Source organism: Anomalospiza imberbis, chromosome 3 (genome assembly GCF_031753505.1).
Source record: "Anomalospiza imberbis isolate Cuckoo-Finch-1a 21T00152 chromosome 3, ASM3175350v1, whole genome shotgun sequence".
NCBI lineage: Eukaryota > Metazoa > Chordata > Aves > Passeriformes > Viduidae > Anomalospiza > Anomalospiza imberbis.
The window spans coordinates 110,309,495-110,594,002 of NC_089683.1; the positions used below are offsets into that span (position 1 = coordinate 110,309,495).

The 284,508-nt window shown below is 44.5% G+C and overlaps 7 protein-coding genes and 6 long non-coding RNA genes across 43 annotated transcripts in view; 7 read left to right on the forward strand and 6 right to left on the reverse strand.

The window, feature by feature from the left end:
- Positions 1-4,627: 4,627 nt before the first annotated feature.
- On the reverse strand, positions 4,628-11,228 carry LGALSL (galectin like). Its single transcript, XM_068186388.1, has 5 exons — positions 10,842-11,228; positions 10,628-10,699; positions 10,373-10,461; positions 9,722-9,899; positions 4,628-6,995 (listed from the first exon to the last, which is right to left on the reverse strand). The coding sequence occupies exons 1-5, from the start codon at positions 10,872-10,874 to the stop codon at positions 6,852-6,854; spliced, it is 516 nt and encodes a 171-aa protein (XP_068042489.1). The 5' UTR covers positions 10,875-11,228; the 3' UTR covers positions 4,628-6,851.
- Positions 11,229-11,868: 640 nt separating this feature from the next.
- On the forward strand, positions 11,869-46,322 carry LOC137471825 (uncharacterized). Of its 4 annotated transcripts, none has more exons than XM_068186386.1 (10): positions 11,869-12,546; positions 34,305-34,475; positions 36,195-36,269; positions 40,287-40,398; positions 41,024-41,168; positions 41,851-41,964; positions 42,559-42,703; positions 43,104-43,252; positions 43,736-43,875; positions 45,247-46,322. In XM_068186386.1, the coding sequence occupies exons 4-10, from the start codon at positions 40,293-40,295 to the stop codon at positions 45,342-45,344; spliced, it is 897 nt and encodes a 298-aa protein (XP_068042487.1). In that variant the 5' UTR covers positions 11,869-12,546; positions 34,305-34,475; positions 36,195-36,269; positions 40,287-40,292; the 3' UTR covers positions 45,345-46,322. The 4 variants fall into 4 exon arrangements, with proteins under 4 accessions (XP_068042487.1, XP_068042486.1, XP_068042485.1 ...); XM_068186385.1 differs by lacking the exon at positions 11,869-12,546 and adding an exon at positions 33,290-33,820; XM_068186384.1 differs by lacking the exons at positions 11,869-12,546; positions 34,305-34,475; positions 36,195-36,269 and adding an exon at positions 38,315-38,636.
- Positions 18,653-20,387, forward strand: LOC137471824 (uncharacterized). Its single transcript, XR_010997878.1, has 2 exons — positions 18,653-18,820; positions 19,447-20,387. It is a non-coding gene; the product is annotated as an uncharacterized lncRNA (long non-coding RNA).
- Positions 21,327-22,159, forward strand: LOC137469999 (uncharacterized). Its single transcript, XR_010996863.1, has 2 exons — positions 21,327-21,692; positions 21,927-22,159. It is a non-coding gene; the product is annotated as an uncharacterized lncRNA (long non-coding RNA).
- On the reverse strand, positions 41,721-42,436 carry LOC137471828 (uncharacterized). The gene is made up of 2 exons (XR_010997880.1): positions 42,220-42,436; positions 41,721-41,950 (listed from the first exon to the last, which is right to left on the reverse strand). It is a non-coding gene; the product is annotated as an uncharacterized lncRNA (long non-coding RNA).
- Positions 46,323-89,748: 43,426 nt separating the features above from the next.
- On the forward strand, positions 89,749-132,758 carry PELI1 (pellino E3 ubiquitin protein ligase 1). 5 transcript variants are annotated; one of them, XM_068186390.1, is made up of 7 exons: positions 89,749-90,044; positions 124,743-124,884; positions 125,126-125,255; positions 126,754-126,855; positions 128,848-129,045; positions 129,158-129,346; positions 130,321-132,758. In XM_068186390.1, exons 2-7 carry the CDS (start codon positions 124,814-124,816, stop codon positions 130,885-130,887), a joined length of 1,257 nt encoding a protein of 418 aa, XP_068042491.1. In that variant the 5' UTR covers positions 89,749-90,044; positions 124,743-124,813; the 3' UTR covers positions 130,888-132,758. The 5 variants fall into 5 exon arrangements, with proteins under 5 accessions (XP_068042491.1, XP_068042494.1, XP_068042492.1 ...); XM_068186393.1 differs by having other exon boundaries at positions 89,770-89,898; XM_068186391.1 differs by lacking the exon at positions 89,749-90,044 and adding an exon at positions 90,765-90,816.
- On the reverse strand, positions 131,024-145,922 carry LOC137471831 (uncharacterized). Of its 3 annotated transcripts, XR_010997883.1 has the most exons (3): positions 143,698-145,922; positions 136,058-137,969; positions 131,024-135,206 (listed from the first exon to the last, which is right to left on the reverse strand). It is a non-coding gene; the product is annotated as an uncharacterized lncRNA (long non-coding RNA). The 3 variants fall into 3 exon arrangements; XR_010997882.1 differs by having other exon boundaries at positions 131,024-136,249; XR_010997881.1 differs by having other exon boundaries at positions 131,024-137,969.
- Positions 145,923-146,349: 427 nt separating this feature from the next.
- Positions 146,350-194,668, forward strand: VPS54 (VPS54 subunit of GARP complex). 4 transcript variants are annotated; one of them, XM_068186395.1, is made up of 25 exons: positions 146,350-146,538; positions 146,873-146,956; positions 155,266-155,427; positions 156,276-156,381; positions 156,473-156,517; positions 157,966-158,044; positions 160,684-160,718; positions 162,104-162,161; positions 164,591-164,976; positions 168,843-168,969; positions 170,010-170,117; positions 172,461-172,516; positions 173,936-174,032; positions 174,473-174,810; positions 176,667-176,796; positions 177,239-177,420; positions 178,145-178,257; positions 179,569-179,632; positions 181,426-181,531; positions 186,609-186,696; positions 187,599-187,720; positions 187,822-187,902; positions 191,161-191,268; positions 192,127-192,221; positions 194,206-194,668. In XM_068186395.1, exons 3-25 carry the CDS (start codon positions 155,292-155,294, stop codon positions 194,309-194,311), a joined length of 2,766 nt encoding a protein of 921 aa, XP_068042496.1. In that variant the 5' UTR covers positions 146,350-146,538; positions 146,873-146,956; positions 155,266-155,291; the 3' UTR covers positions 194,312-194,668. The 4 variants fall into 4 exon arrangements, with proteins under 4 accessions (XP_068042496.1, XP_068042495.1, XP_068042497.1 ...); XM_068186394.1 differs by having other exon boundaries at positions 156,276-156,517; positions 162,030-162,161; XM_068186396.1 differs by lacking the exons at positions 146,350-146,538; positions 146,873-146,956; positions 155,266-155,427 and adding an exon at positions 157,013-157,086 and having other exon boundaries at positions 162,030-162,161.
- Positions 148,686-152,764, reverse strand: LOC137471835 (uncharacterized). Of its 2 annotated transcripts, none has more exons than XR_010997886.1 (2): positions 151,609-152,764; positions 148,686-149,642 (listed from the first exon to the last, which is right to left on the reverse strand). It is a non-coding gene; the product is annotated as an uncharacterized lncRNA (long non-coding RNA). The 2 variants fall into 2 exon arrangements; XR_010997885.1 differs by having other exon boundaries at positions 148,686-151,105.
- Positions 194,669-195,406: 738 nt separating the features above from the next.
- On the reverse strand, positions 195,407-216,097 carry UGP2 (UDP-glucose pyrophosphorylase 2). Of its 3 annotated transcripts, none has more exons than XM_068186399.1 (10): positions 215,971-216,097; positions 209,681-209,808; positions 209,034-209,141; positions 202,039-202,224; positions 200,470-200,603; positions 199,550-199,847; positions 198,355-198,552; positions 197,930-198,172; positions 197,417-197,521; positions 195,407-196,490 (listed from the first exon to the last, which is right to left on the reverse strand). In XM_068186399.1, the coding sequence occupies exons 2-10, from the start codon at positions 209,792-209,794 to the stop codon at positions 196,383-196,385; spliced, it is 1,494 nt and encodes a 497-aa protein (XP_068042500.1). In that variant the 5' UTR covers positions 209,795-209,808; positions 215,971-216,097; the 3' UTR covers positions 195,407-196,382. The 3 variants fall into 3 exon arrangements, with proteins under 3 accessions (XP_068042500.1, XP_068042499.1, XP_068042501.1); XM_068186398.1 differs by lacking the exon at positions 215,971-216,097 and adding an exon at positions 215,360-215,609; XM_068186400.1 differs by lacking the exons at positions 209,681-209,808; positions 215,971-216,097 and adding exons at positions 205,604-205,714; positions 205,793-205,911 and having other exon boundaries at positions 209,034-209,124.
- A 936-nt stretch (positions 216,098-217,033) lies between these two features.
- On the forward strand, positions 217,034-219,658 carry LOC137470000 (uncharacterized). Its single transcript, XR_010996864.1, has 3 exons — positions 217,034-217,297; positions 218,298-218,433; positions 219,047-219,658. It is a non-coding gene; the product is annotated as an uncharacterized lncRNA (long non-coding RNA).
- Positions 219,659-244,455: 24,797 nt separating this feature from the next.
- On the reverse strand, positions 244,456-256,419 carry MDH1 (malate dehydrogenase 1). Its single transcript, XM_068186401.1, has 9 exons — positions 256,277-256,419; positions 250,760-250,858; positions 249,822-249,918; positions 248,721-248,896; positions 247,276-247,398; positions 246,982-247,158; positions 245,752-245,865; positions 245,451-245,540; positions 244,456-245,090 (listed from the first exon to the last, which is right to left on the reverse strand). The coding sequence occupies exons 1-9, from the start codon at positions 256,277-256,279 to the stop codon at positions 244,965-244,967; spliced, it is 1,005 nt and encodes a 334-aa protein (XP_068042502.1). The 5' UTR covers positions 256,280-256,419; the 3' UTR covers positions 244,456-244,964.
- Positions 256,420-256,646: 227 nt separating this feature from the next.
- Positions 256,647-284,508, forward strand: part of WDPCP (WD repeat containing planar cell polarity effector) — a 148,748-nt gene continuing 120,886 nt past the window's right edge. For 5 of the 16 annotated variants that reach the window (XM_068186420.1, XM_068186419.1, XM_068186418.1 and 2 more), the window contains exons 1-4: positions 258,687-258,794; positions 259,702-259,783; positions 261,209-261,452; positions 267,648-267,790. The gene's annotated coding sequence lies outside the window, so the exon portion shown is untranslated. Of the gene's footprint in view, positions 256,753-258,686; positions 258,795-259,701; positions 259,784-261,208; positions 261,453-267,647; positions 267,791-284,508 lie in introns of those variants that run through there. The other 11 variants (XM_068186405.1, XM_068186404.1, XM_068186407.1 and 8 more) reach the window with 11 other exon arrangements.

Below are 284,508 nucleotides of genomic sequence, written 5' to 3' on the forward strand. Positions count from 1 at the left end.
TATTCTTAGAAAAGTGGTGAAAGTCATAATTTAAAAATAAAATCAAGTGCAGTGCTAGCAAAGAGTCATATTGGTGGTATTCCTGTGAGTAAATCCCTCAGCATGAATTGGCTTCACTTGAAGCTCAGCAACACTCCACCAAAATAAGGCCCAGCTGTGAGGTGTCTGTAGTACTGATCTGAACAGAAGTCCACATGGCTCTTGCCACATCAGGTGTCCTCTCTTGCCCCCAAAACATGCCTGTAGTTCACTTTAGTATTACAGGTCAAACCAGAGCCTCCCAAGGGCCTCTGTAGGAGTTAGCCCGTGCAAGTGGTGAAATTTAATGTATATCCCTCCAGGCACTTCTGCAGGTGCTGTGCTTCTGCTGTCTGGTGGGGACTAGGTGATGCTTTTATACCATTCACAGCCATTTCTGTTTGCATTGAGGTTATCACCAAATGCCGTGTTTTATCTCAGAATCTCCAGATGTCAACATATTCCTTCTTAGGCTTGTGTGCAGTAAGCAAAGGGCCAGCCTCTGTCTGGCTTTGAGCAGGGATGGCCACAGATTAATACTTATGGCTTAGGGCTAGGATGAACTCCCTGTGCAGCATCTGAAGCAGTCATTTTATTGGGAGAAAACCCACAGAACTAGCTGTACTCAAATCCTGTTCATCTGCTGCTTTAGTACTGTTTGAAGTTTGAGGTTTCCCTCAGAAAACCTCCCCTGTGTTTTACAGCCACAAGAGGCTGGAGAGCGTAACCCTTTACCCACTTGGGTCACGCAGAATTTTTCCAATAACTTTCACTGAGAGAAGCTGAGACCTAAAAGTTTCCTCTTGCACTCAGTCAGGCCAATGTGAACATTACTTAAAGTGATGCCAAAAAGTGAAACACTGGATGTCATAATAATGTGTCTCTGGAGCTGATCTGGTGGTTTTACTCACCCTGTAGCACTCACCCATGAATCCAGCCCCAGCAGAGTGAGATGAAACACACGTGTGAGTTCCACTGCTGTTTCACCCTGTGCAGAAGTGATCAGTGACCTGTGCCTCTGGCTCTGAGTTGTGCCTGTTAACTCCCGAGGCTTACACTGCCCAGTGATCTCACCAGGAGTCCTGCAAGAGTCAGCAAGCCGTTTTTCCCTCTAATGATGTTATTTGATTGTTCTGCATGGGGCATTTAAACTGTAAAGCAGTTTTGCACAAGCTGCTACCAAAGCTGCACATCTCATTCTAAAGTTCCACACTACAGTCTAACAAGGGGAAGAGTCAGAAAAACAGTCAGGAGATAAAAAAGCCAGAACATTGGCTGAGCATTGATAGTTCAGATAAAAGACAGAGCAACCTAGTGAAGATTTCAGGTTTTATTGTTATTAAAAGTTCGTTATGAAACCAGCACAACACATAAAAATAGATCTGTGGTGAATGATACATATTACTGTTATTGCCCGGGCGTTTTGTGCACACTCTCACTTTTTAAAATCAGAAGCTAATGAATGCAAGACATTTCACCAGCAAACTGTGAAACCAGTGTTCCTGCAGCAGAGAGAGGCTGTGCTTCCTGTTGACTCTATCCAACGTATAATACAGTCAGAAATAGTCCTCTATTCACACTTAAAAATAAACTCAGTTTTAGAGTATGCCCCAGCTGAAAATAACTGGAGAGTGAGAGCTAGAAAGAACTCTTTTCTTAGGGACCTATTTCCATGAAAGTCAAAGGGATTTTTGACATGGATTTTAACAGCAGAAGGACATAGCTATTTGTTGACAGACAGATGGAGAGGCCTAGCAACAGAAGCTAGGGAGGACCTGTGGCAAATAGGAGTTTATTAATTTTGATCTTTCACATGCTGCTGAATCTCCTTGTTGTAGTAATTGTCTATGTTCATTGCAGCAGTGATTGCTGGGAGGAGCTGGGAGGGTGTATCAAAGCCAGAGAGGGCGTCTGCAGCTCATTTTTTTTCTCCCTGTTTGGGTTGGCTTTGGTTCTAACCCTGCACACCATTCATTGCAAAGTGACTTTCACCTATGTGCTTTCTGATCCATGTGAGAAATCCAGAACAATACCACGATTACAAAACCCCTCACCAGGTCACTTGCTGTTCCTACACTGGTGTAAGCTTTTCTTCCTTACTTCTGTGCTTATCACAGCAGGCATCTGAGGCTGCCTTCAGCCCCTGACTCTTGTTCCTGACATTGTCACATCAACTCCAGGGGTGCTGGGAGGTTGCTGACTGGCTCAGCAGAATTGTTGTTCTGCATTTTTCTGCATGGAAAGGTCTCTGTGCAGCCTCAGTGCAGAAAACAGTGTTGGAGTTCTCTGGGGGGGAGCATTTCCTGTGGATAGGAGGCCAAATGAGCCCCACATCAGATATCCTGCTTGAATATCTGTGGGGGAAAAAATACCTTAGTGGTGTGGCTACTCCTACATTCTCCTGTTATTTATTTGGGAGCTTCTTTTACATCAGGCGAGTAGGAACATGAAGCAGTCCACGCTGTCCAAGCTTGTAAGCAATGTTGGTTTTTTGCCACAAGTCCTGGTAGGGAGTTGCAGAAGGTGGCAGCTAAAAATGTGGGGGAAAGCCCATCCCTGGGAAGCTGCCCTGCATCTCCATAGCCTGTGCCCTTGTCTGGCCCTGGAGTGCCCACTAATGCCCTCTGAAGTCCTGTTCTCTTAGGACTACAGCACATCATGCTACCAAGCTGATGAGCACTGTGGCCACTCTGGCCTTGTTTCCTCCACAGTGAACAGCTCCAAAGCTGAAGATACAAATCTCAGTGCTGTTCCCTGCGTGGGAAATCTCTGGGCTTCAGTCTCAGCCTCACAGCAGGAGAGTGACAAGGGTGGAAAGCTGTCACAGCAGAATGTGATTAAGGCTCTCCCTTTGTTTTTCAGGCTGTTTGAGAAAAACAGCCCTTGAGAAAGATGCTAGGCATCAAGCACGTGTCACATTCAACCGGTTCAGCAATATTACGCCTGTTTCTGCTCAAACTAGCCGGGGAGGGGAGGGAGAATATAATATGTTAGTGCAAGTTCTCATAGACAACATATGAATATTTAGTACAAAATGTTCTTTCAAGGTGGGGCAAACATTTCTAATTGTGACACAAAAAGAAGGTATTTTGTAACAGTTTTAACAAGTTGCCTGTGAAAAAGCGTTTGTGTGAAATATGTTTAGACAGACTACCTCACATGACACTGAAATATTTCTGAGCAGGCAATAACCTAGTTTTGTTTTTTTTTTTTTTTCTTTAAATCAAACCAGCTTTATCACAACCAATCCCAAACATAATTAAATAATTTGGTTGTGATTTTTTTTGGTTAGTTACATTTTTTTCTTTTTCCTCTTTGGAAAAATAAAGCTATGCTAAGTTGAGTGTTTCCACTCCACATGGGTTTTACCCATTCAAGACTTCTTTCATTGCAGAATCAACTTCCTCATTCAGAGGAAACCACAGACATACTCAGCTAATAAATTTTAGCTTAATATTTCAAAGGCTGGTTCATTCACTCCTGAAGTCCTGAAGAATTGCAGCTTCCAAGAGGCTCACACACTACTTCTCTCTACTGAAAAGCATTTTATAAACCTGGCCTAATTTGGAAACAGTCTTTATTTCATGTCTATTAGGGCTTACATCCAAAACTAAGATATGAATAATCACCAGATTGTGGAGAATGAAAAATTCAGGTATAAATTTTGCAGTGCAGTCTCCCATTTGAAACATTTGGATTTGACCCAAAGTCCAACTAAGTAGAAACAATTAAGGCCGCAGTTTTCTCTGACTTACACTGCATGTGCAAGTGTTCTGCAGTTGTGTTTTAACGTGATCGGCCAGTGTAAGTCAAGCACGAGTGGAACAGCCCTTGGTTACACAGACATCCTTTTTTTGCCTGCCATCTCCTGGTTGTGCCAAGAGCAAAAGAAAAATAGAGGCTTCCAATCAGGTGATAGACTGATAGATGTGTAAGCTTTCTTTATCTGTGACTTTCTGTCCTTTCTTGAGTTCTCAGCCAAGCCATAACCCATCAGAAGATGATTCACAGCCATTCTTGCCTTGAAGCTTGGCTCAGAAACCACAACAGGGCAGGTGGTGGAGTTATGCAAAGGCAAAACCAGAATCAGGGTTAAAAGAGCATTTTCCCCAGAGAGCAAACTCCTGGAGCAGGAACAAATGGGAGTGCCCAGCACAGCGGGTGGGAACAGGAGCAAGGCAGGAACACCGGGCCCTGGCTCCCGCCAGAGATGCCCCTGACACTGCACTGAGCTCACCTTGGCATCCCTGGTGTAGGCACTGTGCTGCGCCAGGCCCCCGCGGAGGAGAGAACGCGTGGGGGCTGTGAAAACCCAAGGCAGCCAAAATGCTTTTTCCAGGATACAGTAAAGGCATGGAGAGGGAATCTCTGCTGGTGGGCTGTCAGGGAGATTCCCTTTGGGTTTGTGCTACTGCAGGGTCATGGTGCTATGTACACTTCCCACTGGCCCTGCATCAGCCAACCTGGTTTTGGATGTCCAGCTGGAGAAAGCACTAGGCACAGAGGGTGCTAAATTTCTCTCCAAATAGAATTCATCCCCTGCCTGTATCAGCTTTGGAACCATAGGGAATTTCCAAGCTGGAGAAAAATCCAAAATACCTCATGTAGAAGAAGCACCTTTCCCTTGGATTTTTATTATAATAATTTTTAAGAATATATTTTGTACCGAAACACTGTCAGCATTCTTTATACAATGGAAAATGACACAGTCATTATGTATCATGTAAAAGAGTAAAAACAGAGCAAGACAGGAATATTTCAGTTCAATCTGGAGTACAAACAGAATCTGACACACCAGATAAAAAGTTAATCTGGAAAACAACAGATTCTCTTTTATTTTGGAAGTAGGAAGAAAAGTCAGGGAACGTCAAATTTTAAGGCTAAAAATTAAAATTTTAACTTGTATTTTACAGGTGGTAGCCTGATTCTTAATTCATCTGCAGCAGCAGCAACAACCCCCCCTTCTTTACAAACAGATTTGCACTTGCAAGAAATAAGAATCAGGCTTCTATGCTTGGAGGACTCTGATTGACCTCAACAGGCTTTGGACTAGAGCCACAGTTGGAATTTCAGCTTGCAAGTCTAAGGCTTCTTAACTGTAGGCCAAATTAGCACAAAATGAGGCTCTGCATTGGCATTCTACCCTTAAACTTCGGATATTCCAGTTCTGGTTGCTTTAAACCACACTTTTATTGCAGGTTTAACATAGTTCCGTTTGTGAGATACTTTTTTTTGTTTTTTCTTAAATACTGTGCTACAGAGGATGTTTTTGTAGTCTGTTTTTTAGTCCCTATATTATGTGTTCTCAGAATTGCCTAAATGTATGTTTATATCATGATTACATCTACTCAGAAAGACCCACTAAAGTCCACTGTGAGCAGCCAAGGAAAAAAGTGTATTTAGTCCTAAAGAAGTCAAGAAAAGTGGCTGTGTTCATTTATAGTGTAGCGCAATGACTGTGTTTATACAGCTATACCTACTATTTAAAAAGCTACTTGAAAAGTTATTATTCATGTGCCGTAGCTGATTTTCAAGCATTAATAACTTGGCTGTCTAGACAAGTTTTAATTGTCATATCAAAGGCCAAATATGTTCTCAAACAAGTGTAAAGAATCTCCCATCTCCCTTGGAAAGAGGCTGGTTCTCTTTCTGAATGAAAAGATTGCCAAATTTAACTTTTTCTCAGGTTATGAAAGCACAGTAAAACCCATAGATTTGCTGTTTAAGTTTTTTAAATGGATCGACTTCAACTCAAACCCATCCTGTGCAGCAAAGTTAGTAAGCCCTGAAAAACAGATTCTAGTGAATATGCAGAATTCCCCCCCACCAACCACCATGCCCACGTTTTCCCAGGGCCTAGAGGGCTCCATTAAAATGTAACTAAATGTGCGATAGGAAACACGGTTTTTCAAGAACGATATGTAAAGTTTACCCGAAGAACCTAAGACATTTTGTACATTCAAAATGTTTACACTTTGCTGTTCTTAATCTTAAGATTGTTCATTTTTACTAATAATACATACAATGAGTATAAATAAATAAACTACAGATAAGTTTTAAAAATTGTATTAACAATACGTTGTGCAAAAACTCATAACAATCTACATTCTATGCAAATACCCTGACTAAAATACACAGGCTGTGTCCACACACCCTCAGTCAGTTTTTGCACAGTCCTTGGGCCAAACCAGCAGCTGAGGGCAATCAGCAAAATTCCATTACGAGTTATGGAAGTAATGCTGATTTACACCAGCAGAAGGGCAGGCCCCAAGGTTTGTGCAAAAATGCCATAGAAATCAGTGGGAATTGTGCTTGACTAAGGACTAGACAGTTTGATTGTACCCCATTAAAGTGAGTGGGAGTTTTGCCATTGATTTCCATGGAACCAGGCTCAGGCCCTGGGTAAGGACATCAGCACATGGCCCTATGTTGTGCTACACTACTCCACTTCAGTGCAGAAACAATATTTGCAAAAGAAAAACTTGTTTTTGTCGTCACTACTGTTCAGTAACCGGTTTTAGCGCTGCTTTTCAGAGATTGCCTTTTCTGTGAGATTTGAAACGGGACTGCAAGTCTTTCTGAATCCATTCCAATTTGATTATCCAGCACAGGTGGGCTATTTTGATCCAAGAAAAACAGCTCAATGTCTATAAACCAACAGTGCTCTTCGTTAGGATAAAACACAGCCCGGTTCATCGGCACAGGCGTGAAGAACTGCATGCGGAAAAGGAACAGGGCAGCCTTCCTACCATAGCTGTGTCCAGAGCCGGCTGTCACTGCTCCCAACGGACGATGGCACCTGAGCTGGTTTGGAATCTGCAGTCCTAACAAGCTCAGCCCAGTTTTGTAAGCTGAAGATCTCCATTTATCTTTATTGTGTCAATTGCTGACAGTGTTTCAATACGGTGGTAAAAATCAAAGAGCTGATGTCCATCCACAAATATTCTAAAACGGGGATGCTCGCAAAGTATCTCAACCTGCAAAAGATAAAATGTTGAAGCTTGCTGTTCACAGTGTAACTGGGAAATTGTTTCACAGCACACAGAGCACTTCAAAGAGCGTTGGTGCAGCTGCACATTGTGCTACTTATGTGCCACACAAGAGACAAAGGTGAGACCAGTTTGCCCCCTTGATACCAGTTACACTACGATGGATCTGCTCTTACCGCACAAGGACATTAATCCAGTCTCAAATCTCACGTTGTCCTAGCAGTAAGCACACTGCAACCCAGTCCACTGGCTACCGGGAGGTTTTATGTCTTGGAATAATGCCAGAAACAGACTCAAACTGCTAATCACAGCAGGAGGAAATTTAACCTCCAACCCAAACCTTGCATTCCTTGTGCGGCGGTTTCAGTTTGAACCGGGCAGAAAAGACTGCAAAGTTGTTGGTTTTGGTGGTGGTTTCTTGGTTTTTTTTTTCTTTTCCTGCATAAGGAGGCAGCTCCCTCTGCAATGCTTTCCACACTACTTTTAATTTACTGGAAGGGAGTAAACACAGAAAGGGGATATAAGTTTGTTCTCCCCTCCCACACATACACAGCTGCTGCAGAACTAAAACCCCTTCACTCCTGTGGCTGCAGACAGTCTCTGTCAGACTAGACTCCATCCTGGGGCTGCAGTGAAGGAAATGCAGTGCAGGATTGCTGGGAATTCAGCTAGACAGTTCTCAGGAGGCACAAACAGGAGCAGGGAAGGACACAGTTCATCCCTCTTCCTGAGAGACCTGCAGAAATGCTCTGGAAAAGCAACAAACCTGGAGCTGAACAAGCTTGGACACGTTGGGAGATTCCTGATGTTTGGGGTTGCTTGAGAGGGTGTCCTGTTGTTAAGCTTTGCTGGAACTGCCCCAGCAGGAAGCTGGGACATGAGGGCACAAAACATGCACTTATAGAGGCTCTTGGAGACCTCCAGGTCTAGACACACTAAGGAGAAAATCTTCAGGGAAGCCACATGTAAATCCTGGGTCATTTCCAGAAGCTGGAAGTCCAGAGTGAAGTGCTGCTACCAGACACTTGACTCTGCTGCTATTACAGTGTATAAAAATGGGAACAGGGCCCGTGACAACCTGACTGTGCCAAAGCCCAAGCGACTTAGAGCACGTTGCACCAGGAGAAGTGGCAGCAGGCAGTCCAGGAGAGCTGGAACTCCTGGATCTCTGGTAGTGCACCAGGTACCAAGGAAGCAGCTGTGCTGCCATGGAGCTCCTGTGTCACTGCAGCACAGCCTGCCTGAGGCCTTGTTATGTAAAAGATATGGTTAACACTGCTCACAGTCCGCTTTTCACATCACCCGCGGCCACGCCATGGCGCTAATTGGACTGGATCACAAGTAATTGGTAAGAACACTTAATAGTCTTAATTTATTCACTGAGATGGAGACCATCAAAGGTACAAAGTCAATTGGGAGCCTCAATTCCGTTTGGGCATTTGGGCAAAAAGGAGGAAAAAAAGGCAAAATAACTCCCCTTCTACAGTCTCCCATGCTAGATGTGCAATACTGCTGTCCTGTAACATCATCTCTCATTAGTGGGACATGCACAAAACTTGCTCTGGGTAATTTGTCTGGCTTGTCTGAGGGCCCAGTCACCACCCAGTGCAGAAGGCAGTGAAACCCTTTCAGATGGAGCAGGACTCAGCCTCCAAGCCTTTTCAAGTGCATTTCCCACACCACCAAAGGGTGTTGCCAGTTCTGATGGGAGGGTGAGTTTGTAGAAGCAAGTAGAGCGCAACCAATTTGCAGCAAAACCAGTCATATAAACACCCTCTTAACACCAAGCATCTGGGGAGATGGTGAGCTTTTGGGGTTGGGGGAGATTATCTTGGGGGCAAGAGGGATTAAGAGAGTTTGGCAGCTGGTCATAGCACTGGCATTTAGCAGAGGGGCCAGTGAGGTTTTGTAAGAGGGACGGGGAGGAGGAGGGGTTTTCTGGGTCAGCTGCATGGAAAAGGCATGCAGCCTTTTTTTCCTCAATGTAGTGAGCGGGAAGCAGCCCTCTGCAGCCGCATACTTTGTTAGTGCTGATTTGCAAAGACATCTTCACATAACCATAAACACTACAGATGGGACTCTGCTTCTAGGTCAACCCAGTCCATCCACAGCACCACAGCACTTCCATGTACACTGTTTTCAAGGGACTACAGATTTAAACTTGATGGAAGGTTTAATCCCAGGGTTCAGAAAAGAATACCACTATTGCTTAGCTGTTTAATCTGCTAACACGAAGAGCTACGGTCAACCTTAACGTAACATCCCTGGGGACAAAGGATGAACGTGATCCTTATTAGCTGCACTAAATTGCAAACAGTATGTCCATTAAAAAAACCATCAATATATACAGCAGCCCCACTGAATATTAACATTCTCCAGTAATAACTTGTAATGCTCTAATAACATAGAGGTACCTCTTAATTTATGGTTATAAAACTAAGCTCAGGAAGTTGCACTTCATCACACAGTATTACAACCTTGTCATAGCGCCCAGGTGAGGTGTTCACAGCCCCATCTGAACTGCCTGCAGCTGCACGTAGCAGCGGGATCTCCATGCAACTCGATGGATACAAACAAACCAGCAACTGGTGTCTCCACTGGAGCAGTGCCGGCTGCACTGTGATTTCATGAAAGGCACGTCAGGTTCTGCTGCAACTCGTATCAAATGACACTTTATCAGACATGGTGTAAGCCACTGCCATCCTGGTACTCACCCTAAAAGGCTGGTCCGGTATAAATGGAAAGTAAGGAATAGACGACTGCTCTTCCCCCCATTCTCCGGCTACACAAGAGTTTCTGACAAACTGTCTCTCTGTAAACACAGCTTTCAGTTCTATGGCTACATCCGCAGGAGGATCTTCTGACTCCCCACAAGTCAGACTGATGCCAAAGCTGCAACACAAACAGAACAGCTCTCATTCAGCCAGAAAAAAGCAAATAAGCCCCAAATGCCGCTAGTCTTATTTCTCAGCTTATTAAAGCCATACAGTGGCACAGGCTGGAAGACAGCTCAGCTCGTTCAGAGCTCTCTGAAAGCTCAACAGGGACAACAACATGGTTATGGAATACATATCTGTGTGTGTGTGTGTGCAAGGTGTTGGGCATATTTCTGTACATATATGCAGATATATATGCTTGATATGCTTTTTCACTCCCAAGTGAAAACGGAATCCCTTGAAGAAATGCCCCCTCTATGGGTCAAAGGAGAAATCAGCATGCTATATTTAAAATGATAAAAATAATCCTCTCCAGAAAGGAGGGATCCGTGCGGATGTGTGTGTGTGTGTACGTGCGGGTGGCCGCCCCACTTCGCCCCCTCCCCGGGCCCGGCGCCCCCGGCACGGGCAGTCCTGTCCAGGTGTTACCTCTCGGGGTTGAGGTCCACTATGCCCATAACTAAGATCTTCTTTCCCGGCCTCATTCCTCCTTTGATGTGCCCACAGAAGGGGACGATCTGGAAAGGACAGGGGGAAGGTGGTGAGGGTCAGCTCGGCATCAGCGGCGGCCGCCCTTGTGCAGCCGGAGCTGAGCGGGGGCGGGGGACAGTAAAGGCGTTGACAAAATAAAATACACCACCACCCCCACCAAAAAAAAAAAAAACCCAAAGAAAGGTGATTTACCAGGCGAGGGAAGTACACATCAGCCTGCACCGGAGATCCCAGCGAGTTGTTTAAATGCCCGTCCTCTATTTTCTGCAGGTGAAAAGGAGAGCGCTGAGGCAGGGCCAGGCGGAGCCCCCCAGCCCGCCCCGCTCCGCAGGTGCCCTGCCCGGCCCCCCAGGCCCGTCCCGGTGCCCGTCCCGGTGCCCGTCCCGGTGCCCACAGCCGCACTCACCAGCGCGTCCCGCTCGGCCACGGTCCCCGCCATCTTGTGGAAGCGGTGGCGGCGGCGCTGGGGACAGGGCGGGGGAAAGGGAGGGATGGAGGGAGGGATGGAGGGAGGGAGGGGGGTCTGTGGCAGCCCCGGCGGCGGAGGGGTAGCGGCGAAGCCGGAGCGGAGCCGGTGCAGAAGTAAGGAAGGCGAGGAGGAGGAGGAAGAGGAGGAAGAGGAGGAGGAGGAGGAGGAGGGGAGGTGGCCGGCTGGCACTGCCTCGCCCGGCGGGGAGCCCAGCCCTTGGCCCGAGGGGGAGCCGGGCAGGGCGGGGCGGGGGCTGCTGCCGCTTGCTCCGCTCCGCAGCCCCGCGGCGGGGCCGTCCCTCGGCGAGCGGGGAGAGCGCGGCTCCGCTGGGCTGGAGGGACGGCGGCGGGCCCGGGCCTCTCACCTGGCGCCTGCAGGTGATGGGTGCCTGGGGAGGGCCCGCAGCAGCCCCGCGCCCGTCATGTCAGGGATCACCTTTATGTCCGGGCTTGGACGCCTCGGGCGAAGAGAACGTGCCGAGCCGGGCGTCCTGTGTGACTCCCTTCCTGCAGAGGTGGGGACACTGCTCGGCCCCTCCGAAATGAACCTCCCCCTCTCTCCCCTCCGTGCCCCGCGGCGAGGACCCTCAGGGGGCTGCGACCCCGAGCGGGGTCGGTGGGCAGAGCTCCGAGCGTGAGGGGAGTCTCCCGGCCGAGCGCGGCCGCAGCTGCCCCGGGCCCGCCGTGCCTGCAGCCTCCGGCGAGGTGCGGTAATTGCACAAGCCGGCCCGTGCCCGTGAGCTCCCACTGACATGCCGTGGCCGTAGTTATGCAACGCGGCGGTGTCTGCGGGTGTCCCGCTCTGCGGGAGCACGGCGACCTCCGCCCGCGGCCACCGGCCCTGCTCGTGCCGCGCCACGAATCCCTCGCCTGTAGCACAGCGGGGGTGACTCGACCCGCCGAACGTGCTGGCATGGTCCCTTTGATGGGTTCAAGGTCTCGGGAATTGAGGAAGGCTTTCTTGCCGCTTCTTCCACTGGGATTTGGTGGCATGAGCATCCCTTTAGGAACGTGACGCAGCAACTGGATTTGGCCTGTGCTCTGCAGGAGCTCACACAGGGGCCTTGGCTTTTCGTGCCTCTTGCTTACACACTGGGCTGGGCTGGTGAATGTCCCCGTCCTTCCTCTTCCGAGGCACTGTGAGGATTAATTACATTGAGTAAAGTGGAGTGGGGGAAGCAAAGCCACTGCAATATTTAGGGTTTCAATATGATGGTGTCCGTTGGGAAACACCTGCAATCAGGAGGTGATGCCATTTGAGAAATCAAGAGGTACTGAGTGTAAGAACAGATTGTGCAAGTGTTTAGACGCCTGGCTATTTTTTCAGTAGTGCCCACTAATTTGGGCATGTTTTCCTCTCTGGATGCCCAGTTGGAGATGGCTCATAGAAGCTCATGTTTGGAAGTCACGTACTGAAGTCATGGCTTCTTCAGGGTGTACCAGCACAGCTGGGCACAGAGGCAGCGAGCATCCCTGTGGCCCAGGTCTCAGCACGGGAAAACCACTGGGCTGTTTTCTTCTTGCCAAAACACTGGATGTCTCATCACCACATGGGAAAGTATCTTGCTGGAGACTGAATTTGTAAATAGTGCAGTAACCTGAACCCATCACACATCAGAAACAGCTGGCTTTACAGTGGTCAGGTGAGTGCATTCACGAGTTTACCACAAAGTGGAACTGGAATTAGCTTGATGTATTTCACCTCCTGTATGCTGCTCACCTCACCATGATGATGATGCCAACTGCATTTTTTTTTCTGTTGGCCTAAGAGAGAACAGAAATCATCCTAAGCTTTTTTACATTTAGTTGCATGGTGTTACACGTGGTCAAAAGAGCTCTTTTCAGAACCCTTTTTCTTCTCTGCTGTACAGAGAGACACTTTGTTGGATAAAATTAAATTCATTGGACATAAAATCAGGCCAGCCAGTTGTTTGTGCCAAAGCACTATGTTTTATGAAGGGAGAGGCCATCATTATGTATCTATTTAGTAGCTGGTTTTAAATGAACTTTTTCATTTCAAAATAATTAAATAACAAGACTTGTCCATTTGGCTAGCTGTTTTGCCTTGTGCTTGTCTTTTTGGCAGGTTTCCCCAAAACTAGCACAAATGCAGCATTTATTTTGTTGGCCATGGATTGACTGGAATAACCCGCACTATGAAATTTTGATGGAAAAGGACATTCGTAAGTTTTTAAAGCTCTGGTGGCCTGTGCCTGTCTGTTTCTGTGCCGTGTTATCCTCTTAGCTTGTAACAGTCCAGGAGGATGCTGAAATCCTCTATACCATGAACAGTGGGAGGCAGCCAGAGAGGAGCTCTGCCTCGGTGTGCTGCTGTCCTGCCTGCTTGATGGTCACTTCTGTAGGGAGGTGTTCTCCAGCAGAAGATTACCTGCATTGCCCGGCAGTCCATGGAGCAGGATTCCATGTCTGGGCAGCACCATGCCTCTCACCCATGGAGGGGCTTCCTTGGGACCCAGCTTCCCAGGAGATTCCCCTCTGCAAAGAGCTGCAGGGTGAGTGCTGCACCTAAGCTCCTCTACTTGTTCTTCTGAAAAAGGAGAGGTCTGAGCCAAATCCGTTCCCTCACCCATGTAGTGCTTGTTAAATCGTGTACAAAATAGCCCCCATTCAGTATTTTTAACAGCTTTCTTGGCAGGGAAGCTCTTGAGTTATCCTACTTGAGGGCCTGAGCTTGCAGACCCTGTGGTAGTAGCTGGAGCAACATGATAAAATATTTGTGCACCACTGAAATGGTGCTGAAGTACAAGCTACCAAACTTGTTTTGTTGACCAAGTGCAAAAAACCTTGAGGACAGGTATTGTCTTCCATTTCTGGGTTTGTACAGCCTTTTGTTCAGTGGAAGCCTGGGACTCTTGAAATGCAGAGAATCAAATAAAGATTAAAAAGAAGTGGCATGGCGTGAACACCATTTGGGAGCAGTTAATTACATGCCCAGCCCAGCCACCAAAGCTATTGCTGAGAACTGGCAAACCCAGAACTTCATCTTAATCCCAGCACCTCGTATCTTGCAGCCACTCCCTCTGATGATTTAAAAAGGTGTATCTAATTCTTAGCTGGCCTTCACTGGCAAGGAATGCAGCACGATTGCAAATTTGGTGTGGTATAATTACCCTGCCTTTCTTGCCCCATTACCACTGACATTACTCTCCTCATGCCTGGGTTTATAGGCTGACTTGTAGAACCTCTCTGGTTTGTTTTGCTTTTTTAATGACAATGTTGAGAGGATGGGAGGTGTTTGCTGGTTTCATGGAAGCTTCCTTTGGTTTCTGGGTGGCAAGGCACCCCACTCCTGGTTTTTGTAAGACTCGGAAAAAGCTGAGTAATACAATAAAGGAGAATGTCTGGGAATAAATGTGATTCAGTGGTTGGAGCCAAGTGGTTGGAGCCAAGTGTTTAACAGTTAAAGGAAATGCTCCTTTTCAGGATTACACCTGAATGGCAGTGCTGATAAACAATTATTTGGTATTGCACAGTGGGTTTGTTTGGTTTTTTTTTTTTACCTTTGTAGCTTTGCCAGTGCAAATCCTCTGTTAGAAGGTTTTTTTCAAGCATAAATTTACCCTGGCCAGGGTGTCCAAGGCAGGACATGGGAGAGGCTGGTACTGACAGTTACAGGGGTTTGGAAGGGGCAGGGGACTGGAGAGCAGAGCAGGAGATGTTCATGCCCTCTTGCAGCGTGGCTTCAAAGCGTTCCGACAGGTTCCTCTGGCACTGTGCACCGAGGCGAAACCGCGGGGTGCTGTGTTCTGGTGGAGATGTCCCTGGGCCTGCCCTCCCATGCTCACCCGTGGGAAAGACAAGTGACAGTTATCAGTAGGGACAAGTATCAGTTATCAGCGTGGAGGGAGTGTTCAGCAGCCTGCGTACTTTCACAGCCTTGTGCTGTCACATCCCCGTGGAGGGAGGAGGAAACCCAGGACGAGGAGCAGCACCCCTCTCTTGACGTTTATTTCATGTGGCTTCACTGCTTCTTGTTGCCCCTGAACTATTGCGGTCAAGGGTTTTGCCCTTAGGGTTTGAGCTCTGGCTGCGTGTGAACCCCCAGGAGAAGTTGGTTTTCTGGGGCTCCCAGTAACAGATGGTGTAAACTGGTGTTTAAGGAGGTGGTCCTGGTGGCTGAGTTGGTTGGTCGCACACAGAACTGCTGCACATCTGGTATCAGAAATATCTGGTAGTCTTGAAGACTGTTTACTGAAGTTGGCCCCAGGATCTGAGGGCATGTACATAAATGCGTGTCAGATACAGTGGAAGCCACCTCCAGCTCACTGCTTGCCCCTCCTTATATCAAACAGGGCACCAAACTGCACCCACAGCTCCCTCTGTCCCCTGGACCAGCTGTGGGTGCCGGGTGGGAGGAATGAGCTGGCTGGGGAAGAAGAGCAGGGAGGTCACCATGAAGACACAACATTTGTTACCTGCTTCTTTCCCACTGGCTCCTGTATTGCCAATTTCAGGTCAGTCATGGTTCCCATATTAAGAGGCAGGCAGGAGAGGTTCTCAACTGTGCCCGTGCCACACAGAGGGCAGAGGAGGGAGCCAGAGCTTGGACAGCACCTCTGTTCTGCCACTGTGCCCTTCCCCACGAGTGCAAAGACCCATCTCTGCTCTCCTTCTGGGGTCAGCAGGGCCTGAGGCTGTTTCTGCAGCAGAAAGAGCTGTAGGTGGACACACTATTGGGGTAAGCTGGGGGATGCTCCAGGCACAGCTGGGTAGGGGAATACAGCTCCCCAGCTGGGGAGAGGTGTCCCTGTGGCTGCAGCAGGAGTTGCCTGACAAGAGAAAAGAGATGGCTTGGAGCTCAGCTCACTCCATGTCCATTCCTGCTGCACAGGACACCACAAGGAGCCAAGAGAGCCAAGAGAGCCTGGGTGACCCACCTGGAGCTGAGCTGCCTCCATGCCATTGAGAGTCTCTCTGCTCTGGGCTCAGTCACTGAGTGCTGATGCTCCAGCCAAGCAGTAGAGGCATCACTGCACACCTTCTCCTACTCCTCTCTTTCCCAGTGTAGTCCAGCCAGTGCTGGGAGCCTGGAGAAACTGCTGGAGGTCAGCAGAGATGACAGTGGGAAACTTTCAGCTGCCTCTGGCTATGCTGTGGTACAGGGATGTGCAGCCAGTGGAGTAAGCTTGTGTGGGAGGGAGGGAAGGGGAGTCCCAGGGTGCCAGTCAGGGAGATGGAGAGGTCTGGGGAGCCACCAGCAGCACTGGTATGTGCTCCCTGGCAGTACCGGGAGAAAACCTGTCATGCAGGACAGGGAGCCTGGGAGCACAGGGAGTCCCGGCTCTGCCGTGCTCAGTCTGCTGGTGCCAGGTGACAACTCACCAGTGGCTCTTTCTGCTGAGGGGCTGCTCTCCCAAAGAGAGCAAAATCCTGCCTCCTTCTGCCTTCTGGTTTTCTCAGAGTTCCATGACTCTGTTGCTGCAGATGTGGATTCGTGTTCATCAGCTGAAGCGCTGTGACTCCTGGCCCCCCCAGCTGATGTCCACAATAAAATGGTCTTTTCTCTCTTCTGAATGTGTTGCCACAGGATTTTCTGGAGTGGGGAGCTGTTGTTTGGGGATGAATCCTGAAGGAGGATTGAGTTTGGGATCATTCCTTGTCCCAGCATCCTTCCTAACAGTTGGTCTGAGTTGAGGTGCTTTAGGAGACAAACCAAAGCAGAGTATCCCACCCAAGTGTAGAGGGTAAGGGACCTGTGGAGGTCTTCTGGTCCAACACCAGCCCCAGTAGTATTCCCTAGAGCAGGATGGCCAGGACCATGTCCTGGTGAGTTTAGGGGATCTCCTTAGAGCAGGGCCACGTGGTCAGAGTGGGGGCGGGACATGGACAGGGCATTGTGCCAGGAAGGGCTGTTACGGATTAGAGAGCCTGGGTGTTAGAAACCTAATCAATTAAGTGGTGAATGAGTGAAATGACATGTTAGATTCCTATGTTTAAAGGGGATTGAGCCTTTATTTGCCAGGGTTTTCTGTTTGCTTTCATTAGGAATTTAAAATATAGTTGAATTTATGAAGTACCTTGTACTACGAAGATGAGGTACCCAAACACAGCATGACACTGCTCAGTCCAGAAGAGGCTTCCTGTAGCTTTTCATTGTCTGCAGGAAAGGGTGGGGGCTGTTCACTATTTTGAAAACCTCTGCAGGGAATATTCTTCACCTGTAATTTAAAAAAAACTGCCTTAATATTCTTGCTTTTAAAGTACTTTCTGCAAATGAAATGTGGAACATGGGAATCTCATCTTTATGTTTTAATTGGTGGCCCCAGCAGTCCTAGTTATATGCAGAGCAAATTCTGCACTCAATCATATGTGGGCAGTGCAGTCCCTGCTGGATTTCCTGGACACCACTGGTTTGTCCAAAGTGGTTTGCTGGTTTTGGTGCATTAGGAGCAGAGCCAGCATCTGACTGAGTCCCAAACATCTGCAAGTACAGTTTGAAACTCACAACTTCTCTTCATCATCCAACAGTGCCTTCAGAAGACCCCATTCAGTCAGCACATCTGCCCAGGCTGGGAACAAGGCCATTCCTGTGAGGAAAAGGAGAGCTGGGACCTGCACTGAGTGGCTGATCCACAGGTTTCCTGGCCCGTGCACATGGGTTTCAGGTGCTGCATTCCCACCCAGCACTTGTTGCAGTCTGAACTCCTCTTCCCGTCTGGGTCATGTGAGGTACCCTCCATGAGCAGCACTTTGCTCTTACAGGCATCCTGCTGTGCATTGCAGCAGCTCAGAGCTAAATAATTTATCTAGGAAGAATGTTTTCTACGTGACTTAGAAAATGGAGGAGAAGAGGAATATTGCAACAGTAAACTGCGGGGTGGACAAATACATTCTGCCTCTCAGTTTCTCAGCATTGCACTTTGCCACTTTTGTTTCAAAATTGCTTTCTCTCCCATAATTATCTTCAAAAGAGAAAGCTGATCCAAAATGTTTCCCTATATATATATATGTACACATATACATATTTTAGGGTGGTTCATTGATTTCCATTTTTAATAATGAAAGTGAATAAACAAAAGAAAAAAGCCCCACAGCAATATATTACCTAGTATATTTAAAATAGAGAGAATGCTCATATGTGCCGCAGCACACTTCATCTGTGGACATCAAAGTGTCTCATAGAGGTCGTAATCCTCATTTCAAAGATGAGGAAACAGAGGTGCTGAGAGAGAAAGTGGCTTAGCAGGTCAGTGACAAAGCAGGGCAAGAGTCCCCTGAGCCTGTCCTGCAAGCAGGGGTGAGAGAGCAGAGGAGAACAAACGTGTCCTCACCTAATCAGGACAGCTGAGTCCCAAGTGCAGTGAAAGCACAGTGACACTGCAGGGAGAGCACCAAATCATGCCACAAGCCATAGAGCCAGCAAAGCCTGGTTTCTTCCAGTTTTGTGTCTAGTCCAGTAGTTCAGGGTTGTCTGCTGTTGGCCTTTGATGTCACAATAATGGGGTTCCACTTGTCTTTCTCTCACCAAGGGTACTGGGGGAGTCTGGCTTCTCAGCTTTGTTGTCTGTTTTCCCAAAACTTTGGGGTACTTGAGAATTTTTGAGCCTTCCTGTTGTCTGTGATCACTGAGGCAGTGGAGTCACAAAGAACTCATCCTTGCATGTACACATAGGCATGTTTGTTTCGGCATTGCAGGTGGGGGTTGCCTTATCCTATGGAACTACTCAGTCAGTCAGCACTTTAATGCTGCAGATCTGTGGCTTTTAACATTTTAAATTTAACATTTTCTACTCTGTAACAGAGTTCTGGAGCTGGATAAAGGGTGGCACAGTAAGGATGTTCACAATGTTGGTTCAGTAACCACTTATGGGAGAATGTTTCCCAAGGGGAGAGACAAAATTGGACTTTCAGCTCTGTAGCTTCAACTTCTTTGAGACCTGAGAGGCTCACAGCACAGTAAGACTCATTCATGTTATTAATTTGATGAATAACTTGAGTGAGAAGGCTTCTTTATGCCTGCAGCCGTGCCCCCTTGGATCATGGCCCTCTTACATCTTGTTACCCAGAGAAGGAGAGGTTCAACGGGAATTTTGATGGGGAGATCTAACACAGCAAGTTGTAAGCTGTCTTGATTTGTAAACTCTGCAAGTACTCTGGGTGGGCTGTTCAGCTTCCTTGATGGTAAATTGAAACCTGCTGATAAGAGGTTGGTTTTCCTAACTTTAACAGACCTGTTAAAGGTAGGCCATGGGTGCCACAGGTCTGCTGGCCAAAGACTGAAGGCACATGCTCTAAAGAACCCCCCATGTATTTTAGAAATGCTTCTAATGGCTCAGAAGAGAGCATCATGCTCTGTGAGGACTAGATGACAGCTGCTGCATGAGTGGCGTGAGTTTCATGGTGTGATATGGCCATAAGTTAATTGAAGATCTTGGAGTGTTCTACATAAAGGGATTTGTCTTTGAAACATAGACACAATTTGGGAGATTGTCCCACTCTACTCATATTGTAGGACGCACCAAAATCAATGGGAGTTTTCAAGTGAAAGCAGGTTCACTAACCAGAATTTTTCCTCCCTCCAGGTGCTGTGAGTGACACTTCCAGTGTGTGCTGCAGTGGGTGGGATCCCTGAGTCTCTGGTTACTCCTGGCAGGATGGTTTATCTGGAGGGTAAGGCTCTCGCCCATTAGCTTCTAGTTCACTGGCTGCCTGCTGGATGTTTTACATCCCCAGGTGCTTTAGTAATCTTCTTCCCTTAATACCAAGACTTTTTGCTGATTATCAATATGTTCCTTGGACTAGTGAGGCTTTACTGGCTGTTGTTCAAAAACAATTATTTCGACAACATACACAAATGGTGGTCAGGGAGGGATACTTGAAGATCCCTCCCTTCACCTTACCAGAAGAATATTCTTTTTACTGGCCTAGGTGGTCTCTAAGTGTCCAGCTCTTCTGTGTCATGAACCCAACATTCCTCATTGGTTGCCCAGTGGTCTGATGCCAAGACGAGCCAAGACATCTTTCCTTCCCTCCAGCCAGTGTGGGTGCTTTGACAGGATGTGCTGGATTGATCTCAGGCTGAAGGTGACATTTCTGTGTCTGCCTTGCCTTTGGTGGGTGTCACAGTGCCCTTGGCTGATGCACCGAATCTGGGCATGACAACATGAGAGATAAAGCAAGGAACAATCCTCCTTTGTTCCTATGTACCAGTGGGATTCAGAATCTACCTGGAGGAGGCAGGAGGTGCATTTTTTTAGTGTTTTGTGTAGGCCACTTTAGGTGTTAATTGCAATTACCCAGCAATCATGGTACCTCATATTGAAGGTGTAGGTGAGTAGCTGGGGTTTGGGCATTTCCCTGCTGGATTCAAGCACACAGAGGGAGGTGGAGGAGTTTCTGTCACCACACCTAAACCCTTTGTCAGTCTTGGGCCAGAGCTCCCAGGGTGATTAATTGTTAATGATGGAGGAGCTGCACTGTTTGTCCACAGAATAAATAAAGCATATTTTCCAGCTGTTTCCTCCTCCAAGTCTCTCCCTGCTCCTTCCAACTTCCCCACATCACTCCCTTTTTCAAGTCTCCCCATCTTTTCTGTGACTTTCTTCTGTTGTTTCAGCTTTGGTGGGCAGTTCCCAGGATGACAGAGGGCTTTCCAAGGGCAACCTGAATGTCCCAAATGTCCCCATACAACCCGCTTCCCAAAATCATCTGTGTCAAAAAGTGATGGTTTTGCCTTTTTGCAACGATCACATTTAATTATTAATTAAATATTGAGGTCAGCAGCCACTCCTATCCCTAAAGAAGCACTATGCCTTTTAAACAAGTGGAGCTGGAGGGCAAGGGCATTCAATGATCAAACCATCTGCAGAAGAATTGACCTTTCCATTTGTCCTTCAAAGCCAAGGTTGCCGTATTTTCCCAGAACCCGTGACCTATATAGCAAGTTGGTGTCCTATTAGGGTGACTGGTCCTAAGGTGCCCATGTTTGCTGCCACCTGTTTCAGAAACTGCCATGCTTTCAGCGTCCTTATGGAAAACAATTGTGTCATTCCATCAGGTCTTTCCAAAAGCAGGAATGCAGCATGATGGGACACACCAAAACCCATTCTGAAAGTAGTGCACCAGTTAAATGGACAGACCCTGAGGACACTCTGAATCAATATGTAATAACAGTGGTGCTGTATGAAGCTTCCATTCCATCAGAGCAGCTCTGTGACATTGATTTGTGCCAGAGAATAACTAGGAAGCTTTTCTCTCTGTAAATCCACTTCCTAACCTGGCAGACTTTTACAGCATGGAAGTGTCTGTGTGATATTAGTTCTAGTTTCCTCCATGTGTTCTGACAGGGATATGTATCTAGTCCTCTTTGCTGAGAGTGCATCTCCTTTAGAATTTTTTTTCCCAGAAGAGTTTTTTTTACTTGGAAAAAAAAGTTAATTTTAATAACAGTTTTATTATCTTGGAGTCTTTTCTTAGCAAAGGTACATATGTTTTTTTTCTAGCATAAAAATGCATGTGTGTGCTGGGTTCTGGGAATCAGTGGAAATTATGGTAGCAAGAACATGGGTTTTGTTCATATGTTGGAAAAGCCAGTGCTGCCATTGACTATAACTCTAAACAAAAATAAGCTGGGTACTGTTTTTCACTCACAGGCCACCCAACTGAGAAAGTTCTCTATCAACAAGGACAACTGTGAGAAGTCAAGTGTGTTGGAGTCAGACTCATCTAACCATCTTCAGGTGTCCAACTTCAGCACCATCCACTTGACACTGAGACTCTCAGGAATTCAGGATGGAATGAGGCATCATGGTTCCTGTGGAAACATGAGGTCTACAATTGTCTATTTCTATCCACAGGGTTTTAAGGGAGGCCAGAACCACATACAGTGTAAATATCCAGCATCAGCCTAGATGAATCCTGTGTTTGACCCCTGAGGTTCTCAGTAGCTCTCCAGACTGCCAGTCTTACCTCCCACTCATCTGGGTGCAGTGCACACTGTATATATACAGCACCAGTCCCTGCTTAGCCTGTCTTAATTAATAACAGCTTTATTATCTGATAGGGACCAACAGAATATCACCTGTGACACAGAAGGCTCCTGCCCTGAGGATGGTTCCCTGCAGACAGATGGCAAGCAGAAAATATGCCAGAAATGCTCTGCCTCAGAAGGTTCCCTCTCAGGCATTGCTGGCTGGTGTGGGCGCCAGTTACAGAGGAGTTCTTCAAGGCTATGGCAGCATGGAAAACCTGCAAGGGAAAAACATGAGACCAAACAAGGGAAGAAGACCCAAGCAATTAGTATTCTCCAGTGGGGGTTGTATTTCAGCCCGTTGCTCTCCCTCTTTGCTTAGCACTGTAGATATACACCAGTGGGAGAGCAGCTCTGCCCAGGGAGATGTAGCATCCACCCAGGCAGGAGAAGGGGTGGGAGACAGCACGTACCCAGCTGAATTTGACAGACTCGGAGCAGATTTCAGCAGCTGACGTCATGGCTGGTGTGAGGTTGGTGGGGACGTTGGCGGCAGAGGCAGTAATTAAACCCCTGGCATTCTGGCCGGAGGCACAGTCATGTCCTGCTTCATCTGAAACAGAGCTGGTCTGACACAGCAGAAGCCTTTACGTAACCAGGCCAGATTTTCACTTTTGGAGCAACAGTTTCAGAACTACAGAAACTACAGACAGGATTTGTCGCTACTCATGAGCAGGGGGGTGAGCGCACTTCTATCGCCTCCTGTCTCGCACCTCGCTGGGTGACAAGCATGTCAAGGAGTGAGAGCTGGTCTTGCAGCTGACTACCAGGCTTCTGCTTGCATTCCCATTTCCTCTGTGCTTTCTGTTGGGATAGCAGAGGTTTGCACTGGCATGTGAGACATTTTCTTATTGCTCTCTACAACCACAGTCGCATTTCAGAAGCGTTTTGGCATGTTGCCCTGCTGGCAGCCCACGATCGCAGTAGCGGCTTCTCAGGCTGAAATGTTTTTGTTGCAATGCATTTAGCCCATCTCTATTATTGCACAGGCTTTTCCTTTCTCCCTCATCTGCTCTGGCTGTATCAGGAGATATGAACCTTTTTCAGGGAATCTTTTACCTTTTTCAGCATTTGGAGTGAACCTGAATAAACACTTGTTAGGTAAAAAAGCTTAATTGAAAAGACTTACTGTGTTTCTTGGCTTGTTGTTCTGGCTGACACCATCTCTTGCAGACACAGTATTACAACAGCAGTAGTGCAGCAATACACTTACAATGGCTTGGTGCATGTAAACACCAGTGTTTGAAGGGGAAAGAATCATATTGACATGCCTTCCATCTCCTGATGTGGTCATTGCCTATCCCATGAGCGTGCTTTCCTTGTAGATGCACTCACCCAGTGGTTTCCTGGAAAATAGTCTTAAAACTGATAGGCATTTTCTAACAACACTTAAAACTGTGAGGTAATTAAAGTCAAATGCTTTAATTCATCGGTTTTCTTTCCAAATAAAACCATTCAGCCAGAGTAAGAACAATAGATGACTCCCTGTGAGTTCATCAGCTGTAAATCCAGCGTGTAAAGTAAAACAAACACATCAAAAAAATTCTGCCCTGTTTTTTTCCCCACCTGTTCTTTAGATTATTCATCGCTTTTGGAAAGCTTATTAGTTCAAGACTTTAAAATCATGGGCTTTGCGTGGGGAGCAAGGATGATATGCAGGCAGAGGACGCTGAGTTCTTGGTTCGAAGCAGGGGTGAGAAATGTTGGCATCCATGGTGAGGAAGGAAGTGAGCCAGAGAGCAGTAGGCTGGGGGGACATGCGTGCTTTGGGGATCCCTGCCCATGTTCAAAGCACTTATGCAGACACTTGCCTGTAATTATGAATTTAAACACAGACCCGAAGACTTTAAATACATGCACAAACCCAAAACTCTAAACCTGTCACCTCAACATGTGCCTGTGTGCTTTTCTGAGTCAAAGGCTGCGCAGTGAGGTGGGTTTGGGGAGAGCATGGCTGGGATGCAGGCTCACAATGACTGCGTCTGGCAGGGCAGAGCTGCAGTCCTTTGTAGGAACTCAGCTACCACTGTCAGAGTCTGTCGAAGCCACAGCCTCCAATTAACATCTTTAATCTTATTATCTCAAGCCTTTTATCTTCACATTTTCTTGTCTGTTTGTTTGTTTTCTTTAAATTTGTTTACATATACCGAACTGAAAGTTTTTCTGGAAATGCTGGTATGGCTTTTAACTGCAAGAGTGATTCACAGAGAATAATTAATTCAAAGATCTTGGCATCTGTTTTCCTTGTAAAAAAAGGTGGTGGATATTCTGTGATTTTCTTGAAAGATTTTTCCCTCTAAATGTGCATGTTTACACTCACACCCACATAGACTCACACACATTTGCAAATGCAGACACTTCCCTCTTCTGGAGCTTTAAAGTTCTGGAGCAGCACATCTGACCTGCACAATTAACCCTTTCTGCTATGTATCTCCTTTATTTATGTCTAAAAGCGAGACAGAGCTTTTGAGGTTGGTAGAGCTCATCCTGTAGGTTTTTGTCCACACCTTAAAGTTCCTGAGCTTCCTGCACTGAGCAGGCACATGCAAACAGCAAGGAAGATCTGTGCCCCATACTAACTCCTGTAGGAGTGGCAATTTCAGGCTCCATCTGGGAGGCTTCTGCTTGGCCTGGGTCAAACCAGGCATTTTTCTAAGGAATTAAAAAGCACTGATCATCTCCCAGTGCCCAGGATTGTTCCTCAGTGTTGTTTTATTTATTAAATATTGCAGTGGATATAAAGGTTTTAGCTTACTCTCATTTTACTATCAGCAGCAAAAGGATCAGTTCTACCTCAGACTTTCTAAGACCTCAGGAGTGTTCTTAGGCCATAAATTAAGCCTGGACCTTGCAAGTCTGGAAAACAAGCTCATATAGAGCATAAGGGGTAGGATTTCCCCATTGGCACCATAAATGAAGTCTCTCATGAAACTTGGAATGGCTCCTCACTGTAAGCATCAGCCATACTTGAGCTATTTGCTTATTAGAACTCACAATTTCATTTGAAATTTAGGCACCTAAAGAAAAAAAAAACAAGTTGCTAAACACCTTTGAAGAGTAAGATCTTATTTTTTCCCTTGTTCTGAAAAAAGGTCACTTATGCAATACCAGATTTCCTGTAGCTTAGTAATTTCCAATATTATTTCAGAAGTTAAAAGCTATGATGCTGCTTTTTAATCACCATCACAGCATGACAAAAGTCCTACTTACTTTGCAGTGATGGTTATATCATTGCAATACTGACAGCTCCCCTGGGACCTGTGCAAGGTAACAAGAAGGCTGGAGGTGAGCTGGGTTCAGCCAAATAAACACAAGGAGCCCACAGCAGAATATGGAGTCACTCTGTAATTATACTCCAGTTTTTTTTCTGCTTTGTCTATGAAGCAGAGTCACTGGAATAGGAGAGCTTTTAAAAATCAGGGAGGACCCAGATTATTATAACTAACTATAAAAACTCCTGGCTCTTTGAGGCCATTTATTCAAATGCCTCTAAGCCCTTGCTCTTCACAAAGAGAGATAAATGTAATTATCACAGTTCTAAAGTGGGGAAATATTAGGCTTAATTAACTACTCAAGGATATACAGCAAATGAGTAGCAGAGATGAGAACAGAAACCAGTTTTCCTGACTTCCTCTGGCACCTGGATCCCAGTGCCACCTCTGTCAGGTGGCACCACACTGAGATAAGCAAGACAAAAGTACTGCTGGGTCAAAGCCAAGACCACAGACAGTCCCAAGCCCAGCTGAAGTGTCTCTGGATACACCTATGGTCTGGCATTTGGTGAACACGGCCTGGCATGAGAGGGACCTGCATGTTGTATGTCTGAGACTAGTTTGATTGCCATAGTGTTGTCCTCCCAACAATCCTAAAGTTTACTTGTGGGAAAGAGTTACCTGCTGAGGCATTGCCCACCTGGCTGCTCTCTGCTGCTCCGCCACTCCAGCTGTGCTAACCAGGGACTCCTGGCTTTATCCAAGTCAGCGGTTTGGGATGCAGCCACAGTGATACACACCCTACACCATCCACGGAGGGCTCTTGGTTTCCAAGCTCTGTCACTTTTGTTCCAATGGCAGGAATGTTCATGCAGGCTCAGACAGGACTTGTGGCCACTGAGCCACAGGGAGGGAGGCTCCTTGTTCCAGAAACCTGAGCCACACGCCTGGAAGAAGAGGCTGTACCAGGAGGTGCAGAGATGAGATAAGCCAGGCACTGATTCCTCAAAGCCAGCATTTAGTCATTGTTTTCCCAAAAGGCTGATGGCGGAGAAGGATAGCTTTAAAGTGCTCTGTTCTGAATAAACAGTGCCAAAGCAGAGGAAGGGATCTCTCTTTCACCCCTCTTGCTGACTCTGGGGCAGGAATATTCAAACTCTTTTTCCTCAGTGCCTGCACAGCCTGGGTGCTGCTCCTTAGGCACTGTCAGCTCTGGAAGTCAAGGTGCTCACGGCATCTCCACGGGCTCTCTGGAGGTTTATCCATCTGCTTGTCTTAGGGTTTTCTTTTCCTATGGTTGTGATAGAAATTGTCTCAGCAAATGAGGAGAATTCATTGCTACACAACTGAGATCACTTTCCTGTTTGGGTCAAAATGTAATCTGGAGCTTTCAGATTCCACTCCCTGTGGCTTCCTGAGCACACTGCCATGTGTCTGCAGCCATTTACCCAACTCCAGGAGGCAAATCAAGTTAAAATGCTCAGAACAAGTTTTTTTTTTCTGGCTTTTACTCATTACTTACTACGTTCCAGCAGTGAGGCTTTTAAGACAAGAAGGTATTTCTACTCCAGGCTGAAATAACAGGCTTTAGCACAGCCAGCAGGTGTCTTGCTGCTCACAGCCTGGGCAATACCTGCTTTTGCTGAGAGTGGAAGTAGCTACAACTGTGGCAAGGGGTGACTTTGATGGCAGAGGGAAACCTGTAAATGGGAATCATAGCTTTTACTTCCAGCCACAATCAGAGGACCTATTTAGCATTTGCTCAGCTTCCTACAGGACAGTGCTATTTTAATCCCACTAAAGCTTAAGCTCAAGCAAAGAAATCTTTGAAAACTGGCTGTCTTAACTAGGTTGAGTCAAAGTGACCCCTGGATGCTACATGCAAATGCATGCATGTACATATATGTATCTTCTATTGGAAGTTCTCCAGTGTGACTTCATATTCAGGGCTTTCAGGTCAGATGGCACTTAAAGATACTCAAGTGCTTGAAGAGAGAAGTGGAGACTGACTCAGTGTTTGGGTGGCAGCCTGATCCATCACCCAGATACTTTCTTCCAAGGAAGAATTTTAAAACAGATGTCATTAAAGGGCTTATTTGTGAGAATCAACCTGAAGACTGAAGGCAAGGAGGAGGGAGGGAGAGTGGGAGAGAGGAGCAGCAGCAGCCGTCACCTGAAGGTGCTGTGGGTGGCGATGCTGCTGCAGCTCTCCTGCATCCCCTTCCACTGTGCAGATGTCAACAGCTGTAAGAGGAGCCCTGGATGCAGCTCAGGTTTTGCTGTCATTGCTGATTCCAGAAGCTATTCTGGAATGCCACCTGCTGGCATTTTTCCTGTTAACTACCCTAGAGATGAACTGTGGTGTGGTCACATCCCAAGCCTGGAAGCAAAGAGACAAAGTTGACCTTTTCAGTCCTTTTCAGTGAATGTCCTCCTTGTTTTCTTGGAGAGAGGTTGCCCTGAGGCCCTGTGAAAAGTCCAATTATGTAAGGGGGGGACTTGTTAGGTGGGATCAGGAAAGGGGATGCTGATGCCAAAAGAAGCGATGAGAGTGGATAAGAATGGATGAGAATGAAAAGAAACAAGGAGAAAAGTAAAACAAGAGGAAAAAAAGTCTTCAGGACTAGTGAGGGATAAATGAGGTCTTCCATCAAGCACCAGTTTAGATGGCCCTTAAAAAGGAGCATTTAAGTCCATGATTTTGCTTTTTCCATTGAAGTTTATATGGAAGTGTTTAAAAAAAACCAAAAAACATGTTTTTAGCTGAAGCACTTTAAATTGGAAAGGAAGAGGAGGCACAGCTTCTGGCTGCTCTGCTTTTTGGCACCAACACCAAAATCTGCAGTGCTGATGTTTACAATCCCTGACAGTCCTGACAGCCAGACCAAAGCAAAGAACAAAGGCCCATAGTGGTCAGTCGCCCTCATTCACACAGCAGGCAGAGCTCTGCATGCTGCTGCTGCATGCAGTGGCAATAAACCTCCCAGCTGCCATTCTCCTCATGGAGACACCATCCTGCTGCTCCTCCAGCTGCCTGGCTCTGACCTGCTGCAGCTTTGAGGTTCCAGTGAAAACCCCCCAACACACTCCCAAAGCACCCAGAGGGTACCAAGTGCTCTGAGCAGCCTCAGTGGGGACCTCCACCCAACCCTCTACCCAGCAGCTTTATTTGAACCCAACCCTGGGCTGCCTCCTCGGTGGGCTGGTCTCTGTTTTTGCTGTCAGGATGGGCCCTTGAGGGGATGTTTTGTAGCTTCTCTCCAGCCCCTTTCAATGATTGCACCCCCAGGTGACCCCTGTGCTTGGGTCACCCCTTTGCTGTGTCTGGGGCTGTTGATGGAAGCTCCTACCAGCCAGCACCCAGCTCTGCTCAGGGACTGTGCTGTGGGTGAGAGCACAGCCTGTGCTGGGTCTCCTTGTCCCCCTTTGTGAGACAATGCTGGTCCCTGATATACATACATATATATATATATATATTTCTATAGTCCTCTTCTATTCTCAAGGTGGTCTCACAAGTTTTCTTTCAGTAACTGCTGTGAACGAAATGGTTTCTCTGAAAATCCCTGTGTTGAATGATGGTGGAATCCTGCTGTCTGTGACTGCCATGAATGAGTAGTTTTGAGCAATCGACCTCTAGCCTTATCCAAGACACAAAGATCCCTAGATAATCTAGTTGGGAGACCTTGGCTTCGTATTCATCCTTCTGGGATGGTCTGAGCTCTTTTCCAAGCTTTTATTTTAAGAGACCAGTGAACTTCTGGGCATAAATCTGGTCCTCGCTGATGGTTGGGAGGGCAGAAATGTAATTGAACAAGACTCTTCTGCTGCTGTGCATCCAATGGTCTGAGTAAACCATCCATACCTGCAGAGATCCTGCTGGCATCTCTGAAAAGCCTCCTGCTCATGGTCAGGTAGGGGAGCCTACTGGGACTTTGAGGGGTTTTGTTTGGTTTTACATACTTATTTCCTTATATGTTGGATGCAGAAGTTGATGTATTAAAGATTTATCTGGCATGTGGAGCAGCCTTTGGAAGTGGAGCTTCTTCAGTATGGTATACTTAGGGTGTGAGTACAGCATAATGGTTTTTAATATTTGGAGTTCTATGAAGTGATCATGATGCCTCTTCCCCCAGCAAAGCTGAAATTCTCTTCTTTCAGACACTTTCACTTCCTGTTGTACGGCACTCTTGGGGGTCTGGTGATCGAGGTGACCCTAAGAATGCAAAAGTCCTTGCTTCCCAGCCCACACAGCCAAAGAAGAAGTGTCTGAATGTGCTGGGTCGGCTTCTCAAGGTTGTTTCTTTTCTCTTATCTATAACATTCTTTCTCTGACCTCCTGAGCTCTGTCTGGCAAGTCAGCCATGGCATTCTGTCTGCCCTCTAGGGCACTGTTTACATTTTATACTAAAAACTACGTGTGCTATGTTTACAATAATGTGCCAGTATCTATTGTTTATGTTGGACAGTGTGTCTCTACCTTAAACCAATAGAAAAGTGTCACCATCCCTCCAAGACATGGAGGGCAAGAAGAAGGAGAAGGAAGTTAGGACATGCCCAAATCCCTCCATCTTTTCCCCTTGAACCCCATTCTAAAAAGCCCCAAAATTCTACTTTTCCACCCTGTGTTAAGTCAACTACCACACTACTCAACCTTGTGGCTTGTAATTCCTCATACAGAGTTGGCAGCTTTTTTCACGGGCTAAAATGGAAGCCACAGGTGTTTTTGACTTTGTACCAAGGTCTCTGAGCCCCCTGCCAGGGTCTCGAGACAGCCAGGGCAGCCAGAGGGATGTCCTGGACTCCCACAGGCACGTTGCAGAAAAAAGCTTTCACTTCTGCACCATATCACCCAGGGCTCTCCTTTCGGGTGAACTCTGCCAAGTGACTGATGTGTTCCTGCCGAACACTCACATGCCTTGAGAGCACAGCTCTGGCTCAGCAGCTTTCTCTGATTGGAAAAGTGCTCTTTTTGTGAGGAGTAAAATACAAGGAGATTTATGGCCTCCACTGATAAAATGGGATCCAGCTATGACAGTCCTTTCATCATAATGACTGATGGATCTTGTTGTTATTACTCTGATTTACAACTGTAACAGGTAGGTTTGATCTACACTTCCCACAAAGAATGAACACGTTAAGAAGGATAACACTGGAGTTGTTGTGGTTCAAACCCACTCAAGAAAAAACACCCTGCATGGAAGGTGTGGAGGGTTTTATGTTGGTGGAAAGAAGCCAAAAGAAAAACCCCAAACCTTTGCTGTTTGGGTTTGCTCTTTTCAGTGTGTATCTCTTAATTTTTGAAAGAAGAATTCCTGTATTCTGCTGCTCACATTGTTGGTGAGTTCTGTCTGGAGGTATCTGTGGTCAGAGCAAGTCTTTAAGCAATTGGCACCAGCCCTGATTCTCCTTGATTTGCAGCAAGTGAGTTTTTCTAAGTGGATCTTAGGTCTGCTGTTGTTTTAGCACGGGAGTTTTGCAGGGCCATGTGGCACACAGTCAGATTATGTAGCCTATACATAACCTCTTTTGCAGTAATAACCAGTGTCTTTAAAAAAAATACACTTGGTGAGAATGATCCTCTGTTTATCTGTAGGACTGGACTCTGTCACTTCTACAAACTTTCAAACAAAATGAGTCATGATATGCCTCAACTTGTGTCCGAGCTTCTAAAGCTGATGAGAGGGGTGTGGGGACTGACTGGCCAGTCTTCTGTGTCTTGCATGGCCCACTTTACTACGTGCCAGTGATGTGCCTTCGTCTGTGAGACTGCCAAAGCCCTGTGCTGATGGCACTCTCACACATTTAGAAGGTGTAATCCAGGAGAAAAGGCTGTTGTGCTATTATCCAGAGAGCTGATAGTTCAGCTGGCTTCCTGGGCATGACAGCAAGCTCACAGTGATGGCACTACTGAGGCTTTGTGGATTCTGACTGTAGGCAAGCCTCAACAGAATAACCAGATCAAAACTGCTAGCACCATAAGTTTTGCTTAAAAATTAATTAGTAGGAAGGAGGAAAAGGAGGAAGGGCGGACACTGCTTTGATGATTGAATTGCAAAAAAGTAACACCATGATAACTCTGAAGGGTGTTTGGGCTAGGACAACATAAGGTTTGGAAATATGTGGAAAATATGTTAAGAGGCACCTCTCCAATGTGCACAGGGTTTGGACACTTACTGGCTTTTTCTGAACACTCGTGGGAGCTCAGTCCTCCTCAATCTGCTGCTAATCGTTTTTGAAAGAGGTGGCTGATCATGCTTCTGACCTTTCTGCATGTTTCTGATGTTCTGGGGTTTAGATTGGATATTAGGAAACATTTCTTCACTGAAAGCATTGCCCAGCCCTGGCATAGCCTGCCCAGAGAAGTGGTGGAGTCACCATCCCTGGATGTATTTAACAGATGTGTAGATGTGGCACTTGGAAACATGTTTAGTGCTGCCTTAACATTTGGACTCAATGATCTTAGAGGTCTTTTCCAGCTTAAGCAATTCTAATATTCTACATTGCCCGAGGAAAGGGTTCCAGTTCCTCCAAAGAGCAAGCCAAAGGACGAGATAGGGCATCCCAGGTCCAAAGCACAGGTAGCCCAAATCACCTGCCGCACTGGGGCTGCACAGGGGCAGGTCCTCACCTGCATCTGCAGGAGCAGGCAGGCCTCCAGTGGTGGGTGGCAGGGCCTGGGAGCTTTTGTGTGTTGAGAAAGGCTTCTGTGAGAAACTGCATTTCACCTTCTTGAGATGTAAAGCCCTTGTGTTCAGCTGGTTTTCCACGGAAATACCTGGTCTCCTGCTTGAAGGAATAAAAGCTCCTACTGCATGACTCTGGGGAGGCTGCAAAGTGAGGATCTGGATGTATGGGTGTGCACGCATGTCTTCAGTAACATGTGCATTTACTGAAGACAAAAATCACACCATTGTTTGCAGTTATGGCTTCCTTATTCTTGTTGCTAGAGCTCCCTTTTTTCTCTTTTGACTTCACCAAAATTCCCACTTTTGGCTGCAGTTTTCCCTTGTTGCTGCAATTTTCCATTGTTTCTTCCTTGCCTCAGGCTTGGTTTGTTTCTGCAAAGTTACAGTACAAGAGGTCTCAATGGTTTTGACTAAGTTTAGAAGGGAACTGATGTTTTGTCTTAAGTTTCTGTCTGAAATAATTTTTTTCATTATTTGAACACTTCCATGTTCTGAAAGGCAGCCTGCAAATTTGTCTGGAAGATGAACATGGAGTAAAGGGTGTGCTTTTTTGCCTTCAGGTAGTAGCCAAATGATTCTGTTGAGTTAAAGGTCTGAAAATACTTCTGCACATCCTTGTGGGAGAGGACAGGGTAGACATTGGCAGAAACCAGCCTTTGGAAGTGGTATTTCCTCTAAGGAAAAGGGGATGGGAACAATTGTATGGAATACTGAGAATGAGACAGATGAGCAGATGGAGAAGCAAGGATAAGGGATGTGGGAAGGAGGGTGAATGAAGCTTGTGTGGTAACACAGAAACAGGAGAATCGCTTAAAGGGACTGCTGCCTAAAATTTGCCACAACACACAGACATTTTCAACCTCTGCATTTCTGCCAGCCAGAAGCCATGTAATTTGTTGCCAAAGTTGTTCCCTGCCCTGGTTCACAGGAAGTTAACAGCTTCCAAATTGTGCCAGGATCTCACGTGGTTAAGACATGCTTGATGTGGAGGTTTTGTAGCAGAAATACCAATACTGATGTGAAGAAATGCCTGCCTGAAGACACCAGAAAACCAGCAGATGAAGGGTTAAAGGAATGGCATGTGTTAATTGCTGCAGGACCACCCATGTGTTTCTGCAGATAAATAACCAGAGCACAAAACCCAAACTGGAGCCTTAGAGATAAGGTGACAAGATGCTGACCCACAGCAGAGGAACTGTGAAATGCCCAGATAAGGGTAACAAAAGTCTCAGTTTTGCCTGAAACTCTTGAAGGGTGAGACACAGGATCATCACATCCCTTGCTGAAGGGTCTAAAAGGTGCATACAAAAATGAAGAAGAGCCCATCCCAGAGGTGCAGTGGAGTGGTGGTGTTATCCTAAGTGTGCTTCCTGCTATACTTGGCTGATCCTGGGCAGATTGATCCATACAGTCCTGTGCATGTGAGTATGTTGATGGGACAGTGGGAGTGGGTAGGACCAAGTTACTGGAATCTTTTTAATAAATCACCTTCCCTAACTCTAAGGTCTTGCAAAGAGTTTTGTTCTACAAATTTCCCACAGTAATGAGACTGAATGTTCTAGTTCTGCTAATAGTTCATGTAGGAGGTGATATATATCCATATACATTTTATAGAAACCCCAGTTGCCTTTAAAAAACACCTAGAAAATCATATTGCAAAGTTGCTGTGTTAAAGGAGTATTCCTACAAAAGTGTGGCACTCAGCCGCTGTGAATGGAAGTCATCTGTTTAATCTTTATGCTGCCCTCTTGTAGGAAAGCTGCTGCCATCCAAATGTTTCTCATTTTCTAAATGCCCATCTTGAGAGGTGCACTGAATGCTGCCAATTATAGGTGACACAACTGCACTGAATCATATAAAGTGCCACAAAAAAAAAAGCACCATTAAGAAAATCAGGCCACCCGAGTTCCCTCTCAAGCAGGCTTTCTGCATGAGAGGTTCTGGCTGACCTGGATGCTGCAGCTATAAATGAAGGCAGCTCTCTGCTCCCACAGGAATAAGAAAAACTTGTGCTCTGACCACAGCCCAGGTGCCTTTCCTCCCTTCCTCTCTGTCTCTGTTCCTGGCCGTGCTGGTGGCCGTGTGAGCTCTGCAAAACAGCCACCTGTACCCAGTGAGGGCTGTACCCAGCTCCGCTGCTGTCACTGCAAGGGGCTGGCTTTTGCTTTTCTCATGGAATTGTGGGGAGAGAAACAATTAAATGCTTGTGAAGCATTCCTGGATGATAGTGATGAGGTAGCCAGGAGAATAATATGTCTGTGTTCTTAAAATCAGCATAGGATGGAGAAGTGACACTGAGCAAACAGGGTGCTGAATGAGTGCTCTTGGTTTTGTCATTCCTTTAGTGGTGGAGGAGGACCTGGGAGAGTCCTGTGAGCAACAGTAATGCCATGGGATTGAATAAAATAACCTTCATGCAATTAAGAAGTTTATAAAATTGAAGATATGCAGCCATGTAACTGTGTCTTTGTTCATTGCTGCTCAGCTCTGCTGTTTTCCTCATCTCTTCACAGCCATCCTGTTTGAAGGGGTGGGTTGTGCAGCTGAGTTTCTGGTTCCTTGTGCCTTCCTGCCGCTGTGCTCCTGATCTGATGCTGTGGATGCTGTCTGCCAGACATTGGACACTGCTGCAGGCAGACTCTTGGGCTGCCTTTGAAGAAGGCAAACTCACCAGTCCTTAACCAGTAAGTGAGAACATCTGGGGATAATTTTTTTTATTACTTCTTAGAAGTTCAGTTTAGAGAAAAAACATTGTCTTTTACCCTCTTTCTCTCACAAGAGTTGGCAGGGCTTAGTATGAGTTACTTAGATGTTTGCAATAATGTCCTTAATCTAGAGTTCAGTGAAAAGATTTGGAGATCAGTCAACGATTTTTAGCATGGCAGCTTAAAGTCAAGTTGAAAATACGAGGGTAGTGAGTTCCTTACCCTTCTTGTTCCCTAAAATGTAGGGATATTTCCCTGCTGCCAAAGGGTGGATCTGTTCTGCTCTCCAACAATGAAAAGCAGATGATTTTCCTTCTTAAAATACCCAAAGTGGATTGCTAACACAGATCCTCTTCTCTGTGTGCCCATCCTCATGTGCAGAGCCAAATCCCATCCCTTCCAGCAGCAAGGAACAGCAAATCCCTGGCATTGAGGGCACCCAGATTAACCCACTGCAGGATTAGGATGCTTGAGCTGTTGTTAGAAGATTAGTATATTTGGTTGTCAACACTTGCTGAACTTGGCCTGAAAATGATTTCCGAAGAGGCCACTGCCTCGTGGGTGCCTGTTTGCCCGGCACTTTGGGAAAGCCCTGGAGTTAAAGCAAGTGGCTGTAAGGATTAAACTGGAGCACTGAGTGTGCAGCGTGTCTTTAGGACTTAAACCCATCATTGCTGCTGGTGGGGACAGAAGGCTGTGGCAGCCTGATCATAATATCTGAGCTCCTGCCTTGCTGGGGAGGTATTTCTGGAGCTTTGCTTTCTGGAGATTCCTGCTGATGGCAGTGTGTGCCATTAGGTGGGTGAGCTGCCCACAGATGAACTTTTCTCAGCTCCTGCACACTGCAAAATGAGTTTATTTTGAGGACAAGGCCTCCACAGGGGCATCTCTAGGTAGAAAGCAATTGGCTTCCACTTTCTGTTCTGGGACTCAAACTGTCTGTGCTCATAATGTTTTATTTCAGCTACTAGCAGGAGGATTCATGTCGAGGGTTTTTTTTTTAAATATAGGATCTTCCCCTTGTCAGCAGGGCATTAATTCCTGCACAAAGTCTGCTCATGCTAGCTCATCACCTTGTAAATGCTTACATGGCTTTCCAGTGCATGGGGGAGAGACAGTGGAGCTGAGGTCCCAGTGCAACCAGTCCTGCTCTGGTGTGTGCTGATGTCTGAGCTGCTGGTGGAGCACCTCCTGGTGCTGCAGAGAGTGTGCATGGGGAGGGATGGGCATGGTAGAGCTCTCCTTCTTGAAAAGCGGCTTTTTTTCCTATTTATTTTATTCTTCTGTTAAAACAAATGAGGGCTCTAAAGAGTCTAAAGACAGATCCTTTAAAGATTTTTGTCAATACAGGAGGAGCCTGTATTTTCCTCTGTTTATCAGTGGAAAACTGCCCTGATGGTAAAATAACTGTTAGCTGGAAACTGTTTTCTCTATGATGAACCAGATGAATAGAAACTTATATTTGATTCAAAGCAACTTGTCTTGAAATGTGCCAACTACTGTCATGGAGTGTCATGGAATTCGTTCCAGTGATTTCATTCAGCAGCATTTTCTGGATTTCAAGACGCATCCTCTTGTAAATATGGATTTTATCATGCTTCTCTTTGTGCGTCCAAACATTAGCAGCCATTTCTTGTCTGAAATTAATATTACTGCATTTGCCACTCCTCAGACAATATAATTTTATTTCCTCAATAGGCCAGCAAAGATATTCAGACCGACGTCGAAGAAATAAGCCTAAAAGTTCTCTCAGAGAAAATACACTGAAGAAAGGTAGGGCCTTTCCATAAAAGCTTCCTTTGAGTTTAACTCTGGTATCTTAAAGCTATAGCTGTCCTGAGCATTCCCAAAAGTGGGAATCTGTGCAGCCTAGTGAAGCAAGAGACGTTCAATTTTAATAACTTTATAAGCACTAAGTACATTGCTCTGTATTTTATGAACGTACCTGAGGGGATTTTTGTAGAGCTGCATGATAAAATAATTTCGAATATTTTATCCAAGGCCTGTGTTGTGATTTATTCTGAAGAAAGCCAAAACCTTCTGAAACCCAGAATGTGGGCCGTAAATTTCTGCCTGGATTACAGGGTGTGGCCAGAGGACAAGGCCACCACTGTGGTGGCATTGCTTCCACTTGTCTCACTGCAACAAAAGATGCATGCTGGAAAAACCAGCAAGAACATGGGACAGCAAGGTGTGTGTGGGGGTGTATTTTGGTTCTTCCACTTGTCCAATGTTTTCTGCATGCAGAACTTTCCCTAGATTTAGGTCAGCGTGGACCTGGCTGACCAGCTGTGCCTGACAGGCACATGTTTGATAAAGTGGCCTGAATTCAGTGAAGAATTTGTTGGGTGTAAGGAAATGTAATGTCTGACATCATGCTGAGGTCATTTGGACTGTCTGATGAGTAAAGACATATATATGCCTATACACACTAGATATGTATTAGAGGGCCATAAATAAGACATGCTCCAGTGTGGAAGAAGGTGCATTGTAGATTTTAATCTACTAGGAGGAGAGGCCATACAGTGTTTGTAAAGGTTCTGCTTGTACTTCGGCCCATGCTTGCTGCAACAAGGGCTTATAAACTTGTGACTTGAAGGCAGTTTCTAGGACATGGGCAGAACCACTGTGTACATATCTGGGGGGTTCAAAAAGTGAAAAAGGGAGAGAAAAATGCCAATGCCACCATGCTGTGAGCTCAGGCTTCTGCCTTCTTCAAGGAACACGCTATGCACAAGCAGCTCTTGTTTTTGATCCATGTGTAGAGTACAACATGTTATCTGGCTAATAAGAAATAATCATATTTAAACCAGTGGTTTCCACATCAGAATACCTCCAAAGGGTGGACCTCAGAATGCCTCCAAAGGGTGGACCTCACATCTACACTGATAAATAGACAGCAACAGTGCTGGCTGGGTGCCCTGCACTTCCCACGGCTGGCAAATCCCTGTTCATATGGGCTTTCCTCCCCTATCTCAGTGGCCAAGGAAGCTCCAGCTGGGTTAATTCCCAGTCTCATGACGTTGTTTCCAATGGGTGAAGATAGTTGCTAGTTAATTCACTGCCTTTATATTTGACATGGGGCAGTTCCCAGACAGAATGTCTGCTTGGTAAGCACTGTGGCTGCACAAGGTAAATAACATTTTGATGCTGAAGAATATTTTAATTTGGCTGTAAAATTAAAATTTAAGAGGAAACAAGCAGAAATATAAAATGAAAGGACTGGATGTGGTGAGACTGTGGTTCTGTAGCAGACAGAAGGTGCAGGTGGAGACTGATCAGCTTGCATGGCTTGCACTGCTTCTGTGGGGTGGGCTTGCACTGGGGGCAGGAGCCTTTTTGATATCACAGGACAAAAATTTACTTGTGACCCAATCTCCATCTGGGGCTGTAGGAAGATCTGAAGATGCTCACAGGATCCAGACTATGGATCTGTGTTGTTTATGATAGACTAAATCTTAGAGTTCTTTTCCAAACTAAACTTTTCTGTGGTTCTCTGTGTTCATCTCTGGAAATGTTTAAGGCCAGGCTGGATGGGGCTTTGAGTAACTTGGTCTAGTGGGAGGTGTCCCTGCTCACACCAGGGGGGTTGTTGGAGCCCCATGATCTTTCCAATTCAAACCATTTTTGTCTCCATCTTGCCCAAACCCCAAATCCAGTCTGTTTCTCCAGCATCCCCTGCCAGCATTTCCCACTCAGGAGCACTAAGATTTTGAGATGCAGTATTTTGCATTCAGTGCTCAGTTTCCCTCCTCCTGGCAGGGATGGGGAAGGACAAAGCAGGCAAGAGCCCAGAGCATGCACTCATTAGCTTCTGTCTGCCAACAAGTTGGGAACATGCAATGTTATACGAAATGTCTGGCTGTTATAAAAGGCTTTGGTTAAGTAATCACATTTCTCTTGCATAAGTGCTTGTTTTTGGGAGGCTTTAGCCAATTGGAGGCTGCAGCAGCACACAGACAGAAAGTATGTCTGACTTCTGTGAGTTTTTATTTTTCTTTTCATAATAATAAGTGATTATTAACCTGCTGAGAGCTGTATGAAATCTCTTTGTTAAGGTTAGGAGGCGGAGACTCCGCAGCGCTGCTTATAGCTGAACCACAGCTGTAAAACCCTGCCATAAAGCCTGTGTGGATTCCTGTGAGTAATATTTCTGATTCTTCTCATGGGTGTTTATGACTGGAGACTGCAGGCAGGAAATGTTGCAGAAGTTTATTGCAAGCAGTAAGTTAGAGGGAGGCAGGAGGTGAGAGACACTAGTGAAATTATTGACCTGTTTAATAAGGCTTTCCTCCTGGACTTCTGTAAGCAAACATGGATGTCTCTGAAGCTGTGCAATCAAGGTTCTTCCAAATATGCTCATGAAAAAGAAATGTGATGCTGAAGTCAACTACAGGACTATGGGAGGTCAGAGTTCTGGCCTGACAGAGAGATCACAGGACCATTTAGTCCCGTGTACTGGTTTGGAGCAGGCAAATGTCCTATTCTTATATTATTTCCTTGATCATTGACAAGTGTACAGTGATATTTTTCTTCTGTGCTTTCACGGCCTTCAGAAATCTGCATGTCAGTTATTTCCTGAGCCAGAAACGATATCTCTAATAGTACAACACAATAGTACAATAGTGGGTTTTTCTTTTCAGAATTTGCTAATCCAGTGTATCCATTGAAGACAACGTGTTGTTCTGTGATTTGACTGACATAAATCTAGTCGAGATTTTATATCTTGCATTCTTCCACATAGGATTTCAATTTTTATTTTTTAAAATGGTGTTTTTTTCTGTTAAGGTAGAACTGAAAAGGAAAAAAAAAACATGTATAGATTCACAGGAAACAGAACCTCCCTTCCCACTTCCTTGTGACGTGTCTGGATGCAGCGCGTTCTGTGAACAAAGGCTGGAACTATAAAACAATCCCCTGAAGTGGGAACTGGAATTTATTGTTCAAGACTGAGCAATGTGAAACAACTCAGTTGTTACTCCTGCCAGCCCTGCAAAGCATTGAAGTGCCGCTGTAGAGAGAGAGCAGCTCGAGTGCTGAGCTGTGAGGAGAAATAAAGCTGTTGCCTATAGTTGGGTGCGTGTATGCTTCCTCTTAGAGGTGGCACTGAACTTTTCTGGCATAGAAAAAATGCTGGACTAGTGGAAATCTCTTGGGAAAGCTCAATTCACTACTTACTAACTTTGAACAATTGTAGAATGTGGATTTTATAGTCTATAAAGTTCTTGAGACATGCTAAAGCATTTAAAGCTTATTTGCAGCCAGTAGATGAGGAGGTAATACCACCATGAAAGGAAGTTAATTTGTCAGAGTTATAGGATTAGAGAGGTAAATGTGAGAAATTTTGTTGAACTAAAAGGCACTTGGCTGCAAAGTGAAGGCTTCAACATTTTCATATTTGCTTCCTAGATTGGGCAAAATTGATAAGCCTGTTTGCCTCAGTAAAACTGCAACAGTGATGCCAGATAAGCTGATTTTGTGGGGTAATTATTTAGGCCTTTGTGAAAACCTTAGGCAAACCTAAGATATGGCTCTTGCAATGGAGGGTGGCAGAGCAGGTGGCTCGCCCAAAGCTTGCCATTTCCATTCTGAAACCTCACGAGAGCTCATCAAAGAAAGATGCTCCTAGTCCATGCAAAGGCCTTTTTAGTTCTAATGAAAACTCCCCAAATGAAAGTTGGCAGTTAAAGTTTGTGAATTTACAGCATTATTTCTAAAACAGTCTCTAGGATGTGGAACAAATCCAGGCTTCCTTTAGGATAAGCCAACAATATCTCTAATGTGTTTCAGAGTAAGATGGATGCTCTACATAAGTTGAAGATTTTGGTGATGTTTCTGTCTCTGGCTACTTTCACAGTCATGGTGATAATGAATGCTGGAAATGCCACTGGGACTTTCAAAGGTAATGCAAGCAAATTTTCTTCATTCAGAGGTGGGTTTCGTGCTTGGTATCATGCAATGACACAAAGTGGCTTAGATGGGGTAGGTGTGTTTGCTGCCTCATCAACTCTCCAAGCACACCTTGTTCTGTGAAAGGTGGGCGTAGCTGGTGCATCCTGCAGGTTTACAGCCAAATGCCTGAACCCTATCCAGTCCCTTGAAATCCAAGTAAATGTCCCCACTGGAGCTAGTGGTTGTTGGAAGGCAGTCTTTGCACACCCTGGTATCCCTGGTGGAAGAGGTTCAGGATGTTGCTGTGGCTTTGCAGACGACAGTGGTGCTGCATTTGAACACTGCCTGGCTGAATCTGCCAGGAGCTGCCATCATGCCATCCTCTGCATTACAGCTGTTTTTCTGGTTCTGTGTGAGAGGGAAGGTGCACGGTGTCCCAATAAGGGACAGTGATCCCATAATGGATGTCTAAACCAACTGCAGCACGTGGCTGGTTTGCACCAAGGGCGTGCTCTCATCATCCTTGAACTGAGGCATCCTGCCCACTGAGGCAGGGAGGAAGGTTGAGGAAAATCAACAGTCTTTCCCCATCCTCTGGATGCAATAACACTTTTGCCCACAACAATATTCCACAGGTCTGTTCAGGACAACCCCTGGAAACATCTCAGCCAAGTACAGCACGGATTTCACACCAGCTGGCTGGACTTTCCTCATCTGGAATGTCATCTACGCCTGGCAGCTCGCCTGGCTTCTCTATGCCTTGTCAGGGATCTGTCGAAGGTATTTTCCCTATTTATTCTTTAGAGTATAAATGAGAAGGGACAGTGACTCTTCCCTTTTGGAGCAGCTCAGTATCTTACCTTCCTTTCAGGGGTTTCTAGCAAACCCATTGCCATCTGTCTTGACCTGACATGTTGAAGCTCTGTGGCTGGAGCATCTCTTATGTCCAGCATCCAAAGCTAGGACGCAGTTTGGAGGTGTACATGAACTCCTCTGAAGGGTGAGCAGGTATCAAAGTGTGTAAACTCCTCTATGAGGCCTCGTTTCCAGTTCCTTGTTTCCCAGGTTCAGGGAATCTGACAGATTTACCCAGTACCTGCACTTACCCACTGCTAGAGGCTGAGAATCCACAGGGGCAAAATTAATGGATTACAGAGCTAATGTTTTGAGTTTACTTTCTGTTAGAGGTCCAACAACCAGCACTGGGGAGCCTCTTGGTTTGTTGAACTGGACTGGAAAATTTTCCTGGGGCTATGAGATCAATAACTGCCTGACAGGGAAGGCCACAGGTTTTTCTGTGTTGTATCAGAGAAGGACACAGAGGAGAAATAGTCTGATTTAAGCCAAAATGTTTAACTCCAATGTAAAGTCCCTCCTAATACAAGGAAAATGAGACCAGAAGGGTTTATTTGGTCAATGCAGGCATTGTTTTCCTCTCTCCATACCCACTTTTTCCTGGCAGGAATGAACTTGGATACGTCTTCATAAAGCCAGACTTGCTGCCAATACCTTTTTATGTGGCGTGGTGTCTGAATAATGGCCTCAATGTTGGATGGCTCTTTCTGTGGGACCGAGAGTAAGTTGTCTTCTGTTACAAATACTTTCTAACACTCTTGATGGGATTGCCCCAGTAGTTTTTTTTTTTTCCTTTATGTTTTTTTTCTCTGCGTGTGAACACTTAATCACACCTGTAAAACTCTATGCCAGGCTTTGACAAAATGTAGCCTTCATAAAAATTTGGGGGTTTTGCATTATGGTGTCATCTTGCCCATGAAACAGATTGGTCCTTGAAGTCTAAGATCTCCTCAAAGCTGTTGTTCTACATTTTTACCTCCATAGGTAAGACAGGAGCCATGCCTCTCTTCATTAATGCAGTTAAGCTCCTTGCCTTGGATTGTTTCCATAATGATGGTCACATTAAGGGCTTATGAGAGCACCACTGTCAAGAGGTGAAGAAATCATTTGCAGTCAGGAAAACAACTTCATGATTAACAGAGTAAAACTGCAACAGGAATATGTCAAAATGAGAGCTATGTAGTGATTACCTTTATTAAAGGCCGATCAACTTAGAGCCAGTAAAGGCCAAACACTAAAGCTACAAATTAGGGCATTGTGACACCACTGAGAAAAATGTGATGTCTATTGTGTGTGTACATGTTCTTTGTCCTAGATACCTCCTTCCAGCCCTGGTGTTCCTGGCAGTCCTGTCTCTTACCACATGTGCCTGCCTGTTTGTTTCCCACCGAGCCTTGAGCATCCATTCCTCGTGGTTTGTGAAGGCTCACAAAGCTGAGCTCTGGCTCATCCGCATTCTGGTAGGTGGCTTTTGAGAAGCTGTGCTGTGGGTAAATGGTAAATAAAAACAACCTCTGGGCAGTGCTGGAGGTATCAAGAGTGAAAGATCCAGTGGCAGAACACAGCTAAGGAAAGATTTCTGCCTTGCACAAAAAAGTTCCTAGCAGCCCTTCTGGAAAGTCTCTTGGCACAAACTGGGAGTGGGCTCTGTTCTTGGCCCTTCCTAGAACACCAGTGTAACACATAGCTGGGCTGGATCTCTGGAGCCCCTCGGGACTCCAAGGTTTCACCTTTTCTCTGTGTTGAGGGACTTTTCCTGCAGCTGGGTCCAGAAGTCTGGCTTAACTGCACCGGGGCCTAGAGGCCACCAAAGACAATCAGAGTCTGTCACTCTTGTCCCCTTGCTGTGCTGCGTGGCAGGTGCAGAACGGGCTGGCACTGTACGTGACGTGGACCAGCATCGCCACGCTGCTCAACTTCGCCGTCGTGCTGATCTACAAGTGGAACGTGCCCAATGAGAAAGCAACCACTGCTTCCCTGAGCATCCTGGCTCTCAGCCTGGTGATATGGTAAGCAGCCCCAAGGGTCCCCACTGAGCCTCAGAAGCTCCTTCCACCTGTCACCAGTGGTGACCAGATGTTCCAATGCACTCATCACTTGTCCCTCTCCCAACACCGAGTACAAAGGCCTCTGTTATAATTCATGGCAGATGAACTGGGAGTCTGGGCAGAGCTTTTATCCCCTGACCTCAGCAATGCCAATAAGTCTTGTGGGCCAGGAACATGTTTTTGTGACTTGCATGAGCCCAACCTGCCTTAGGTTTACAGCTGAAGGTGTGTTCCAGAAACCATATGAAACAAGGCTTTATTCTTCCCTAAAGTTACCTTAAATAAATTATCTATGAACTTTTTGGATATTAGTAAATGAAACATTTTGGTCTCTTGTCCCAGCCGGCCCACAAACCCCCCCATTCTCTGTCTAATTCCTTTCTTAGGGAATGAAAAACAAAATACAGAGAAAATTCTTACTTTGGTCACTCTTTTTCTTCACAGGTTTTATCTAGAAAACTACTTTCTTGACAAGTATGTCCGCTATAACCTCACAGTCTACCCGGTGGTCATAGCAGCTCTGACAGGCAGCGCGTGCGGGAACGGCTCGTTTTCATCCCCGCTGACCAACGACGTTTTTATAGGTGAATCTCTCCGGCTCCTGTAAAAGAAGGCCTGTAAACACTTCACATCCTTCCTCTGACTTGCCACATGAAAAGCACTATTTGTTAAAAGCAGAACTAGGGACGTATTTGAAGGTATTTGTTTTGCTGAGGAAAGAGCAGAGCAGAAATCATTGCCCATGAGCCTCGGGGCTGAACCCAAACCTTGTGTTGTCTCAAGTTCACTTCCCAGTGCAATATGTTTGTCCTGCAATCCTCCATCACCCACTTGGCTCCTCCAGCAGCTCCATCTGACGTAGGGCAGGAGAGGAAAAGCACGGCTGGGATGAAGGCTGTGGACTTCCATTTGCCCTGTATTGTTGGGCACATTGGAGCAGTGCATGAGCACTGCTGAGAGGGCTTCAGATGCTCCTCTCCTATGCAGAGCTCAGGCTAGCCTTAACAAGTTTTCCTGGGATTATCTGGTTGCTGCCAGCCACTGTAGCAGAGTTCAGTGTAGTCATCCGTGGTAAAAGGGCTTAAGCTGTCCAAATTCTGTACAATCACAGTCTGGCAGAAGCTGCACCATTATGAGCAGTTTTGTGCTGGCATGAAAGGCACTGAGCTGTGTGAACTCTGAATCCTGCTGAAACAGTTTGAGATGCCTATTCCCACCACGGGGTCAGCAGAAGGGAGCATGTTCCCACCCTTCAGCCTTCCCACTGCCACAAACCAGTGGCTCAAGCTAAATTCTGGACTGGCATCACCACTGGAGCTGCTCCAGTACAGTTCCCTTTGCTGTAAGTGCAGCTGGAGCCTGGCCGTGTCTGAAAGCAGCCAGCAGGACTTGGCAAAGCTTGTCTCCCACAGCCACAGGGGCACTGGAAGCTCGTCTCCTGGTGCTTGTGGCCACCAGGAGTGTGGAGGTGTGCGTGGTCTCTGGCAGGCAGCTCTGTTCCTGCAGTAGGTACATTTCTTACCAGCAAAACTTCATTCTTAGTGGTTCAGCTTGTTTGGCTGGTAGGACAAGAATGTGCTTTTCCCAAACTAGTACATGTTTCTTTATATAGTTCAACTATTCTTGGAGTATTTTGTTAATGTAATGTATTTTAACCCCTGTGTAAAATGTGATGTGATTGTGATGTATTTTAACTCCTGTTAATGTAATGTATTTTAACTTCCTGTGTCCAGGAAGCCTCCCCATTTTCAGACATTCCTTGACCTGGAAGCATTGGGCAAGTTTCACTGTATAGCAGTAAAACTCTGAGAGATACAACTCTGGGGGTAATAGATCCTGTGGATTGTGGTTTTTTTTTTCTCTTTCCCTGAATACCCCTGTTCTGGGAGCTAAAGTATGACAAGAGGAACTGTCTTTTTTTTATGCTCTAACATGGCTCTGTGTTTTATCCCCAGTTGTTCTGCTGGCACTGACGTGCGTGATCTTTGCTATTCGGTTGGGACTGGTCACGTGGAGACACTGGAAGAGACCACTGGAAGCATCAGAACCCTGAGGTCCATCAGGCACAGTGGCCTGAGACCTCTGGCACCTTGTGGCTGACACTTGAAAGGGAGAAAAAAGAATTGGGCATGTGCTGGTCCTTCCTTCCTGTATCCATTCCCTTGTGCATTTCTCTCTTATTCTCCATTCCAAATGCAGATGTCTTGTGTCTGCAAATGTGTCTTGCTCCTACATTCTCTCAGATCAGCTACTCACAACCCTGTCTTGAGTTTATTTGGTTTTGTCCTGGAAAAGTTCAGGAAAAGGTCCTGAGCAGCCCTGTGCACCTTTGTGATGCCTGGGCTGTGGCTCTCTTCTCCTGCCAGTGCAAGGAGGGCTGCCAACAGGCACCCAGCAGGCTTGCACACACAGTTGTTCCTGTTTTTTCCTTGGTAGCTCACTTTCTTTGAAGTGCAGATCCAAGTGAACTGTCCCTGGGGGTCCAGGGGAGCAGTGGGAGGGCTGTCATTCCCTTGGCCATCGGTGCTGAGCATCCTCAAGCCCTGGTGCTGTCAGCAGATCTCCTGCAGGCAGCCACTGCTCCTTTTCCTGCTTCTCTTCAGCATGACAGGAGCAGATACTACAATTTGACATCTGCCTTTGCAGTGTCAGCTCTGCTCTTTGATATTCAAGGGGGCAGGGGGAGTGACTGAAGATTTCTGACACAAATGTGTTGCTTTTCCCTGAGCTATGCACAGCTTGGGCTGGCTGGATGTCTGTCACTGGGGGGAGGGTTTGTGGCTACTCTGGAAGGAGGTTGGATATACAGATGAGCTGGTCCCCGATCTGGGCTGAAGCCTGATGCTTCAAAGGAAGCCTGTTAAAAAAAAAAAAAAAAAAAGAAAAGAAAAATTAAAATGGAACCGGTAGAGCAAGTTCATCCTGGATCAGTGCCTTCTCATGTGGCTTCACCACTTCTGAGTTGGGATTAGGAAGCCTAAAACTGGATTGACTGAATTTTTGGACCACTGCCTTTCCTTCCTGTGCCTAATCGAGAGCTGGTGGTGCCTCACAGGTATCTGGAAAGTCTTTGCACCAGGAAGGTGCTTTCAGTGCATCTTGCAGTATTATTAACAAAGCTAAATTCTAAAATAACATGTGCTGTTGTTTACATTTAGGAAAAACCAAAAGCAGTGTAATGCATCTCCCCTCAACATTCTGGTGTGGTTTTTTTTGTTTGTTTGTTTGTTTGTTTTTTTTTTAATTTTCAAATAAATCAGCTAATTCTACCACTCTGCCACTCACTCTGTAAGTCATCTAAAGCAACTGTCCTGGCTCCCACCTCACTCATGCTCAGGGTTCCAGAGTGGCTGTGGTCCCTTGCTGGAATCCCATGGATGTAGCTGCTTCCACTGATGATCAGCCTTGGAGGTGAAGAGTTGGAGGATGTAGATTGCTAGGTATGATTTTAACTCCTTTGACCAGCACACTGTTCATTAAGTTTCTATTTTATAGGCACTGCCTCCCAAGATCCCAGCTAATAAATTCCCAGCAGCCTCTCCCTAAGCTGCCTTCTTTAATACAGGGGTATTAAATCCACTGGCATGGGGATTAAGGGGTCCAGGCAAGGTGAGAAGCTGCTGTGAGGCTGTGCAGCAGTTCATGCATGGGAAGGTTTTGCAGCCTTCCCAGCAAGAGCACTGCAAACAGCTCCTGGGCCAGGGCAGCCGCACTGCTTTTCCAGGGGCCATTAAAAAATGCCTTCAGGACGTTTCTTGGTGTCTGAACCTCATTTCTGTGCTGGCCAAATGACCAGAAACCATATCAAAGAATGCAATTAATTATCTGGGGAGAGTTGACAGGGCTTTTGCAAAGGGAAAAAAATCCCTGTCTCACAAACCTCTGAAGGGCTCAGAAAGCACAAGCAAGGGTGAACGGTCTCCTGTTGCCACTGGCCTCTACAGAGGCACAAAAGCTGCCACAAAAATCAAAGTCCTCCCACTGGACACTAAAGCTGGGAAGCAGAGGGAATGTTTCTCCAGGAAGGGAGGTTGCTGACACCATGTGTCAAGGGCTGGATAAGGTGGTCATTAAAAATAAGGGATTGCTTTGGGATGGACAGTTATTTAGGATGGTAAAGGAGAAGGTAGACTGGGGAATTGCAAAAAGCTGTTCTGGAACGGAGAGAGGACAGAAGTCATTGCAGGGGGGTACCAAATGAGGCTGTGCTTCACCTTGCAAGTGACACCCTCTTACCTGGCCCCTGCCATTTGGGCACAGAGTTTGGGGTTTTGGCAGCCATTCTCACCCAGACATTTCCACATCTGGCAGCAGCAGAGGTAAATCATGGATCAGGAATGGCAGGAAAGGAGTAAAACTTACAACACCCTCCTGCCTCTCTACTGTGCACCCACATCTTGAGGGCTTTGTGCAGCACTGGTCCTTGCACTCCCAGGAGATTATTATGGGTTTGGGAAGAGCAATGGCATCAGGGAGTGAGGTGCCTCCCTGCCCACCCATGCTCCCCAGAGCTGAGACGCAGCTCAGGAACGTGAGCCCCTTCCCCATGGGCACCTTGATGTGGTGGCACAGGGCTGGGTGCTGCTCTTCCTCCTGCTCTCACCACTCCAAAACCAGCTGTGAGGAGAGACTCAAAGGCCCTTTTCTGATGAGGTGCCGCAGCAGCACCCATTTAATCTTTGCAGACCTCCCTGTGAGACAGCCCCTGATGACTGCCCTGCAATGATAATGCTGAGCTACCCTAACCCTCATTTGGCCACCCACAAATAATTTCCTGGTCCTCAAAACCCTCTCCAAGCCCTATTTTCTCATAGCTGGGGCAGACAGAGATTCCCACAGCTGTCCCAGCACACAAAGCTCCAGCCAGCTTTGGGAAAAATGGTTTTTCTTGCATCTGCAGCAGGAACAGGAGCCTAAAAATAAACCACCTGCCCCTTTCTCTTTCAGTGGGCAGGGGAGAAAGCAGATAAAAAATAAGAGTGACCCTTCCTCTTCCAAACTTGGGGATAAAGATAGCTTCAAGACTATTTTTAAAGGCTTTTTTGATTTTCCTGAAAGGTCTTATTTTGACTTGTCTTTCCAAAACCACCAGTACATGATTTTGCCCACAAAAGATTTTCCTTTCAGCAGAGCTGCATTTCAGAAAGCTGGAAGCCTGCCAACCTTTCAGCAAAAAATAATCAGTCCAGCCTTTGTTTCCATGAGGGATTATGGGATTTGGGTGAATTTGAGAGGATTTAAAATTTCTTGGAAAGCTGGTGGCCTTAAGAAGGCAAGGCCTGAAAAATCAGTTTAGTGTGTGGAAAGGTGGTTCTGAAAAGGTTCATGTGCCTCGTAGCCCAGCCTGGGATGTGACCCAAGTCCCCTGGGCACGAGGGCTGGAAGATGGATAGGGCCGGCAAAGCCAGGTGTGATGAGGTTCCCAGGACACGAAGGTTTACTTTGCTTTCTGATAAGAAATCTGGGTTTACACTTCCCATCCTCTGCAGAGATTCCCTCTGTAGCTAAACAGGGGAAAAGGGAAAAGCAGGGTGATCTGTAAAACACCACTGGGTAGACAACTTCAGTACTGTGTCTTGGGATGGGTGGGGGTGCTCCTTCCCCAGTCTGGGGCCAGCTCCTGCTCAGGCAGCCTCCATCTGGGAATGACCCATCAGTTTATCACAGCTTTTTTCCATAGGGATTTATTGGCTGGGCTGGATATTTCTGAGGCTGCTAGACTGTTGTTTTCAGTAAAAGTTTCTGTGAAAATCAGATTCAAAAGAATGTTCTATGGGAGAAGCTGTGGGGCAAGGGAAATATGCATTTGAACTGAGAAAGCAAATGTGTTAATTCAAAAGGAATTCCTTTAAAAAAAAAAAAAAAAAGAGGTTATAAGACCCTGGGTCAGGCTCTCATTAAAGCCCACACAGCTTCCAGAGAAAACCATGCTTCATTTCTTGCCTTAGGACTCAACTGGCTTCTCTTCAGCCATGGTGAGAGCTGATGGGAGGTTGGGATGGGGGCAGTTTCCCTTTGCCACCTCCCACCAGCAGCAGCTTGCTCCAAGCAGTGCTCCCTGGACCTCATCCTGCCCACAAGCCCAGAACACTGCACCCCCTCGTGATGCTCTTGGTTACAGAGCTCAGGCAGAGTCCAGGCAGGAGCCTTGCCTGCTGGGCTCCCAAAAAACAGAGCACCCAGGCAGGGGAGACATTGTGTTGCAGCCTAATTTGTTCTTGGTTTAATGCTACCCTCAGGCCTAATTACTTTATATTAAAACATCTGTGAAATGGAGTAATAAATAAATAAAGCTAAGAGAAAAGAGATGTTACTCCACGATGCAAAGCACCAGAACAGAAAGCAGCATTGCTTTTCATCTGCAATTCAGAGCTGCTTTGTAACCCATCTCCTGCCTGCATCCAGGGGCACGGGGCACAGTGGGACACAGGGACTGTTGCTGAGACATGGCACAAGGGCCACCAGCAACAGGAAAAAGGAAAGCAGGAAAACAGGAAAATAGGAAAACCCTTCTCATGTCATCTTGTCAGAGGAGCTCCGGCCTTGGAGAGGGAAGACAAGGAAGGGTGGCTCCAAACGTGGCACCCCCAGCACCCCAAGCCCAGCCCTCGCTGGCTGCACCCCCATTTCCTTATCTGTGATGCAGAGATGAACAGGACAAACCTCTCTGTGGAGGACTGGGAAGAACTCCAGATAAAAGCATGGAATACATAGGAGGATGATTAAAGGCAGCAGCGCCCTTTGCTATGCACACAGTCTAAACACGCCGGGCCATCCCGGCCTCTTTGAAAACTGTTAGATGTTTTCCAGCTAAATATTTATTTTATCTGCTGGGACAGCCCCTGTCGGGAGATCAGGACTCATGCATGGGCCGAACATGTGGGAAAAAATGCTGGAGCAGCCCCAGAGCCTGACCCTGCTCCCAGCAGAGCTGGGGCACTGCTCAGAACATGCATTGGCTGTGGGATAGCGCCATGGGCCTTCCCCGCTGGAAAATTTGACTCAAAGCCCTTGAATAGCCACACAAGGATGCTGTTTCCTCCCTAATCTTTGGGAAGCAAGGGTCTTGAGGGCCTTTGGCCAAGAAGCTGGTAAAATGTGATGTTTAATCATTCAAGAAGAGATTGGTTGCTGCCTGCTCAGGGTGAGACCGATTAGGGAGTGCTGGAAGTGACAGTGACATTAGCTGGTAACTTGGGTTGCCTCAACACTGTTCTAGTTAAAACATGAGCTTAAAAAGGTTATTACTGAAAAGTATTTAGTTTGAGTAAGTAGCCCATGACATATTTTTATCCAAGAGAGGAATAAACATATTGTGTTTGGGCCCGTGGTTGCCATTGCTTACCCTGGTGGTAATGGATATTTTGCCACCTATTTTGCAGGAACAGAATAGAGGAATACTTTGCTGTGAAATGGTCTCAGGGCTGAGAAAGGAGCACAGGGATTGAGCAAAGACATTTGAGAGCTGTGTCAGACCAGCCTGGGAGCCGGAGTCTGGGTTTCCTTGTCCTAATGCTTCACCTTAAGCCCGTTAAAAATGGCATGGACAAAACACCTGCATGCTGTTGTTGTTTTGGGCTGTGGTCCGGCCCAAAAATGCAGCCTCCTGGGAGACCCACTGTTTCTCCTTGTTTATGGGTTGCCTTTCCCCCTGCAAATATGTTTCTGCCCAATCTTACTACCCTTGGCATGAGAAAGTTCCCTCCAGGAGTGGCAATGTATTTGGTAAGAAAAGTCCCATCAGACAGAAGCTCATCACAGATGCACTTAGAGAAGACCAGAAATCATGAGGAGACACCCACTGTGTGCCTGATACCAGCAGCAAGGGCAAAGTCATGGCTTAGGGCTGCACGTGGAGCAGGTGGAAGTGTTCCTTGAGGCATTTTTGTCTGATGGCTCCTTGGTACCCAGGACAGGCCCTACACACCAGTCATGCCAGGCACTTCCCTACCCTGATGCAGCAAACCACTGTTTGGATGCTTCTGACATCTCCTTGGGAAGACACTGCCCAAGGAGATGCTCTGGGACACTGCATTCATGTATCTCTCTGCATTATCCCTCCATCAGAAACACCATCTCTCCTGCCTGGAGCTCACCTGACCAAAAGATGATAGGGAACGAGGGACACACTGTCCACAAAACACTAGCCAGAGGAATGTATCCTACTCAAAATAGTAGGAAGAAAAGCTGCTGGTTTAATAGGATGGATGGAAAACCAGGAAAAACACTGTTGTGGTTCCTCAGACAAGAACATCTTGTTCAGCCACATGCAAAGGTGCTCCTTGAGGACACTCCTGCGGAGACAAGGAGACGGGGTGATGGCAGTGATGTTGGTGCCTGGCTGGGAAAATGTAAAGGAAGCATTTGAGAATTATCACAGCATTACCACAAAACATATGCAGGCAGGGTAGGAATGGGGTCAGGACTCCTGCAGCATCTGATCCTTTTCCCTTTTCTTCCAGCACTGGCACCGCGTGGAGGAGGGTTACGTGCTGCTCCTGCCCATATTCCAGGCTGAGGGCAGGGAGGATCCCTGCTGCCCTTTAGGAAATTTGGTCACACAGCTGCTGCCAGACTGAGGTGTCCCCAGTGCTGGAGCTACAGTGGCAGTGGGGACACCGATGCCAGGCAGCAGCTGCTGCCTGATCCTGCAGCAAATCCAAACCCTGCAGAGCCAGCCATGGCTGCTTGTGGATTTCTTTGCTCTCTGCAGCAGGTTTTTGAGTGCAGGATCAGTTGCATCTTGTCAGCTTGGGCAGGGAGAAGCTGAAACAAAGCAAAAAGCCATCCCAAAAATGCCCTTGATACTGCCCTTGTGCTGCTGAGCTGTCCTGGTGACCTCACTCAGATGCTGTGCCCATGTTCCTGTGTGGGATGCCAGCCCTGCTCACCACCCCATTCTCTGCCTGAAAACCTGTCCCTGGGGCTTCCCCCGAGGGTATAAACCAGGCAGAGATGTTGAGGAGTCACAAATGTGTGCTCCTTAAGCAGTCAGGAATTGCAGCCCAGGCCCTGGGGTGTGTGCCCGAAGCACCATTCCACAAAGGCTGAGCTAAAACCTGGCCAAGTTTTAATCTGCTCTCTGGATACTGAGGGCAGCTTGCACGTAGGCATCCACTGGTGGGTGCAGAGAGCTTGCTGCAGTCAGCTGAGATGATCTCCACTGGCATGAGGGTGCAGGGAGATGTTTTTTTTTTTTTTTTCAATATTAATGAGCCCTTATATGTTTCATTCTGTTAAATGGGAGGAAGTGAGCAGCACGAGGTGTCCTGGGGCTGGCTTACACCAGCCCTCATGCTACAGGAAACTCAAGCTATTGAGAGATGAACTTCAGCCCTACCAAAAAGCTCCAGTGGTAAGTTTAAAAATGCTTTGCTCCCACCCACTCAGGGATTGCAGATGTGCTGCTGAATGAGCAGGCAACAACTGCAGCACCTCAGCCAGCCCATGGGGCTATCCAGGGCTTGGGGGCAGGAAAACAACTCACAGCTAGACTGGGACTTGGGGCTGGCATAAAGAAAGTCCACATTAGGAAGGCCCTAGAGCATCTGTAGGATGAGACCCTCTTGTGGGGTTTCCCATGGCGTTGCCTTTGATGTGTCGCTCAGAGAAGCCCACGGGGGAAAAGGAGCTTCCATTTCTCGCCCTCTTCCACTGATGCTGTCCAGATGCAGAAGTGGTTGAGCCTCTCGAAAGATGCAAGGCTTGGCACAAAGGGTTGGGCTTCCTCACTGGCCCCAGCAGCCTCCTAAGGGCTGTTTCCTCATTACTCATCTCCTCACACCCCTCTAGAAACCTCTTGATCTTCAAATGTCTGTCAAAAGGCAGAAACACTTGGTGTGAGGCAGGACTGCAGCAGCTGCCAGCACGCTGCCTTCCACGGCGTTGGGGTGGGGATGGTCAGGGAAGTTACTCCAACTCAGCTGGTGAAACAAGAATCTTTCTATCCCTTTTCCCTCTTCTGATAGAAAGGCAGTTTTTTTCCTCAGCCATGATCTCCTGTCTTTCAACACTGATGGATCACAAAAAAAAAGCAGTGCTGGGTCTTCTCCTTCTAGGACAGCTCTTGTGAGCAGCAGACATTATCCATGCTCTGCACAGATCCCAGGACCTGCTCTGGGCTGAACCTGGCAGCTGGGCAAGGCTAAGTGACATCACAGCCTGAAAGCCTGATTGTGGTTCCCAACTTTGTTTGTTTTTCAGGAAATTATTTTTTAAGAGGCCTGGACGGTGCCACAGCTTTAAGGGAGCACAGGGACCTGCTGCTCTGGAAGAAACATCTCCCTGAAACCCTGTGAAAACAATCTCATTCCCCCATGGGCAGCAGTGATCTGGCTTGAGACGTCTTTAAGGCAGGGCCTGATTATTTTGTTACACTGAAATGATTCTAATGAAGTTTGGGAGGGTGGCAGTGCCCAAAATGCCACTTCTGAGAAAGAGGCCTGGCTTCTGACTCCTGCAAAGCCGATCTCTTTGCTCAAGCTTTCCCAACCAGGGTGTGTAAAGCAATGAAGATCCTCTTGAAACCTCCTGACAGCTTGTCAAAGGAGAGGCTGTGTGCACCGAAGGCGTCCGTGACACAGAGTACAAGCCTCTCTGGGGGTTTTGTCCTGCAAAACTGGATTTCAGGAAAGGCTTGTCCTTGGGCAGTGGTTTCTGTCTTCACCACGGGGGGTTGAACAGGCTTCAAAAAGAGCAACAAATACAAAAACCCATTGGCTAACTCATGGGTCAGAGGCTTCAAGATGAGACCTCCGCACACACATTTTGCAAAGAAAATACAGGATATTCAGGCAAGAAAACCTTGAAAATCCTTTTTCCAGCCAAAGCAGCCTGTCTCCGTCCCTGGGGTAGCTCTCTTGCAGGCTTAGAAAGCCTCTCCACTTCCAAGCTGTACATAAACACATGCCATATTCCCCATCAGAGGGTGATAAACTCACTTTTAACTCCAAGTGTGTTTATCTGTTGGCTGACAAGCGCCGCTTAAGAGCTTCGTTCGCCGAGTGCTAAAGAGGCACCCTCCCTCTGCATGCCAGGAGGGTGCTGCAGCGTGCCTGCTGCTCCCGGAGCACTCAGCCCACGCAGAGCTGCCGCTCTCTGCAGCCCCACAGAGGGTGCATTTTGTCTGACAGCACAAGCCGCCTTTGCCCACGGCAGGGCAGGGCTGGCCCTTGGCTCTCCAAGGGATGAAGGGGGAGCCGCAGGCGCTGCGCTCTCTCGCTGTGCCCGCGGGTGCTGCAGCTCCCAGGACGCTTTTGGAAGTGTGTGCCCACAAAGCTGGAGAGGGGGAAAATGTCCTCCTTTAGCCACGTCCTGGTCAGGGAAAGTCTGGGCATCCTCTGCCAGGACGTGATTCCTCTGTGGGGGCAAATCAGTGCGAACAAGGACCTTCCAGGCAGGGGGGAAATGATCGTGCCTTGCGCTCCATCTGCTCAGCCTCCTCTTCCTCGATGCGCTTCCCACTGCATTTCAGCACAGCATGGGGTTCTTCAAAGCCCACTGCCCACCCTGCTTTGCCGCTGAGGAAAACATCCCCCGGACAGGAAAGTATCCCTTCTCCTCCCACCTGAGCCTGCAGCTGGAAACGCAGCACGAGAGAAACGGGCTCTGGCTGTAAAAGGAATTAGAGCACCATCTAGTGAAGGCGGGCCGGGCGACCAGCAGCCAGCCTGGGGACCAGCAGCCAGCCTGGGGACCAGCAGCCTGCCTGGGGACCGGCAGCCAGCCTGGGGACCAGCAGCCAGCCTGGGGACCGGCAGCCAGCCTGGGGACCAGCAGCCAGCCTGGGGACCGGCAGCCTGCCTGGGGACCAGCAGCCAGCCTGGGAACCAGCAGCCAGCCTGGGAACCAGCAGCCTGCCTGGGGACCAGCAGCCAGCCTGGGGACCAGCTGCGTCCTGGAACTATAGAATCACAGAATAGTTTGAGTGGGAAAGGACCTGTGAGATCACCGAGACCAGTCATTAAGCCAGCACTGCCAAGCCCACCACTAAACCATGTCCCCAAGTCTCGGGGCCCGTGCTGTCGAGGTGAGCCCAAGATTGTAAAAGTCCTTGTTCTCCCAGCCCGTGCAGCCAAAAAAGAAGTCTGAATGCGTAGGGTCTGTGGCAAGCACATTTCTCTCTCTCTCAGGACTTTTCATAGAGGTGCACAGAGAGAAAGAAAGAGAAAAAAAATCTCTATTTCTGCTCCTTGTTTTTCCCATGTGGAATGTGTTTGGAGAATTGTTTACCTGGGGTGGTTGCTTGGTTGGATTCTGGTGAGGATTGTTTGAGCCTGATGGCCAATCCAATCCCCCTGTGTCTGGACTCTCGAGAGAAAGTCACAAGTTGTGAGTTAGATATGGTAGTTAGAAAAGTATGTATGTGGTTTTAGTATCTTCCTTTATATAGTATATTAAAGTATTATAGCATAGTTATAATAAAGAAATCATTCAGCCTTCTGAACTGGAGTTGGACATCATCATTTCTTCCCATTGGGTTCGCCTGCATTTTACAATAAGGGTCAGCTTCTCGAGGTTGTTTCTTTTCTCTTATCTATAACATTCTTTCTCTGACCTCCTGAACTCTGTCCAGCAAGTCAGCCATGGCATTCTGTCTGCCCTCTAGGGCGCTGTTTACATTTTATACTAAAAACTACGTGTGCTATGTTTACAATAACGTGCCAGTATCTATCGTTTATGTTGGACAGTGTGTCTCTACCTTAAACCAATAGAAAAGTGTCACCATCCCTCCAAGACATGGAGGGCAAGAAGAAGGAGAAGGAGGTCAGGACACGCCCAAATCCCTCCATCTTTTCCCCTTGAACCCCATTCTAAAAAGCCCCAAAATTCTACTTTTCCACCCTGTGTTAAGTCAACTACCACACTACTCAACCTTGTGGCTTGTAATTCCTCATACAGAGTTGGCAGCTTTTTTCACGGGCTAAAATGGAAGCCACAGGTGTTTTTGACTTTGTGCCAAGGTCTCCAAGCCCCCTGCCAGGGTCTGGAGACAGCCAGGGCAGCCAGAGGGATGTCCTGGACTCCGACACCCAAGTGCCACAGCAATGCATTTTATGAACACTTCCAAGGATAGTGATTCTCCCAGATCCCTGAGCAGCCTGTTCCAGTGTCTGACCACCCTTTCAGTGGGGAATGTTTAGTTAGTAAGAGATGATTTTTCCTTCAAGAGCCCTTTCTGGCTTTAACTGTAGGTGCTTGCACCCTCAGGTAGGTACTGAGCAGGATCCCGCTTGTCTTCTCCCAGGGTTTGCACTGAGAATATTTGTCTCAACTGCAGGAAAAGTGGCCATTAGAAGGGAGTGCAACTGCTTGTGGTGCTTCTTTTTCCAGCTTTCTCCTGTCCCTTCTGGAAGGGACAGGGCAGCTGGAATTTGTATGCAGACAAAAAGCAGAACCTGAGCACAGCTGAGCAGAGCCCTTTGTCAAAGGGCCTGGGGAGAATTTCAGGTTCCCTACAGCTCCATGTGTTTAGACCTCAAACTGTTTTGTGCTAGGAAACCTTAAAAGCACCCAAAACCTCTTTCCTGATGCTCTTTTTTGTTGTGTGACCTCTTTCTCTTTGTGACTTTGGCCTGAGAGGTGGAGAGCCAAGACTCCCTGACAAAAGCTGTGACATGCTGCCCACCTGCCAGCCTGCCCCTGCAGCTGCTCTAATTAAAACCTCAGGGATGAGCTAACATGGCTAACATCTTTTTTATTTTTTATGTGTTTGAAGTTCCTCATTGCTTTGGGCAGTCTGGGCTGTAATTAAGTTATTAGCAAGAAAACTTCAAGCTTTACAATCACCCTTTATGACAAAATATCTCAGAGGGCTGTCAAGCAGGTGTTTTAGAAAGTGAAAATGCCTTTTGGTGCCAGAGCAGTCGCAGATGTCCGAGGACAAGTCTGTGACAGCAAATCCCTGCCAACACCCCCAGCCAGGAGCAGCCTGTCCCGTGATGAGCTGCTCCAGGGGTTGCTGGCTGGGTCTTCCTCCAAGGCTGCTCCTTCACAGCAGCACTGCTGTCTGGTGTCTGGGATCTTCCTGGTGGGACGTGTCTCCTGGTGGCAGCCCCTGCTCCAAGCTCTGCTGCCCGAGGTGAGGGCCAGTTGCCTTTGTGCAGCTCCTGGTCACAGTCCTGCTCTCACCTCCGGAGGTGGTGCTCGGCCCTGAATCGTTCCAGCCCCTCCACGGGATCTCCGAGCTTGGATTCGGCTCTGCCTGCACCTTCAGCGCGAAGTCGCTTGCAGAGCCGCTCTCCCCAAATCCTGCTTGGCTGAAATGATCCGTGTAAACAGTTCCTTGCAAACACACTCAAGTGTCTGCCCCTGCCACGGCCCTTGGCAGAGCTGCAGACGCTCATCAGGGCAGCTCGGGGATGCTCTTAAGGCCGCCCCATGCAAAGCAGGAGCCCAAGGGAAGGAAGGGCTGAGCCCTGGAGCCCGTTCCGCCCCTTTCCCAAGGCCTTGGCGTGGCCATTTGCTGGCTGTGCAAAACCCTCTAGAGGGAGCCCCGAGCCCAGACATCCCCAGGCAAGGTCCCACCAGGTCACAGAGATGCTCTGGGCGCGTTCACATGGAGGTTTTGTGGGGGTTTGTTGTTCGCTGGGCTTTTTTCCCTAAGGCTCCACACTGCTTCAGTGGTTTCATCGGTTGCAGCTGTGGGCTTGCTTGCCCTCTCCGAATATTTCTGCATGTTCCCATCTCCCCAAGTGCCTCCTCACCCACCTCCAGCATCTGTCCCTCTCAAACCTCCCTGAAGAGGGCTGAAATCTCCTGCCATGATGCCTCCAAGGGCACTGCACTAACAGAGGGCGGGCCCTGCACTGCCCTGGCCCCAAAAGCCAGCTCTGGTGGGGAGCATTTTGGGGCAGCAGCCGTCCTTGTTGGCATTCCCAGCTCTTCACACAGCAGAGCCCTGGGCCATGGCTGGCTGCTGGGGAGTGCCCGGGCTCCTGTGCAAGGAGCACGACTTTGTTTCCTTCCAGAAAGGTTCTGCGGGTCTCAGTGGTGGCTCCGTGCCCAGCCCATGGTGACAGCCAGCCCAGGGCGAGCAGGAATGAGCTTCCCACAGCGAGTTGCTGGGAAATAGCAAGGACAGGCCTTTTTTTTTGTGCCTGCCTGGCAGGCTGAGCGTGGTGCATGGAAAGGGACACTAGGAACACTGTGCTTCCAACCACAGCCTGCCCTGGACCTGCTCACCCAGTCCAACAATGGGTCGTTGTGGACCCCTTCAGCCTCTGTGCAGGAGAGGCAGGTCCCACCACCACCCAGGTGTTCAGCTCTGAGTAGTTTCTAGCAGAAGTCTCTAAGCCTTCCCCTATTTGCCATGGGTGATACAGAGCTCACAAAGGCTGCTTTGGCTTTCCCTGCTGCTTCTTGCATGGGTTTCCCCTTTTAGCAGGTGGGTACAGACAGGAGGTCCTGCAGGAGATACTGGATCAGGTGGTGTCTCAAGGATTTGTGTGTGCATGTGTATCATAAAAGCACGGGCATGGGCAGCTCCTTCCATTAGTCTCCAAGTGTATCCCGTGGTCTGATTGCACATGGAACAGCAAAAGTCACTTGATCTCCAAAGGTAGCTGTGTCCATCCCGCTGCAGATCTTCCCAAGGGAGCATCCCACCTCTTCTGCCATCCCTCTGTCCTGCTGCCGCTCTGGACCTCTGGGTCATCCATGCCCAGCAGATACCCTGGCACTCCTAGGCCATGTAGGTGAGTTGGGAACTGCAATGGAAGCTGCCTAGTGCCACTAGAGCAGCTGTGTTCCCTTGTGTTCCAGCAAGACTCTCTTCCCCATCCTCATGACTCCCTCCTCCTCCTCCTCAGCTACTTGCAGCATCAAAGCCCTGAAGTCTCCACTCCTCCGTTCTCAGGAGATCTGGTTTAGCAGTCAGTGAAGGATTTCTGCTGTGATAGGACAGTCCCTGCTGCCTGTAGGAATAAGTCTCACGGATATTAACCATTTTGGGATCAAGGCCCTGCTGGTTTGCCTTCTCCAGCCTGGCTATATCTTCCCCCCTTTCCTGCCCATTCCTTTATTCATTTACAAGTCCTGTGAAGTCCCAAGCGACATCTGATTTCCATCCAGTTGGACAGCAAACTTACATTTTTCTCACGGTCTCTGTGCTCTTGTGCTTTGGGTCTCTGCCAGGCACTTCACATCTTTAACTTGCCTTTTTTTTTTTTTTTTTCTTTTTTTTTTTTTTTTTTTTCTTTCAGACCACATTGCTCAGGTCCTCCCTCCCTCCCTCTTTCCTCCCAACCTTTAAAGGAAGCAAAATAAAAATGGTCGACAAGAAGAGCCAGACTCCTTCCAGGGCTCCCCAGGGATGGACCTGCTCCCCTCCCTCCATGCCAACTGGCCCAGGGATGCTTTCCTGCAGCCCCAGCAACAGCAGCTGCTCAACTTTCTACTCCAACAGTGAGAAATGTAGCAGCCAGAGCTGATAAAAGGGGCTGTTCTCCCTCTCCCTCCCATTTTGCTCCGGGCTCTGCTGTCCTTTGGGCACAAATCACTGCCCTCAGTCACTTGCCAATGCCAGATACCCTGCACGTTGCTTCTGTTTCCCAAAATTCTGGGTAACTGCCCTCATTCTGGGGGGCTGAGTGGATGTTCCTGTCCCCAGAGGTGGTGTTGTTCTGCTGCTCACCCACCTCCAGCCATCACGGGAATGCAGAGGGAATGCAACAAGTACCCTCAAACTTACTTCCTTTCCCACCACCCCATGGCCTTTTCGCTTTCTGCTCTGTTAGTGGCAGGGTGGGGAAGAGACAGGAGCACATCCTGGTTTCCCCCTCCCCAAACCTCTTTCTTCCCAGGGCTTTTCCCCTTTGACACCCATCTGGCCGGCTATGGATACAGGGATGACACAGAGATGCTGTTCCAGGCACCAAACTCCAGCATGGTAGAAACTCCTGCTGGTAGCAAGGCCTTGGAGCTGGCTGAGGACAGCAAGGACTAAGGCAGTTTTCCTAAAATATCCCAAGAGCACTCACCAATCCCATTAGCTGCTGGCACTCAAAGGCACCACAGCTATGTTGGGACTGGGGATTTGCTAGCGATCCACACCGAAATGGAGTGCCATGGTGGCTTTCCTTCTGCTCGGAGACAACCTTGAGGCAGAGTGAATCTGAAGTCACGCTGAAAATGCCTTTTTGGATCAGATGTTTTCTGGGCTGCTGGGGCTGTGCACCCCCTTCTTGCCTACAGGCAAGCATGTGGAAATCTGCTCTTGTGCCAAGACTTATTTTGATCGCAGTGAACTTCGCTCCCTCTTGATTTCCTCCGCAGGAAGCAAAGTCCCTCAGGTCAAAAGGTCTCCCTGTTTTACGCAGGGGAAGTCTTGTGGCAGCACAGATATACAGCCTTGCCATGCAGACTCAACTGTTTTTTTTCTGGGAAAAATGATTGATACTCAAATTACATCATGTTTTGAATCAGAAGTAGGAGCCTTGAGTTGGCAGCTGAGCCTGCCCTCGAGTTGTTAAGGGCATGACGAATCTCACCAGTCAGTGATGACTGAAGCCAGAGGCTGCTCGTCCCCTTAGGTTGGGCATTTTCTGCTCATGGAGATGCCTATTTGAAGCCAGGTAACTACAGAAATGTCTGTGATGTTACAAAACAGCAAAAGATGCACTTGATTTTTTTTCCAGACTGGACTGATTGGTTTCTGCATCCCAGAGGGTGACAGGAATCTGCTGAGACAGCAATAAGTGCATTTTGAGGAAATTGGAAAGCATAATTTTCTCATTTTCTTAGTTGACAAAACTTTGATGTGAACTGGATATATGACCTTACCTCTCCTCCTTACCCCAAGCTGTCCCGCCATGCCTGGGACAGGTTTGTGGGGTGCCACCATGGCACCCTTACCCCAGCCTCTGTGTTGGTCTGTCTTTCTACCACATTAAATAGGCTGCTCTGAACATTTTCCTTGATTTTAGGCAGAATTGCAAAGGCAGCAGGTTTCACCCCGTTCCTAGGTCTCATCCCCCAGAACCTCCTGTGGCAGACGGGATTCCCATGCAAGCCTTTCAGGAGCGGTCACGCTTGAACGTGGTGGCCAAAGAAGAGTTTAGGACTCTAGCCTGACTCATTTCTTTTACCTGCCCCTCGTGAATCAGTTTTAGTTCTTTTTGCTGTGGTGCCTGAAGCTGCTGTGGGCTGAGCTTGGTGCAGAGAGCTGGGCACGCCAGCACTTGGTCCCCCCTGGAACCGGGGGGACCTCGGTGCCTCCCTGGGTGGCTGTCCCCTGCACAGCGCCTTGGGCCACACCAGTGGTGCTGTTTTGTGTCATCTCATTTTAACACACCACCAAGAGACTCCTCTGGCCGTGTCCTGTGGAGGCTGGAGGCAAAGGCAGGCTGGCTTATGCCAGAGGAGTGTTGCTTCCCACATGGGCAGGGCAGTGCGAGGCGCTGGCGCAGCCTGGAGGTGCCAGAGCACCACGGCTCAGTTACTGGGATGCTGCAGGGAGAGGAGCCTGCCCCTTCACCTCTTTTGCCTCTTATCCTCCTTTTGTGAACATCTATGGAATCTAGACAGGGCTGGGACCCACACAGAGAGCTCCCCCTCATTTTTAGCTGTCAGGATGAAAGTCGTGAGTGCTCCATGACTCTCCACCTTGCTCCCTTGCACAAAGAGGAAACTTTCCTTTATTGCTTCCCTCTGTGATATCTCCATGCAAAATGAGTCCTCCTGGAATGCACCAAATCCCTGTTTCAGGGGATTTGCTGTGTGGGCCATGCTGCAAGCTCCCCTTTTCTGTTTTGGTTTTTTTTTTTTTTTTATCCCTGTTGCATCTGCACCACATCTCTGCTCCATAGGGGCACCTGGAGGCCATGCTGTGGTGCCAGTGAGGCTGGAGTTTGGTTTGGATCTGAAACAGAAATCAGTTGTAGGAGTAACAATGAAGAAGAAGATGAAGAAAAAGGAGGAGGAGAAGAACACAAGAGAAGGACCTGGAATGAAACAGTGAAGGAACACAGTACACTTGGGTGAGGTTGTGTTTTAGCCCTTCTCAATTTATCCTCCATCATTTTTATTATTGATCTTGGAAAAAAAACCAGAGGAGAAGTGTGAATCTGAATTTGAGATGCTTTACAGGAGTGACCTGCTCAGTGTGCCTAAAAGCCTGGTTTTCATCAGCTCTCTCCTGTGGATTCTCTGATGTCTGATATGGGACGGGGTAACCCACAGCCAGAGACATCAGCAGGATTATTTTTTCATTTTATAACCACTCACCATTCTTTGTGAAAAAAACTATGGAGTCTTAATAACAATCTTGGAGGGTTCTACCCTCTGAAGTGTCTTGCTGAAAATAGGCAAGTGTCCCTACTCAACGGAGACTGCAGGACTCTGCCAGGTGGTACATGCCAGTAAACAAATCTTAAAAGTGTCACAGTCCCTCTTAGGAAAAGTAGAATAAAAGAGATCCAAAACTTTAGGGGTTTTGGGGCAGAAGTGGGTTCAGCAGCATGCTAATCCCTGATATTCGTTACAACTTTAAATCAGTGCTTTAAAAATAGGTCCTGTGATGATGAAACATGCTGTCAGGAAATGTCACTCACCTTGTGACGTGGCAGATGGAGATTTACGTGGTAACACCTAATGATTTTAAATGGGTTCTGCCTGAAATGGGACTTGGTGCTAAAAATCAAACTGCACGACGTTACAGCGAGTGTTGGGCTACCGCTGGCAGAGACCTGCAAACAGAGGAAATTCTGTGGTGAGCATTGGCGACAGCACTGAGACATTGCAGCAGTAAAACCTCAAAGCACATCTCCAAAATGCAGTGTGGGACTGTGCATGAAAGACTTCAGGGCTGTCCTGGGCAGGATGAGCCCGTGGCACCCTGAGGGTCTGGCATGGGGACACGTATGGCTTCCATTCCTCGAGTGATGTTGCACAGAAAGGATTAAGAAAAGACTTATTTTGCTTGCAGACAAGCCACTAGCAACTGAAAATAAACAGGCAAGACATCAGCTCCAACTGAGCTTTGAATAAAATGCAGGATTTGAAAACAATAGTTGTTTGTTTCGAGCACAACTTCAAGGAAGGCAGAAAAACCTTTGATCTCCTGAGCCCCTCTGCTGTGCAGCTTTCAGTTTTAGATGTGTGTCTTGTTGGGTGCAGATCTTAATATAGTTATAGTCTTATATGCTTGATGAAAAAAAAAAAAAAAAGAAAAATCTTGCTGCTCATGGCTTTGGTGCAAGACATCTGGGTGCCAGAGAGCTTGGGAGGTGATGGGCAGTGGTCCAGCAGCTCCCAGGAAGTTTTCCTTTGAGGCATGTTGCTTCACCCCTACCTACCCTCTCTGCAGTTCCCAGTGCCTTGGGAAGCTGCACCCTCCAATGAAAGGGAGCCCTGACACCCCCAAGGACTGATTTTCAGAGGAGGGACAAGAGGGATGGATTTTTTTTTTTCCAAAAAAACCCACTTTTGGTTCAAAGTGATTCCACTGAGCAATGGAATGATTTTGAGCTCAGTTTTTTCTCCCTCCTTCTAAATCTCTGATTTCAAAGCCTTTGTTTTTCCCTTTAAACAGACACAGATTGCTTTAAAGACAGAGCAGTGCTTCCCTGCTTGGCTAATTAAAGCCCCAGAATTTGCCTTAGTGCAGTGGGGTTGTCTGGTCCCCAGTGAGCACAGAGATAACTCTGCTGTAGCACTTTGATCGTGCCTGGACATGACTGCACCTGCTCCTGCTGCCCTGGAGCCACTCCAGGCTCGGAGAAAAGGCACCCAGGGAGGGAGAGAACCTCTGGCACATAAAAGGGATCCCACCTTGGTTAAAGGGTGTGGTGGGTGCAATTCCTGCGCGGTTGGTTGGTGGTGACCAGCCCTGGGTGAACAAAAGGGAGCTGGGGGAAGGTTCTGCTTTGGTGGATGGAGGAACAGATGATCCCAGCTGGAATGCCACCGGTCCAAGGCTGCACCATCCCTATTCCCCCTCACTTCCTACCACGCCATTCTGTGCATGATTCCTGCAATTTCTCCTCTCAAACATGCCTCCTATCTCTCTACATGTGGTTTTTTGGGGGTGACACCCTTGAGAAAAGGTTTCAGGGTGTGTAGCAATGCCATCTGTACCTGTGTGCTGAGAGCACTCAGGTTCTTACCCAGCAGGGTAGGAGACCTAAGCAGATCTGTCTCAGCTGAAGGGATAATTCCTTTGGCCACAGAGAATGTGAGCTCTGCATGCCCGAGGGGACATGGGATCTGTGGGACCTCAGGCACAGCTCATAACCACATGTAGGAGGAGGAGATGAGGATGTAATGGGAACAAGGAGGAGGGAGGCTGGCAGTGACAAGTTTTAGGGACCTGGGTGGTTGATGCTGCAGGTAGAGTGAACACAGCCCTGTGTTTGGGTTGATGTCAAAAACACCAGCCTTCAGACAGCCATCAGCAGGGTTAGACCATGGCACCAGGCTTTTTTGGACAGGAGGCTTCACTGGGGAAAAGAGGAGCATGTAGAGGAAGGAGGAGAGTAAAAAAAAAAAAAATTGTTGCATGAAAAGAAATGAACGGGGAAGTAAATTAAATATGACCTGAAGAAGTCACCAGAAACATTGTCTGAGGGAGCTTTGAGTGTGGCAAGCACATTTCTCTCTCAGAGTTTTTCATAGAGGAGCACAGAGAGAAAGAAAGAGAAAACAATTTCTATTTCTGCTCCTTGTTTTCCCATGTGGAATGTGTTTGGAGAATTGTTTACCTGGGGTGATTGCTTGGTTGGATTCTGGTGAAGATTGTTGGAGCCTGATGGCCAATCCAATCCACCTGTGGCTGGACTCTCCAGAACAGGGTCACGAGTTGTTAGTGGTTAGATATGGTAGTTAGAAAAGTAGGTTTGTAGTTTTAGCATCTTCCTTTATATAGTATATTAATGTATGATAGCATAGTTATAATAAAGAAATCATTCAGCCTTCTGAACTGGAGTTGGACATCCTCATTTCTTCCCCCTGGGTTCACCTGCATTTTACAATATTTGAGGGTGAAGGGCCAAGGCAGAGAGCCCATCACTGCTAAGGGCAGCACTGGGGGAAGCCAGACTTTGGCTTAGCCCTCTACAGAATCACATTGCACCAGGACTTGCCCTGACTGGCTGTGCTGAGGCTCCTGGTGTGCAGAGAGCTGCCTGGGTCAGTAGAACAAGCAAGGTCCATGGACACCTCTCTTCCCTGCTGCTCCTTGTGCCTGCAGCACTGCCCCAGTTTCCAGCCCCCAGTGGTCAATTCATGAGCCCCTGGTGGGTAATTCATTCAACAGCCTTCAAAGCTTCTCCCCTGCCTGAGCCCACCTCAAAGCTTCAAAGCTTCTCCCCTGCCTGAGCCCACCTCAGTGGCAGCAAGCAGAGCACAGCTCCACATCATCTCCTCCAGCTTTTCCTGCTCCAACTCAATCTGGTTTGCACTGATGCAAGAAAAGGGTTGCACAAAGTTGCTCAGAAACAAGCCCCTCCGGTTATTTCCAGCTACTCCAAAACTGTTTGAAACCCTACACCGAGACCTCCCAGTGCTGCTTTCTCCCTGTGCTCCTTTTGTCCTTGCCTCCACCTCGCTGGTGGAGGTTTCTCCAGCCACACACCCAGAGCTGCTGGGAGGAGGCAGCAACCACCGCAGCCCCGAATTCCCACCCAGCACCTTCTCAGGCAGGCTGCAGCATGGGAAGTCCAGCCCTGTGGCAGCAGGGAGGCAGCAGCCGCTGAACCTTCAAGGAAAATGGGCAAATTCTCTGCTGAAATGAAGAATTAGTTTCCCCTGCTTCTGTCAGCTATAATAGTAACAACATATTATGGATAGTTATTATTACTATTAAGTCCAAGAATGGTGTCACTTCACTGTTGCCTCAGTACCTGTCCCTTTGCAGCATCTTGGTGCTGCAGGCTCCTCTCACCCCTCCCCTGTGAGCCACCTCTGCCACAGCTGGTGCATCTTGGGAGCTGGTTTTGGGGTGTCTAAGCTAAGAGCTGGCAGTGCCATGAGCAGGGCTTGCTGGGCATGGCTTGCTGCTGTGGAGGACAAGCTGCTGCCTCCAGGGTCCCCATGGGGTGATGTGTGCATGTTTGGGCTGGGGCTGAAGTGACAGCAGCATCAGCAAGGCATCTAGAAGAAAGCTTCACCACTGGCTTTGGATTTGCCTCTGGGTGTCTTCCACCTCCCATCCTGCCACTGGGTCTGAAAACTCAGCTAAAATAGTTGTAGTTGCCCACCAGTGCTTGTGAGTCAGTGCTTGGCAAATTTGGGCACTGGTCACTGCTTGTCTCTTGAGGAGTCCCAGAACCTCTGAGTGGGGAAATCTGCATAATCCCGTGTACTAAGGGGTCTCTTTCCTTCACTAAGGAGTAGGAAAACACTCATAAAAAAACATATGTCTAATGTAGGCATAAACTGTACAGATGCTTTGTGCTCCATCTTTCTCAAGCCCCTTTATTCCGGAGTTTAAGAAACATTGTGTTTTTTTCTTCTCTGCTGTCTCCTCCCTCTCCCTCTTGGCCTCAGGCCTCAGACCAGTAGCCTGCCCTAATAAATAATGTAACATCTGTCCGGGCAGTTTGTGGTCTGATCTTATCTGAGGGATGGTGTCAGTGGAAGGGCTGAGCCAAAGCTGCTCTGCTCTCTTCCGCCTAGGAGAACTATTCCCATGTCCTCTGGGAGAGGTGCTCTGTTCAGGTATTTGTGAGTTTGCGGGCCCCAAGCTGGGCAACCCCCTGGGGGCTCCCCTGGCAGGGGAGACCCTCTTGGAGCAGTTCTGTGTCAGGAATGAGAGACGCATTGGACCTTTTTGGTCTTCAGCTTCTGTTTATTGTTATCTCATCAAAACTTCAGCACGCCGTCTGCACCAGACTCTGCGTGCAGGAAAAACAGCACAAAAATGGCCAACAATCTCGTGTTACAAGGCCTTTGAATCCTAATCAAAATCTAAGCTACCCAATTAACAAGTGACACCTAAATTATTTTCCTTTCTAACCCAATAACTGACCCCTAAAGACCCACAATGCGGATTTTTCTACCTAGTTACAAGATGCCACCCAAACCCAAGAAGAAAGAAGAAAAGAACTCAAGACAACACCCTGTACCCTCCATCTTGAACCCATCTATAACATACTAAAAATCCTAAAGCCTAAATTTCTCACCCATGTGACATACTACACTACTCTCTACAATCTCTACAATCTCTTTCACACTTTTGTGGTTTCTAGTTTACCTTGAGGCTTTGGAAGTTTTCTCCATGAATGAGGGTCATAGTCAGTGCTCCCCTGGGGGTCAGGACACCCCAGAGCAGACAGAGAAATATTCCCGGTGCCCTGGGTTTCCACAGGTATTGATCCTGTAGCAGAGCTATCAGCAGGCTGAAGCAACATTTTCCCACTCTGTGCACGAGCTCCCTGGCTCAGCACGTGGAGAAAGCCTGCTTGGCTTAAGGGAATAAAACCTCAGGGATTTAAGTACTGGCCTAAGGTTTTACAAGTGCCTGAGTGTGCTTCTGAGCTGGGCCTGAGGGAATGGTGTTATTGCATTACCCAGCCTTTATGGGATTGCCATGGTCTGGTGGGAGCAGCCAGGCAACCGTGGAGATTTCCTGGGGCACTGGGCACAGGGCCCGCTTGAATTCCCTTCAGTACTAGCTGGGTTGGGTTGGTCTCTCAGGACAAAGAAAGCACAAGGAAGCCTGCACTGGAGATGTTTCCATAGCCAAAACTGTGTGGCATGAGTCAAAATCTTGCCTTTTTTCCCAATGCTCCCTCTATGGTCTGGGGGAAACGGGCTCGCCCCTGCATCGGAGCAACAGAAAAAGCATCCCATGGGGCTGTGTGTGAGGAGATGCAAAGCTGACCCTGTGGCAAAGGTGTATTTTCATACAGGTGGGACTCCTTTAACAGGCATCTTTACGTATGAATTCCCACTGAATGCTGAGACCCCCCCACTCCCAGCCAAAAGGACACCAGGGTCAGGTCATAGGATTCAGCCCTAAATTTCAGAAACGCTTTCTACACATAAATCTTTCTCACCATGAGAAAGCAGCGAAGGGATGCACCACGTACACGTGGGCACATACCCCTGTGGGAGAGGAAAAAGCCATCTGGGGTCAGAGGGCTGGAGGAGCAGAGGAAACTCCACACTGAGCACCCCTTCTTGCACAGGACTGCCCAAAACCTCCATACTCCTCCTCCCGTGATTTGTGCCACACAGGCACAGCAGCCTTCTTTCCAATGCTACACAACTTATACTGATAATTTCCATAATAAAACAATTTTGGAAAAATCCTCCAAATTATCAAAATAAAAACTTTTTTAAACATTTGAAACATTAAAAAATATTTCTAAATAACTTTCCTTTTGAAATTATCTTTTCTTTTAAAAATTACTTCAGTCCTAATTGAAAATGAGGAATAAGTTGATTTTCAGGAGCTAAATTACTTGGAAACAGAGTAAAATAACTTTGCTTCAAGTTGTCAGGCACACAACTGCCTGAGCTGAAACAAAAAAAAAATAAAATAAAAAGGAGGGGAAGGATTGCATCCTAAAAACTAAACTAAGCCCAAGATGGGAATTGTGGGTTCTTTTCCTGCAGCACCAGAGGAAGAGGAGGAAGAAGCTCTGAGCACCCTGACTTTTTCTGCAGACAGGGAGTTTTCACCCAGCCACAGGTGGTTGCTTTCCAGTGCAATAAACTCCAGTGGCTGCAAACTCAACTCAACTCAACTCCAATCACCTTTTATCTGCTGTCCTGACATGCATCTTTTGTTGCCAGAGCTCTTATAAAAAAGTTTTGAAGCCTATCCTGCCAAGCAGATCCCCAGCTGAGTGGCTCAGCAGCTGTGGCAAGGGGGAACATGTGCTCATGAGCTCTCTTAAATCCCTGAGGAATGGCAGCCTTTCCTCTGGAAATGCTCTTTTGGAATGGTTTCAGTCTTCACCAAAGGCAGGAGGAACGGGAGAGTTGCACATGTGGACATCTCATGGCTGGACAGGTCTATTCAAAGGCTAGTAAGATCTAAGAGCAAGAACAAAGCTCATCTTGATCCTGTCTCTCCCTAAAGGGAAGGGTGAAAATCAATCACGCCCCCTCCATGGTGAAATGATGGATAGTGTTTGGGGTAATTTTTCTTGTGAAAGTCATTTGAAGCATCTCTCCTTTTATTACAGCTGAGATCAGCACAATGGCTTGAGCTTTAAATACAGTTCAGGAGCAGCAGCAAGGCCCTCTCAGGACCCACCAACCTGCATGGGGACCATCTTCCTGGGGCCACAGACAATTTTTAAACTCTCATCTATTATTACACAGCTCTTCAATCCCTCCTCAGAGGACATCTTTGCCTCAGAGTACTCAAGTTTTCCTCCTCCCACCTGATGAATTCTTTTGGCACCCACAGCCCTGTTACCTTCTAGAGTTTGGTGGCCTCTGAGTAAGAAAGCCAGCACCACTGCCTTGCAAGTCCTTCCATGCTCTTCACACATATCAGGCTTTCTTGTGCATTCTTTCTTTCTTATTTCTGGGCCTGCCTGGCCTCCAGATGCTTGTGTATATTAATGTGAATGAAGATGTCTCCTTACTCAGAGAAGAAAGTGCAGCAAGAAATACCTGTTCTGGCGACCTGTGAGTCCTTCCTGCGGAGCTGTTTGAAGAGATGCCACACGAGGCAGCACCAGACTCTTCTGGTCCTTGTTCGGATTCTCTGTGGCTTTGTCAAGCAGGAAATATTTCAGAAGCATAGGAAAATGGTTCCTGAAACTTCAGTGCACGCTTGAAGCGTGTGATTTTTCCTACCAAATACTTTCCTCAGCCACCTCCTCTTGAAATGCCAGCTAATCCTGTCTTCAGGCAAAGCAAACCCCTCCTGCTGCCTTCTCCAATGGGAGGCAGATCCCTGCCTGCCCTCAGACTCCCCTCTATTACCATAACTCCTCTCTTCTCATTAAAGCTGTTTTCTTTAAACACAGTGAAAAACCCTTTGTGTTAGGCTCACCCATCCCCCACGGTCAGTCTTCCCCAAATGCCCATTCCCAGGGAGTCAGAGACTGCTCCGTGCAGGACACGGTGGCCGGGGACAAGGGACATGTGTCCTGCCATGGTGCACCAGGTGCTCCTCAAGCCTTGTCTGGGGCTGCCCCGTGACTTCCCTCAGTGGTGTCACGGGGCTTTCAGAAACTGCCCAAAGAAACACGTGGGTTTGGGGACAAGGTGCTGGTGGCATCAGGCAGGAGCACACTTGGCTGCTCTGCCTGCAGGTTTTGTAGGTGTGGAGATAAATACAGGCAGCCTGCTGAGAAATTCACATTTCAGGAATTCATCTCTGGGCATTCTCGTGGAGTAACCCTGCCACGAGGTGTCCTTATGAATGTGGTGTGTTTATGGCTTCTGTGAACCATTTTCAGAGCCATGGAAGAAATCCTTTTGGGATGCTTCAAGCTGAAGTCTACTTCTCCATGGTGATAATTTCACATTCCTGCTGTGCTCGCTGATCCTGCCTTTGAAATGATTCCAGTTTTCAGACAGAGGCTCCCTGTGTTTCTATCTGTGATGGGGTGGGTTGTCTCCTGATGGTGCTGTCACCTGAGGGACGAGTTTGGAAGTTGTGCTCTGTGCCCAGCGGCGATGCCAACTGAGCGCTGCCCCTTGAGTAAGGTCCTAGCTCGCACCCAGCTCAGTGGGATTGAGGGTGTCAGTGCTGTGCTGCATTGTTCCCTGAGAGCAGTGTTGGGCACCGTGCACAGATCATGAGGAGATGCAGACCAAGCCTCAACGAGGTTCCACTCTGCAGCCCCAACTTTGCTTGGCATCAGCCATAATTTGTCATCGCCTGCCATAATTTGTCTCACTTGTCCTGCTGCGAGGACACCGGGCTTTTGCTAACAGACCACGCCTCCAGCACCCTCAAACCTCCCCAGCCAGGCAGATCTGCACCAGAGGTATCTCTGGGTAAGCAAGACAATCCCTCACCTTTGAAGTCCAGTGAGCACCAGGTGTCTCAACCCCAACACTTGTGCTCTTGGAGAGCTGGCAGTGGGGGAGTCACCAAAGATCAGTGTCCCCATGTCACACTGACAGAGGCTCACATGTCAAACCCCTCAGAGGGGGGCTGTGCTCCAGGCTGGAGGACAGGCTCCAGAAAGAAGCTGTGTGTGAGTGGTGTGACTTGGATCGTTCCATTCCTGCCCCCTTCCTGGAGCTTCATTAGCACCCCTGGATTTCCGTGTCGAGACTCTGCAAGCATCTGCAATGACAGCTGCCAAGCAAGCTGCTAACTAACATGACTAAAGGAAGTCACAGCTGGCCCTGGGATTGCCAAATCTCTGCCTTTGCCTAGAAACACGTAGTGTTTTTCACCAGTGGCACGTGCCCATGGAAAATACCACCCACAATCAGACACCTCGATCCCTTCTTGCCCTTCCCTCACCAGCCTGTGAGGATTTCAGGGGCTTTGGGACTCAAAGGCAGCTGATGAAACCCCAGGAGCATGACCTAAAGCACAGGCTGTGGGATGCTGGGGCTGGGCTTGCAGACGCAGCACTGTGGGGAGGGGGAAGGAGGAACCAAACAGCCCAAAGTCAGAGCCCAGCCGCTGCTGATGGGCTGTGCCAGGCTGTGCCCTGCAGCCCCTGCTCGGCTGTGTGCAAGCAGAGAGGTCTGCTCCCCCATGCACGAGCATCCCATTCTCTCATGCGTGAGCATCCACTGAGCCCCTGCTTTCACATCCAAAGCAATTTGCACCGGAGTGCTCGTTTCACTTACACATGAGCAGCTGAACCGACACGTGAGCATAGTCATTAACCAGAGTTCTCTGCAGAAGGTGGGCAACCATCACTTCCTAGCACCGAGCTGGAGAGCTGGAGCAGGAAAAACAAAGTTGGTGACTTGGGAAAACAGAGTTCTGAGGCCACAGATGGAAAAGGTGTTGCATTTGAACTGCTCTAATGATTTTTTATTGCAGGCACAAGCCCTGACATTTGTAATAGGTGCAAGGGCTGGGGTTTGTAATTTGTTCAGGCTGCTATGGCCTTCCTGGCTAAGTGTTTTGCTTGTATGACTGTTTGCAATAAGTATTGCATCCAGGTTTTTACAACATTAAGTCCACCATCTATTGTAAATGCAGGTGAACCCGGTGGGAAGAAATGATGATGTCCAACTCCAGTTCAGAAGGCTGAATGATTTCTTTATTATAACTATGCTATAATACATTAATATACTATTTAAAGGAGAGACTAAAACTACAAACCTACTTTTCTAACTACCATATATAACTAACTCACAACTCGTGACCCTGTTCTGGAGAGTCCAGCCACAGGTGGGTTGGGTTGGCCATCAGCTCCAACAATCCTCACCAGAATCCAACCAAGCAATCACCCCAGGTAAACAATTCTCCAAACACATTCCACGTGGGAAAACAAGGAGCAGAAACAGAAATTGTTTTCTCTTTCCTCTCTCTGTGCTCCTCTATGAAAAAAATCCTGAAAGAGAGAAGGATGTGCCTGCCACAACCATCCTTGTTCTCAGGGACAGTGGATGAAGTCACGACAAGTATGTATATTTGGACTTTGATGATGTTGACCCTGGTATTCTAGTCCGTGGTGTAAGGGGTGGAGTTCATAACAGACAAAAATTGGGGTTGTAATGCTGATAACTCCCAGGCTCTCCGGTCCCCAGGGGCAAGGAGTGAATTTTTAGTTTATATGCACACTTGGTTTCAGTATTAACCCCTCTGTCTGGTGTGCAGGAAGCAAGAGAGGAGCATGGAATCATTATGTATTAGGATTGTGATGACATTGAAAGGAAAGTTGATAATGGATTTGTGTTCAAATGGCTTTTAAGGATGATCTTCAAGGACAGGAGCAAGCTGGGCATGAACTGCAAGGGTTACTGCATTCACCATGGGTTCTAGTGAGCTCATACAGGAACACCCAACAGGTTCGTGCATGAGCAGCTGATGAGTGCCTGCATGAGCACCCTATTAATTCAGGCACCAGTCCCCAGACAATGCCTGCCCTGATCATCCATGGGCAGCACATCCATGCCCCCATGACTGCCTGACCAATTGACACATGAGAAGCCCTTCTGTCCACGCATGAGCACCCAAATGAGTCACGCAGCAGCGCCTGGCTTGCTCACGCATGGGCACCCAATTAATCCTTGGAGCAGCACCAAGTTAATTTCTGCATTGTCACCCAACCGGTTCATGCCTGAACACCCAAAGAGCTCAGGAAAGGGTGGCGAGAAGGTTGTGTTAACTGGTAGGAACAGAAATGGAGCCAGAACTTCCCAGGTCGAGACTGTTTTCCCTGCAGGGCTACTGAGTTCCTGATCTCGCAGCAGCAGGGTCACGGAGGACCTGTCTCTGGGCCATGGAAGGGAGCTGGAAAGAGGGAGGCAGGGGCAGGTTTTGTCCTGATGGTGATGCTGAGATCATTGCCTGACGTGCTGTGTAAAGGGACTGCTACAGCTCCCCAGCTGGGGACAGGGCCTTTGGGAGCACCCCCTTCTATGTGCTTTTTTTTTTAACCCCTCTAAGCAGCTCCCAGGATGAGTGTTGTGGCACATCCTGTGGTCTGAAAGGCTTTGCCAGCCTCCTCTGCCTGGACTTCTGGGGGAGAAGAAACTCCAGCTGCAGGCAAATAATATGTTCTTTAGACAAAAAGCTGTGGGTTTTTTTGACTTGCTTTGCAGTGAGCACATCAGTAGGGGGTAACCTGTCACCACCCAGCCATTCAGAAACTGGCCACTGGGCTAAGATCTGAGTTTTAGATACTGTGGTTTCTACCTCACAGGGGCCAGAGCATCGCGAGTGCGACCGCCTCTGCTGCACAAGCATCTTATGGGGGTCGGGTGTTCCACCTGGGGCTTTCTGCAGAGCACAACACAGCACAGGATCCTCCACCGAGGCAGGGGCCGGGGCAGATGGGCACTTTCTCATTCTCTGCAGGCACACACAGGGTGAAACGCTGGCTCAGGCAAATGGCCACCCACAGCCAGCCATCGCCTCTATTCAGCTGTTTGGGTGTTAGTGCAAATGCTATTTATTTGGTTGTCTTTTTGTTCTGCATTGCATGACCCAGCAAACACAAATAATTGACCGTTGCAGGGTTGAATGACGACAAATAATTATCAGGTAAGCACAGGCATATTTGCACAAGAAAGAGACAAAGTAGGTGGTGCCGAGGTTGGAGGCATTAAATCAATTTAGGAACAAACTCAGCAGAAATCTCCACTTATTTCCTTTACTTCCGTGTGGACCTGATTTCCACTGATCTCAGGTAACTCAGGGAAACCCAGCTTAGCCTTAGCAAAGCACGGGCAGAGCTTTACAGGACAAATTTCAAAGCTCACACCTACAAAACCATGGAGTGCTCATTGCAGACATGGACCCTGGAGGCCAAATCCTTCTTTGGACCTTGCTCCTGGACAGGGAAAACCAGTTTGGAGTGGTTGAGTCTGTGAGTGTCTCTGCCAGAGTGCCCAGCTGAACACAGCAAGGTGATGGGGGTCACACAGGGAGCAGGAGGCAGGGGGGTGTGGGTGATGGCCATTCTGAGGTGTCCCCAGCCACCAATCCCTGCCTGGCCGTGGATGGAGCTGCCTTGCCCTGGCATGGTTGTCTTGGGACTGGTACTTCAAGGGAAGGTGCTCTTGAGCCCATCTGGCAGATGGAGGTTAACACTGGGAGGATGGGATGGACTCTGTGCTCCTCATCCAGCTCAAATGATACATCCATCTCACATTCAGGGGGGAATTCTTCTCTCACACATCTGCTGCCCACCTGGGGTGCTGGAAAAAACTCCACCCTTTTTCTCTGGCCTTTTCTAATCTTTGTCATAGGAGAAAAATTGTGACTTCCAAAAAAAAAAGAGATGGGGAAGCCTAACCTTTAGAAAATTTTATTTTTTAAAAGTGTTTTCTCTTCCCAAAGCCTAAACTAAAATGTTTTGCTGGGTTTTTTTTTTTTTTTTTTGGTGGTTTTTTTTTTTTTTTTTTTTTTTGGAGGGGGGCATTGTGGAGGGAGGTGAGTGGGGTAATTTTTTGGGGGTTTTTTTGGTTTTTTTTTAAAGTTAAGGAGCTGCTCTGTCCCAGATAGACATGAGCTGGCCACAAGGGCTGAACAACCTCCCACAGCAACTCCACAGTACCAGGATGGAGCATGGGCAGGCAGGAGGCTCTGCTTTGCATGGACACCCTGGTATCTGCCAAACACCCCTCCTATGGCTGAGGTCGAGCAGAGCCAGCAGAACATTTTCTCTTCCTCAATCCAGATTTGTAACTGCTCTGCTCCAGGTTTGCCAAGCACCATGGCAGCAGGAGCTGGCAAACCTTTCTCAAAACAAAAGCTCCACGGGGCTGGGTGAAGCTGAGAAGGGTCCTAAATCAATAAATGTGAAAGCAGAAGAAACCCACACCAGGGCAGTTACTTTAATGGAAATAAGCCGCTTGATTTTGCCCTTGAAAGTTTACGGCGTTTAAAACAATTGTAAACATGTCAGTGTACATGGATACGGTTTCTATAGCAGCACAGCAACAGTTAAGGGCTTGCTCCCAAACATACCCCAAAGGACACTAAAAATAGTGTGTCCGTTGGATCAAAATCTGTATACATATTCGGGAAGACATACAGAAACCAGGAGTTTGTGAGCCTCCATTGTTTTTTTTCCATTTTCCCCCCCTTATTTCCTCTGAAGGCACTGGAAGGAGGGCGCCGAGTTCAGCAGCAGAAGGTGGGGAGAGGTGTGCCCAGCGCTGGCAATCCTGCTCCCACTGCTTGCCAGGCAGTGCCATGCCCGTCGGATGCCGTGTCCTCTCCCCACCCTGGCACAAGCAGACCTGCCGGCCGGGGCTGGAGGAGATGCCTCCTCCCGTCCCCTCTGCTCTGTGCTCACGGTTGCCTGGCTGCGAGCAATGCCTGCGTGTCCCCGCCTGCTGCCACCGCCTCTGCCGCCGCCGGGAGCCAGCGGAGCCGCTGCTTTCCCCCGGCAGCGCGGAGCGCTCCAGGGACACCGCACACACCGTGCTCCCCTCCCTTCCTGCACAGGGGGTGCGACCCTGCCCAGCCCCGCAGCGGGCTGGGAAGGGCGCTGGGTGTGAGCTCGTACGGATTTAGGACTCGGGGAAGTTTCCTCCTGCCTTTGAAGCTGCGTCAAAAGCAGCTGGATGGGAAGCTGGATGCTCTGCAGAGCAGGACCCTGCTGGGGCAGAAGTGCCTCCTCCCTCGGCCAGCCTGGCCCGGGCACCCGTGTCCATTCCTAGGGTGGCTTTTGCCCACCAGCATCTGCTCTGGCAACCCAAGGCTGCCTTTGAAGCAGAGGGAGCTTTGCTCCTGTGGTTTGGCAGTGGGAAAAAGGCCTTTCTGGAAAGGAGGGCGTGTGCTCCTCAAGAGGAGCATTCAGCAACGCTCCTGTGGCTGCATGGGAAGGGCCTGCAGTGACAGCATCCTTCGGACCGAGAGTGCAAAAGTCCATCGTGTTCCTGAGAGATGCGTGTCACAGCAAAAGCCAAGATGTGCAGCAGAGAAACCAGCCAAAATACACAGCAGATACAGCACGACAGAGCCAGCACTGAGAACTCTAGCTTGATGCAAAACAAGGGCTTTCAGGGAAAAACAGAAGCACTCAGGACCTGCCATGGGCAATCTCCTTCCAAAGAACAAGGTCTTAATATTACCCTTTTTTTCCATGTGCTTTCACACTCAGGAAAATGCCAGTTACAAATGCTGAATGAAGGAACACTTAAAATCCCTCGAAGTGAAACTGTCTCACATCTTCCTAATTTTCTTTTTTAAAAAGCATCGGTCCTCTCATGACAAAGCATCAAAGCTATAATGGCATTTAAGTGTTCAACTACCCCACGGCAGCAGTGCCATTGTTCATAAATCCAGCATCCCAGCGATGGTTTCAGGAGGGATGCAGGCACAGAGAGCATTACTCCAGTCTCATATCTCAAACAGCTCTACTCATGCTAAAACGATGCTGCTTTTACAACATAAAAGTTTTATGCACCTTATTTTTTTCTGAATCACAAACAGGTGCCTTCCTGTGTTTTGAACACGATGCACGCCGCAGCAGTTAATGAGTGACGGGTCCCTGCTAATAAAACCTGCACAAGTGGATTTATGGTGGGCATTAGTTTGCAAAATAATACCTTCATAAAGAAGTATTGCAGGGTCAGCATTGGGGAAATTACTTGCTAGCAGGTTGAAATCATTACCCTGTTCAGCTTTTTGAGGCTGATAATTAGATTGTCTCAGATAAAAGTGACAAATGGCATTTAGCATTGCTGCATTATCTTTAACTAGAAAGCAATAGCATCTCACTTCTCTCTCTGTTTTTATTCTGCAGAGCTCAAATTCCTCTGTTTTGACAAATGGCATCACTGAAAGTTCTGTCTGTGTTCCCTGAGCAGCATTCCCAGTAAAATGAGAATCACAAGCTGGAAGCAGCACAACAAACTATAAGGAAGGAAAAGTGAAGCAGCTGCATCACAACACCTAATTGCCTTTGCGATCTGTCTGGGATTTTGTGATTTTTTCCTACATTTCATCCTGGCTTAAGGCAAGCAAAGCACACTGCCAGCAAGGGCAGCGTGGCCACAACAACGGCCTCAGAGCTGTGGGACAGGGTCCAGCTGCTCTCTGGCTGCGCAGCCCTGTGCTTTGAAGGATGGCTGTGGCACATGTCCTCCTGCCTCTTGCTTTGCCCTTCCAGCTGTCCTATCCCCTGCCTTTAGGATATGACTGCCCTCAGTGTGACCTGAATTGCTGTTTGTTTGGGGACAATGGGCACTGGGGCAAAAAAAAAAAAAAAAAAAAACAACCCTTGGGCTGAAGCCTGGTTATGGCACGAGCTATTTGTTCATGCAACAGAAGGTGTAGCACTGACACCATTCCCAAGGCAACTGGGAAGATGGTGCCAGGGTCTGGACTTCTTGATTTCACTTAGTCCTTCCTTGCACATCACCCCCACTCTGCCATTGCTCTCAGTGCCAAAGAGGAAAGCTCTCCCCACCCCAAGTCACCCAGAGAAAGATCATGGCTATGCTCAGCCAGGGTTAAACTGCAGTTTTGGCTTCAGTCTTGCATTCCCAGCCACCTCCATGCAGGCTATGCCAGAGGAGAGCCCAGACACACTGTCTCCCAGCCGATTTTACTCATGGGTTATTTAAAGCAGACATTGATAGCTCTGAAGTCGCAGCAGCTGAGCGTGGCTGCCAGTGGCTAATGAAGGTGAATGTCAGGAGTCATCATCAAAGTGATTAGTATAATTAAACCGAGCTGTGAAATGCCAGTGCCAGCAGCAGAGAAGTCCCTCTGAGGTTTGCTTCACTGGATTGAAAACTTGGTGCTTCCTTTGAATCCCCTGATGCACTATTTGGTTTTTCTTTGGTTTTCCTTTGCATCAGCTCTCCTGTTCTGAGGTTGCTGAGCTCTACCCTCAGGTTGGCAGCTGCTTGTGCTGTGATATGGACAAAATGCTGCTTTTTTTTTTTTTCTTGTGGTATCACTTCCCAAGCTATATAGCACAGGTGAAAATATTTACCTGCCTACCTGAAAAGGCTGATGTGCAGATTAATTAATATTTCTCAAGTGCCCTGAAATTTGCCAAGTATTATTGCTACATAACAACTGTTGCTATGTACTGAAAATTGCTGCCACCAGAACCAGGCGTGGACACCACACCTACATTTCCTGGCCTCACAGGGGTCAAAGCCCAGCTTTGCTATGAGTCTGCATCCAAAGAAAAATCCTCCTTTTCGCCTCTCTGATGCTTTGCTTGTGTTGCTTCTGCAGTTTTTTATTATTCCCTTTGGTTCATTGGATGGTACAGGACAGCAGCAGCGGTTTCCTCTGGGTGCCCCATCCCGGAGCAACACAAGGGATGGGATGTGCCAAGGCCAGGGGTGGGCAGCAGCTGCTCCTGGCGTGGCTGGGCAGCTGTACCCAGGAACAGAGTCAACACCCAGCCCTGAGAAACTGCTTGGCTCCAGCCGTGGAGGCAGCGAGGCAAGGGTGGATCTGCCAAGCTCTGTGATACCACACCTTAGAGTGTCTGAGTGACTCACGAGGCATTCCACGACCGTCCCATTTCTCTTCCCCTTTTGCTCAACTGGGGGATGAGGTTTCAAAAAACAACACATTTGCCCCTCCACTTTCTAGTTTTCCTGCTGGGAAAGCCTTGTTTCTGGTGGCTGTGAACCTTGGCTTGGTGGGCATCACATTGGTCACTCCTCCTGAGGAGCATCAGTGTTGCCAGCACTGAGGAAGAGGATGAGCTTGCGTTACACCAGTGGCTTTTGGGACATCATCAAGCCCCAAAGACAACACATATAATAAATAATAATAAATCATAATAATAATAAATCAAGTGTGCTGTGGGTGGCTTCTCAGTCCTGAGTCCCGCTGGCAATGTCCTACTGCTGTCAAAGCCTTCTGCAGCCCCAGACGAGGTAACCCCATCCAAAGTGCTGCCTCTGAGTGGTCTCCAGCTCACACCACTTCCTGCCCATGCCAGGTCAATGCTTGAGTTCACCAGCCTGCTCCAAGGTGGTGCTGAGGCTCTGGAATGGGTTATTTCATTGTCACAGACACAGCCAATGTGCGTTAGGGGCCGTTCATCACCAAGCCATTAGAGGCCATTTGGTGGTGGTGGGCTTCTGGCAAAGACCACAGGAATGGGTTGAATGGTGTTGCATCTTCCTCAGGATGATGCCGGACACAGTGGAGCCCCCAGAATCGTGTCTGATGGGCAGGAGAGCTGAGCACTTGCTAGGAAGGTGGGATGCTGGCTCCTGCTAGCGAGCCTGTGCTTTCACAGCTCTGATTCATTCTGGCTTTTTCCTCTGCAACACCCCAGTGATTTCCTTCAGGAGAGCCCAAGTAAAACTTAGGGGCTGAAGGAGGGAAGTTTTCCCAGCTGAAAGGACAAGATCATGCCAAATGAAGTTCAGTGACCGTAAATGCAAATTAAAGAGCATTGCCAGGAAATGTTTTGATCCTTCAGGTGAGAGCAAGGGGATTTGATATCACTCATATTAGTCCAGGAATGAAACATGGCTATGAATGGCCAAATACTGACTCCAAAATCCAGTGGTGCCCTTAAGAGCAAAGAGAAACCCCAAACCATTTGGTAGGATCCAGACGCAGCCCCCCCGAGAAGGGGCAAACACAGTGGGCACTGGCAGGTCTAGAGAAGAAAGAACAAGAGCTGCTTGTAGCTCTGTCCCATAGGATCCCCAGTTAAATGGGGAAAATGAGAGATTTGAAATGCTCAGAATGCGACACTGGGAGCTCATTGTCCAACACCTCTGTAGTTGGTGGGACCCTTTCAGTTCCTTCCCCAGAAATGTTACCCATGTCACCAGTGATGTCCAAGCCTCCCTTTGGGAGCTGCCCAGGAAAGACCTGGTGAGCCCAGCCACAGACAAGCCACTGTGGGACTTGCTGTAGGCATCCCACAACCCTCAAAATGAAGGGTTGAAGGTGGCTATGCCAGCCTGGCCTCAAGGGGACTTTCAGTCAGGTCCTGGCTGCAAATCTCCCTGGAGCAATCATTAAACAAGCCTTGTTCTGACAGAGCCCATGGTGGCCTCCTTCCCTTTAACTTCCATGGATTGACAGGCTTAAGCCATCCAGAAAACACTGTGTTAATCATATTGTTTGAGTGAGAAAGCTGAAGAGAGAGTATTACTCTGCTACCACGCAGCCAGCTCATATGGCTTAAATCATAGCTACAACAAGCAGGCCTTCTGGCAGATGAGTTCTCAGGCAGAAAGCAGAGGATTTTTCCCATGACATGCAGAGGGGGAGAAAAAAAAAAGACCAAAAAAAAACCAAAAAAAAAAAAAGGAAAAAAGAAAAAAGAAAAAAAGCATTGGCTGTGTATACTGAATGCAAGCAAAGACATAGATACATCTGTGGTTTTGTGTGCTTTCAAGGACCCAAAATCTGTTTTGTTTCTTCAACCAACCTATAAACTGGACCCATCCTGTGGGTGCTGGGGACACTCATGTGCCGATTATGTACTGATTTCTTTACTATTTCACCCCCCAGTCTGATACTGCAGCTGTAGCGAGCGATGTGTGGTGTTTTCATTTCACCTCATTACAGGCATTTAAATGTGCTTTGCTCAAGTAACACCTGCCTCCTCCATTTTTTGGGTTGTGCTGTGGGTTGGGTGAGGGGGAGATGCTGCCAGGTCCCCCTCCCTGGGAAAAGGCATGTGTCCTTCCACACAACGGCTTCAGAGAAGAACAAAAGAAAAAGAAGGTGGGTGGAAAGACTTTAATTTTGAGACTGGATGTCTGGGAAAGCTGGGATGTGTGTTCATGTGGTCCATGGGAGGACAGCTGTGATGCTGAGCAGAAGCCAAGCACCTTCTCCCACCTGAGCAACCCAAGAGATGCACCTGGGAGCTGCTGGTGGAGGTCTTGCTTACTGCACCAAGTAAGGCACAGTTGGTGGAGAAATCACTGCAAATGCTGAACAAACTTTCCCTCTAGATCCACATTCAAGGACAAGCAATGAAATATATCCCAGAGCCCATGGGGTGCAATCCTGTCCTCAGCAAAGGGACATCAAGAGGCTTCGTGTTCTGCTCAAACCTCCTCTTTTGCAGTTGTATTCAAAGGGAGTTCCTCTGAAAGGACTGCAATTTTTGGTCCACATAATTAATTAATTAATTAATTAATGACAGGGGGATTGACACATCCAGGTGGCCGGCTCCTGTGACACTCCAGCAGCATCCTGACTAAACACCATGCTGGTACCACAGCTCCATCCCTCCCTCCCTCCTCGCTGCCATTATGAAGTGCCCCTTGATTTTACAGCTCTGTAAATACACTTTGAGAGGGTAGATGTTTGCTTATTAACTTAAGGCAAATTACATTTCTAAGAACTGGTGGAAGAACATAATTTAATCGGCGTACACGCTCGGCCTGATTGATTGCGGGTGATTGCACAGCCCCCCCCACCTTTACTTTGCCTGAGAGCAGTGCAGGTGCAAGTGCCCACCCCTGAGCATGGAAAAGGAAGAATCACCTGGAGGCTCGAGGTGCTTCAATTTTTCTACAATGATTTGATGATTAGCCCCTGATGAACCCAAGGCTGAGTTTGTGACAAGGAATTAGCGTGCTCCTTTGGAAAAGCCCAACACCTGATGATGAGGCCGACGTCTGCTCTTGGGGTGACAGCAACATGTCTTGTGTTTGACAAGCTCTGACCTCGTGTCCACCAGAGCTAAATATTAATTTCCTCAACCCTTCCAAGAAGGAATTCAGCATCGACTTGTAATCTCAAATATTTTCACGCAACTGACTAATGACTTAATCACAGCTCGTGGCGCTGAGCCACGCTGATTACCCACGCAGGCAGGAATTGCAGCATGTTGTGGCACCAGCAGCTGCCCAGCACCCTGTCATCATGCTCAGTCCCAGCAGCATCAGTCCCCAGAGAAATTTGCTTGGGTTTGAATCCCTTGGAATCCCATGGGCTGGATGAGAAAGGTGATGCGAGCTTCAATTTTGTGACCCAGGGAGGCAGCTGGTTTGGAGATTCAGGACAGCCCTTGGAGACACAGCTTCTCCCCCAGCAGTGAGGGGCCTCTCCAAGGCTTTGGAGAGGGCTTGGTGAAGTATCCTGGCAGGTTGAACTTGGCAGCCTGGGTGCGGAAAATTATTTGGGCATGGCCAGGAGATGCACTGAAGAGTTTTGGGCTGGTCATGGTGTTTTAGTTCATGGATACAGCGTTCACCAGCATGGCCCTGAGCCCAGACAAGCCGCTCTGGCTGGGGATCATTTCATTTAATAATATAGACAGGGGCAGTGAGGTGTGAATGAACTCTTGCTGCTGGGGCCATATGCAGTTAAGAGCAGCACAGAAGCCTGGGCGAGAGCCTTTGCTGTTTCCTCCTTGCTGCAGTGAGATCACAGGACGATACGTGCTCTGATGGGAACATTAGAGGGGACCATGTGTCACTTTATTTTGCATCTGACTCAGAGAGCCTGTTCACACGAACACTGGAACAGTGTGTGGCTGTCAGAAAACAGAACATAGCTGTTTAAATATCAAAGATTATTTCAGAGCTCCAATTGTCTGAGTCTCAGCTCCAAGTTTCAGTGCTGGGAGGGGAAAACCGGTGTGAAATGAGACGGGACAGCAAAGGTGATACTCTACCTACCTACCATTCCTTCTCCAGTGAATTATCCATGGTGCTGGGTCACTTCATCCAGCCTGACTCCCCCAAAACATTGAGTATTTTATGTTTTAGCTTCCTGCTGTCTCTCCGTGTAGTGGTACAAGCTTATGGTACAAGGGTACACGGCAAGATCAGAGGGAAAAGCAGCCCCCAGGCTTCCTGCCAGCAAGGAGCTGAGTTCTAAAGCCCAGGTTTTAGCACCAGCTTCTCCAGACCTCTGGAGGACTTTAAGCCATCAGTGGTGATTGCTATTTTTCCATAGCAAGGGACATGTGTTAAATATAAGGAAATACCAAAAAGAGTCACCAACCTCAGCTGTTTCCTTTTTGGTTTTTTTTAATAGTAGGGAGAGAAAAGCTTTCTGAATTTTTTTTTCTCCTACAAGAGGAATGCTTTGTAATGCTGATTTGTCTCTTAAGCTTCCTCTGAAAAGTCTTTGAGAAAGAAATGAACCCTGAGGCAGGATCGAGATGAAAAGGGAACTGGGAGCAGTGCTGAGCCAGGGGGTTGTGCAAAGGATAAATGCTTGCATGGATATAAGAAGGGATTGGGCCAATTCATGGAACAGAAATCCATCATGAAGGTGCTAATTTAGAGTTAAATAAAAGATGGTCCCTCAGCAATGGGACACAAGCCCTGGTCTGGCTACAGGTGCTGTCCCGGGACAGGGCCACGCTCAGCACTGGCATCGCTGGCACCCAGGGATCATCCTTGAGGCAGCTGGGACAAGGCTGCAGCAGGGATGCTGGGATGCTGGAAATCTCTCACTGTCATTTTGTCTTCTGCAGGAGGGTGGTATGCCCAGGCAAAATCAGGAAAGAGCCTCCCAAGGGGCAAAGTGATAAACAGATGCTACAGAAGAGCACAGCATGTGATAACGACCTGGAGCAGCTCTTGGGAGCTGAAGGGGACCCCATTCAACACAGCAAGAGGGACTATTTTTTGTGGCAGGACACAAATGCTAGGAGCAAGGCTCTGTACTGTGAATGCCAAGCTCATCCTCTCCCCCCAGGCTTTCCTCAGCATACTCTGGGTCTGCTTCTGCCAGCTGCACCTGATTCCTATACAGCTTAGTAAAGTGAGCATGGGATGGCAGCGTGAGGCCCTCTGTAATCTGGTCTCAGTACGCCCCAGGCATAATATTCACCTCTCCACAGCCCAGTTTCCCCGTGTAAATTGGATAATGATGAGATCTGTTACCACTGCCGTGTTACATCACGTGTGTGGCAAGTGATTCATTACACGCAAAGCTCCGAGCGCATCGGGCAGCAGCAGGGCTCAGGCAGCAGCATGGTGCCTGTCCGTGACTGCAGCGCTTTGCCACCTATCCCTTGCCCTCTTCCCCATCCCATTTCCTTCAGCTTTTGCCCACCACCTCTGCAAAGGAAGCGCCTGGTCCCTGGCTTGAGACATGACTTCCTGGCAGGCGGGACTCAGCAGGTTTTCCATGTCAGAGCTGGAGCCAGGAGCTTCTCCGCCCGTGCCTCCACGCTGCTGTCACCTGCCACCCATCTGCCACGTGCCTGCACGTGTGTTCCGTCCTCCCTCGTGCCCGAGTGCCATGGGAACCTCCAGCAGCTATGGGGAGATGTGGGATACTCTCCTGCCTGAGTGCCATGGGAACCTCCAGCAGCTATGAGGAGATGTGGGATATTCTCCTTCCTGAGTGCCATGGGAACCTCCAGCAGCAACGAGGAGATGTGGGATATTCTCCTGCCTGAGTGCCATGGGAACCTCCAGCAGCTATGGGGAGATGTGAGTCACGCTCCTTCCTGAGTGCCATGGGAACCTCCAGCAGCTATGGGGAGATGTGGGTCATGCTCCTTCCATAGTGCCATGGGAACCTCCAGCATATACGGGGAGATGTGGGATATTCTCCTGCCTGAGTGCCATGGGAACCTCCAGCAGATACGGGGAGATGTGGGATATTCTCCTTCCTGAGTGCCATGGGAACCTCCAGCAGCTACGGGGAGATGTGGGACATGCTCCTGCTCAGGGCTGAGGGTCTGACTGGCACCACAGCGAAGGATGAAGGGATGCCCGTAACCGGGAGCTCAGCAAAGACGGGACTAAAGCACACCCTGATCAGAGGGGTGCAAATAGCTGGGTTGGAAATATGGCAGGGAATAACGAGCTGCCCAGCACAGAGAACAAAGTTACAGCAAATCCAAAGGCAAACCAATAAATGCTTCGAGGAGAGGTCAGTTTTAATGCCAGGCTTTGTTTACAGCAGCCACCAAAAGCTGGGGTGTGGTGAATTTACTATCAGGGCTATTTTTATCTCAGGTGTTTTAAAAGAATACTGCCTTTGAGGAAAAAGCTAGTTTTGGGATGTGCAGGGTTACACCGGAGATCATGAGGCATGATCACCCAGACCTCTTTTGTTCTTATAATCTAGGAGCTTCGAGTTATATCTCTTAATCTCTTCTTAAAAACCTCAGGGCCAGTGAAACTCAGGTTAATGATGGGTAGAGTTTACACAGCCTGGCACCACTAATATTTCTGACTCTGGATAATTCTTCAGCAGCTCATGATGGGATGACTACAAAAGCTTTGAACACTGCCAGTGCTGGGGCAACCACAACGTCCCTGGGCAACCTGTTCCAGTGTCTCACCACTCTCACACTAAAAAAATTCTTCCTAACATCAAACCTAAATTTCCTCTCTTTCAGTTTGTACCCATTACTCTTTGTCCTATAGCTACAGCTTCACACACCTGCACACAGGCACACACACCTGTACACGGACACACACACCTGTACATGGACACACACACCTGTACATGGGCACACACCTGTACACGGACACACACACCTGTACATGGACACACACACCTGTACATGGACACACACACCTGTACATGGGCACACACACCTGTACATGGACACACACACACCTGTACATGGACACACACCTGTACATGGACACACACCTGCACACGGACACACACACCTGTACATGGGCACACACACCTGTACACGGACACACACCTGTACATGGGCACACACACCTGTACATGGACACACACCTGTACATGGGCACACACACACCTGTACATGGACACACACCTGTACATGGGCACACACACCTGTACATGGACACACACACCTGTACCTGGACACACACACCTGTACATGGGCACACACACCTGTACATGGACACACACCTGTACATGGGCACACACCTGTACATGGGCACACACACACCTGTACATGGACACACACACCTGTACATGGACACACACCTGTACATGGGCACACACACCTGTACATGGACACACACCTGTACATGGGCACACACACACCTGTACATGGGCACACACACACCTGTACATGGACACACACACCTGTACATGGACACACACCTGTACATGGGCACATACACACCTGTACATGGACACACACACCTGTACATGGACACACACCTGTACATGGGCACACACACACCTGTACATGGGCACACACACACCTGTACATGGACACACACACCTGTACATGGACACACACCTGTACATGGACACACACCTGTACATGGGCACACACACACCTGTACATGGACACACACCTGTACATGGACACACACCTGTACATGGACACACACACCTGTACATGGGCACACACACCTGTGCACGGGCACACACACCTGTACATGGGCACACACACCTGTACATGGACACACACCTGTACATGGACACACACACCTGTACATGGGCACACACACACCTGTACATGGACACACACCTGTACATGGACACACACCTGTACACGGACACACACACCTGTACATGGACACACACACACCTGTACATGGACACACACCTGTACATGGGCACACACCTGTACATGGACACACACACCTGTACATGGACACACACACACCTGTACATGGACACACACCTGTACATGGGCACACACCTGTACATGGGCACACACACCTGTGCACGGGCACACACACCTGTACATGGACACACACCTGTACATGGGCACACACACACCTGTACATGGACACACACCTGTACATGGACACACACACCTGTACATGGGCACACACACCTGTGCACGGGCACACACACCTGTACATGGGCACACACACCTGTACATGGACACACACCTGTACATGGACACACACACCTGTACATGGACACACACACACCTGTACATGGACACACACCTGTACATGGGCACACACCTGTACATGGACACACACACCTGTACATGGACACACACACACCTGTACATGGACACACACCTGTACATGGGCACACACCTGTACATGGACACACACACCTGTACATGGGCACACACACCTGTACACGGACACACACCTGTACATGGGCACACACACCTGTACATGGACACACACACCTGTACATGGGCACACACCTGTACATGGACACACACACCTGTACATGGACACACACACACCTGTACATGGACACACACCTGTACATGGGCACACACCTGTACATGGGCACACACACCTGTGCACGGGCACACACACCTGTACATGGGCACACACCTGTACATGGACACACACCTGTACATGGGCACACACACCTGTACACGGGCACACACACCTGTACATGGGCACACACACCTGTACACGGACACACACCTGTACACGGGCACACACCTGTACATGGACACACACCTGAACATGAGCACACGCACCTGTACACAGACACACACACCTGCACACGGGCACACACACCTGTACATGGACACACACCTGTACATGGACACACACACACCTGTACACGGGCACACACACCTGTACATGGGCACACACACCTGTACACGGACACACACCTGTACATGGGCACACACACACCTGTACATGGACACACACCTGTACATGGGCACACACCTGTACATGGGCACACACCTGTACATGGACACACACCTGTACATGGGCACACACACACCTGTACAGGGACACACACACCTGTACATGGACACACACACCTGTACATGGACACACACCTGCACACAGACACACACACCTGTACATGGGCACACACACACCTGTACATGGACACACACCTGTACATGGGCACATACACCTGTACATGGACACACACACCTGTACATGGGCACACACACCTGCACATGGGCACATACACCTGTACATGGACACACACACCTGTACATGGGCACACACACCTGTACATGGACACACACACACCTGTACATGGGCACACACACCTGTACACGGACACACACACCTGTACCTGGACACACACACCTGTACATGGACACACACACCTGTACATGGACACACACCTGTACATGGACACACACACCTGCACACGGGCACACACCTGTACATGGACACACACCTGAACACGAGCACACACACCTGTACACAGACACACACACCTGTACATGGGCACACACACCTGCACACACACACACACACACACCTGCACACAGGTGTGCGGGCACACGGACACACACACACACCTGCACACAGGTGTGCGGGCACACGGACACACACACACACCTGCACACAGGTGTGCGGCACACGGACACACACACACACCTGCACACAGGTGTGCGGACACACACACACACACACACCTGCACACAGGTGTGCGGACACACACACACACACACACACACACACACACACCTGCCCACAGGTGTGCGCGCACACGGACACACACACACACCTGCACACACGTGTGCGGGCACACGGACACACACCTGCCCACAGGTGTGCGGGCACACGGACACACACACACACCTGCACACAGGTGTGCGGGCACACGGACACACACACACACCTGCACACAGGTGTGCGGGCACACGGACACACACACACACACCTGCACCCAGGTGTGCGGGCACACGGACACACACACACACCTGCACCCAGGTGTGCGGGCACACGGGCACACACACACACACCTGCACACAGGTGTGCGGGCACACGGACACACACACACACACCTGCCCACAGGTGTGCGGGCACACGGACACACACACACACCTGCACGCAGGTGTGCGGGCACACGGACACACACACACACCTGCCCACAGGTGTGCGGGCACACGGACACACACACACACACCTGCACACAGGTGTGCGGGCACACGGACACACACACACACCTGCACACAGGTGTGCGGGCACACGGACACACACACACACCTGCACACAGGTGTGCGGGCACACGGGCTGCGCTCAGCGCGGGGCGGGCTGACGGGACTACAACTCCCGCCATGCCCCGGGGCGGGCAGGGGGCGTGGCCCCGCTCGGCCCCGCCCCGCCGGTGTGGCGCGCGGCGAGGCGGGGCGGGGGCGGCGCGCGGCGCTCGGTGTGAGGGCGGCGGAGCCGGCGGCGTTCATCGGCATCGGCTTCTTCTCCCCGGCCGCTTCTCGGCAGCTGCTGCCGCTGCTCCCCGCTCTGTGGCTCGCAGCACCGGCCCGCCAGAGCCCTGCCGCCCGGAGGTGAGCGCTCTGAGGCTTCTTCCCTTGTCGCGCAGTCGGACCTATCGCCCTCCGCGCGGCCGTGAGGAGGCTGAGGCTGCCCCTTCCCCCCGCTCCCGGCCTGCCGGCGTGGGCTGCCTCTTCTGCCCGTTCCCTTCCTCCCCGCGGTGAGTATCGCGCCTGTCGCGACACGGCCCCGTCCGCGCGCCGCTGTCGGAGGGGTGGGGGGCCTGCCCGGGGCCTGCCCCTTTCTGCCTTCCCCGGCTCCTTCCTCCCTCCCGCCGCCCTGCGCGCTTTGTACTGCGCCGCGCAGGGCTCCCTTGTTCTGGTTATTTCTAAAAAAAAAATCTCCGCTATTTTTTTTCCCCCTCCGGGTTTGGGAAGTTTTTTGTCTTATTTTATTTTATTTTTTTGTTTAATTTTTTTTTTTTTTTTTTTTTTTTTTTTTTTTTTGCCTCCCACCCACCCGGAGTTGGCCCCGCTCTGGGGCTGAATGTGCTGGGGAAGCTCTTTGTCATGGAGCGGCTGCCGAGCTGTCTGCCCTCGGGAAAAACATCACTTAAAAAAAAAAATAGGAAAAAACAAAAGTCGCTCAATACTTGAACACCAGGGTTCTGTTGAATTCGGGGATGGATTTTTTTTTTAATTTTTTTTTTTTTCGTGGAGGTGGCGGTATATTGTATATTTTTGGGGGGGTAAGAGCGAGTTTTCCCCCCGCCAAGTCCATTGATCGCAGCCTCCCGTGCCGGAGCGCGGAATAGGAGCAGCACGCAGGCGGGTGACAACAAAACAAAGGGAGATTTTGTTTGGCTGTTGTTAACCTGAAAGATCTTGGTGGGAAAGCTCGCTTCTTTTTCTTTGGATTTTTTTTTTTTTTTAATCTTTAGCTCTTCCAAATTTGATGTTGTTTTACTCTGGAAAAATCTGGCTGGGCGGTGGGTGAGTTGTGTCTTTAATTTTAAGCCTCTTGGGGGAATTGCAGGGTTCCTCTCCCATCTCCTCAGCCCTGGCTCTTTTGTGAGCAGCCAGCCGTCCAGCGCAACTTGTGTCCGGTTTTTCTTTTCACTCTTGTTTTCACCTAGTTCAATAATAGGTTTTCAGGACGATCTAGTACGAGGGGGACATTTCTGCCTGCAGCCGCTGTAGAGAAGATATTCAAAAGGCAGAGGAGAGAAGGAGCAGTTGTGTTTTTAGCTGAATAATTTTCCTCTGATAAAGGGTATATTTTAAAGCAGTTACATTTTTATACCGGAAGCATTTTTCTTGCCCCCCACCCCCCTTGTTTTTGTTTTAACTGCCTCTTCAAAAACTGCATCTACTTCACCTCTGCAAAATGCAGCTTCTGGAATACATGCGAGCAAAAAGCAGTCTGGCTGTAATGCTGGTGTTTCTGGCCTTAAAGGCTATCCCTTTTTGTTTTTTTGTTTTTTTGTTTTGTTTTTTTTTTAATCTGGGACTCCTCTGCCTTGGAAAAACACTACTTGGTAAAGAAAATTACAAAGCCTTTCAGCCATAGCTAGAAGCTGGAGCTTCTGCATCTGAAGGACGATGGGTTTGGGTTTTTTTTTAATTTTTCATTTTGAATGCGTATGGGAGGCGGGGGGAGACCCGGGGAAAAAAAAAAGGCCGTTTCCGGTTTCTGTTCAGCAGCCTTTCGATTTTTTTTTCCCACAAAGAAGCAGCCAGATGACCTGTTGATGATACGTCTTCAGTCGGTTTTTGTTCCAGAAGGCGCCTGTAGGTTAGTGGAGGTGAACAGGCTGCCCAGATCTCCGGTTGCATGTGTTGTTGTGTGGCTTTGTCATGTTTTAGGCTGACAGTTTTGGAGTGAGTAATGTGGAGCTAAAGTTCAGACGTCTGCCCGGGATCCTTCCCCCTTTCCTCTCCACCACAGTCCTTTCCCACAAGAAAAAGCATGGTTTCGTGAAAATTGAGCATCGGTAGTTGGAAAATTAGGCTCTCTCTTGGTGCTGTGCAAGAGAGGTGTCCTAACTCTTTGAAGTCGTGTGAATGGCCTGGCAGGAAGCTTTAGGAATGCATTTTGGTTGTATGTAGGTTGCTACTGGGTACCTTTAAGCTTCAACATCTCCTGTTTCAAATGAATTAAACATGTAGGAGCACCTACTGTTAGCTGAGTAAAGTCGTGTAACGTGTGCCTCATGAATGTTTCCGTTCTTACTAAACACTGGGATGTATTTCTCAACAGAGCAGGTCACTGTGCTAGTGCTCATCTTAGACATTAACATTTTGAGTAACTACTAGTGTAATTTCAGTTAAAGAAGAATTTAATACATTACCTTTGCTACAAACATTTTGTATTTTGGAGGCAATATTGGTTTCTATTAAGAAACCAGGTGTGGAAAATGGGATCTTTTCACTTCAGCATTTATAGCTAGTGGCTGAGTTTGTAGTTACAAAATAGAGAATCATGTGCTTGGAGCCAGTGGTATTTAAAACTCTTATTCATTTGTAAGGAGCTAATTACAAGTATTTTTTGATATAAAATGTCAATTGCTTAGCAATTTCTGCTGGATGCCAGTAATTGGAGGTGCTTGTTGTGGGCTGGTCACTGTGTGCCTTTCTGGTTAGATTGTGAAAATTTTGACTGACCATCAGGATGAAAAAGTCCAGCTCTTTTGCCTCATAGACATTCATGCCTTAAAATCCAGATTTACAAGTGTGCTGGCAAACTGTCAAAGGAAATGACGGCAAAGACATGGGATAGGAAGTAGGTCGCGCACCGCTGGATGCTGCTGAGTTTCAGCGGAAAAAACGTGAGCATGTTTCCATCTGATCTTGTTTCTGTTTCCTTTCAATCTGCTGGTTAGCAGGATGCACCAGGAAGTGTCACACTGCTACTGCAGTTCCCCAGTCCTACTGAAATTAATATTGCATCTCCAGTCAGGCCCAGTTTGTCAACCTGGGGGAAAAGATTAATGGGGAAAAAGGTAAAATTGCAATTTACTTATGAAAAGTTGTGACTGTTGGGCAAAATTTAAGTGGCTCTGTGCCTCTCAGGAGGTGGTGGGCAGCTCGTGGGATGCATTTCCCTGTCCCTATGCTGCTGTAGGCTCTCCAGTGGTTGCTTTGAGGGTGGGCTGGGCCAATAAGGTAGCATCATGGCACGTTTTTTTATAGCCTTAATGTCTTGTAATGGTAATTAATAGTTACAGGTGATTGTGTTTCTTGTTCAAAATGTTTGAATGTATGTATTCAAAAGCCTGCCTTTCAAGTTAAAAAAGATGGAAGCTCTTTTTCCTGCTAGAAATTGTCCTGAAACTTCAAAAAAAGAGCAAGTTCTACCTTGTTTCTGACTTCTGCTAAAAGTAGTAAAAATTTTTTGACAATAACTAGATTTGCAGAAAAATGACAGTCTTGCACACTCCGAGTATGTTCTTTTACAAGTATCCTGTATTTACATTGGCTTGAAAAGAAGCTTTTTCTTCAAGTAGGCAGAGGTTCTTGAGTGCTTTGCACGAGCGAGTGCACGGCTTTTGGGCTACCTTGGTGAGCCCTGTGCCATGGCCTTCTTTTACTGACCCTTGTGATGTGATTTGGAGCACCAAATGTTCCTAGCTGCTCAAAGTGACCTTTCTGGAATAACCCTGTAGTGATGAACGATTGTGAAATAGCTAATTTGAAACTACAGGCTTTGCAGGAAAAAGCTGTTGTCCTCTGCTGGCACCCTGTGCTGGAGGTAGGTGTTCATCAATACCAGTCCTGCTCCAGCAATGTCTTCTGGCTGCCGTGTGAGGTGGCATTTGGGGACGTGGGCTCAAGTGTGAACGAGTCAGCAGCTTGTTTGGTTGAGTCTGAATGCAGTGCTTGGGTGGGAGTGTTTGGTTAAGGATTGATGGTATCCTCTGGAGCCTGCCATGCAGGAGCACGGCTCAGTTCAGGAACAGGTAATAAAAGTTAATCTGCTGACCTTGGTTTTAATCCATGCTGCTGGATTTAATCACAGTGACTTGAATGCCACCCATGGCACTTATGTAAATGCTGAATTTTGGGCTTGAATCTCGTACTCGAGAGCAGAGTGGACTAAACCTTGCAGTGAATTTCTGGCTGTGGTTTCAGGATTGGGAGTATCCTATAATTTTACTCTTCTAATTAAAGCTATATTGCAGTTTTTAGATGAGGAGCGGTCAAAACATCTTACTCTGGTCCAGTAATTATATTCCTGTCAGGAAGAGGATTTGTTCAATTCACACTCACTTTCCTTGTTCACCTGGATGTGTTGTAGAAGGCTTGGGATATGTTTCAAAATGCTCTTGGTCTGCCTTGATGTTACCTAGACAGCCATGCCACCCAGATTTCTATGCCAGCCTTGTTTGTAGAAGTTAATTGCATAAATGTGTTTTTAGAAGGGAGAAAAGCATTCCTTTTGAGAAGTTTTTTTTTTTTTTTAATAGTACAGAGATATTTGGGGCAGGGAGATGCTGGTCTGGCTACATCAGGGTGTGTGTATATGTGTGAACAGCAAGGAGGCTATTGAAAGGCTGTAGTTAAAAAGCCCCAAACCAGAAATTATCTCTGGAATATTTTTTTGTTATGGTTAAGATTGGTTGATAATATGAATAGCTGCTAGATACTATTTCGTGGCTTTATTGAGATTTTGTGTGACTGGGATATATGAATGTGTAGCTACTTGCAGGTTATGGGTTTGGAGTAAGTTAGTCAAGTAGGATTCTCTGAGGGATAGTTTGTTAGAGCTAGGACTTGAAGATACAAAACGAAAAAACCACCCCAAAGTAACCAAAACCCAGAAAAATAATAAAACACAAATCCCTGCCTAGCTAGAATTTTCTTTTAAGTAGACCACCATTGATTGGTTTTTTCCTTCCATTGCCAATTGATTCATCTGTCTGTATGTACTTAGCTGCTTGTATTTCAAGTTTGTAATGTTTCTGTAACTATATAACCCTCTGGGTTTCATTACAAATTCATAAAAATACTCTTTTCTGAGCTGGGGTACCTATTTTCCTTACTTCATGGACAAGGTAGGGAATAGAGATTGAATTTGAAGGCACTGATTTGTTTTTTGTTGAGAAGACTGTTGAGATTTGACATAAGGCCTGCAAGAATTTGTGAAGGCATAGTGAGAAGAAACTTGGTGGTGTGATTTGTACATCTCACACTGTCCTGCTTGTCTCTTCAGTGTTTATGCTTAATTATCAGAACCATGTAGTGAGCAACTGGAAAGTTGCAGCTGTTGGATTAGTTTGTCCCTGCCAGCTTATCCCCATGGATGGTGACCCCTTGATCTGGGCCAAAACCACTAATGGTGGCTTCATTGTTCTTTGGGTCAGGGCAGTTAAACTGGCATCTCTGGGTTAAATCTAGCTTGAAACTTTTCACCCCGCTGGTCATCTTTGCCCAGGAACTGATCAGTGATGTCTGGAACAGCCTGCAAGGCACCTGGGTAGAATTGTGGGCTTTAGGAAAGGCAGCTGGTGTGCCTGTGCAGCATGCACTTAGGGCCCCCTTAAACATCACCTCCTTTGGGACACTGTAAGACAAGGTTTAACTAGTCACAAAGTTAGGCTTGGGGTTCCAAATGTTTGTAGTTGCTTTCTTTGTGTCAAGATCATGCCTTTCCAAAGTGCCCGCTTTCTCTGTTCCCAGGTCCTTCTGTTTTTAATAGTCTAGCAATATTAAACAGTAAGGACTTGATTTTTAAAATCATACAAGCTTGGGTACTGCATCTGTGTTTTCTTTATCCTAAGACAAATGGTTCGTGTTAAATGATAAAAGTCGTCCCGGAAGAATATCTGCTAAGAAATCTCAAGGCTTCTCTTCTCTTTTAAGTGTTAATATGTATACTGAGATTTTTGTCTCATGCTACCTTGATATCCTGTCCACTTATCTGAAGCAGTTGTAGTTCCATGTAATATTTTTACAAGAATAATTATTGTCTTTATCGTGATTTAACACAAGTTTCAACAGGGAAACTAAGCAATAATCCTTATGTCAGATCATGGAGCTGAGCTGTTTATTTGGTATGAGGTTAGAGGTAAAAATGCACAATTCATCATGTATGGAGGCTTATTATAAGTAATTAACTTACTTTTAAAGAACTTGTTGATCAATTTGCTTTTTTAATGCACCTCTTGGGCTAAACTGCTATATTCTAAAAATGTCAGTTCTGTCATTTCCCACTAATTTTTTTCTTTTTTTTTTTTGGTTTGGTTTAATTTTTTTCCTGAGCCACTTCAAGTACTCTGAGGAGTGCTCAATGTGGAAGAAAATAAATGCAGGTAGATATGTGAGTTGCTGTGTTCAGATTGCTGCTGTACTTTAAGGTTAGCCGAAGATGACTTTGAAATTCTGTGCTGCAGTGCAAGAGAGTAAAGTGGCTTCAACCCTGACTAATATTGGAGGTAGGGTATGTGCTCCCTCTTGGATGTGGATCTGACTCCTTTTTGCTGGGCAACTGCCATCTTTTGAATTTAGGAACATGCTACAAAGTCTTCTGATAGAAACTGGGAGAGTTCCTCCTTTTGTAGGAAACCAGAGTAGTTGACTTCTATTTGAGAAGCCAGAGTTATGGACTGTTCAGTCAATACTGCTATTTTCATCTTCATGATCAAACTTTAATTAGGTTTCAGATTTAGGATGATGCTTTCAGAAGTCCACAAAAAACTGTATCATGCCCACAAGTGGCATGAGCACACTGTTTGTGCAGTTGAATAGTTACAAGCGGAGAGGATAATAGTTCAGCTGTAAAGTAAGTCATTGTGGTAACACCTAATTTCAGCAGCCACTAGTTGTGGGCATATTTATTTAGTGTACTTTCAATGAAGAGCTGGGAGACAACCAGCTTGAATGGCCTGAAACTTAGAGACAGTCAGTTAAAAACTGCTTTTTAACAGGGCAAAGGTGTAACAGCTCTTCAGTAGGTAGTGCAGAGAACCAGAAGGCCCAAGAGCAGACACTTAATGTTTCATTTGTTCTTTTTCTCATGTGATAATGTTGAGGCAGATTTGTGATGGTGCTGCTGACACTTGAGATAAACTGCTTCCTGCTCCAAACTGCTGTCCTTGTGCCTGTTAAAGTTAAAAGATTGTGTTTTAATATACATACATACATATATATATATACACACACATATCATATCATATCATATCATATATATTTATAACTGCACTTTGTACCCTGGGATTAGACAGGTGATCACCCCTTTGTGCTTAGATGACTTTCATGGCCAAGTCATCATCTCTTGATTCCTGTGGTGGGTGGATCCATCATACTGGATCTTCGTTCTTTTTCTTTTTTTTTTTTTTTTTTAATAATAAGGTAATTGCTAGGCTGCTGGTAGCCTTCATCAATTGGTTTAGTATTTATTAGGTGAAATATCATTCGAGTTGAGTTTTCCCTTTTGGTGCAGAGTGAGCTGTTGCCTGTTGGGTGAGGTTTCGGTGAACTGCTCAAGGTTGTTCCTGAGGGCTGGAGTGTACCGTGGTGAGAGAAACAGCTTGGTGGGGTTTTTTCTCTTCTCTATTTTAAAAGAAGTGATGTATTACTGTATTAAGGCTGTCAGCCACCTGCTGAAGTTGAGGAACTCAACTTGATTGTGCAGGCAAATAAATGCACAAATAGCTTTTATTTTTATCCATTTTTTTTCCTTGCACGTGTGCATATTTATGCAGTCAGTGCTGTGGCCAGTATTTCAGCTTTGTCAGAGGGTTTCTGAGCAGCAGATGTGAACATAGGGTAGGTTCTTGTCCCTCTCACTGCTGGCTGAGAAAGGTCAGGGAGCTCTAGTAGAAAATGTGGGCTTATAAACCATTTGTGACTTAGATACAGCAACTACTTCTGAATTCCTATGCCAGTATATATAGGCTATTTAAGTTTTTCCTCACTGAAATAAGCATTCCCATATATCACTCTTCTGAGATTTGTACAGACAGCAAGAGGAACCTCTGCCCCAAGAGGGGAAGTGTTACAAGAATTTTTGTTGCCTTTCCCTTACTCCCCTAACTTTGTGGAGGGACTCATCCAAGTTGTCAGTGTATAAACAGGAGCAGAGAGAGGAGCCTGATCCAAAAGGTGAGAGAAGAGTTAATGCTTATTTTAAAGCCAAGAGAGACCATAGGGAGGAGTGAACATTATCACGATAATAATCACGTGACTGGTTTCTTTCAGTCTCTTGAGTCCACAATAGCAAGTATTGTGGACATTCTGCTATTATTTTACAGCTGTTAATGAGGAAGAGTAACAGATTTATCTGGATGCTTTATGTATTTCATAACCTCAATCACCAAGAAATAGCAGCTTTAAAGATTCAGATAGTGCTTGGCTAACATGTCGAGTGAGATGGCATGAGAAGTTTCTTGCCTCACTTTGGGCTGGTGTCAAGTGTAGCATTGCCTATTTCTTTTTCTCTTGCTGCTCCAGTTTCCCAAGGCAGGGCTGCGGCTGAGACGTAACAAAGCTGGAATTGTGCTCTACTCTCCTGTTCAGCTAGGAAAGAGCACAGGACATAGGAGATGGCAGGGAGAGGAACCTGTGTGCTGAGATGGTGCAGGATGTCTCCAAAGCCCCAGATGGATGTTAGGCTTGTCTTTTGTTTTTTGTCCTTCTTTTAAGAAAGGTAAGGAACTCACAGGTGTGTTGATGCTCAGTTTGTTAATGTTTGGAGTCTGCTACAGCAATGCAAGTAAGTATTCAGTTACTAATCAAACCTTCCTCTGCTTTGAAGCATATAAGCTAATGAAGTACCAACAAATGTGAAGGTGGCTGAAAAAAATGATAGTGCAGCATGAGTTCCCCGAGTTCAGGCTTCCCATTTTTCTTCTGCTTTCACTGTGTCAGATGTTTAGAAGTGTCAACATGATTGAGGACCAGGTAGAGAGCTTACGTGAGGCACAAACCTGATGCTGAGCAGGGAACCACAGTGTTTTGGAATGTGGGGAAGTTTAACATCTGTTTGTAACCTTTTGTCACAAGTGGAAGGGATTATAGAATGACAAATAGTGATTATTTACCAATGGGCATGGGTTCCATTTGGCATTGCACAAAGCATGCCAATTAGATTTAATAAAAACGTTCCCCCAGAAAGATCACCTTGATTTAATTTTTCTTCAGATGCATAAAGTAGAAACGAACTGAGGCTCTCTGTTTGTTCTTTAAAGACTGAATGCTGTATTTCTAGCTCTTGGCAGACATTGTCCACAAGTACTTCATGTTCCATTGGGCTTATGCCAAATTTAATGTACCGTGTGTACTGAAAGCATCAAAACCAGACTTACTTTAATTTTAGATTTTACAGTTACTGTTATTGATTTTTCTTAGAGCTGTTCCATCCAATCTGCTATCATCTTAATTTTTTTCCCTGCAGGAGTTTGGGGAAGAACCATGACAGTCTTTATTTGTGTGGCTAGGGACTGTTTGTGTCAGTGAGAGCTCTGCAGTGGCCCCTTTCTCCATTTGTAGAAGCTAAATCAGCAAACTGCATTATTTGTGAACTCTTTCCTTCAATACTGACTGATCTGTTGTGACTGAGGACAGTGTTAAAAGCAGAGTCTGTCAACCATGTTTCAAGAAACTTTATTTTAATAAAATCTCGAGACAGGAAGCTGAACATACCAAAAATAGTGAACTTTGATTTTTCAGCACTTCCATGCTGTATGAATAGAAAGAAGCCTGACAGAAAGACCTTGGACTCCGAAGAGACAAAAAAGGGATGAGGTAGGGGAGAGAAGCAGAGCACAAGTAGGAATTATGGTAGGTAGACAAAGAGAGGAAGGAAATAACTGAGGAAAAGAATAGGATATAGTGCAAAACTGCCAAACAGTATGGGCTGGAGTGTTTGTAATGCTGCACTCCTCAGGTCTGCTGATCCCTGCCTGACAGCTGTGTCTGCTGGCCTCAAATTTTGGCTGTTCATCTTTTTCTTTTCAACCCTCAAGGCCAACTAGCTGTGCATAAGCCAGGTGGCTCATAGCACGCAGAGTGGAACAGGATTCCCCTCCATTGTGTTGATGTGGAGCAGCATGGCATTCAGTGAAGCCTGGGTTTTCCCTTTCACTCCTCCTGCTGAGGCTGCTTTTATTAAGTGGCAGTCTGTTCTGGTTTCTGCTCTGCAACTCTAGCAGAGGGTGAAGTTGCTCAGTGCTTCAGAGACCTACGGCTAAGTGAGGGAGTCCCTCTTGATAGACAGAGACTTAAAATTGCAATGAGTTCTACATCCCCTGTTAATAATAACCCTTGTAGTTCAACTGTGTGGGAATTCCAAGTTAGTTTGTATTGTAAGCTTAACCATGGCAGTTGGTGGTTTTGCTTGCCTCACTCTTACGCTGAAGTACTGAGCATGGTTTTTAGTCAGGTGTCTAGGTCTCAGCCAGGGTTTATGTTTCAGACTTTAATCAGCATCTCTGAGATGAAGTAGTCTTTGGGAATGTTACTTAAGCTTTGGCAATCTTCAGATATTATCTCACACTCTTCAGAGACTGTATTTTGTGACCTACACCTGTCTTCTGATTCCACTCCATGTACCTGAGTCTCTGCTGGGGGCTGTTCAGTTTCCACAGGCTATATTTGCTAGGCAGTGTCAGAAGATGTTTTCCCATCATGCAACCAAGTGACCAATTCAGAAGAATTGTTGGTGGAAGAATTTTCCAGCTGGACCATGAACCTGTGTTAATGTTGGTGCATCCCAGGTTTTATTGTAGCGACTGATTATGGAGGTACCTTGCATTAATGTGAGCAGACAAAATACTGCCCTGTGAAGAAAAGAAGTGTATAGGAAAAGACTAAGCCTTGATGAAGACAGAACTATAGGTTGTTCCAAGTGTGTTTTTGTAACTGAGAGAGAATTTTAATTTTTTCATTTGTTGCTGTTACTATGCTTGTTTTCAAGCTTAATTTTACAACATCCTTCATATAAGCTTAGTTTTAACTCCATATTCATGCTAATAAGATTATTGCTGTGCTAAGCAGTCTTTTACTGATGAGTATAGCTTCTGTTACTTCAAAGAACAAAAGAAGTTGAATACAAGAATGAGTATACAGAAAACAAAATTAGCTCTAGTTAAAAATGGGAGTAAATTTTCCTTGTTTTTCAAGATTTAACATAGCTTTTAAGTACTGCTCAGAAATAAATTCTTATTTCCTGTTATCTCATCATTAATTAGTCCATGCATTTACAGATACACAATTTTAATATTTTTCTGGAAATTACACAGTCATATGGAAGGTGGTCCCAACTCTTGGTTCTTTTCATCTGATCAGGTGCACTTGTCACTGAGTAAATCCAGTTGAGAAACAGCCTTGGAGGGTGGGTCTGTGGAAATCACAGTTGTGCAGAACCTTGTGCCATGTAGCTGCCAGGCCACAGGCAGGTCTGCTGCTATTGCAGGCAGCAGTGCTTTATGCCACCTTAAAATTGTTTAACTGCAGAATGTGTTCCTGCTATATGTTAGCAAATGATTTCAGGCATTCCTGCAGTCATGCAAATAGGGGATAAATAATTGCTTTGTTATGCAGGGCTTCTGTCTTTGCATGCAAAGCCCGTGCCTCTGTGCTCGTGGCCAGGTTTGTCAATGAAGAGAAGAATTTGGAAGGGAACTCTGGAGTTCATGTGGTCCAAGTCCCCTTACTCTAAGTAGTTTGAAGTTAAAGCCAATGCTTTCATCCCTTTATTTTGCATGGTTTTGAATAACACACAGCTAGGGTGTCTGCTGACAGCACTTTTCTAATGCTTACCTGCAACTGGCAGTCTTCTGTAAATGTAAAGCTATGACTTATCCAGTATAATTCCAGAAGGCATTCTTAAATTTCAGTAAATTCTGAGCGTACCAACTGGCAACTGAATTCCCTCAATGTTGAAGAACTGAGCATTTGAATTGCTTTGCACTAGGAGTACTGACTGGAGAGAGGGAGGTATGCTGTGTTCAAGGACACGTTTATTCTGGGGACACTGAGCCAACCTCTAGGAAACCATTCTTTACAGTGGCTGTGAGTGAGAGGTGCATCTCCTACCTGTGCCTCTGCCAGCTGACACTTGCAAATTGCTGATGTCGATGGGGCTTAACCATGTGGTCTCACTCTGGCTTTCTCTCGCAGTGTTGAAAATCGTTGTCCTGTGTGCACTAGCAGCTAACTGAGCTCAGCTCACTGTTGACAGCCACCATCATCAACAGGTCCCTTTCCCTCTGCGCGTGAGGCTTGGTTATGTACCGTAAATCCAAGTGGAAGCGCGGGTACAATCTCGAGGGGCTTGGACACGGTGAGTTTGCATCTGCACAGATGTTCTACAAGAACAAACTTCTTTACTTGCCCATGAACTTCTTTTCAAATTTTTCATCTAGAGACTTTGGTAACTACTTCTAGAGTCCCTTTCAAATAGAGCTTTTATTTACCTCTGGGAGATTTTGATTGAGATAAGCTGCTAAAAGTACAAGTGTAGAACAATACAAACTACTTCTATTGTTTTGCTGTAACTATCTGTAAAGATATTGTTCTCTAATCACTATATTTTTTTTTTAATAAGTGGAAGAGAATGCTTTAAGTAGTTCATTGGATAATATCTCTCTACAGCAACCACAGCTTTTATAAAATGCAGATTATTATATTCGTGACATGCCTACTAAACTGTGTCAAATTTACTTTCTCATGCCCTGATGTTGGCTTTCTACCTAAGGTTATTTCCACAGGCTCTGATACAATATTTACTGCCTGATGAGAGTGATACCTTCTCCATCTCATCTCTCTAGATTTTGCACACACATAGCTCCCCCTCCCCACATCTGAGCTATGCAGTCCTTGGCCTGTCTTAACTCCAGACCTGCTGACCAGAGCTTTTCCATGAGCTGAGTTTTCTCCCTAACTTGAGAGAAACAAATTAATTGTGGGAGTTTCCTTAGAGGTTCAGGGAGCTGTGCCTTGAGTTTTGTTATTAGACTGACTGTATATCCTTCTGATGTGGTAGGCTTAAAATTCTTGCATTGCTTTCTGTAGCTTTGCCTGTGAATGTATCTGTGGCTTGTTCTTTTTCCTTAGCCCTCTGGTTTGAGGACAGCAGCTGCTGCCTTCTCTCAGTATTGCTTGAACCAAAGTAGTAGCGTGGTGTTGTGAGAACATCAACTTTGGCTTGCTTAGACCAGTTTTCAAGTGGAGTTAATGTTAGTGAAATTGAGAGTACAACCTCAAGTACAAAGGGTGTGATTAATAGTGAGAGGACTTTTGGCATTTAACTTTGAAAATGTTTATGGTTTTATTTTACATCTTAGGGCATTGGAGCAAATAGGCATGAGATGCTAATCATAATAATGTTTTTCATGATCAAAGCTATCAGTACTTCAATGGCTGCTATTTCTGTTTCAACTGCCAAAGTCCTGAAACTAGTTATGAGCAGTCAGTATTGGTGGTTAACAGCCTGAAACATTTTAGATATGGGAAATACCACTGCGTTATTCAATATGAGTTTGCTGACTTGAATTCATGCTGCATATCTATTTTAGTTTTTGATCAGCCCTGTATTTCACTGTGCCTCTTGATTTTCTGTCAAGTTTCTATCATGAGTGAGTTCTTAGTCCAAAATTCCTTATCTCTGCCAGTATGTTTCAAGGGGAAGCTCAAGAGGTAGTGCAGTATGGTCTAGACCTTTACAAGTAACGTAGGCTTACAGCTTTGTTTTATGAACTTGAGAGTCTTGTTGGAAAATGCATTAGGAAGAAGTTTTTATCTAATGAAACATGGTGGTCAGAGAGGACTTGCTGTGTTCAAGTACTTGTACATAGGCCAAAAACACTTGGAAAAACTTTAGGAAGAGCTGTGAAACACTATTGAAGCTGGTGGCTTGAGAAGCTGGAGGGTACCTGGCATTTAAGTGCTTCATCTCTTCAGAGAAACAGCACACAACTTAAGTACTATACCTGACAGTGAACATTGTCTCTGAGAGCAGTGTCATTATTTTGAAGGTCTGGGGTTTATCCAGAATCAGAGTGGTGAATTAAATTACATGTCCAGTCAAGATTTGCTCTAGTACAGTCTTGCATAGGTAGGCTGATAGTGATCTTGCTTATGCTGCTGAATCCCGTTGCTTTCAGTGCAGCTGAATCCTTACTTAGCTGCATAACTGGGCTCAAGTATCAGGTTTGGTTAAGCTACCTGGTAGATGATGAAAAACAGAATATGGGCTTCAATTCCTTAATTTCTTTTCCTTGCTTAGCATGCTGTTTTTTTTTCCCCCGAACAGTATGCTTAGAAACAAAGTCAGTCCTGATGCTCCTGATGCTCAGTGCAATTGATCATCTGTTCATCAGATGAGCTACAAATCTCAGTTTTATTTTTGTGAAACATTGGGAAGGTTTAATATAGTAACAAAAAGAGAGAAGAGAGAACTGTCTGCTGCTTTGTTACTATGACAGGCAATAATCCTTCCTTGCTGATCAGTACCTTAGCTGTTCCAGCCATGGCGTGATGTAGTTTTATTTTTTTAACAATGGCTTTATTTAGATTATCCTTTTAACTAATGGTTTTGGCACGCTTTAAAAAGACACTTAAGGAAGAGTATCTTGTTGCAGAATTCCAATCTGGGCTAAACTTACAGGCTGCAAGCATTTTTACTTTTTAAAATTTAATTAAAGAATCTCCATTTGTGACTGTAAAAACCATCTTTGGGGCATGTTGAGTTTGCAGGCAGTTACCTGAAAGGCTGAAGTTCTGTCAAAGGATTTGGCTTTCTGTACGCTGGAGCTGGTTTAGATTACTCTGTGCATTTGTGGTTGAACAGAGATTGCATGTTGCTTTCAATTAACAAGAAAGCTTTCCTTATGATCTTTGATTTCAGTTGGCTGCCACTTCTCTGGGTGTTTTGACTGTAATATTTCAATGCCCCTTTGTGTTAGGCCTTCTGTTATCTCTGCTTAACTTTTTATTCTAGACCTTTTTTGTATTCTAGACCTTTAGACCAGTAAAGATAAGTCTTGCTGTTTCAGTGTATACAATCATGGTGGTATTTTTTTTTGGGAGTGAGAATTGCAGCCTTTATTTTTCTTATACAATTTTTATGGTTTAAGTATACTTCTATATTAAAAGTTAAGGAATAAGCACCATGCTATGTCTTTGGGAAACAAAGACATTTATTTAAATGTATTACTAAAATAATTAGTAAGTAACATGTGAGCATTTTCATATTGCTGAATGAGGGAGGATGGCTGGACGAGACAGGACTACTATGAAAAGAATTCCAGTAATTCCTAAACTCCTACCCCTTCATGTTAGGCTCAGTCCTTTTTTTAAAAAGAAGGACCTAGAACAAGTAAAACATATAGCTAGTCCTGCAGCTGGACTTGGGCAAATGCTCGTACAGCAAATGTGAGGATGCTTAGATGTAAGTTTTAACAGCAGAAGCAGTAAAATACAGGTCTCTAGGTCTCTGTCACAAACCTGGGAATGTGCAGTTGTTCCCAAAAGTAGTGCTTTGCTCCACAGGCACCAAGCTCTAAGTCACAGTTCTTGTTGGGCAAGTTTCAGGGCTGAAACTTTATGTCAACAGCTGCATGCCTGCATTTTGCCTATAATATTTACATCAGTCTTTTGAGTAAATGAAGAAAGTGTATCTTATTTCTGATAGAGAGCTACTATAAATGTTAGATTTTAAGCTTAGGCCACTAACTGGTTTTAAAGTGGAGACGTCTATAGAAAATAGGTTTTTTATGCTTACCTGTTTTTGTTGTTGGGTTTTTTTAAATTTTTGTGCAATTTAAATTAAGTCCCTTCCTTCTAACAAGGAAAAAAAGCCTCAGCTTGGAAGTGATTACTAAAAGAAAAATGCTTCTCCTCAGAAAGGAATGAAATTATTGGGGCTGATGTACTCCTCATGTTGGTTTTGTAACATTGTATAGTGTTGATAACATTTCAGAGTGGCTGACATTGCATCTTTTTGTCCTAGTAGTCATGTTTGCACGCAAGGAATACATAATATGAAATTGAGGAGAGCAAGCTTCTGACAGTGCTCTAGTTATTTGTATGGTTCAAGGTTTTTGGGGACATGTAACACACACACTTCCATCAGTGAAATGCTAAAAGTGCAGAATGACTTCAGTGCTTTAAAAAGTTTAGGCACAACAACAACAGTGGCTGCTAAGCCAGAGAAAGTGTTGTCTTTCCTTTATGTTTAGAGAATACCTGTTCTACAGCTGGGGTTGATGTTGGAGTAAGACTGCGTATGCTTGAAAATTTGTTCTGCCACCAAGTTGCATTGAGGCAACACACAGTGAGTGCTATAGGCAGCTGTGATGATCATCCTGACAAACTTGTAGTTTTCATCAAAACTCACCTGACACTTCGTAAAGTCATGCTGGGTGTTTGGTGTCGAATTTGCTCCAATGACTTTGCCATATTTGAAGTTCTTTAGGTTTTTTTTAGCATTTCTGTTGAATAGTTAATTATATAGATGATATTCCTTTAATGTTTGAAGGGTTTTTTGGTTGTTTTGTTTTACTTTGAATTGGCATTGGTCCAGAAGCTTGAATGTATCAGACATCTCTGAGAATCTGGGTAGTGTCGTCTTTACTTGTCCAGGTTGCCCGTGACAGTTCATTACCTTAGAGCTTTCTGCTCTACAAAGGGATGGCAGGAGGCATCACTAAGCACAAGAGTAACTGATGAGAAACAGCAAATTGGATGTGAGCAGGGTTTCTACAAACCTCTATGAATAGGTGTGAACGAGGCACCGCTGAGCTGTGAGTAGCTATTAGCAATTTGAAACACTGTTCACAAACAATATCAGTCGGGACAGGGCCAATCTACCCCGAAAAGCTTGCAGAGATACTTCTGAAGAGCCAGATTTGTTGGAATGAACCGGTCTGCGCTGAATGGCTGACTAAAAAGGGGCAAGTGAAATGGCTTCTCCAGACTAGATTGTTACTGTTAAATTTGCTGTACTAGGAAAACAGGACCTAAGGTTTCCGTGGAAGATACACACACAGGCAGTGAATGGATGAAAATGGAGGCTTCTCTTAATCTCTTTCCCAAGGTTCAGAAAGGAAGAAATCTATACTATATTAACCAGTCAATGTAGTTAATAAATAAGTGGTGCTGTAAATCATGTGAAATTTATTTCCAAACTCTTTAAAGTACTACTGTGTTCTCAATCGTCTGGTACTGTTCAAAAATCACTTAGTTGTGGTGCTGTCAAAACTGCTGGTTTTTTGTGGCTGTATGCTCTTTACAGTGTATTTGCCCAACAGTGTTTCCTATTTCCTGAATGGAAAAATTCTTCTTTGACAGAAAACAAGTAATTCTTTGCACAAAGGCTGCCACTCAAGCTGTACAGGTACAAAGTGCAGAGTACCTGTCCGTGCAGAGGTCATTACTAGAAGAGAGTTTGCAAGTGTGAAGATACTTCTGCATGACAGAAAAACGCCTGAATAAGAAAGAAATGTAGATGTTATTTCATGCTTGTATTAGTTCAAATCTAGCTCTAACTGTTCGAATTTTTTTTTTTTTTTTTGCTTTGGAGGCTTCTCCAGGTAGCTTTTAAATACGAGCTGGTAAGTTCAGAGAGCCAGAGTCCTGGCCAAGATAGAGCTTTAAGCATGGGTTTTTGTTTAATGTTTTGGGGGTTTTTGGGTTTTTTTTTTATTTCAGAAGAAATTGTTGAGCTGTTTGGCTTGAACATTTTATGTCAAGTAAATAAACTATCATTAGTTAATGAAAAATATGCTGACCTTGTGTTCTCAAACCTCAGTTTTAAGAGTCTTAGTTTCTAGGCCAAATTTTGACAGTTTATATTCACACAGAATTCTGCTGTGGAATTCTTTTGGATCACGCAAGAACATTTTTTGTCTTCAGGAGCACTTTCTTTGTTGGTAGAATTACAAAGAGCCAAAGTGCTGCCTTGCTAATGTAATTGCATTAGCGTTTTAATGTGAGGCAGCATCATTGAAAATGCTGGGGCAGTCCACAAAACTACAGCTGAACTTTTTAACACTGCCTCACTTTGGCATTTGCTGGAAAAATGTTCTGCCACAGTGCCTGTCACTATCCCTGTACTCCACCAATCTAAAATGACTTTTATCTTCATCTGCTAAATTTTGTCTGACATATACTGAATAGACAAGAAGCAATACAGATTTCAAATGCAAGGCTCTTTTGAAAACAAACAGATCACTCTCTTAGTACCAAAATGCCTTTGCTTGTCTTTTATGACCCACACTCTTGGGAATATTTCTTCTTCCAGATGTATCTGAAGGCTGTACTAAGTTAAAGTTGCCATATTGAGCTAGATACCTTCCATTATTTAAAGATAACATTTTTCTTTGGACATAGAAAATTGAAAATTTTAAATTAGTGATAACCTTGAGAACCTGCAACTGTAAGTCAAATGTGAAACATAATGATTTCCTTAGCTCTTAATTAAAACCTGACTATATGGTCAGACCAGAGTCCCTTGGTTCCCTATAGAAATAGTACAGCTCCATCTCCATGGCTGAGGTATTCTGTCCTGGGCTTTTTTTGCTGGGAATATATTTGGCACAACAATACCAAATATTGCATGTGACAAAAGCCAGGAGTAGCTACCGGTTGTCCCTTGTACCTCTAAAGAAGTAACTATTTCTGTCTCAGCCAAGGAGTAGAATATAGGGATGGCATCTCTAGCACTGAGCTGCTGCTATTTGGAAATGACCTTCTTTTTTTGTTAGGTGTCAGTGCCTGCATAGAGGTAAAGTGTAACTGTCTGTTTATTTTTATAAGCAATAAACCTCTTACCCAAATTGGATTAGAAGTGTAGGAAGTATTGTGCCTGTATATGCTAAATCATGCATTGCCTATGAGATTAGAAAGGAAAGAAAAAATCTGATCAACTGGCATGGGATTTTTTTTTTCACTGAGCAGTAACAAACTGTGAACGGGCAGGGAGTCCAACACCAGAAGGTATTGGAACTATCCTGTTTGAATTCCTGGCTGTAGGAGGTGATGTACATGAGAACTAAAGTGTGCAAAATGTTAGTTTTGTGTTTATGTATAAATGCAAGTTGTATTAGCATAAAAGTTGGTTCACCATAGTTTTTAAGGGGCAGCTTTTAATGTATCAGGATATATTTCAGTATTCCTCTATTAGAAACCTATTGCATGTGACAAGTAATCAGTTCTTGTTCTCTTGGGTTACTGCCTAAAGTAACATTTGTTCTGTACCTGAGCTCATAAAACAGTATTTAAAGTATTCCTAAAAAGATGTCCTTGACTGTGAGAAGTGCAGGAAACAGAGGTGCTGAACCCTGTGTTTGTACAGATCTCTGACATCTCCTAGCAGGCCATTGTGCAAACCTGACCCTTGGCTTGCAGAGAGGAGGCAGCCCTCCACAGCTCTCCAGAGGAATGTGGGTCATATGCTTTCATGTGCAAATGCTGGAGGTGATGTGTTTAGAAAGGACCAAGTTTTGTACCTTGTGTAAAGATTGTCTAAAATTTGAAGTGAGGGGGAAGAATATAGTAAGATGCTTATGTTTAATAGCAGTGATTTGCAAAATACTCCGGTATGAGCTATGGACTTGGGACACTGACCTGCAGAAGTGAGGGGAGCTGTTTTGAGGTTATCCAGCACTTTTTTTACCAGAATTGCAGAGGGACTACAGTCAAAATGGTGAGTGTCAAGAGTTTAGTAAGGGTGATTAGGAATTTAGGATAAAGCAGAGGGCTGTTGGATAGATTTGAGTTTTTGCTTCACGATCTCTTTGAGGGTAAATATATTTGCCTTCTTGTGAGAGATCCATTTGTGTGATGTGGGAGTTGATTAGAAACTGTACTGAATAGTTTTTAAACTTTGTCCCTCTTAGCATAATCTTTCTCTAGAATGTGAGTGTGAGGAGATAGCCAGTTATAGCTGAATTTCTGTAACTGAATACTCTTCTTATCTTTTTTTGCTAATCTGAATGAACAATCTAACATGAAATGTTTTTCATCACTGAGGTGAAGATGTTTTTCAGAACTGAAAATGTTACTACTTCTAGCAACGGTCTTAGAATTCTCGGTACAAGTCCATGGTCAAATGATCTGGCTTTGTGGGAATGAAAAATTTCAGGTAATGCAGGTTCAGCTAGTTCTGCTATAACCTTAAAGGCTTTGCAAGTACAAAAATTGTGTCTTGGAAATTAATTCAAATTGGGCCTCCCTTTATTTATTTAGGGGAAACCATAATACCTGAAGCTCAGTGAATCTGTGTTCTGATGCTGAAAGATTGCTGAACAACTTTTAAAAAATACTTTAAGGAAGTGCTTATGCATAGCCAAGATTAATTGAACCAGAAATGATCCTAGAGAACTTAAAAACAAATCTTTTACAATAGCTTTTTCTGGGTACCTGGGAAATTCAAGCTTACTGTCTTGGAAAGAAGCCTGGTGCAGCTACATCTGTGTGGCTCTGACTTGGCAGATGACTTGCATCAGTGTGACCTTTTTTGGAAACAAATGTGCTTTCTTCAGAATGAGGTTTTGCCTATCATTGTTTGTCTTGAATTTTTAGGAATTCAGCACATCTGATGCTTCAGGTGGTACTTGAAGCCAGGTGAAGAACCATCTGTCCTGGTTTCAGCTGGGATAGAGTTAATTTTCGTAGCAGCTGGTACAGTGCTGTGTTTTATGTTTAGGATGAGAATAGTTTAAATGCACTGATGTTTTGCTGAGCAGTGTTTACTCTGAATCAAGGACAGGGTCCCATGTTCTGCCAGCCAGGAGCTGCACAAGAAGCTGGGAGGGAGCATGGCCAAGACAGGTGACCCAAAATGGCCAAAGGGATTCCCATACTGGACATCATGCCCAGTATTATAAACTGGGGGAAGTTGGCTGGGAGGGGCTGGCTGCTGCTCATGGATGGTCGGGCATCAGTCAGTGGGGTGGTGAGTAATTGTGCATCACTTATTTGGGATTCCTTTCTTTCTCCTTTTATGTTGTCTCTCTTTTCCTTAATATGTTTTGTTTTAATTTATTTAAATTGCTTAATTGTTTTTATTTCAACCTGAGGGTTTTGCCTTTTTTTCTCTGACTCTCCTACCTTTCTCATGGGCCAGGGGAGGTGTGAGCAAGCTCCATGGTACTTGGTGACTGGCTGGGGTTGGTTAAACCACAACACTGTTTTGAGAGCACCTTAATTCCCAAATGTCTTACTTGGGCAACAGTTGCTGTGTTGAATTGCTCATTGCGCCATTTCTCTTGTGGAGGACTTCCCTGGTGTAGTTGAGGGACAGGCACACAAAGATGTAAGGGTGGAACAGGACTTCATAAGAAATGCTCATCAGGTTTGTCTGATAGCAAAGTGTGACTCCTGTGGTGGGAAATGCCTCTGTGCAGGGTGATAACTTGTTGCTACTCTGTAACTAGGCTGCTTCAGTCACAAATTGCTCCACAGTTGCTTAAGGATCTCTATGGCTGCATGAGCAAAGTTTTAGAGTTGGCAAATCTGTTTGAAGGAGAATTTGTTGTGCCTTAAGAATTCAAGGTTCTGTTTAGATCTTTTACTCAGCTGTCCTGCAAATCTAATTAACATCTCCTACCCCTTCCAGAAGTGGTCAGTGTAGAAGAGTTCATAGAGTGCCATCTTCTGTGCCACCCTTCATGTCACAGAAACTTGAGATGTAGAAAAGGGTTCTTATCTGGAAGCTGTAGCTATCACAATGGACCTTTGTTTTCTTGGCCCTTGTAAGAACTTTCTTACTTCTTGCCAGAAGCCACCACACTGTAGTGCAGGGGATTAGGTCATTTCCTTCCCTTCTCCTCTTCCTGCAGATTATTTGATTAGCATTTCTATTGTATGCTCTAAATAGCATGTTCTTGGCTTCAGGCTGGTCCTCCCCTCTATAATCTCTTTAAAACACTCTAGTATGACTTTTTATTAGCAGCGTGACATGGGAACTCCTTGCACAGAGATTACATGTGACGTAACACAATAAAAGATTAATGAGGCTGGTAAGTCAGTAATCTTCCCTTTCTTCTTCCCTCATGCACCTGAGATTAGGCTTCTGGGAACCCCCTAACAGTGTTAATGCCTTACAATACATGAAATATTTTTCTTGTTTGGATATCATTTGCTTTGATCAGAGTTCAGCCCCTGACTTCATGGAAAACAGAGTTCAGGTTGTGTATAGTGTATGTTCAACATTCAGCATTGAGTGTACAAATACACCTCCCCCGTGGGATCATTACACGTCCTGGTCTTCCACCAGGTGTTTTGCTCCCTTTTCTCAGTGTTTCCTTTCCTTCAGTCTCTGTTTTTATATACCCTGTGTGCAGGCATTTCAAGCTCTTATGCTGCATGGGGTTTTTAGTCCACTCCTTGCCTGTTTTGTTGAATAAAATTATCAACGGGTTGTTTAGAATGTCAGTCTTGAAACGTTGTAGTAATATACAGATAAGGATAACTCCAGTATGAAGAGTTTGCCATTCTTGCCAGTCTGGACATTAGAGGCCATGGTGTTGCCCGTTGCCCCTATGTGTAAGGCTGTCATTTTAGCTGGAATAGCTAGAAATGCATTCCTCTTCAGAGCTCGTGTTGAATGTCATGTGAAATCACGTAATTGTATCAAACTGTACAGCATCTGTTTGTGAGTCAGATAGAAGAACATGACGATAGAGCCCTTTATTTCCTTAACAGCTTCAAAGAAAGAACCTCCCCTGCAGTTCAGCCTCACTTCGTGAAATTAGCAGTGATATCTTGGGCTGCAGATTGCATTGTTTTAGTCTGGCATGGTATCTGTACTCCAGGAGAAATCAGATAGCTCACCTAGCCGCAGCATGCTGGAGGCATTTCATTCCAGTCCTCAAGGCTGGTGTAGTTCTTGTGATGCCGTGAAAATCATTAAACCCTCCTCATCATAAAAGTGAGGGGCAGTGCTGACGCAAGAACAGCTGAGTAGAGCATGGCTGTGAGTAAACACAGCCAGGGAGACAAAGTGGTTCAAACTCTGTTGGGTGAGATTCAGAGGCAGCCACATAGAAGTGTGCCTAGGGGCAAAATAAACCCTCAAAAAGCCTGGATTAAGATGGGGCATAATTAGCTATAAAAAGGACATTGTGTGTTGTTGCCTGATTGTTCCAGAGGGTCACTAATATGAAGGCAGGTAAGGATTGTTATCTGCGGGAGGCTGGTTGGGGTGGTAGAAAGCAAATCCACCTGCAGCTGCTTCTTAGGTGGCTGCAGCATAAAGTAATCTACAAGCTTATTAACCTGAATGCTGAACTGCTTCATCTGTAAAATAAAGAATGTCTGGGAATAAAGGAGTTCTAGAAGCAAATTAGTCTTGAAGTTCTGCTTTTCAGGATGTTTTGAAACAGTATAACTCAAGTTTTGCAACTTGTGTGAGAAAAGTAATGCAGCTTAGACGTGGTCATACCAATGTAACTAATCACTGTGGTTAAATACCTGAATACAGAACACCTTTTGTACTCTTGGTGCTGTATCTGTGTGTTAAGTGATACTAATGCAGTGCTGATGTGGTTTTCTTTTTTTTTTTTCTTTTGAAACAAAATCACAAAAGCAACCCTTAGTCCTGATTAAAACAGCATTCAAGCTGCCAACTTTGTATAGGCTAGGACGAAACAGAAAATACTTGAAAGTGATGAGGGAAGTGGGGTGATGTGACTCCTCCACCCCAGTAAAAATTGCCATTTTAAGGATCTGCACGTTACCAGTGAAAAAGCTGGGCTTGTGTGCCAGTGGCATGAGGCTGTTGATTTTTTGGCAGGGAGGAGGATTCAACCTAAATCTCAAGATCAGGCTTGATGAGTCCCTGGTGTTTCTGTTGAGATGGATGCAGGAGGTCTCTATCCCCTCATTTGCATTGGTAAAATGGGATTACAGAATAAACACACAAACAGATAAGCAAAATTATTTGGGTTGAAATAGTTAGAGATTTGTGTGTGGTTTTGGTTTTTCCCTTAGACCCATGCCAGCTTAGTAATCTGATAGCTGTGATAATGACCATTCCATTTCAGAGCAGTGTTCAGTCCTGTGGTTTTTTTGTCAACCAGAAGAGTGGAAACAAGGGAGCACCTGTACATCAGTGTTTCTCCAGGCACTTTCCAGTGTTCAGCAGCTGTGGGTCAACCACTTCTGTGGAGCAAAGTGGTATCTCTGTGCTTAGTAATCTGTGGTAGGAAGAAAAAAAGTGTCTTTGGAGCATATGTATAATTTTATTATCCAGAATAACCTATGACAAGGTGTTCTGCAGCTATATTTTCTGGGTAGGGGACAAGATCCTCTAACAGGACAGCTGTACTGTATTACTTAGGGGAAAGTATGCAATGGAGTATGAGTTGAGAAGAGAGAAAACACAGATGCATTCACCTTGTTCTCAGCAGTGAAGCTGGCTTCTGTGGAGCTGCAACTTGTGTTATGGCATATGAACAGAAAAGCTGTTTTGACAGTTCTTAGGTTTGAGTGTTACCCAGTGGCTATACTGTAAGGTGAACTGGGAAAGAGTTCTGTTAAAAAAATAACAGAGCAGATAAACCAACTTTAAAACATTGACAGATCAGTCCATAAAATTGTGTTTAAAAGACTGAGGTCGCAAGCCAAGGAGGGAGCAGCAGAAACAGGAGCAGCAACAGTCACATGTACAACATGGAGATGTGGATTGTGAGGCTCTATCAACATTGCCTGAGCCAGGGTAACCATCTACCCCTTCTTCATCCACTAGAGCTGCGATGTAAAACTCAATGTAAAGGTTAAGCTGCTGTGTCATATCGTGATTGCAGCAGCCTCACAGCATTTGCATGAGCAATTCCACGAGGTAACTTGGAAGCTGTGGTAACTTGATCACCACTCTATGGCTCAGACATTTAAATTATCCCACCCACTGACTTGATGCAGTGATTTCGGTGTTGGTGGAATGAGAAATGAGCTCATAACCTGGTCTGGCACATGCAGATTTGCCTTTCTAAATGTGCATCCTACAGGATTGAGCTGTTTTAGAATCATTGGCCGTGACAGTCCAGTACACACAGGTGGCATCTGCAGAGGTGTCATGTGTCCAGTTCTACAGTATTAGTGAAAACAGAGATAGCAATGCCTGAAGAGTTTCTGCTGGTATAATTCTCAGTGTATTAAGAAATTACTCTTTGTGTGGGAGGTGAGGAAAGCTAGCTGGGCTAATAAATTATGGTTTTAAAAAAAAGAAGAAAAGGCATAGCTTGCATGGGTACAGTTATGTAAGAGAAGGAAATAAATCAGTGTTTCTCTGAGAACCTCATCCGCAGAGCTGCCAGGCAATTGGGCTGCAGTATTGTTCTCAACACACCCTCTGCTTCCTTTTTTCCTTTTTGGGGCCAGGGATGGATGAATTGATGGAGCAGGAGCAGGATGCCGGTTCTGCCTCCAGCCAATGCTGTGTGGTGCCGTGGTGTTTACCCAGCTTACGCAAGGCAGAGCCGGCCCCTCTTGAGGCAGGAGGCGCTTCCCACGGCTGAAGTAAAAGCACATAGAACAGTCACTCAGTCTGGCAGTTGCTGGGGGTTTAAAGGAGTTGGTGGATTAACAAGATCGAAGGGCTGGGTTTTTTCTTCTCCACTGTGTAGGAATACTGCAAGGACACAAATATCCTGGTAAGTGCTCTGCATGCCATCACTTTTCCCTTTTACTGTGGTATTGTTTCAGTCTCTCTTCTGAAAGTCTCCTCAGTTGCAGTGGTTTTCAGTGATGCGGTGGAAAGGAAATCTGAGAGCAGGCAGTGTGTCTGCAGGCTCCCCTTCCACCTCAAAGAGGCAGAGACATTCAAAGAGCACAGCTTAGTAAGTGCTGTTTGATCATAAGTGTCAGTCACTTCTCATTTTTAGGGTGTAGAACAAGGTGCCTTAAAACTGCCATTACTTAACAAAATCGTACCAAGGGTAATTTCTCATGGAGCTGTTGAATATTTCTGATGTCTAAACCAAGAAAAAGGCTTTAAATGTACCTGTAAGTCCTATTTTTGTAAGATGATATAGTTTGCTATGTGAAAAACAGTATGTAATACAAACAGCTATTTAGCAGATACTTGGGTACATGAACTGCCTTATCAGGAAGTCAGAGGCTCATAAAAAGCAAAACTGTGATGTTTGGGCATGTAGAACAAGAAGTCATTGTGGTTTTTTGCAAGCCCAGGCTCCTCAGCCATGTATTCCAGTACAGGTGCAACAGACAGTGGATTTTCCTGGACTTGAAAAGCTCTATTGCTTTGTGAAAGAATAAGATGCCTCTGCTTTGGTCTAAGCTCTTAGGAATTTTTACTCTTGTGGCTGACTCTCAGTGAAAGTTGGGACTGCCTTTTTGTTTTCCTTGAGGTAATACTGTGTAATTAGTCTGAAGCAGTGGAGAAGGATAATGTTAAAGGTTTCTAACTGTAGAGCTCTCTGCAGCAGAACTATACTTCTATGCTAGTATTGTACAAAGTTTTTTTCTTTTCTGTTTGTATGCAAGGCATACATATTTGTATCTGAAGATGCAAATAGGTATACTATGGCTAATGAACACCTGATGTTCTCCTAGCATTTCTCTATGTAGTATTATTTTATGGCTTTTTCATACAGGTTAGAGGTTACAAATAAATTTCTTTTGATAATCTGAGTGAAATGAAAATAAAATCAAAACTACATATTTTTCAGCATAGTTTGTACTAACAGGCAAAATGTAAGTGCAGTTAAAGAGAAAGCTGCAAATTAATCTTCTGTAGTAGCTTGTGTGAGTAACTGGCAGGTAGTTCAGCTGATGGAACAAGGACAAGCTGTGGTGTTTGGCCCTCGCTCCAGAGGGTCTGAACCCCGTGCACGGCTCCACGCGTTGTCACCGCTGTATCCGAAAGGGACAAGGGGGTTCAGGCTGCAGGTAAATGGAGCACCTTAACTGGTGAAGAACTTTCTCAGCTAATTAAGGATACAGATAATATTGCAGTGACAGCTTTAAAATAGACAACTTGTGCTAAAAGACAAATGTTTTTGGCTTCCCACACGCAGTCTGAATTACATCATTTGTAACCCGTAGGAGGTTATCGTGGTTTCCTCAGGGGAGGATCAGCTGTTACTTTTCATAACTGAAAAAAAAATTCTGGACTATTTCTTTTTTTAAGGGAATATTTTCAGAATTTATTTTTGTCAGTCTGTTGGAGTGGATCATTATTGATTACATAAATCTTTCAGGTTTAATACACCCAACCACATTCTCATGTCATCAATGGCAGTTCAGAATAAGGGAACTGAAGTTAGCTGAGGTCTGACTGAAATCAGACCCCTGTGCTTAGATGGGTTTTTTCAGTCTTCCGAAGAGGAATGCTATTTTTGAGTACTATCGTAAAGTACAGACTTTCTTATAGGTGCCTATAATAGAAGTCTCATTCTAAAACACTTCCCTTGTTCATTGAGCAAGGTTGCTTGTCCTCAAGGTGCTGTTGCTGTCTTTGCTGAAATTGCTGAGAGCTTCTCAGACCTGCTTCTGAGGCTGGAACAGAACCTGAAGCAGAATTCTAGATGCCAATTCAACCAAAACTGCTGTTTCTTACATTGGACAAAATTAGCTGTGGCCTTAGAGCAAAACAGTAGGTTTTCTCTTGTCTATCAAGTTAATGCCCCTTTGAGTGTCCACAGACAATGGGTTTGTGTGTGTGTATGTGCTCTGACTCACATGACTTAGATGACCAGCCCACTAGTGGCAGGTGTCCATGGTAAAAAGATGCTTTCATTCTGTTTGTGACAATGAAAAGCTCCTCTACTGAGATTTTACAGATGTTCTCAAGGCATGGTAGTAGATAGCTGCTGATCCTTGATGTCCTGTGCAGGATTAGCTGCTTGCTCATTTCAGAGCTTGGCCTCATTGCCTTGTTTTTGAGATCTTGTTTTTGTCTTGCTTTCATATCATAAGACACTTTTGTGTGTATAGTGGATGACTAAGCTTATTCTGAGTTACAAAAGAAAAGGTTTACAGTATAGACTAAGGAAATATTAAGCCATACTAAAGGAAAAGGCTGGACTGATACTCCACGCTCCAAGGCTTCTTCTTGTGGATTTTGATGCTGAAAAACTCCCTTTTCTAGAAATAAGAAAATTAATTTACCTTCCTTACAAGGGTAGTGTATGGCTATTGATGTAAAGTGATAGGCATTTAAATTGCACTAACAGATGCATCACTATACCCCTTCCCCGTGCACCTATAGTGAAGAACGCAAGCTGTACACAAAATGTGGCTAATCTTAAAAGTGGAGTCTAAAACCTGCTGATGGTAAAATTGCAGGTGTGTGTGGGAAGGAAACGTGAGTTTGTTTTTAACTGGAAACTGGGAGAAGTGTTAAAACTGGTAGATAAACACATGTTCTTTTTACCCAGTGATCACTTCAGTAAAAACTATTTTAATACAAGCTTACAAAACTATTTATAGGAAAAACAGTTAAAGGAGAATAACTTCCCAGTGGTGAACATTACTTCTCCCATCACGTAGAAGAAAGTGATTTCTCAACCTTTGCCTCAGCTTTCAGAAACATAGTGATGCAAGGACCTGATTCCTTGTTGCTTGCACCAGTGGAGATCAGTAACATTATTGATATTGTCACCAAGTTGGGCTTGGTGGGAACACAAACTCAAGCAAGCAGTCAGTCTGCTGCTGGGAATTACTGTGAGATTTTGGTTGGATGGCTTTTGTGGGGGGGGGGGGGTTGGGTTTTGTGGTGTTTTTTTTGTTTTTTTTTTGTTTTTTTTTTTTTTTTGTTTTTTTTTTTTTTTTTTTTGGTTTGTTGGTTTTGCTTGTTAAGTTCTTTCTTTTTTTTTTTTCTTTTTTTTCTCTGATCACTTATTGCCTCCTCCTTCAATGCTTGCAAATATCTACATCCTGAGAGACTAGTATTCTGTACAGCTTGCTTGTCTCTCAGTGACTTTTAACTTTAGTATTCTAGTAGTTTAAATCTGAAAATCAATATATTTTCCTTTGAAGTGGTGAGATGTAACCATAGAAGAGAATATGCAGTGCTGAAATACTGTACATGTATTCAGAGGGTTTTGGTTTCTGATCTTGCAGTCACAGGAGACTTGCCTAGTGGAAACTGGAGTGATAAAGAGCTTAAATGTGTAAGTGGATATTGGCAAACTTGGATCCTACTTGTGTATTCTCAGGTGTTGTCACACTATTCATTGTGAATTGTTTGTTTGAAGTATGGGGTTTTACATCCAAATAAAGCTTAGATGCTAATGTGTAAATCTTGAGGGATAAGGACAAAATCTTGTTTCATTGGTAATGGAGTTACTTATAATTTATGTCTAGCTGGTCAAAAGTGCACTTCAGGTGCATATTCCAGTTGCTTGATAGAATTGTGTAGGCTTCCTAAAATGAATTGTGTTCCTGGAATAATTGAGGTTGGGAGGTTGTCTGCTTCAGTCCCTGGACTCAAAATGGGACTGGACTGCCTTTGATCAGGCTGTTCAGGGCCACATGCGGCATGCGGCTGATCTCCAGGGATGGAGGTCTCATAGGCTGTGTGGATTGAGAGTTTTCCCCTCCCATAATAGCTAATCAGGATTTTCTGTGTTGGAGCTTGTTTGTTGCCTCTTGTTCTGCCACTGCAAAAGGACAAGATTCCATTTTGTCCCTATTCCCTCTGGTTTAGCAAAGAATTGCTCAGGGAAGAGCTGTGTGTGAGGATTGCAAGGGTAGTCAGTGCAGAACTGTGAATAGTAAAAAAATAAAAACATCAATCGATAAAATGTCTTGTGCTTTATTTCTAAAAGCAAAGAAGAAAAAAAAGCCAAACCTTAAAATATGTAGATATAGAACATAAATGTAATATTATAAAAAGGGAGGGGAAAATTCCCATTTTTTGCATCTGAATCAGCGTATTTTTTTAAATATATTCGTTGACAGAGGACTTCTTTCTATACTGTGAAAGTGGTTTTCTATGCAGTATTTTAGAAAAGGGCTAGTCTGGCACTAGCTACGGTTGCTAGCAGCCTATAATGCTGGCTCTGTGTTTAGAAAATGATGGTAATTTATTACAAAGAGACTTTTATTCTAGTATTTTTAGCTTTCAGCGGAGTGTTTAATGAATCTCTGCCTGGGCTCATTGAATTTATGTTCTCCCCTCCCCCACCCCATTTTAACCATTAACATACTGCTGCTATTGCTGCAATTCCAGAAGCTGTACTTGGTCTACAAAATAGCAAATTTAATTCACAAGGTGCCGTGCCTTACTGCAAACAACATGTGAAGCAGCTAAAGACTAGTTGTGAGTGAGTCTTGTGACCTGGAAAGGCAGCTGAATGGTTGCAAATGACTGGTTAAGCTAGAGCTGATAGTTCAAAACCAGCCTAAATTCATCTGTCTCTGTCCCCCACGGAAAATGATGTGCTCAATGAAAGAGAGCTCTTAACCTCACCTACTCTGAAGCATCATTTGGGATGATATCGCAGGGGATAGCCTGGATGCAGGGAGCAATGTTTGCATGAGAGACTATGATATGACTTCCTTCTCCTGGAATGGAGTCAGAAATCTGTGTCTTGCTTTCTCAGCTATGGCAGTCTTTGCCTTCTGTGGCTTCAGTGAGTACTAGAGAGCAAGAAGGCTTGTCAGAAACCAGATTCACCTTCCTCAAATAGATTTTAAATGCTTTTCTCAGTTCAGTTGTTGTCACTTTGCAGTCCTTCAAAACAGTTGCATGTGATAGTATTGAGCATTGAACTTTCTGCTGCCCCCAGAGGAACCAGTGTTGAGAATAAAAATATTACCTGTTCATGAGTTTTTCCCGTTCCAGTTTCCTATTTTTGATACTGAAGGATTTTAACTGGTGCCCGTTGTGGTCTGGGGCTGACTGCAAACGGTTGTGCTTGCCTTTGGCCATGCAAGTTGCTTTACTCTCAAAATCTTTTCAATTGCATAATACAGGACTGTGAAAGGTAAGCATTTTCGGGCTTCAGTCTCCTCTCTTTGGCAGAATCAGAGATCTTGACATGAAATGTTTGCTTCTGTCAGTTCTATGATTTTGGAAGAACACTGGATGAGATGGAATCTTGTAATCGACATCTTATTCCTTATCAGTGTTGAATGTTCTTGGAGAAGTTTAGAAGAGTCTGTTCAGAGCTTGCTCCAATGAAGCCTGTTCCACTGATGTGGAAATGCTGCTGCAAGAAGCAGCAAAAATGTAATTTGTGTGTATTTTATTCAAACAGTTGGTCCTCAGCTATATACTGGCCCTTCAGAGCCAAGTTGTCTTTTAAATTAGCCTTTCCTAACTTTTTGAAGAAAAGTAGTATTCTAGGAATAAAAACTGGTTAGGTTATACTACAAGAGAAGGCCCATTATATATTTTATTGGATCCTTTTCTTCTACTCAACAGTTTTCCTTCAAGTAAGTTCTTCACTCAGCTTTAAATGGTTCATAAGCCTGCTCTATTTCAGGAGTGGAGATGTTTTCCCATGGCAGATCAGATTCATCTCCAGTGGGACAGCACTTGAGTTTTATTCGCAGACATGAAATTTCCCTTGGACCTCACTGGAAGGATATAATTGATCTTTGTTATTTAAGGGAACAAAAATATTTTCCTTTTGGTTACAGTGCACCAGACCAATCACATTGGATGAGAAGTAGTGTGTATGTTGGACTGATTATTTTTTTAGGAGTACTGAATCTCGTATGTGCTTGAGTTGAAGTAATCTGGGGGTGTAGTAGCTGTGAAAGTGGTGTGTGAAGCTCATAAAGGTTCTGAGATGCATTTGAAGAAAAATGAAGTTCAAACATTTCAGCCAGACTTTTGAAAGGGGATGAGCAAGCTGTGTTATTAATGATAGCTCTAGATTTCTAATGCTCCAACCTTCCTTAAGTTAGTAAGAAGTGGATTTCCATCATGTGCAAAATAAACTTGAGTGGATTTCTTTAAATGTAAAGCAAAAGAAAATGTTTTAAGGAGGAACTGAGCAATAGATGTGGGACAACTTTCCTTGTACTGAGATTTTCTGTATAACTCCTTGTATTGCTGAAGTCTGTCCCTGGGAACTGCTGACCCCTTTTACAGTTTCTGCACAGTTCTTTGGTCAGTCATGCAGGTAACACACTAGAGTCTCCTTTAACTGTTCACTTGTTATTTTCATGAGGCTTTGAAGCTGACTCAGATTGAGACATGTATTTTTTTAGTTTTCCATTAAAATTGTTCCCTTGGATGAACAGAAGAAGAGGAGAAGCTGTACCAAGCCTGCTCTTGTACTAATGGCTAAAGTTATTTTAAATGTTTGCCTTCCCACTTTCTCTGAGTGGAAGGATTAGCTCTTTAACACTAATCTGGGGTTATACTACTTAAATCTTTGCTTACTGTGGCATGGTGTTTCCTAGTTCTATGCTGTTTCCTGTAGTTTCATGGCAATATTTCTTGTGAGTTGTTAAATGTGAAGGCAGAGGGCAACTGTTGGCCAAGATGAAATTAGTTGTGTGTGAAGAAGACTGGATTGCAGGGGAGAGGCTGTTGAGGAGATCAATATTCAAGCAGAAAATCGGTGAATCATGTGAGGAGGAGATGAGAGGATGAGCTCTTCCAGAAGACACCTGTACAAGCAAGTATAATGCAAGATCTTAAAACAAGAAATGCTGCAGTTGATTGTAAAAATACTGCATAGAAAATATATCTTTATTTTTACATACAAATAAATAATGAAGATTTATACTCATTTCATAAGTAGAAATACTTCAGAAGGGAAATGTGTCTAAAGAACTGAGCACTATTAAACACTGGGATCTATATAGTTCAGTATTACGGTCAGAAAAGCAGCCCTGAGGTGTGTTAACAGGCACATAGCTCCAGTGTGGTGCTCCAAAGTGGGGTGTGATGCCAGGAGGTAAGGAGGGCCCTGGAAGACATGAGAATTGTGAACAAAGTTAATGTTGTGGGGTTCTCTTTATCAAATGGGGCAATCTCCACTTCAATGTGTTGTGACTACTAGCATCGTATAAAGTCACATTTTCATGTGATAAGTTTGCTTTAATGTCTTCATTTTAGAATTCCAAAGGCGAAGCCTACAACAGTGAGTGACCTCACAATCCCAGGGGAGTTACTGCTGCACTTGGGTCAGCAATCCAGAAAGGCTTTGAGCAAACTGTATTCTTTGACTCTCCTGTGCCATTGCCACTGTTCCTGTGTGACAGAGGGAGACTGCTGGATCAGTAAAATGCACTTTCAGCACCAGCTGAGTGATGGGTACCCTAAGGCTTGAACCAGGACAGCTGCTTCCCAGGCAGCAGAAATAGCTTGGTGTCACTGTTCTGGAGATGGGACACAGACACTTCATAGCAGTGTTGTGCAAATCAGGTTCATTGCAATGCACTCATCTCTCAGTGGGTCCGGGTACTGTTGTGATAATATTGTAATATTATTACAATATTGTAATGTTGTGTGTGCTAAGCACAAAGGCTGCAGTTTGCTTGTTTCAAGCACTATGAAATCTACAGTACCTGCACTTGAAAAAAAGAAGAGATTTGGAAAATAATGAGAAATGAAAGGAGAAAATAAAGATTTCTCTTTATTCTCCTGGTTATGTTCTGCAGGCATCATAGCAAATGCTTTGAGGATAGTGTGATGTCTTCACCTGTATTAGTGAGAAGCCCTCCCAAATATGTGGAATAGCATGAAGGAGCAAACTTGAGTTTTTAGAGTACTGTGAGCTGATTGCTGATGGCAATCAACGTGTGCATGCTAAATAGGAGCTCATAGATTTGAGAAAGCATGTTGAAGGCCAAGCTTCTCTGTGAAGGAGCAAAGACTGGGAGAGATAAGGTCAGTAAAGGGATCTTTGCATCAGCTTCTGAACCAATGTGAGCAGGCTGTCAAACACTGCCACATCTTTTTCTCTGTTCTTACGACATACTGTGGGGGTAGATAAAATCTGCATGATGACAACTTTTCTGCTAATAACCATGGTCTAGCCAAGGTAGAAGAAAGTGGAGATACAGCACTGTAGTTGTGGTCAGAGTTGATGACAGGATTCAAAAAGTGCTGTGTGGGTCAAAAAGTGCATTTGCACGAAGGCAGAATGTTAACCATCAGTACTAAAAAACATTAGCAGCTCTTTGAGTTGGTATGAAAACTCACCTGGAAGGACCAAAGGAATGTTCTTAGTTCTGTTAAAAAAAGCCTCAAAGAGGCTCTCATCAGCCTTATTCTTTATCAAGCAAGTGCTCTGCTGGGTAGGCTTTCTCTAGAGGAAGGTCAGAGATGAGCTGCATGGGTCAAAAAGTGTCTGGAAATGCTACTAATGAGAAGCTGTAAAAAATACAATATGAACTGTTCCTCAAAGCAGAAGTCTGAGTAAAAAAAGTACTTCAGGACTGTTTTCATTAGGAGTTACATGGAATTCCCTCAGGAAACCTCCTTCGAACAGATGTTTATGTCACTTCTGTCTCTGGCTAAACATGAGAGATCACATTGCACACCCTAAACTTTTATGGTAGGCTTGATATCAAATTGTCCTACAACTTCCTTCCATCTGCAAATCCAGAAACTTCTTAGAAAGCTCTGAATTAGACTTTCCCATGAAAACTTTTGCCTGTCTAGCTAATGGTTTGTCTGGCTTGTGTTTTTTTTCTTTAATTTTAATGCCTGTTTTGCTCTTTCTCAACAGCTGAATGAAATAAAATAAATGAAGCTATGTATCATTTATTCTAAAAACTAACATGGAGGAAAACACGTGTGGATGTTTTAAGGCCATAGTGGAATTTACTAAATGCATTTTTTTGGTGATCTGGCACTTCTTCAAGGCAATTCAACCTTAATTCCTGTGGTTTTATATATATGCTTTTAAAAATTATTTTGGGCAAAATTAAAACATGGAAAACACAAAATATTGTACTTGCAGTATCAGATTAGTGTGCAAGTTTGTGTAACTGGAGTAGAATATTTTCTCTTACACTTAATTTTGGTTTTATTTTTACAGGAAATAATGAAAAAAGTGTGCCACAACTCCTGATCAGAGACCTGAAGTTTGAGAAGTCATTAGCTAAGCTCATGTTTTCTCCTGACCAAGAAAATCATCCTTCAAAAGCACCAGTCAAATATGGTGAATTGATTGTATTGGGGTAAGTGTTTGTGTGTAAGAGTCTGAGAGTTTCCTATGCTGTAATCCTGTGGGCATGTTTCAGTACTGTGTTAATCAATTCTTGGATTTAAATGAGATTAATTGAAAATGTGTAATTAGTAACACTGCTACTTCAGAATACTTGGTGCTTAGAATGAAAATTCTTGTGGGCCTTTTTTCTCACGAGAAATGAAGTAATACAGGAATGATGGGCTTTGTTCTATTTCTGTGCTTTTTGATAGGTACAATGGGTCTCTCCCAAATGGAGATAGAGGAAGAAGGAAAAGTAGGTTTGCTTTATTTAAAAGGCCCAAGGCAAATGGGGTGAAACCCAGCACTGTGCACATTGCCTGTACCCCTCAAGCAGCAAAGGTAAGCTCCATTTCTCCCTTCAAGTCTGTCTGATTTCTCCTTGTGCCATATAAAGAGCTGTTAGGAAATGATTTAAACACCATAAATATCTGACTGTGAAAAGAATGGTTTGTGTTTAGCCAAAGTTTTTTAGTACCTGTCAGGGTTAGCAAGAAACAATTCAGCAGAGAAGATTTGGTGCATAGTCCTTGCCATGGCCAGGAAAAAAAAATAGTTTTGAAGCGTGAATGTTCTGGGCACAGGCTAGTCATATAAAAAGCTTTATGTTTTGTTTTTCTTCCAAACTCACTACAGACATCTGTTCCAGACTTTGTGGTTTTGTACTCACTCTGCTTTAGGATTAACTTTGTGCAGCTGACTTGTAAATGATCCTTTGCCAAAGCTCCACGTGCACTTGGTGCTCCATCCAGTGGGTAGGAGTTCCCCAGGGGTCAGGACAGGTGGGTTTTGCAGGGTAGGTTTCATAGGGCTTGTAATCAGAGTTCCCATTAAGAAGCAGAAAAGGAAGGACTTAGACCCCAAAGTTGATCTGTGTTTCATGTGAAAACTAACACATCATGGCTAAGGTATTAACATGAAATATTGTGGCTATTCAAGTGTGTGTACAATTGTGTTCAATAACTAATGGAGCATTTCTACTAAAACTATGGCATTTAAGTAAGCTTAGTGGTTGTTTAGAAACTGCCAGTGACAAGATCAGGCCTTTAAACAAACATAGTAGTGTTAAGTGTTTCACTCCCAGAATATCTTGACCCTAAATTCAGGGAATGGTATAAAGTGTTCTGAAATCAGAAGCATTTTTCTACCAACATTCTTGTAGTAGAGCTACATTTATATTAGATCTGTGAAAATAACATTTCTTTTTGCAAATTCTTTATGGTCTGCTAAGTGCTGTTTAGCAGCACTTTTAGAAGTGTTGGTTAATTCCCTAGTAGGTAATTGCAGAATGAATATCTAGACTAACAAACTGAAACCTTTGCTGCAACTTCTGCAACCTATGTTGAGTTTCTCCATTTCACCCTATTTGCCACCACTTTATCTATATATCTTAAATCAGTCATTACTGATTTTAGTATTAACTCAAATCCTGGTTTTAGAATGAAGTCCCTAAGTTTTTGTCCTCACTTTGCTGTTGGCCAAGTTCACTCTGAGATGGCCATGAAGGTTTTAGCCTTTGCATTTGGTTGTTTTGTCCTTTTGTGTTCAGGCCAGTGTTGCTTTAACACAAAACATGACTAATGATATACCCTGGTTATGTTTGTTTAGTTGCAGCATGTGGTGAAGAGACCAGTTTGGTCTGTTGCTGAATCAATCCTGCAGCTTTTTTTTAGTGGCCAGGACTGGGTTTTGTGAAGTTTAACTGCAGGTGTGTCATTAACAACCATCTGCCTTAATTAGCAGAAGAGTCTGATGTTATATATAAATATTGTCTGCTTTGCTACTGTATTCTGTAGAATTATTGTGCACTGGTTCAATAATATTTGGCCTTTTTCCCTAGGCAATAAGTAATAAGGACCAACACAGCATATCTTACACTTTGTCTCGAGCCCAGACAGTAGTGGTTGAATATACTCATGACAGCAACACAGATATGTTCCAGGTACGTGAAGTTAACGTGTACATGTGTTCTCTTTTTTGGTAGTTTCAAACAAGGCATCCTCTCAGCAGGCTTTTTCCCTCAGACCCAAAAGTTTGTCAGTTTCTGCACTCACCATTCAGAGCAATTTAATTCAGTTCATTCCCAAGGCCATCCTGTGAACAAGGCTGTGTGTCTGTACATCTCTTTTAGACTTGGGCAAAGGTGAAAGTTGGGGGGTTTTGTGACTAATGCACAAGAGTATGGTTTTGCCTTTGTTTGCTGGTCTGCAAGTCACATAATCTGTCTCCTAGTCCCTCCTTGCAAAATGAAGAATAAAGGGCACCTTTCTCTTCAAGCACTTGGAACTTTGCTTCTGGCATTTACAAAGGGATTTGGGATCAGCCAGTTGGAGACAGGGTAGAAGAAATACAGTGTGGAAACACAGGAAAGCTTTTGGCACAACTAATATGAAAAATACTCTGAACTTCTTTAAGAAAACCCAGAAATGTCTAAAGCACTGGGAGATGTGAAGAGAGGAGCCTCAGTGCTGATCCTGCCTGTTCAAAACAACTTTGCTGCAGTTCCTGTGTGTATGAGAAGGGACCACAAACACATCTGCAGCTGTGGTGTGCCCTCATATCTTTTAATTGTTTCCTGTTTTTCTCAAAAGGAAGGGGTTTGTTTTGGGGTTCTTTTTAACGTGTGCTTTGTTCTCTCTGATTCCCACACTGTGATCTTGTGTAGCTTTTTTTTTCCCCCTCGTTGTTGCCACTAGTTTATGGCAAGGAGTTTTGCTGTCACAGCATTTAGCTGTGACGCCACTGCAGGATCTAAGGAGGTGGGAGGTGCTGGGAAGTGGTGGAGGAAGCTGCTTTGCAACTGCAAATACAACAGAGCAAAAGGAGTGTAATGAAATCAGTGCAGCATAAGCTATTGCTGGTGTGAGTGTTCTCTCTTCAGGCATGCTCTGGCATGTGTGCTGCTCTGAAATTGCTCCTGGCAGCCCTCGTGTACTCATGGGTTATCCTGCCTAAGAAGCAGTAGAAAAATAGATTCTGACAAAGCAGTTTTAGTCTCATGAAAGCTCTCCAGCCCTCACCAAAAAGCACCTCAAGCTTTTGGGTCTCTTGCTCAGCAGTTAATCGGTCTTAATATAATCACCTATTTTCAAAGAGCCTGAGAGCTCTGGAAGTGAGTGAGTAGTAGTGTGTAAGGGGGCTTTAAACCCAGCTATATGGATGTTTGGGAAAGGGTTATTACTTTTCCTCTTTGCAAGGAAAAGTACAAGATGAGTTGACTGGAAAAGCAGGGATACCTATGCAGTTTTATCAAACTCAGTACAGTTTTTGCAGTGTGGAACTGCAAGACTCACAGTTCCCTGCAGCCAGAAAAGGAGGCACAGCTACTAGCAAAACCTGATTGTAGTCAGATGTTACACTCTCATGTTCTGAGTGTGTAAATGTAGCCCCTCTCTGCCACAACCACCTGGTCCCTGGTCTTTCACAAAAGGTTTGCTGCTTCTCAGTACCCACCAGAGCTGAAGAGACAGTTCACATAATCTGGTTTTCATACATCTATACCTTGACTTAGTCTGGCACTGTTCAGAATGTTCGGGGCATACAAAGCGACTGCATGTCACTCTTCTCCCCTCTAACTGCTGTTCCCTGGCTGTTTTGGTGCTCCTGCAGCTGGTCTGCCTGACCTGAGTGCAACCTCTCTGATGAAAAGGCCTTCAATGGGAAATCATCTCGGAACTGACTTAATTACATCATTTTATTTCTCTTTCTTTCATTTGGCTGTGCCCAGCTTTCAGAATAACTTTGATCATTTGGAGGCAGAAAAATTCATCAATTCAGATGAGGCTTTAGAAACCTAAATTGATAGACTGGTGGACAGGAATGCTTTAAACTGTAATGTCATGATTTTTGTATCTTGCTTTTAATTGCTTTCAATTTGAATAGTCCTAGACCCAAAGACAAACTTCTGACCATTTTTTTTTCAATGCTTTTCCAGATTGGTCGGTCAACAGAGAGTCCTATAGACTTTGTAGTAACAGATACAGTTCCTGGGAGTCAGAGTAATTCGGATACACAGTCTGTGCAGAGCACAATTTCAAGGTTTGCCTGCAGAATCATATGTGAACGTAACCCTCCCTTTACAGCAAGAATATATGCTGCAGGATTTGACTCCTCAAAAAACATTTTTCTTGGGGTAAGGGAATTCTTTTTCTTTTTTCCACTAAAAGTTCAGTGCAGGCTTATTTTTTAAACTAATACATAACTCCAGCCAAATTAAAGGTTCTCATTGGTGTAATTTCTTTTAGGAGAAAGCTGCAAAGTGGAAAACATCAGATGGGCAAATGGATGGACTAACAACAAATGGAGTTCTTGTTATGCATCCTCGTAATGGATTCACAGAAGACTCCAAGCCAGGAGTGTGGAGAGAGATTTCTGTGTGTGGGAATGTGTTCAGCCTCCGTGAAACCAGATCAGCTCAACAGAGGGGAAAGATGGTGAGAGGAGTGACCGGTGTTTTATGCAACCTGTTTAAAATGGTGCAGCCATAAGGGGTATAGTTTGGGCTTAGAGCTGGAATCTGCTGGAATTCCATGTAGTTGTCACCTCTGCAGTTAGTTACACTGCCTCTTAGGTGTCTGTCTGCATGCACAAAGGTGTCTTGCTCAACTTGAATAACTGAGTTTATCTGCAAACTAGTACTTAATTGCACATCTAGGCTGCTCTCCTAAACTGAGTTTCCAGTCTACTCTGTATTTCTGCAAACTGTCCTGCACATTCTACAAGTATTTTCCCGATTCTCCCTTGTGAGTTTATGCTTTTCCCACTTTTCCTTTTAGAATAATGAAGAATAGTTATCATTTTATTGGATATTGATTTCCGTGTTGGTGTTCGGAGTTTTCCCTCCTCCTCTTGTTTCCAAAGTATTGGTGACATTTCCAGGAGATACTTGGGTTCAATGTGACTTGGGATGTCTCAGCAAAAAGAAATGCTACATTGAACATTTTAAGCAGCATATTTAGCTAGGAGTGCTACTGGGAGGAGGGGAAAGCCATGTGTAAAGGGTGTTTTAAGAAAACAGTCTAAAATACAACGGACTAAAACAGTCTTGTGATATTCCTTGAGGCATTTCAAGTAACATAGTTGAGAGTGCTATAGAGATGGAAGAGAGTTGTTAAGATGGGAGAGGAGCTTTTCTTGATTCAATGTGATCTATTTTAATGAACACTTTAATCTCCTAAGATGCTGGGGTTGGGTTTTTCCAAAAGAAAAAAACAAACAAACAAACAAAAAAAGCAAGGAGGGCAGAGAGAAGCTGATACTGGGCTCTCTGTGGGTGTCTTGTGGACACAGTCAGAAGCTGCTTGAAGCTTTGATGGATCTTCCAGGCAGATTAGTATTGTGGAAGTGCACGTTGTTACTCTTCAGAGACCCTTAGGTGACGGCTCTCCGTGTCTGTGTCCATGTCAAGGTTGAGAACGAGACGAACCAGCTGCAGGACGGCTCCCTGATCGACCTGTGCGGGGCGACGCTGCTGTGGCGCACGGCCGAGGGGCTCGCGCGCACGCCGACCGTCAAGCACCTGGAGGCTCTGAGGCAGGAGATCAACGCAGCCAGGCCCCAGTGCCCCGTGGGCTTCAACACCCTGGCCTTCCCCAGCATGAAGAGAAAAGATGTTGTAGACGAAAAGCAGCCGTGGGTGTACCTGAACTGCGGCCACGTGCACGGCTACCACAACTGGGGGAACAAAGAGGAGAGGGACGGCAAGGACCGCGAGTGCCCCATGTGCCGCTCCGTCGGCCCCTACGTGCCTCTGTGGCTCGGGTGCGAAGCGGGATTTTACGTGGATGCCGGACCGCCGACTCATGCATTCAGCCCGTGCGGACACGTGTGCTCAGAAAAGACAACTGCATATTGGTCCCAAATTCCTCTTCCTCACGGTACTCACACTTTTCACGCAGCCTGTCCCTTCTGTGCGCATCAGCTGGCTGGTGAGCAGGGTTACATCAGGCTCATTTTCCAAGGGCCTCTCGACTAACACAGGTGTTCCCAAGGACTGCAGTAAACTGATAAGCTAAGCGATTCTCATTTTTAAACCAACTGTTTTTCGTATTCTCTGGGCTTTGCTGGTTTGCATTAAGATGAAGAATTTTTTGGTTTTTTTGTTACAACAGCTAAATCCCTCTTTATTGGGAAAAGTCTGGAAATAGAAGAAATGGGGGGAGATGGGGGAGACCTCCTGCTTTTTTTTGGTTAATAACTACATCTGAAGAGGTAAAGGAAGTGTTGCAGAGTGAACTTCAATGCCTTCAGTTTAATGGTTTTTGAATCACATGCCCACAGTGTTTGAAAGGTGTTTCATTCTTTTTGTATATGGAGGGTAAATAGTTCAAAGAACATTAGTTTACAGCTTGGATGCAAACATTGTAAAATATAACATGTATATTAACTCTTTTCTATTTATCTTTATTATGGAAAATATTTAGAATGTTTAGAGAGTAGCATGGTCATAGTGTGTTACATCCAGCAATTGGATGTGTAGAGTAGTTCCGGATGGAGAAGAAGGTGGGATGAAAATGGTAGAAAAATCTTTTAATCTAAAATACTGAGTTCTTAGAATAGTTAAAATGCTTTTTAAACAAAGCTAATGCAAATTATGATGGCATAAAGTTGTGTTTTAACCATGTTGAAAGGTAGCTAAGAAGGACTTCTTAAAATGTCTTTTTGGTAGGTCTGTACTTAAGATCTGGTTATGAGGAGAATATTTACCAGACTCTTCGAATATGCAACTTAGTCTAGATTAAGGATTTTTTCCTCCCTTCACGCTAACACTTCTCTTTATTTAGCATTAGTGACATTTGTGAGGGTTTTTCCAGTGTTAAACATGAACAGACCAGAAAGATGAGGCTTGTTCTGTTCCTTGCTGTTTGGGGGTGGGGTGGGGGGAACAAGGGGAGAGGTGGATGCACCTGGGCATGTGTGTGGGGAACAGTTTGTGACTTGGCCACAGTCCCAGCCCGAGAAGGGTTTGTCAGCTGCATGCCCAGCCTTCCACCTGCTGCCTGGTGGGGGGGCCTCAGGCCTGGCCTTTGCCCCTCTGCTAGGTGCAGATGCTCATCTGGGCCACACATGGAACAGAGGTGGAGCCTGGTAGCCAGGGGATGTGTCCCGGCATCCTTGGGCAGCTGTGCACAGCTGGCAGTCTGTCGGGAGAGCTGTGGCTGGGCTGGGCTCAGACCCTCAGTGTGAGATGCTGCCATGGGCTCTGCTTACTCTGGTCTCTGCTCTCCCCTTCCTCCCCCTCCCTCCCCTCCGTGTCCACCAGAAAAGACCAGTATACCACATGCAGCTCTGCTGCCAGCCCACTGTGCTTCATGGCAACCTGACCTTTTTAGCATTGGTTTGAGCTTTTTCGGCCAGCTTCGTACTTTTCTTTTCAATATGTACTGTATAATTGACAGTAAGAAAATTTCTGTACTTTATAGCAAAGCTTTAGCTTTCATTTTTCTTTTGAAGCTGTTCTAAAATTTTCTTTGTTCAAAGAGACCTGTGTTGCTTAGATGTCATGAATTACTTACTTTGACTGTCAATTATTTCTCCATTTTTAAAAAGAAATTATATATATTGTTTGGTTCACTCAGGAAATGCATGTGTCAGGAAACCTGTACTATAAGTTCAGTTAGCTGTCATGTACAAGTAACTGCTGTTACTCCCTTTCCATAGAAATATAACTGATTTTGACATTTTCCAGATTATATGCATTAAGTAATGAAACTTATGCAGCAAGAAATCCCTGTATTGTAGTTGTTCTAATCATCTTATTCGAACTATAGTATACTGTAGTTTTAATTTTTATTTGCAAATTAATTTATTTAAACTACGTGAGTAAACACTTTTCAAAAACAGAAATTCTGGGATTGTGGCTTTGTTTCCAAGAGATGGGAAAGGGCTGGGGATGGCCCTTCTGTTGTCACCTCAGGTGTCCCTCTGTTCTGCACATATGGACTAAGAGCACAAAGCAGCAGCTGTAATGACTTTGGACTTTTTTCCTGGTCATGGCTTTGAATGGCTCCTTTCAGATGAGTCCTCTCAATGTGTTTTATATTTAACTCTGTGTTAAAGGTGAGATTGTTGTTTAAATGACACAGTTAAATGAGTAAGTTACAAATACTGAAATGTAAGCAAGAACTGAACTAAATTTTAAAATGGCAAGAGCTCTTGATTCTGTCTTCCACAAAATCTAATTGACATTTCTCTGGTCCTGATCTTGTTGACTACAGGAACATGAAAGGCCAGAAAAGAACACGATGAAAGTTACAAAGCAGTATGAGTAACAGAGCTGAGCTGTGAGCACAGATGGAGCACGGGATGGTAGGAGGAATATGGGAAGTGGTGTTGGAGGCCCAGCTGGAGGCTGATGCAGAGCCAGGGGTGCAGTTGGGTACATGCACACCTAACTGCAGAGGGGAAGAAGAGAGGGTCATGGCCAATGTGCAGCCCTTGTTAAAGCCCTACCCCATTTAAGATGATACATTATGCTTACCCTGTACTTCTCTACCTCACTCCTCACCCCCCTCCCCAGAAAAAGACATCCCAGACAAAGGTATCTGTGCAGAACTGGCTGTGTCTCTGGGGACTGTTAGGCTAAGGTCGCTCTTCAGTCTGCCCCCATTCTGCCTGTGTTGTACTTTTCCTCACCCAAGTTTGGCTTGTTTAATCCCATTTTTAGAAGGGTGGAACACGGGCATTCAAACACTTGAGACAGGGAGATCCCACTGTCAGAGACAGCATAGCAATGGTTGAGTAGTTTAAGGAGCAAGTTCCATCACCAACAACAGCATCTCTAACTCTGGTACCCTGTTTGAGTTTCCCCAGGCTTCTGTTCTTTGATAAACTACTGCAATAGTCCTCTGTAAATGGTAAAGTGAATTTCAGATTCAAAGTACTCCAACAGATGACTGAAGCACTCTGAACTTTAAGGCCAAACCTTTTGAACAAATGTTAGTGCTGCAAGAGGTGGCACCTTGCTGACTTTAAGACAATCACAGCTCCACTTGTGACAGCCCCTTGCAGCTGCAAAGACCTGCCCCAGGTGAGATCTGTGGCCTTCACCTGCTTTTAAAGGTTTGCTGGACTGGCAAGAAGCATTGGTGATGCAAGCAGCAGATGGGACAGGACTGTTCCCTGGGAGACCACTGCAGGTATAAGGAGCTGGTAAGGGAATGAATGGGAAAATGACATTAAGCGTAGGTACTTTTCTAGCCTTAAAGTTCAGTGAAGCTCTGCAGAAGTGCCTCTGGAAATGAGCAGCCAGTGTTCTGGTTTGTACATGGCTGCCCTGTTCTGTGCAATGTGTAAAGCAGGTGATTTAATGAACTAATTTGCCTTTCAGCTGTAGGAAATTGCATGGATTTAACACTGCCAGAAAGCAGCAGCTGGCTAATGAAAGCCTTTTGTTTTGTTTTGCTTTTTCCCCAAAGCAGAAGTGGGGCAGCACAGGATGCTGGCAGGAGGGCGGGAGCATCGATGGGAGGCTGCTGTGCCTTTCCTGGGGAGAACAGAGTTCTCTGGTTTCTTTGCTGAGGCCTTCCCATCCCAGCTGTGCTGGGCTTGTTACCCCTGCAGGAATGAGACTGGTCTTAGGGAAGGTTTAACATGAAGTCACCTCAGGAGACTCCTGTGTTGGAGGGTGCTCTGTAAATCCCATAATGATCCCACCATGGCATGCTTGGTCTTCTGAAGCAACACTTTCCAGGCTCCATTCTAAAAATACATTTCCAGTTTTGCAAAAAAAATCTACCCTGATGACTACAGATACTTGCATGCTGTCTTTCAGCCTGGGTTAGGCCTGGTTGCTGTTGAATTAGACCAGATTTTGTGGTCCTTGTCTTGGCTCATCCCTTTCTGTAAAAACACTGGCAGAGCTCGTCTATTTTTAATTGTAGCACTTGGCTTTACCAGAAGGGCTGTGATCATCCTAGAAATGCAGTTTCTAAGGCTCTTTTGTGACTGTAGCAGATCACTTGTACCCGCACTGTTGTGCATACTGTAAAGAAGATCTGGGAAAGCATCTCTGCAGGAGCTGTGATGGTTCCTGTGACTTGGATCAGGGACTCCATGGCACTTGTGGCCTCTGCAGGAGCAGCAGCAGTCCCGTCCCTTCCCAGGTGCTGCTTTCAGGGCAGCAGCAGGAGCTCAGGCTCCTGTTTCCTCCTGGAGAACAGCTCTACATCACTGTGCTGTTGGGAGGCAGTATCCTTCTCCTCCTATATTCCAGTGGGGAAACACCAATAGGTTCTACTGCAGCAGGAGCAGCCAGCTCCTTCAGCTCTGTTGATTCTTGGTCTGGTTCCATCTCTGAAAGCAAAAGGGGGAAGATTCAAAGAGCAGAAAAAAAAAGAGCTTTTATTCCCTCAAGCCTCAGGTGCCTCTGTGAGAGCAGCCTTGCCAAACCCAGCCTCTGGGAACCACAGCAGGGCCAGTGGCCTTGGACATGCCTGAGGCTGGGATCAGTGCAGCCTTAGGGAATGGCATTAGCTGTAAACCCCAGTGCCTGGATCTTTATGTTCCTGCCTTGGACCCCCTGAGGATGAGCTGCTGTCCATCCTCCCTGTGCCTTACAGCCCATCCCGCAGTCACAGAGGGCAGGTCCTGTTTGCCTTGCCCCCGCACAAGCCCTTGTGGGATCAGGAATGCATGGCCTGGGGCTGCATTCCTCAAGGCTAAGCTCCAGGGAAGATGAGTAACCAGAGGCAAAGTGCCAGCTCTGGCAGTCAGGAGCTCCCTGCCCACTCCCTGCCACTCTTGGGCTTGCTGCTATTGTGCCTGGCTCTCAGTCCTTGTCCTACTGCCCCTCTTGCAGGGCTGGCAGGAGGGGATGGGAACCAGCACCAACACCACTCTCTGCTGCTGTGGTGTTTGCCTGGCTCTGCTGGCAAGGATATGTTTGTGGCAGCAGCGAAGCACCAGCAAATCCTGGCTTCTGCCAGCCCTGCTGAGAGCCCCTTGCTCCAGTGCAGGGGCTGAGATATTCCAGGGGAATACAAATGACCTCAAAATCAACTCAAAGGACTTTCCTGCTGCAAAGGCAACTTCTCTGCAATTTGGCAATACCTGCAATATTGTAATGTTTTTATTTTGATTTAAGGTCACTACACAGCTCTGAGGCAGGAGTAAATTATTAATCTGCTCTGACTTCCTTCCTCTACCTTGTCTACATCTGTAGTACCAGTTCTGTGCTGAGATCGCTACTGGAGATCTGCTGCCTTCCAGAAAAACAATGAGAGTGGAGTTCTTAGGAGTTTGAACACATGCCAGGATGGTCTATTTTTCCTTTTTGTAGTGGAAAGGTCTCCTGAAAAGGCTTCCCCTCTTCCAGCCCTGGCATGGCACACGGACTCCTCAGGATTCCCTGTGAGCACTGCATGGAGCGTGAGTGGCACAGAGAGAGGAAGGAGGACATGATAGTTCGTGTTGTCAGTCAGATTTAAGTGTGGTTAAATACAGTTATAAACCAGTGGGAAAAGCTTCTTTATGTGTATTTTCTTTGCTACTCACTCCCAAGATTAACTGTCTGCTTATTTATACAATTGTCTTGACCATTATATTTGTTTATGCTTCAACATCCCCCCCAAAGAAAAAAAATTAAATTCACTTTACTCTGCAAATGTTTTATCTGAAAGTTTCTCAGTTGTGTTTGCTGTGATTATGCCTTTCCTTAAGTGATTCTATTAAAAGATGTGACTTTTAATGCCTTGAACCATGTTGGCTGCACCCAGGCCCTGAGGTTTTTTTTTGGTCACCTAGTTTTCTGCCTAGATAGGGTTTCCCTTCAGTCTGTCCCGGAAAATGCTGGAAAACAAGCTGGTCAAGGATGAGGGAAGAGCGATGGCTTTCCTGGGCTCTTGGGAAATAGCTCACAAAAGTTGGGTCTTGTGTAAAAGCCTGTCTCTGGGCTGAAGGGATCCACTTCTTTCCCTGGATCATGCTCGGATTCCAAGCGCCTCCCACTTCTCAGCTCTCTGTAAAATAACTTTTAATATAACCATCTTACAACTGGGCTCTACTCCTCATTCCCTTTGGTTGGCTGCAGTTTAGGAGCTGGATGAACACGAAGCCTTCAGTGCTTCCATATCTACATCTCTCCAAAATAATATTTTTAGCTGATCCCAGAAGATTTGAAACAAAACAAATGCATGCAGCGATATTCTAAACTTGCCTGGATGCAAAGCTAAAAACTGCAGCTTGCTGTCATGTGCTTGATGAAAGGAATTGAGTCAACTCATCCTTTCCAAAAATCCCATGCTTGCTTTTTTTTTTTTTCTTTTTGCTGTTGTGTGGGAGGAGGAGAGAATTAGTTATTCAGTGGAATGAGGACAATTAAAAGCAAATGCAGCTTCCAGCGATGCCATCATCTGTTCAGTTTGCCCTGAGCAACACAGAGGCAGCCTGGCTTTTTAATTGGCCCCTTTCCCTTCTGTCCTGTGCTTCCCATTGGCACAGGGGCTGGCAGTTTCCGAAGTCTCCGTAGGACTGTGGTGCCTATTCTGGCTTTGCCTGGACAATCCCCTGAGTGGTGACCTCAAAGGGGCTGGAAGGCTCTAAACTGCTGTGGCTTGAGAGGTCACGATTGAGGCAGCTCTACTGCCCAGCTTACCTTTCCCTGGAGTGTTGTCCCCACTACAGAGCATGTCCATGGATCCCTGCCCAGGATGAAGCTGTGGTGTCACCTTTGGCCATTGCTGGAGGATAAACGTTGCCTGAGATGGGTCACAGGGACATGGGCCTTCCCACAGCCTGTGGTCACAGTGGCCACCTGGACACAGCTGGGCCCAGGCTCTGCACAGCAAAGCCGTTGAAGTAGCTTGCTTCACTTTTGAAGCAAGCTTTTTTTAAAAGCAATCAGCAGGCCTTTAAATGCCACCTAACCAACCAGGGCACGGATGTTTAATGCTTTTTCACTTATTCACATTAAAAATGGATCCAGAGCAGCTTTCCTGAGGAGGCAGGATCAGCAGTTCCAAGACCTCGGCTCCACCATCGCTCCAAGGGCTTTCAGTGTTACTCAGCGTTTTTTGCCAGCGTCACTCGTTATCACTTGGAAATCTCACTCCACCTGTTCTGGAGCAGGAGCAGCACAAGGTGTGTTCAAGCACCTTTGGGCAATGATGAATCATGCTCATGGCAAAGTCCTTGGCAGCTTCTGGCCACTGCCTGCCAGGGAAAGCTGTCACCAGAGCAGGCTAAATGCCTATACACAAAAGTGGGGTTAGCCTGGAGCCTGTGCCAGCCCTAAAGCAAAAAAACCCAAACAACAACCCATCCCCTCAGGCCCTTCACCAATATTGCCAAATACACATTATTCATAGTGGAGAGTTTTTCATACCATAGAGGCCTGGGATTAGTCCTTCACAACAATATAAATATATTCATAGCCCATGGGTGTCTGCATTTTGTTATACTTTTAACTTCATAGGCTAATGGTTAATAAAGCCAGGCTCTATTTATGCTTCTGCAGCAAAAAATATGTTGAATGGTATCATGCAAGAGGCTTAGGATCTGCTGGCCCCAAACAATCTTTCAGACTGTAATTTAGGGGCTCATTCATAGAATAGAAGGATAAAATTGATATGTCTTAGGTTGGCTTCCCCAGGGCACAGCAAAGGAAGAGAAGAGCAGCTATAGGAGTCCCCAGGACGGGGCATATTTAACCCACCTTTGCTCTTGATATTCAAAAAAAGCAGTGTGTCTGGAGTTCCTATTATATTATTATTACTATTATATTATCCTATTATATTACACTATTTAAAAGTAAAAAAAAACCAAACAACAACCACCAATAAGAGTTCCCAGGTTGCATCAAACAAGTTTTTTGCAAGTTGGAGATGCAAGTGTCTTTGCACCAGCTTTTAAAGTTAACATTTTAAAATATGTTGTTCATCATGTAACCACAGATCCATGCCATGTCCTCTCCTTCATTTGTCTGCCCTGTGGCAGGGTCAGTTCTACCCAAATACTTCTTCCAAGTGTTTAACATGCTTACTCTTTCAAAATCTGCAGTAATGGAGACTCCACGATGTCTCCAGGCAGCCTGGTCCATGGTTCATTTACAGAATTCATAAACTCAGATCTCCTATAAAACTACAGTACTCATAAACTTGTATCTACTGAAGTAAACTGAAGAGCAAGTTGGGACCAAATATCTACCTACTGTTGGGGGTTTGCTTTCTTAAAGAAAAAGAAACAACTCAAAGCAAAAGCTTTTGTATTCCAGGCGCTTCTGCAGAGTTTGGAAATAAAGCAAAAAAGCAACTTCCTGCAAAACATATCGATTGGCACCTTCCCCTGTGTGACACCGAATGAACTTGTCCAACAAATAGACCTGGAAGGAATAAAAAAAGGAGGAAAGGTGCTTACAAAGCTGTAAACCTCTGATATTCACTTTATTAAAATTTAATGAGGAGCTATTAATAATGAATGCAGCCAGGAAGATGGGAGAACAGCAGTGGAATGGCCTCGAGATTCCCCGTTAGCCAGATTTCTCTACAGAGCTGGGAAAGAAGAGGGCAGCTTTCAAAGGACGATAGGGCTCCTGTGAGGGACAGCTGGAAGCAGCAGTCTGCAGCAGGCTCTGTGGGCTGCCTATATCGGTGGAAGAGTATTTTAAGTGGTTTTTTTCAGTAAAAGCTGAACTGGGGATGAGTTGTACTCATGTCCTGTAAGGAAAAGATGCTCCTGAATTCCAATGCCTTGAGTAGAGTGTGGAGAATTGGGGTCATTTCCTCACTGCTGGTGATTTCCTGTGTGAAGTTAACTCTGTCTCCCTGTGTCTCCCATCCCACGCGGTATTATCTGCACAGAAATCCACCTCCTAGCTCTTCAGCCAGATTTTGGGAGCTGATCGAGCACCATGGCATTGGCTGATGTGACACACAGAGCTGGGGACGTGATGGATGTTACACCTTGAGCATAAACAACTGCACTGCCTGTTCAGCTCGCAGCAATGCCGTCTGGACCGTTTCCTTTGGTGGCCACGTTACCCAGCGTCATTCCAGGGGAGATGCAGCACATCCGTGACTTCCCTTTCCCAGCTGCCAAGCCAGCTGCCTTATCAAAGAGAGGAATGGAGCTGATTAGACACAGCCTGCTTTTTTTTTTTTTTAAGCCCCTAGCAGTTGCTTTAAGGCTTATGTGGGTCTTTAAGATTTATTAATGCTGTATTTGGATGTCCCCGTAACTATTGCTAATAGGTTCTCTGTCCTGTGGGATCTCTTCTGTTCCCTGGAGTTTATAGTGTCATTCAACTGACAACAATTTGATCTGTTTCTTGAAGGTTCCAGAGTAAATTTGACTTGGCCCTGCTGAGTCTGGATTCCTCTCATCTCTCTTAGCTGTTGTTTAAGCTCTTCTCTTCCTCGTCTGGCCTGTATTTCCTGTCGCTGGTTCTTACTATGAAGCGTGTTAATAAGCATCTGGATGCCATTAACATGTTTTGTGAGAACAGAAGCAGGGCAAAAAGTAGAAATTGAAAGCAGAGCCTATGTAGAAGTAAATCTGTGTTCTTTTGTGTTTCCATCAGGAGCAACCTCCCAGAAGAAGATATCTTTGCATCTTTCTCATGCTTGTGAAACAGACCCCTAGGCCTGACTAATCCCAGTCAGGTAGGTATAAAAACCACAGTTTGGACAAGGGAGTTGCTATGTGGCAGTAAGTAATGCTTCCAAGGATCCAGGAGGTATTAGAAAGGGCTTGGCTATGGTCGTCTCAAAACCCCCTGTCGCAGTAAGCATTCCTCTTCTGGAACAAAAAGGGACACGACAGAAGAGTGCTGATCACTTTTCTCCTTACTTTTCAGGGCTGGGTGAATCCACAGAGCATATCTGAGTCTCTTTTGAAAAGTCACCAGCAGATGAAGTAATTTGAGGCCTCACCCACACCACAGTTTATTCAGCCAGCTGCGTAGGTCTCTTAACAGAGGTGCTTTTTAATACAGCATGTCAAGTGCTGAGAAATGTCACTTTGATTTTGACATACTCCCCACCAAGGATGATGTGTTTTCTGTTATGCCTTGTTGTCAAGGTGAAGAAATGAATTAGCATGGATTTTTAATTGCTTCAGTGTTGAACTCTGATATAAGCTGGAAGGGAAACATCATCCTAAATGAATAAAGAGGTGGTGCAAGAGCTGATCACCCTCTGGTGAGAAGCCAAGCTCTCCAAATGCAAGGAGGAGATTTCAGTGTTGCTTCTGTCTCTAGCTGCATTGAATCAGTTGCTGGTTCCTACAGAGGCTTCTGGTGGCTGCTAGCAGACACCAGGGGACAAGAAGAGACATGATTGTCTGAAATCCAGGTACTCCTCATTTCTGGAAGTCTGGGGAAAGGCTGCCATCTGCTGTAATGCAGAGCCATTGCTGGAAATACATTTGACTTAAATAAAATCCCAGCAGTCTTGTTGAAGCTGAGATGAGCTCAGGGTAGGAGCAAGGTAAAACAAGCGAAGACAAACTGTGCACAAACTGTGCACCTGATTATGCTTTTCATACAAATCCCTCTCCTAATAATGGCTGTTACCTAGCATGCCCTTAGAGGAAAAAAATCTTGCCCATGGACCTGCTTTAATCCCTTGGATTTCCAGTCAAGCTCAAAGTCAGGACTGAGGCACCATTCAGAAAGCTGCTGGCTGGGCCAAACTGCAGTGAGGGTGCTGCTTCCTCAATTTAATCTAGGCACCCTCATAATTCTACAGCCTCTCAGTTGCAGAGTTTTAGAATGCAGAAAGGTGTGTGGTTTTTCCCTCAGCAGCACGTGTCTGACACCTACACTAGCTACAAGTGTACCTTCTACCCACAGGTCTTGCAACCTAGACAAGAGCAAAGTCTAAAAACATCTACGTCTCAGGGTCTTTATCTCTAATCTTTAAAATAAAACATGTACTGAACCCTGTGGTATATAGAATCAAATTCTTCTTTTTAACAGTCACTAAGATGCCAGCCTTCAGTACCAATATGATCCACTTTTTCTGCACTTTTTTCTTTTTTTTTTTTCCAACCATCACTTGCTTTGAAACTGCACGTTTTGACTCACAAGTAATCTCAGAAACAAGAGCTTTTTGCTCGCCTGAGGTGCTGCTTGGACCAGACTGTTTTCCATTACGCTTTCCTGAAAGAATCCCACTAGAATCCTTCCTTTTGTAATGTTGGAGTGGCCGTGGCTGGATTCAAAGGGAGCAGTGCACATAACAAGCTAGCCTGGAAAGCTGACATAAAGCCAGAGCTCCTGATGACTCAGGTACTGATGTACTCCATCAGAATAAACTACTGTCTGATAAAATGGGCTCACTCCAGATACAGAAGAAAGAGCTTTTAATTTTACACAGCCTCTTTACTGGAGACTGAGAGAACCAAGAACTGTGTGAAATGCAGCCACATCTGTGGCTTGTCTAAGGTGCTGAGGAATGACTTGGAGCCAGGAGGAGCTCTGCTACCCTTGCAGACATGGAGGAATACATGGCAGGGTGTTCAGGAGCAGCAGGAGAGACTTGGCATCCCAGTTTTACGGGTGGTCCTTATGGTATGACAGTGTCTTGATGGGGTCTATTAAGAAACTGTCCTAGAAAGAGCCATGTGAGGGGGTCACTCTTGAGGTGGGCCAGTCAAAGGTCTGAACCTGAGTTCCACCAGTTAGCATTTGGTTAACATGATAAAAATAATCTTCAAAAGTGTCATCTGTGTTAATTTTGAGAGCCAGTTGCCCTGTAATACTGGCATCCCATTCTGCATGTTCCTAAGCTCCTGTCTTGAAAGGTTTCTCATGGCATGGAGCACCACGCTCCACTTAAACAAGGCCTGGAAATGTGTTCCCTGCTACTGGCATGAAATATTCAGTCTTAATATCCCTTCACATCACTTGAGACAAGAAGAACAGAAAGTCTCCATCTGCCTTCTCTGCAGTGTTCGTTATTTTACATATTTCTTTTATACCCCTTGCTTCCTCCAAGGAGAGCTTTTCCTCGAAGTTTGGTTGTTCCTATCATTGTTTAATGCTGCTCTTTTAGAGACAAGATTACCCACTACACTCAGGGTTCCTGGGGGACCTGCCCCTCTAATTACATTTAATCACTATTTTCCCTCACATTCCCTATGGATTGCAGTACCTTCTTCAGTTTTTAGCAAGCTGAGCAAAGGTTTTCTGTGGAAAACTGAAAGCTAGTGGTACCAGGATCCTGTAAGCAAGGACCTTCTAAAACACCAGGACATCTCAAGAAAAGAGGTCAGGTGTTCCTAGAGATGACCCAGCTTTTACAATAGTTGGCTGCCAGTTCTGCCATTAAACAGGAATAAGCATTTCCTTATTTTTTAATGTCTCTTGTATCTGAGAAAACATCAAGCTACTTTGTTCTTTTTACTGTTTATTTTCTACAGCACAAAACTCACTGTTTCCCATTTCTTTTCCAGGAGGACTCCACCGAGGACTCCTGAGCTGGCGTGAGTGTAGGAAAAAACCCTGTCATATTTCTGTTGGTTTATAGGAATGCCAGTTTAACAACTCTCACAGATGAAAAAGCAGCAGTAGAAAGATTTTCCTGGCTAAAGCTACTTGGGGTTGGAGGTTTTTCCTGAGAGAGCCTTTGTGGAACTATGTCCTGTGTGCCCAGGGTAAGGGTGTTTGTTGGGCTGAGTCACGCTGCCCTGCAGAGCTGACGTGGCCCTTGGCAATCAGTAGGAAGCACAGATAACTGAAATGCTCCCATAAAAGCAGACTTTGTGGACATAAGCTGTACGTGAGGAGGTAGACTGACAACAGATCAAGTGAACTATGGTTGACTGACTCACAATTTCCTCACCTCACCAGCTCTGCTGGTGAAGCGACGGCTGTTCTTACCCACAGAGCGCATTCAGGCTGCGAACACCACAGTTCACAAGCCCAGCCACGCCACGTGCCTTGGGGAGCTTTGTTATGCTTCAAAGCAGCCTTTCTTCTCAAAGTCTCCAGAAATCACCCACTGAGTCTCCTACGGTCTGGAGGAGAGGAGGTTTCTCAGGCTGGACTGGCGTTGTCACTGCCACCACGGGGTTTAGCAGAAAGGTGACAGTCAGAAAAGGAAGCAGCAGGAGGCAACCTTATGGCTGAGGCAACCTTTCCTTCTGATCCACAAAGATGATGCAGCTCTAGTTTATTTTCCCAAGGGGAACAGAGGGCTTTGCTGTTAATACAAAACGCAGCAGAGCAGTAACAACATTTAGTTCAGAGATAATGTCAATGAAACATAAGGTAGAAAATCGAACAGTTTGTTACTTTCCCTGTGTCAGCAGATACCATGACTCTTTTTATTGCAACTGGAAAACATTAAAGTCATAGGAGGGTGCATGGCTCAAATGTCACTTTGAGGGTATGGCTTTCCCCTGCATGTCTGACACAATTAGTTACTGGCTTTGAAAGTACCTCTCTGGTGCAAGAGAAATAGACACGAGGTTTTCAGCAAGATCAGGGCTCCCTGGCAAATGTCAACTGAGCCAGCTCTACATAAAGGTCATTTCATGCTAAGCAGCTGATGCAAAATTATTTCTTAGAGCTGCTCTGACCAATTCACTGAGATGAACCCAGTGGGATAGCTCCCTGACTCAGTGAAGATTCTGCAAGAACAGTGTTATGAACCTCAGCAGCTGAGCACTGAGGTCAGTCCTGCACAGCTGGACTTGGCTCTGGCTCAGTTTGCTGACCAGGACTGGACACATTTCAGCAGTGAGTGGATCAACCCATGATTCATACAAGGGAGGCATGGAAAATTGTATTCGTGCTTCAGGACTCACCTTCAGCCTCAGGCTGACCCATAGAGCTAAAGAGGGGAAAATTGGTTTACCGCTAAGCCTGTAGGAAGGGCTTTCCCCTCAAAACCAGTGTCTCTAGTTAATAATCACGTACAACTGCTTCTCTGCTGGGGATTCCCTTTCCTTTTGCCTTCCACTCTCTTCCCACTCCCTCCCATCTGTTTATTTGCTAGTGCGAAGAGGTTATATAGATACTCTCAGGTCCAATTCCAGAAGGTCAGACTACTGAAAGCAAACTGTGAGCTCTGTCTGGGCAAATCCAAACTTTCCAACTCAGTTGTGAGTGGTTGCAGGAGCCATGGAGACACACCCCCAGCCAGCTGGCAGCAATGCTGAGGCAGGAATGCCATCCTCAACCCACACAGCCGAGGACTTTTGTCTGGCTCAACAGCAAGTAACACAAAGCAGAACTGTGGGGAAGACAGGGCTAACACCACCTCCCTCCTACAGCCTCTCCAATTTCCTTACCTTTATCCACGTGACTAAATTCTGCAAACCCAGTCCTTCTGCAGCCTGGATCAATACACAGCAATCCGTTTTACATTATGTCCATGATCTCTTTGCTCGCTTTATTGCTGCTGTGTCATATTTTAGGGATTAGGAGACAGGCAGACTCCAACTAATGTGATCCCCAAGGGGGAAAAAACCCAGGAAAACCCCAAGCCACCATATTTTGCCCATGAAGAGTCTGAGCACAGTGGAGGTTGTAAGGCACAAAGAGATTTCTGCTGGGTAGGGGAAAATATGCTATGAAAATATTGTGAGTGACATTTACAGGTTGCTGGAGGGAAATCCCCACTGACTTCCTAACAAGCATTTAATATTTAACATAGTTGTGTTTTTTGACTTCTTTTGCTGTTCTAGCTTCCAACGGAGTCTGTTTGAGCTGTGCTAATATTAACTCCAGAAAGCCAAGGACGGAATTCTGAAGCATGAGAAGGGGTACATCTTTATTTTCTAAAGCATGTCTATGAAAGGTATAATTGATGGCCACTGACACTGAAGCCCACGGTCATGAAGGAATGGTAATATTAAACTAGTCTTTCTTTCTGGTAGTGTCACGTTTTTTGCTCTTTAAACTCAACTTTTTAAAGGGTGAGCATTGGTCAGGTCAGACACATCTCTCAAGGAAGCCATCAAGGAGTCCCTGATCCTGGTGATATTCATTTGGGATTTACTGGCTGAGTCTGCAGAACAAATTGTACCGAACAAAGCAACCTCTGCCAACCTTGACCACCAAGGAGCAGAACACGTCCAGCCCAGTGTGCCCGGGCCAGCAGCGGACACAAACACGAGTTAGTGAGCGGCAAGCCCAGGCGTGAACCCGTGTAACCCATGGATTTCCACACTCGTGCGTTCACACAGCCCATAGCCACACGCTTGTGTTATTAAATGCAGCCGGAATCGCTGCTGTTAATTAATCGGAGTTTCCCTGTGCTTTTTTGACTGGCACGGGGCTGCGGCCGAGAATTTAAGCCTGTTTAAAGTACGATCAGGCATGAGGCTGCTACTGCTTCAGCGCGACCTAACGCGCCCCTCTATTTCAGCAGCTTCTGTGGCCTGACGGAGAACTGCAGCCTGAAGTATAAATCTGAGTCAAGCGGGCCGCGGAGCTCGGTGACGAGGGCTCCCGCACGCCGACCGCGGGCCCCGCGGGGCCGGCTCCGCGGACGGGCGGGCGGGCGGCAGCGCGGCCCCTTCCGCCGGCCTCGGCCGCGGCTCCTCCCCCGGGCGGCGGCAGAGGCGGGGCCTGGTTCCTCCCGCCGCCGCCCGGGCCCTTCCTGCGCCGCCCTGCGCGGGGGCACCGACGTGTCGCGGCGGAGGAGCCGCGCTAGGCCGCGCATCCCGCCCGGCGCCTCAGGTACAGCGCGGGGGGCCCGCCCGCCGCCGGCCCCGCCGCCTCCCGCCCCCGCCCGCCGCCGGGGCTCCCCCGGGGAGCGGCCGGGAAAGTTTAATTTCCCCGGGTGCCCTTTGTGTGGGCGGCCCGGGCGGCCTGCGCCGGGCGGCGGAGCGGAGGTGGGCGGGGGGAGGGGGGCTGCCCGCGGCCCGCTTTCCCTCCTTCCCTGCAAATCCCCGTTCCGAATTTCCATGGTAACCCCCGGTGGGCAGCGGGCGGTGCCCGGCGGCAGGCGCGGGGAGAGTGCGGAGGTGCCGGCGTGAGGCCGGGCCTCCCTCACGCGGTCGCTGTCCCGCAGGTCCCCGGCAGCATTCCCGACGATGCCACGGGGAGAGATATGACGACGGCCTCCGGGAGATACTCCTGGCGTGTTCTCCATAAGGTATGGCCGGCTCGGGAGCTAACGCTCAGAGCAAGTATTTAGTGTTTTCCTCTGGCGCATGGCAGCCAGGATAGATTGGGATGTGGAGCACTAAAGGGCTTGTTGCTTCCATAAGCCGTGTAGGAATGCGATGGTTCCCGGGTTTGTAGATGACCCTGAAACTGTGCGGTGCGCAGATTAATGTCTTGCATTCCTTTACTGTAATTTTTCAAAGACGGTATGTGGTGTTGAGAGAGATACACATATGGGGGTGTAAAACACCAACCTTCTGCAACCCCAGCAGAAACTTTCCCTCTCTGACCCTCCAGTTTGGGCCTTGGTATGTTTCTTCTCTATTTTTCTTATACTCTCTAAATGCTTAGGATTTCTGTTACAGGACACAGAGTTATCACAGTCCAGTGTAAAAAAAATATAGAACGCCTATTTTAAAGTTCATCAAAGTAATTACTGGCCTACAGATTTGCATGTGTTTGGGATTTTTTTTTTGTTGTTTTGTTTTGTTTTTTTAGTTTCTAGCATAGGTGGTGTATTGCCTTTCCTGTCTTACCTGTGCTGATGAAGTCCTGAATGAGAAGTCCTATGGACTTGTGCAGCTGTTACTGTGCAACCCTGCAAGAAATTGCTCTCTTACTGAAAAACCCAGCTGCAGTATGTTAATTGTGGTGGCTGAAGTAATTGCTGTTGTGACCTGAGAGTCAGTGTGACTCTTCGACTGACTGTAGCGCAGACAAAAGGTCTTGAAATGCTTTGGGCATTAGGGTGGTGTATCTGTTGGGTAGGAGAACAGTGTCTAAAATGGACTAATAGACAGGAGATCCACGGCTGTTCACGCAAAAGCCACTGGGCAGCCTCGCCAGCGAGGCCAGAAGGTTGCACAACGAGAAGCATCTCTACCTCTCCTATCCCATTTGCCAGCAACGGGATCTGTCCCAAGTGTCCCTCTGTCTTCAGCACCATATTTCTCTGTAGTGGGAGTCTGGCATGTGTGCAGGAATCTTGCCTTGTTGACAAGCACAAAATTCATGGGAGGAGAAGGAGATGCACATTTCCAGTGTTGAACGAAGATATTGTTTGCCTGGAGAATGTCAGGCGGTGCTAGAAATGAGGGGAGGAAGCAGACTGCAGGCTTCTCTTTGGCAGTTTGAGCAGGAAGAGGTTGGGAAATGGAATCATGATCATGTAGGTATTGTTTCTTTTTTTGGGGCAGCAACTCTGTGAAGAAGTCACTTCTGCTTCTTCAGAGTTTGAGGACAACGAGGAGCTGTGAGTCTGAAGAAGAGAGAAGGCCCATGAACATCATATTGTCCTTCCAGTTGAGAGGCTCACAGTTTTCCTTTGGTTTCCTTTTTTTTTTTTTTTTTTCCCCACACTTTGTCTATTCTTGTCTTCTTTTATGAATGGAGTAGAAAGAGTGAGCAGGTGAGCATGAGTGTGGATGTTTTATGTACATTTTTCTGGGGCCTCATATGAGTAAGTCCAAATCATATTTACCAGCAAATCTAGGATTTGTCTTAATATTTTTAGCTTTTTCCACCCACCTCACCTAGGTGCTAGGTTAAAAAAAAAGCCAAACAACTGAGTATTATCAGCAGAAGGTAAAGAATTGTTAATGTGTTTCCTTCATACTCAAAACCGACAGGTGCATGTACTTATCAGGTGTTCCAAAGTACTCATACCTAATAGTTTAAATATCCCAGCTTTTCTCTATTAATCTGGTTCTTAAATTAAAAAAAAAGGGGGCGATTTTGAATGTGTGTGGGTGTGTGTTAGGGCTAGATTATTAGAATTGGAGTAGCATGTCTGGCACTTTGCAATATGTTAGAGAGTTTCCATCATGTTTATACAGTCGCTGTCAGCAGCAGTGCAAGACTTTCCTTTTGGTTTCTGGCATTCTAGGTGTAGCCTGACCATCCTGGGTTTTATGCCGTGGAATTATTTACTCTTTGTGTCAACGGAAGCTGTTTGAGGGATGAAAAGGAACTGATGTGATTAGAGGCGATCAGTTTTGTTTGATCTTCTGTTGGGCAGGTGTTAATACCACAAGGACTATCAGCAAACATGGATGGCACGCTCTGTTGCACACCAAGTTAGAGTTTGGATGTTCTTGATTGCAGAACCTGCAGAACTCTACCTGCCCTGTAGAGTGACAGTGGGCTGGCATCCTGTGTCAGGACTTGATGTGAGGGGCACTGGGCCTGCTTTTTGTTAGTCTCTGGTCGCAGCTTTATGCATGATGTCAAACTGTGAAATATTTTTATTTGGCTCCATCATAGCCACTTCCAGTTCAGGACTTGGGTAAGGCTTTGGAAAGACATGATTCCCATGAAAACTTGTATTTTTAGGAAGTTATTTTCAGATGAACAAGAGCCTAGTCCTGCTGGAGATGGCAAGTGGAGGGGCTGTACAGGGAATCGTGCTGTTGACACAAATTGCTGTGAGCATCTATCGGGCTCCTTTTGTCACGTCAGCACCTCGGTGTTGGGATTTTTGCTGGGACTGGTACAGTTCTTCTGCCTTTTCTCCACATGTCACTGCTCTGCAGTCTCTGCCTTTGACAGACTTGTAGCAGGAATGCCTGCTGGGGCTCCTTGGTCTTTGTTCAGCTGTGTGGACCGCTCTGGAGCTCTGTAAGATGCTCATATTTTGCTGTTTTCCAAGGGGGTAATGCACACTGTAATGTTGATGCCTGGAAAAAAGGGTACAAAGAGACTTCGTTCTCATCTTGTGTGATACTGTGGGCAACTAACCACAAGGCCTTTTCTGACACATATTTTTACTGCTTTGATGATTTTTTCTGAATGATTCTGGCACGTCTGGTGTGGAAGAACTGGGTGCATAATGACCTAAATAGCTGTAGGTAGGTCTAGTTCTCCGGCACAGAATTTGCCTTCTGATATCAAATTAGTGTTCAGCATTGGGAGGTTGGGTTTCCAGGTGAGAGGAAGTACCTTTGCTACAGTGGGTACATCACAAGTGTTTGGTGTAATTGTTAATTTGGTACCTGAATGAAAGTGAAATATTACTTAACAGATAGTTTATCTAAAAGGAGATAAATTGCTTTCCAGTTTTTGACAAAATGTTTACACTTGTGAATTTTTTTAAGTAACAAGACAATATTCAGTGATGGGACATTTTGGGGTAATTCTTTTCAGAGGATCTTATCCTGTGTTTAAAGAAATGAAGTTCAGCTAAAGCTTTTTTTTATTTTTTTTAAATCTGCTGTTCATGTGGCTACAGCTGGGAAGGGCAAAAGAAACCAGTACAAAATGTGATAATATGAAAGTCAGATGTTGTTTTATCCTGGCCTTGTAGGCTACCCATGGTGCTTTGCAGTGGGGATGCAGCTGTTCTGTTCTTTCTTCGGAGTCACTACTGTTTTTTCTTGCCTCTTACCCTGCTTGAGGAGAGTGTTTTGGGATGTTCTTATGAAAGAGACAATTCAAGGGGAGGGTGGTGGCATTACTCTTTGGGCTATTCAAGTGCTTTTGCTTTGCCACTGTCCCCATTCTGCAGTTTGCTGGGAAGGTAGCACAGTCTGAGGAATTACAGAATCTGCTGGAGCATAACAGCATGTGTGGCTAAGCAGGGCTGATGGGAAATGCAGATAACTTATACATTGCTTCCTTGTTGGGTTGATTTCATCCCAGCAAGGCTAACCTGGATGGTCATCAGTCATGCTAACTTTGCCGAGAAGGTACCCCCTACGTGTGAGAACATGAGATTGGGGATACTGTTAGGGTGTGCAGAATGCACTCAAATATGTGTTTTTTTTGTGAATACAAATGTATTTATTAGGCTCTGAGAAAGGCCAGGCTCATATGGCCTCTTCTTTAAGTTGTGTGAAGAGGTTTTATGTTGGAGTGTGCTCCAAATGTGGGTGGCTTGCCATGGGGACAAGTTGCAGGTCTCCTCTGACTCTGGCCTCGTCATTCCCCTGACAGTCATCATCTTCCTCCTCTGAAACCCCAGGGTGGAAGTAGGTGTTCAGAAAGAGCTTGGCTTAGCAGAACAGCTCCCACAGCCTTAACCTCAGTCTCTGAAACTGCTTAAATGTTTCTTCTTCAAGCTAACCTTGGCTCCCCTGCTGAAACAGGGATGTCTGTCTCAGGGCACCAGGACAAGCATGGAAATTTCAGCCTGAGGAATTAGCTGGTTGAAAAAAAAAGTGAAAGCTTGCACTAGTGGAGTCTGGCTCACATTGTCTTACAAAGGTGCTGTGTACTTTGGTCGTACCATGGTTTCCCTGTTACAGGGTGAAATCCTGCTGATTTAGCGGTGGGTAATAATACATGGGGAAAGCTCAGCTTTTCAGGACAGAGTAAATATATTAGGCCAATAACAACATGCCATTTATTAGCTGTTGAGGTCCTGGAAGGAGTCCCTTGTGTATTTTTATCTTTTAGTTATGTTTCAGGTATGCTTTTCTTTAATAAATATCTTTGGTATTTATCATATCTTCTAGAAATGGTGCAGTATCTTGCTTTAGCTTGACTTGTGGGTGGCTTCTGATAGTTTTCTATTCCAAAGCATGTTGGGTAGCCAGAAGAGTGCTTGAAATATTTTCATTTCACTCTGTTGTTGCCAAAGCCATGACAAGCAGCAGGGACTTTAGCATGCCATTTTTGTTCACAGAGAAACTTCTCCTGCTTTACCTTTGGGATGCAGAGCATACCCCTTGAAAAGTGCCTGCTGGTGTCCACCTGTGGCTTGTTGTGGACAATGGGGAATACTTGAAGGAAAGCTTGCTCAGTGTTGCGTGTTCAGTTGGAACCCTGGGGGCTCTTCCCCCTGAGTGCTGAGTGTCTCTTCTTAGATGTCACTATTTTTGAAGCTGAAATAAAATTTGGAGAGCAGATTCTATGAATGATACTGGAAAAACAAAGCATGTGAATAATTACACTCAGAACGTGGGAAGGCAGTTTCTGAAGAACTTTTGTACAAGTCCTGATACTTAAAAAAGCAAACACGTTCTCCAGAGTTACAACCACCCTGTGCAATCACTTCTGAGTAATACACTTTGCTGTTTGTTGTGCTTGCTTCCAACAGCTGAAACCTCGGGTGCGAAACTCAAGAGTCACAGCGCAGTCATCTCAGAAATAACCTCATGTGATTAATGCAGTGCTAGCTCACAGAGCTGCTCTTTCGCTGACTGTGCAGCGTCCGAGCCTGTGGCTCTTCCTCTGTCACCACAGTGTTTTGTTCCGTGCTCTGTTGTACAGCTGTGTCATATTGTACTTGCTGAGCATGTTACTGAGCAAGAATATTTTTAGAGAGGAGGCTGTAAGTTGAAGTACAACTCTTTGTGTGCTCAGACTGTAGGAATACTGTCAATTCAGGCCATTAAAGCTATTTTCATTGTTGCCGTGGCTGATTTGGTTTAACTTCCGCAGTATTAAGTCATTACAGTGACAGTGTAATTTAATATAATCTTTTTAAATAAGGAAATTAATACAGTGTGTACAAAATAGATGTAATATATTGAAGGCATGTTGCAAGTAGAGTCATAATCCTGGGTTCCAGGCTTCATCACTACTCTTGTGTCTAACCTCTAAACGTTTTTTTTAATTGCGTTAGTTTAATAGCCATCGCTAGACAAAATGGGAGTAAATTATGGTGATTACTGGAGAGAACACAGTTGATCTAACCCATTTTAATTGTATATCATTTAAACACTGATGTCATGAAGTTACACAGTTGCATATTTTTACTACAGCCATATGTTCTTCTAAGTAAGAGACTCAGGGGGTTCACCATTTCATAATTCTCTCTGCACAGTTAATGCAATTAACTGCATTTACCTGCCTGTCATTTTGCACAGTTAGTGCAGTTAACTGTGTTTGCCTGACTTTGACTTGCATGGAAAATTGAATGAGTTAAAATACTCTGCAGAAGTTTTGTTCTGTGTTAACACTGAGTTTCATTTTTTGGTATGTTTAAATCAGCAAATTTGTTTATTATTGTGTATTTAAAATGTTGGTTTAGGGGCTATTTATAGATTCATTTGTCTATAAAATGTTTAGTAGTGGAGCACAAGGAGCTGCTGTTCTGTTGGTGAACAAATTAAAGTTTTTCAGTTGTGGGTAAGGTTAGTGTACAGAGGTGAGTGTAGGGCAGGATTTTTGCCTTTATATGGGCTTGGCACATATTCCTTTGTAATGTGGATTTAATTCAGGTACTGTTGTCCAGTTTTCTTTGTCTTTCTGGAGTTACACTTTGTTGGTCAATTTAAGGACTGCATTTTGAGGAATGCCTGGTTTTGGGCAGTACAGAAATGAGTTTTTTCCTGTGCAAATGTGGTTGTTCATTGGGGTTAATTATCCATAAGTTCCTGACTTATGAGGGTACTAGAATAGCTGCTAGCTATGAATAATTTAGTTACAGCATCAGATTGCGTGCCACTTAAGAAGGCCTCTGCCTATGAAGCCTTATATCTTGTTGAAATCCACTCAACAGTATGAAGGTTACTGCTTGCATTGGTATTTTATTGTACTCTTTCCTTTCTATTTTAAGATTGTCAGTTAATATTTCATAATGATAAGTAATGAAAATACCTGTGCAAGAGTAGGCAGAGCTTGTTTTTGAAATGCTGAGGTGTTGAGCTACTCTTCAGTCTTAACTTGTCTTTTAAATTTAATTTAAATCTTTGACTAGCATCACACAGATAGCATTTTCTCCACTCAGATTTATGTAGTTGAGACAATTCATATTCTAGACAATTCTTTTAGATGGTACTTCATTGTGGGGAAAGGAGAAAGGCTTAATGAAAGGCTTGCAATAGTTACAAGATTTCAGTGCTTTCTACAAATTGCCCTAGTTGCTCATACATCTGACTAGAACAGACTGTGGCTCATATTACTGAGGCTTTTTCAGGAGAAAAACTGCAAATACAGCACTTTGAAGCAGTTCCAAGTGCAGATAAATTTACTGTATGCCTTTAGGAGACTTGGTCATGGCAACATAGCACTGGATGTGTTTTTTAAGAATGCTTAAAATAAGTGTTTTATCATCATATACAAGATTTTTCACAAAACTACCCTAAAACATTTGAGAAGAGCTTAATGAAGAAGTTATTTTGGAAATGTCAAGGGAAGAACATAAGCAATAAAAGTAGTAGAGAAAAAGAGTTTTGTGGGGCTTTTGGGGGAGAGAGATAAATGCTTTATGATATTTAAGGAAGATCTGTCAGATGTCTGGAAAGGTTTTTTGTCTGACTGCTTCTGACTGTTCCCATTCTCTGTCTGCTAGTAAGTTTTCCTTACTATGGGCCTCTTCATTGGGATGCTCTGTTATAGTTGAGCATCTCTTTTAGAATTGTCTTGTAGGACACTTTCAACCTCGATTAGAAAGTAGAACCGGTTCTTTTTCTTTTCCAAATGAGATTTGTAATATATGTGATGCTGCTGGAAGCCGACACGGTGAGATACAGCCATCCCTTAGTGCCTGCTTTAGCACTTGAAGATAAAATTGGCCTTTAATCTTTTTGTGCTCCTTCACAGGGTAGTGAGTAATTTAAGTGTCCATTAAGGGTTAGTAGTTAAATGCTATGATCTTGCTAGATGTGTTTAATTTCTCCTTAAAGGTGAGGATCCAGATGAGTCCCTTTGAACAGGCACTCCTTGAGCTGTGCAATTTTAATAAACTCTCAAACCTCTAATAGTTGTGCACTGTGCTACTGTCTGATACTTTGATGGAAATGCAGTTTTGTTTACAGATGGAAAGAACTCATTAAGTACAGCCCCGGTGTAAAATTTTTAAGGCTATTTATTTTCAAACTGGGATCTTAAAATTGAACTGAAAATTAGCAGGACTTTGGTTACTCTGGAGCTTTATGATCTATGATTTAATTGTCTTCTCTATGCAAATACATTATGCTGGAATAAACTGTACTTCACTAGGCAGCCAAAGAAGTTGAATTGCCAGTTTTCCTCATTCAAGTACAAGGTTTCCTGATATTTGAGAGGAAATTCTATTGTCAGTGTGTGCAGGGTGGCTGCAATAGTTATGGCAAGAAAGGAAGAAGTGTCTGAAAGACTTGCTTTTTTTTTTTTTTTTTTTCAAATGTAACATTTCATTGTTGCTGTGCTCAAGAACAGGCTATCTTCCAAACCTACAGGTGTGTGAGGGACGGACTACAAAGTTGCGTTCTGCCTTTTATTTTTGTGTTTAAAATAAACTTTCTCCTGTTGTTGAAATGTGAAACAATATTCAACAATGTTGAAATGTGAAAACAATACTGGAGTGTCATTGTTTTGATACAGTGTCTCCCTAGAGCTTTATTAAAGCCTTGATATCTATTGTTTCCTATTTAGCTTTTATCAAGTGGTGATTTTATGCAATGGCATCAAGCCACAGTTCTTCACCAGTGCCTCAGTCGAACAGCAGCGATGCTTTCTTTAAAAAAGAAGTGGATGCCACGAAACGCTTCCGCCCTGTGCAGTCCCTGCCAGATGTGTGTCCCAAGGAGCCCACAGGTAATTCAGCTGTGCAGGGAGAGGGAGAAAGCAGCTCAACTTGCTGAACCATTGCCAGCTATCCAGTCAATATTTCTTGTATACTGGGTGTAGTACTAAGCCATAGTCTTACTTCCAAGCATGCTGTGATTCTTTTTTATACCACCCAGTGTCCCTTTGGAGCAATAGGAGAGACTATTTGCAGCTTTTTTTAAGATGTCCCCATTATAGGTGGGACTTTGCTTGCATGATTGCACATTACAGCTGTGATCCATACTCCATGTAAGAAGAGGGTGCAGTCTGACAGAGCTGGTAGCAGACGTGTCCAGTGTGCTTGGATCCTGGCTGCATTCCTTCTGGGGGACATCCCGGCCCTTCTGCAGGAAGAAGCAAGTGACCTGTTTGTAGTATTAAGTCTCTGGTGCTGTTGTTAAACCAGATTTTGGTTATGGTTCCAGCTGTAGTGTTACACTAAGGCTTAGTTTACACACAGGAGTAGGTAGGATGGGATCTTAAGAATTACGACATATAATGCTAACAAATTGCAGCTGTCATTCTGATCAAGATCAGGTTATTAGAAATAGTTTGTGTTTGGAATCTTTTTCTCTTCAGTAGAAACTAATGTTGAGCTAAATCTGTTTAATGAGTGTCAATACACCACTTCTGTGTTCAAAACTTGAGATGGTTAATCTCATAGAAGAAATGCAAGGTGACTTGTTGCAGAAGGAGAATATCATCAGTCATTTGCATAGATAATTCTAGTCCAGTATGTAATTGGTAAAATATGGTTTGATTAAGAACCACTTTTTAGCAAAAGCTTGCAGCTTTGTTTCTCACCCTAACAAACTGTCTTGTCTTTTGTGCTGCAGGCAATCCCAATGACTTACATGACAGCCCATCTCTAGTTGTGGATCAGCAAAGATGGACTATTTATCATTCCAAAGTCAATCTCCCAGCAGCACTAAATGATCCTAGGTTAGCAAAAAGGGAATCTGATTTCTTTACAAAAACATGGGGAGTGGACTTTGTGGACACTGAAGTCACGCCTTCATTCTACCTCCCACAGATCACCAAGGAACATTTTGCATTATACCAACAGGAAATCACTCCGGTAAGAACCCCCAGTTGGGTGCACGTAGTCCTAGGAACTAGAAAGAGATCCTTCTTCTATTTAGCTTGTCGTGGCTAGTAGCCCACTGTACAGTTAGTTGATAATGAATTTGCTTTTTCAGTGTTGTTTTGGTCTTCATTAGACATTTCTGATTTTATAATCTCAGAACTCATCGTGTGGAAAATGCTCTCTGAATTGTCCTGAGGCAATTTCATGTTATTTTTAACTTCTGTTTCTGAGTACTGAGCTCTGCACCAGGGCTTGCAGTTCATATTTATTCTTTCTGGTGGTTAATCCTTTTTTCCTGTAAGGATTGTTTAAGGATTGGGCTCTACAATGCAACACAGCATTCTCAGACCTTTGGATCAAATGACTACATGCTGCAAGGGTTGGAGATATTTTTTAGGAGTCTTCAATCTAAACATTGAAACATTTCTACATTAACTTCTTAAACTATAAGGAGGCCTATTACCTTGGTGATTTCTTTTGTAACAGGGAAGTGTAAGCTACATCTAAGGACACCAGGACCAGTAGGAGACTTCTACAATCTCTTAAAAATACAAGTGTCAGTAAGTATGTAGTATTCTATTTTTTTTTAACTGAAAGAACATGTAGAAGTCTCCTGCTGTTTTCTGCTTCCTTGGTTTGTAACTTCCTTTTTTTTTTTGTTGGTTCAGAATTAGCAGGAAGTGTTACTTGTGTAATTATATAGTTAAAGACTGTAGAAAGGAATTGTCTGTAACTGAACTAGAGCTGAACTATTGCCTTTAACTCACATATTCAGCATTTAAAATGTTTTAAGATTTCATCCTTTAAAATTAGTACTTCATGCAGTGACTGCTAAATGACGGAAGTTTTTGAAAATGGCACCTGAGCTGTGATGTAGCTTCTTGTAGAAATCTAGTTAACATTGGTATTCTTTAGAAACATAATTTATCACCTCTATGGCTTCTGGTGGTGTTTAAAATTCAAAGCTCAGCATGATGAAACAAGATACGTGGTTTCAGCAAGGTACTTACTAGTAATATGTACAGGTAATTTCTACTTTCATCCAATTTGATTTAGCAATGAAAAAGGATTCTTTGTGTGTTAGTGTGATTCCTAGATTAGTCAGTAAATAAGTGTTTGTATATGTAATTACCATTTATCTGTGGTTGTATATCATTATGTAGAGAAGTTATTACACCTCTTCAGTAACTTCTGTGTTCATTTTCTCTTGAGATGTAAAGATACAGGAAAAAAACAACACATCCACTGTAGGTTGAAGGTTTTGGTGCCTTTCACCTGGACAAACTTTGTCTGAGCTTGTAAGAGAAAGAAAATACTGTGAACTTGCCAGAATGATTTTGCATAATTTAGTTGTGTTTCACTGAATGTTTTGCTTTAAATGAAAAAATTCTGGGTTTTAAGCATCAGAATAATTCTTTAATATATTTTCTCTTCTACAGAGAGAGAAGGTTCATGAAAGGTGCAAGAATATTTGTTCTCCTAAAGATACCTTTGACAGGACACTATTACACACTCACGGTACAGTCAAAGCCTCCTTTAGTCATTAAAAAGTGGTGTCTTTTTGTATCAGTATCTTATAAAATCAGCAGCAAATGTTATGAATGTTACTCATCATTGATTCTATAATGTACTAGTTGTCTCTGTTACTTGCTTGAGATCTTCATGTACAATAATAGCCGATGATTTCTTTGGAACAAGAATTGAAAACTCGGACAAGGTAGGCTTAGAAGTATTCATGACCACTGCTGACATGTTATAGGTCAAAACTTTAGTGATACCTGCTTTTAAACTTTTTCTTGGTATGTTTGGATTTGTGATGGGTCATTGTGGCCCTGGCAGTGTTTTCTTTAACTGCTTTTTATTTCAAGATCCATTGAAACCATTGCATCAAATTTGTATCACCTGTTGGCTTCTCAGTGAAGAACTGCAGTGCCATTCCTGTATCTCTGCCATGAGAGTCACATCATGGCTGAGGTGGGAAATTCTATCTCAAGATGATCTAGTCTAGACCATCTGCTCAAGCCAGGACCATCTATGGGAGGACAATGTCTAGTTGGGTTGTGAATTTCTCAGATGGAAATTACTCAATCTGTCTGGGCAACCTGTTCCAGTGTTTTGGCACCCTCACAGTAGAAATACTTCCTTATGTTCAAGCGAAATCTTTCATGTATCAGTTTCTGCCCATTGCCTCCTATCCTGGCACTGGACATCACTGAGAAAAATCAGCTTTGTGTTCTTTGCAGCCCCTTCTCAGATCTTTAAGCACATTGACCTCTCCTGGGCTTTTCCAGTCTAAACAGTCTCTCCTCCTTGTTTCTTAATCATCTTCGTGGCTCTTGACACGATTCATTCCAGTGTGTCTAGGTCTGCCTTGTGCTGGGGAGCTCAAACCTGCGTGTGAAGGCTGAATTTCAGGAATTCTTAGAAGTAGTTCAACTAATAGGAGACTAGACAGGAAGGAAGTCAAGAGGCACAAAAAAAAAAAAAAAGACAAGTAAAAAGAAAAGAAACACTCATAACTTGGAGAAAGTTTTTTTATGATTTATTTTAATTTACTTTCTTAAAAAGGGTAAAGGGTTTTTATCAGCATAAAAGGGTTCATTTATCAATCCTTGTTTGATAAGTCTTACCTGTATCAATGTCTACAGGTAATATAGCAAAAAGGGTTCAGTAGTTTACTCCTTCTGATCAAGTTGTTTCTGTTGACTTTCTTCCTCCTCTTCTGTGCAAGAGGAAGCCCTTCTGCAGGCTTTCTCTGTGTTGGTGTTACTTTGGAGTAGCTGTTCCAGAATGAGTCTGTCTGTGATGCATGCTGCAATATCAGTCTTAGCTTAATCCGTTTTAAAAGAGTGTGAGTGTTTTTAAAAAGAGAAAGCTGCTGCCCCCAAAGTAACTGGGAGCTCCTTGTGTAGCTGAACAGTTCCTAGTAGAAGCATCATTTGGTAAACTGAAGCTTGTGATTTTGTATAAATTCTGGTGTTACTGTTTCCTATCTTCCTCTAACTCCTTCCCACAAGGCCTAGCCTTTCACTCCTGTAAGAATTGGTCTGTCCAAAGGCCGAGGACAGCAGGGTGATTCCAAGGTTACCTTTTGTACTTCAATACACATAAAGTAAGAGACAAATGAAGTAAAAACCAGAGAAAAGTATGGGAGTTGATGCTGGGGTAGCATTTGCCATGTTTGTCAGGGTTGAGCAGACTGTCCAGCAGAGATATGGGCTTGTTGCTTTTAAATTCCTCAACGTTTTTGTTCTCCAATGTGCCCCCTCTTCATAATGCCCTCTAAAGTAATGAGTAGGGGTGGGACAGGGTGTTTTGGCTGAACCTCAAAAGTCTGAATTTGCCTTTTCTTCAAGTTCTTCTGGGATATAATGAATTAACTCTTTTCCCAGCTCAACTCTCTCACCCTCTGTAATTGTCAAGTCAGCATACTCCATGGGAATTAGTGCTGCTGTGCTGCTTGCTCAGTGCTTGAGACTCTGGCCCGAGCCCTTGTTCATCCTTCTTGCCAGTCTTTGTGCATCCAGTCTCCAAGTGTTGGGCAAAAGTGATTATATGGGCAGCTGCAGTGTGAAGCATTAAAACTGGGATGATGTTAGAAGGACCTTTTGGTGGCCCTTGCCAGTGCACTAATGAATGTGAAGTGCTAAGTGGATTGCTTTGTATGACAAAAACTGACACTGCCAAAGCAGCCAAGTGCGAGCTCCCTTGAGTAGTCTGGGCATGAGACCTGAACTGCAAAGGACAAAAGAGCACTTCAAGGAATCAGAATATTTCAGGTTGGCAGGGACTTCAGAAGGCCTTCACTGCAACTTCCATCTCAAAGCCAGTTCAGCTGTGAGGTCAGACAAAGCCATTCAAAGCTTTACCAAGAAAAACAGAAATATCCAGAAAATATCTACAAATATGTATCCAGAAAATCTCCAAAGTACACAGCCCTTCTGGGCATCCTGCTCCAATGCTTGACTGTCCTCATGTCATCAAGGCTCTCCTTATGTTCAGTCAGAAAGGTTCACTGCAGTTTGTAAGCCTGTTCCCCTTCTGTGAGGAACATGGCATCATTGTCTTGAAAACTTCCTCACGGGATTCACTTGTTCAAGGGAATTGTTTCCTATTGTTTGCTCATGAATGACTACCTGTGTTTTGTTTAATTTTAGATAAATCCAGGACAGATCTGGAACAAGTACCTAAGGTATGGCTTCTGTGGACTTGGAGCTGTTGTACGGCTTTCTCACATGAAGTGTTGGATATATGCATGTACTCTGTTCTTTGTAGAAATTTTGCCCTCACTGATGACTTGGGTTGATTCTCAAGAGGATCTGTAGTGCTCAGAATTTAAAGACTAAGGATGATTTGCTTTATTTTTTTTTCTTACTGTTTCCATGGTCTCCCTTTTTCTCTTAAAGTATAATACAACTACCATTATTTTTTTCATCTATAAATAAATGAAGTTAAGCCCTCAGAGCTGAGCAGAATTAGCCAGTCTAGGAGGAAGGGAAAACTGAAGAGTTTGAGAAAAGCTTGAATATTGCCTAATGTACAACTCAGCATTAGGATTAACTACTTGAATCCTTGATCAGAGCTCTCTTGCATATAGGCATGGAGCATACATGATGTGGGTTTTTGTGTCAGGTTGACAAAAGACACAGCTCCAGATTCCATTTTAGTCTGAATAATTTTTTATAGGTATAGTAAGAAGTCAGAGTGTTAATATGGGTGAGCATCTCTGTGCCAGTTGTGTAGGCTGTGAACTTGAGAAGCTGTCACTGCAGTGTTTAAAGTCCAGGAAACAAGAATGCTTGAGTGTGGTGTGATGCTGCAGTCTGTGTTGAACCGTTTAAAATTACACTTCATAAGTAAAAGGAAGAGGGTTCTACTGCCTGCCTGAAAGCTCAAGGTTTTGTCAAGTATAAATAATGTTACCAGAGAGAATTTTAGATTAATAGTTCTCCAGGAGCTGTGGTTAATGTTACATGTTACACTCTCTTCCTGTGCCCAGCACAGTTGCTACATCCTGCCTAAAGGATGTCAGCTGGAGGCTCTTCTCCCTCCCAGGGAACACTTGCTGCACCCTGACAGCCAGCTGGATGATCAGCCTGGTGGGAGCTGTGGCCCCAGGAATGAGCAGATCAGCAGCAGGGTGCCCTTGGTAGTGAAGAAGCTTTGCTCAGATCCTTGAGAGGGCCTACCTGCACTTCAAAGCTGCCTGTGTTTGCACACTCAGGGCATTCAGCTCATCTCAGGTGGCTGAATACATATGTAATTTTGGAGCTGTGACTTCCACTTTCAGGAGGATATGACTTTGTCAGATCACACAAGCTTTGAAAGTTCATTGGTTGTAAGATCTGGAATGAATTTGTTTGCCCGGATAAATGAAAATCTGGATTTTGAAATCAACAAATAAGGTCTCTGTTAGCCTACTGAGACAGGAGATGTGTTTAACTGGGGCAAAAAATATGGGGGTGAGTGAGGCACATTTATTTCTTTTGTTTTTCTGTTTCAGATTTTTATGAAACCAGATTTTGCCTTGGAAGATTCCTTAACGTTTAATGCCGTTTTACCATGGTCTCATTTTAGTACCGCTGGTGGAAAAGGAAACCGCGATGCAGCTTCCTCCAAGTTACTTCAAGAAAAGGTACAACTTGGACACAAGTTATGGTTATCCATCAGTGCTGGTGGATACTGCAAAGGAGCTCCATGGCTGCTGCTGTGTAGTGTTTCTTGAGACATCAGTGTGGGCTTTGCTATCTCTTGTTTTATATCAGGCTGCAGATTGTTAGTAAATCATGCAGGAAGCATCCTACTGAAAGAAAACTGTTTTTCCCTGCTCAGTAGATCTGTCAAATCTGGGAAAAAAAAAATCTGTGTATGATGTGACAACTGGCTCTTCATGACAGCTTTAACTTAGTGAAACAGCTGTATATGGAGAACTTCAGAGGTGTGGAGTGGTTTTCTTAGGGAGGAAGAGCAGTTCCATGAGAAGGGAAAGCTGGATTGCACAGGTGTCAGTCTGTTTTTTTCCAGCATCTCAGGAAGATTTCAGATTCAAGGGGCTTTGGTTTCTGTGCTAAAAGCAATAATAAATTCTGTGGTGTTTGTGTTTTAGGAGATTGCTCTTTTGTTGCTGTCTGCATTGATCTGTTTTTGCATTTCACAAAGGAGAACATGAAAGCAGAGTGGTTTCTTTCATATTGGAAACAGAAGTCTCTTCTTGGTCATTCTTATCTTTTTTTGCAAATTATGTAGTCATACTATAGAAGATCTCATAATGAGTCATCTTTACAGTACCAGTACCCATAAAATGATTTTAGGAAATCTGAGTAGTGAAGTACATTAGGAAAAAATGAGGTATCTTAGGAAAAAATAACATGAGATTGTCTGGAAGGTGTTTCTATATTTCTGGAAATTAATCTTCCTGCTCTCCTGCCAACTCAGGAAGAAGTGACAGGCTCTGCTGGAGGCTAACTCAAATGTTTATTAGGTTGTCCTCTACATCTAAAGGTGGAGGAAGGCTTCTTTGGAGTTTTTTGGAGCAGTTGCTCTCTGAAGATGAATAAGCAATGTCTGGCATATGCTGTGAAATTCCCAAAATGTGCCTGGCAGCAGCATGGACACTCAGAAAGGACTTGTGTTGAAGCAGACCCAGAGCCCTCTCTGATGCAGAGGAGTGAAAACATTGCTTCATATGACTGAAATGAGCCCAAATTTGTTATTTTGCTTTTAAAAGCCTCTGAACTGCACGAGGTTTACACTTACCACATGTAAATATGTGCTCTGCTGCCATAATTGTCCCTAGCTCCAGGCAACATTTTCCAACAGGATTTTGAAAACCTTGTCTTAAGCAAGATCTGCCTTTTGGACTGCTGTTGATCTACTTGAGAAATTTCCTCTTGATGTTTTCTTCTTTACCTCCTCCCATGTGTTGCCCTAGATTGGGACTGTAAGCTCTTTGAGGCAGGTGCTGTTTGTTCTACCTTGTTTAGCATAGGGAAGGGACTTGGGGCATCTGGTTGGTACAATCACATAAATAATTGTTTGAAACAGCCCTTTCTCTGATCTCCGTGTCAGAGTCTGTCTTGGCTTTCCCTGTGGCTAGGTGTGTCACGGCTGGTTGGTGAAGGATGCTTCTGATTAAATTAGATGTGAACAAAAAGGATGAGTTTGCATATTGTATAAATCCTTAGTGTATCCATAGGAAGCAGTATGAAAATAACTCCAAGAAGAAGACATTCTCCAGCTGATTTCCTTTCCAGCTCTGGTTGGCCTTTTGGAATTCAGCAGGAGGTTTGAATGCTTGGCATCTCTGAGAAACCAGGTCATCTGAGTATTAACATTCAGATGAACATCCTAAAGCCTCAGTCCTTTGAGTTTGCACATTCAGCAAAAGGTAAAACAGAGAGCTTTTACAGTCAAAGAACCAGGCCAGCACAGTGGTCTGGTAACTGTTGGACATGGAGAATTTGAATTTCAGGTTCTGAACATGTAGATGTACTCTGTCTCTGGGAATCCCACAGTGCCAGCACACAGGAAACAGGCTTAGTACTAATTCCAGCTGGTTGGCAAAAGTACAACTGCATCCAGAGATACCCTGGAGATTTTTCTACAAAGAAAAATCTACAGCTTTTTAAATAAGCAGAGCCATTCCAGTGTCATCAAATATAATGGCTGCACCTTTAGCAGCTTCAGTGACCCAAATTTCATAGCATATTTGAATATATATACTGTTGCTTGCAAGCCAGTATCCAGAGCTGTCTCCTGGTTATTGTCCATATTCTGTGGCCAGCGTGCAACTATGTGGTACAAAACTTTGGGCATTTTAGATTTATTTGCTTTTCTAACTTTTTATTTTCAAGCAGGAAAGGCATCAAATCAGTCTTCCCACAGTGATTTTGAGTTAATTTAAGAAGAAGTTATTAAACCACAACGACAAAGGGATTTAACTTTTATTAGCAAAACTTCCTTGTGATACAACAAGACAAATACTCTGAAAGTGTGTTTGCATGGTGATAAAGCTTCCAAGTCATAACAATAGTATTGGTTTTTCCTCTTCCCTCCTCTTCCCAGCTGAGCCATTATCTGGACATCGTGGAAGTCAATATTGCTCATCAGATTTCTCTCCGTTCAGAAGCATTTTTTCATGCAATGACCTCTCAGCATGAGTTGCAGGACTACCTCAGGAAAACCTCCCAGGCTGTAAAATTGCTTAGAGAGAAAATCTCTAAAATTGATAAAGTAATGTGTGAAGGATCGCTTCGAGTTTTAAGACTGTCGCTCACCAGAAATAACTGTATAAAAGCATACAATAAACTGAAGTTAATGGCTACTGTACACCAAACACAGCCCACAGTACAGCTGCTGCTCTCCACTTCGGAGTATGTTGGAGCTTTGGACTTAATAGCAACAACACAAGAGGTGTTACAGCAAGAGCTTCAAGGTATTCACAGTTTCCGGTAGGTAACCATGTGGGAAATATGTAAAATGCAAGCAGAGCTGGAATGTGTTGAGCACATTATGTTGGCTGAAGGGATTTGTTCCACCTTTGTTCATTCATTCTTAGAGGACCAAATACAGAAGGTATAAAATGTAAGTGTGGTATAAGCAATGTGACTGATGCCTTTGCCAGAGATGGGCTGTTTTTTTGGAGTGGGATGAACTTTTGACATCTAAATGCTTTGTCCTCTGTTCTGGTTTACAGATGTTTTAGGGGTGCAGAGATGAGAGCAAAGCTGTGGCTGGACTTTCATCTTGCATGGCTTGTAGCTGAGAGGTTTTTTTCCACATGGGGGTCTGCAGTCCTCCTGCAGGCAGCACGCCAGGGATGGGTCCTTGGGCCCGTGCCTTTAGTGGCTCCTGGGCTGGAGTTGTTAAAGGAACATGCAGGAATCCTTCTAGCTGATTTAAAGTAAGCTATCACTAGATACAGGTGGTTTAAAAGTGGTGCATGCAAAGCTGCCAGTGTGGCATGATGCTGGCAGAAGCAGTGTGTGGTTAAATCAGCTCCAAGGCTTGCATCAGCCAGCTGAGGAGCTGTGTGCTAGGTTTTTTAAGTTGATGCTGGGTGAGGGGTGCTTTGTTTAGAGGTTTTGTGGTTCCTACAGCTCAGTGGTCCACAGTTTGCATAATGGAGGCATGGTTGCTGCTCAGTACCTGCAACATGAATGTTCAGAACTTTATATAGTTACTGCTCTTGTCCATCTCTTCTGTCAAGTTCCTAACACATCTTCTAGCTAGTTTGGAAAAACACTCTTATGTAGAAAAGATCTCAGGAAAAAGTCCTAGAAAAAGTATTAAAAATGAAAAAAAAAAGTTTAAAGCTAATAAATTATTGGGATGAAGTTGCTGTAAGTGTTTTTGTTAAAAAACCTAGAAACAGACCGTCTAAAAAGTGTACCTTGTCTCTCTTCAGATGCCTCAGTGCAGTTTGTCCTCTTTAGTGTTCCTGCTATCAACCACTTGATTCTGGTGCACAGCCCTTGACTGAGTCACCTTTGTATCGACCTTGGTGACAAGTCAGTGCAGTTCTACAGCCCTGTGACAGCATCACTCAGAATCAGCTGTGTTTTGCAGCTGGGTAACCTGTGTGCTCTGTCAGCAGAGAGTGCCATTCTCTTGTCATTGATTGACATGATGTCCCAAGAACGTGCCATTGTTTCAAAATTACCCTCAGGTGTGGAACATATTTGCAGGTAGATAGTCATCTTGTCTGTAAAGAATAATTTCTATGAGTAAAGCTGAGCTGGTTGTTTTGGTAGTTACAGACAGTGGTGTGCGTGTGGGAAATGTCCTCTCTGCTTTGGACAGTAAAGGCTCACAAAGGTGAGTTAAGGGCTACCTAAGTCATGTACCCCACCAGAAATGCAAGTGCGGTTGAGAAGCCCAGCACAGTTTCCAAATCTCACAGTGGCCTGTGTATATAGCTTGTGTGAAGAACTAATGTGCAGTGGAAAGATGGAAGTCTTGATAAAACTTCTCTGTAGAATGTTGTGTTTCTAAAAATAAATAAAAATTTTTAAAAAAATCTTAATTGGTGGCAAGCACATATTCTTCAGCCTTTCTGCAGCAAGAAATACCAAAGGTATCTTCTTGCTTTATTCTGAGCGAGAATGATGCCGTTGTCAAGGCAGTTAAATACCCAGTTTATTTTAACAAGATACTTCTAAAGCAATAAGACATTTTCTAAATAATTACTTTTTTTTTTACTAAATATCTGATGAAAAGAAAACTCACAGCATCTTGTTTTAGTGTTGCCATGGCAGCTTGTAGAATTTGGTGTTTCCAATTGAGTCATGTCATTATCATTCAATATAAAGCAGTAAGAAAACTACTCAAATCATCAATTTTTCCCTTCTCATACTGTATGCAGAGAAAAATGTAGTTTGTTTCTAGTTGTAGCAAAAAATGAAAAAATCATAAAGGTTGTGTGAAGGAATACTCTTTAGTCTGGGGTAATGTCACTAATGATATGTGTCAGTTGTAACTGCTTGCTACTACTCTAGGATAGAATTAAAGTTTTAGAGCTCTAACCTTTTCAAGTTCACCCTTTGAATTTTACAAAAGAAAGCTAATGTGTTAACTAACTTAAAAATCTGTGCAAACACTTTCTGCATCGTTTTCACAGTCCTTGTTGGGGTGATGGAGATAGTGATTTTGTTTGCTTGGGGGGGTGGTTTGGTTTTTTGTTTAGTGTTTTGGGGTCTTTTTTCCACAGGTATGCTGGCCAACCACACTTTTATAGTATTTTATACAGTAAACCACAGATACATGGAAAAATAGTTCTCATTTGAGTATTTTAAAAGAGGCTTTACCCTGCAGTCATCATTTTCCATGGTAGAGTTGTCATATTCAGTATTCATTGGAAGGATCTGATGTGTGAGGGGTACCTGTTCAGAGATAATTACCAAGGTGTTTTGCTGGAGTGTGAATTAAGGTTTGACTTGCTCCTGAATGTTTCAGGTTGGAGGGATTTTTGTGGCTGCTAGGGATTAGAACCTCTTGGACAAAGCGGCGGGGGCGGGTGCTGGGAGCTGTGGTTGGATGTTGTAGCTGGGGTTTGAGAGGACAGGTTTTGGTGTGTTTCAGTGCAGTTCAGCACAGGTACAGAAATAATGTACCTAGGAGCATCTTCATGCTTACCTCAGTGAGAGCCTTTGTGGCTCCTAGTGCTGCAGTCAGTTTTGCAACTCCAGTTACATTAATCTTTGGTGTGTTTTTCTGTTGTGTTCTAAAATGCCCATGATGCAACTGGCTTGGATTTTCCACAGGCTATTTTTGCTTAAATTAGATATTTGAAATGTGTCTGCCTTGTCCATTTCAATGAATTATTGAACAACAATTTCAAAAGCAGGTACATCCCTGGTCATCTTGAAATTAAAATAAATAAATTAATCTGCTCCACTCAGATCCAGCAAGATTCATGGACTTCAACTCAGTGCTGGCCATGTGGATTTCTGCAAGGAGGAGGAACCAGGAGTCTTAAGCTATGACAGCAAAGGATCCAGCTACACCAGCACTGAATGAAAGCCATGTTCATCCCTCCCATTTTGTATCTAGGCTTATCTAAAATATCTTAGCTCCTCTTAATTCTCATTTGTAAAGTGTCTGAGTTTGGGTTTTTTTAAGAAAAGGCAGTCTTATTTTTGCAGACACTTGTTTCCAGCTGTTAGTGGAAGTTGAAAAGCCTGGAGTGTTTGACATCTCTGAAGTTCACACTTTTCAAGGGTGGTTGGCATTTCTGATGTGAGAAATTCCCTTGTGGTTCTGTATGACAACAGTCTGCAAAATATGGTCTAAAATCTCCCATACGTGGGAAAAATATTTTTCATTTAGAGTAGCAAAAAAATGGCAAATTTAAAAACTCCTGTGTATTCTGTGAAAGCCATCCTCTCATGTGAATTTAATCTGTGATCACATCAAAAGCTCAAAGGTTTGAATTAGAAGAACTTGTGGACTGATGATCTGAGGAACTCGAGAAGCAAAAGTATTCCTTCTTTTTAACACCTTTATACTGACAAGCACTGAGTATTCTTAGTTCTGGTTCACCTCATTGGGCTGAGAGGTACTTGGCACCTTCCAAAAATACTTCCAGATTTTATCCTCCATCAATATTCAAGTCCATATGTTTTGGTTTAAGGTGACAGTGCCTCTGAAAAATGCATGATTTCAGCTGCTCTGAGGAGTGAAAGATTGGAGCCTCCCATTAAGCCAGCACTGATTGCATGGAAATTTCATGCTGGGTGGTTATTTTCTTCAACTGTGAACTAATGATTCGTTTTCAGGTTGATGATTTAGCTCATATTTCAATGGCTGTTTTTCTTAGGCATCTTGGCTCACAGCTCTGTGAACTGGAAAAGCTGATAGATAAAATGATGATTGCAGAGTTTTCAACTTATGCTCGCAATGATTTAAATAGACCCCTAGAAGATGATTGCCAAATTCTAGAAGAGGTATGTCTGTTATTGAAATAAACTGTCTCATGAATATGTTTGCTTCTGTAACATACCTAATTAGCACCAACTAATTCACTCAGGTCCCTAGAAGCAACACTATAATTGTAGACTATTTATCTGCTCATCCACACCTCTCCCCACCCATTTATTTTTGTGCTTGATAAGATTAAATAATTCTAATTAAACTCTGAACTGCGATCTAGGCCCACTTTATTTTTTCAAAATAATCAGTTTTCTTTTCTGTGATTAAATGTACACTGAGTTCACTTCATGAACCTAAGCATCTAAGTGGAAAAGAACATGGACTCTGATCAACTTGGTTGTAAAATATAAGTTTTGCTATGAAAGCTGGTATTTGCATGTTGTTCTCATTCTGTCTCCCCATGCTTTTATGGGTGCTTATACCAAGCATATGCTTGCCCTGAATGTATGCTTCATTAACAGTATATATATATATGTGTGTATATATATATTTTCATTCCTCTGATGATCATAAACATACACAGATTAAGCTATTGTGGATGCTTTCTAGCCCAGAAGAGATTTTTCTGGATTTTGCCTGTAGGGCTCTTTATTATCTGTGACCTGTTCAGCCTTGTTTAATCCAGTTCATGAGGTGCAGTGGTTGGCGGTAGCACTGCAGTGCTCCCCTTTCTGCCCTGTGGTTCCTTGCCCTCTGTGCTGCAGCGTTTCAGTCTCTCACTCAGGCTGTGCTTAGTGTCAGTTTTGGACAGGATCAGGAAACTCACTCATTGTTAGAAATATCCACAGGTTTAAGCACTTGTGAATGAGCCCAGTTGAGGAATTGGCAGGGAAAGGTGGTGGGAGACTCAGCTGGTATTGCCACAGGGAACTTTTTTTGTACAGGCAAAGCTTGGTATTAGTCTGGAGGAATTGGATTGACCTAAATGCTGTTCACTGTGTGCTTGATACTTGAACTTTCTTCCTGCTGTGGAATTTCTTAAAATTGTTTCTTGTCTTCAACTTTTTATTTTCAGTATGTGGGTTTTTTTTTTAATTTTCTTTTTTCTTGATAGGAGAGGCTTGTATCTCTAGTATTTGGACTTCTAAAACAAAGGAAGCTAAATTTTTATGAAATATATGGAGATGAAATGATTAATACTGCAAAGAATATAATTAAACAGGTAAGACAAACATTTCTAATGTACCTGACAAGCTTACCTCTGCGCCTCACAAATAAATTTTTTCAGTCATTAAGAACAGCTCTGATTTTTTTTTGTTGGCTGATGGTCTCTCAGAGCAGCTGAGCTTGCAGGCACTTAAGAGCTCCCTGAAGCACAGAGGTCTTTACAGAATAACTTTTGGAAGGTGTAGGTAACATAAGCTCCCTGTTTTCTGTGTAAAATTATCATTCTTGTGAGCTTCCCTTTCTCTTAACACGTGGCTCTCTGAAATAGTACAGTTGTGTCATAGCACTACATTTCATTAAAAACCCACAACAAAGCAAACATTCCAAAAACACACTAAAAACCTCTCCCTCCCAACCCCTGTAAGGCAAAACCCTCGAGTTCTTGGTGTAAACACATAAAGGAGAATCAAAGAACTTGCCAGTTTAAACAAATTATTTCCCTGCAAATGGTACAGAAAATATTTCTTGCCTTAATGTTAACACAGACCTGGCATAGACACATGATAAAAGGTTGGAAAATATCCTTGCCTATTTCTGAGAGAGCAAGGTGAAGTAATAGAGAAGGTAGAAGTGCTTACCTGTAAAACAAACTTAAATTAAGCCCCCAAATCCTTTTCTGCATTGGTGTGGTGGTTTGCCATTTAGGGCAGAGTATCTTTCAAGCCAAAAAACCTTATTGATAAAACCAGCTAAAATCGATGATTGAACAATATTCAGATTCTTGCTTTGGGGGAAATACAGTGGCTAATTTGGATAGCGACATGATGACTTTTGTTTGCAAACAGGTCTTAGGCTGAATTTAGGGAGGGTGTGTGGTGCTTTCAGTTTTACTCATCTTGTTTGTTTGCCCACATATGTGAGAATATTGTGTAAGAATTTTTTTTTTCCTAGAGATAGGTGATTATTTAAAGAGTTATGCTCTGATGTGCTATGAACTCCCTCTGATTTGTATCTCAAAGGCTGGGAGATAGGTGCTGAGTTGGGCATCTCCTGTCCTCATAGGATAGTCTGCAGCTCACAGCTGCATTGTGAACTGGGTTGGGAACCTAATTTTTAAAAGTTTGGATTTGGTTTTTTAATACTGTTATTTGAAGGTTTTTGTTTTAAGCCAGACTTGGCTGTTCCAATCCCTTTCACATTGCAGCCCCGTGGTTCTGTTGGTCTGGTTGTACAAGGTGAATAGGCCCATATTGCTAGTAAATTTAAAAAAAAAAAAAAAGGAATTAATGAATAACACCAGGATAAAGCTGTTCATCTGCCTGGCAGTCTCCACTGGCTTTTCACTTGCCTGTATCAGCAGACATAAGGAGACTTTTTTTTCCGTTCAGATTCTTTGTTTGATCACATATATACATGTTTGACAGGTAGCACTCCCTGTTTTTCTGCTCATTCTCAGTCTCAAAATGCTTTTCCCATTCTGCTGAGAAAATGTAAGTTGGGTTTTTCAGGTTTCCCCTCTGCTTAATAGTAGACAATGTTTAATCAAATTCCGGTGTAAATTTCTGTCCAATTAGGAAAATAGGCAGGATTTGTGTAACTCCTGTGTGGTTTGTGCAAAGCTTTTGTATGGTGGCCCATTGTCTCAACTCTTGGGGTACTTTTCCTTAATAAAGGAAACTCTTTTCTTGCCACACCTCAAACGTGCTTCCTCTTCAAATGCATTGCTGGGCTGTTCTGGTCAGTGAATTGTAGTAGGTTTTAGTTGCCAGGCAAGTGTAAGAGCAGAGGTTTGTAAGCACTGAGCACACTGCATAGTTCAAGAGCAAGGTTCTGTTTTTCAGAAGCTTCTGTACTGACCACCATTATTCAGAACACAGGTGAAGCCCATATAGCTTGAGGTGGCAGCCCTCAGTCACCATTGGGATTGTTCAAACTTGCTTAAAGGCAAGATGACTTCACACTCCGCTACTCATTTGTTCAGTTTATTGACTGGCATTTGGGAGAAAAGCCCTTTTTCAGTCTGAGTGGAGTTGATTTGTACCTTGGGCTTACAAGTAATGGGAAAAGAGATTAATGAAATGGCTGTAGAACTGTAGATGTGTTTGGAATGAAAATTGATTGTACTGGAGACCTAAAGCAGCTGGCCAGTTTTGTATGCACCAGTTGCTTTAGGGGGTTTCTTTTGGTTTTTTGGGAGGGTTTTGATTATTTTTGGGGCTTTTTTGTGTGTTTTTAGAGAAACAAGTTGTTAAGTGATACAAAAATGTCTTTCTTTTCTTATTTTGCTTTTCCTTATTTAACTTGAGGATTAATGTGTTTGTTATGAAACTCAGCAGTGGTTAGAAAGAAGCTAAGATCTTTTGTTTTTGGTTTTTCTTTCCTCCTTAAAATTTGACAGTGTGTGGTTAATACGGTATCGCAGATAGAAGAAATAGACACAGAAGTGGTTGTTAAGTAAGTATGCTCCCAGATTTTTTGGTTTTTTTGTGGTGGTGGTGGGTGGGGATAGTATGATTTTTAGCATAGATAAATTTACTGTTCCAATTTTTGCTTAAATTTCCCTATAATTAAGGATTATGCTTCTCTTGCATCTTAAGACTGTGTTTTTGTCCACCTCTGGGTGGATATTGTTTTACTTCTCATTCAGATTCTAATGTTACCTTAAATTTACCTTTGAAATAAATACTAAAATTCTGTGAATCTCACTACATGAAACATATATCTCTTGAATACATCTCCACTTGAAAGCATTCCCTGTCGCCATAATCTGGGACTTTGTATTAGAAGATGTCATGACTTTAAGTTCCCCCTGCATAATCAAGAACAGGAGCTATCCAGAGAGGAGACCAGACAACTTTAGCCCAAGAAATGGCCCATCAGGAACCTCACCAAGCCCAGCAAAGGCAAATGCCAGAGCAGAGATGGAGGTGGAGCCAGTGGGCACAGTGTGGAAGATGAGAAGTGCCAGTTGAATCGCAGGGAGAACCTGTTCCCCAGAAGGCTAGTCAAACACTGGAACACAAGCCCAGAGAAGTTGTGGAATCTGTGTCAGGCTTTGACTGGCCCAGGGCAACCCAGTGTAGTTGGCCAAGGCAGCTCCAGGGGCCCCTGCCAGCTTCTGTTTTTTTCTGTGGCTTTATGATTCACTTGACTCAGCAAAGTGTTACCCCAAGATAATAAAAACAGTCCTGCTGATAAAGCAAAGTGAGTTGCAAAACCTGCATGGATTTCATACCCAGATTGGGAAATGACTGGGCACAGGGTCATTTTTACACTTCGGCTATTTGGTCACCATTCTCCAGTGTTTAGTCTTTTGCTTTTGGGTCCTAACTGTATATTACAGGGTTTAATTTTTGTTCTGTCAATTATTTTTCTGCCCTTTTGCCACAAACTGCTGACTTGTACTTTAATAGCAGAAGTGGTCTCATTGCAATGCCTTGCAAATGGAGCCTTTAAATGGGCTGAATTACACAGCTTTTTAACACTTGAAAAGTATTTTCATGTAGGTTTTTTTGTAATTTTTTTTTCCTCCCACGTGGTTTATAAGAATGTTATTAACCTCGTCCCTTGTTGGTGACACATACTTATCCTAGGGCAGGGACCATTATGCTCAGGAAAGAACTAAAGGGTAAATGTGAAGCTTCGTTTTCTGATAGTATGATCTAATCCTATATCCCTCCTTCCCCTCTCCACTTGCATTGTGTTGATCATGACTGTTGTTTAGGTGGTGTTTGTCACTTGCCAGGTAAAAGTGTACACAGTTTTCCTTATATTTGCAATTCTATTTAAAGCATGTTTTCTTTTCCTTTATGTGCCAGTAGGCGTCATGGCCAGCAAACAATTGCTGTTTGCTGAATACTGCTCTTTTTTTAGGCTTGCAGACCAGATGAGGATGATGAATTTTCCTCAGTGGTTTGATTTACTGAAGAATATATTTTCAAAATTCACTATCTTCCTCAAGAGAGTAAAGGTAAGACATTCCTCTACGAAGAACTTCATACAGTTCAGGCATGAAAAGGAATGAAGTTGCTTTTCCATTAGAAGTCTTAAGATGTTGGTTTTGCTTATAGAGTTCAAACTTCTGATTGAAAGGAGATGTGAATATTGGCATCCAGGGCAAAAATGGTTTAGTGCTAACCAAGAGAGCAGTGACAAAGAGATAATACCTCTTTTGCTCTATTACTTCTATTCTAAGCTGCTAGGGATTAGGACAGGACTTTTGTATGTGTTAGATTGCTCCAAATAAGGTTTCTTTCACCTATCTCAGAAACACCTGATATTGGTTGCCATGACAAATGGGTCTGACTCTTAAGTACTAATTACACAACAAAGAAAATCTCCTTCTAGCACAAGCTTGTGGCACTGGGTTTTGGGGTGTTTTTTTGTAATAAAAGTTATATTTTATTCTAGGTGACGTTAAATGCTATCCGTAGCGTGGTTTTCTTGGTTCTAGACAAGAACCAAAAAACCAGAGACCTGGAGGACACGTTACAGAAGAACTCTGCTAAGGAGAGCATGGTGGACAGCGAGGTGGCCTACCTGACCCACGAGGGGATGTTCATCAGCGACGCCTTCGGCGACGGCGAGCTCGCGGCCGGAGCAGCCGACTCGGCTCCCCAAAGGAACACCTCCCCCAACAGCGAGCCCTGCAGCAGCGACTCCGTCTCCGAGCCCGAGGGCACCACCGACTCCTCGTCCAGCAAGGAGCACACGTCCTCTTCTGTCACTCCAGGAGGAGTAGAGATGATGTGAGTGAACACCCTGCCTGTCTCTGCCTGGCAGCGTGGCCAGAACAAGGCGTGAGGTGCAGGCGGTTTGTTCTGGTCACACAGTACAAAAATGACTTTGGAGGAATGTGCTTTTTAGGTAGGTGAAGTGTAGTGGTTCTCCCCCTAGGGACTGCCATCAGAATGCACTGTTACATTTACCTTTTTTCCACCTCCATATGTAGTGGTACAGGGACTGATTTATGTCACTTCTTCCAGAAAAGAGCCCCTTCTCCATTAGATTTTTTGGGGATGTCACTTGTGTAGAGAGCAGGAGAGATGTGAGTCCCTGAAAGACAGATTGTTTATCATGCCTTTAGCAGGCAGAAGCATTTCTGTTCCCTGTCCATGTTCCCTATGGTTATTTTTCCTGGGTTTTTTTTCATTTGTTTGCTTTAAGATGGCTTCATAGAATATACCTTGATGAATTCTAGAGAAAAATCTTCTGTTTGTCATCAACTATTTGACTTGCATAAATAAATAAATAATTAAATCCATCTCAGTGCTTTGGTTACATAGGCAGTGCTGCCCTGAGGTCCTCCAGTCTCCAGAGTTCCAACCTTCTGGCATCCTTTTATGCACCCTTTACTTGTGGCTGCAAGTCAGAGCTATCTTTTGAAAAGAACCGGGCATAATGTGTGTGGGACTCGGGCATGAACCACTTCAAAAGCCAGCATGTCTGGATACAGAGTTATATGAAGCAAAACTGAAATACCACTTGTTCCCCTGCTGAGAGATGGAAGACAGCAAGTGGCCTGCTCTTGCTGCTTGGTCCTTGAGTATCTGTACTTATGTGTTGAAGCAGCTGTTAGTTTTGACAGAGGCATTCCCCACCAAATGACAATGCTGGCTGAAGGAGATAGATTTAAAGTAAATATGCTGTGCATAAAGCACAGGCCTTTGTATGCCTAAACATCTGTCGTGTGCTGGAGGAGAAATGAAATGTGAAGAGGAGTCCAGGGTTACATGGAAGAGCAAGGAAAGGAGAGGGGGTTGGATCCAAACTAGTCTGGAGCACTTTGCCAAGTTGGCTAAAAATACACCTTCCAGCTAGAGCTTCTGAGGAGTAAAGTTGTTTCTGAGGCTGGTTACATTTCTTTGTTCTAAAATAAATTTACTTCATCACTCTTCTGGTTTTGTTTGCACCTTTGCTCTGTGTTTGGAGCAGGCTAGTAAAAATACACAGAACAATGTTTGCCCAGTTGCTGCTCTGTAGTGTCCTGAGTTCTGTTCTGTTGTGCTGTCACTCCTTGGGCTGGCCTAGAAGATTGTGATCTTCACTAGTGGCATGAACCATGAACAGCAGAGCTGTGCAAAGTGCTGGCCTCAGAACAGTAGACAAGTCATACAAGGTCGTTTAAAAAGCACCACCTTAAGAGCCTGTAGTCTAAAGAGGTAATAGAAAGACAGCCTGTGGATTAAAGCTGTGGGAAGTGCAGAGTATCTATTTTAGACCTTACACTTGCATAGGAAGAAAAGTGCTGTGTTTTATTTGTCATATGCTTGTGATGCTGAAGTCTCACAGGAGCTGGGTAAATTTTAACTCAGTAAATTGTATCAGTAATGGCTGTATCATGTTTACTCTTAGACCATTAATAGCAATTAGAATGCAGAATCAAAAAAAAAATAAAAAGGAAAGGTTGTGCTGTTAAGCATTTCCTTGCTACAAGGGGCTGACAGGACCTTGACAGCACCTTAGAAGATCCCATCTGTATAAAGTGACTTGGGGGATTAACTGACTGCATTTAACAGTTGCTGCAAGGCTTTTTCCTTCTGTGTGCAAAAATACTCTTTGCTCCATAAACTGATGCTCAGCCAACTGCTTCTGTCATTTGTAGGATCGGCGAGGACATGAAACTGACTGACCTGGAGCTGGTCAGGCTGGCAAACAATATCCAAGAGTTACTTTATAACGCCTCTGATATCTGCCACGATCGTGCAGTCAAGTTCCTCATGGCAAGAGCAAAGGTGAGGAGCTTGGCTCAGAACTGCTGGTGGTGCCTCGTGCTTGGTGAGCATTTGCTTCCAGGTTACTGCTTTGATGAGGGCTCTGAAGCAGCATCTGCGTTGGGAGTACAGGAACAGTTCCTGCTGCCACAGGCTCTGCGTGGTAATGCTCAGAGCACACCAGTGTTAACATAAATCATTGCAGGGCAGTGTTGGTTTCTTGTACCTATTTCTTTATCTTTTTAATATTCTGATTTGCTGTCTTTGATGCTTCATGCAGAGAATGCGTGTCTGTGACAAGGTAGCAGCTTGCACTGCAGTCTACTCTGTCTGTCACGTGTAGGGTTAAATAATGTGCCTCTTGAAACCATAGTAGCCCTCAGACATGCTGACTAGTTATTTCTGTATGTCTCTGGATTTTTGTGGTGGTATGTCTCCTTACAGTGGTTTTCTCTGCATGCAGGATGGCTTCCTAGAGAAGCTGAATTCCAACGAGTTCGTTACTCTTTCTCGCTTGATGGAAGGCTTTATCTTGGATACTGAGCAGATCTGTGGCAGGAAAAGCATGTCCTTGAGAGGAGCTCTTCAGAGTCAAGCCAATAGATTTGTGAATAGGTTTCATGAGGAGAGGAAGACAAAACTAAGGTACCTCTGGGTAGACAATCTTTGTGTTCTTCCATGAATAATTTTATGTATCGTATGCCAGCCGAACACAATCTTTTGTTGCCTAGAACATCAGCAAGATTGTTATACTTAAAAGCAGGGGGGAAAAAAACTGTATTAAACCCCAATTATTTCCAGTTGGTTTAGACTTTTGCCTTTTTCATAACTTGATTTCTTCAAACTGGCTTGTTCTACAGTTACCTAAATAAGTACAGTAATGGCTACAGAAAGTACACAAAACTAGCTTTGAAGAGCAGGATTGCTCTGTTTCAGGGGTTTAAGAATAATTCACTTTCATCTGTTTTCTAAAAAAAAAAAAAAAAAACAAACCCAAACCTCTTGGAGAAACAGCCTGGCCAGTAACATCCATCAAGTCTGTTTGCTCTCATCCATCAAAGGCTGTTAAAATTCCAGTATTTATACATTACTTCATTGGCAGTGATCTCACAAAGACCCTCATTGCCTGGTGTAGTTTTTGTTCCCCTATGGCAGATTCAATGGACAAATTGTGAGATCTCTAGACCAGCACAGTGTTGTTCTGTTTTGCTGCTGACAATTGTCAGGCACCTCCTTCTCATGAAGATGACTGACATAACATCTTGGGCCAGTGGTTTTTGTTGAAGTTGTTTTTCAGCATTACAGGCAAGAGAAGTGTCAAGACAAGGTATTTCTTTCTCAGCTTCCTCTCTTTTGTGTCTGTAACCAGCTTGCTTTTGGACAATGAGCGCTGGAAGCAAGCTGAAGTTCCTGCTGAGTTCCAGGACCTCGTTGATTCTGTGTCAGATGGCAGAATTTCTCTCCCTGAAAAAAAACCAACAGGTGTGTGTCTTGCAGTCCTGCTGTGAAATGAATTTATTATCTGCAAATTTTGCTGTTGAATGTTGATGGCCATATTCTGATGACACGCTGGATCTGTTTCTGCTTGCTGTCCTTTGTGGGGATGGGAAGAAAGTTGATTGTGGTTCTCTAATCTTTATTTTTTTTTGTTACTGGTGTTGAAATGCCTTGTGCTGAAAGATTATCTGTTTATTTTTTGGAAACACCCAGAAGTGTTAGCACAGGGAGTGAGCTGCCTTTTTATACAAATATTCCCAGTGTAGAGGCTTGCAGCCTCTGCACAAATTCAGTCTTTTCCCACAAGGTACCACTGAGGAAGTGCAAGGGACTCAGGAGCACATGCATGTGCTCAGCCCTCCTTGTGTGAAACAAAGCCTGCTCCTTCCCACTACTTCATTTGCCATTTCAAATGAAAGGCAGCATGCCATGTGGCTGCTCATGGAAGGGAAAACTCATGTTCATTCAATTATTTACCTTGCCACAGAAACCTCATTTGAACTCAGAGAAGTCACTTTTTCCTCCTTCTCCCCCACTTCCCCATGTGCACAGTGGGAATGCTTAATGTGTTCTTACCTCATGGGGATACTTATCCAATATTGCAGTGATGGGGAGGGGGAAGTAAATAACCAGAAGAGGAAGAAAGCATGCAGAGAGGTGGAGAAAAATGGCAAGAGATTGGCAGGAAGAAAATTCAGTGATGTCATGGTAGAGAAACCCTTATCTCCCAGAAGGAACATAGCAGATAACAGAGTGTAGTATTAAAGCAATAATCACTCCAGTTATGGAACTTGTCACCAAAATATATTTGTCAGCCATTGCTTGTAAAATAACCTCCTGCAGCCTCCTTCAAGCAGATAATTTAGCATGAAAAACTGCATCAGTAAGAGCTTCTGTTATGAAGCCTGAGGAAAAAGTGATTTGAAGCTAAAATATTAATATACACAGCAAATTACTTGAGAATGTATAGTAGAAAACCTAGTGGCTTTTTCTGCCTGTCTTCCATTTGTAACCTGTTGTATTTGGAGTTTTTAAGTCCATAATGCCTGTGGGACTATGAGATTTTTTTTTTAAATCTAAAATCATAGCAGATAATGAAGTAACTTTGTGGGTCATAAAAATTTTGATGGGCGATCAGCTATTTAATAAATACTGTAATAGAGAGAAGTGCTTGCTACAAAAATTGTGGGTTTTTTTCAAACCTTAGCAAGTGAACACTGCATTTTTATAAACAGCACTTTTTGCACTTGATTTTAGTTCAACTCACTCTTTTTCCTGTCTTACTGAAATATCTAGCTACTGAAGAAAGAAAGCCAGCTGAATTCCTTATTGTTGAAGGACAAAAATATGCAACAGTTGGGTAAGATGCTCTCTTTTCTTTTAGCAGTAGGTTAGTTGGCAAGAACTTTGGAGTAGAACTGTGATGAATGCCAACAGCTTTAGCAATCTTATTTAAATTAAAAATCCCTCTCCTTTCACAGACTAGTTTCTCTTTGGTTCCCAACTGTTATAAAACACTACAAGCTCTTCGCTACATTAAAATGCTGTTTTTTCTTTGAGTGGCTAGGTTCTAATTTATAATTTTATTTGAATTTTTTTCCAATTATTTCATGAAAACACACACCTGAAAATACTTGCTCAGGGCCCTGACCAACTCAACCTTGAATGTTTCCAGGGCTGAGGCATCTACCACCTCTCTGGGCAGCCTGTACCATTCTCATTGTAAAAAATTTCTTCCTTGTGTCTAGTGTGAATCTACCCTGCTTTACTTTAAAATTGTTTGTTGTTCCTTGTCCTGTCACAGTTTGTCCTGTCTTTCCTATAAGCCCCTACAAGTACTAAAAGGCTCCAGTAAGGTCTCCTCAGAGCCCTCTTCTCTCCAGGCTGGACAGCACCAAAATACCTGAGTCCACTACTGAATGGTTGCTTATCTTATTCAGAATAAGATATGGGCCATCTCAGAAGCTGCATATGCTATTTCTTAGTATCCTGGCTGATTTGAATTGGAGAGTGTTTTTTTAAAGCTGGTTATATCAGAGACATTTTAAAATGTATGATACTCACTTACTTCTTTCATTTATAAGTATGCTGTGTTTCCAGAGACTGTGAGGCTTAACTATTAATTATGCATGAGAGTGTTTTTGGAGAGGGAGTAAAGCCTGGAAGATCTCACTCCCCAGAGTTCTAACATCAATTTGCACCAAACTTAAAAGGTGTGATGTACAGGATGTCTTGGACCAGCTGTCATTTTATGAGTTGCTTCATGATGATGTGTCATTGTTCAACTGGAAACAGATTCTGGTGGCTGAGAACTTCTATGCCAGGCAGATGATATCACTGCTGAAGAGCATTTCAGGTCGAGTAGGAGCATTGCTCTAAAGGATAAAATTTGCTTAATATATGATGTGTTTGATAATATACCTCTGCTCACTTGAAGCTTGTCATATTTAGCTCTGTGAAGCAAGTGAGAGATTCACAGTGCAAATACTTGTTTCATTCCTACACACTTCTGCATCCAGTTTCATTGCATCTAATCAAATAAAATGCATTCGGCACAAATGTCGTGTTCATAAAACATTCTCCAGGTGTTTATTTTCAGTTGACTTGTTGTCATCTTTTTGCACTCTTCTGCCTTAAAGAAGAAAGAGTTTTAACTTTTTGAAATGTTAAAATACCTACTCTGAACATTTGATCTTGTGTCAATTTTCCTGCCTTCTGTGTATTTGAATTCTAAGGAGCATGCTTGCTCTATGGGGAGCCTTCTTAATTCCATCCAGTAGCTCCCAAATTCTCCAGTGCCTGCTGACTTCAGGAGAAATTGCAGGTGTTGAGCATCTTTGAATATTTGGTGCTGTTTCTTCGCAACTGCCTACTCTGTTTGTGACTTCTTAGCATTTATTATGTATTTTTCAGAGATTTTCTTTCATATAAAATACTTCTTCTACACACCCTGTGGAGTGGATATTGGTTGTAACTATCTCTATGTAAATCTCCTTTTATGTTTCACTTCTGCTCCACATCAGTTAGTGGGTTTATTCAGTGCTATAATCTCTAGCATTTGGTAGCTTTCTATCAACATGACTGGCCTGTGTTTGATTTTTCAGCTTCTTTTGTGCACTGAGATGACATATTTGGCCGTTTCCTCTCTTTCAGGACAGTATTGCTGCTAATAAGAATAATCCTGGAGTACTGCCAGTGTGTGGATAACATTCCTTCCATCACCACTGACATGCTAACCCGCCTGTCGGATTTACTCAAGGTATGGATCCAAATGTGCCCCAGGGCCAGGCAGGGGCACTCAGGGTGCAGAGAACATGGCCTCCTCTCAATAATGCTCATGTGTTTTTGTCATTTCCTATAAATTGTAAAAATTATCTAGAATCATGGTGTTTGCCACTGTGCCATAAGGAAAGCTTTCAAGCCAAAGGCATTAAAGATGCAATTTGTTGTGGGAATTAACTCTGGCTGTTCACCTGGAATATTGGAAATCCTATCTAGTAGTATTTGACAGAGCTGCCTGTCCTTCAGGCTGGGTGTGGGATTAATGCTGCTGGAAAAAAAAGCAATTTGATCCCAGATGCCACAGAAATATATATCTGTATTGAGGAAGGAAACAAGTTTTTACATATCAGTAGAGATACAGTCAGTAGAAGCATGAAAAATAGTATGGGATGAAGGTTCTGTTGTAAAATGTAAAGGTGATGAAACACCAGGACCTCTTGGTCATTTATTTCTCACTAGAGAAGAGGAAAGCTGGTAAAGCCCAGACACTGCAAGGTAATATAAATAATCAGTAATAAAAGGAGCACATGAATGCACCTTAAAGCTGTCATATATATACACACACACACATATATGTGTCTATACAGGCTCCAAAGCCTAGCAGCTAATTTATGTCAAGGTTTTCACTTGTATCTTTGCCCACAAGAATCATATCAGGTATTTGAGTTCTAAATATGAGCATAATCAATGAAAGATAAACAGATTCAATCTCCAAAAGGATATTTTACATAAGGTGGGGGGCAGGGGAGGAGAAACTCTAGGAGATGGACCTTTAAATATTTGTCCTGTTGGTAGTTGGTATTTGAATAACCAGATGCAGGAAGACTGCTCCCTGCAGCTGTCGTTCGGATTCATCCACAAATTTTCCCTTTTAAAAGCACTATCCGGCGCAAATCAGTCTGTTTGAGCCTGCCCCTCTTCAAGTCTTCTTCTCCAGCTGCTGCTTCCCTCAGGAGTTGCAGCACCTTTTCACAGGCAGAATAGCAGTGGATGTGTCAAACTTGGCCAGATTTGCATATCTGTGTTACTTCCTTCACCTTATCTCATTCTAGCTCTGTCATTTGTGGTTTATTTCTTGGTCTTCAAGCATCACGTGCAGTTAAACTGCTGTATTTTTTATCTGTCAGCACGGTGCCATTAATTGGAGAGATGTCAAGAACAGCTAGAAAAAACAAAAGCTCGTTTATTATACTTTGAACAAAATAGAGCCACTCCAGGTGTCCTGGCACTGTACTTTTTGTTTGACAGCTGTCAGAGCCAGCAGACTTTGAGAGTAGCAAGAGCTTGACTTGATTGTAATGGAAAATGGAAAGCATTCCCAGGTAATGAAATTCCAGGCAGTTCTGAGCTGGGGCTGCAGCCTGAGTGAAATGACACCTGTGTATGGGAGAAATCATGGAATCCTTTAGATTGGAAAAGACCTTTAAGATCAGTCAAGTCTAGTCATTTTCCCAACACTGCCAAGGCCACCACTAAACCACGTCCCCAGGGCCACATCTACACATCTTCAAATACCTCCAGGGGTGCTGTCTCCACCACTCTCCTGGGCAGCCTGTTCCAATGTTTGACAGCCCTTTCAGTGAAGAGATTATCCCTAATATCCAAACCCTGGCACATCTTGAGGCCATTTCCTCTTGTCCTGTTGCTTGTGGAAGTAGAGACTGACCCCTACCTGGCTACACCCTCCTGTCAGGGAGTTCTAGAGAGCAAAAAGGTCCCCCTGAGCCTCCTTTTCTTCAGGCTGAGCACCCCCGGCTCCCTCAGCTGCTGTGGAAACCCAGGGCACTGGGAATATTTCTCTGTCTGCTCTGGGGTGTCCTGACCCCCAGGGGAGCACTGACTTTGACCCTCATTCATGGAGAAAACTTCCAAAGCCTCAAGGTAAACTAGAAACCACAAAAGTGTGAAAGAGATTGTAGAGATTGTAGAGAGTAGTGTAGTATGTCACATGGGTGAGAAATTTAGGCTTTAGGATTTTTAGTATGTTATAGATGGGTTCAAGATGGAGGGTACAGGGTGTTGTCTTGAGTTCTTTTCTTCTTTCTTCTTGGGTTTGGGTGGCATCTTGTAACTAGGTAGAAAAATCCGCATTGTGGGTCTTTAGGGGTCAGTTATTGGGTTAGAAAGGAAAATAATTTAGGTGTCACTTGTTAATTGGGTAGCTTAGATTTTGATTAGGCTTCAAAGGCCTTGTAACACGAGATTGTTGGCCATTTTTGTGCTGTTTTTCCTGCACGCAGACTCTGGTGCAGACGGCGTGCTGAAGTTTTGATGAGATAACAATAAACAGAAGCTGAAGACCGAAAAGGTCCAATGTGTCTCTCATTCCTGACACAGAACTGCTCCAGGAGGGTCTCCCCTGCCAGGGGAGCCCCCAGGGGGTTGCCCAACTTGGGGCCCGCAAACTCACACAGATCCTCCTCTGGGCACCCTCCAGCAGCTCAGTGTTGTGAGATGTGGGAATCCAGGGCATCCCTCCGGCTGCCCTGGAGGGTCTGGGACCCTGGCAGGGGGTCAGGAACCCCCCTGTACAGAGCCCCGAGAGACACTGTCTCTGATCTCTGTCCATGGAAGAGTTTTCAATCTTACAGGATGAATTACAAGCTCTGAGTGTTGGATATAAGTAGCAATTAGTGTGGCACAAGTGCAAAAGTAGAATTTTAGGATTCTAGATAAGGGGTTCAAAGGGGGCAAGATGGAGGAAACTGGGCGTGCCTTGTCCTTTTTCTTCTTCTTCATGCCCTCCGTGTTTCACCGTGGTGTTGGCATTTTTCTGTTGGTTTAGGCTGGGGACACACTGTTCAACATGGGTGATAGGTACTGGCACATTATTGTAAATACAGCACACGCAGTTTTTGGTATATAATGTTTGTAACATCCCACTGAGGGGCAGAGCCCCGCACGCTGTCCTGCAAGACAGACCTGCTGCAGGTCAGAGAGAAAATATTGTACATAAGAAAGAATAAACAACCTTGAAAACCAGCACAGACGAATTACGACTCCTCCTTTGGCAGCCGGGCTGAAAGACAGAGACTTTACAATCTCAGAATCATCTGAATATCAGGGATCCCGACAGTGAGAGGCACACGTGGCTGGAATTAGTGGGGTTGTTCAGGTGCTGCAGACAAGAGAGGGCTCCTGGCCTTCCTGCTGGCTGCAGGAATGCTTTCCTCCCGGCAGGCACGAGGAGGAGGTGTTGCTCTGTTCCGGGCTCCCTCCCTGCTCTGTCTGCACCAGGTCAGCTGGGAACTGTCGCTGCCACAAAAGGCAGGGGACAGAACGTGTGGCCAAGCTTCACAGACCAAGCTTTTGGTGGTTTGTCTCACCGTTAACACCATCCTCAGCTAATCACCGCAGAGGAGCTTCCCTGCCTTGTGTGCAGGGAAAATCTCCAACAAAATCCAGGAAAGATATGTAAGATTTGAGGGAAAAGCCTTTTAAAAAATCCAGGGGAAATCCCTGGAAAAATCCCTCCAAAATTCTGGGATAACTCCCCCAAAAATTCCAGGAAAAACTCTCAAAATTTGAGGGAAAATCCCCCAAAATTCCAGGAAAACCCCCTGAAGTTTGACCAAAAAGCCTCCAAATTTTAAGAAAAAACACCCTAAAAAATCCAGAAAAACATTGAAAAAATCAAAGAAAAAGGGCCAAAATTCTAGGAAAACCCCCCCAAAAAATTCCAAAATAACCTCCAGCAAAAATATGAAAATCCCACAAAAAAACCAAAAAAATTCCAGAAGTAACACCAAAAAAATTCCAGGAAAAATCTGATATGAATTCCAGGGAAAAGTCTTAAAAAACTGCCGGAAAAAAAAACCCAACATTTTAGGAAAAATCTCCCAAAAAATCCAGGAAAACCACGCAATATTTGAGGAAAAATCTTAAAAAAAAACCAGGAAAAATCTCCGAAAAATTTGAAAACTTTGGCTCAGTGATTCTACTTTGAAGCCTGCACAGAGATGTAAGGAATGTTGTTGCTTTCTGGAGAGGATGAAGTGGGTGTGAGGCAGTTTCAGCCCTGCCCTGTCGGAGGGCAGTGGAGGTTTTGCCTCTCTCAGATCAGGGGCCACACGTAGCTCTGGGTCAGTCATGGGATGAGGTCTGGGTTGCTTTTCCAGCCCTGGATGCACCATTCTGGCAGCCCAGATTTGGGGGATGGTTCATGGGGCCTCAGCCAGAAAATGATTTCCCATTTTTACACGAGGAGAGTTGAAATTTTGGGTGTGTTATTGTGAAGAAAGACCTGTGAAAGCAAAATAATGCCCCTGCCCTCAAAAAGGAGATCTTTGTGAGGGCAGTTCTCTGTGTTGCAGGCACAAGCTGCAGGGCAGGCTTGTCTCAATTCCTTCTGCATCTTCAGGTGTATGAGAAAGGGTCAGGTCTCTCTAAGTTTTGCCTTTCAATGTCAACAGACAGTTCTATTCAAATCTGAGCCCTGGGATTTCTGCTCTGCATCCAATGCAGGAGCTGGGGACAACAGCAGTGGCTTTTCTGCTGCATCACCCAGGCCCAGTCTGGAATATCTGGTGTCTCAAGCTGGGTGAGGAAGCAGAATTCCAGTGTAAGACAGAACCTGCTGATAGCAACTGTCTTGCTTGTCCAGAGGCTTTGTTGGCCTATGTGCTTTTAATGATAACTTCTTTTCTCCTGGAAGTCAGTTAGGAAAGTCCAAGCGTGAGTTGTCCACTATACCCGGAATTCTTACAGGACTGGCTTTTCATCTTCTGTGCATCACTTGTTAAATCCAGTATTTCATAGTGTTACAAACATAGATTCAGTCACCTCAGCAGGAGGGAGTTTCAGTGCCTTCAAGTTTCCTTTAACATCAGCAGTGGAGAAGGTCAAGAGCCTGAGCAGAAACCTTTTGTCTTGATGTTTTCCACTCTGCTATTACGTGGCTACTCTACTGAGGAAAACTAGTGAAACTCTGGAACTGGCCTTCATAATGACTTATTTAATCTTGCAAAATTCTATTGATGGTGTTTCTAAACTGTGGGTTTATGTAGATGGTAAAGAGTCAACATGCATTTTCACTGTCCTTCTTTTTCTCACAGTATTTCAACTCTAGAAGTTGCCAATTGGTGCTTGGAGCTGGTGCATTACAAGTTGTTGGCTTGAAAACAATCACTACGAAAAACCTAGGTATGGATTTCTGGATTTAAAATGTCAAAGCTCGTTCCCCTGCCTGTTAAAAAACCCAAGTGCAGAAAAGCCCTAAATATTTATGATAAGCTCTGTTTGAGTTGTGAAGCTGTGCATAGATACAGAGGGTGGTAAGACCTTGCCAGTTACTTGCTTGGAGTGTGGTTTTAAACTTTCTCCTGAAATTAAGATCCTTTGACTGATGGATTGGAGCAGGCATTTAAACTTAGAGTTCCCCTGTTTCAGGGTGAGAAAATTGTGAGATTACCAGCCTGCATTTCCCTTCTGGGAAATGAGAGCCTGATGAGAAGAGGTTGAGAGGCTGTGGGCCACAGCTGGGTCAGGTTTTCGCTGCAGAATGTTAGGCCAGCGTGGTGGCCACACTGGCACCATTGTGTGTCCTGCTGCTGGCTCAGGCCCTGTTGGAGCTGGGAGAAGCCTGGTTCTTGGATCCCGTTGGCACTGCAGCAGGAGCAGGTTCAGGGCAGGTCAGTGCTGGCAGGGCAGGGTGTTTTATACACCAGTGCAACAGAAACACTGCTGCCTTGAGAATGTGGTTGCTGAGGTTAAGTAGCTGATGAGTCAGGTGTTTAGAGATCTCTCCGATGTCTGCGTGTGCTCAGGGCTCAAAATGTCGAGTAAACACTCAAAGAGCCTCTTGTAAAATCAGTCCCTTAGCCCATCTTACCAAAGCTAGGTGTGAGCAGCCAGCTACCAGTCTGGCATCTTCTGGGGTGGGGGTTCCCAGGGAAACAAACATGTACCTCTGTGCTTTTAGAGCAGACAAAAGCCCACCGTGTGAAATTGTGTCAGATCTGTTACTTATGTCAAAGGAGACACGGTCCATACAGAAATGACTCTTCCTGTGTAATAACTCCATTATTTCTCCTCCTGGATTCCAGCCCTTTCTTCACGTTGCCTCCAGCTCATCGTACACTACATTCCCATTATCAGGGCTCATTTTGAAGCTCGGCTGCAGCCGAAGCAGTTCAGCATGCTCAGGCATTTTGACCACATCACAAAGGTAATTCTGGCATTTCCTGAAACACGCAGTTCTGCTTTTCAACTGTACTCTGAAGAACATGAATGCCACTAGAAAATGAAACCTGCTTTCTTCCCTTACAGGATTATCACGACCACATAGCTGAAATTTCAGCAAAGCTCGTTGCCATAATGGATAGCTTATTTGACAAACTATTATCCAAGGTAATGATTTATGGAAATAATTATACACTCTCTAAATTGCAACTGGAGGTCTCATTGTATACAGGCTATATGTTTCAAATGGAGTCTTAAACTTTCCTAACCAGGACTTGTTTGAACTTCTTTTAAATATATAGAAGGAAAGCTCTGTGCTGTTCTCACTAATGTGTCTTGTGTTCACATTTGCCACCTGGGTGTCAGTCACCCTCACTCCCAGGAAAATGAAATGTTTCATTGGCTGCTTCGGCGGGAGCAGCAATGCTGTGGCTGGCACAGATGCTCAAGTGTTCAGGAGCTGAAGTGCTCTCCTACCACTGACAGCTCTTGTCAGCAGCCAGGCTCAGCAGATCCCGTTTCCTGCTCTTTCCAACGGCGAGGGCGGCATTTCCGGCAGCTGAGGAAACAGCAGGAAAGTGCTGAGGAGGAAGAGTTTTGGAGGGAAAGGACCAGCCCATCTGTTGGGCTGGAGGCCTGGGGACTGGAGGTCTGTGCTGAGCAGTTCCTGCTCTGGAGCAGCATTAGTACTCCTGGTGTGTTTTGGCGCTTAAACAGTGCTACAGTGTGGTCTTGGGCTGGATCTGCTCTGACTCACCCCAGGACAGAACACACTGAGACACCTCCTTGAGCCACAGGTACATCAAGTACGTGACCTTTTAAAGCTTAGTGGTGTGCTTTGGATCTTAGGGTTTCGGAGGAAAAAGAAGCTGTTTCATGACAGGGATGAGTTCATTTTTTAGTGACCAATTTGATTGATTGGCCTGGGCCTACATCTTCCTTCCAGGAACTCATGAGAAGCATGGGAGCACAGGCTGGGGACAGGCTGATGAGAGCTGTGGTGGAGCAGTTGCAACAGGCAGCATTCCTGTTGTCCTTGCTGTTTCTGATATTTTATTGTTACTTTATGTTGTGCTTTTTCATTTCATCTGTTTCTTTGGTCTGTCAAGTAGTGCTGCCTAAACTTAGGGTGAAAAAAAAAAAGCAAAAGCATTTAAATTTGGATTTCCCAACCCTATTGTGTTTACTTTTCTTTAAAAAAATGTGTTTATGCTCTTCTCTAAAGACCAAAATGGTCTGCTGGTTTTTGGGGGTTTTGTCCCACATAAAAGTAGCTGTTATGTGAAGTGACATGGCTGTATCTCTTGAGAATAAAAGCCAAATGCAGGAATTTATGTTATTAATGCTAAATAAGTGTAGCCCACAACAAAGCAGGAATACAGTTTATGTTCTTGATGGCAGTTAGTGAGAACTCGTCTCTTACTGTCCCTCCATCTTCACAGCCCATTGTCCCTTTGGGAGCTGCCACAGGATGTAAACTGGGACTGTTCCTGTCCTTTAGAGTTCCTGAAGGCTGAGTGACAGTGCTTGGCCCTCGTGAATGCAGCCCTCAGAGCCCAGGACCAAAGGATAGTTGATTTCCTTCCATTCCTAGCCCATGCCATCATTTGGCTCATCTCGTTCCTAAAAAATGAAATCTTGGTACTGAAGGCTGTGAAGAGCATAAACCCAGGACATTTGCAAATAGGCATGTCAGTACAACCATGCCAGTGTGTTCCTGGATTCAGGTGTTTTTCTGAGTCCAACTATTTCAGTGTCCTGTGGATGAAGACCTGCTCTGAGGTATGTAAATCTGCGCAAGTGAGTTCCATAGCAGTGGGCACACCTCAAACCCAGAAATTCCTGCTTTGTAGGAGATGAACAGTTGGTGCAGTGGGCAGGATGTTGACCTGGCACTGGATAATGCAAGCGAGTTACTCCTGCCTTTCCAGGCTGTGCTTCCCCTGGGAGCTCCATGGCATGGGAGCTGTCCTCACCCAGTGCCACTGAGACAAGGCAGTTCACAGCAGCATGGACACTTCCCAGCAGCTGTCTTTGGCAGGGAAATACAGCAGGAATGGCGTTATTGAAAAGTGGAAATAATAAATTCAGCAAATGGGAAAGGCTCGTTTGTTACCAGGAATGGAAAAAATCCAGTGTGAGTTCTGAGCTCCTTTTGGAACTTGCTGTCTTGTGACTGTTTGGACAGAAGAGCAGTGAGGTTCTTTCTGATCCCTTGTGGTTTTAAAGCTGTGGACCTCAGCTGCAGATAAAAATGGCCAGGAGATCTTGGGGTTCTTCCCGGGGCTCTTGCTTTTGCCCATGACAATGAAGAGTTGGGTGTGGCTGCAATCATGCAAGAGCCACTGCTGCAGCCTCCCAGTTCCCTCTGGTTTAACAACGTGCTGGGAAATTGGAAACAATTTCTTGCTTAACTTCCTTGTCTTGAGGTATGCTTGATCCCTCAGGCTGGGTGGTTGTTCCCTGGTACAGAAAGTGTTATTTTTCTGCTACTTCTTCTGTCAGAATTAGGTCATTGGTTTGGATTTTCTGTAAAGACTTTCTCAAAACTCCCCATATCTTTTTTTCTCTTGTGCTCAGACAAGCTTTGTTCTCTTTTACAATTCAGGCCTGCCTAAAAGCAGGCATCTCCTCCAGTCTGTTTGTAAATGATGTAGTTACAATGATTTGGTTCTTTCCTGAACTGTGCAGTGCTCCCTGGGGTAGTGTCACCCTCCCAAAGGTGACCTGCCAGTGTGTCACCCAGGCCTGTGATGGATGGCACAGCCTCTCCACCTGGAACTGCAGAGCTGGCTTCACTGTTCCTGGGACAGGTTTTCAGTGTTTCTCCTGTTCAGATATTCCCTATCCAGAGTTGGGACATGAGAATTCCCTTTGTAGCAAATCTCTTGCCATCTAGTGTTTTCCAGTGCCTTGTTTCTTGGATTTCAGGCACTGGGAGCAGGGACTTTTTTTTTTTTTTTACTTTGCTTTCCAAGGTGTTTGTGCAATATTCTTGTGGGATTGTGATGTGATGTGGTTGGGGTTTTTTTTTAAGGCAGATAGTTGAGATTTCAGGAGTTTCCATTTTTTTATGGTTTCCTTTCCTTGATGCTTCAGAAATTTGGATATGTATGATCCTAGACAAGCAGTTTTCTTTGGAGAAGTACTCAAGGGGCACATTTCTCAGAGGCAGAAGTGCTTGTCTGTCCTTGGCTCCTACCAGTCTGAAGGAGAGGGCCAGCTCACTGCCACAGGACCTGCATCTGCAGTTCCTGGCTGGATCAGATCATGCCCAGCCAGCCTTTTAATTTGTGGTGTGCTAAATGGATCTTGATTCCTGATGTTATTAGCAAAGCAGAGCTCCAGGTGGCTGTTGGAAGCTCACCTACCTAAACCATTTTAAAGTGGCAGAAAGGAGTTAACTGCTTGTGTGTTTATTTCCAGTACGAAGTGAAGGCCCCTGTTCCTTCAGCATGCTTCAGGAATATCTGCAAGCAAATGGCAAAGATGCATGAAGCTATATATGATCTCCTTCCTGAGGAGCAAACTCAGGTGAATGTTATTTTTGAGCTTCATCTCACAGCTTGCTTTCAAATGCACATGGCCTTGGGAACAAGAGAGACTTTATCTGGGGAGAGGGGAATTCTTTTTTGAGTCCTGGTGAAACCTACACGTTAAAGGGCTTGGCAGCAGTGACATGGACAGCTTGGGCTGAGCTGAAGGAAGTATTCCAGTGTGTAGGAAGAGTGATGAGGCACACAAAAAGAATTATTTCAGGATTTTGAGCTGCTTTTTAATGTCTAGAGATGGCAGTCCAGGAATTAGTGCTGAAATGCTGTGCAAATGGCAACACTTCCAGGCTTGAATGCAGCCCTCTGAGAGGATTATTCTGTAACACTGCTCGGAATCAGTGGTTTCCAAAAGTCCCTAAATGTATTACACACCCAAATTGTACCAGATGTGCTTTTGCAGGATTTTGCTGCAGTCATTGCTACTGCAGAGTTGCAAACCTTAAGTACAGGAAGGACTGAGCCAGTCATTGAATACAAGTTGTCATTTCTCTTTCACATTAGATCAAATGGTCCCTTATAGCACAGGAAAGAGATTTGTCATCTTCTAGGCTTAGTACAAGTTGCTAGATACTTCAGACAACAGAGGAGAAAAGTTCATGTTCCAAAGAACATAGCCTCTAAGTGCCACACACAATGAGTAGGTGAGGGTGTCCTGGATGGCGCAGGCTGTGTGTGGCCAGAAGGGTGAGACCCAAGCACTGGCAGAAGGAGGAACCACGTGAGTTGCAGAAAGAAAACTGAAAGTCAGTGACTGAGGGTGTTGGCAATGTTTCCCCTCTGGAGGCAGAGATGTGAGCATGGGCACAGTTCCTTACTCTGCTGCTGTGGTTTCTTCCAGATGTTGTTTTTACGAATTAATGCAAGCTACAAACTCCACCTGAAGAGGCAGCTGGCCCACCTCAATGTGGTCAATGATGGAGGACCTCTGAACGGGTGAGCTGGGGCTCTTCTCTTCTTTCACTGTTTAAATAAGCAGGCATTGGGAGGGTGTCTTCTGCAAGGAAGTTGGGATTCCAGAATCACAGCTCCATGTTTTAGTAGATCTCATTTGGAGCTTGCCTACAGTAAAGGACATGACTTGTGCCATTCCACAGTAACTAGGAGTGCAATCCACTTGGTAACAGACTGAGAGCTGGACGTTGTCTGACTGGAAACCTGCTGGTAGGTGTCCTCAGCTCATGGATTGCTTTCTCTCCATTTGTGTGACAGCAGCAGCCACAGTTTAATTAGCAGGAATTGTGTGATTCCTGAAACAATTTTGAAACGTGGATGGTGACTCATGGTGCTGGCAAAGTAAAAATAGGAGAAAGTAGCATTTCATCTGTGCAGTGGGCAGCTCTGCAGGAATGGTTTTTAGAGCAGAACTAGATCTGAAACAGAGATTATGCTCACAGAGCTTTTCCCCTTCCCTGCCACAGCCCACTCCATCCCCAAACCGGTCAGTGGTACCTGTCCTGAGAGAGGGTGCCTGGCTGTGCCTGCTGTCCCCACCTCACAGGAAAAGCCTCTTGCAGGCTGAATTCTGTTGTCAGATGGATTGTCCCCTGAAACAGTGGAGTTTTTAATTGTTCCTGATGACCTGGGGGCAGCGATGTGTTTGCAGTGTAGCAAGGGTGAATGAAACTCATGGGCCTACCCACATGCAAGAAAAGATTGTCTTAGGTTGCAGAAGTCCAGGAAGAAAGTTGATAATGCTTCATGTGTCACTGGAATGAAAGTTTTGTTCCTTACCAGTTTATTGTTGCTTCTCCTGCTTACGTGCATTCCTCCATGTACTTTGTGCAAGAGTTTATCTGAACTGGCTCTCTGTACTTGTGGCGAGTTCACAAGGTGACATTCCATTGCCTTTGCTATTTATAAAGGTGTTTGTAACCAAGCTCACGGAGTATCCACTGCAGCCCCAGCTGAAGTGAGAGCCCCTGGGTGTGCTCGGGGTGTCTCTCCCTGGGACTTCCAGTCCCAAACACGGCACTGTGCTGTCTTCATCCTGTGCTCTTGGTTTTGTTCTGTCCTTGTGGCTGCATGGCCTGGATCCCTTTTGCTTAGAAGAGTTGAGGCAGGTGTTCCTGGTGATCTGCTGGGGGTGTTCCCAGCAGGCAGGAGGTCTCAGCTGGCCCAGGACTGTCTGATGGCAGCAGTTTTGTACTTCAGACACATCTCTTAGGGAGCTGGGGCTGTTTGAGAAGGGGAACATCAAACCCTGGATGGCACTTGCTGTTGTTCCAGCAGTCTTCACTGACCAGGTTTTTAACATGGTTTTCTGATCCTCATTGTGTTTAAACTGCTTGTTTCTGTAATAATAGTAGAAATCCAGGCCTGTGAATCCTGGTTAACTTTTTTGCTATGTAAATGCAGCTTCTGTTCCTACATCTTGCTAGCAAGAAGCATCATGATCCCTGACATGTTTCAACAGTATCTGAGGGATTTTAATTCTGTATAAACTGTTACAAACAATACAGCTGTTGTGCTGTTCAGTTGCTTTTTACATTAATCCTAGAATCATAGAATCATTACCCTCTAGAATACAGAAGTTAATGTTACAATAATTAATATTCTTAGTTGGAATAGAATTGGGGGTTTAAGTCTAGATAAGCCTGGGATTACAGCAAGAGAATAGAAGTTTTAAATGCCTAATTCCTGCTGAGTTTTCTGAACTCATGGTTTGATCTCCCTTCCCTAGAACTAGTTTTACACCCAGCAGTAATGCTGTTATGGATGATCACTGCTGTAAAATAAATCACATGCATAGCATTGAGTTTTGAACTGATACTTAAAATATCTAATCCAGGCATAGGATTTGAACATGCATTGTAGCAATTGTGTGCCAAAGTCCTTGACAAACCCTGTCGGCTTGTCCAGGCGCTCCAGGTGGATGTGATGTGGTCACATTCTAATCTTGCTGTGTGTTTCACTGCAGGCTGGTTACTTCAGATGTGGCTTTTTACACTGGAAACCTTCAAGCTTTGAAAGGCCTTAACAACTTAGATCTAAACATGGCTGAAATCTGGGAGCAGAAGAGGTGATGATCCACTGGGAGCAGTCACTTGGCTCTGACAACAGACTGACTTTCTTCTAAGCAGCGTGACGACGGTGAGGTGAATACTTGAGCCCAGAGCCCCAGCAAGGGCAGGATTGAGAGTCGGGGGAGCTTAGACTCAGAGGGAGCTGCAGGGAGAGATCCTTCCAGTGTCCTTCAGCAAGAAACAAGTGATCAGCTGTCTGTGCAATGTTTTTTCATTCTCTCTGGAAACAGACTCAGGTTTCTTTGGACCAAATCCAAAAGAACACATAGCTGTAACACAGCTGTAGTTGTCTAGAATGCTCTGTATATCTTTATATTAAAAAGATGCTTTGCATTTCTTCTAGTGCAATGAAATTCACATGGTGTCCCACCTTATTTAATGATGGTACAATATAAAAATCTTGCAGTTGGAACTCTGTAGAAAATGTTTTTCTCTATGAAACTATGCTGTTCTAAAATTTATTTTTTTACAGAACTTTATATAAATAAATGTCTTTTGATTGCTCGCATATAGGATTCAGCTTTGTTAGGGAGCAGTCCTGTTCCAGGGGATTTCTCAGGACCTAAAATCTGAAGACAAGATGATTTCCTAAGCAAGGGCCAGTTCCTCAAAGCCATTCCCTGTGGGAGAGAGTAACCTGACCCTCGTCAGCAGTGACAGGGTAGCAGGGGGGCTCCTGGGGGAACTGGAAGGTGGGAAAAAGGCTGGTGTAAGGGTGGCCACCTCCAGCTGCCCATGGCCTCACCAGAGGGGAGGGACAGCGACACAAAGAACAGGGCAGGAAGAATTTTAAAGGTTTTAGGCCGCTTATAAAAGGCTGCACTGTGAAGGAGAGTGCAGCTGCAATCCATGTCTTTGGGAGTTTTTAATCCTACCTTTAACAGACTGGAGGCTGCCAGTACTCAGTTCAAGTGCCTGTGTTTCTCACCTCACCCCTCTGTACCTGACCCCGGTCGAGTGCCTAACCCTGAGGTGATCATGTCTGAGGGAATGGTCTCTGCTGCAGTGTGTGTGTGTGCCTGTGGTGCCCTCAGCCAGGCATGCTGACCTGGTAGCATAACACGTGTCATTCAAAATAAAGCTCTAAAATCACAGTTGTTTTTAAAGACCAACTTCTTTAATGATACATACCAGTGTTATACTAAGCTTATAAAATAAAGTTGTCTGCATGTAAATACAAGAGAAACATTAAGAAATCAATAGTGATCAGGACAGGGATTTCGATTCCTGTACAAATTTAGAAACTCAAGAGAAGATAAATTAACATACATGGCTGTGACAGTATGAACACAGGTGTAGTCAACGTGATCCATTTATTGAAAAAAGAGAGCAGATCGAAGATTAAGATATTAACAGGAGATCCAGTCTTAAATGGGATGTGAAAAAGCAAACACCACACGTGGCTACTGAGGCATTTTTCTCAAGTATTGGATTCTTTGGGCAAGTTTGGAACACGGATGATTCCCACTCTCACAATACGGAAATGGAGGTATGGACAGCCTTACCCCAGTACCTCGACATACAACTGGGATAGGACATCCCACTTGTAGTTTGGGGGGGGTTGAAGAGGGCTACAGGTTGTGAGCACATGAAATACAGGGTTTTAAGAGCCTGTTTAGCAGTAGTGAAACTTTTGGTTTTCAACTGTGCCTTCCTAAAACGTCACAGGAGTTGCCAACCATGTTGTCCCACATGTATTGCTTCACAGCTTTATTTCTGCAGTTACAAGCAATTCAAAACTACTGAATTCGAGGCGAGCCTCTGAACTTCTTATCAAAGAAGATCTGTCCATCTTCCCGCAAGACAAACAGTATTGCACTTCAAGGTTATATTAACTGAGTTACAGAATCTCTTTAAGGACTGAAGCATTACTTACGCACATCCATGGCGCTTATGTGGCTGCTTAAAGATAAGCAAGAGAAATTAATTTTAAATTAATACTGCAGGGTACTGTGAAGATGACAAAGCATAGGCCCTCTGTGTACTTAGGTTTCTAATGCTTAAAAGGTTCTTCCACGACGAGGCTGGCTGGGCACAGCAGCCCCAGCCCTGACCGTGCCCTCTCCTGGACTCAGTGGTCCAGGATCCGCAGGTTGCCAGATACGATTTTGTTCTCTAGTAGAGCTCCAGCTGGGATGTCAATCCTGTCACCGTGGTTTGCAATGATGATGACTGTTCCCTGGGGATACAGAAAAGAAAACAAGGGTTCAGAAACCTGTTACCTGTTGATGTGGAAGGAGGGAATAGGTTGTCTGGAGGAGCAGTCAGGTGTCGGCTATACCACAGCCAGAGCCTGAAAGCATTTAGTTGTATTGTTTCTGCATACACATTTGGGGGTCTTCTTCCCCCAGAACAAAGGTTTTAAACAAGCATTACTGGAACATCTGTAATTCCCATGCTAGATCCTATTGGCCTACAAGCAGAACTGGTAAGTTAGTTGAAGACATGGTTGCTCTAAGGGCTCTTGTCTTGTCTACTTGCTTTGAAGTGGAAAAATGTTACCCCCACTCCTGGGTGTGTCCCAGGAAGGCTCCTGTTCCAGCTGAACAGCAAATGTGGGGACAGAGGGACAGCTCAGAGCCTACAGCCTGAGCTTGTCCCAGGTGATGCAGCACCACCTTCCACCCCTGGCAGCTGCCAAACTGCCCTAGGGAACTGCAGGTGCTGCCAGGACTGGCAAGATGCTAAGGAAGAATTTGAGAGAAACTTAACTTGCTCAGCTCCACCATTTACTAATAAATCGAGAACCCCAAAGCGATGCAAAAGGGCCTGAAAAGGGGTGGTAAGGCCAGCCTAGGCAGGGAGGTGGGACTGAGCCAAAGGACAGAGGTGGCAGTACTGCTTGAACAGAGATGTGAGGGCTGTGGTGCTTTCAAGGTTCATAAATAAACCTGGGCCTGCACGGAGCAGCAGCTCTGGCACCCACATTCTGCACTCCATCACAAGGGTCACTGTCCAGCCATGGCCTCTGCCATCTTTGGGCCAGTTGCCCAATTCCCAGGAGTGCTCCTATGGACTCTGTGTACAGGGACTGCCTCAGGATCAATTGCCAAGGAGCAGAGATCAGTCATGTTTATTGCGGCAGCATCCCCACTGCACACTCACCTTTAATGAAACATTCTTCCCAAATGTAACATCACCTGAAACCGTGAGATGATCCAGCTCCAGCATATCTGGAATACTTTCAAACCTCCGCAGGTAATCTTGAACCTTTTGGAAAGAGAAAATAAAAGAGACCATTTTAAAGCCATCTGTGGATTAAGACAAGCGTGGGAGGAGCCTCTTGATCACTCTTCAGGAACCTTCCTATAACCTACATCTGCATCAATACAAAAGTTGCTACTTTGTGATTTCTTTCAGAAACAAGTGTGAGGAACAGTAGGGGGGCTGCCCACCAGCTCTGGGCGAGCCCTGGGGAGCACACACAGCCAGCTCACCTCCCCTGAGGGCTGCAGAAGCACCCAACATCCACAGCAAATATCTGTATTCTCACAGCCTTCACAAAGAGCAAAAGGGAAGGCCCAGGTGTGCAGAGGTGGATAAAGCCAACCTCACTTTTCCCTCAGTTATTGCTATGAGCTGTATCTCTTCTCAAAGAGGTGTTCACCAGGTGTTTACCTTTGTGAAGGAGCTTCCCAGTTTGACAAGAGGCACTGTTGGGAATTCGCGCTTCTCGCTCATCGTTAGAGACCCCGCGTTAAGGCTGTACAGATTGGACATCACGAGCAAGAGATCCGAGGTGGTCTTCACAGGCAGGAAACGACTACGAGGTACGTTTATCCCCAGAGAGTTCTCAAAACTCTTGATAGCAGCACCAACTGCGGTCTCCAGCTGGATAACATTCAAGCCTCCATCCAGAGTCTGGAAGAGAAAACTCGGGTGAAGACATGGAGCAGGTCCTGGCACTCAGAACTGGAGCCCAGCATCAGCCAGAGCACCGCCCTCACCCCCGGTCTGGCTCTGTGACCGCTGTGCCTGTTACCCACCCAGAAACTAAAAGTTTGTTTGGGACAGCATCCTCTAAACCTTTGCCAGCTGATTACCTTTGGGTTAACAATGATCTCCATGTCAATGGCATTTTTCTCTTGCAGCCTTTTAATTGCAGACAGAGCAATCCACAAATTGTTGGTGTTGAATATTTTGAATTTCGACACAGACTTGAATTCATCCACATGTGCTTTAGGGACCTGAGCTATCTCCACCAGCCTCAGCTTGTTCTCGTACTGCGTCAGCGTGCCACCCTGCAAGGGGCAAGTGAGAGGGTTTAAGTCCTGTTCATGAGAAGCCAGAGAAATCCTCCCCTCAACACAGGCAGATGCACTGGTCTGTGGGCATTTGAAGCTGAACCCCAGAGAAAACACATTTCTTGTTTTTAGTAACCAGCTACCAGGTTACTAATTATAGAGCATGTTTAAAGTACAGTCAGGACTGTCCAGTGATCGTATTTCAGCTCCAAGACAGTTAATTCCTTTAATGAAGGTTGTTTGGAATATTTTGTAAATGTTGCTGTTGTCAAAAATCACCCTCAGCAGTACTTTATTAGATGATGGAGCAAAAGCTAAATTAAATCTAAGTATTCTTACAGTGCCATTGCTGTGCTTTTATTGGGCTAAGTCAGAGCTTCCCTAATGAATACAGGGAAAATCCAAATCCTCATTCTCACATACGAAAGAAGAGAGGCAGAGCACTGTAGCAGGACAAATTACTGCAGGCTAAAAGTATTTCATACATGTCATAAACCTCTGAGAAATGTCACTCCTGGACTCTGTACAAAGCCAGGGGCTGGGGCAGGAGCAGGTGGGCAGCTGTGCCACACAGAGCTGTGCAATGCAGGGCTGGGAAGTGGCTCAGGCAGTTTCCTGTGAGACACAACTGCTGCATCCTAGCCCTCAGTGCTGTTTTCAGGCTTCCACCTTCAAGCTTCTGCCCCCAGTGTAGGTGACAGTTTGGAGAAGGTGCAGAGGTTGTGACCTGCACCCTGCACAAATCCCTTGTGCTTCCAGGCCAGCCCAGACTGTCCTCATCTGCTGCTGCCCAGAACACAGATCAAATCTGTTCCGTGAATTAGAACTTCCTAAACTTGCTGATTTTGTGCATCTCAAATTAGATCTGAGCTGATGTGTTAAATGGTGCCTAAAATAGCTGTGAGGAGACTGGGTGTATGCCTGAATCCGTGGATTCAGAGGAGGCTGGAGATGGCCACCGACACTCTCAGACTCTCACCCATCCTCCCTTTACCTTCACATCCGCCCGGGTTTTGTTTGTGACTTCCATGACAAATTCACAGCGTTTTCCATTGGGTGGGTTCATGAGGTGGTTAAGAATGTAAAGGTCCACAGTGGCACCCAAATTATCTATATTGGACACAAAAATATATTCCTTCCCCTCTGCAATGAGGTTGTCCAGCAGCCCAGAGTTGTAGAAGCTGGCGTAGATGTCTCCATGGCCTGGAGGGTACCAGCACTCCGTGTTCTCTCCTGAGTAAGAGACATCCTTGGCTATTGGCAGCAGAGTTTCCTTGTTAATTCTGGGATACCTGTGAGGACAATGGGTCTTGTTACATCCTCACCAGTGTCAGACTAGCATGAAATAAAAATATTACAGTTAAGGTGCAGCTCCATGGGCTTCTGGAGGCATGCTTTTCCTGAGTTCGCTGAACAGGAATTCTGAGCTGTCACTAAGAAGCTACAGAATGCAATCTATCCACTCAAGGATGTAAAGGCACAGTTCTCAGGCCACACTGCAAACCAACTTTCCTCTGCCAGGCAGGTCCAGAGCATATCAGACACCCGTCTGACCCCAACAGCCACCTGGATTAGAGTTTGTTCTTCATAAGGAGCCATGGTCTGTCTCCCTCCAGAGCCCAAGGATACTAACAGCAAATTCAGGAATCAAGGGGCCAGCAGCCAGTACACCACTCTTTGTACATTCCTTAGAAACTGGGGCCCACACGCCCCACTCTCCCCAATTTTAATACATTGCCCTTGACTCTGCCCAGCCCCCTGGTGTTTCAGTCTCTGCACAAGGCCCAGAAGAGACTGGACACAGGTACAGAAGACACCACTGCTACCCCAGCACCTCAAACCCAAACCCACCCCATGTGGACTACAGAGAAACAAGGTGTTTCCTTCTACCCAACTGGAGAAGTCTTTTGATACCTGCTCTGATTAAAAGTATATATCTTCACACGGCTGTGACTGTATTTCTGCAGGATTTTCTTTGTGTCATCGTCTGTGTTGAAGGAATTCATGAGAACCAGAGGAACATCGGTGTTGTAGGATTTGTTTAAATGCTGAGATGGGAAATAAATGGTAAATTCAGCATGTATTACTAGCTTTAACTCCTGACACCTGAGATTTTGGGAGAAAGAAATTAGGTGAAACAGACTGGAAATAATGAATGCATGAGGAAAAAAAAAAAAAAAGAGATGCACTTATGCTACAAAAAGAATAATCCATCAGGTAAAGGAAAATAAATCCTTGTTAGTTGTAAAGATAAGACTCACACTAATTAATGTATTTTTAATTAGTGAATCTTTGTTTTTAAACCTGCATTGAGGTCTAAAATTTGAAACCACAATGCCACAAAAGGATCACTTTAATTTTAGCTACTGTTGATTACAAAATGCATGTTTTCCATCAAATTGTTGCAGTCTGTCAAGGTGACATTTCCACACTGTCTGCACAGGAAGCACTTCCACATTTTCTTAGCAGACAGAGATGGACAATTGTATCAAGAGCATATAATAAATGAACTGTCACCATGTTAATTATTTGGGAATCTATAGCATGGAGTTGAAATACATAAGAGCATTTCCACGTGCACAACAAAGGCCAAAAAAAATCGGAGATTGTAACAGTTCCACTGAAAACAGAAGGTGCAGGGGCAAAAGAGAAAGACCCTTGAGTGAATGTCAAGCTTTGTGTATCAGCTCACCCTCCTCTGCTGGAGCATTTGGGGCCATTACACTTTGGTGGGGGCAGAGAGCTCCACAGTGATGTTTTGGAGAAAGGGCTGCATCAGTTGGATGTAAATTGGAGTTTGCCATAGAACCATCTAACACACATGGGAGAGCCACTCCAAACAACATCACACCGAGGCAAAAACTGTGGGCACTCCAGAAACCAGGCACACCCCATCTCCTACTCAAATGACTGTCTTCATTATCTGCTGTAAGAGGAACATTCAGCATTAAAAGCATAAGCTGAAATGTCCTCTCCCAACACCAGCAGCTGTTATTTTCTTTTGCTCTTCTTTCTTCAGAGAAAAATGCCAACAATTTCTTCCAGTGCAAGAGTTTAAATGCATGAAGGAACTTGGAGCTTCTGTGAAAAGCTTTGTTCTACTGCTCATAAAAAAACCCTTTTTTGAAAGATAAACTTGCAGCAGGAGGAGTCAGAAACAAGCCCAGGAGTTACCCAGGCCAGACAAGCTCTACAGTGTGACTGCTTGTGTTCCTGGACACGCTCCCCCTGTCCAGGCTGGTGTGCACAGGCTGGATCACACTTGTGCTAACACACGTGGGGGCACAGAGTTCAGTCGCTGACTGCACCGCCCCTTTCGTGTCCGCTCTTCCCAAGGGAATTCTCTGCTTCCCCCCAGCACCGTGACCAGACCTCGTCTCCCTCTCCTCTTTCTTTTGGCAAGCCTCCACTTGATCCCTCTCAACAAGCCATGCAGGAGCAGCTCAGTGTGTGTTGCCTCCTCCAAAGCTCCTCAGACATTACCTCGATCTGCTGCACTGTCAGGTCCAGGAAGGTGTTCTCGTTCCGCACCCCGATGAGGCTCTTGGGGCCTTTGCAGCCCATGCTTGTGCCCAAGCCACCATTGAGCTTCACCACCACCAGCTTGTTCAAGACAGAAGCAATGTTATCAGGCAGGCCTCTGGCCTTGATCTTCTCATAGGGCTGGATCTGGGAAAACAAATGAACAAAAAAAAAACCCAAAAACCAAAAACCCAGCAGTCAGATATTCAGAAAGAAATTGCTAAATTGCTTCCTCCTAAAAACTTTCAAAACTTACAGTCTGGTGATAAACCCCACATTTATTCACATGCCTTATAACACTAAAGAACATCTGCAAAGTGAGTCTACAATAACTGTTTTGTTATGATACAAAAAACCTGGTTTGTTACTATAATAACCTCTTTTCTCAAGAGGTTCTACAGACTTTGTGACACCAGGCACCATTAGCTTCATGCAGATGAGGAGAAGTCAGGCCACTTGTCACAACCCTGATCCTGCCCCGCAGAAGGGCAGGGGGATTCCTTGGGGACCATCTAACTCACTGCCCCAGAGGATGGCCCCTCTCCCCCTTCAGTCAGGCCACAATTTAAGAACCAGGCTCTACATGCAAGGCATAGAACTTTCCTTCCCTAAGCAGCTTAAACTCATTGATTGTTTTGGTTTTTTGGGGTTTTTTTTTTGCACTCTGAGGTTGTCAAAGGCAACATTCTTGGGAAAATGTTGGTTCTTTAACAGAGTGGAAGAGAGTTCCTAGTTCTTACTCTGCACTTTTCACAATGTGTTCATCCAGCTCATAATAGACCTTACAGGAAATCTGCTACCTCACTGACAGCTGTTTCCTACAGGTTTAAGAACAGAGTCTGGGTTACATTTGGGGCCGTGATGGAGAGCAAATTCAGGCTCATAATGACAGTATGCCTCCCATGAGGTACTGCTGTCCCCTAACTCAAAGCACCTAAGTCAAAGAAATAATGGTAACAATGCCACACTAAGAATCATGCCAAAACTGTTAGACCAGAATCAATACAATTCTTCTTTAGCCTGCCTTTCTAAAGATTTTCTTTTGAAGAAAAGCCCTGGTGTTCCAGTGCTGTAGCATTCTAGCTGCTAGAACATTATTTTAATTCTGATAAGGGGTGTGTAAGATCCACAGCTGGTTTCCAAAACCAAATACATACAGAGTAGCTTTCAGAGCGGTGTTTGCTTTGGGCAAGGGCTGGGGTTCAAATGGAAATTCACCCTGCCCTGGAACAAGAGTCATATTTCTTACTGGGATACGTGGGGGTACAGAGGATGGCTTGTGCAATTCCAGCATTCCGGGACACCGTGGGCAGCAACCAGGGCAGATCCCTCACAGGAGGGAAATTCTGCCCATGGGATCTGGAAAGCTTATAGGATGCATTGCAAGATAAGATAACTCCACGTGGAGGTCTCGTGGCTGGGACAGAAAGCAGCACCAGAATCACTGTCATTTCATGAGGACACAGGCAGGAGCTTCCTTCCAAACTGCCAAGAACTTTTCAGGAACAGAAGTGCACAAAAAGTGGATTCTTGCTGTGCTTTGTCAACAACAGAGATTATGTCCAGGCCGAAACACCCTGAAATTCTTGTTAATCATTGTTAATTCTTCTCATTAACAATGAGATGATAAATCCTGGGTTTCGTGTCTTGGAGGTACATCAGGAAGCTCAATGAACATCCTGCTACCAGCAGGACCCACAGAGACTTACACTCAGATTTACTGCTTCCCATCCACTCCAAGGTCAGTTACACCCTGCATTAGACCTGTACATGGATTAAAAACATCTCATCTCGAGCTTTAGCTGGGTGGGATGTGAGTCACATCCATGATGTTCTGACACTGTCTGGCATCCAAAAAAATTATCTCAACTTTCAAGTCTCACTATGTTCTTTTTGCATCACTCACAAAAAGCAGAAAGTCTGACACTCAGTTTGGGGCCAGACTGCCTCAAAAATCATTTGCTTTTGCTAAAGTGCCAACTACCTTTTGATGCTTTCACTATCATGCCTGAAACCAGCTTTTGCAGAATGTTCAGAGCAGAAGTCCTGAAGAAGGTGACAGTTCCATCAAGGACTCAGCTCACCGGATGTTTCACCAGTTACAACACAAAATTTATGACTCAGCCTCACTAAATGTTTCAGTTTCTTCTGGCACAGGCATTGGAAACATCAACTTGGCAATAAAGCCCTGGATCTTGAAGGGTCTTTAATTCAGAGAATAACAAATGTCAAAAAGTCAAGTTCCAGCAGGAACGCTGCAGCACCAGGACTGCTGGATGCCAGTGCCATCAATCCAGCAGTGCCAGCCATGTGCAGGCACTAATAGCACAAATACCTCATCACCTACAAGCCTATACACAACTGGAGAAGTGCTTCACAGCAATAAAAATCAATTCTTGCTCTAAGGGTTTGGAACTGGGTGCTTGACAAGTGCGTGCTGATGGGGAAATTCTTCAGGAAAAACCAGGGGCAGGAATGACATGCCTTACAGATGCATGGCTGCAGTGCTGCTCACTTGACACACGTCTGGCAGCCCTGCTTTGGGACTGCTCTGAGATGACAAATGCAGCTTCTTTTGTTTTGCAGCCAATGTCACAGAAGCGATTTCTTGGAACAGCCTGGATGAGGCAATGTTGGGAGTTTGACTAACAGATTCCAGCAGCCTACTCCTACTGAAAGGAGGCTTGCAAGAGTTTGTCAGAGACAGACAAAATGAGCATCAGGGCTGTCATCGTGGGCCGACCGGAAAGGAGGACGCCCCTATTAGTTAATATCTACTTACAGTTAGAGGAAACATTTACTCAGCACCAAGGGACAGTTCTAGAAATAGCACCACATGGAAAGGTCTCTGCCCTCGTGAGACCCCACCTGCAGTGCTGCACCCAGGTCTGGAGTCCTCGGCACAGGAAATCTGTGGACCTGTTAGAGCAGTGCAGAGGAGAGCCACAAAGGTGATGGGAGAGAGAACAACCCTCCTGTGAGGTCAGGGTGAGGAGAGCTGGGGATGGTCAGCCTGGAGAAGAGGCTTTGGGAGACCTTCCAGCACCTAGAGGGGGCTTAGAGAGGAAAAGAGATTTCTGACACAGGCTGATACAGATAGGAGAAGGGGAATAGTTCCCAACTGCAAGAGGAGAGATTTAGATCAGAGCATAGGAAGAAGTTCTTTACTCTGAGGGTGGTAAAGCAGAGGAAAATATTAGCTGTGGCTGCCCCATCCCTGGAGGTGTTCAAGGCCAAGTTGAATAGGGCTTGGAGCAATCTGGTGTCCCTGGGCAGGGCAGGGGGGTGGAACAAGACAATTTTTAAGATCCCTTCCAAACCATTCCACGATTCTATGAACCCTTAAAACCTGTTTCCAAAGTTGAAGATTAAGAAGATATTTAGCTTTTGAGTAAGGGCATAACATTAATTCTTTTCCTTCTTGATATAACTCATTGAGGTGACAACCTGAGCTGCAGACAAGAATCCAACCTCTGGGGAAGAAAAAAACAAAAGGCTCTAATAGACAAGCTCCTTTCACACTCACATTGCTTTGGATGCTCTCTTTACATCCCAGATGAGGTTCTGCATTGCTGTTCTGAGGTTAACTTGATCACTGCAGTTCTCTCAGAGGCCTCCCAGCAGGACTTTGCTATTGCTTCCAATTCAAACAAACAGCTGGCTGTAATCTACATGGAGGGGATTAAGTTACACTTGCCATGTCCACATTCTTTACCTCCTCTCCCTGTTAACTGGCACTCTCAGTGTACTTTCTTCTCTGGAGACTGTAACAGTAATGGGTCCTAACTATGCGAGCTATCACTGTAAGCCTTTGGACATTTGAAAGCAAAGCATCTGGAAGGAAAAAACAAGGCAGAGGTTTACCAATATAGTGTGAAATGGGTTCAGTCTTCTGTTACTGTCATCAGTATAAGTTGTTACACTGAAAACGTGGTCAGGGATGAAATCTCCCATTGCAGAGAAAACCAGGAATACTACAAAGCAATAATTTCTGTTTCAATTTACTGACAGGAGACTTTATTTGTCTTCAGGAAGAAGCAGAAGCTACATTCAGAGAACATATACAAGATAACACACTAGATGGCCTACAGAAGTCTCATCAGAAATTCTGCTTCTGCACAGCACTGTCCCTTGGCACTGGGCAAAAGCCTGAAACACTCTTCCCCACCTAAAAGACAAAGCCCATAAATCCAATAAACTATTCATGAACTTTTTAAAGCTGCTAAATAAATAAAAAAGCAACAAACCCACACTTTGGGAGATTTTCTGTGTGCCTGTTTACAGATACACACGTATGTCTGTGTGTTTATACACACAGAGGCACATAGATACCCCAACATGTGCCTTTTGCTCTACTAGGGATCAGCTGAAGATTAGACTTGCCAGAATTCCCAGGAGCAAAGCAATTCTCCAAAACAATCACAGGCAAATCAATTCACACTGCAAAGAATTTGGTACTTTCTAGGCCATGATCCTTGCAGTGTGAAATTCTCCAAGCAGCCAAGCATCCCACCACCTCATAAAACAAGGTCATCCCCACAGGCAATTATAAATCACTTGCAATTATAAATGACTTGCAAGATTGCCAGCAAACACTTTTTCTATACACCAACCCCTGTGCTGTTCTAACAAGAGCAGAAGGAGAATATGCTCTGCTCGGAGGTTTTATATAGCTAGGAAAAGAAAACTCAATTGGAACTGAAAAGAAGCACTCAAAATGGATATCACAGATGGATACCTGTCCCAAAGAACTCAATACTGCAGTCTTTCAAAAGTTATTCCTCTTTACCCCTTCTGAAAGCTCATACTGCTCTTACCCATGCTAGCTAGACCAGCAAGTCTGAAATCCTGGTCTTTATGAAATCAACTTTTACTTAATAATTCCATAAGTCATACTCCTCAGTAAAGAGCAATTTGGGAGGAGATCCCTTGGAATGTGTCTTATGAGAAACCCTTTTCATCGTCCATAGTATGTCCCTGACATGACTGATGCATTAAAAAGGAGGGAGTGGATACAGCAGGGAGAGATAGAAACCTTATGGTCAGCAGAAAGGAGAAAAGAAAAAAAATAAGGAAATTTAACTCTGCTCTCGCTTTTCATAAGCACTCAAACCCACGTCCTGTCAGATCAGGAAATCCAAGTATCCCTAAAGAAAGGGGTATTTACTATGAAGTGAAGAAGGCATAGAAGGAAGTTTGTTTGCAGATATTTTGCCCTAGCTCTCTTCTGTGACACAAGCATGATTTAGAGCTCATGCTAGGAAGCAAAATTTCATTTCCCATCATGCATGCATCTCATCAGACCACAGGTATCCTGATTTTGCAGGTCACTGATTTTGCAGAATTCTTACCTTTCTCTCTCTCATCAAAAGTTGCTACATAGCACAGGGACACATTTGAGAATGAGCAGTACAGGCCATAAGGAAATAAGAGAGATACTCTTTCTAATTCTGCCCTTCTCCACTCAGCCCTCTGTGACCTTAAGTTAGTTCTTTTTTAGCAGCTTGCCATGCCTGGGAACATGCCCCCAGTCTATTTCAGAGCCTTACCACAAGTTTGACATCTGCACCAGATGTCCTACCTGGGTACTTTCAGACCTTTACAGAACTTGCAAGTTCTTCCACTGAAGGTGTGCAAAACTTGAAAAATAGACAACAGCTCTTCCTGTCCACAAAGCAGCCATTCACTCGCATCAAACTTCTGTAATTTAATCCCTTCTCTTGGCACAGGGAACAGTTTATTCCTTTGATTGTCCTAACTACCTTCTTACATATTTAAAAGACCTATTGCCCCCCAGAGTCTCAGCCCCCCTACACTGAAAGAAATCCCCTTTTCTTCAGCCTTCCTTCTAAGTCATCTTATCTAGAAGTCCAATTTCCCACCCTGGCCTCTTCATTGAGGGCAGACTTCTCTCTCCAAAGCAACACTTCATTCACTGTTACAGTACAGAAAAGAGAGACATCACGTGTTTTTGAAGTTAAAAGAAAACACTCAACCTTGGAAAAACCCTAGACTTGCTCTAAAACAGCATCATTCTTCAACGCTTTATAGAGCAGCCCTGCATCTGTTCTGGAAGTAACTGGACAGCCTGCCTTTCATGGGGAACAGAGCCTCGATTGAGGCACACAGAGAGCCTCAGAGAAGCCACAGGCCTGGGAGCACACAGAACTCCTGCAATATGCCAAGATCACTAGGCTGGGAAAAGCAAGAGTTTGTAGCACAACTACACCATTCGTTACACAAGAGTCAAAGGACAGCCTAAGGCCACTGATGAATCAGTAAAATGAGGTTAGGTTTAATAGGAAGTATTTATTTCAGTACTAAACAGTGCTGAGAAAATACATAGTGCTTTTTCAGCAGCAGCTCAAATTACAGGTTATAAGTTACAACAACATAGACAACATTAGAAAATCAGGCTCCAAAACCCCCTACAGTCAACTCCTTGTTTCAGATCCCTCACTTTTGCTGAGCTGCTGCAGGTTACAGAAGTTGCTAAATGAGATCTATTACCCAGCCCACTTGCCATATGTCCCTTTCAAATTATTAAACACAAAGGATTGTTGGAAACAGTCTCATCTGAGATGTGCAACCCTCTTCTACAGGCAGGAGGGAAATGGGAACAAGGGTCCTCCCTACTCCCCCTCTAACACAGGTTTACTCCAGAGAAGGCACCAAATGGTGAGGTGGCATCTGTCCCATTTTGTTCCCCTGCTCCCAGAGCAGCTAACAAAATAATACCAAAGAACTTGACACATATGGTAAGCAGAACCTGATGTTCAGGAAGACATACAACATATGTCAACAAATAATTATTTCTCAGTTAGAACCCGAAGTGTTGTCCTACATGGTTTTATAGAACCATGGTAGACCCATTTGATGGGAGAATACATAATTTGCTTTAAGTAGCAATTATCAGTTTTATTTTCCTTACAAACTGTCACTTAATCACAACTTACAGAATCTTCTGGAGGTCTCTGAATCTTCCCCCAGTCCACAGATGGTCCCTTTTCTTGTAGGAATCTATGAAATAGCTTCTTAAATCCTTCCAGGTCCTTTTTAGTGTGCTACAAAGAAGAAATGCATTAGTTAATGCTGGTATTCAATGCACACCTACTCAATCACAGAAGCATTTCTACAAATTGATGTGCAGTCTATTCACGAGAATAATTTCATTAGCACTGAAGGAGACATGCTAAACTTGGTAAAATTCCAGAAGTTACCAAAAACTCATTTTCACTAAAATTCTGAGTACAAAACCAACTCGGAAACCTACACAAGTCTTTTGTCAAAATCATAACCATTACAATTTGGCCCAACATTTAAGATAACAGCTTTACCCTCCCTTTCTGTAATCCACTGAAGATTACACAGAACCTTTAATAAGTAAAGATGATTAAACACTTAATAACTCTGTCACCCAGTCTAGAGGGAACGGAAAGTCTCCTGCTGACATTGTATCCTGGCTACTCTTCCACACAGGATCAGAACACATCCTAAAAACAAGGACCTGGAAATCTGTGATTTTTCTCCTTTCTGAGACTTGCCTCAATGTCCTGGATCCCATTTCTCATGCTCTGAGCAGCATCCACTCCGTGTTCCTTACCTCTATCTCATTTGAGTGTGCGGTCGCAAGGATCTTATCGAGTTCTACTTTCATTGAATACTCCAGCTCCTGCCGAATGACTTCCTGAAACTGTGAGGAGCCAGCTTGAGACATTGCTTTGCTCAAATCTTGAATAAAAACAAAAGAAAATTAAAAAAAACAAACAAACAAACAACAACGAAAAACCCCAACTAGCTTATTTAGACTACAAATACCCTTCAGTTTTCTTTAAAAAGACTGACAAACTCATAAAATCCAGTCTTGTTTTAGCACTGTGCTAGCATTCCAGGAATCTAAAGTTTTTGTTCCTAGTTACTTGGGGAACAGATCTTAAATTGGGCCCAAAGAATAATGACCCTTCTTTCAAAACTCAAAAGTACCCCAAAGGACCAACAGTCCATCTCAAGAAGTATCAAAAAATCTGCAGCACTGCACTCTTTTACTAGAGAAGTCACATCCTACCACATCAACACACTTTATCTAGTATAAGTGTGAAAAAGAAGAATTTTCTTACTGAAAAGTTATGCAGAATACTGTGATTGAAGGTATCCCTCTGTTCCACAAGCAAATAAAAATGTAAGCTTTCATTATTTACACAGTGCACTTTCACAGGATCTTCTGTTTGTTCCAGTAAACATTCCCTTACTTTGTCATGAGTATTTTCACACTACAGCATGCATTTCAGTTACTAAGCAACCTAGAAAATTGGGCTGTCTATCACTTCAGCATTTGTTTTGTTTTTGAGAGTGATAAACTCCAGAAATGTGAAAAAGAGTAAATACACAAATATTCTATAAAGTTTACCCTGCAGGAAGAACTGGGAGAGAGCATGACTTTATTTTCCAATAGAAAGCATTGGAAGCTGGTGTATTCTCAAAAGACATTCTGAGTATGCTCTCTAAAGACCTCAGTTAATTTAATTTCTGCCAAATCCCTTGAGTGATCACTCCCCTGTAACACAGAGAGTGATGTATTGCCAAATATAGCCGGATTTTAGAAACACCCTGAATACTAGTGCAAAAAAGGAATGGGAGGAAACTTTACAAGTGAACAGAGCAACACTGACAGAAAACATTGTTAGAAGAGGAACCTGCATTTAAAGTCTACTTATTGAGAACATGCATTAAAAGGCTCTTCTATTGAGAATGTCTAAGAAAGCTAAAGATGGTTCATTTTAATGCAATTTTGATTTTATTTTATTTTTCTAAGCAAAGTATTCCACAGCCTCAGCCTCAGTGACAGTATCTAATCCTTGCTTTGAAGCCCACAGAAGCCATTTTCCTGACTGCACTGTTTTGCAGGTAGGGGAGGGAGAAAAAAAAAAAAAAAAAAAAAAAAAAAGACAGACAAGTGCTGCAGTGCACATAGTATGTGTGGTGCAACACGGGAAAACACCAGCTCAAGATGAACAGTGCACTGAACAATAGGTCCTTTTTTAAATCAAATGCTTCATTTAGTAGTAAAAACAGGTAAGAGTTGGAAGCCTGTTAGGTGTATCTTTCTGGGTCAAATGTGTAAAAACACAGACAGCTCTCCACCAGGAAGCACTTTTTCCTACAGAAAAACAAGGAGATCTGTACCAGCTTCATGCTTAATACCAAGCTGCTACAAGTATTCCTTTTATTCCTGCCCTTTGGGGTGATGCACACCGAAACAACTGCCAGGAGATGCTTTCATGCTTCTAATCCTCCCTGCAACATGTTATAATACACCACTTCTGCTACAACAACAACAACAGTGGCCATTTCTCATTTCTGGCCGACCTGTAAAACATCTGAACCTCCCAGCATGATGCAACACACCTCGTAAGGAACTCTGCCAACCCAAATCTCAGCAGAGACCTTCAGTCGTGCCGTGGGACACGCTGGGGCTGAGGGAGGCACAGCCAGCCTCCCCTCATGGGGCTGCCATGCAAGGAGAAAAAGCTTGTTCTGCTCATATTAGCCAAAAAGACTTGTGTGGACCAGAAATAAGCACTTAGAGACTAAGCAACACCACAAACAAACAGAGATAAAAAGGCATCATAAAAGTAAATATATGACAACGTCCTCGTTTAGGGGTCTTTTCATTTTCTGTAATATTCTAGGTTCTTCACAAACTCAACGAGCAAATACTAAACACATTTGATCACCCACATCCTCACAGGAAAGCAAAGCAGACCTGTGGCTTTTTCCAATACCAGGCATCAGGCACGCAGAGCAGCAGCTGGATGGGACAGCGCTTACCAAACCCCAGCCTGCCAAAGCTGCCAGCGCCGTACACTTCACCAGCAGTGGGGGATATTTAGGCTTTGCATTTAACATTTATCAACTACTGCGACCCCTCAGCCTCATCCACACCCAGTGTGTCGGGACACAGCTGCTCAGGCAGAGCATTGCTAGTGCTGTTAGTCCAATTGTTATTATTACAGGGAAAGAGAGAGGAAGGATGTGGCCGGAGTCCATAAAAACACGTGCTTGCCTGGCACAAGAAAAGTATCTATTCTGCATAGGTAAGAATGTCAATAGTGTAACTAAGAGCCAAGAGAAACAGCAAGCGTTCTGCTCTTAACATGCCACTGTGAGGCAGAGCTTTGAGCATTTATCTTGGAAATACCCACCAGGACTTGGGCTGCACTCTTTAAAGGCTCCCCAAAGCAGTAGTGGTGCACAATGTGAGTGAACGTGGCTCTAGTTGTTCCTGCTGCCCTCAGAGATTTTGGGAAGGAGCTGGTATTCACACATCTCAGCCTACAGCTGGCAGAAAGACAACTGCAGTCCTCCAACACAAACCACAGCTGAATTTAACAGCCTGGGTGAAGAGTGATTTCCCTTTTCACCCAGCCGCTACAAGGAAGTTGAAAGGCCAGTGCAACTGCATATCTGAAAGCAGTTCTTCCCTGCAGGCAACTAAAACTTCCTAAGGCCATAATGAAAAGTAGTTACTGTGCCTCTAAAAATCAGATGAGAGGCTGGGGTGCTGGATAATCACAGGAAGAGATTTCCAAGGATACACATGGCCAAAAAATAAAATCCCAAATTATGTTAAAAAGAAATGTCTCTTCCAAGCTATTTCGCAACCACTGGCTCATATTTCAGCCTAAGCCCACTTTTATGAAACCAGCGCTCTTGAACACTCATCAGACGTAAGAAAGGGAGGGATAAGGTAGTGGAAGACTCTTGGGGGACCTGCCCACACAGGAAATGAGCACAGACCAGAAGAGCATGACTAAATAGCTGAGACTTGGGAGAACACTGGGCAGTGCAGGAATGACCACACAGGATATCTCACGTTAATGCCTTTGGTAGAAAGTGTTCCCCCAAGCAGCAAAGACAGCGTGGCACTTCAGTCAAGTTCATGCTGCTGTTTGATGCATGGAGAATTTCACTCCAACCCTCCTGCCCCCACCCACTGTTATTTCTAGCAGGCTTTTGTGCTCTGCTCTGACTGCTAACCTGGCCCCTGCCCTCACAGCACGAGCTACAGCACACAGATGAGTATTGGCAGGTTTATGATGCCTAATTTTATAACTGCCGTGTGAAAAAAACAAATCACGGTATATCAGAGCAAGCTAATAGAAAGGAGGACTTTGTACACAACCAGAAACAATACAAGGGGCAGATCTCCTCAGGAAAACTGCACAAGAACAGAACAGTGGTCACCTCTTACTGAAGGGCTTGCACATTATTTCCTTTCTGCTGTCCTTCCTCTCATTCTACGTTAAAAGCAGAGAAAACGTTAAGATGGATTAGTTTCTTCATTAATCCACTCAGAAAAGAGCTTCACTGCCTTGGTACTATGTGTACAAGGAGGCAGCACGGGAGGGAGTTGTGGGACAAGTCAAGCAAGAACTTCTCTCATGAAAAAGTAGGGAATCTCTTGGGCTGAGGGTTAGGAATTGTGACTACTTTTGCAATCCAAGCAAGCATACAGAAAGACCTACAGCAGAAAATTATTTAGGTCTCCCTGGAGCCAGAGAAACACAAAAACCAAGAAGGGTGGCCAGTAAGTTACAACACTCAGCTAAACTTTAAATGCTCTACCCTTGAACTCTGTGCTCAGGGTACAGAGTGAATGCCTTAACTTCCAATGATTCCGCTTAAAGTTCAAGGCAATTTTTATCTCTGGCAGAGATAAAAGTCTGTCTCTTTAAATACCCACACTATAACGCGCAATGCTAACTAATACTACTTTGAATTTTAGAACTGAACATACCCACTCAGCCTCTACAAAACATTTTCCTACTACTAGAGGCAAAATTTGCCAACACATGCTGAACTGAAGCATACGTGAAGTGAAACCTTTATGCCCTGACTCTTCTTGACAGATGAGCACATTAGCCTGAGCTAACTCAGAAATTTGCAACCTAGGAAGCTGCTCCTGCCAGCTGCACACACCAAGAATTTAGGTGTTACAGTCAGACACAGCTGAATTTCCCAGTTTAGCAGATGATCCTCATGCTAAAAATATCACTTGACCCGACAACATGTTTTAGTACTATTGGCCTGACAAAAGAGTATCTAAACAGTGGATGGTTTTGGGTTTTTTTTAAGGCTCTCAGGATTGTCAAATCTCTGGCGATATTTTAAAAACCAATTATGATCATTACACAGGTTTCTACAGCTTTCTGTTTCAGAAATAACAGCACTTCTCTGCAAGATGGCTACCTTCAGCAGTAGTCTGAGATAAGCCAATTCCATTTAAAAAGAACAAACAGCAATCTATTTTCCTAATCAACTTCACAAGGGCTTATCTTGATAACTTTCAGCGTGGTCGGTTGAGCAACCTGCTGGCAACACCTTCCTCCTCCAGCTGCCGGCTTTCTGCCCAGGTGTCACAGGGCATTTGTAGACAGGTGATGCCTTCGAACAGCCAGCATTGTCCAGCCCTGGACATCCACTGTGCGATGGACAGTGATTTCCCGAGCCTGCCAAGGCCCTCAGCTGCCTGCAACACCCAAGTTTGTAGAGCAAACAACCTACTCGTGTTCCTTCTGCAGGCAGCATTACATTTGTTGACAGGCCTGCGAGGATTTATATTAAGGAACCCTATAGGCACGTATTTCATTACAAAAAAAAGCACACCCGCACCACGAGGACTATAGGAAAACAGGGAAAGAAAACTGCAACGGCAATGCACCAAAGTAATCTTTCTTCCCAAAATGACCTCTTGCGGGCTGGTTCCCTGTTTCACAGGGAAACCAAAACTCAGACCACGTACACACAAACGCTCACACATGCGGAGAGGAGTAAAGGAGAGCGCCGGAGCCTACCGGGATCAAAAAACGCCAAAACATACTCAAGCCTCGGGGAAATAAAAGGAAAAGAAAGAAAAAAGAGAGAAAAAAAAAAAGGGGGGAAGACATTCAACCTCGGCATCCATCCTCCTACAACTTTACCAGACGGCTTAGCGGACAGGGGAGATTTGCGCTGGCGAGGTCCCGCAGGAGCCCCCAGCCCCTGGCCGCGCACAGCCCCGGGTGCAGCCCCGCCGTGCGCCCGCACAGCCGAACCGAACCGAGCCGAGCCGGGCCGGGCCGGGCCGGCCTTGCCGCCGGATCACGGACAGGGCTCCGGGGCAGCCCGGGCACATCGCAGCCCGGCGGCTGCCCCCGAGCCACTGGGAGCGCGGACCCAAAACACAGCGCAGCCCCCGGAGGCACGGCGGAGGGGCCGAGAAAAACAAGGCGCGTCAGCTTACCTGTCAGGAGCGCCGACATTTTCGCGCTTTAATAAACAAACAAGCACTTGGGCAAACACGGAGCGCCTCGCTCGGGGGGTTCCGCCCCGCGGCGGGCAGCGAAGGGCCGGAGCGCGGCTGCCGCCCCTGCGGAGGCTGCGGCGGGAGAGGCGGCGACCCCGGCCTCGCTGGGAGCTCCCGCCCGCCCGCCGCGCTGCCCCTCCGCCGAGCAGTCCCTCCCGGGCCGGCGGGCGGGCGGCGAACCCCGAGCAATTTAAATTTCATCAATGGAAGAGGCGGACCCGCCGCGCCCCGGGTTTCGCCACCCCCGACCCTCCCCTCCCCTCCCCTCCCCGCCGGGCCGGGCCGCCCGCCTCCCCGGGGAGCTCCCGGCGCGGCTCCTCCCCGCTCCGGGACGCGATGGGACGGGACAGGCCGGGCCGGGTCGGGCCGGGCCGGCGCGGCCGCCCCGCGCTCCGCCTGCCCCGCGCGGCCGCCAGGCCGGGGGCGGCCCCGCCCCGCCCCACCTTCGCCCCGGGGCCGGGCCGGGCCGCGCCGGGCCGCGCCGGGCCGCGCCTCGGGGCCCCCCCGCCCGGGCCGGGCGGTGCCGGCGGCGGCCGCGCCGAACCCACCTCGTCCTGCGGCACCGCGGGCGGGGGGCGGGACCCGCGTGCCGCGCGCGCCCCCGCCCACACCCTCCCCCCGCGGCGGGGGCGGGGCCCGCGCCCGTCCCGGCGGGCCCCTCGCGCGCGCCGCCGCCGCCGCCGCCGTCGCCGGAAGTGGGCGGGGCCCGGGAGCCGCCCCCCGGCCCCGAGCGGCGGCCGCGGGAAGCGGGGCCGGCGGAGCGTCCGGGCCACGGCTCCTGGGAGCGGGGACCCGGGGGACGCGGGGCCGGCGGAGCGTCCGGGCCACGGCTCCTGGGAGCGGGGACCCGGGGGACGCGGGGCCGGCGGAGCGTCCGGGCCACGGCTCCCGGGAGCGGGGACCCGGGGGACGCGGGGCCGGCGGAGCGTCCGGGCCACGGCTCCTGGGAGCGGGGACCCGGGGGAAGCGGGGCCGGCGGAGCGTCCGGGCCACGGCTCCTGGGAGCGGGGACCCGGGGGACGCGGGGCCGGCGGAGCGTCCGGGCCACGGCTCCCGGGAGCGGCGGCCGGCCGTGCTGCACCCGCTGAAAAGGGGGCTCGGGGCGGCCTTCTCGCCCCACAGCTCCCTGGTGGAGGCTGTAGCCCGGTGGGACTCGGCCTCTTCCCGTCCTGCCGCTGTCTGCCTGGGAGAGGACATGGCCTCGAGCTGCGCCACTGGAGGTTTAGGTTGGCCAGTAAGAATTTCTTCACAGAAAGACATTGGAATGTCACGTTTGACATTGGAAGGGGCTGCCCGGGGAGGTGGTGGAGTCCCTGTCCCTGGAGGTGTTTCACGGAAGACTGGAGGTGGCTCTCAGTGCCACGGTCTGACCTGGTGTGTTCGGTCATAGGTTGTACTCGATGATCCCAGAGGTCTTTCCCAACCTGATTGATTTCTGTGATTCTGCTAAGTATTTCTGATTTGTGGAGTGTACCGTGAGTTAAATCATCTCCACCCATGGCTTTCCACCCAGGTTTATGGCCACGTTCAGTGCTGGGGAGGTGCCGTGGCCCTGGGAAGCACAGGGAGCATCCCTTTTCAATTGGTACCGCCAGACAGTACAGGGCTCACTGCATGCTGCCTTCTTGACATCAGGAATGCCCTGAATCCATCAGGAAAAAAGTCCTGGATTCACTCCAGAACTTCAGCAAAATCCAGATACTTGTCTCTAGACACTGATGGGAGCTTGCTATTTTCTTAAATAATAGAGATCAGCCCCACTCCTGTCCTTCCACTGTTCATTAAAATGCTTTAATTTAAACCTGTTGCTCTCTCCCTACAGCTCAGCTCTGCTATGATGCCACATCCAACACCTGCAAGCCAAACACAACCTAGGTATTCTCTGGATAGGACTGGGCCAACTTTTGTACAGCTGTCCCTTGAAAGGGTAATTACAGGCATGACTTATAGGGGAGTAAGCAGAGATAACTTTTTTATCTGCCAGCAATAAAATGAATTCCAGGAACATGTCTCGCTGCAGTGGAACCAGGGGAAAACACTCCCTCCTTCACTGCATTTTATGGAAGGAAGGGAACAGTCAATACTGAGCACTGGTGGCATCAGTCAGTGTCACTGAGGAGGTAACCAGAACCAATCTGTCCAAAACCAGCAGAATTTGGTAAAGCTCTTGAGCTGGATTAAACTCAGGAGAGGTTTATCTCACAGCACACAGGCAAGCTGCTCGTGCAGCTCCCGGTGCCGCCGCTCCCAAACGCCGGCCGGGGATGCACAGGGAGCGGCGTCCTGTCCTGCCAGCCCATCCACCTGCTCCAACATTTTGGGTTAAGTAGACACAGGAACACCAAAGTGAGGTCTAAGTGCCCCAAATGAAAAAGAACCTTTTTCTTCCCCAGTGCCTGATGTCACCATCTCAGCCAGGGAGTTCAGCATCTTCCAGGAGCCTGGGGCTGCATCACAAAGGAACAACGGGATAGAGGCACCAAGCCTGGTTTAATGCCTCATAAATAAACTGCCTCCTAAATATGCCTCATGAATAAATAACTACAGTAGTCATGATTTCTTTTGGTCTCATCAACTGAGAGGCTTACACCAGTGCAAGATGCTGCCAAAAGTACTGGTCTTGTCCCCCGCCTTATTCCAGCCCTTCTCCCCAGTGCTGAGTTTTGGCTCAGCACTGGCAGTTTTTGGCTGGGAGAGTTGTCTTTTGGATGGGCTGATTCCTGGCTTACAGGTGGGTGGTGACAAGGGGAGGTGGAAAAGCCCTTCTGAAGACCCAGCATCACCCTTTCACCTCACTCATTTATTTCTTCCTTAGCTCTCCTTACTAAATTTCCCACTGAGGACATTTATTTTCCCTCTCTCCTTTGTTTTTCAGCCACTTCATTTATTGCCAATGAACTGACTTGTTTGAGCTGAGAAGGGTCAGCAGATAAAGGAAATCTGTGGGTTTATGGGGAAAAGACAGTGTAAATGCCAAGGAAATAGGGCTGGGAGGCAGCTGGAAAGCCAAGGTGTGAACATTTTAATTTACTGACTAGGGAAGAATAGAAAAATCTTAGTTGTTGTTGTTGTCCAAATAATATAAATGATAACACAGCTGCTTTATGGCCATTTATTTCTGAATTATATATATTTAATAGTAATATATACTATAAATAGTATGTATAATCTACATATGATATCAATACATAATACAAATACACATTACATAATATTGCAACATGTATATATGTAATAATATATATGTAGTGATATGCATATAAGTAGTAATATGTATATGTGATTTCTATGTCTTATATTATACACATATGATATCTTTTTCTATATTATGTAAATATATATTTACAACTTTATCTACAATATAAAATCAGGAATTTATATTATATACATGTAATTCCAGGTGCATCCAGTAAAGTAGACATGATACACACACAGATCCCCAAGGGGGTGTGTGTGTATCTAATATAATTATTACTTAAAGATTTATATCTATTTTATCTATATGCATTTATATTACGGATACATGTATTTACACAGTCTATAAAACCTGTATAATATATAGCTACATGTTGTAATTCTTGTGTTCATTTTTTTCTTTTTTAAATCTGAATTTTGGCCGAAAAGGGCAGAGAGTGACTGGCAGCAGTAAAAGGCCACCTCTGGGCCCCCTTGGGTGGGGCACACGGGGCACGGTTTCACCTGAGCTCTTCCAGCTCATGTTTGTCCAGCGAGTGCAGCAGCTGCCCGACACATTCCCGGTCGCTCCGGAGCTTTGTTTCCTGACCAACACCCATTTGCAGTATTTCCCAAACCAGCGGAGGCTCATCACCATCGCTCCCACTCCCTCTTCGCCTTCCAATGATCCCTGCGGGCTGGGGAGCAGCCGAGTTCAAGCAATCCGCGCTCGGGCATCGGCCGGGCGGGACGTGAAGCATTAACCAGTTTAATAGCACCCAACAGGTAAAAGGTTTCCAAGTGCATCATTAAAAAATATCCCTGTGGCACCGGTCTGTGATACCCCAGGGCTTCAACATGGGGTGCAGAAACTTGTGACTGCCTTCTTCTGAAATCCTTCCCAATTGTTCAAAAAGGTGTAAAAATCCACATTTCATTTTAGTTTAGTTTAGTTTAAGAAACAGGGTTCTCCCTGCCCATGCTATACTCACACACACATTGTTCAACTCCACATGGTTCAATGCTGGAACAAAATAAAATATAAAATTAAATTAAAACAAGATATTTTTTTTAACTCTATGTCTTTCTGTCTGTGTCTTTTCCATGCTTCAAGCAAGGACATACAGCACACCTTTGGGGCAACAGCTGAAAGCCACTGAATCACAAAAACCTGGTTACACCTAAAAATCTCCTGTTAACAACCTCAGCAGGGACCATCTACAGGTTTTGGGTGCTCCCCCTTGGAGCAGCAGCATTCTTGAATAGTAACTTCTCCAAAGAGGAGCAGAACAAAGAGTAACTTATCCAAAGAGGAGCAGAACAGAGGCTGCAAGGGCAGGGTCTCCTGGTTTGGTGGGAGTTCGGCGGTGCTGGGAATGGCTGGAGCTGCTCAAGCCTCACAAGGGAATGGGGATTATTTCTCCCACAGACAGGCTGGACAAAAGGTCTGGAATAATACAGGGCCTATTTTTACCTCCCTTCTTGTAGGAATTCTGTGGCAGCTGGCGCCTGGTGGCACGCCAGCACGCAAACCACCCTCCCGGCGTGGGGCTGGGAGGGGGTGTTGGGAACAACGCAGCCCCCTCTGGTCTGAGGTGCTGGGGGGAAGACAGCCAGAGAGAAAGACAGGGTTCCTATAGGGCCTGTCTTGCCAGCTGCTTCTCTGCGTGCTGGAAGTCATCCTACTGGTTTTTCACAGAAAACAAAACCCTCCTGACAAGCCCTTATGACGAACGACAGATGAGTCTTGTCCTTATCGCCACCCGGTTGTCACCCCTTCACATTTGCCCCTGGACCTACTCCCACTGCTATAATTAATGGCAAATCAGGTGTCAGCTTGCTCTGTTGGACACAGCCGTGGAAATTCTTGGCACGGTGCTCTTCCTTTCGGGGCTGGAAGCCAAGTGCTGGAGACATGGGAGAAAAAGGGCTCATTACGCCTGCAGCGGGGTGAGAGCCTTCCCCTTCCTCCCCTGCGCACCCAGGGCTGGATCCAGGACCTAGCTCCGACCCAGTGACCACGACTGGACTTCTGTGTGCCCACCCAGCAATCCCCATCCAGGAGAGCCTTGCAGTGCCACACCAGGCTCATCCACCTCCCAAGGTTTGCACCCGTGGTCAGGCAGGTTCCCTGCAGCCAGGAGCCTGGTGGTGGACTTTGGGATGCTGGTGCGGAGGGCCTGCCCTGGGCCTAGAGGTCTGCAAGGGATGGAGCTCAGCCACTGGGTGATGAGCCTCCCTCGCTGCCCCACCAAGGCTGACTGGGCTTGGTGGCATCAAAACTTCCCAGCCCAGAGGATTAGGGACTAACACTGCTGGTGGCTCCTCCTGTGGGTTTGGTGAAACATCTCAGTAGGATTTTGGTGCCTGCCTGGGAGCTGGAGTCAAGGGGAGAGAGATGGTTTCCAGGTCACTCCACTTGGCCAAGTGGAGCATGAAGAGGTGTTTGACCGGCCAGTAATTGGATCTTAAATGTTGGACATGCAGAAAGAAAGGACATGCACTGGGGCATGGTGAACCTGGCTACGAAAAGCACCAAACAGGTGAGTTAAGACTAAAAGAGTTACTGTAATTTTCAGGTTTCTCTACCAATAGACCATGTGGTTTTCCTAATGAGTCATAGATCTGCATAAAAACAGAGGCCAGGAAAGAGCTCTGGAGCTGGGACCTCTGGAGGCCCCTTCTCCAACTCCTGCTGGATCAGGTTGTTCTGGGCCAAGGTTTTCACATCCCAGGACAGATATTCCACATCTTTGTTGGATTACTCTCATGGAAAACATGTTTTTTCCTGGTATCCAACCGAAATTTCTCTTTTTCCACCTTGTGCCCACTGCTCCTTGTGTAACCTCTGAGAAGAGCCTGCCTCCAACCCTGTCTCTGCTCTGGCAATTCCCTTTGCTGGGCTTGGTGAGGTTCCTGATGGACCACTTCTAGGGCTGAAATTTCTGGTTATCCTCTCTGGATAGCTCCTGTTCTCGATCATGTGGGAGAAATTTAAACTACTGACACGTCTTAGTACAAAATCTCTTTTTTCAGATTATGAAAACAGGGAATATCTTCAAGCACTTAGGAGACACATGCCTAAATGCACTAGTTTATGCTTCATCCAACAAGTTGCAGGGAATTTTAGTTTTTATTTTGAAGTTTAATGGTAAGTTTTAAAGCAAGGTTAATTTAAGGTAACATTAGAATCTGGATGAGAAGGAAAATATGCAATATTCTCATGGAACTGAACAGCAGCAGAGATTTAAGGTGAAAGAGTAGGTTAACCCTTAGTTATAAGGTGATTTAACCACAAATTAGAACAGTTAATTTATCCATACTAAAAATGTCCATCTCCTATCCCCATGTATCACAAAAAATAATTTGGCTGCATACTTACTTAACAATTATCTCTATATCTACTACTTCCACCTGCAATTCTGTATTAACCATGTGGTATCAAATACAAAGAGGAAAAAACAAGAAGGGAACAAAGTCTAAGTTTTCCTTCTAACTGCTGCTAAGTTTATTAACACACACACATGAATCCCTGAGGCAAATAAGTAGCAGAAATGCACAGGAAAGACCTACTGGCGTCATTCAATGCTCTGTTTGTTCAGCGGCCCTTCCCTCCCATGTGCTGGGATCATGCGCAGGCTTCTGCAGCTTGCAAAACTCTCTTCCCACCAATGTCCCCTCCAGAGAGATGATTTTTTTTTTCCCCTATCCACCACATTTCTGAATATTTTTTCTTGAACGGTTGCCCAACCAGTTGGTTTCTGAGGGAAAATTAAACCTGTGCTCACAAGCCCACGTGCAACAGCACAACAGTTTGTACCAGAGAGGGAATGGTGCTCTTCAGCCAACTCCTAGTCCTGCAACACTGCAAAACCAAGCAGAAGACCAAACCCAGTGTGCCCACATGATCCTTTTCCCCGCCTTGAAATGCATAAAATAAGTTAATTTTCATTTTATTTCTTGTGATGGTTGAGCCCCTTACTGGCAGATCACCAGCCTCCTTCCCTGGCACGTGCAGGACTATATGCACCACTGCTGGAGTAAGGAACAAAATATCACCTGTTTTCAAGCATATAAAAACCTCTTAAGGCCACCAGATCTTTTCTGGGCCCGTGGTTCAACTGGCAGAAGCCTGCCCCTGGATGGTGGTGCTGCCAAGCACCCTAAGGGTGAAGCAGCCCAAAGGGCCGGTGGTGACCTCCCGGTTTTCCCCTGCACCACATCCTCAGTGCTGCTGCTGAAGGAGCCAGCGGGAACAAATGGGACTCACAGCTTTGCTTTGTGTTCGTGGGCTGCAGGCTGGGGTGGCAGGACTGGGAAGATCCAGTGGAAAGCCATGACCGAAGCTGCTGCATCCCAAAACTCCATTGGCCATGTGAGGCTTCCCAGCAGCCGAATGCCTCTCCACAGCTGCTTCTCCCAGACACAGCCCATGGTGTGAGAGCCGCCTTCCCGAGGTCACGCCGCAGCCATTTCACGGAGCAGGGATGAGGTGTCCTCCTGGGATTTGGCAGGCTCTTGCTGGACCAAATTCAGGATGGCCTCGAGCCTGGCGCCATGGCTCCACGGGGCTGTGTTCTCCTGGGAGAAAACTGCAAAGAACATGTGGTCCTGTTGAGCCCCACCATGTCCCTTCAGGTGCTAAATATTAGGGAGATTTAGGAGGAAAGCAGGGGGTGCCAGCTGCTAACCCATTTCAAATCATAGTGTTGTTATCAATGACTTGTTGCCTTCATTTTGGTTTAATTTTAGACCTGCTCATTTTGGGAGCATTCTCTGAAAATACAGTTTATAATAGAAAGGAAAAGATGATTTATTTATTGCTACAAATGGACATGTTTTTCATCTCTTCCATGTTCAAGCCAAGCCATCCACTGCCAGGCAAGCTCCCTGGAGCCCCTTGGAAATGATCTCAAGGACTTTTGTGGTAGGACAATGACTCCCCACAAAGCCTGCCCTGCTTTTTTACCCCTTCTCCAATCACTTTAGTTCTTGCCTGCTCCACACTGGACTTCCCAGCCCCATCTCTGTGAAACAACCTTTTTCACATTTTCCCCCACATAGTAAATCCTTTTATTTAAGGCCACATTTGCTTCCCTTCCTTAGTTAGAGAGAGACAAAAGACTTCAGCTGGAACCCCTGCTAAAATGTTTACTTCATGCTACTAAATAGTCATGGAGAAGCCAGATGAAACATCAGAAAACAATTTATTTCTGGTGTCCACACCACTGCACATCAGTGTTCCTGCCCCATGAGGGGGTGGTTTGGAACTTTAAGGTCCCTTCCAGTGCCAACCATTATAGAATTCTATGATATTGCCACCATAACCCCTTTTTGATGGGAAAGTCAGAATCCTGGATGATTTTGGATGACCTCACAGCTGTTCAGGCTTTGCTGGTGGCAGCACAGATCCTCTCGGCGCACTATCAGCTGCCATCCTTTCCAACCAAGCTCGGGGTGGAAGGGGTTGAAGTTTGCCCCCAGTACTGTTCTTTGAATGTTGGATGATAAATCTGTTAACTGTGAAACATGTTTAATGTTTTTTCCATTTCCAAGGACATTCTTATTGAAAGTGCAGCCCATGTAGTGAAACTGTGCTTTGAGTGCAGCCATAAAGGGTGACACATCACAGATATAAAGACAGACCCTTGTGTCCTGGGTACATTTTCACAGAGGAGGTGTCCTAAAATTTTCAACCCCGATGAAGTTTCCACTGGTGTTGACATACAATGATCCCCAAAGATCTTTGCCCAAAAAACCCTTGTCAAGGGAAGCACAGTGTGTGATTCCTAAGGATCATTGCTCAGCACCTCAGAAATAGAGGTCAGGATAGGAAACCAGGTCTCTGAATGGCAAGAGGAGGCCAGTGAGGAGCCTGAGCAAACAGCCTCATTCCAGCAGCAGAGCCACAGCTACTGAGGGACAGGAGACCTGGGGTGCCTGCACTGCCCTGGGCCGTGCTTATTGCCAGGAGCATTTAATGCCATGTGCTCCGAGAGCTGCACTTTGCCGCATCAACAGCTCCTGAAGGCCTACACCATTTCCCATTCTGTAAAGGGGTCCCAATCAAATTCCTCCAAAAATATCTAACGTTTGGACTCAATGACCTTAGGGACTCAATGATCTCTTGCAATCTGTGATTGTGTGACTCTGTGTGAAGGTGGCTGCTTCAAAGTCATGCTTTTCTCCACAGCTAAACCACACCTGACCTGTTCAAGACCACTTTCCTGCTTTTTTTTTTTTCCCCTAGTTTTGCTAAGCTCTGGGGTAAAACACAAGCGAGTTTAATCTTCTTCTACACGTCTTCGCTGGAGAAATCCAGAAGCAGCCAGAAATGTTTTACAAGCTTATCAAAGGCAATAAATGTTCTCTGCTTGAGCGAAGAGGCTTTCCCAGGAGTTTGGCTGTACTGACGGGGAAGGGGCTCCACAGCCCAAGCAGGCTCCCCGGGCTTTGCCCGCAGCCGTGGCAGACGCCCACACCCACAGCTCAGGCACCTCCGCATCGCGGGCTGCGGGAGCGGGGGGCTCCCACTGGATACGAGCGCCTCCGAGGAGCCAAATCCAGCGGCTTCCAGCAGAAAACTTTGGGAAACGATTTGTTAGGAAGGGCACGCCGCGGGAGCTGCAGTGTTGCCAGCTGGAAGCCTCGAGTAAGGCAAGCAACAAGTTGATTTACTGTGGTGGCCAGCGTGCTGGGCCGCGTTCCGGGGTGTGAGGGGAGGGTGCTGTTGGCTTTGTCAGCCACACGGATTTGACCCAGTGCTGGGCCAGGCAGCAGCTGAAAATGCTCTGCATGTGTATGTATATACAGCTATATGCATAATATGACCAAGCTAGCCCGAGCTTTGGCATCCCTCATCCACCACGCTGGGCTTTGAGACAGGGTTTGTCATTCTGCCCCTTCGGGAAGTTTGGGAAGTTTGAGAAGAAAGTTTAAAAAAAAAAAAAAAAAGAAAAAAAAAAGCTTCTTTTTCATGCAAAGGGTAATAGGCTGAAAAAATCCAGACTGAAAAATCGGCTGAAAAAAGACCAGGAAATCAAATGGCCATGCAAGAGGTTAAGCTGGCAGGTGCTACATCTCCAGGGGACGTGGCATTTTTGCTTGGTGCTGTTCCTGCTGTTCTTGGAGCTCAAGGGGCTGGTCCTCATCTCGTGGCAGCTCTGCCCAGCCCAGCACAGGTGCCAGCTGTTCCTCCTTGCCCTCTGTCCCAGTGTCAGTGCTGAGGTGGCTGTGCTCCAGCAGCTGCATGGCACGACCAAGCCCTGCCTCCAGCTGCAGAGCCACCACCCTCCCTCCTCCCAGCCACCTCTCCCTGTCCCCAGGTGGCTCCAGCCTCCTGCGAATGCAGTGGGGGTGCTGCAGTCCCCCAGCATGCAAGAATCCACCTGCCAGACCCTTTGGAGAGCCCATCCCTGAGGGAGAGGCGTCCCAAAAGCTGGCATGGTGAAGCAAGAGCTGGTTAAGGCAGCCTGCAGGGCTGTGGGAGCACCACCCCCTGCCCCTGCTCGCCCAGGGACCCTCTTTCAGGGGCCTCCCATGAGGAATGCAGTTATCACAGCCAGGATTTATGGGCAGGAGGGGGCTGCAGCCCCCACCACCCCCCAGCAGCCCTGCACAGCCCTACACGGTGCTGCAGGCCCAAAGCTGCAATGTCTGTACTGCAGGGCTGGGCACAGCAGCACCCTTGCTGCTGCAGACGATTTTTTACCTGCCCAGCAGCAGAGAACCTTGCAACAGGCGTTGAAATCCTGAATTCTCAAGGGAATGACACCTCCAGCTATCAGGCTGTGGCTTCTTGGGTCTCCCCTGCCATGTGCTGGTTGCAGCCCCGTGGGACCGTGGGTTTCATCTGGCTGTCTGTGAAGTGGGGACACAAAGGCACCCAGCTGGAAACACGACAGCTTGTCAGGAAATAAGCACAGGACTTTTTCCTGGAGATGGAAGTTTGATGAGATCAGCTCACGAATTCATGTGAAGGCACAGAGCAACTTCTGCATTTTTTAGAGTCCTGGAAGATTAGAAGCTCCCATAAACTTTAATGGGATACTTCTGTGAAACCATTAGTAGAAGCTGTTGAAAAGCAAATTATAGCCATTTATGGGGACCCAAGAAGCTCCAGCAGCTATTCACTCAACGAGAGCCGGCAAAGCAGCTTTCCTTTCAAATTTCATAGTCCCTTTTGTCAAGAACTTCCTCCATTCTCTTGTCAGGCTTTAATTAAATTTGTGCAGAATTGACTCGTTTCTCCTCCCGCGCCACTGCTCCGTGGGCCAGCCTGGAGCTGGATCTAGCCAGGCATATCACCCACTGCACTCCAGGTGCCACAGTTCCCTGGGGAAAACCATGGTCCTGAACAAACCCAGGCCTCACCTGATGGATCTGAAATGACGATGTAACCAGGGGCCTCCAGGAAGCTCAAATGATGGGCAATTGTATCTTTTAAAGCTAAATTGGAGGGACACCTGATCTGAGCACAAGAGATGTGGATATGGCTTTTGAACATATCAAATGGCTTTTAATGCCTTTAATGAAACCTGGGGAGAGGGTAAATTTCTTAGCTGCTCAACTCTTCTTTGAAAAAAGGCACAATACATCTCAGCCCTTCCCAGATAAGAGAGCAACTCCAGCATGTCATCCTTCACCTTCAAGAGTTGTCTGCAGGGCTGAGTCACTAATGCAGCTAATTAGAGACTTCAAGCTGATTATGAGAATTGCAGTAAGTGGAGTTACAAAATCCCTGGGCCTGATACTCCTTAATACAAAAGCCACTTTACACTGACCCAGCCTTAAAATACCCTGGGAGGATGTAAAACGCTCTTAAAGCAAATGGGATCTCCATATGCATTTGGAGGGACTGGCACACATCACAGACCACCAGCAGCCAGGCTGATGGGGCTCTCAAAGGCCCCATCTGCCCCCAGGTGAAATGAAAGCGTGTTTCTGGTCAAAGAGAGTCAGGTCTTTCACAACAAATAAAAACAAAACAAAATATATTCAGGCAACTACCTGAAGAGCTGACTGATATCGATTCAATAAAAGCAGAATAAAAATGTTGCTGAGTCCAATTTGCAGGTGCCTCCAGGGGTGTCTTAACCTTAACAAGTCAGTAAAACTCCCCTCAGTGTCGACTCTGAACTCTCTAAACTTCAGATGTATTTTGAACTGGATACAAAACTGAAAAGAAGAGCTCAACATTTCTGTATTAGCAGTACTGGGAAAGAAAAGGATCTTCCTATATTGTTTTCAAATAACTCATGGCAATATATTGCCTGCAGAACAACATTTGAAGCTAAAGTGCCAGGGATGCACTTGTGGCCTGGACGTGACCATTTGGGTAAAAGGTGCCAGTGCTTGGCCTTTTAAGAGGGAAGAGCCCTCTTAAAACAGAGAGGATCCCCCCAGCCCCAGCAGCCCGAGAGCTGCTCCTTCCTCACGCCTCAGGATCTCCCAGAAGCTGCCAGTGGTGTGTCCCAGGGCAGAGGACTGCACACACTTGGCCATGATCTCTGCAGAGAAAGGAAGTTGCAAGGGAAGCCTTATCTCTGGGCTAAGCACAGCTCCAAAAATATGACAGCAGTCATGAGACCCGCGACCCCGGTCACCTGATGTAAGGTCACAGCTCTGGTGACATTTGGATTACAGCATCATCTATCACAGCTTTGAGTCAGCAAAGAAGTGCAGCCAACGGTTTACATTTCCCTGCCAGTAAAATAATGCAGGAAAAATGTTTTGCTGGCAAGTGTGCACCATCCCAACCCAGCCTCCCTGAGCCTGTGGGGCAGCAAGGGAGGGAGGGAGCGAGCTGGGGTTTCTGAACATGTGGGAATGACACCTCTGGAGCTGGGGTTTCTGAACACGTGGGAATGACACCTCTGGAGCTGGGGTTTCTGAACACATGGGAATGACACCTCTGGAGCTGGGGTTTCTGAACACGTGGGAATGACACCTCTGGAGCTGAGGTTTCTGAACACGTGGGAATGACACCTCTGGAGCTGGGGTTTCTGAACACGTGGGAATGACACCTCTACTCACCCCAGGTACCTCCAAGTCCTGGGTACCAGCATTGGGGTGGCACAGGAGCTTAGACAGAGGAGCCAAAACACTGCATTCCCTCCCACTCACTTCCCAGGGCCGGTCAGCCCTGTCCTGTGCAGAGGCAGCGCTGCTGCTCAGAAGTAACCTGTGATAGGTAAAGGAACGTGAAAATCCAGCTAAACCAGTGTGCCCAGGTGGCAGTATCGGGGACCTCAGCCCTGGTGGAATGTCTGGGGGAAACTGGGACTCCATCTCCTTCATACCAGGTGTCCTGCCCTTTCCAGCACCAGCGCTTCAGGCAAAGGGAAAACTCTGTGGTCACCTTTGCTCGACGGCAGATTAGAGATCTTAGGAAGGACTTTTTTCCCGCAGTGGGAGGTTTTGCTGGGGAACAGGTATGAGCTGTGGGATAACACAGTGCCAGCCCACACCCAGTGGGTTAGTGGAGGGATGGGATCAGCCTCATTCCCTCCATAGGCAGAGGGAGAGCTCCATAAAACTTTATTGCTGCCAGGGCTCTCAAAGGAAAAATTATGGTTAAGTGGGATGAAGAGCTGAGAAGCAACCTGTTTCTGCAGGGGGGGAAGAGATGCTTGTATATAAATAAATACATTTAGGAATGTGTACGAACATTTTCCAATTTAAATGAAAATACATGTTTACATGGCTTGACAATCTCAAATTAAAACAAATAAAAAGATGCAAAGGTTTCTTCATGTTCAGAAACCTTCCTGTTACCCTCACCTGCCCAAATATTTGATCCAGAAGTAATGCTGTTCTGGGAGAGAGAGGCAGAGTAGGCCAAAGGACAGGCACAGTTGGATCTTGGAACATTTTTGGATCATCTCCCGATCACAGCCAATACAAAAGAAGCATATTTACAGACCTTCCTGCAATCACTTTAGTGACCTGTGCTTTCCTATTTTCTCACATTCATCTCTCACTTTTCTTCCTAGGACTTCTATCTGCAGATATTTCCCACTCTAAACCTAATTTTTCCCTAACCACTGTCTTCTGCCATGATGTTTTCACCTCGCTTTCCTTCTGTTTCCCCCAGGTAGCTTCATCTTTTTCAGCTGCAATGCCTTGTATCTCTCTATTTCCTCTGGACCAGCTAGAAGGACAAGAGTCCTGAATCCCCTCCTTGTCCCAGATGCAAGAGGATAATTTTGGACCATGAGCAGCTCAGGCAGCACTTCCAGGTGTGCTGTACATTTGCAGGAAGACTGTTCCTAGCAAGCTGGACCTCAGCTAAGCTGCCTGCCTCTGTGCTTTATGACGAGCAGTGTGTCTAAATTCAAACCCATGTTACTCCCATATATTAAGTGCTCAGAGCCTGATCTGGGGCTTCTTCTAAAATAAGGACCCAGCTGCTTCTTTCTGATCCAGCTCCTTTGAAGCTCAGGAGGGCTTAGGTGGAGACTCCAACCAAACCAAACGCAGAGACATCCAGCCATGTGCAAGTTAGCAAGCAGCGAGCACGAGAACAGAATTGAAATGACCAGGGCTGTATCTTCCACTGTTACCAATCCTGCAGTTCTGCTGTGACTACATCAGCAGCACGGGGTGTGGATCACTCATGACTTCAGCACAGCCCTTCAAAGCATCCCAGCCCACAGCTTGGCTGGTGACCTTCCTACAAGGCAGCTGGGATGTGGCTGGGGGTTAAGGAATGGATGTGTTTACAACCTGCTCTTTGTAAGCCCCCAGTAACAAAAAAACATCTCAAATGAATGATCCCAGCCTGGACAGGATGATTGTGGAGCTGTCTCTAACAAAAGCATGAAGAAAAGGAGCTGCAGAAATATTCTATGGCTTCATGTTTCCCAAGGTGAGGAGATGCAAGCTTCCAGCTCCCCTTGACAAGAAAATGTCTTTGCAGAAGAAAAAGACATTTTGGGTCTTTGCTGGACCCAAAAACCCAAAAGGAAAAGTCCAAAACCTCTACCCTGGACCCATAGGCTGTTTTCCCACCAGCATATACTAACTCACACTGCAGAGGTGGCCAGGATTATTTCCAAATTATCACCTCTGCGGTTATATTGTACCACAGCCACAACAGTTTCAGCCAAGCCAACCCACCTCGTCCCAAACCATTCTCAGCACATCTTCTAGCTCTGTGATGGGAAAAGGGGTGTCTGAGTAAAGAGGGTGTTTTGCATACAGAAGAGATCCCTGGTGCCTTTGATGCAGGCACCTAAAGAGAAAGGCAATCTGGAACTGCCACAGAGTTCTTTCAATGTGCTTTGAAAATAGTCATCTGCAAGTGCCAAGGGGGAGCAGAAGCAAAGTGAGAATAGAGGCGTTTTTCTCTCTGGCTCAATTGAACCTCTGCGTTTGGTCCCACAAGTGCACCAGCACCCAGCTGAGCTGCCATGGAGGAGCCAGCATGGAGGAAAACCAAGCAAATCTCTTCCCCAATAAACATAGCAGAGTTGCCACTGTGAATGCACATAAATAATGGTAAACCAGCATGGGGAAAATATCCATGGTTGCCAGGCAAATTAATGATCCAGCATAAACAGCAAATATAAATTAGGCTCATAACAGCTTTTGTCGGGGCACTGGATGCTTCAGAGCGAAACGCTAGACAAGGCAGCAATGCTTGTTGTTAGAAAAATTGGGCTGGGAAGGAGGGCTGCTGGCATGGGAGAAGTTTGGCAGTGCATGGCTCCCATTAAATCTTTCCCACACGTGTTTTGGGTGGAGCTCTAGCTAGCTGGGCTTCTCTGTACCTTTTTTCAAGCATGTAATAAGGTAATGGCTTATAATTCCTCATGCACAGCTTTCCACATCTTCCAAGTCAACCCAGCGCTCCCATTTTGCTCTCCTGGAGCAGGCTCTGGCTGTGTCCCCTGCGGTGTTTTGAAGCCAGGCTGGTCCCATGAGGAGATGGGTAAAAAGCACCAGAAATAGCGGGGGCTGTTGAAAAGGCAGCTCTGTGCCGGGAAGGTTGCAGACGGACCTCGGGAAGGGAAGGAAAGCTGCATTACAATCCTGGCATTGATGGCCCCTCCTGCTGAGTGTGCCTTTCATCGCTGGCTGCTGCGAGGGGAGACAGGGAAGGGTTACTGAGCCATTCCTCACCCCAGTCCCACCGGCTCCTGTGGTGCTGGTCTTCTTGTACCCTTTTCAGGTGGGGAGGAGAAGACAATTCTGCTTTTTTCCCCCCCTTAAAAATACACACTTGTTGGACTCAGCAGCATGCTAGGGCTTCACTGGAATATTTTCAGTGGCTGTGAGCTGTCCTGTGGTTAAATAACAAACACAGCAGTAAAACACCAGTACATTTTCCTAGAGCAGGAGACAGAGCATCTATTGTCATCAGTCCTTAAGAAGTGCTATTCTTATTTGCGGTCCCTGACCTCCTTTTTTATCCAATTGTCTGTTTCCTAAATGCTTTATTGGGAGCAGATGCCAAATATGTGTCATTAGTTCTTACCATATATTGTTCTTTTGATATTCTGCAGTTGCTGTCAATGAAATGAGAAGTGGAAATTAGATAGCCAGTCCTATTCAGCTGAAGAGATTTAATTTCCTAATCCTCTGAAGAAGGCTATAAGCAGGCAACTGTACTCATATGAGTAACACTTGGACTGAACCTGTAAAAGTCAATCCTTTGTAATTAATTCTGTGCCAAAGTGTTAACTGGCAAAATTAAAGGAAAAAAATTGAACATCAAGAGGAATTTAAGTTTTAAAATGCTGCGATGATTAAAACTCTACATTGCTTCTCTGAATTGAACAGTCATAGAATATCCTGTGTTGGAAGGAACCCACAATGATCGCAGAGTCCAAAGCTTCCTTCCAATAATTCTAACAGGGATTTTTCCTGTTAAATACATTTTTTTTTTAAGACTGACTTGTAAATTCAGACTTTAATGAGACCCACTCAGAGATTCACCATTTTCATGGGAAATAATGTGGCTAAGCATCTCTGGACTTTAAAGTACCCACAGAAAACTGCAAGGGACACTAACCAAAATCTGCTCCACAGGGGCTCAGATCCAGTTGGCATTAAAGAACTATGTGCTGCTACCAAGGGGCAGCAATTCCTTACCAAGTAAATAAATCCATCTGTAATGTCCTGGGTCCCAGTTCAATGACAGCACACGTGTTTGACTACGCAGAGACAGAATTTGGCCTTTCACTACCACCACATGGAAAACGACTTTAGTATGATAAATATGTTGATGCCAAGTCCAGACAGTGGGTGACTTGTGCTTAATTTTCCCAGTATAACTCAGCAAACTTCTATCCACGAGGCTCCACATGACTTTTTTCATTAAGCTGTACAGCACGTACCAAGCCCCCTGTCTTTAAGGTGACATTTCAAACCCCCGTGGAGGAGGGACAGTTGTCAGGGCTGTGATTAAAATAGATCCATGTTTGTTGGCGTGACTTTTCCTCAGCTCCCGGGAGATGTGGCAGTGAGCCCTGCCACCTCTCCCAAAATGAGACATGACCCAGATGGAGGCACATATAACACCCTGCTGGAGGCTCTCTTCCAACCTGCCCTTGTTTGCACTCACTGTTTGGGCTGGCAATCGCCTTTCCACCTTTTCATTCCACAGGCTGCAGGCAGGAGTCTCCCATGGGTTGGCACAGCCCTTCCACCCTCCGGGGGCAAACCTAAAGACCTGGTACCACCCAAGGCCAAGTGCAGTGGTTTTGTGGGAGCGCCAAGAGCAATAATTTGAGCTCCTAGGGTTGCATGTTTTTGTGCTTACGCACTTCAACGTCTTTTGGGGGACTGCAAGGATTTGTAAGGAACCTCAGAGGATGACGTCCCACAGTGTGTCCATTACTTGGCACAGCCCTGGTGGTGAACTCAGCTATAAATAGAGCTGAGCCGCTGAGGCTGAGCCCACTTAAGCAGCTCTAATGCAACACCTGCTAATCACTGGTCAGTGATTAGCTCCACACAGGCATGTGGAGCTGCCCACCAGAGTGGGTTCCCAGAGCCAACGCTGGAAGACAAACCATTTTCCAACGTCATTTTTTCAAACGGAACAAACGGGATGAGGCGGAGCAGCTGTGGCATTTGTCATGTTGGACACTGAGACCTTGAAGATGCTCACATGCTGGCAGAGGCAAGGCAGAGAGGACAGGAGTTTTGCAGGGGAAAATGAGACAAAATTATTTAGAGACTCTTACCATCTCTTACCAAAAAGCTCTATAAGGAACTCCAGCTATTTGCTGAATTAGAGATGGAAAAACAACATAAATTCCCTAAAAGCACAATCCAGGATGTGTGCCACACTGTAGAGTGGGTTGTTCCTGGGCTATAAATTTAAAAGACAGACTTCATTGCCACTCTTCTCCATAGATGCTTTTTCACCAAATCTCATTCTGGGTAGGCTCCTGACAGGGATGTGACATTTACCATTGTCCAGACCTCATCACCCTAAAGCTGTCCAAGTGTCTCAAATCTCCTCTGTTTTATCACGTCATGTATCCCCATTGGGTCAACAGCTTCCTTGGAGAAGAAGCTATAAAAAATACCATCTCCTTTCTAATGTTATGTCTTCCACATGTCATCCATTCCTTCTCTAGATCCTCAGAAGTCAGGACCAGTATTTTTGGCTGACGTGGCAGCAGACAAGACCCGTGACACCATTGCATGTCTCTTCGGAAGGTGAGAGCTGACGAGGGCTGGGCAAATGCCAGTGCTGGAAACCAAGGCTGGCTCAGCCCCAGCTGATCCACCCCTCCCAGATGGCCATGGATGACCACGTCTGCCCATCATCTGGCAGCTCTGCAGAGTGGAAGACCAGGTGAAATAAACACAACTTAGCTAAAATATTGCTTTAGAAATTCACTAGGTGGTTAGGAAGAGTGGATTTTTTTGCTCTTTGTAACCAGGGAAATCCCTGGTTTTTCTTCAAATCCAGCTCATTATCAAGAGGGACAACTGCAGACAAAGCAGAACTCACTTTTATTAATGTTTTTTTTCTAGGAACAACAGCTCCCAGGTTGACTGAGTTTCTCTAGGAACAACAGCTCCCAGGTTGACTGAGTCCCTTTCTCACAAAGGGACTTTGTGAAGTTTAAGGTTTCGTCCTCAGTGTCACCAGGGCAGTGTGTATTCACTGTGAACAGAGGACGTGCTCCCCAGCTCTGGCTTGTGCCAGAGGGCTGGAAAACTCCTGGTGATTAAATATTAACAGTTATTGTAGTGCCTCCACTTTGTTCTAGATCTAACACAAGCTCTTTCTCCCAGAAACGTGGTAGTTATGTGAGCTGAGCAATGTGGGAGCTTGGTTATTATGCACAGTGCTGATCATGAATAAAGCCTTCAGCAGAGCTGAATCCATCCTGCCATTTTGGGAAGGGTGAATAGCTACATAAATAACATAACAACATCTAATCTACCCTTCCAGCTCTGATTTAACCTTGAGATTGATTTGTAAGCTCTTTTTAATTACAGTTCTTTTCAGTCTTCTCTACGACTGCTTGGGAAAGGCTGTTTGAATGAAACTCTCCAGGGAGAGAGGCCCAAATGATTCCTTTCTCCCAAGCTGGTGTGATTTCTCTTGCAAGTCTTACAAAGTGCTTCATTGGAGCATCACTTCCAGTTTTATATATAGCAAATAAAATCTTAATTCACCTGTGGAATGGTCACTTCTTAAATGACACAAATTTGGAATCAAATCATAAAAAACAGGAGGAAAACACATAAAAAGAAGGGCTGGTAGATACTGGATGCAAACATAGTTAAGGCCTTTCTGTCTTATGATCTTCTTCCTGTTCCTCTGCTTGGATGAAAATTGAAGACCATTTGAAGTGCTCCAATGTAGTAGCAATTATACAGCTATAAAGAGAGAGGATGTTAAAATAGTTATTGAGGGAGAACAAACAAGAACAGGAATGTGGAACTTCTCACAACCCCATCATATCTTCCATGACATGACAAGAGAGAGGTGGGAATGGTGTGGATTAATAATTTGCTTTTTCCCCTCATGTAAATGTGATAAATCTCTGAAAAAACTGTTCCTATGTATAAGATCTAACAGAAATGTGTTCACCCCAGGGAGTCTGGAAGGGAAACAGTGGTTTGGCCAAGCAATTTGTCTATAATATTGATTCTGTCAAAGTGGCATAAATGGAAGAGAAGCCTTTAAGTCTGAGTACCAAAGTGCAGCCTCCATTTGATGTAATGAGCACACGTTTTCTGGAACTGTGGTACCCTGGGAGCCGCCTCCTTCCCATCTTATGGCGACTCAGCTCATGGGCTCAGATGAACCTGACTGAAGGACGGTGGCCTGAAAGGTATCTCAACCTTTTGCTTCTGTGTATCCAGTGTGCCACAGCAGGATATGAGTCAGGAGAAAAGGTGAGGCACGTCCTAATTGCTCCATGTTAGTTAGGCACTCAAGAGCATGATCTGCCTTAGAAAAGCAAGGGTAGAATATCATATGAGAACAGCATGGATGGCTTGATGTTAATTTCTCCAGCTCGGACTCTTGCCTCTTCTTGCATTGTCATTTTCCTGCAGATGGGGGTTTGGCCGGATTTCCAAGCAAGCCACAGCCCCAGGTTTGCTGCAGGACACTCCAGGCATTCACCTCTCGGAGAAGGAACCAGCTGGCATCTGCTTGCCTCCAGCTCCTCTGCACACCTGGATGGAACTGGCCATAAGGTACGGCTGGCTGGCTGCTGAAATTGTACCCAAAAATGGAAGAAATTCCTGTCTTCTGCCCTCCAGACTCTCACCTTGAGCTGTGCTGGACCCCTGCCAGGTCCAGAGGAGGATCCTACTCCAGAAAGGGCTGGGTGAGAATAAGGACAAGAGCCCTCTCCAGCACAGAGGTCCCTACAGATCCCATATGCTCCTTACAAAGCACATAGCTTTGTAAAATAGCTGGCTTAGTGGGGATGAGAGGAACACCCTCTTTCATGGAATTTTGGGAAAATTTCATAAACCCTGCCCCAGCTCTGTACCCAGGGACATTTCCAAGTGCAGGCTCTCCTGCTGTCACTGCTTTAGTCTTGCTTTTTAACCTGCACCATTTCCTCCTCAGCCTTCCTGGCAACTTCCCTTGCTGGCTTTTGCCCAGACTTCTCCCTGGGAGTGTTGATTGGAGTTGTCCAAGCAACACTTTTCCCTCTGTCTCTGCTCTCATGCTGTGACTCCAGTGAGGCAAGGCACCACAGCCCACCCTCCAGCCATGCTGGCTGCCACCTGCACTCTGCTTCTCTCCTGGCTGATCTCGTTTGCCTTGCCAACGCCAAAGCAAACACAGCGGAGGCACCGTGCGACACGGACACGGACACTTCCCCTGCCACGTGCTCCCACAGCTGTGGCCTTTGCTGGGGCTTGGTGACAGCCAGCCTCCCTCAGAGACATGCTGGGTGTGACACTGCTGCCTGAGCAGTGGGCTGGCTCCTGAGAGGGACATCATCCAGCTGACATCTCCACATTCTGCCCTCTTGTCTGTCCTACTTCCACCTCCCACCACCACCTGCTGTCCTGTCTCATCATCTGCTTTCTCCTTACCACAGGCTTAATTCATCCTCCTCCTCCATTCTCCTAAATTCTCTCTATTTCTACCCATATTCCCCTTCTTCCAGATTCAGTAGCTTCTGGGATTATCCCTCAGACCAGCCTGGCTCTCTTCCTGCTCCTCTCATTTCCACCTAATCAGCTCCTCCTAAGTTGAAGTGATGTCCTCATCCTCCTGGCCAGGTTGTCTTTATAACAGTGCCACATATTTCTTTTTTCTGTCACCTCTCTTTGGGGTTCAGCCAGTGGTTTTGTGTTCTTCAGTCACCAGTGTCTTTGAATACATCTACTTGTTTTCTCCCATCTCTTGAAATCCACACTGTTAATTGCTATTTCTGACTAGCTTCCTTCACTTTGCTTTCAAAAGGTTTGTTAACTTGTGCTAGAGCCAAAAACATACCTTCTGTAGAGGCAATAACAAGGGAATTCATAAGCTCACACACACAAGGTCATTCTCAGCACATTCTAAAATGGGGAACAAAAGAACAGACCTTTTATCTGGAGTAAATGGAAGATGATGGATGCAAAAAGACACGATGCAAAAAGAAAGGGAAGGGTGCTACAACCAAAAATGAGGGATGTCATTACAGATAAGTTGTTTGGAGAGTACAGTGTTACCTACTGGAAAGGCAAAAAGTATATTAAGACAAAGCTCATGAACTAACCAGGGGAAGATAAAAACTTGTCATGATGAAAAATACCAGGTGCTATCGATAGCATATAATGGACTGAAAAATACATGTAAAAAGCAGCATTGATTTTGTGTCTGGCCCCACTTTTATCAAGGTCCATAACCAAACCCAGTCAAAATCAATAACAAAAGTGGCTGGGAAACCACAGGGCAGTTTTGATCAGGTTGCATCTCTGTGGCTTTGATTCTCAGTTTGAAGTCACTCATACTGCATTTCCCGACCTTTTTCAGTCTGACAGTCTTAAAAAAAATATGTCGAGGAGTCCTTTTGTGCCATGACACCCTAATGTTTGCCTTGCCAGTGAAATTAAAAAAAAAAAAAAAGCCAAGATAAACATTGAGTAATCTTTTACTACTTTTTTTACTACTCTTTTTTGTTCCGTTGTTTGCCTAAAGATACATGTGATTTGGGTTTTTGTACTCGCTTCCCTGACCTTTCCCTCCTGCTTCCCAGCAGTGCTGCTAGAATCCCAGGCAGAGGAGCACCACGTAGGAGCTATGTGAATTAGGTGACAGATTATTTGCTCAGGTATCACTCCCTTTGCTAAGAGACATTTTACACCCAGGTAGGTGTGGGCTTCATCACCTGCTCTGTGAGCACACCAGGAACCAGGTGACTCATGACATGAAGGAAGTGTTTGCAGTAAGAGTCGGGAACGTGGCAGCCCTTTTCTCATGGATGAAGAGTTTGGGGATTTCATGACCGGTACTTTTCATAGTAAGGAAAACTCCGCAGGCAATATTTCTGACAAGCTTGTTCCCCTGTCTAATTCAAGCATGATTATCTGTGTTGATGAATGTCAATGAAGCACATCACTGGGGTGTTTCAAGAGGGACAAGTGTCAACTCCCAGAGGTTTCGCAGTGTCACTTGTAGCCTGACATTTGGAAGAGGAGCTGCAGTTTCCCTCGGCTGTGGGATTCCTGCCCACAGCTGATACGGGACAGCAGTAAACTCGCATGCCCCCTTCAGCTCCCTGAATTCCCTGTCAGCAATTTCCTTGCCAGGAGCCAAGATAAGCCCACTTATCCTGTGGCCAAGGTCATTACCCAGGTTACAAGACCAGGCTGAAGGAGCACGGACTTTGAGCAGAGGTTACTCTGAGCCCTATCTCAATGCAGGTCACTTGTAGGTTTGGAGAAACCCTCCAACAGGTATTTTTTTGTCTGTTTGACAGATTTTCCTTCTGTTGACTTCTCTAGTCTGGAAGGGAAAACAACCAGTGCTGAAGAGCCCCATCATCAGCCAAACCCTATGTTATATTTTAGCATAAAAGCCTTGTTCAATTAACAGCAGGAATGGTAGGAGGCCCAATAGTCAAGTGCAAATGTAGAAACTCTGAGACACCTTCTTTTCCCTACCACTCACCAAAAAGAAATGAAATCTCAGGGGTTTTATTCCATCATCACAGGTTTTTCTGTGCACCAAAATGAAGCATGTCATTTCTGTGCTTGGGTGAAAAGTAAAAAAAAGGAAAAGCTGGTTTCACATCAAGGTAGTGCTTTTGGTTTTGTCTACCAAATAGCTCGGAACTTCACAAAGGGCTCTTACTTCTGCTCTCCTCTCTGCCTGAGAGGATTTGAGCTGCTCAGAAAAAGGCACAAATTCTGCATATTTTGGGACACAAGAGGAGCTCTTCCTAATCTCACCTTGTAGAAATAACCATACAGCAGCAAGAAGTGGTACCCTCAAGACCCATTTGCTGTCATCTCCATAAGGAGTTAGTTAGCCTTAATTAACCCTAATTAGCCCTTTTGCTGTCCTGATGAAAAGACCAGGAACTAGGATGGACACTTTCTGTGCCAAAATGGTCACTTTTGGGGAAGTTACTGCTTGGCCAAGAAACATAATTTCTCTAGATCACTTCTGTACCTCTGTCTGGCAGGCACTGAGAACAGCAGAGCAGCGGGACCAGAGAAGGACAAGAAAAATGGAACATCTGCTTTCCTGTATTGCACCTGCTGCACTTAGTGGTCCTAGAGAGACTGGGAAAGATTGGACCTTTTTCTCCCAGAATGGAAGGGGAGCACTGTTTCTAGCAAAAGCCAAAAATAGACATTCACTTCTAAAAATAAACTTTAAAAAAGAGTCAGAACTTCATGCCCAGCACTACAGAGTTGTGTCTTCTCCCGTGGCTCCCCTCTGTCCTCCTAAGGCCGTGCAGCTGCCCTGTGGGGACACCTCGTGGCTCAAGTGGCACCTTTGGTTTGCCTTAAGGGATCACCTCTTCATAGCACCACGACCCGTGCAAAGTGTATTTTAGCTGTCAGTGTGACAGCCAAGAGGAGAGATATGAAGTCAAATTTGGAGGTAGGAAGCACAGGGGACAAGTCTAGAGCAACTCTTCTAACGATTTCTTTAGCATCTAGTGAAATTATAAGTGGCTGAGTTTGAACCCCTCACCCTTTCAGATGCCCTTGACCAGCAGTGCTTGGCTGCTGCCTTCTCCTGCTGGCCGGTGCAGGTGAGTCCATGAACAGCAACCCAGCCCCAGAGAGGGCAGGGAATGGAGGCACTGAGGAGGTGCTGCCAGGAGTTCACTCTTGGGGATGTGGTTTGGGATGGCTGAGATCAAACATCTCACCAGATTTCTCTGTTACCAGCCTGGACACTAACAAGAAACTTAATTTACCCCATGTCTAATTTCACAGTGATGCAGCCAGGCAGGAGTATAGCATACAAGGAGTTTGTATTAATTATTTCTCTGTTTGTGCAACATGCAGAGAAATGCATGGCACCTGCCAAGAAAAGCCAACCTCATCTCCTGTGGCTTTGCAGAGAGAAATGGGAATGCCTGGTAACCATGTCTGACTCCTCCCTCCTCCAGGTATTTCCATTCAGTGGTATCAACAAGTCCTAAACACACACAGGTGTCCTCTGGCTCACCTCCTTCACCTCTTCTCAGGAAGACAGAGCTCCTGGTTCTCAGAAGAGGCAGATGTTTATCATGCTCTGCTCTGCACCAGCACCAGACCACACCAAAGAGAAGTTACCAAACAGCGTTTGGTTTTCTCATGATGGTATTTCGTAACGAGGAGGATTTATGCTTTTCTCCAGAAAGCCCACAAAAGTAGCACAGCCATCTTCACATGGATTTAACTTCTCCAGTCAGGAGAAGTTAATGGGTCAGGATTACTTGTCTTGCGGTCTGCTTGCTGATGAAGAGATGCCTGTGTTTCCTGCTCCATTTGCCTCCCAGGCAAGTGTCACCTGGTGCATGGCCGTCCCACCTTCTCCAAAGCACTTGCAAAGGAAAGTGACCACACCTCGAACAGCATCCTCCAGCCAAGGCTTTCAACTTCTCTTGCAAATATCTGCTACAAGAAGTTGAGGGGCAAAGACAGGTAATCTGGCTGCTGTGGGCTCCTGCAGAGCCAACAGCAGAACTTGTTTCCTGAATTTATCACTTGATTTCAAGTGCTGTTTTTCCTGGGAAGTGGAAGAGAGGGGCATCTTTCAAGCAAGGGTAGTGCCAAGTGCATCCACATGCATCCTTGTCCTGGAGAAGCCACCTTTCATGTAGATATCTCAGTGGCATGGAGACAGGCGTCCACACAGGTGATAATGCGGGTATTTTGTCAAAACCTTCCCTCTCCTGTCCAAGAGTTTCCTGGGCCCCCAGTCCCTTGCAGAATGAGATTTGTTTGCTTTCTCATAGACAGGTATTTATTCTCCAGGCTTCCAGGTTGAGGAGAAAAAATGTTTTCCCAGTCTGACTCCCTCTCTACTAGCTCCATCTGGAGGCTCCAAGAAAACTTGCACTGTAAAAGTACTTTTATTTGTACTTATTTATTTTATAATTTATTTAGGAGTTGAGGTGGTCTTGGCATTGATGATTATGGTTAGCAGACTTGAAAAAAGAAAGCATCTGTGCAATTAAGTTTTTAGCTATAAATTAATTAAAGATTCTATAAAATCAAAACAATGGGCTTATTTCTGGCTAAGCTGAAGACTGCATCTCTATCTGTTCACTTCTCTATTTACCTGCAGTTACAGAGTTATATTTTAAGCAGCTGACTGCTCAGCCTCTGTTCTAATTCAGCAGCATTTATCACACTGCTACGCAAAGCTGCCACTTGAAGAGCTGTTGGAATGGGTTTTTTTAAAATAAAATGTGGTACTTAAAATATCTGCTATTTAAGCTGCAAATAGTTACAGTTACATAACTTCCTCTTTTATTACTACTGAGGTATAGCTATCCTCTAGGAGTTGGAATTCTTGGCATTCTAAATATATAATTCTTGGAATACTTGGAATTCAAAATGTGTCTATAGATGTAAAAAGACCCTAAACTACAGGAAATGAGGGAGGGGAGGAAGAAAAACAGGAAATCATTCTAATAAGTTCATTCAGGACATCTTTCCTCAGGTTTGTAAATTCAGTGCTCTGAAAGCACTTGCCAGAGTTCTCCCACCTTCCCTTGAGGAAAGTGAGATTCAAACTTATTGATTGGATATGATGTGATGCCTTATAACTCTGCCCAGGGGTGAAGCTCTGTGGTGAGTAGCAGTATAATGTTGATTTAGATTCATTTGTTAGATCTGGGGTTTCCAGCTTCACCTGAGTTACTGTAAGAAATAGCAGGAACAGCTGTACTGGGAGAAGAATGATGATGCAAGACAAACTCGGAATCAGTTTTTTGTTCATTTGGGGAAAAGCTTTATTTCTTTTCCCTCTCAAAAGAATTCTTGCTGGGAATGGAAAGCTGTCAAGAAAGCACAAAGAGATCAGATTAGCAGCCTGCCTTGTGCAGTTTCAGGAGCACGAAGGGAGGATTTGGGATGCAGGGATTTGGTGTTCCACAACAAGGCATGCCAGCCAGGCTGAACAATTCCCAGCCTTTCCTGGGAGCCTTTCTGCTGACACACAGACTCAGTCAGGAGCCCTAATGTTCTCAGCTGCTCCATCTAGAAACCTTCCAGAAGTGGATCTGACAATTCCAGCCCTAATTTCCCCTAGGATTTGTTTCTCAAAGAATGCTTGTATGTAATCTCTCAGGAGTTGCTGCTTGAAGTCCTAGCTTTTGTTCTCTTGGAGAAGTAATCAATGTACCTGGAGAAGTAAAGAATGGATGTGAAAGCCTCTCCTGCACAGCAAGACTTTATGTCCTGGAAATACCTCATCAGTAACTGGAAAGTAACTTCCAATACAAAGAATATTCACCATGTGGTAGCTTGTAAGTAGCAGGATAGCAAAGCATTTGGACAATGAGCAGGTGAGAGATTCCCTGTTCAACTGGTTCATGGAAGTGCGGAGGGAACACAAACAGTGCTTAAACTCAGCAAGAGGAGGTAAATGTCAGTGCAACTGTTAACTGGAGTTCAGTGTATCAGGAGAGAGAGATACTCTATCAAGTGCAGAGCTTACAATGGAAGTGTTCTGATACATTGTTAGAAGCATTACTTTACAAGAAATTAGTTTTCTCCGACAGAAGGCTGCTTTAAAATCGACATCAAAAAGCCCTGAAGAGCTAGATCTTACAGATTTTCTTTCTTAAAGCTAATTCCTTATGTGGTGATGCTACAGTAGGTATGACACAAAGCACAGCAGCAGCATTTATTATCCCTTATTTATATTTATCAGGCATAGATGTGCACTTTTTCCTTTACAGGAGGTGGCTCCAGTGCACACTGTTACTTGGTGTAAAAAGACTTATAAGTCTTTTTACACCAAGTAACAGTGTGCACTGGAGCCACCTCCTGTGACATTCACTACAAAAACATCTTAATTTAAAATAAATTGTAGCATGGAAATTACTGCAATGAATTCCTTTGAGCCCTGAGCTCATGCTGAAATGAGATTTTACTGACTTTCCATGGAACTACCAGAAGGCAGTCAATACATTGGCAGCTTTTCTTCCCTCCCTAATTTCTGCAAAGTGCCCAAACTGTCATGAAAAGACAGGTACATTAAATTTTCTCCTCAAAACTAAACTCTAAGGGGCTCAGAGGAATGAAAAAAAACAGTGAAAAAATACAACTGTGTATACTTCCTGTTTATTTTTAAGACTGCAGAAATGCATAAATGCTTGCAACAGCTGCTTCATAAGCATTCATGGTGTTCACTCACTGTGCCCTGTGCTGCAGCACATTCCCATTTCCTGAAATGCTTCTCTCCCCTTTCACCTCTACATATAAGTCTCTGCTGCATCATTGTCACTGTACTTAAAAGGTACAGTAATATTCTGACAGCAGACTTATTTTTATGGATAAGCTTACTGATGTTTGCTGATTTATTTTATATTCTGGCTGCTAAATCCTCAAAGAAACCATTCAATTTGCTTATAATTCAGTTTAACCTTTCCTTTTCTTGTCAAAGAAGTTCTGTTTTTCAAATCCTCATTAAATGAAAACAAACCAAAAAAGAAAAATGAGATGACTCCAGATATGATAGACCAAGATTTACTTTAGTACAAGGCAGAAACTGCTATTAGAACAGGACAGACACCAACTCAGGCAAAGGGAAATGTTAATCATTACGAAAGCTAGTAATGCTTAAAGCTTAAACCAGTTTCCCTCAGTTTCCTAAAATAGGCTTTCAAGGTTTTTTTATCTTGTACTATCAAACTGTTAGTTACATAACTAAAACATGCAAATAAAGTCCAACAGACTACTCTTAGCCAGTATCTGATTGAACAACTTTTAATATTTCTACTGACAAACATTGTTAGCATAACCAGAGTGAAACGTATTTACTTGAAGTCTGTCCAGTGATGGACTTGGGTCACTGAACTATCAGTTCAAGGAGAATTACTGGCATTCTAATTTCATTTTCAGTTGAGACAGAGGCTGCTGAAGTGATCACGGACTAGGACGTGTTCCAGTGCTGCCAAATTCTAATCAAAACTCAGATTGTGCGTTAGTAGCCAAGGCAAACAATTATCCTATACCATACACAGAAAGCAACTAGTATTGAATGGACAAAAACTTTGGTCAACAAACTAGTTTTACTTCTTTAATAATATTTTGCTAATAACTCAAGAGGCACGACAGTACCAGTAAGCATATGAACATTAAAATGCACAATGGCCACAGACAGCTGACTTGGATACAGTATTGGTGTTTGGTAGCAGACCTACAGACGGCTTTTCAATTCTTCCACTCTGAAATGATTTTGTATTTCTTCCTGACCTAGTCATGCACTGGAGAGGAATTCCACAGCAGTCTCCTTCTCTTCAGTTAACTCCTTAGCAGTAAGATCCATCTTCTCACGAGAAAAATCATTAATAGGAAGACCCTCAACAAACTTCCAGGTCTTGTCCTGATTGAAAACAAACAAATAAGAATGTAAGAACAGGCTTAATTCAGTCTGCATGAAAGAAACTTTGTGGCATAAGAACACAAATTATGGCCCTAAGAACCACATCAGGCAGAAGTTAATTTTATTTCAGATAAAGAATGCAACCAGCACAAGCTAGTCAAGTCAGATTGTACTTGTCTACCAGCACTTAGCTGACAATCAAGAAAATTAAACTTGGTTAATAAGAGTCCTCTCTGTGAAAGAGAGACTGCTAAACCCCCACATCCCAGCAACTGCAGTCCCATACTGCTGCTAACAAGCTCACATGACAGTTTAATAGGTCTTGCAGAAGATATATGGATTTAAATACAGCTTAGTTACCTTGATCACAACAGGGAATGAATACAGCAGGTCTTCAGGAACACCGTAAGAATTGCCATCAGAAATTACTCCCATCGAAACAAACTCTCCCTGAAACCAGAAAAGTCAGAGATAAAGACATTTTTCACTGCTAGAAGCAGGCAAAATTTTCAAGACTTTCAATATCCTTTATCTTCTATGACACAACTTACTCCAGAAGAAGACAGAGTCTTTCCTCTGAACACACAGACACCTGAGGTCAGTGAGGTGGGCACAAAATGAAAGCATTAGGCAAACAAGCACTTTAATAGCCACATCTTACCGCTGGAGTGCCAAACCAGATGTCCCTCACATGATCACAGATAGCTTTGGCAGCTGACATGGCACTGGACAGCTTCCTGGCCTTAATAACAGCTGCTCCACGTTGCTGAACAGTCTGCAATTAAGAAATAACCCAACCATAACTAAATTGTAAAGCAGCAAAACCATGGCTTGGTCTACATGCTGTTAGTAAACGCCATCAAGAAAGACCCTTGTATGTAATTATTTTATTTTATCAGTGAAGATACAGTTCTTTCACTAAACAAACATAGTATACAATAGTATACAATCTAAAAGAGTTTTGCCAACACAATTGCAATTGTTGTATGTAATTATTTTATGTTGTATGTAATTATTTTATTTTCTCAGTGAAGATACAGTTCTTTCACTAAACAAACATAGTATACAATCTAAAAGAGTTTTGCCAACACAATTGCAACACTGTTTCAGAGGCTCATTCCTCAACTGTACAGCTAGCTGGCTACTCTCATTCCAACCAGATGTCTCAAGATTTTCCCACCAGGAGACTTCGTGCATGTCAACAGTAGCAGCTGTCTCAAAAAACGCACTGTCATTTAAGGTCTTCTGCTGAATACCAATGAGAAACACTTGCTGGTCTCAATCCTACAATACTTAATGCATACAATTGATTTAATTCCTGAAGATAGCCGAACCTACCTCACCATACTCAAGTTAATAGTTTTTAAATTTAATGGTTTTGGTAAAGCTTTATTCATCTAGGGCTTTAGTTCCTAGATTTTTCAGACTCCTTTTCAGAAATGGTGCTGATAACGCCACATATTTAGGATTAGAAATTGTGTGTGTGTGTCTGTGCACATGCATGAGCAGGGAAAGAGTTGCTGGCCTTTTCTGGTGGGTGGGGAGCATCAAATGAATCATCCCACTTCATCTACAAAACTGCCCCAAAAAGTCACCATAGTGAAATGCCAGTGGTGTCCCTGCGTCACACAAGTTTCACATAAGCTGTGATCAAAACTCCTTGCTGAATCATTTTAGCATTCCAGTTGGATTTTTCTAACGAAGTTACATAGACTTTCCAGCCTTGAATTTTCCAAGGGCAAATAACTGATAGCAATATGATATCTGAAGATGGCTTATTCTAGTGAGAGAAAAGAACTGCTTCACTACATCAGTTACATTTTTTTACAATTTCAGATGAGGTTTGGAGAAAGCACAAGCACAAAATAACCATTAAAAAAAGTTTTCTTACCAGGATAAAGTCTCCCTTCAGCCAGCTGTCATCTTTGATAGCTTCATAGACTCCAACTTCCTTTCCTTTCACATTTACCTTCGCATGGTTAACATCAGGATATTGAGTGGAGGAGTGGTTGCCCCAGATGATGACATTCTTCACATCATTAGCAGTCACACCAAGTTTCAGAGCAATCTAATTGGAAATTTAAAATGTTCATTGCATTGACTTCAGCTTCTCAACTTACAGGCTTCTCTGAAAGCATTGTTCTGTCTGTATTGAGCAGAGATAACACAATAGGCTCTTTTTTACCTGAGATTTGGCTCTGTTGTGATCCAAACGAGTTAAGCAGCTGAAATTTTCCTTTGGTATGGATGGAGCTGACTTTGATGCAATCAGGCAGTTGGTATTCGCTGGATTCCCAACAACCACAACCTAAGAACATAAAAATGACAGATGAAGTAGGTATTTCTGCAAAACACCTCCCTTCAGTGAAATACACTGCTTGGCCTTCAAAGAAGCTATCTAAAAGTTAAGTTTTCTAATCTCTTGGTTGTCTTCAACAAGACTGTTTTTTAATTGTGCCATTCGTAGTCACCCAATCTTCTATAACTGCACATAAAAATATTTTCCAGGTAGGCATGTTCTTTAACTTGACATCCAATGTGAAAAGGAACAAGACTTCTAGGGAGATTTGTACACTGATCTACAGCCTGGCTTCAAACCTCATGCTACCAGATATAGGGAGACAGACCGAGCACGCTTGTAACCAACCACTTTTAAATGCTTTCTGGACTCGCTGCCACTGCTTTATATAATTGCTTTAAAATTAAGAAAGCCAGAACAGTTACTTATCTCAATGTTCATAGGCAGTTAGAAGTAAAACACTGCCTCAACTTAGATCAATTTATTACTATGCAAAACTGATTTTTATTCATCCTTCATTTGTGCCTCGAATGACTTATGTCAAACTCCACATACCCTAAATCACACAAGCTGATCTGCAAACCTCCCTTTGTACTTCCCCTTTTGAAAGTGAGTTCAGTAAATTTTCCACTGCTCCACAATAGTCATATTGATAGTTTTTATTCCAACTGGATAAAGAAGCAAACACATCTTTAGAAGCCGTAGGAAGTTCATCAGCAGACATTAAAAAGTCAGTTACAAAGCACAGTCAGAGTCTGGGTCTGAGATTAAGAGCAGTGGGAGAGCAGCCACATGATCCCATTAACTGTGCTGAAGGATTCTGAGAAAGAACAATTAAAATCTTCTAATGCTCCAAGTGAGATGCAAACAACCTAAATAAAGCTGATTTTTGTGCAACTGTAATTCCATATTGATACTGAAGTTAAGGGTCATTATATTAAAGGACACAGATGGATATGAAGGAGGGAGCTGCATTTAGTTAATTCAGTTCTCCTAGAGAAGAGTGATAACATGCAAAAGATTGCCTTTTTTTTTTAAATACAGTTTTATGGGGTTGCTTTAAAAATTGGAGGTAACCAGTTCAGAGTATGTGTGGAATACAGCAATACAATGTAAGACTCACCTTTTTCACCAAACAAATTAATGACTAAATCATCCACCTATTTAACATTCTGTTTCTTATCTACCCTTGACTGTGGTCTATTTTCCAGGGCATAAGGAAAGGAATGCCCACACTGAGCAGGCTCTTGCTTGAGCAATACTCTTCTACAACGTATCCAGATCTTTACATAGCAAAGAATTAATGTTTTAAATTCAGTTCCTACATTCACCTTGACAGTCTTTTTGGCATACTTGTCCAAGGCTGCACCCTGAGACTTGAAAATTTTCACATTTGCTTTGAGTAAATCCTTCCTCTCCATGCCCTCTCTCCTTGGCATGGAGCCAACCAGAATTGCTATGTCGAGGTCTTTGAATGCAACTTCCTCCTTGTCTGTTGGAATGACCTCTAAAAAAGAAGGAAAGGGGGAAAATAATTCAGCAAGATGGCATAGTGCTAACAGGAATATTCTTTTGTGCATAAACAGTATATAATCTAATCTGATAAGACCACCACCTTCCTCTTCCAAAAATACAAGTAACAGTCATTTGGCCCTACCTCCACAGATTAAATACATCCCAGTAAATTGGTTTTATATACAAATATTTATCTAAAGTGGAAAACACAGGAGAAATCTGTGTAAAAAGATACATTTCATTTGCCTCTAAAAATGTGTATATAATACATATGCTTTTCTTTACTTTTACAATAAAATTTCAGTGGAAAGGACCAACACAAGTGAAGTTTTGCTGCCCCCTTACCAATTCAAAGCAGAGAAGGTTTGATTTGTACAAGAGCTGTTACCTACATGCTTTTTTTGTCACATGTTATAGCAATTACACTAACTCCTACTTGCTCCCTTTCTTCTGCTTGTTTAAACTATTAGAACTCAGCTTGTTTTCATGGCTTGAGGACTTTTATCTTATATTTTTATACACAAGATATTTTTAAGATTACATTAGGGTTTTTTTTAAATTTTGAAATAAATATCATATACATAATATAGCAATGATATATATATTTCCTGGCTGGGCCAGAATACATTGCATATATGCATGAGTATCTGACAATTCCTTGTCCAGGCTGAAAGCCCAGGATTAGATGATATAAACCCAGGTATCTGCATTGCCAATTCTGTTCACAAAACCTATTTGATGTCATTCTTCCTAGCTTACAGGCTAAGTTAAATTGATTATACTCCACAAAATACAAAACCAAGGAAGGATCATCTAAGATTTTCTTCTGCCTAACTTCCTGCCAGCTACAGGGACTCATAAATGCAAGAACTGTACTGCAGCATCTTGTAGGTATAAGAAAAAATTGTTTTGGCCACCTCTGAGCAGCGGCAGAGCACAGTCCTGCAGCTCCATCACCACACCTTCCAGTACCGTCATCATAGGAGTGATGTCCAGCAGCACAAGAATAAGAGGCTGGAGAGAAAGAAAAGGTTTAGTGCAAGCTGGGCACAATGTATTTTGAAAATGAATTTGTCTTGTACTCAGCTGTTACCTCGTGCAAGATTTAAAACCCATTTGCAGAAAACAACTTCAGCACAACCAACAACTGACAGCTTGCATAACAGAGCAGAACTCCCATTTTCCCCACTTAAAGAAGAAATTACTTGCACATTGGTAAACCATTCCGAGTGTCTGTGAGGAAACCAGTCTCAGGCACTGCAGTTCTGACATTCATTCATTCCCGTGCCAGCAGGAGCAGGGAGGTCATCCTTCCCCTGTACTTGGCACTGGTGAGGCCGTACCTCGAGTGCTGTGTCCAGTTCTGGCCCCTCAGCTTGGGAAGGACATTGAGACGCTTGAGCGCGTCCAGAGGAGGCAACGAGGCTGGAGAGGGGCTGGGAACACAAACCCTGTGAGGAATGACTGAGGGAGCTGGGGGTGCTCAGCCTGGAGAAAAGGAGGCTCAGGGGTGAGCTTATCACTCTCTACAACTCCCTGAAAGGTGGTTGTGGTCAGGTGGGGTTGGTCTCTTTCACCAGGCAGCACTGACAGAACCAGAGGACACAGACTCAAGCTGCACCAAGGGAAATACAGGTTGGATATTAGGAAAAAGTTTTTTATGGAAAGAGTGATAAAGTTCTGGAATGGATGCCTGGGGAGGTGGTGGAGCCACCATCTCTGGATGTGTTTAAAAAAAGCCTGCATGTGGCACTAGGTGCCAGGGTTTAGTTGAGGTGTTTGGGCTGGGTTGGACTTGATGATCTTGAAGGTCTCTTCCAACCTGGTCAATCTGCGAATTCTGTGTGAGAGTTACCTGGTCTTTGCCGAAGACATCGCCCTTGGCAATGCTGTAGAGGAGGGAGTAAGCAATCTGCCCAGCTGCTCCAGTCACCAGCACTCTGACAGGTTCACCCTGCAAGGAAATGACACAGCCTTACCCACAGTTCCACACCTCAGCCTCACATCAGTTAAAAGATAAGTTACTGCAGCAAGAACGTTATGATTATTTAACCTGGATGAAAGCATGTGCCTAAAGGCAGATCAGCCCCAGCCCCTGGGATCACACTTCTGGTTCTGCTAGAAGCACCAGCAATTTCCCTGTTGGTTTTACACAAACATATCACAATTGCAAAAAAGATCCTTAAGAATTGCTCCTGGAAAACTTGCAAAATGCCCGGAATTACGATGTATTTGAAAAGTTTTGCATTCCCTTTAACACTGCCTTGTTAACATAAGACAATACAACATACACCCCACCCATTCATACTTGAAATTTACTACAGAAGTTTCAGGAGCTGTGACACTTGACTGGTTTTCAGATTCTTTCAATTTCAAGGGCTGTTCCCATTCAGCACTTCAAAAGCTTATTTGCAAGCAAAGACTTATTGAATGCCAGAAACCAAAGAATCTAGTGGACTTAAACCTACTGCCTCACTGAACTGTTAGGCAGCAAATTTAACTAATCCACAGACAAAAGCTACATTATGAACAAATACAGACACTACTATCCATAATACAACTGTCTTTTGTCAAACTGACCCAAAACTCCAAAAGACTGGGAGAAGACTGCCAAAATGCTACTATATTGCAAATAAGAGGGGAATAAGGGCTTGCCCTGTAGCAAAATGACACTTTGTTAAGCAGAATGGGGACTGGAAGAAATCCAGATGTTATTTAATATTGAAAATTAAAGGCTGCGAGAGTTTGGGTTGGTCAGCCTGCAGAAGAAAAGGTACCAGGGTGGCTTTTCAATGCTCAAAGGGGACTTAGGAAAAAGAGTAGGACAAACTTTTTGTAGGGCCTGTTATGAAATGACAAAGGGGCAATAGTTTTAAAATTAAAAGAGGACAGACCAAGATAAGAAATAAATACTTTACAATAAAGATGGTGAAACACTGGCACAGATTGTTCAGATAAGTGGTGGTTGCCCCACCCCTGGAAACATTCAAGGTCAAACTGGACAGGTCTCTGAAAAACCTGGTCTTGTTAAAGATGTCCCTGCCAAATGCAGGGAGGTGGACCACTGACCTTTAAAAGTTTGTTCAAACCCAAAGCATTCTATGATTCTATGAAAATGGTCCACGTGGCAAAGGACATTAATAACCCAGTATTTCGTAAACCTGGTGTTTGTATTTCCCTTTTTCTTTAGGGGCAATAGGGCTGGCAAATGTGCTAGGACAGGAACAAGCAGACTGACCAGCCTGCTGGAATGTCAAGCCCACTTCTTCAGAAAATTAAAAGATGATCATTTGAGATACAGTCTAGGCATAACTGAATGTGAAAGAAGTGATTTAATTGGGCTACATTATGAAAAGCTGCAGAGCAAAGTCACGCCTTGCACTCAGTGCTGGTGATATTGCAGATGGAATACTGAGTCCAGTTCTGGAAACCTGAGTTCTGTATGGTTCTGTGGTCTGTAAGATGAGGCTGAGGGCGCTGGACATAGTCTGGAAAGGCAGAGGATAAGGGGGATCTAACAGCAGACCACCACATCTTCACAGAATAAAATAACACTGCCCCCAACACCTCTCAGCAGTAGCAGAACAGGATGCAACAGCTACAAATTAAGAGAAAAACTCTTGATTATGGGGTACTGCTGCAGCAGAAGAGGGTACCCACAGGGTCTGTATAACCTTCACCCCAGGCAGTTTCCAAGGCCCAGACCACAACACCTATGACATGATCTATCAGTGCCAAAAGTCTGCCTGTCAGGCTGGATTAGACAACTTCCAGACATGGAGCAAGAAAGAGGGCAGACTCTGTGACCTCTACAGATCCTTTCCAACCAGTATTCCTGTCACTGATATTTATAGGAAAACCTTGTGGGGCTTCCAGTGTATTCTCTCTGCAGAATTGACCAGACAAGCACAGCTGCATCACACTAGTGTTAGATGATTTTAAAAATTAGGCTACCTACCCCATTTTATCACATACTAGATAAAAGCAGAGCATAAATGATGAAGATAAACTACTGAATTCGCAGATTTAGATCTGACCTTCATTATGGGAATGATTCCTCAAATATCTCGTTACCCAATTGCCCGTTACATGGTTGAAGTGCATTTTTCTCTTTTGAACTCATCCTCCTACGAGTCACACCCCTCTAACTTCATCCAAACTCCACTGTGAGGGGAAGGAGAGCAAGACAATCAATTCTTGGGGGTTTAAATCTCAAAATTAGTTCTGGTACTCTATTCTTGAGCAGGGAAATGTACCCGAACATCTGAATGATGATGTGCAGCATGGATTTAGATGCGTATCAAATTTTCAAGCCAACTTTTCAGCATGTTTCTAAGAAAAATCTACATTTTATTTATATAAATGGAACAATGGCTGCTCTTTTAAGGCAGCTAACCACATTAGTTAGTAAAATAAGTACTGAAAAGTTACACTGCTGCAAAAGCTTGGCCTGGCAAAATCCCCATCACATAAAAAGTGATCCCGTGCTAAGCTATTCCAGAACTCACACAGGTAGCAGCAAAACATGTTTTCTTTATATTTATAGGGTATCTGAAATCAGTTGTGAATTGATTTTGGAATTTCCAGTGAATAGAAGAAAGATTTTAAGGCTCTTTCTTCTAAAGTAGTGTCACAAAAGTCTATGAGCTTTATAAGCTATTCTGATTAAAACATTAAAAATTCCAACTTATCCACTAGCACTATGGTGAGTATTCAGCATAATAACAGGAGAGGGAAGGAGTAGGAGATAAAAAGGTAAGAAATATGACTATTTATTATTTTTTTACTGAGAAAAACTTAGCATTTAGTCTCTAAAAAAAAAACATCAAAACTTCAGTCATGATTCAGCTCCTCCTTCTCAACATAATTATGTTTGCTTACTACCATCCTTCCTGTTGTCCCCCATTTGGGGCTGGAGGAGGAAAACACACAAGCTAAAATAAGGTGAGGAGTGCTGCCTACTTGTCATTCCTTTCCAAGCCTTCAGTACACTGGATTCAGTGCATTCCCCAGACCCTTTTACCCCTGCACCAATTGTGTGGATTTAGCATCAAACAAACTTCCGTGCTCTCTCTTAAACCCAGAAGCTGGAATAACAAACCAAAAATGTTCTGCTGCTTACAAAATGTGGCTAACTCTCAACAAAAAAAACCTTACATCTCATATTAAAATTGGCCTCACTGAGTGTCTGAGGCTACTTTTAGAGAGATGAGAAGCTCCCCAACAGAAGTTGTAGGTTCCAGACATTCATGTCCAGACAGTTTAACCCGTGACTTGGCTCCTGCAGGACTTTCATGCTGTGGTAACTGCAGGGGTGACCTTTACTCACTCTCAGGTATACAGGAACTAGAGGAAAAATTAAGCAACAACCAGCTATTTTGTTCCAAAGCCTTCCCCACTCCACATTCAACTGATGCATAGTTAAAAAGCTTTAGGAAAATAAAAGAGTAGCAAAAGTAATGATAAAAAGGATGAGGGAAAAAAGCTCCAGCAAGTGACCATTGCATCCCCACATACCCCTCTTCATCGAATCCAGCAAATGTAGGATCTCTCCCCCTCCTAAACTACCACAAATAAAAGCAAAGCCTCCAATATCAAGTGAGGAATTTGAGGTCTTAACGCCCTCGCCACACACTTTGGTTTAAGAACTCAGTGCCTCAGTCATTTCTGTGATTACAGCTGATATCAGCAGACCTCAAACATTAGTGCCATACCTGCAAACAGCACTGCACTGCAAAACTGATTCAGGAGGTTACAAAGGTAAGTAAAAGATAACTCACAACCTATCAAGTGTTGTGACAGGACCATCCTGACTACACAAGTGATAGACTTTGCATTGCTAATTGCAGTTATGAGAGATCTCTATAAAGATTATTGCTGATAAGCTCGTCTATAAAATACCACCAGCTTAACATTATTCCTGAATACTAAACGTTATTCCAGCCAACTAAGCTGTCCCACCTTGCTTCACAATAATTACTTAATCATTAAAATATACTTCTATCTCTTCCAAAGTCTAGAGCTTGCCTAAGGAACTTTCCCTTTGCTCTCCCTTCTTTAAAGCAGAGATGTGGGGACAATAAACACGATTGGAAATGGAGCAGAAAGTCTCAGCAAGGCAGCTGTGCACTTGAAGAACACCAGCAGTGCTGTGGTTCAAAGACCAAAGCAATTCCAAAGGCATTCCTTCCTCAAGGAATGACCTTGACACAGGTGCCCTGTAAAACTTTTTCCATTTCATTGAGCTAATGGTGGCCGTACTGATAGGTGATTTTATTTCAGAAATTTAAAGCCTCTGCCCAACACCACATGCATAATCTGAATAGCAAAGGCAAGATAAAAACAGTGATATTCTGAAAAGTCTGTACATCAAAGTTCTTGTAAGACCAGCCCATCCATGTCAGCTCATCCATGTCTCAATGCTTTGAGAGTTCAAATACAAACTAGAGCTTGCTCTCATGCTGTCACCCCTTCAAATCCCCATTTTAAATAGAAAGAGTGGAAAAGAAGGATAAAGTTTACAGATTTTGGTATTTTTTAGGGTATAGCTGAAATAAGCCCCGTTTCAGAGCATGCAAGCATTCTTTCTATAGCAAAATACTGAAAGTGAAGGTTTGAGTAACAGGGTACCGAGTCTAAAAAAGCACAGAGTTGTTTGCATGCCTAGAAAGGAAAGCAAGGTCTTTGTGCGGGTTTATATATCTATCTATATGTACACACGCTGCAGAAAAGCAAAGCACTGCAGTTCACCTCTGTAACCTCAGGGCAGAACTAGAAGGACTCCTTGACAATCTAGAGAGTCTGAACAAACAGCTGGATTTCCGACAGCAAGCAGGAACCCATAAAGGCATTGCACAAGCACTTTCCCTCGAGCTAACACAGAACCGCACCGAAACCCTGCACGCCTCACGGACGAAGGCGCTGACAGCCGCCGTCTCCCGACGGCAATGTCGGCAGGCGCGGCGCCGGGAAAAGGCGCGATCAGCCCCTTCGGAGCGCCAGCGCCAGCCCAGGGAGGTGCGCGGCGTTCCGACCGGGGCACATCCCGCCCTCCCCCGCAGGGCCCTGGGGACAGGGAGAGGCAGAGCCGCCGCCAGGCCCGCACCGACCCCACGTCCCCGCCTGGAAGGTCACCCCGGCGCGGCTCCGCGGGGGCTGTGGAGAGCCCTGGGCCGCCGCCAGGCCCGGCTTCTCTGGGTGCCACGACCACCTCCAGGTCACCCCTGCCCCTCGCTCCCCGGGCCCTCCCGGGAGCAGCGCGGCCAGGCGGGGACGGCGACGCCACTTCGGGGTCACCTCCGCCTGTCGCAGTTCCCTGCCCCGAGCCGAAGGAAGCCGAGGGGAGCGGTACCGCCGCGGGCCCGGTACCGACCATGTCTGCGGGAGCTGCGGGTCCGCTCGCTGCTCGGGGTCACCTCTGCGGCGCGACTGCGGCCGCGGCAGCGCTGCGCCGAGGTGCCGCGGGGGGGGCGGGGCGCGCGCCCGCGCGCGGCCGCCTGGGGGTTGTAGTCGCGGCCGCCGCCGGCTAGCGCCGCTCGGCCGCCGGAGAGAACTACAACTCCCACCGTGCCTCGGGGGCGGCGCGCCGCGCCCCCGCACGCCATTGGCGGTTGCCTCTCCGCCCCTCGCCCCCATTCATTGAAGAGCCGCGCGGCGCCGGAGGGGTCGGGCCGCCAGGGGGCGACGTGCGGCTGGGGGGGGGGACGGGGCCTCTCGGCGGGCGCACGCGCGCTCGGCGGCGGCGCATGCGCGGGGGGGGGCGGCGCGCGCGGTTGCCGCGGTGACGCGCGGGACAGGCCCCGGCGGCGGCGCCGCGCCCGCGCCCGCGCCGCGGACTCGGAGCGCTCGGTGGGTGCGAGTGCGCGGCCGGGCCCTGCCCTGCCCTGCCCTGCCCGGCCCGGCCCGGCACGGCCCGGCACCCCCCCGCGGCACCCCGGAGCCGCGAGCCCGGGCCGGGCAGAGCGTTCCCCTCGCGTTTCCCGCGCGGTTCCCTCCCGCACGGCTTCCCCCCGGCGCGTTCCCGGCGCTCCGCGCCTCATGCAATCCTGCCGTCCTGTTGCTTGGTCCTTTCCGTTCTGTTTTCAGGGCAAGCTGTGCTGTTCCGCTGGTAGAACTGCGTGGCTAAACTAGCGATCGCTTGTGCAAAAATAAAGCTGCTCGTTTTACTTGTATTTCGAATTGCTGAGTGGAGTAAATTCCTTTGGTCTGGCTGCAAGGGAGGCTGGTACCGGCATAAATCCATCAGCAGAACAGAGCTTCCTGGACTCCGGTTAGGGTGCAAAGGAAGGTCTTGGATAGCGCAGTTGATTTTTCTTTTCCCTCAGGTCCTGACAGGATTCCCTGTTAGTTAAGTGTTTTGTGCAGGTCTCACTTGTCCCAGTGTTTTTCTGCAGGATTAGTTTGAAATCTTACTCCAGTCCTTGTAGTAGTATTGAAAAAAAAGCAGTGTAAGGAGCTGTATACTGAGGCAATGTGAAATCTTACTCTAGTCCTTATAGTTGTATTGAAAAAAAGCAGTGTAAGGAGCTGTATACTGAGGCAATTTGAAATATGACTCTAGTCCTTATAGTAGTGTTGAAAAAAAAAAAGTCTAAGGAACATGTATACTGTGGGAATGTGAAATCTTACTCTAGTCCTTATAGTAGTATTTAAAAAAAACAGTCTAAGGAGCTGTATACTGAGACAATTTGAAATATGACTCTAGTCCTTATAGTAATATTGAAAAAAAACAGTCTAAGGAGCTGTATACTGAGGCAATGTGAAATCTTACTCTAGTCCTTATAGTTGTATTGAAAAAAACAGTCTAAGGAGCTGTATACTGAGGCAATTTGAAATATCACTCTAGTCCTTATAGTAGTACTGAAAAAAAGCAGTCTAAGCAGCTGTATACTGAGGCAATTTGAAATATGACTCTAGTCCTTATAGTAGTACTGAAAAAAAGCAGTGTAAGGAGCTGTATACTGAGGCAATTTGAAATATGACTCTAGTCCTTATAGTAGTATTGAATAAAAAGCAGTGTAAGGAGCTGTATACTGAGGCAATGTGAAATCTTACTCTAGTCCTTATAGTAGTGTTGAAAAAAAGCAGTGTAAGGAGCTGTATACTGAGGCAATTTGAAATATCACTCTAGTCCTTATAGTAGTACTGAAAAAAAGCAGTGTAAGGAGCTGTATACTGAGGCAATTTGAAATATCACTCTAGTCCTTATAGTAGTACTGAAAAAAAGCAGTGTAAGGAGCTGTATACTGAGGCAATGTGAAATCTTACTCTAGTCCTTATAGTTGTATTGAAAAAAAGCAGTGTAAGGAGCTGTATACTGAGGCAATTTGAAATATCACTCTAGTCCTTGTAGTAGTACTGAAAAAAAGCAGTGTAAGGAGCTGTACACTGAGGCAATTTCTTCTTTGGTCCTGCGACAGAACAGGGAAGTTGCTCCTTTAGGTCCGGGGGTGTAAAATGCAGTTTTCCACGCCACGTTGTCCCTTTCTGGCGGGTCTTGCTGCCGGTCGTGCTCCTGCCCCAGCTCAGAGGGTGCCGTGGCTGGAAGGAGCCTTGGAAGGAGCATGGGGCAGGGGCTGCAGCCCTGCCGGCGCTGCTGGGCTTTGCCCCGCTTTGTACCGCTCCAGAACCGCGCGTTGCTGCTCGCAATGAAGCCTGTACCCAATTCCCTTCTGCGGAGGCGTTTGAAAGCAAGCAGAGCTCAGGGCTGGCTTGAGGGAAGCTTGGGAAGGAGGAGGGAGCTTGTTGAACACAGTCGGAGTTTCCCTGAGTGTCCTAAGAGGCTTTACCCTGGTGACTCTTAACCTTCTCTGCACCCAGACCTTAATTAACACTATTTAAGATTGTTTAAGATTTAAATGTACACAAAACCTGATGTGGACCCACATAAGGTAATTTCCACTGACCATAATTGGTTCAGTTTAATTGATTTCTTGTCAATTTTCAGCTAAATCAATGTTAGCAGGCTGTAAACTGGTTTTTCTGTGTCAGGATAGCAGATTGTATTGATTTAATGGATTTCAGTTAAGAGCTTAACTTGAAACTTTCAAACTTTTTTCAGTAGGTAAGACTTTTCTTATTCTTGCTCCTTTTTTTTGCCCAAGCTTGTGCTCCTGGAATTATTTGCTGTTGGAGATAACAACAAATCTTGTTAGTTTGTGTTGAAAGTGATTTGTTTTGATGCAAAGCCACTTTGTTTGTCACAAGCATGTTTATCGGTTTATTTTCAATCCCAGTATAATTAGTCCAAATTGGACTCAGTTGTTGTCTGTGCTGATTTAACTGAAGAGACTGTAAAATGTTGCCTTTTATGAATGTGATGTAATTTTTAAAGTCAGCAAAACTTAACAGTTCTAGTATTTCCTTCTTAAATTTTGTTTCTACTTATTAAGCTTTGATGTTTTCCAAGCAAAATTTAAATGTAATTTTAAAAAATATTCTTTAATGCTCTCCCCATTTTTCGTTAGTATGAGTGTTTCCTGTAGCACTGTAAGCCAAAAAGCTGCGTAAATAAAAACAGTACATGCAAATGAAGCAATGGAAATTTAGTGTGCACGTGAATTGGGCTCTTGGCTAACTTTCAAATACACTTTGCAATTTTTGCACTCAAAAAATGCTGAATTACGTGGAAATCGGTAATTAAAAAACACACTGAAGTACTGAGATGTTTTAATCTCCATTTTCAGGGGATTAAGTATTATTTTTCAAGGCAACTAGTAGTTTTGAAGGGTAGTCTGCCAGAATTATCTCTTAATTTTTTAAAAAAATATTTTAAAATGAATTATTCTCTGTTAACAGCTGGCTGTGTTCTTTAACTGTATTTTGGATGGGAATATCTTTTCCTTCATTGCCATCTATAGAAACTGATGAATATTTTTAGGTAAGTCTTTACACTTAATTTTCAATAATTTGTGAAGTTTTCTTTTTGCCATCCTCTCTATGTCTAATACAGGTTTTTTATATTATGCATTTACTTACAATTGTTGTTACCAAGTCATGTCTCTTGTAGCTAAGTCTGTGTGATATAATTAACATTTAAAATGCACAAGATTATGTAAGAAAAATTAACTATATAGTGGCCAGGTTCAAACCTAGAAATGCTAGAATTGAAATAGTTTTGTAAATCTCTTCTGCGTTCTGGTCCAAGGGAATAATAGTAAGAGATTTTTCAGAAATAAGGTAAAATATTACAAAAAAAAATACTGAAATAGAATTAAGAGGATCAAAAATTATTTTGTAAAGTATGTGAGAAATCTATAATAGATTTTAAAAAATATATAGATATGAACAAGAACTATTAAAATCATGGTTTAGAAAATTAATAGAGGGTTGGGTTTTTTTGTATTCCTGGTGCTAATGTCCCAAACATAATTTTTCACTGTTCATTTCTAAACCTCAGTCATGTAGTACTGCATGGACCTTAAATGTCATGAAGAAACTAATCTATAGATTCCATTTATAATCCAGATTTTGTTTTTGCTGTGGTGAAAACTTTCTTTCTAAAAGAGAAATTTTACCTTCTGTGGAAGTGGCTTAATTTTTTATTGCTTATTTTTAATTTCTTAACAGCTTAGTTGGTTTTTTAATTAAAGTTGGGTAATTATCATTAATTGGTTTCTACAACCTTCAGCATGTTTTTAACAGGTAGCTAGGATGCAATAACACATCCTGTGCTCATGTGCCTACTGTCTGTGAAGAGACACAAATGATCTGTGGCTTGCATGTAATATGTAATAGTAATCTTTATGAACTATTCATGAGTCAAATATTAATAAAATTGTGAACAGACAGTTCTTTTTTATTTGTTTTCCCTAAGCAGGTCGATAGTATGAGCAGGTATTGTAGGTTTGGCAGAGGACACTGAGAGTTCAGGCGTTCTCTGGTGTGGGTGCATGTCAGATCTGAGCCTCTGGTGCCCAAAGGAGTTCAGGGCTCCATCACTGACCAGAGGGGCTGGTGGCACAGTGGCTTCATAATGGCACCGCCAGAGCTGAGGGACTCTGGAAGCTCTGTCCTCATCACCAGCCGAGCACCACTTCTGGAGGGTTTTCTTCTCACAGTTGTTACAAGGTCTGGGATACAGAGAATCCCTGTTGAAAAACAAAGCCAAACAAAACCAACCCACAAACCAAACAACCACATGGGACATGGCACAAAGGCTTTGGCATATTGGCTGTAAATTCAGCAAAGCTGATCTCTGAATTATTGCCAAGTCAACAGAAGGGTTGTGTTCCTGGTGCATGAGAAGCAGCGTTACTGGATTCTTCTACCTTAACACAGATCTGTCTTTCTCTTGGTTGAAGAGAGACTTTGTGACAGCAATATGTGGGTTTTCTACTCACTGATGTCACTGTCTGGAGGAGAAGAGGCAGGTCGGTATTCTAGAGAGGAGATGACCTGTGTAACAATTCAAGTTCTACCAAAGCAAACCTTGTACTCTTAAAGTTAATTCATTGCAACATTAAAAGAAACCCAACATGACCACAATCTCCTGTTCCCCCACAAGATGTAAACATTAAGCTGATGTCCTTGTGAGTTTTTTAAATAAGGTAAGCATTTAGTCAAGGGAAATAGGTCCTACTGAAAATAAATGCTTACTTTTTCTCTCATAAGACTTTCTTTTGCATTTGTTCATTATAACCTGACAGTCAAGGTATACATTTTGAACAAGAAGCTAGCAACCATGATGATGGCTTTCCATTTTTTAGGTGCAGTGCAGATGGGTGCATCCATCTGCTTCCTTTATGCCTCCTTTCCATGTCACAATGACTGATGAATGCTCTTCCATGCCAAATCTCTTGCACAGTTACAAGAGTTTTTCTCATTAGGCTTATTCCTATGAATGATGGTCACATAGTTTGCTTAAAATATTTCAGCTTGTTTTACAACATCCATGTGAATTTATTTCTGTATTTTTGCAGAACCAAATTCTTAATAGCTGCCACTATACAAACTAATTTTTTCTCCTTTTTTCCCCTCAAGAATTGAATAGTGTTTCAAAGAAAATATCCCTAGAAATACTGGTGGAAGGAGAATGATGTCTTATGGTGTTGATTTTTTTGAAGTTAATTGTATAAAATATATTTCTTTACAGATGGAAAAGACTGATACATTTTTATCTTAATGGCATTGTTCATTTGTGAAACCTAACTTTCAAACATGAATTTATCACTAATAAGTTTAAGAGGCAAGTAAACACTGTTTCCTGTATGGAGGTTTTTCTGCTGTTTAACAGATTGATTTTGGTGTCTGGCCTGCTTTTGGAAACCTTATCCAGACAGATTTTTAGGGAGCGGCAGAGTCTATGGGTGCTTTAGTAGCATATATGCTTATAATACTGGCCATATTCAGTGTCTACTGATACTTGAGTAAAGAAAGAAGAAATTGCCTTTATTCATTCTGCTCACATAAACACAAGTACTCTCTGCACATGCCTGTGTTCATTCAGTTGCACACTGTAGGGCTAAACTACCCCATCTCTGAATAAAATTGTAGGCCCCTAATTCCAGCTGTGTGGACTCTATTGTCCATACCAGTGCTACATAACTTGGAGTTTCCTGTTGCTCAAAAATAGGCATGCATATATATTTTTTGTTGGCTTTTTTTAGGTAATTATTGGGACCCATGAGAATGGTCCTCAGGCTCATGCTCAAAGAAAATGTTAGAAAATTTGGAGCCTGTCATGAAGTCATTTAGAGTTGTCCTGTCAGGTTGGGATAGTGTTGAGGAATTAGTTAATTTGAACTCAGGGAAGTCATGAGCCCAGTGTGAATGAGAAGGGAGCAGTGGCCATAGGGAAAAAAAAATCGGGTAATTGGCTGCATATATAATGACACAAATGGTGGAAAGGTGGTGCATCTTTGGATGAAGGAGGCTTTTCCATGCAGTAATCAAGCAACAGGAATCATGATTGCAGTTTGTGTTTTTCTAGTTTCCTTTTAGAATGATACTGCTATGCCTTTTTGCTCAACTTGCCTTCTACCCTTACCTGTAAAAAGTAGCCATGGTAAAGCACTACCCCAGATATGGTGAAAAAATTGGACCTTAATTGGATAAAAGCCTTTTGGATGTTTATTAGAAAGGTGTAACTCTTGTCTATATAGTAAAATGTGCTTTTGTTTCATGGCCTATAATCCCATTTATTTACAATAATAGGCCAGATACTCTTTTTGAAGTTGCTTAATGTCTGATTTGGGAAAATATAAAGTATTGCTCTGAAATGGCCTTTTCCTGTTATAGTTGCCTGACATAGAGGGTCTAGCCTCAGTGTGTATTAGGCAAGAGAGCTAGAAATACACCACAGTTAAATTATGGTTAAATTATGGGTTTGTATCTCCAGGTGGTGCATGAATTCATAGTTGAAGACTGAAGAAATTAATTTTGCTAAAGCAAGAAACAACAGGACATTAAGCTACTATGCCAGCTTTAGATGTATGCTTCAAAAATTTTCTGCTGCTCAGCATTATTCAGTAATCTTTAACTCAAATTGCAGGAAATATTTGAAATTCCATTCTAACAATATCCAACAGAGAATATTAAAGAAGCATTACATTTCAAATGCCTGAGGGAAAATGTTCTCTTCCAGCACCATGGGCATTTGGATCTCACTAGTGTATGCAGTATTATAGTCTAGTATTATGCTTTACTTGGTCTAAAATGAAAGCCCAATTTTAATTCTATCTCCAAAACTTGGCATACTGCAGGGAAAAATAATTTATTTGAATGTTGTTTTTTAATACACTGCAACTAACTTTAAAGCTTCCTCATATAATACTCCCACTACGGCTTTTTGTAATCTGACCCTTTCATTAAGACTTCAAATATATTCCCAAAGACTTATCTCAATGCTTTTGTTACTAATTTACAAGTTAAAAGATTCCAAAGTTACCTAAGTTTTTCTCATTATATGCAATTTTTCTCTTAATAAGACAAAACTTTTGAATATCTTTATAAATATAACACCAAACAGAGGGACTAATACACTCTTAAGGAAGGTAATATGCAAACTCAGAATAGGGTTTAATAATATATACACACAGTTCTAGGCTGGGTAATTTGGCAAACCCATTAATGAACTTCTGTAAAAAAGTGCTGATTAAACCTTTGGGGTTTTATAACCTATATATGCTGTATTTAATAGGAAAGCTATTTTGTAAGTGAATCCCCAGCTTACAAGATTTGGGGGAAAGAATAAAAGTGTATCTAGAAGGTTTATAAAATCACTAGCTTGAACGTATTTCTAACCATCTCAGTATTTCAGTGTTGCCAGAGCATGGACAGCTACCATGTTTCTGTTGGAAAAATAAGATCTATGGTCTTTAGAGAAATAGAATAGGGCTCTTATCCACCTGCTGCTCACTTTTTTTCTGTTTGCACTTGACTGTCATAGAGTCGTGTCCAGGAGAATGCCAATACTGTGATATTTCTTGCCTTCATGGAGTTTCACAAGAGGCAGTTTTTTAGCAGTAGTGGGTCACTTGCCTGTGTAATTGGACCACTTGTGACTCCCTGACAAACTAGATTGGAGGGGAATATGAATCAAGGACTTGAAACCTGCAGAGAGAATTCAGAAGAGCAGCATACTGCAGATGGTTTATTTGTTCAACGTAGCCGTGTAGGACATAAATGAGTGAAGTGTCATTGACAGTACCATTAGTTTAACTGCAATGCTAGGCTCTGGCCTTGCTAGATGAATGTCACTGATTCCTATAATGAAAGCTGGGAATCCTCTGCAGTGCTAGTGGACAACAGCTTGCCTGCTGAGGGCCACTGGTGGGCTCTGAGTTGCCACATCCCTTTCATGGGAACTGAGACCAACTGAACATTGATAAGGTGTCTTTTTTTTCTATTGTAGTTGGTCCCAGGCAGTTGTACCCAAACTTCTGAGTGAGTAGAGTGATCCATTATCTTGTATTGTGTAAAGTCTGAGAGATTATAATCTATTTGAATGTGCCTCTGAGAAGACAGGAGTATCCACTGCACTGTAGTAACACCATCTGGTAGCATAATTTTTAGACAGAAATGACTAAACTTTTAAAAACTGCACCTGTAAAGGACAGTGTGCATTTTTGGAAGACACTTAGGTGGTTTTGTAAATGTTGAGCTTGTCTTGCTTGAGAAATGGAAGGTTTGTAAAATGCATTAAAAATATGCATTGGAAGAATAGGCGTGTATGGACTTCAAAATCATGGCATTACAGGCATTATTTCCAATTTTATAATCAATTTTAAAAAATCATTTCTTTCTTAATGATTATATTGACTGTTCCTTAAATAGAAGTATAAAGAAAAGCAGGCACAAATATAAAGCTGAATGTACCAAGCTGTTTCCGCTCTTTTGTACCTGAGCTGTGTATTTAAGTAGATGCTTCCCAATCCACTGTTTTGCCAGTTTTTGTTCCAATAAGTTGACCAGATGCAGTGAATTGCAATGAGTTGTCTGCTGCTTTTGTCACAGAATCACAGAGTGGTTTGGACTGGAAGGGACCTTTGAAGTGCAATGCACTGTGGACACCTTCCACTAGACCTGGTTGCTCAAAGCCCCATCCAACTTGCCAGGGTTGGGGCATCCACAGCTTTTCTGGGCAACATGTTCCAGTATCTCACCCCCTCAGAGTAAGGAATTTCTTCCTTATATCTAATCCAAATCTACTCTATTTTGGATAAGAACACTTGCCCTTGGTCTTCTCACTCCAGACCTCATGTAGAAAGTCCCTCTCCCCCTTTCTGATAAGCCACCCTTTAAGTATTAATAGGCAATCATAAAATCTCCACAGAGCCTTCTCTTCTCCAGGCTAAAAACCCCCAAGTCTCCCAAACTTTTAAGAAAGTTCCTTTCCTCCATTCCTTTTTTGTGGCTCTTTTTCTAGACCTGTCCCTAACAGGTCCATATCTTTCTTTGCTGGGGGCTTCAGAGCAGGATGTAGCACTGCAGGTAGAGTCTCAGCAGGGCAGAGCAGAGCAGAGCGAGTCCTCCCCCTCCACCTGCTGGCAATATTTCTCTTTACACAGCCCACAATGCAGTTGGCTATTTTTTTTTAAGATATTGGAAGGTTTCATTCGTAAATGTAATTGGTTAAGTTGAAATTGAGACGAAAGTCATAGTGATGTAATGTCAGTGAATGAGGTGCAGCTTGTGACACAAGTTATATGAAAGCCCGGAATGTTCCTGGAACACTGCTGGCAAAGTCCCCTACCTCTTAGGAGTGCTGTTAACTTTGTTACTCTTCAACTTGTGGCAAAGGTCTCTTCCTGTGGAATTCAGTCTAAGAAAACTTGTACTGAAAATCTTGTAACATAGTGCCATTCTTGTGTTAAAATACAAAATCAGCACAACTATGAAACAGTGACATTGGTGGGAGTTTCATTTGAATAAATACTCAGATAGTAAGCAGACCTTACTCCTTGGGACTGTTGCAGAATAACTTGCTTAATTGACTTTTCATCAAAGAGTAAATTAAATATTTATATTCTATAGAGATCTTGCTGTAGTAGCTTCTCTGGTATCTGTCAGTGATATATTTAACTTTATCAACTTTTTTCTCTTAGAGGTTTTTTGATTTGTTTTCTGGGTAGAATTTTTTTTTGTATGTGGTGTTGGGAAACCCCTTAAGTGGCTTTTTCTGTCTGTCTCCTTCATAATATATCATGTAGTATCCCTATTTAGTAAATGTCTTGATAAATGAACTTCACTCTGTCATGCTTGTTTTCTGAATCTGGTTACCAAAACTGCAATGCATTCAGCTTCAGTGTGTGGCTGAACTCCAGTGCAATGACATACAATGTGCAGGTAGTTAAATATTCCTTAAGAAGCAGCCTGTAAAATAAGCCACCCATAATGCCAGTGAATAAATCCCAACTTCAGCATGAGTGTTCTTTTAAAATGTGCACCTTGCTGAGGTTATTAGTCACTCTGAATTCAAGGACATGTGAGTGCAGACTTTGCATAAAGCTCCAGGAGTGGCCTACCTGTGAAGTGCTGCTGCTTGATTTTCAGAAGATGGCATGCTGTGAATTTTAAAACTCCCTCATCGTGGATGAACTGCAGCAAATGCCATTTTGTAATTGAGGCCATGTAAGTTAGTTATTCTACGTGTACTTCTAACAATGAAGTTTCAAAAATCTCTTTGCTGAGATCAAAGAAATGTTATCATCATGAAAGGAAACACTGCAGTATTTGCTGAATAGGGTAAGGAAACAGAAGAATGAAAATTCTGCATATTTTCTAACATATATATTATTGTTATCTGTTTCATGGATTAGTGTGAAGATTATGCTGTTGGCCTTCTGTTTAACAATACAGGAATAATGAAAATTGAGAAAATATTGCTGCTTCCCTTAACATGAACGTGGATGAAAAGGAAGCATCACACAGAATTGTAGCAGCAGCTGTGACTTTAATTTGAGCAAACCCAACTCAGACAAAGATTTTGGGAAAAGAAATCCACAGATAGAAGTGAGACAGACCTAAAAATTATATCAGTCCTAAGAAGACTTATGTAAAATAAAGGTTTGAGTAAAATACAGAAATCACTTAACTCTGGGGACATTACCACCCCCAGCTGCAGCCATTTAGTGGTTTTGTTTTGCTCTGCCACTTGTGTGGCTAAGTTAATCAAATTGTATCTTTTACATCTGTGAAAATGGAAGGAGTCAAATGTTGCAGCTAGCTAGAATGGTCAGTCCCAGCTCTCCTTGGAGAGAAGGTATCTCCACACTGCCCAGAATGAATGCATTTTTAACCAGTGTTTATTGTAGGTGAGAGATCACGGATGAAGCTGTGGTGGGGTGACCCTGGCTGGACATCAGGTGCTCACCAAAGCCTATCTCATTTGCCTGCTCAGTGGGACAGAGGAGACAGAGAGAGAAAATACAACAAAAAGGTCAAGGTAAGGACAGGGAGAGCCAGTTACTGTCATGGGCAAAACAGACTCGACTCAGGGAAATCAGTTTAATTTATTATCAATCAACTCAGAGTAGGATAATGAGGAAACAACTGTGTTATTCCTGAGGCAATGGAGCCCATCACTGATGGGCTCAGCCTTGTCCAGCAGGGGGTCCCTCTTGGACCTGTCTGGCATTGGCTCTGCTGGATATAGGGAAAGGTTCCAGCAGCTTCCTCAGCTTCCTCCCCTGAAAGCTCCTGCTACCAAAACCTTGTCATGCAAACCCAAAACAGAAGTGTTTAAAATTAAAAAGAAAAGGCCAGAAATATGATCTTTGTGCTGGATATTGGAGTGCAAAATTTGTTAATTATAAAAGCTTCTTTGGAATACATGGGATTCTAGGATTGCAAAAGCTGATCTATAATATAGTCACAGAAATAATGGTAATGGGCAACAACTATGATATTTTTTTAAAATTTTCTCATTCTCAAATTTTTTTTTTGAAACCTCATGGAAGCAGGTTATTTGCCAGTGATTGACTGATGCTGTAAAGGCATCCTTGTATGTCTCTCTCTAGAAAAATTGTCACATTCTAGGTTGTGTGCTCATTACCACTGTTTCCATTAAATTGCCATTTTGTAAATGGTGCAGACTGGGGCCACATGAGAAATGGGTTGGTAGAAAGATGGGGTCAAACTGTGAACTGATTAAAAATTAAAAGATCTGAACACACCACTTGAAATTTTTGGCGTTGTCTGATTTCTCATTATTTCAGTTTTTAAATTTTATTACATCTCAAGGCAGGCAAGCTTCTGTGTGATCTCATATTTTCTCAAGGGAAGGAATAGAGAAAACATGCACCATTTCAATGGCTGTTCATAATTTGGGGCTGCCAAACCAATGCTATTCATGCTGACATTCTGTCTTATCAGGCAATTAACTAATATATTGAGGTAATTAAAGACAATTGCTTGTAATAGCAGAAAATTATTATAATGATTTTGTTTTCCAGATAACAATGCAGATTTATAATTTCTGTGACCACATCCAGAGTTCTACTACCAGAATTGACAGGGAAACCATAAATAGTTGTTATTCCATTATGCTAAATGTCAGGGGTATAAATTTAACTCTGTTTTATTTAAAAATCCATGAGGAGAGGCTATGATCCTTATGTTAAATGGATCTGCAGCAATTAAACCTAAGCCCATTCTTAGTTTTCATAAACTTCTTCATATTTTGTTGCACCTGTTGGACACAAATCATATACACATCTTGAAAGGGCATGAACACTTTTTGAAAGTTTTAAAAGAAGACTTTAAATTAATGTTGAGGTGAAAGAAAAGCAAGTTTCAAAATGCTTCCACTTTTCAATGATTTCATCAGGTAACTCCAAGCCTATTAGCAAATTTGGTCACTTGTATGCTATTCCCTCATGTTCAGTGACATTTACAAGATCCCTATAATGACTTTTTCTCCTCCAAAACTAGGAAGGGCTTTGCTGGCAAAAGCTGTTTTAAAAGGTATTTTAAAAACAAAACAAAATACATCTTTCTTTCAACAGCATAGCTTGGGTGTGATGCAGTCAAGAGGTGCATTTAATTGTCAGTAACCTGGGAAGTTGTAACAAAATGTGCAGCTTGGGCTATACCAAGAGTTTCTATTCAATTTGACTTCCTTTTTCTTTGTTAATGATTGTGGCTGAAAAGCTTCATGAGGATGTAAAAAGTCATTCATACAGAGGACATTCATATTTATATCTGTTGATCTTTGATGTGTTTAAAATTTTAAAAAAAAGTGGGGGTTTATGAGTTTAGAGGTCATACAGACATAGTGAAGTGGTATGCTGTGTTGAGAATTAATGCAGATTATTCTGATGCCATTCACACTAATTGTACCATTGCCAGTTTCTTTATTATGTTATGTTTTGTTATGTTTTCCCCTGTGACTATTGCAGGCTTTGTCAGCGTAAATTTTGGTTATGTACATAATGCTGCCTGTTTTAAAGACATTTCACTCATTACTTTAAAAACCTAGATTTTTTAAGTGATGTAAAAATATCTGGGTTTTCTAAGTATAATTGCAGGGGTTTTATTTAAAGCATTTTAATCATCTCCAGTTTTGCCTGTTAGCAAGGTCCTTTTTATCCTAAGAAATGAAAAGTGAAAGACAAGCAAATGGTTTGAGATTATATGGATAATTAAGTTAATGGTTGTGAAACAGAACCTGAGGAATCAAAAATGTGGTAGAGGAGCATCAAGATGGTTTTCTAAATGCTGAAGGGTTTGGATAGGACATGCAGCAGAGTGACTGAGGGAATCACAGCCTCAGGGGTTTGTCTCTGTCTTAAGCCAAAGCTGAAAGTACAGCAAGGAGAGCCCCCGCCGTGGCCCGCTGTGTGCAGCCCTCTGATCTCAAAGGTGGTGCAGGTCATTGGCCTCAGAAAGGACATGTATTGGAAGCTTTGAGTAGATTCAATTCCCCAACTTCTGTCCCTAGTGAGGAAGCTGCTTCTCTGTCCTCATCTCCCAGGTTTCCTGCTGGGCTTTTGATGCTCTTTTTGCAGGGGTTTAGCAGAAGTTGCCATTCATGGGGCCGAGTGCTTGAGTTCGAGTGTTGGCAGTAAGCCGCAGGACAGCCAGAGTGGTGCCACTCAGACAACCCCTGCTTCTTTTGAAGTTATGAAAGCAGAGATAGGGTCCCTTTGAAAAAGGCACCTGAACGGAGTAGATGCTCTGACAGAAGTTGCTTGGTAGAGGAAAACAAAGCCAAGAGCCCTGGGAATGTGGTGCCTTAACATCACCATGCACTAGAGGGCCCAGCCTGCGTATAACCAGTTCCCAAGAAGGAACATGGGAGTAGACTGAAGGAACTTCTGAGGAATTACAGTGATATTAGGAGGAGAAAGAGCTGTCTGAAGCCAACAGGGCTCAAAACAGGACTATATGTGGGGAAAGGCGATAGAGTGACAAATGCATTCAACCTGAAAATGTAATCAGACAAGCATGTTCCCCTGCTGAAGAAGGGATTTAGCAACTTTGAACTCAAAATCATGTGATTTTTCTTCCTCCTCCTGGCTAGATTAAAAAGGGGAGTGATGTTTTTAATATTATATTTTGCTTAACAAACCATTGCGTGCTGTGTCAAGTTCATTTTCCCTATCTGCTCTGGCTAAAACCCATTGCTATCTGTAGTCTAGCCTGAAGGTGACAAGAGATTTGAATCATTGTAATTAGGCACTCATCATGCTGCAAAAAGATACAACTATCTTGATGAATCAGTATGAAAAAAAAAAGCTATGTGGTTTTTTTTTTTTCTTTAACTGCAGTTGGTGCCTGGGAATGTGAGAGCAGGAATGAGCTCAGCAAGAACTGAGGCAGCTTCCTCAGCATGACAACTATTGTCCTGTTCTCTGTGCAGAAAAAATTGAGTGGCTTTTGCCCCTCCAAGTCCTGTTGACACCTTCAAGTGTTCTTGGACCTCTCCCAGGTTTTACTTGAGAAACATTTTCATGTGTGCCACTTCTTTCTGATTCTGAGAAAAACACAGAAAGAATTCACTTTCTGCACTTAAGCAAGAGCTATGAAATGAGTTATTGTTTGCCTTTTAGGATTTTTGCTCCAGGGCACACTTTTGCTGTAAAGTATAAGTGATGAAAAAGTGGATCTGCTCAGGTTTGTGGTTGGATATGGCAGAAATGGGGTATAAGGAGCTTTATCCCTCTGGGGAAAGGCATATCCATGCATACCAAAAAGTAGGTTTTGTGACACTTATTACAGCTGCTTTGGGTTAATAATCAAATTTTGTTCTCTTTTTTTGCCTGTGTTTTAGAAAAGGTGCAGAAAAAAACAAACCCTGAAATACATATGGCTTTCATCATAGACATGCATTGCTATTTTCACCTTTTCTTTCTGGGGACAATGAGTTACCCTTCATTCTTTTTATCTGAAGATACTTTCTCTTATCACTCATCCATGCATCTTTCCTCAGAGCCTGGATAACATTCCTTTTTATTATTAAGATGTTGCATTTTTCGAAAATGAATCAGGGAATGGCATTTATTGCCCAGTTGCATGCCTTATGAACAGTGGAGTTTTGTCATAATCACAAAGTGTCTAAATTCAGGGTTCTAATGCCAATTTATAAGTGCCCTAGTTTTCAGAAGTGAAATGTGACTATGGGTTTATGTACTTATTTCAGTAGTGGCAGCTGAAATGGGATAACATACTTTGGGAGGAGCAGGGAGCAAGCAGAATGTTGCTCACCCTACATGACTACCCTGTAATAGATCTTTCAGAGCTTTGAAGAGTGGGTGTTTTTAATGACTATGTTGTATCACTTAATGGATAATTAAAAAAAGTTACACACTTTTGCAAGTCAGTGTTAAAGCTAAACAGATTTGGAATGTGCCAAAAATAGATTTCAAGCTGGATTTTGTGAAAAATTACTCTTCTGGGGTGAGCAAATACTAATTCTGTTGGTCATGAAAACTGTGTCTTCGTCTCTATTGAGATTATGGTTTAAATTCATAAAAGTGCTAAAATATATATAGATATATACTAGAATTAATTTGGCTTTGCAACCTTAGGTATTTAACAAGAAACGTACCTGAGAGTTTTCCTTTCTTCAAATGATGAACTAAACACTTAGCTCAAAATCACAGCCCTAATTTGCAGGTAGATAACAGATGCATCTATATCCAGAACACTGTTATTTCCCTTCTTTATCATCACCTGACTAATATAAGTAAAATCTGATAAGGACACAGCATTTTTTTTTTAAATTACCTGAAGGGACAAGTTCACACAGTCTACCTTTCAGTTCACACATTCACTACCTTCCATCCCACGTTCATTTCTGGGGCATGTTGGTTGACTTGATGCATTTGGTGGATAAGGTAGAGATCTTAAAAGCTTCAAATGTGAATGTGGGTTTTTTTTAAATTCAAGGAAATGCAAATTGGTGTTCCCTTCCCCACACTGCTCAAGAAAAGACTGATGTGAGCTCAAGGATTTTTTCCAATTTGGCCTTTGATATCAGTCATTAACTACACAGGTCCTGATGGCTGAGAAGGCTCCAGAGCAGCCATGGTGTGCTGCTTTGTGCTTGGCTGGTACCAGAGTTGTAGTGGCAGAGGAGAGGAAGGAAAAAGGAGCTGAAGGGCATGGCTACAAAGAAGTGAACAAGCTGAATGTAATGTAGAAGAAATTTGGGAAACTCAAGGGAAAAGTGAGGAACCTGACATGGAAGTTTGGGAATATGAGGTTGGGCTTGTACATCACCAATGCATAGAAAATCAGACAAGTTGCAGCATCCTTCACTGTTTTGTCTGTCCTTTGGGTTACAACCTGTATGTGTTGTGGCATACAAGAACACTGAAATTTTTAAGTAGTGTGTATTTCTTGTTGCCATTTTGTTTTCAAAACTCACTTATTCATCATGGGCGATGTTTCCTTTGTTTTCTGCTGACAGAAGAATGCCTCCTTGTTCTTACATGTTGATATATGGCTTCGTTTGAGGGAGAATGCTGGTGTTGCCTTTAGCACAAATGATGTATGCATTTGCATTTCTGGAACCCTTTCAGAGTTTCCCATTTGCTTTTATCTCCTTTATCTCTCCAGAATGAGCAACTGTTTTCTAGTTTATCTTTTCTGAAGATCAGCGTAGATTGTTGATTACAGGGTGCAATAAATTAACTTGTCGACTTTTGCCACATTTCATGTTTAGGTTATATATCTGAACAACGTTGAAGATTTATAGAAAACTTTAAAAATTAATCTGAGATGTAAACGCTTGAGAACAAAAGGTTTTTTTTTTTTAACTGGATTTTATTTCTAAAAGCCGGCTGCATAAAATTTCATATCTCTATCTAGAACAAGCTTTCTAATTTTAATTGCTAAAGGGGTTTTAGAGTGATTTATTAAACACCTGACTGCAAAACTGAAAGTATATAACTGTAATCCTATTGTTGTCTTTATTTGCCTAAGCCAGAAAAATGTGGAATTTGAAAATACAGTGTTCATTAGAGTAAAAAATACATTTTTTTTATCATGTTGTGATCTTGAATTTGCTTTTAAAGGAATTTGTTTTCTTACTGCATTTTGAAATAAGCTTTAAAAACTTCACTGTAGTCACAATTTAATTCTTCATTTTTTTTAATCTGGAATTACTGCATGGGTGGGAGAAATTTTTAAATTTTACTTTTTCAGTAGTCTGATGAATGCCTTATTCACTTGTGGGCAGCATATTTTGTTTTCCAGTTGCAATATATAGAAACAGTTTAGTTCTTGCCTCTCTATTCCATTTTGGCCTTCTAATCAGAACTAACACTTTAAATGCGTCAGTGTTTTGAGCTGGAAATATTATTCAAACTGAGCCTTTTTTTCCACACGTTGTTTGGAGTGAATTCTTGAATTCCACAAGAAGAGAACTAGGCTAACTACTTTTAGCAGACAAATTTTTGTTTTTCATAAAGAATAAACCATTTCCAGTCAAGCCACCTGTTTCCTTTTTTTTTTTTTTTTTTTTTTTTTTCCTTCAAATAAATGTCTTGGTCTGAGGTCTCAGAGGAAAATCCATGGAAATTTGTTTCATGGTTTCAAAGGATCCTAAAGGGATTTTAAAAAAAAGAAAAACAAGCAACAGGCATTTAATTCCTGGTTCCTTTTTTTTTTCCTGTGTCAGTTTGTTACATGTAAAATTTCAGTTTTATCCTTTCTGATTTGAATAGATCCTGAAGTAATTTTTCTTCTTGAATTCTGTTAAGCAGTGAAATACCCCGAATTCTACTAAAAATCAAACAAGGCCTTTTAACAAATTTCTGAGAGGAAAGGTAAGGGTTCCTCACCTGGTCTCCCCCTGCCCCACTGCCTTCCCCCAAACAGGACCTTCCTTTAGCCCTTGGGCAGTTTTTTTCCCCATTCCTTTACCATATAAACTCAATTACATGTCTCTGAATGCAGTTTAAGGGATCCCTGGGCAAGGGGCAAGTCAGACCTGAAAAAGGAAAAGTGTTCTTGCTCCCTAGAAATGAATTTGGACATTTACCTATTTTCTCAAGGTAATATTTGTCTTTTAAAAGCAGCACCTAACTTTTTCTTTTTGTAGTCTTTCCGTTTCTTCTGGAATGTTCATTCTTAAATACCTCATAATTTTCCTTGCCTGTTGAAGTTTCAAGAACTCTGCTAACTATATTTTCTTTGTCAGCGGTGTTTCTTTCCCTATAACTGTTTTTGCTTAGAACTTGTCTTGAATTCAGACACATTTTCCAAGAGCTCAGTTATTGTTGTTTTACCATGGATAAGATTGACAGCCTGCAGTTCTTTACCATAATTATTGTGTGAATTGTCCTGTAAGCTGGAGTTTTCTGTGTTTTGGAAGGGCGGGGATGTGTGTTAGTACCTCTTCTGCTTGTTCTTTGGGTTTGATGTATTTGAAACTATCACAGACCAGAATTTATTGTGCTGGTGTTAATGATGCAAGCTGAGAAATCAGCCTGTCTTGTTTTGTGACTGTGGCTTTCAAGGCTTTTAAGTGTTTTTAAGGGCAATTCTGTGTTGCAAAGAAGAAAAAATAGCAATTACCTTGTAACGAGCACTGGGATCTCACCTCTCTGTTTGCACTGACCATGAGTTACCACATGCATGGCTCTGGGAGATGGGGAATTACCAGCAAAATCCCAGCGGTGGCTGCTGTGGAAGAACACAAGTACATAGGACCAATGTAACACATTTATGAATTATTTCCTTTTAATCCAAAGCAAATGTCACAAGTTTCATAAGTTCATAAGTTTTTTTTTCTTTTCTCGAGTAGCATGAGGTAACTCAGGTTGAGCAAAAACCTGGGCCTGGAGCAGAAAATTGCAAAGTCCCTTACAATATGATAAACTTTTTCTTTCTATTTTTTGCCACATAAATTCTAAACACTCTTGTCTGCTTAGGATTATCTCGATAACAAATAAGCTGTACAGTTCTTGGGCATCTTTTTTTTTTTCAATGCTATTTTCTTGTACCTCACTTGCTTTATGCAGCCCCTCTGTCACTCCAGTGAGAGAATGACCATGATTATTTTAACAAAGGTTCTAAACTTGGTAAGGGTAGACTCCACTACGCTTAAGGTAGGAGCTGCCATTTATTATGAGTCCCTCATTTGGAACATCCTCTTCTGGACATTGCTGATGAAGTACAATCCTAATTCTTTAGTATCATGAGCCACCAAGACAGTCTTTGTTCTCCCAGTATTGCCGTCTGTGAAGCCTTCCCAAACATAGTGCTATGCCTCTTCCAACAAAGTGGATTTTTGGGGGGCTTTCCCCACTTTCTATCTGCCTTCACAATCTTTTCTCCCTCTTTCTGTGCATGATTAGTGAGACAAAGGAAGATTCGAGCCTTATGCAGAGGGAGTCAGTTGGACTGGAAGTGAGAAGTGACATTTGCATTTACAGTGTGTATTTAGTGGCTTGGGATGACATCCTGGAAGTTTCCCATCTCAGCATGTTTGCTGGCATATGTACTGAGTTTGCTTTAAAAAATGGTAATAAAATAAAACTTCTTTATGCAGGTCTTTTCACTTCAGGTAAATTTTGGTGACATCTATATTTTTACTCTTGTTTTGGTGACAACAGTGTTAATATCAATGTCATTAATATCAAGGCTTACTGGATATTGGTTATATTGGAATAAATTTTAAAGTTATCTTTTTGTTTGGAATAATTTCTATTTAAGTTGCATAAAAGTCAGTCTTTGTTGTAACTTGGAGACAGAAAAAATATATTAAGACATCTTTGAACAGACTTTCTGATGTAGGGCCGGCTATGTCAGTTTATGATTAGATGAAGTGCCATAGATTTATTGATGGGACTGTTAAGAGGAGTATTGTTATGGCAACATTGAATTTAAACTTTTATCTCTTTGTTCTCATTGGGCAAAAATTATTGTAGCAGATTTGAGAATGGGAATTTCACCCCACGATTTTGTTTTATATAAATATAAAAGCATGCAGGTGTTTACAGGCAAGCAAAGGGCGCTCCATATAAAACGTGGGTTTATGAGAGACATATCAAGAACTGCGTAGTATGAACGGGTGCTTTGAGGCTTAAACTATAACCAAGCAAAAATGTGCAGCCTTCCCCTTTTGTCTATAATAGGGTTGACATTGGGAACCATGATCCCTTTGATCTTTACATAAAACAGATGAAAATGCATAAATTGCGTCTAATCAGAGATGAATTAAAGGAAAATAGCCTCCCGGAGGACAAAGCACCCCAGGCACCCATCAACAGCCTTAGCAAATGACAGACCTGGAGGAGACTTCAAAGCTGCAAGCACAACTGCCAGTGAAATCCACCAAGAATCAAGATGCCATTAAAAAAAAAAAATTAAAAAATTCACAGTTTACAAGTGCCCAGAACTCTCTTTAAGAAGTGGCAGAAACACACTACATGGACTTGCTTTTTAAGCCACTAAATGTTCTCTTAGGAGACTTGATAACGGCAATACTTGCTTGTTTAATTTAGTCCAAAAGTGTGCTCAGACATGACAAACATTGGTAATTTTAGTGTCAGGTAGGGTTTATTCCATTTGAGTGGCATATTGTTTAGAAGCTGAAGTATATGTTTTAGTGGAAGCAGATCAGACCTTTATTGTAATTGCTTCCTTGGTTGTCATCTTTATTTGTCCCTCTGAACATAAGCACGGTTAACATGCCTCAAATTGCAGGAGAAGGAGGGAATGGAAATATCAGGTTTGGTTTTGGAAGGGAGGGAAGGAAGATTTGAGGCAATAATTTTATTATGAGCATTTTCTCTCTGTGGAACAAAGAATAACTTTATTCCAAGTTAAATCAGAATTCAGATCCTCTTCTAGCTCAGGTAACTCATTTAGACATTATTTAGATATTAATATCAGTAATGTTGAATATAATAAATAGGCTTGAATAAGGATTATTAATTGCTGTTTTGTTTCAAGAGGTAACCTAAACATAAAATTTTACATTTTTGTTAGCATTCTGTTTCTGAGAAGATACCAAAACTTAAAGTTTTTAAAGATAGAGACTAACCACAATTTTATGGAGTACAGAATTTCCACTTTTGACAAAGACTGATGTAGTCCCAACAATATAAATATTGTTTTAGGAAGGATTTTCCTTGCTACCAGTTGTATACTTTGCTGATTCATTTTGTACAGCATAACATCTATATCCAAGCCACATAAATTTGAGAGTGATTTAGTGGCATAGAAAGAACAAATGACATTTCCAAATATGTAACTGACAATGAAATCACTCAGTAGGCTGAATGATTTGCTGTAGGTGAGATCGGAAAGGTTGCCTGATTCATTTTGTAGGAACTTATTTGCAGTTGCTTCTGACCTTAATTTCTATAACTGAAGTGTATTACGTCTACAGCTCTTGATTTTAGGAAGAAGCAAAAACGTTATGCCAGTCTGTTTAGGGATGAAGCTAGGAAAAATTACTGAGGACTTTCTTTCTCTTAACATTTTTAAAGGTTCTCCCCTTTCCTGAAGACAGTGATATCTCTGTTCCTTGGAGCAGACACTTTAAATAGGTTTTGAAAAATTGGACTTTGTCTGTAGCTTGTGAGACCTTCACCATTTAGCTTTCCAGAGCTTGCATCTTCAGTGAATGCACTTGTCTCCCTTTTGGGCCACTGGCCCACCTGCACATGAATGAGCAGAAATTGACTCCTGGCACAGCAGATATAGCTGGATTTTCTTCACCAACACTGATCCTGACTGATCTTATCAATAGCTGCACTGAAATGGCAGAAGACTATAAGGAAGTCTGCCTTGTTCTGTCAGGTGGGATGAGAGCTACAAAGAGAAGAAAGTGAAGTCTGAAAATGAAGAAAAATGTCTTGAATAAAACTTGATGGCCTGTAGCAGTGCAGAGCAAGAGCCTCTCTGATGCTGGACTTTTTCCCAGCACAAAAAAAGAGGTTTTTGCCACAGCTGATACAGAAAACTGTCCCCTTTCCCTTAGTTTTTGCTCGGTCTCTGCCTAACTGCAAAGCCTCCTCTTATACTGAGTCATATTGCATTAACTGATCAGCATATAAAGCCTGAAAACAAAGTCAATCATTCTTTCCTTTCATGAGTCCCTGGAAGATTTTTGCACATAATATGCTTCAGCACTGCTGTTTGTATCTCCTGTCTTAAACTTTTTATTATTTTGGATCCTTTGAATTAGACAGGGCCTTATGTTGGGACTCCCATCTGTGTCATAGCTTGGCAAAGAGAAATCTCAGTTCACCCTGAGAGAAAGTGGGTGGTGGAACACAGCAATAATGTTTGCATTCTATAGGATATCAAGTGGCACGGCTACAAATTGCTACTGCAAGGCAACACAACAGTTTAACAGGCTTTTTTGTTTTTTAAGAAGGAGCTCATTTTCTTAAATCCCCTTGTGAATGCAAAGGAATTGTTACTATTTCTTTCATGTTTGCTATGTAAATCTACATGGAAAGGAAGGATCATGTGTGACGATCTGCATTAAGCAATCAGCGTGATGGATTCATCAAACTCTCAGCAATAATTTCAGGCTCCCCTTAAGGTGGATTGTATGTGTTAATCAGCCAGTGATGCCAAATGCTGCTACTTCTAAACTGGGCTTACAGGGGCATAAAGTGCCTCAGGGATCTGATGCACAGTCTGGGACAATTTACCATGGGATGATTGTTGTGATTCTTGTGCTGCCTCTGCTTTGGGAACAATTCAGTTGCTTATGTAGCAGGTCCACAGGGTACAGTTGACAAATGGAGGAACACTGAAATTGGTGCAAGTGCACCATTGGCACTGAGCTGTACCTTGCATCAGTGCAGGACTCTGAAATCCCAATTTCACAAGCAGCTTAGCCATTCTGCAACAGGGTGAGAACCCCTTTGATGCCAAGGAGAAGAGAATTAGGGGTACAAATGATATTAAGCTATTGCATTTGTCTGGTGATAATCTGCCCTGCTCAAGAACTGGCACACTGAACTAGAGCAGTTGTATCCTTTAGCCTTTCCTTCAATCTTTCAGCATTCACACTCAAAGCAATGTAGACAAGGAATAAACTATTTAAAGCTTTAAGTACTGCAATGCTTGGCTGTACAGAGAAGTCTGGTTCATGTTCTAGAAGCCTGTTCATGTTCTCCCTCCAGAAATGAAACAAAGGTATTTTTAAAGGAATTTATGTACAGGATTTCCCTACCTGCACGGAAAACGGGGTTTGTGCGACTGGGATTTTTCTGCTTATAAAGGACCCAAACAAAACATTCTCAGAAACTTTTAAACTTCTTCAGATCTAATAAATTTGTGTTGAACAGGAGTCATGGCTCTGACGTGCATGCAGACACAATTGCATTTTGCATGCAGTCAATGGCAGTTCTCTCTGATTATGATAATTTTATAAAGAGTATGTATTCAGTTTTTCTGCTGTTCCATATTTACTTTAGTAATTGGGTAGCGGTAGTTTAATGTTAAAGGCCTTCATCCTGGCAGGGACGGGATGTGTAGTGACTGCTATGCTTCCGGGTTTCATTCTAGAAGCCCAGTCTTTAACAGCTTTTAGTATATCTGCTTGTAAAAATAACCTTCTTCTTCTTTTTCTTCATCATTGTTCGTCATCATCATCAACTTGGTTTAGAATTTGTCACCTTTATGGCCTTCCTTTCAGTCTACAGAGATGGAGTTATCATGTGGCCTTCTGTTACTTTATGCCTAAATTTGCCTTTTGATTTCCATCTGACACAGTATGCCTCATTTTTCAGGGCTGTGACCAAGCAATGCAGTGAATTTTAATTTTCAGATTCCCTACAATCCCATTTTATTCAGAAAGGACAAAGATGTTTGTCAGAGTCTGCAGTTTGTTCACTCCTTTGCCTCCAGTGGCTGAACAGAAAACTATAACCATTGATAACCATGACCCCTGATAACCATTGCTCTGTCCCCAGCCTTTTCTTCAGAGAGAAAAAAAGACTAGAAAAAGCTGCTGTTTACCTGCCTATAACTCAGTGCAAGGTATTTGGGGCATGCCAAGGTGCTGCTGCTGATTTGGCCTCCCAGAGGAGTTGGCAGAGGGAAGGTTGTTCCCCTCCTGAGCGTATGGAGAACAGAGAACGGGCAGAACAGAAGGGCAAAGCCTGCAAGCATGGCTCAATCTGTGAGGACCATGTCACTGTGAGATGCCTCTCATTGTTCCAGCCTCTGCTGCTTATAAAAACAAGTTGAATCATCCCAGATTACAGTCTGGAATATTAATGTAAACTATGACTGGTTGGAGTTACTTTTAATATGCCAGGCTTGTGTTTGTTCAGCAACTCTTATGCATCAGCTGTGGTATTGGAGTGCAGGGGGCTGAAGAGTGGAATGATGAAGGAATGAGTACAGATGTCTCAGAGTAAACAACTGGTAGAAGATAGACCTGCTGGGTCACACTGTCCACTCAACAACTTCTGGTGTGCTGGGGAGAAACAGGACTGTTCCAGGCACATCCTGAGGTATCCTGTCCTGGTGGAGCTGTTGTGCCCAGCTGACTCCAGCTGAAAAAGCCTTGCCCATATCAGAGGTTCTCATTATATCTCTCCTGAGAATGCAGTTTTGGGAGTCATCTTTTTGGCAGCCCTGCCAGCTGACACAGCTCTCGTTCTGTCCTTGCATCACTAGCATAATTGCACTGGCAAACTGCTTGTAGGGTTGCTTGGTGTGCTGGTTCATGGAATTGAACTGGTTTTAAATTGAACACTTTCCTTTGCATGCCTTACAAACAGTTGTACCAGCATAGCTCAAGGAAGATCAGCAGCTTTGGCTTTTTTAAAGAGATCTGTTGTCAGAACCTTCACAATCCTGGAACTCCTTTGAAGGTATAATGCTAAAAATATTGGCAAAAGCTGTGCAGAAGCCTGCACAAGAAGGTCCTAGAAAACTGGTGTTTCCATGATATTGGTGACTCAAGGGGGATGTGTGACCATTATATCAGCAGCCTCAAGTACTGTGCAGTGAAATCCCTTGTAAATATCTGAGGAAATATTTAGGTATTTTTTGACAAAATTTACCTTTATAAATTCTGCCTTTATTTATATTGAGCAAATGTGACTTGAGTATAGCCAGCAATAAAAGATACAGCTGGGGTTTTTTCGTTGATGGTGGTGGTGGTTGGTTGTTTTTTTTTACATGAATTACATTAAGATGGTGAAGAAAATAGCAGGTGGAAGAGTAGAATAAGAAGGACTGCACCTGAAGCAAGGGTTAGGTTTGTGAAGAGGAGCATATGAGCTATAGGAGAACCATTAACAGTTTAGATTGTGAAAAGTTTATTATTCTGAATCCCAGAATCCAGTGTACATTGGACTAGGCCTTGGAATGATAGAATGCTGTTGTTGGAAATGAGGAGCCTGAAGAACATGGCACACAATGCCTTTAAGAGTGGGCTCAAAGGATTCAGTACTGCCAAGTCAGCATTGAGAAGAGAGACTGGAGCATCTTGAGTAGAAATGGAATTTTGTGGATGTTATTTACTAAAACTGATTTCTTTTACTGAGCAGTTGTGAACATCATGGTTGATTTTTCCCAAGAAAAGATCACAGGTTATTTTTTTAAGGTCCAGCCTAGGTATAGTAGTGAATGAGTTTCAAGGATAAAGATAAACACTATAAAATGTAAGCAACCAAACCTTTTTTTGGTGCAAAACTACCTCACTTTCCACTTCCAAAAAAGAAAAGCCAGCTTGGTGAGGACTTACTTGTGTTTTAGCTCACATAGATGAAGATTTGCAAAGTTATTCACAACTTTAAGTGGAGTTGTAAGATTAGCAAGGTGGTTTGCCACTTCTAAATGGCAAGGCTGCCACCCTGCCCATAACAATAAAAGGCTGGGCACTGGATGACACGTTTTACTAATACTATAATGTCTGCCTTTAATCTTTTAAGTAAACATTTTTTCAAGTCTTCTATTTTTGGATAATGGTTTAAGATACATATATGTGATTTCCATTTAACCAAGCAGGTAAATCCTGCTTTAGAGGCAATTTAATTGACTTTGACCCCCAAATAGCTCATCCATCAGGATATAAGCATTTATTTTATATGAAAAACAACCAGGGACTAAATTAAAAATATGCTCACAGAGGTTTTATTGTAGGTAATTTTGGGTATGAAGACACAAATTTGAACTGGCAGAAAATGAGATGTCTTGTTTGAAAGAAATAGTTATAGTGTATATTTCTATATTACAAAATAATAGAATAAATTTTTATTTACCATATTTGATATGTTTGTATTGAAATAAGTTTATTTTTCATCCACTGCGAGGGAAAGACATGAAGTTGAGGTCCGCGCAAGGACTGGAAATTGGTGTTTGAAACACAAGGTGGTGCCATTGTGTAAAGTTGTGCTTCTGTGGAGTTTCTGAAGGCAGTGAAGGTGAAAACAGTGTTTAAAAACTTAAGAGAAACGAGTGCAGAGAAGTTAGCAGTTTTAAATGAAAGATTTGTAGCACAGGATGAAGGCGAGTGTGCCTGCAGTTCTGGTTTTGTGATACGCAGAAGGAAAAGGGATCTCTCAGGAAAGAGCTGTGTGATAAATTCATGGTTTATTTTGACTTTAAGTCTGCTTGCAAGTGTTTTCCTTTTTTGGTTTCAAAGGGGGAGAGAGAACTTAACTCACAGTGTGAATCTAGGAACCATCTCCTAGCAGCTTTATATTGAGAATATATCAAAACAAGCTTCCCTTGTGTTACTTCAAATACACCCTAAAATGCCTTAGGATTAAAGCAATCATCTGTAATACAATATCTGTGGCTCATTGTTGATTGGCTCAAAACATGAAATACAGCTTTTTTTTTTTCTTGGAACAGTCAGTGTGTTTCCTTCATTGTCTGCTTTGCTAAAATTCTGCATTCCTTGTCTAATCCTGAGATATTAAAATAATTAAGTGAGATAGTCACAGTTTCACTAATGAAGCATAATTGAGCTTTGGAATACTTTGATATTAAAATTAAAAAGAAAACATAAAAATGGATTTGCTGAGCATGTGCACTTTATTCCTATATATTGCTCCCTGGTTTGGGCACTAACCGGGGAGCTGGCTTCCCTAAGGACATTTGGGCTGTCCTGCTAACAGTTTTTTTTGCCTGCAAATCTTTATCACAAAGTGTGTGCAGCTCTGCTTGTTGCATCTGTGAGAAGAGTTAGCTCTAACCAAAGTAATCATTATAACTTTCAGGTGTGAAAATTTGATTGCATCAATGTTTATTCTTTTAGGTAAAGTGGTCTAAAGAAAATCTAAGTTTTGCAATAGCCAATCAGATCTGGCTGCTGTATGCAAATGATACATTTTTAATTAGCTTGTTGGAAGAAATGTGTTTGACTTTATTCAGCAAACACTATAGAATGATTGTTCCTATTGAGTCAGATAAAATATTATTTAATGTGCTTTGTTTCTTAAACATATCAGGTCCTAATAACAATTTATGTGACCTAGAAAACACCAAAGAGTTGGCATCAATTTTCAAATTACTTCTTTCTTTCAGACCAAGAATCCTGTACTGTAATAATGTCTTACACACAGGGTTGCTTATTATAGATGTTGCATGCACTTTAACTGCTGTGCAAAGCACCTCTCCCATGTAATTACACAAACATATTCTTAATTAATGTGACTTGTGTTAGCGTGATCGAGCAATGGAATATTTTTTAGGTGTGTGTTTTGCAATCCTGAATGAAGGCTG

Coding starts and splice junctions, on each gene's coding strand:
- LGALSL (XM_068186388.1), bottom strand. CDS start 10,874: ATGGCGGGGACCGTGGCCGAGCGGGACGCGCTG. Junction 10,462..10,627: donor ATGTGTACTTCCCTCGCCTG/GTAAATCACCTT, acceptor TGTCCTTTCCAG/ATCGTCCCCTTCTGTGGGCA. Junction 6,996..9,721: donor TACCGGACCAGCCTTTTAGG/GTGAGTACCAGG, acceptor TATCTTTTGCAG/GTTGAGATACTTTGCGAGCA.
- LOC137471825 (XM_068186386.1), top strand. CDS start 40,293: ATGGATGCTCTACATAAGTTGAAGATTTTGGTGATGTTTCTGTCTCTG. Junction 41,169..41,850: donor TTGTCAGGGATCTGTCGAAG/GTATTTTCCCTA, acceptor TTTTCCTGGCAG/GAATGAACTTGGATACGTCT. Junction 42,704..43,103: donor TCTGGCTCATCCGCATTCTG/GTAGGTGGCTTT, acceptor GCTGCGTGGCAG/GTGCAGAACGGGCTGGCACT.
- PELI1 (XM_068186389.1), top strand. CDS start 102,052: ATGTACCGTAAATCCAAGTGGAAGCGCGGGTACAATCTCGAGGGGCTT. Junction 102,107..124,742: donor TCTCGAGGGGCTTGGACACG/GTGAGTTTGCAT, acceptor TTATTTTTACAG/GAAATAATGAAAAAAGTGTG. Junction 126,856..128,847: donor GCAACACAGATATGTTCCAG/GTACGTGAAGTT, acceptor ATGCTTTTCCAG/ATTGGTCGGTCAACAGAGAG.
- VPS54 (XM_068186394.1), top strand. CDS start 155,292: ATGGCATCAAGCCACAGTTCTTCACCAGTGCCTCAGTCGAACAGCAGC. Junction 174,811..176,666: donor CCAGGAGGAGTAGAGATGAT/GTGAGTGAACAC, acceptor TGTCATTTGTAG/GATCGGCGAGGACATGAAAC. Junction 181,532..186,608: donor GCCTGTCGGATTTACTCAAG/GTATGGATCCAA, acceptor TTTTTCTCACAG/TATTTCAACTCTAGAAGTTG.
- UGP2 (XM_068186398.1), bottom strand. Junction 200,604..202,038: donor TGACAGTGCAGCAGATCGAG/GTAATGTCTGAG, acceptor TTCCCATCTCAG/CATTTAAACAAATCCTACAA. Junction 196,491..197,416: donor GGAAGAATGTTTCATTAAAG/GTGAGTGTGCAG, acceptor CTGTATCCCCAG/GGAACAGTCATCATCATTGC.
- MDH1 (XM_068186401.1), bottom strand. Junction 247,159..247,275: donor ACAACAGAGCCAAATCTCAG/GTAAAAAAGAGC, acceptor ATTTCCAATTAG/ATTGCTCTGAAACTTGGTGT. Junction 245,091..245,450: donor CATTCCCTGTTGTGATCAAG/GTAACTAAGCTG, acceptor GTTTTCAATCAG/GACAAGACCTGGAAGTTTGT.